At 40.0% G+C, this 217,413-nt stretch overlaps 1 protein-coding gene across 6 annotated transcripts; it reads right to left on the bottom strand.

Moving 5' to 3' along the window:
* Nucleotides 1-32,206: 32,206 nt before the first annotated feature.
* Nucleotides 32,207-177,763, bottom strand: MON2 (MON2 homolog, regulator of endosome-to-Golgi trafficking). 6 transcript variants are annotated; one of them, XM_039363740.1, is made up of 36 exons: nt 177,417-177,762; nt 135,841-135,904; nt 134,065-134,192; nt 133,372-133,503; nt 131,707-131,836; nt 130,946-131,043; nt 129,369-129,494; nt 128,741-128,935; nt 128,232-128,356; nt 127,804-127,943; nt 126,885-127,038; nt 123,906-124,141; nt 122,747-122,828; nt 120,363-120,544; nt 119,757-119,869; nt 110,744-110,848; nt 110,275-110,355; nt 110,113-110,186; nt 109,830-109,920; nt 106,529-106,630; nt 104,523-104,525; nt 103,956-104,066; nt 101,596-101,771; nt 98,316-98,478; nt 96,884-97,177; nt 85,530-85,728; nt 83,631-84,259; nt 61,884-62,027; nt 61,425-61,442; nt 60,761-60,889; nt 52,859-53,049; nt 51,526-51,586; nt 51,134-51,257; nt 49,251-49,458; nt 35,023-35,105; nt 32,207-32,874 (listed from the first exon to the last, which is right to left on the bottom strand). In XM_039363740.1, the coding sequence occupies exons 1-36, from the start codon at nt 177,525-177,527 to the stop codon at nt 32,711-32,713; spliced, it is 5,166 nt and encodes a 1,721-aa protein (XP_039219674.1). In that variant the 5' UTR covers nt 177,528-177,762; the 3' UTR covers nt 32,207-32,710. The 6 variants fall into 6 exon arrangements, with proteins under 6 accessions (XP_039219674.1, XP_039219676.1, XP_039219679.1 ...); XM_039363744.1 differs by lacking the exon at nt 32,207-32,874 and adding an exon at nt 32,890-33,102 and having other exon boundaries at nt 177,417-177,763; XM_039363742.1 differs by lacking the exon at nt 61,425-61,442.
* Nucleotides 177,764-217,413: the final 39,650 nt, after the last annotated feature.

Here is a 217,413-nt window from a genome sequence, read left to right as displayed (position 1 = left end):
AAAGAAATCCAACAGGAAGGATGCATTACTTATTGTTCACAAAATTGTATTCATTTCATTAAGCTGGCCTTCAGAGTTTTATTGAGTGCTATCAGAAATCAGCCAAGTCAGCTTTTTCCTTGCTAGTTTATTTCAATTTATTGAATAATGCAGAATTTATTTATTGGTTCTGGTATAGAAAATACATGACCACTGATGAGATAATGTATTACTGGCACATAATAAATTGATTTTAACTAGAAATATTTTTCCTTGGTCCTCTCTTCTTCCAATAGTGTTCTCCTTTTACCAACATTAAGCAAATATAGTTCTTAATACTATCAATACATACAAATTTACATATAAACATTTTTCTGATATTTAATAATAACATCAATATGTAATGTCTTTTCTAATCAGCCTATTTTACAGTTGCATTTGCAAAAAATCATCTGGTAAGTCAAATCATCATCATAATTTCCCCCCTAGGAGAATAGCCAAAAGGTCAAAGTTTTTCTTTCTCTGCAGACTATTCTTAAACTTAAATATCACAGCTCAGTAAGTATTTATAATCCAAGAAGGTCAGCAGTTTTCATAAACAATTGTATTTGTCATTCTGCGAAAGATAGCCCAGTGTGTTTTCTTTCTTCTATTCCCAACTGTACTCTGTTTGGCTAAGAGTGCTTGAGGATCAAAGGGATAAAAGTACTGTTTCTGGGCGTCTTGCCAGTTTCTGAGGCAGGGCAACTATAATTCTATGCTCTGTTCCACCAGTAGATATGTGTCTGTTTATTTTCCAGCTTTTAAAATAAAAAGATTTTCTTGTAATTCCGTCAATATTCTTTTAAGTAGAAAATCTTAACAATTTCCATAATTTTCAGTTTATCCAAATTATACCTTTACATTAGTCCATTTCAATGTATTTCTGTCCCCCATAAAAATTAAATCTCTGCTTCCATCTATGGAAGGATGGGATTATAGTTCCCTTCCTTCTCACTTTCGGAGGATAGTAATAGTAATAGTAGTAAAGTTGGAAGGGACCTTGGAGGTCATCTAGTCCAACCCCCTGCTCAGGCAGGAAACCCTACACCATTTCGGACAAATGGCTGTTCAGGAAATCAATTTCAAAATAGAGAAGGTCAATATTCTCACCCAACTCCAACATGCTGTTCACAGTTCTTGGTGCTTTTGGACTTCGGATGCCAGTAGCTTGGGCTAGTCTCCTGTTCAGTTAGAGGGCTCCCCCCAGATCCAACAGATCGACCGCCATCATTCCATGATCATTGGGGTGCCCCTTTGCCATCTCTCTGGGGCAACTTTAGACCCATTTAGGTTTCCCCAGGCAGGGCGAAACCAGCTGTGGGATGCGAAGCTCCGCAGTCCCTTGGACACGTCAGTACAATGCAAAACTGGAAGCCGCACAACCCATTTTTAATGCCCTGGCTGAAGGAAGGAAGTTCTCACCCAGGATTTGACGGTACATGGCCCCATCCATTGTCCTTTTGATGCAGTTAAGTTGTTCTGTCCCCTTAGCAGAAAAACACCCTGAAAGCATAATGTTTCCACCTCCATGCTTGACGGTGGGGATGGTATTTTTGGGGTCACAGGCAGTATCCTTCTCCTCCAAACATGGCAAGTTGAGTTGATGACAAAGAGCTCAATTTTGGTCTCATCTGACCACAACACTTTCACTCAATTCTCCTCTGAATTATTCAGTTGTTCATTGGCAAACTTCAGATGGGCCTGTACATGTGCTTTCTTGAACAGGGAGACCTTGTGGGTGCTGCAGGACTTCAGTCCTTCATGGCGTAGAGTGTTACCAATTGTTTTGGTGACTATGGTCCCAGCTGCCTTGAGATCATTGACAAGATCCTGCCATTGTAGTTCTGGGCTGATTCCTCACCATTCTCATGATGATCGAAACTCCATGAGATGAGATTTTGCATGGAGCCCCAGACTGAGGGAGATTTAGTTATTTTGTGTTTCTTCCATTTGCAAATAATCGCACCAACTGTTGTCACCTTGTCACCAAGCTGCTTGGCGATAGTCTTGTAACCCATTCCAGCCTTATGTAGGTCTACAATCTTGTCCCTGACATCCTTGGATTGCTCTTTGGTCTTGGCCATGGTGGAGAGTGTAGAATCTGATTGATAGCTTCTATGGACAGGTGTCTTTTATACAGGTAACAAGCTGAGATTAGGAGCACTCCCTTTAAAAGAGTGCTCCTAATCCCATCTCATTACCTGTAGAATTAATTTAATTTTTAATCTAATATTAACTAGGAAAGTTAGATTTTTTTTACTAGGAGTTGTATTTTTATGATTTTAAATTTAGGATTAGATAGGATTAGGTTTTAGACTACAAATTCAAGCATTTGTCAATGAAATGGAAGTATGTTTTAAAATCCTTTAAACCACCCAAGGATGCCAAAACAAAAAGGTAACAGTAAAAGCAAAAAGGGACTCTAAAAGAAAGTCTAAAAGGAGGCATACATTTGGATATACAGTCAGGAGGAAACCCTAATCACAACATGGAGGCAACTACACCCAAACAACCAAAGATAAAGGACCTATTTCAGATAATGGACACTGCAAGTCTCCTTTTTTTTTTTCCTCTTCGCCCCATGTACCGACTTTAAATAAGCCCTGCTCCTTACTGGATTGGGAGGATGACTGTCTTTCTGTGTAAAATGAGGCTCCATTAGGAGATAGAGGGGAGAATAAGGATAATATTAAGAGCAATTTTAAGAAAGACTTGGACTTGGTTGCCAAGAATTGTCTCTTAACAGCACAAACAGTTATTGCTATATTTGATCAGCTCTTGGAAACAAATAAAAAGATTGAAGAATTAAAGTCTTTAATGGGAAATTATATTATATTATACAGACACCCTCCATTCCTTTTTCCTTGTTCCTTCCTCCCTCCCCCCTCCCTTTTTCCCTTGCTTCCTCTGTTTCTTCCTTCCTCTCATCTTCTGTTCCTTCCTTCCTCCCTTTTTCCTTTTCCCTCCTACCCTCCGTTCCTTCCTCCCACCCTCCCTCTGTTTCTTTCTTCCTCTGTTCCTTCCTTCCTCTCTCCCTTTTTTCCTTCCTTCCCTCCCTCCCACCCTCTGTCCCTCCCATTCTCCCACCCTCCATTGCTCCATTCCTTCCTCCCTCCCTCCGTTCCTTCCTTCACCTTCTCATCTCTTTCCTTCCGCCACGCTCAGGAAGGGGTGATGAGAGGGGGAGAAATTGCCAGCACTAACATGCTGCTGGCGGCCATTCCTATACCATATGGGCGGGCAGGGGCAGTCCCGTTGAAAGGGATGCCTCATGGCTGCGAGGCTAGAGGTGCTGGTGGGAGGGGGTAGCGTACCAGAGAGGGGAGTGGGGATCAGCGCTGTCTGGGAGGCTGTGCTGGAGCTCTGAGGACTCAGCAGAGAGGTCAGGAACTCCGGCAGCCTCCACGGTGGCTGCCGGCGGGACAGGGCTCTTGGAAACGGATTTTTAAAGGGGAAGAGGAGATTGACTGGGTGAAGATTTTATTTTCTCTCTTCTGGAGAGGCAAACCAGAAGGAGAGGTGGAAAGGCTTTTTATTCTCTCTCTGGTCTTTTTGCCAACTTCCTACCTTGCTCTCCCTTCTTCTGGCTTGCCTCTCCAGAAGAGAGAAAATAAAATCTTCTTCCCCCACTCAATCTCCCTTTAAAAATCCCTCCGCAAGAGCCCCACCCAGTCGCCAGCCAATGCGGAGGCCGTTGGAGCTCCCAATCTCTCTGCCAAATCTGCAGAGCTCCAGCAAAGCCTCCCAGCCAGCGCCAACCCCAACTCCCCTCTCCGCTACAAAAGGAATGAAGGTTCCATGGGGCAACCCTGTAATCAGCAAGGAGCTGCCTTGCCACCTCTGCCCCGCCCCCTGGTTGTGTGCACAGAAGATGGCCAGTGCTGGCGTCCTGGGTGAAGTCAGCTTGCGGGACAAGACAGCCAGGAGGGACGCCAGACTCTGCTTGCGCGCACACCCAAGGGGCAGGGCAGGGCAGGGCTGCCTCGTGGATTTAAGACTGAGCGCGTTCTGGCTTTGATGGACACAACCAGGTTGTAGATCAGTGCCCAGTCGGCCTGGGCCAGGCTGAGGTGCGGTGGGCCAGTCCTTTGCTGTTTCCAGAGCAGGTCTCTGGGCAGGACAGAACCATATATCGTGGGCCTTGTGTTTGACATGTCTGGCTTACATGGACTGGGGGCCTCAAGATGGAAAAGACACAGGAGAGAGGCTGGTTTTACAGAGACATAGGATACTACTCCAAGTTGTGATGTTCCCTTGAACAGGGGCAGGTGGCATAACAGATGAATAATACTGAATTCTTTTTCCCATCTTTTACACTGCAGGGTATATTCTAATGAACTAACAGAGATTACATGGTTCCCCAGCAGACATGGTTATAAAAGAATATTATTAACCTTTGGGCAGATTGCTCTTCCATCAGTGCTGTTTAGGTGTGAAAGCTTTCTAAGGAAATACTGTATTCGGCCAATATGGGTATTTTATATCACCCAAATTCAGCCTCTGCTAATGTCTGGGCAGAGAGCCAAGTTAGAGAGGGAGGCTGACCCCAACCTTGAAAATTTCAAAACATTAACGGCCAAGCAAAGAATCTATTAACAAGGATAGAACAAGATAAGGATAATAAAAAAGGGAACTCAGTTCTACTTAATGGACAGTTACAGTTCATGGATGATGAAGAAGTAATCCATCCTTTGCCCAGAAGATCAACAGTTGATTTTAAAGAAAATTGGAATAATTAGTTCAATGTTGAAATCGGCAACTAATGCAACAGAAAGCCTGAACACCCTGCTCTCCACTAGCTGCTCTTCTATGGAATTTTTATCAAGCTCGGTTTCTGAAAGCACCAAATCCCCAACAAATAAAAAGAGAAGGTGTGTCAGTCCAAAGCTAAAAGTAAAGGAAAAGGACATAACTGTACAGATTCAAATTAATGATCCAGTACAACTAGATAATGAGGAGGATTGGAACCCATATACATCAGTAGAAATGCAAGTCTTAGATCAAAATCAAGGAATATCAGTAGTAATCAAGATAAAGAGTAACAAATACAACTTACAAGGAGGAATATTGAATTTCACAATAACTGTGTTTACACAGGAAGTGTAATCAGCATTGGAATATTGCTCCCAAAACAAGTTAACATCCGATATCTTTACTCCCTATTCAACCAGTCAGAATATCCTGCTTTCGGGACTCCTATACAAATTGTGACTTGGAACATAGCTGGCTGGAAAAAAGTGGTTGACAGTGGACTAGTGAGTTTCTTATCTAAATTTGATGTAATAGCCATTCAGTAAACCTGGCTAACAGAAGAGGATGAATTAGTACAACTTCCAGGTTTTTAAGGATGGGCTTCCCCTGCCCAAAAAACAAAGAACAAAGGGCAACCCTCTAGTTGTCTATGTATTTTTATTAAGCAAGAATTGCAATGGCAGAGGGAGAAACTATATCAGGGGTAGTCAACCTTTTTATACCTACCGCCCACTTTTGTATCTCTGTTAGTAGTAAAATTTTCTAACCGCCCACCGGTTCCATAGTAATGGTGATTTATAAAGTAGGGAAGTAACTTTACTTTATAAAATTTATAAAGCAGAGTTACAGCAAGTTAAAGCATATAATAATAATTACTTACCAAATACTTTATGTCGGACTTTCGCTAAGTTTGGCAGAATAAATCTTTATAAAACAACTTACTGTAGTTAAATCTATCTTTTTATTTATACTTTGCATACATAGAAGCATAAAGTCTGATGAAATTACATTTAATTAATTAAATTATTAATGAGGTCTCTGAGGCTGAGGCTGCGAAACTAAATACTGGATATCTGGCTCAATTTTTGTAAGGAACAAACGAAGATCTCCTCTTTCGGAAATATTCAGGCAGTTTCTTTCTTTGGTCATAATATGATTAACAGCACTAAAGCCTGATTCCACAAGATATGAGGTAGAGAAAGATATCAATAAACCAAATATCATTTTCCACATATTTGGATATAAGACAGGCATTTTTTTACTTTGCCATAGGTTTTCATATCGAATTTATGTTTACTTTCTTCATCATATCTAATTTCTAACAGTTCTTCTTGGCAAGTTGTATCAGTCTCTTCAATATTTGCAGTAAAAGGATTTTTCATCCAGTCATACACCTTCAATTTCAAAATATCTTCAAATCGTTTTTCCATGTCCAATTTAAGTTCGTTGAGATGGCTACTGAATCTGTCAATATCCTCTGGAGTTACATCATCTTTTATAGATGATAATTCAGGAAACTGATGAAATTCTCTCTTCAATAGATTATAACGAAATAGTTCAAGTTTGTCAATAAATATTGACACAATACTTTGGCAACCTATAAGAGTTTTATTAGCTCCTTGAAGCTGCAAATTGACATCATGAAATCTTTTGAAAATATTTGCCAAATAAAAGACATCATTCTTTACTGTTTTTAACTGTTGACACAGATTGGTCTCATTATTACTTTCAAAAAATTGTATGACACTATCATATAATGCTACAAAATGAGCCAAAGACGTACCCTTTGACAGCCACCGAACTTCTGTGTGCAAAAGTAACGTAATAAAATCTTCATTATTGTCCTGGCAAAGCTGTCCAAACATTCTATCATTTTTTGAATTGGATTTGATCTTGTTTATGGCTCAAATTATTATAGTTAATGATGAATGGAGACTTGTACTTAGATGTTTTCCTACAAGATGTTGTCTGTGCACCACACGATGAATACATAAAACATTTGGCACTTCTTCCTTCAAATAAGCAACAAATCCACAATAGCGACCTATCATTGATGGTGCTCCATCAGTAGCGCATGCAACAATATTATTCAAAGGAATATTATTTTTTGTAAAGTATGATTTCACAGTATTAAAAATAGATAATCCTCTTGTATCTGTAATGAGATTTATTGCGAATAGCATTTCTTCTCGTAATGTATTGTTTTCATCAAAATAACGTACATATGCCATCAATAAAGCATTATTATCTGCAATGGTAGACTCGTCCAATTGCATGGAAAATGAAGAGTTTTGGAGAATACTTATCAGTTTTTTTCAACATTAACTGCCATTTCTTCAATTTATTGCTTTACTGTGCTATCGCTTAGGGACAACATTTTTAAAATTTCAGGTATATCCTGATGCATTACTGTTGAGATAAATTCTTTTATAGAGGGTATTATTATAGTTTCTCCAATATTATAGCTTTTACCACTTTTTGCAATTAATTGTGAAATGTGATAAGCGGCAATTAATCCATCTTCGTTTGCTGCAAGTTGTTTCTTAAATGATGCAACAATTGTTGAATGATTTTGAAATTTTTTATATATTTCCTGAAAATATTCAATGGGCTTGTCCTTATTATTTGGATGCTTTGTAGAAAGATGTTCTCGCAATCGACTTGGCTTCATTGCCTCATTGGATAATGTTTTATGACACAATAAACACATTGGATGCTGTTTATTTACAACAGATTCTATGAAACCCATCTTCAGATACTCTGGCAAATAGCCACGAGCGTATTTCCTTTTTTGAGACATGGACTCGCAATATTTTGTTTGAAGCTGTAGGCACGTGCTCACTCTCACAAATCTAACTGTGTACTGACCAATGCAACTGCAAACAAAAGAGCCTGTGCCATGTATTGTCGTCTGCGCATGCCTCTCGCGCATCATGGATTGGGTTTGGGGGGGCGCCGGCTACCAGCTCTGCTTGTCTGTTACAGCTGGGTGGTGTGGGGGGAGATGCACAAGCTATTCTGAAACGAGACTTTTTTGTTTGCGGTTGCACTATAGCGCCATTTAGTTTCACTTACGTAACGTGAACTAAACTTATGCGCGGGCGATACAAATAGTATATTTTCAAAAATTTAAATTGTCACGGGGAATTTTATGAAAACCTAATGAAAATGTTTTTAAATAATGCTATGAATTTTTTTTAAAAAGTCAATTAAATTAAAAAAAAGAAAAGTGTTTCAGTATCGGATAAAAACCCTACCACCCACCATGAAACCTGAAACGCCCACTAGTGGGCAGTAGAGACCAGGTTGACTACCATTGAACTATATAATGAAGATAAGTTTTCAAATTTTTTAGCTGTGAAATTTAGATATGAGGAGTTTGAATTACTATTGGTAAATGTATACATTCCTCCAAACACATCCCTGTATTATAACTCTGACTATTGGACAGGTTTAGAAGTCATTCTGGATGATATATCTGTACTGTGTCCCCAACCTATAACTATATTGTTGGGAGATTTTAATGCCAAATTAGGTCCATCCTTGCATGAATTTGCTCAAAAGAAAAGATTCCCAAAGAAATTTCTTGATAATAATCTAGAGACAACTAAAATAATACTGCCAGTCTGTTCCTACTTTCTTTGATTGTTAAAGGTAATCTCCAAATCTTGGGAGGTATATACCCCTACACATAGCACTCAGCCCATTCAAACAGTGTGCTAGATCTCTTCTATGTATCAAGAGAAAAAGTTGACCTCTTTTCAGAGGTTACTGTACATTTAGGCGATGAAAGTGACCATTAGCCTGTGAGTGTAACATTATGAGGTTGCTCAGACTTAAGATCATATGATATGCCAATAGATGGCTCACTAAAAACTTAGAGGTGACCCAAAATAAAAGGTTAATCTGGGTTATAGTTGATACAAAGGCAATATAGATAGTCTTAAAAAAGAGAACACCGTTAACTGGGCTAGAACAATCCAGTCATCTATTACCGACTGGCTATCAGTCTCCAAATAATTTTTTAATCTTTGTAATATGCCGAAGAAATAGCTAAACCGCCTGCTAAAAGTTGTTATGTATGTAGATCTCACTGGTTTGATTTTGAATGCTAGTCGTTGAAAAAGAAACTGAAGGTAGCCATGACACTTGCTCAGAGGAGTCCTGTTGCTCATATACAAGCTGAGATGCTGCATATAAGAGAATATAACAAAAACTCATAAAATTAAAGAAAAAAAGTTTTGCTATTTCAATCTGGTCAGAACTTGAGCTAGCTGCCAAAAGTTATAATTCAGTAATATTTTGGCACACTGTAGCAGGAGTCCTAAAGGAATGGAGATTTGCATTTGATATACCAATCTCAGCTGAGGACTGGGAGAATTATTATCAATGTCTGTTTGCTTCTATGGAACCTGTAGAGAAACCGTCTTTAAGCAACTGACTTAGTAAACACTAGAACTCCGCCTCTTTGGCCTCCAGTCTTGGTAAAAGAGATACAATCCATCATTAAAAGTCTAAAGAGCAATAAAGCCCCAGGTGAGGATTTTTTACCAGTAGAATTATTTAAGAAATTCCCCGACTGATGGGGTCCAGTACTGGCAGGTCTTTTTAGACATATAAATAACACCTGCCATATACCAGATGGATGGAAGATGGCAATAGTTGTCCCCATATATAAAAAAGGGAATAAAAAGGATCCTAGTTATTATAGGCCCATTAGTCTTATTGACTTTGTAGCAAAAATATATACTAGGTTCCTTTTCAATAGAATTGAAATCTGGGTAGAGGAAAATCATATCCTTGCAGAACAAGCAGGTTTTAGACAAAACTGATCTACCATCAATAACTGCTTTGTCCTGGAGCATCTAACTGCCAAATATGCCTATAAGAGGAGACCTGTTTGCTGCTTTTATACACCATACAGCATTTGATACTGTAAACCAGACATGTCAAACACGAGGCCCGGGGGCCGGATGCGGCCCGCGAAGTGGTTTTATGTGTCCCACGAAGCCATCCTGGAAACAGTGAGGGAATTGGCCCCGTTGAGCCAATGTACAATTTTATGGTGGCCATCTATGCTGAAACGCATTCAGTCTTAGCTCCACAAGGCCGTCTGGAAACAGCGAGGAACCAGCCCCTGCCACGTCGGCCCCACCCCTGGTGCATGCTGGGGAGGTGTCACCTTTGTGAGGAATGAAGAAATGCACCATCGCGCTAGCCACTTCCAGGCGATGGTGCATTTCTTCATTCCTCACGAAGGGTGACACCTCCCCAGCTGCATTTCTTGCCTGTTTTTCTTTCTCCCTCATCTCAAATATTTCTGTACTTAGGAAAGAAGGAAAGGAGAGGGAGGGTTTGAGGGAAGTCCTACCTTAGTCCTGCCCTGCTGCCCTTTCACCATCCCCTTGCCCTCTCCTCCTGGCCTATCCTGGGGGTCTCCCATCTTATTGCTAAGGAAGCTCTGGATACAAAGGCGGGTGTCCCCCCACAGAGAGGGAATGGGCCTCCCTCTGACTTTGCCCTTGTACCCATCATGAGCAACCTGGTTAAGGAGAGCAAGCACAGCAGCAGCAGCCTTGAGGAGGTAAGAGCAGCTGGGTGCCTCCTTGGGCACGTGGGGCTGGGCTTGGTGCAGAGGATGCTCAAGGGCCAGGCTGGGCATTTGACCTCTGCTGCCCAGGGCTCCGGGCAGCCCGCACCATTATGCAGCCCCCCCGCATGGCCTGAGAGGAACAGTGAGGCTTGGCACTTGCCCTGGTCCCACCCCTTTCTGCCAGAGATCTTCAGATCTGTCCCACTCCTGCCCAGACACCCACAGGCACCCTTGACGCGAACGATGTAGAGCTGGCCATGCCCACCCAGTAGGCCACACCCACCCAGTAGGCCGCACCCACCCTGGTCACACCCACCCGGCCCCCTGATGCTGATGCGGTCCTCAATGAAATTGAGTTTGACACCCCTGACCTAGACTGTTAGCTTTGGTTAAAGCCCTTTACACAAGTACCTATTCGAAGGTGCGGTATGGGGTTAATGGGGCCCTGACTAACAGGATTCACACAAATAAAGGGTAAGACAAGGGTGTATCCTGGCCCCATTATTATTTAATTTATACATTAATGACCTGCCAAGGTTAATGAAGGATCGCATGGTACATATATTTATGATCCTAAACACATACTGTAGCAGCTTGCTCTATGCCAACAATATGATCCTATTATTGTATTCACAAGTAGGATTACGCAGGCTATTAAGAAGGTTTAGCTCCTATTGCCAGGACAACTCCCTAACCATCAGTAAATCTAAATAAAAAAATCATGGTGTTTGGAAAACATGAGAGACATAGATGGCAATTAGTTGGTGAACCATTTGAATAGGTTAACACCTTTGTATACTTAGGCATAACATTTTCCAGGATTGGATCTTGGGTTTGCCATCATCAATGGAGCACACTGTCCCATTAATCAGAATATATAAAGCTAAGGTTACTCCTCTGCTCTTGTATGGAGCAGAGGTTTGGGGTATATACTCAATTACAACACTAGAACAAATGGGTCCCAGCACCTGAGATGTATTTTGGGTGTAGATCTAAGAACATCTGCTGCAGCAGATGTTCTATTTGACTACTGCCTGTATAAGAGGGTGAGACAGGTACCTTGGCCTATACATTAAACGAATGACCCATTGGGATCCCCATATCAAAATAACTTACCTTATGTGTGGCCAGAATTTGAAAATTACATTTAACAGAGCACAGTACCTGAGCAAAATGGTTCAGCTGAGATTGGCATATGTGAGACTGGGGTAGATTGTACGGGTGATAATGAAATATAATTTTATCATATTTTATCCATCTACATATTAAATTGCTGTATTTGATTTAATTTGATTTTAAAAGTGTATTTTATCCCAACTTCATTTTAAATTGTATTTTATTTCTATTTTATTTTAAATTCTATTTTAACCAATTTCATTTTGAATTGTGTTTGAAATTCTGCACCTTGATATGGCCCATAGGCTAATCAGTAAAATAATTAATTAAAATGCAAATCAATTTATAGCTTTTTTAAAATGCATTTTTCTGTCTCTCACTGTTAAAATAAACCCACCATTAAAATTATAGACTGATCATTTGTCAGTGGGCAAACGAACAGAATCAGCAGGTGATCAAATACTTTTTTCCCTCACTGTAGCTGTTCAAGCCAGATTCAAATTAAGTTACGTGTTGCAATAAATTCCATAGATAATATTATGGCTAAATTAAGGGAAATCATAACTTTTATGCTAGAATTTATATTAAACAAGTGGATTAGCAAAATTTTTGACATAAAATTGCAAACTGTGCTAATACAGGTAGTTATCTATAGAGATTCTCCATAGATAGATAGTTCTCACTTAACGACTGGTCATTTTAGAACTTCTCAAAGTTACAATGGTTACAGAACCATTATGCACTCTTGATCATTGTAAATAGTTGGGCTGTCAATTGTGGTCATATGACTGCCTGCTGGTTTGGTAAATTTTATGATCTATTAATGGCCATAAAATTGTAATTCATGATGTTTTTTCAGTTTCCGACAAAAAAAAAGCCAATTCAAATGAATGGGTTCACTTACCAATGACTATATTCACTTAATGACTACTGCAAAAATGCTTGAAAATTACTCCAGATTTGTTCCTGTTTATAGAGTATTTGGATATGCCCACGCCATTAGTATTTCTCGTGACATTGACTACTTATGTTATTTCAGTGATAATGAAATTCTGTGTAAATGTTTATAACCCAACCATTAAAAAAAAAATTCTTGTTAGACATTGATGTGCTAACCAGTGCAGGTGACTAATTTTAGTGAATGGCCTAAAATAAACCTCACAAATATTTTAAAGTACAGTGAGATTTGAAGATCAATATTGGACATAAATAAAATAAATAAATAATGGTGATAATAGCTAGCATTCCAAAACACAATTAATGATTAGCAGGTACATAATAAATTGTATATTTTCTGTGTTTGTATCATCTATTTTCTAAATGAAGAAAGAAAAAGTCATGTTTTTGGCAACAAATGCATTTGTTAATTCTAAAATCTTGTTTTTCTGCCTGTGAATGTTCACAGTATTAACACTGTTTCAGTTTAATATGTCTTCAAGAGAATCACTCTTTTCCAGACTTCCGGTTCCGGATGATGGCATGTGCAGTCGCGCGTACAGACTTCTCTCTTCGCCGGTTGCTTTCCCTCTGCCAGTAGACCCTTAATCGGGTCGAAAAGTCGCCCTGGAGGGGCGACTACCGTTGAGGTCCTCGTCGATTGTGGAAGGGCGGCAGCTCCTTCCGCGGTCCGAGATTGCTCCTTAGGGCCGACGGAGAAAAGATCGGCCAGTAAAATGGCCGATTACTTTGCTGCTGAAACCAGAAGTCAGAAGAACATCTAAGCGCAAAGAACCACCATGGTTGATCCGGGTGAGACTTTTTTTTCTCCTCTCTTAGCCCTTTTCTCTTTTGTTTCCTGTAAAAAGCATTTTTGGAACTATTTCCCTGCTTTAAGAGAGCGGCATTTGTTAGTGCAGGAATAGAAGCTTTGAAATGGAATGAAAATTAACTTCAATTGACTATTTTTTATTTCTATTTACTTTGAGGTCTTGAAAAAATTTTTATTATTGAATTTTATTACTGGATTTAGTTTATATGTGAAGAATATTATTTTTTTTCTGATTTTGTCAACGTCGTTTTTGGTGTCTGGGAAGAGATTTTACGGTCTACTGAGGACACCTTGTGGAGACATTTAAAATTGCAACTGTCTTTTTTCTCTGTCTGATGCTTAGATTGGCTTTGGCCTTCAGATCATCATAAAAGGGAAAAGACAAAGAAATTGAACAGCTGTTAAATTTGTGGGGCTGGACACTGGCTAAATGTTATTAAATACAGCCTCCACTAAAAGATAACAGGACTGTTTCTAGCTACTATTGAAATGGAGAAACCCTATTTACAACCCAACTATAAACTTATATTGGAAAAAATGTATGAAGTCACTGAGCAAATATGTCTGCAAATAAAAGAGAGTACCACAGAAATAAAAAACAGAAACTCTACTTCGAATTTACAAACTGACCTTCAGATCTCACCTGACTATTCTACAAACCAAAAAATAACAGAAGAGGAATGAATCAACATTAAAGATTTTATCTCATTCTACGTACAACCTATTGAGATTCCTGATGACCAAAAAATGACTGTAACTAAACCATCCACAACTTTAAAATTAACAGAAACGGGCGTGCAAATACAACTGATTGAGGACTATGCCAATTTTGATAACCAACTACTAACCACAAAATTGGACATAATTGAGTGTCTTACTCAGCAGATTCAAATGTCGAGACTTAAACTTTTAAAACAACAAGGGATTATCTATAAAGGAGTCAGGTCTCTAAAACAGAGGAGGGGATGTTCTTCCTTGACCCAAATGATACTACAAGGAACAAAGAGAGACTTATTTGTTGATACAGAGGCTTTATGGAAACCTGCTGGGCACAAAAAGAAAGCTAGAATAAGATTTAAGAGTGTGACCTAAAATTGTACACAATTGGTTTAAAAGGCTTTTTAGACACGGATTGATTCAAGGTTTAAGATTGCTAAATAAGACATTAGAGAGATTCTGATTGAATAAAGATTAATTAAATATGTGAACTTAGTCAGAAGATGTTTTTCTCTTTTTTTGTATTAATATGTTTGTTGAGGATATAACAATTATTTGGATCGGATTTAAATTTTACTGAGTGGGTTAAAAGAGTTTTACATAGATATTGATAGATTATAGATTTAAAATAGAGTAGAAATGTATTTTTTGGACTAATATTCTTGTTTTTAGGAAGGATAGTTATTTTATAATGGAAGGAGAATAAGAGGGATCTTTGATAAAATAAGTAATGATATTAATGAGTCACTGATTATGTTAAGGAAAAAGGGAAAGGAGAGACACCTGAAGTGTTATCAATATGTTTATCTAAACTAAATTGGAATATGGTAATTGTAAATAGTAAAACTCAATACAGGATCTGGATTTATATAGATGAAATGTTATTGATGATTCTTTTGATTGAACTTTATTGAAAAATACATTAATTTGAATATATTATATTATATTATTTGAGGGAATAGAGAGGGAGTTTTTAATGATTTAATTTGAATTACATATGTATGATTTTGCTTTTGGATAATTGATTACCCTGTCACCACGTTGTTTCTTAAGCACCTGGTTGTAAAAAGAAAAAATCAATAAAACTTTTTTTTTTAAAAAAAGAGAATCACTCCTTTCCTAATTGTTAATAACTGAGGCAACTTTCTGTGGTTTCTATTTGTACTAATGGCACTATCCTGTAAATAACTGCTACTTCATGTTTTGCAGTGTCAGTGTTAAAAGAAAAGTTATGATTATGCAGAATAACTATATATTAGTAAATCAAATCAGAAAATATCACTGAAGGAAAATAGCATCAGGACGTGCCAGAATATGATACATATTCCACAAACACTGACAGGAAATATAATGCTTTTAAGTTTATTAAGATTTTTTTCTGAGACAATACTATATCCTATTAAGATTCTTCTATATTGCTATTATCATCAGCTTTTAGAGATGTTAATACTATATTCTCCCAACAGCTGAGTTCACTGATAGAAACTTTATTTACTCATCAACCAATAAAAAAATAACTAAAATGTCCAAAATGTAGGCTATATTTTAGCATGTAACTATAATTGGATATTTCTTTTAAGAATTTCTTGAGGTAACATTTTATGATTTTTAACTCTTTTAGAATAAATTTAAAGTTTAGGATTGTCATAAAATTTAATGACTATATTCCCATGTTTCTAAACCTGGTGACATCCACATTTTTATATAACAGAATTATATTTTATTGTTCCTTCTCTATGGTCTATAATATTTTTATCAAATAATTATGTATGGATATCCAAAAATAGATATAATTCACTAACACTTGGATGCCAGGTTATTTCCACCAGCAGGACTGTTTCAGCAGTCCTTCAAATATAAAAGAGATTTAAGTGAGGAATAAAGGATTCATTCCATATTTTCTGCTTGAATAAGATCAATGTAATATGACATCTAACATCAAGCATGATTGTCTATTCTATACAGTATTTAACTGTAGGCAAATGTTAGAACTTCTACTTAAGTACAGATTTTTAATGTTGAGAAGACAGTATGAGCAATACTAATGAAAAATCAAGAAATTTCTCTAAAATTCTTAAAAATCCTTTATTTCTATAATTTGAAATTATGTCTTCTATTTTTCATATTATAGTTAGATAACCTAGGTTGGATTGTCTTTTAAGTACTGCTCACTGTAGATCTGTACAATCAAATGATGACTACATTGTTTACAAAAGTCAAAGAAATAAATTCAAGACCAAACAAATATCTAAGCTAAAGAACTAGAATTATGGATAACAATTTGCAAAAAAAGCTGATAACAGAAGTGCTACTTTAAAACACATTGTACCAACATTTCAAGCATTTAACATTGTTCAAACTGTATATCTAATTCATTTTTCAGAATGGTGATATTAACAAAAGAAAGTTACACCAAATTCCCAACTTACTTTTAATGAATATGCATATCCATATCCATGCATATACAGAAGGTACTACAAATCAAGGGCATTTAGAATATAATGCTGTTTTGCTTCTCTATACTATGCTTGCGCAGGAACCTCCATTAGCCCGAGGTGAGAAGTACAGAAAGATAAAGAAAATTAATTGGTTAAAATAACACTAAACAATTAAAGGGGGGGGGGAGTATGGCTTTCCTTTTACATGTTGCTGTCTCTGTGTGTGGAGGAAATACACCCAGCTTCTTCAGAAACCTGGACAGCTGCCATGGACACAAGCTAGTTTGGAGAGATCTTTGGTGATTGGCGAAGGGAAAATTCTCTGGTTATGTTAGCATTTAGAGGTCTTTTGGTTTTGCCATCTTTGCTTTCTGTTATCTAAAGAACAGTTACTTCTACCATCTTGGGGATGAAGGTCATAGCATCCTGTGTTAAGTAGTGATAAACCCCATAAGCCAGCCAAGGTCCTGATTATCACTACAATAACAAAGGAATATACGTCATTGGTCACCAAGTAACAGAAAGCATTCTGTTACAAAAATTAAAAGGGGGAATGAAGGGTTCTGGAACAAAAGGAAATTGTTTTGTCTAACTTTGCTTTCTTGGTTTTTGTAATCGGCTTTTGCACCAGGGAAATCTCATGCAGGCTTGAGACTCATGTACATGGATGGGATATACTGAAGGAGGGAATAAGGGAGTGTACAGGAATGATTGATGTCTTCTTTATGATGTAATGGCTCTATTGTCTGATTTTCATTGGCTAATGAAGTTTATAAAGCAATGCTATCAACTTTCTAAGGCATGGCACTTCTGGATGTAACTGCCAGTGTTCCAGATTGTTGGCCATCCAGCTGCTTAATTTGACCAAATAAAGTGCTGCTTGATCAAGAAGTCTCTGCTTGGGTTGTTTGATCAGACTCAATGCTTTTTTTCTAAAAAAAAAAAAAAAAAAGGTGCCAGAACTCACACATGTCATACAACCTGCCTTGCCTACTCTACAAGGTTCCATCCAAAAAAGGTGGTGGAACTCCGTTCTGGCGTTCTATGAGAAAAAAAGCCCTGATTAAACTGATATGGTATCTCAAGTTTAAGTAAGGGACTGGGACCTAACATTTCTTTATAATTTATGAATTATGTTTCCTAACAAGAGTTTTGCATTTAAACAATTGAATCTTTGTTCCTTTAGACTTCAACAATATTCCTGAATAAGATTAAAAGAGGTAAAGATAATTGAAAACATTTCTGAATACATGTTTAACATAAAGATACCAAAACTGCATTGCATATTGTATGCAATGCATAGTTAGCTGTTTCATCCATAAACACCTGATCAACATGCCCGGTTATGTCCCAACAGCCACTTCCAAATTGCTTTTAAAAACAAGTAAACATTGGAAGTAGCTATAATAAAACATGTCAAAAAGACAATTATAATCATATCAGTTCTGTAAAAACACAGCTGAGCATTTAGTACTCCCCTTCTTTTACAAGTGTTTTATTACTGTTTCTAGCAATCTAGAGAAGCTAAAAGTAGGTTTTAGCAGAATTTAAAGTTTTTCATAAAGCTACTTAAAGATTTTGCATATACATATATTGAATTTTCTTAAAGCTTCACTTCAAAAACCCTGAAAAAATATTGCTATTGTTTAGATCTTTCTTTACTATTTTACTAGAATCCTTATACTTGAATTATATCTTTAAACAGACTGTTCTACAATTTACAACTTTCTAGCTCAGAGTTAAAAATGATCCATTTTTAATGAACATGATTAATTATATCAGTCCAAATACACTATAATGTACAACTTTTCAGATTTACTTTTATAATCTATGTATTTTACACATCTAAAATAGCATAAAACTAAAAAATATGGAAGAAAATATTATGAGCCATGACCTCCATTATGACTGGGTAGTGAATCTTCACAAAGAAGTAACCTAATGTATGAATTCTTTACTAAAAGCAAGTTGTGGAATTTCTTTAGTATTCATAGTTTAGGTCTTTCAATCAAATTTTCCTATAGTAACAGTTTCAAAATGATTTAGAAAATGTTTACATAGTTCTTTTTTTTATTTGCCAAAGGTAAAAATATAGAGATCTTTATATATATATGGGTTCTGTTAATATGCACAAAGAATTTATTTTATGTTTGAATAAAGATAGTTTTAGTAGTTTTAATTATCTTAATGCAGTTGTAACTTTTTTTATTATAGTCTAAACTTTGAAATATAGATGCATGATTTCATGCAATTTTGATGCCATTAAACTTGAAAAAACTTGCAAAATGAAACAAAATCCTGAGCACTATTTTATCATATCTCTTGTTAGGAAGGCATTCAATATTAAAATATATTAATAAAAAATAACTGTAGATCAGTGTATAGAAGCAAAGTACATAGTTTATACAGGACATATAATTAACATCAGAATCATTTAATGTCTATTAAACTACTTTCAATGTTCAGACTTCAGATGCTTCTATCATTCAACTATCTTACAGAGTCAGAATTACAATAACATGATTTGAATTTATTTGCTTTATGATATGATTAAATATCAAACACATTTAAGATGTGAGAGAGAAACTATACAAAAATATTTGCTATTTTAGATTTCTACATATAATTAATTTAGCCATACTAATAGCAATATTTCTCAGCATGTCATATGTATTCTATGTTTCTCAAGGGCAATAAAAACTGTCAGGAGACTAGAAGCACCGACTCAGATTAAGATTTTATAAAAAGGTTATAAGCTTCCTAATGAATGCTTGTGCTTTTAAATAGCATTTATTACTCTGAAAAAGTGCTTCTGATAGTTTTGCAACCATAAATTAACATAATTCTCCTGGAATATTCGCTAAAAGAAAATTCTTAAAAAAAATTTTTTCATTAAAGTTCCGGCAAATTCACACATTCATTAAGATTACTAAGGAGTCAAAAGAAAGCCAAGTTCTGTTCTCGTCTTTTCCGAATATAATCCCTGGGAAAACAAAGGAGATTCCTGTTGTTATTGTCTTTATCTGCAGCTGATCATCACCAGCACTAGCAAGGCAGTAGCTTGCGCAGTTATCTCCACAGCGGGCAGTATCACAACCCGACGAACAGCACAAACTACTACCTCAGCCAGGGTCATGGTGCACCCGGCCCATTTTGAATGGGGAAGGGAAGGCGGGGGCGAGAAGGGGGAAAAGAAAAGAGAAATGGAAAGCATACACAACTTTCAACGAAGCGAAATCCCCAGAGAGCTGAAGAAAAAAAGATTTTCGCCCCTTTATCTGCCGCAGACATCAGCCCGGGTCTTGTCCTCTCAAGGCTACGAAAACCCCTTCCCGATCGCTGCTCTCCCCACCAGCTTTGCCATTTTCCTCGTCTGATCTGAATACCTCGTTCATTAGGCACTTTACAGGCCCAGCTGTGACCGTCGCGGGGCGCATAATAGCCAGTCGCCCGCAGCCAGAGGAAAACTCCCTGAGAAAATTCACGGCGCTGCACCCGCTTTTTTTCCCCCTCAGCGGTTACTCGCCTTTGTCCGAGCAACGAGAGTACCCTCTTCAGGCGTGCATCGCCTCATTTTAGGAGGAAAAGCACTTCACAAAGAGCCACCCCGCGAGGCGCCATTCCGAGCGGTCCACGACTGCAGTCACACGACGGCGACTGTCTCCTGCCCCGGCTCAGAGAATGAGCCAGAAATGGGTGGAGGAGGGATGCCACAGACCCTGAATTATTTCTTTGTGAACAGCGGTTGTCCCCCTTTTTTTCTCCCGACCAGAGCTAAATCTTTTCGACGGCATGTCTTTGACGCTCCAACTGCTTTCGGCTCCCCTTCCCCCCCCCCACGAGGCTTTCTCGGAAAGGATGCGAAAACTTGCCTCCGATAGCTGCCTCTCTCGCGCCCACCCGGCTGAACCATAGAGAACACGGGAGATGAAGGGCTCGCAAATTACCACGTGACTAGACCTGTGTGTCATACAAGCTGTTGCCGGCGCCATTTTGAGCAAGGGGGGGGGGAATAAAACAAGCCAGATTAAGAGTTATTTTTCTTGCTTATCTTATCGAGAAGCAATGTGAAGATCGAACCTTTACGAATCGGAACCACGAAGAATGTTGGATTTTTTATGGATTTCCATTGCAACCCACTTTTCCGTTCTGTCGTCACGTTAAGGGGCACGTAGCAGAAAACCAAAATCAGCAGGAAACTTGAAAGGCTACCCTTTGCGCGCTCTTGATAAGGAATAGTGGGGAATGTAGTTCAGAACTCGCTAACTCGAACCAGTGGCTACAGTTTACATGAAAGAACGAAGATTTGCCTGCCGAGTAAACGCATTCTAAATAGCAGAGAAAGTTACGGTCTCTGAATTGAGAGGAAACGCATTACTCAGAACAATGCATAAAGCATGCACATTATTTTGTATGTATGGAATACAGAAATAATGGCTTTCAGTTAAATGGAAGTACTTTACCACGACGGAGAAAACTCACTAGCTGTAATCCAAGTTTTTGCTCACCTGTTCAAGCACTTTTGTCTGCTCCCCTTTATCGTTCTGTTTAAAGTACTGAAACTAGGACCACACAGATTTTTAGTCTTTGGGAAACTATCTTCTAATGGTCATTGTAACTTATTCTACTACAAAGCTTGGAATATATAAAGCAAGCGCCTTCAAACTTGGCCCTTTTATGACTTGTGGACTTCAACTCCCAGAATTCCTCAGCCAGAAGTCCACAAGTCGTAAAAGGGCCAAGTTTGAAGACCCCTGATATAAAGGTTGCTGTTTGATTAACTTAAGCTTTTTAACTCTTTTATATATTAGTCAGACAAGTGGACTACACATCATATAACATAAATAACAAGAAAAAAGTCAAAAGAAACAATCAGTCCACTACAGAGAGAAGATGGCAAGGAAGTAAAAGGCAAAAAGAAACTAGCCCAACCTACAAAAAACAGAACTGTAAAAAACAAACTAGAAATAAAAATTAAAATAAGCAAAGAAATGGTAAGAGAATAACTGTCTGATCTTGATAAATATTGTTATGTTTCGGGTTAGGTCAGGCATTGACAAGGCAATTGGTGCAAACAGCTCTTTTATTAAGTTAACACAGAAGCAGCCCTAACATATGTTTAACCTCTATTTATACAGATCACCACTAGACGGTGGCCAATAGAATTAAAGCAGTATTTCCTGCTTAAACACAAGCTAACAAGTATGTAGACAAGTCTGGAGTTTAAACAGATGCAGCCGTTTGATCGTTTCCAAGTAATTCATATCAATACATAACACCCCTTCCCCCTAGATCAGTGGTTCTCAACCTTTTTAATGCCGCGACCCCCAACCGGTCGTAAGTCGAGGACTACCCAACCAGTCGTAAGTCGAGGACTTTCCCTGCCCAGGAGTGCCGCGCATGCGTGGTGCCACCCCATGCACTGGCCAAGGCGTAGCTGGCAAGCGGCAGAGATGGCGCAGGCAACCACCGGCTGGACCACCAACTGGCCCAGCCCAAGGGAGGTAAGGCACCCGCTGGGCCCCATGCGCGCCAGCAACCCTCCCTGTGCCCGCCGGCCTCCCACCCCTGGCCCTCTTTTACTTACATTTTTAGTAGTTGCTCAGCAGGGAGGGGTGGAAACTTCCAGACAGCTCGCCTTTGCTGCAGACAACTTGCAGCACCGTTTGCAGAATGGGACTTTTGGCGGCTCAGCAGGGCAGAGACAGCCTGGACAATTCCTATTGGCTTTTGAAAGCCAATACAATTAGATTCTATTCAAGAGAGTCTATTCTATTGGCTTTCAAAAGCCAATAGAATAAAAGGGAGTAGCACAGCTAAGGAAAAGGGGAAAAAATGGCGGACTGCATTGTTTGGTGACCCCTGTGAAATGGTCGTTCGACCCCAAATGGGGTCATGACCCATAGGTTGAGAACCGCTGCCCTAGATAGTTCATAACAACAAGTATTGAACACAGTCCTATAAATACTTTGGTGGCCTTCTTGACCGTTCCGAACATCTTGGCACCGCTGAAGGTCCCGGTCTACTAGCTCGCCTGCCAGGCTGGGTAGACCGGGACTTTGGGACCTGTTCGCTACAGGTAGACCTGAGTCTCTGTGGCTGGTCTGTCTGGGTAGACCCGAGCCAGTGTCCATTGGTGGAACAGTTTCCACTGGGCTGGAAATTGGAGTTGTCTGCCGGATTCACTCAGTGGGTGCAGTCTCTGCATTCGGGGCCAACTCGCCTTCCGCTAGTGCCCTGTCCCCTCTTCTAGGTCTCTCACCAGTGCTCGAAAACTCAGATGAATGGTTGCTGTCGTGCTGCCCCTGGGTTTGACTTTCACGAGAGTCATGAGCCAGTGGCTGGTTCACTAGCCTCCTGCGCAGTTGGTTGGTGTACCGACGTAGCATGCGACCGTCTTCCAGGACCACTTCGTAAGAAAGTGGCCCTGACACCTTACCAACCACAGCTACCACCCACAGTGCCCCTTGACCATAGTTTCATGCCCAAACTGGGTTGCCAACTTGCAAGCTCCACGATGGCTTTGGCTGGGCTGATTCCGAGGCGACTCTGTCTGGATGCAGACGATCCAGCCTAGTGATTAAATTATGGCCCCATCTTAATTCTGCTGGGCTTCTGCCTGTGGAAGTGCAGGGAGTCATGCGCTGGCAAACTAAAAAGTCTGCCAACCTATGCTGCCAGTTGCCAGTTACGATCCTCTTTGGTCGTCTGGACCATGCGTTCCACTTGACCGTTTGAGGCCGAGTGAAAAGGGGCTGAAGTGGCATGCCTGATCATGTTAGCCCTCAAAAAGGACTGGAATTCTGCAGTGGTAAATTGAGCCCCATTGTCTGAGACTATCACATCGGATAACCCGTGCGTGGCAAAGATCCTGCGCAGTTCCTGGATGGTCCTGGCAGTAGTCATAGTTGGGACAGGTACAACCTTTAGAGTGACTGTCCACCACAATGAGGAACAGCTGTCCCTGAAAGGGTCCCACAAAATCAATGTGGATTCTTGACCACAGGGCTTGTGTGGTTTCCTAGTGGTGGACTGGGGTTTGAGGCATTTCTGGCCTGGATTGCTGGCAAATGTAGCAACTGTGTACTTGGGCCTCAATATCTTTATCCAACCCTGTCCACCACAGGTAGTTTTTCGCGAGTGCCTTCATCGGAACTATTCCCAGATGTCCCTCATGCAGAGACTCTAACACTCTGGGCCTCAAGGAGTTCGGTACTATGACCCAACTCCCCCACAAAATGCAGCCTTTGTGAGCTGACAGCTTGTCCTTTCTCCTATTGAAGCTCTGAAAGTTAGGTCCCGGACTAATGTCCAGCCATCCTGTGAGCACCCAGTTCAACACATGACTCAGCGTCTTCTCCAAAGCTGTCTCGGCAGCCACATCCTCTGAGTTAAGAGGGGACTCCGGCAAATCTTGGATAGCCAGGATGTGAGCAGCTGGAGCGGGGTCTGGCTCTAATTGTGGCAGGGGCAGCCTGCTAAGGCCGTCTGCGTGGCCCATTTCCCTGCCCGGTTTGTGAATTAGCCTGTAACTATAGGCTGAAAGAAAGATGGACCACCTCAGCATCCATGGAGAGAGGATCTGAGGTGTTTGTTTGTCCATCATAAACAGACCCAAAAGTGGCTTATGGTCCGTAAAGACCGTGAATGACCGACCATACAAATAGTCATGAAATTTTTTGATACCAGCCACAATGGCCAATGCCTCTTTATCTATTTGGGCGTAGTTGCGTTCCGCCGAGGACAGAGTCCTTGAATAATAAGCTATGGGAACTTGTCTCCCGTCAGCCGTTAAATGGCTCAATACAGCCCCTACCCCATATGGGGACGCGTCACAAGCAATGCTGATAGGCAGCTGTTCGTTAAAATGTGTCGGTACCGAGTTTGAAAACAGCAGTGATTTGACTGCTGAGAAACTTTTCTCGTGGACACTCGTCCACTGCCACTTTGCTTTTTTTGTCCAAGAGCCTGTGTAATGGCTCTACCACTGCGGCCTTATGTGGAAGAAAGGCATGATAAAAATTGAGTAGTCCTAAGAATGCCTGAAGCTCCCCCCTTTACTTAGGACTGGGGGCCTGCTGAATTGCTTTGAGCTTGGATTCAGCAGGGTGAATGCCTGCAGTATCTATGCGGAAACCGAGGAATTCAGTTGAAGCTACCCCTATTTTGCATTTTTCCCTCTTCAGTTTCAGCCCCGCTTCGCGGAAATGCTGAAGGACAGCTTTGAACCGTTCTGCCAATATTTCTACTGACTCCCCAGCTATGAGGACGTCATCAAAATGAGGACACACTCCTGGAATATTTTTGAGCGTGCGCTCCATCATGCTCTGGAAAAGCTCTGGGGCTACATTGACCCCGAATTGTAGGCGCCTTACCTTGAAAGCTCCCCTGTGGGTAACTATAGTGTGAACTTCTGCCGTGGCATCCTCTACGGGCAGTTGCTGGTAGGCTTGAGCCAAATCCAATTTGGTGAATATGCGACCTACCTCTAGTGATGCCCAAATGTGGCTGACTACACGTATCAGATATGAATATTGTAGCGCTCTATTAATAATTCACTTAGAATCCGCGCATATGCGCACCTCACCGTTGGCCTTAAGTAGCATAACTATGGGGGTTTCCCACCGACTGCTATCTACTGGCTGCAACATGCCTTGTTGCACCAGCTTGTCCAGCTCTGCATAGATTTTTGGTTTGAGGCAAAAGGCACTCTACGAGGCTTGATCCTTATTGGGGTTATGGTAGGATCAAGGTGGAGGGCAATTGGAGGTCCCTTGTACTTCCCTAAGTTAGGGCTGAAAACATCAGCAAACTCCTGGCAAACTGCCAACAGGTCTGCTGCTTGCGTTCTGTTTATGCCAGTCACATGGATACCCAAGGCATCAAACCAATCTAGCCCGATGAGGCTTGTGTGGTGACCCTCAACTACCACGACATCCAGGGAACCCTCAAACTCTTTGAACTGAACTTTGAGGGTAGCTTCTCCTTTAACCGTTACGTGGGAGTTTTGGAACTCCATTAGCAGAAGATTCAACGGCTTGAGTTTAACTCATTTGCCGCTGCAACTGCAAATGTGGTTAAAGGTTCCTTGGGAAATTATAGATAGGGCTGACTCAGTGTCCAGTTCCATGTGGCATGGAACTCCTTGAAGCTTGACTTTGAGTCTCAGCTTTTCTTTAAGGGGGCGATGGGCATCTCTCCTAAACACGCTCCTTCTGCTGGAGCAATAGCCAATTCTGTGTTGCCCCGGGGCCCCGGTACCTTTCCTGGGGAACTCTTCTTCTGGAATTTCCCTCTGGCGACCTTTACAGATGGCAGCGATGTGGTCTTGTTTGCCACAGGCCCGGCATGTTGCTGTGCAGAACCTGCACTCTGAGCGTCTATGTCGGCCTCCACAGCCTGCACATTGAGTGAAGGGAACTGCCTTATCAAATGGCCACTGGGCTCTTTCTGGTGGCGTCTGCAGCTGATCAATCTCATGGTCCATGTTGGGGTCCTTGACTCTTTCAGTGTCCTCATGGTGGATAGTTTCTGGGCTGGGAGTGTTCTTGGAGGGCCATAAGGCTTTGACGGTTCCCCTGGCAGCTTCTTCCACCATGATTTCCTTCAGGGTGTCTTGGAACGTCAAGGTCTCCTTCACAAACAACTTCTGCTAAAAGTCCCTGTTTCTCAACCCACATACCAAATGGTCTCTCAGTCTCTCTTCGAGGTCTGTGAAATTGCAGAGCCGGGACACCTGTCATAGGGCGGCTATGAACTCGGAAGCAGACTCGCCTGGTTGCTGTTCTTTTTGTTCAAAAGCATGTCTCCAGGCAATAACAGAGAGCTTCAGCTCAAAATGTTCCTTGAGCATTTTCTTGAACTCAGAGTAGGTAACCGACTTAAGCTTAGCTGGAGCGACTAGGTTTTCGGCGATATCAAACGTCGCCTGGCCACACACGCACATCAGTGTTGCGGCCTTTAAGCCATCTCCACTAACTTGGTTAGCCCTCAGATAGTTCTCAACTCGAGAAATGTATGAACTCCACCTCTTGGGATGCGACATGTCAAACTCCAACAGTTTTCCGAGCTTGGCCATGGTGAGTTGTCTCCAACATCTCAATGCCTTGTGCTGCTAAGGCTTCTGTATTGGTCCTAGGAACGGGTCCCTCAGGATGTGGGCCTCCAGCATTGCTTATTGGCAGGCAGAGGGGGGGGGACGTGGTTCCTACCAGGGCGCTGAGGCTTGGTCTCACACCTAGTGACTTCTGGCTCTTTCTCTCTTAGCAGCACATCCCACCTTCATTGCCACTGTTATGTTTCGGGATTGGTAAGGCATTGATGAGGCAATTGGTGCAAACAACTCATTTATTAAGTTAATACAGAAGCAGCCCTAACTGCTGCTTAATCTCTATTTATACAGATCACCGCTAGGCGGTGGCCAATAGAATTAAAGCAATATTTCCCGCTTAAACACAAGCTAACAAGTATGCAGACAGACAATCTGGAGTTTAAACAGACGCAGCCGTTTGACCGCTTCCAACAGTTTCCAAGTAATTCACATCAATACATAACAAATATAAATTACCGGGACCTGACAGATTACATCCCAGGGTTCTGAAGGAGCTGGCAGATGTTATCTCAGAACCTCAAAAATCCTGGAGAATTGGGAAACTACCAGAGGATTGGAAAAGAGCTGATGTGGTTCCCATCTTCAAAAAAAAAGGGGGGGGACCCAGAATCAGGAAACTACAGACCAATTAGCATAATATCAATACCTGAGAAGATACTGGAAAAAATAATAAAAAAACAGATCTTTGAACATCTAGAAACAAAGTTAAAACAAGAAGCCAACACAGGTTTGTTAAAAACAGATCATGCCAAACCAATCTTATTTCATTATTTGACAAAGTGACTAAATTAGTAGAGAAATGCTGTAGACATAGTATACTTCAGCAAGGCATTCGACAAAATAGACCACAACCTACTTTGTAAACTTTAAAAATGTGGGATAGACAGCATCACCACCAGATGGATTTGTAATTGGTTGACAAACTGTACTCAACAAGTTGTCCTTAATGGTACTACATCTACATGGAGGGAAGTAAGAAGTGGGGTACCACAAGGTTCTGTCTTGGGCCCAGTACTCTTCATAAATGACTTCATAAATGACTTAGATAAGGAAATAGAAGGGGATCTCATTAAATTTGCATATGACACTAAGCTGGCAGGAATAGCCAACACCCCAGAAGAGAAGCTCAGGATCCAAAAAGATCTTGACAGACTTGAACAATAGGCCCTACTCAACAAACAATATGAAATCTAATGTGGAGATTTTATACCTAGGCAGGAAAAACCAAAGTTACAAATTAGGTGAAACCTGGCTCAAAATCAGTAACTGTGAGAGGGACCTTGAAGTCCTAGTGGTTGATCACTTAAACATGAGCCAGCAGTATGCAGCAGCAGCCAAAAAAGTGAATAAAATCCTTGGTTTTATAAACAAAGGCATAGAATCAAAATCACATGAAGTATTAGTACCATTTTATAAAGCCTTAGTAAGGCCACACGTGAAATACTACATCCAGTTTTGGTCACCTGATAGCAATATTCCAGTATTTGAGAGGCTGCCACAAAGAAGGGGGGGCAGCTTATTTTCCAAAGTACCAAAAGGCAAGACAATGGATGGAAACTAATCAAGGAGAGAAACAATCTGAAGGAGAAACTTCCAAACAGTGAGGACAATAAACCAGTGGAACAGCTTGCCTTCAGAGGTTGTAGGTGCTTAATCACTGGATGTTTTTAAGAAAAGAGTGGACAGCCACTTGTCTGAAATGAGCATGGGGTTGGACAGGAAGACCTCCAAGGTCCCTTCTAGCTCAATTCTGGTTGAAGTCGTAACATCTTTCAAATCCCAAATCTATGGAAAGTTTCTAAAAGAAAAAGTAAATATTAACAATAAATTTTATTGATGTTTAATACTACAGCATTGCTTCTACCAAAGGCTTGCTATGATTATGGAAGTATGCCTTCCAAAAAAAATTGAATCTATGGGACTATATCATTTCACAAACAAAAACTGAAGAAACCCAATTTGGTGTAATAAAGCCTAGAAACTAGGAGTTATTGTTCTGCCTTAGGCATGAAAGTTGGGTGGATGACTTTGAGCCAATCACTCTCTAAGCCTAACCCACCTCACAGAGTTGTTTTAAGAAAAAAAGCAAACTTTCTTTTAGTTCCTATGTGCACCTCTGTTTGACATTGGGTTGATTGGAAAAGATGACTTTAGACCAGTGGTTCTCAACCTTTTTAATGCCACGACCCCCAACTGGTCGTAAGTCGAGGACTACTCAACCGGTCGTAAGTCGAGGACTACTCAACTGGTGCAGCACCGTTTGCAGAACGGGACTTTTGGTGGGCTCAGCAGGGCAGAGACAGCCTGGACAATTCCTATTGGCTTTTGAAAGCCAATAGAATTAGACTCTATTCAAGAGAGTCTATTCTATTGGCTTTCAAAAGCCAATAGAATAAAAGGGAGTAGCACAGCTAAGGAAAAGGGGAAAAAAGGGGTGGACTGCGTTGTTTGGCGACCCCCGTGAAATGGTCGTTTGACCCCAAATGGGGTCCCGACCCACAGGTTGAGAACCACTGTTTTAAACTCTGTTTTGGGGCTATTTAACAGGAAAACAAAAAGTAAGTATTGAGACCAAACTTCTTAAAGTGTTGAAGTTCTGTTTCTCTGCCCTAGATTTCAAACATGAATATAACACAAAATATGATGAATGGCTCTTTTCTCAAGCCATCAACTGTCAATTATAAGGTTAATGTAATATTACAGACCAGGTGCATGTTTTTCTAAATCCTGATCTAAATAGTAAATTCCTCTTACCTGTTGTGATAAGGTTACTTCACTTCTTTAAAAATAGTCAGTGATGAAATATTTAAAATCTTTGATAAGGACTGCGTTGTTTGGCGACCCCCGTGAAATGGTCATTCAACTCCAAATGGGGTCCCGACCCACAGGTTGAGAACCACTGCTTTAGACCATCTTGGCTGGTACCCATTGATCATTTGAGTTTAAAACTTTGTTCATTTTGTTTGCTCCCCGTTTCTCCATGCATTGCCCATCTCAAGCCTGCTGCTTCATCCACCATGAGTTTGCAACCAGAAGTCAGGAAAGCAGATCATAACAGGTGAGAGAAGTGTACCACAGATTATTTTTTGCCTGCCAAAAGCCATCTGGCCTCCAGTTTGCTTGTGAAGGACAGTGTCATCTCAATCTGTCCTTCTTCCAGATTCCTTACAAATCTCGATCTGGAGCATGGGCATTTTTTTTTTTTTTACAAAGGGGTATTTAGATGAGCCAGACTCCACGAGCATTTTGGCAGGCTGCTTAAGGACTGATTTGGCTTTTTTTATCCTGTAACTGAACCTCAGCCTGGCCCATTGGTAGTGGGCCCATGTCATCAGCAGTTGAAGAAAACAACAAAGATGAGCTAGGGTGGTAGAGTGCAGGCTAGCAAGGGTCCCGTATAAAGCAACTGCAATTTTCTGAAGCATGGCAAGCATATTGGAGCTGCTTGCCATTCTGCAAAGGAGGGTGCAGGGTGGTCAAAGAGATAGGGGTGGGGGGGAGTTGGAGCATACCTGTGTCATGTGGGTAGGCTGCCAAGCATCCATATTTTAAATACATTTGGGCAAGGATTGTAAATCCATTTTTTCAGCATTGTTACAATTTAGAATAGTTGCTGAACAAATGGTTGTAAGCTGAGGATCACCCGTAGAGATTGCCCCAATTGTGAGCTCTGTTCCAGATTAAGATTTAATCTAATCTGATTAGCATGCTAACAGAATATATACTATAGCTATCAAACCTGTAACTTCAACTCCCTTTCCCCAAAGCACCAATTTTACTGATGCTTTCAATTAACCAGACTGAGGGGAAGGATGGTGATTTACTCTTCCAGAAAAAATGGGCAACATCAATTAAACCATGCCCCCTAAAATAATTCAACCTATTTGTTCACACAGAGACCTGGATTTGTTATTTTCATGGAATGTAGTTTACTGTTAAAGAAAACATACCAAATTTGTTACATTTGAACAAATAATTTGCATAGATTTACACTTCACCATATTCAGAACTAAAATTATTTGAAAATACTAACATTTCCATTGTGACTTAATCAGCACAATGTGAACCAATCACTATCTGTACAGTCAAAGTCTGTTGTCAACGTTGTGAACTGAAGCCATTTTTCATTTTGTCTTGCCACAGTTTTAGTTTAGAGATTTTAGATGAAGGAGGGGGAGGGGGGATGTTAAGTTTCTCAGTTAGTCATAATAATACTTCTGTGTTAGAATCAAGTTCAGTCCTGAGAAGAGTTTTGGCGGGCTGAAAAGCTGGGAAGAGCCTGCATTTTCATCTATTGGAACCATGACATTTGTTTTATTACTAACTAGCATGGAGCGTGTGCTGTAAGCTGTGTCTAAAGATATCCTGAAAGATAGCATATTTTTAATAGAAATATTGCCAATAATTCCGGAGTTTTTCCTTCTATCTCAGATGTAAAAGAGGGATCAATTAGCTGAGGGAGACCTCTATGAGGGGCCCCCATGGGGATTGGCATTTGAAGTAAAATGGGAGAAAACAGTCTAATCTTGTTGGTTATCACGAGATGCTGAATGGTCATGAGGCAATGTAGTTAGAAGCAGTGTATAGAATCTGCATCTTCAGAGTCTTCTGGCAAAGTTGCCTCAGGAACCACATGTTTGTTATCAATGCTACCAGGATTATTTTTCATAATCTTTTGTTCTAAATCCATGGCACTTCAAAATATTTTAGGGAACTTAAAAGCCTCACTGAAATTATTTTTGAAGGTATATTGCTATAAAATGATTTTTATTCATACATCTTTACCTTTTCACCAAAATTCTTACGAGAAAAAAGAACAGCTCAATCTTATAAATGTATCTACTTATGCATATTTGTAACAATATCCAGAGTACTCTATTACAAAAGTGAGGTACTTGAAATATCTGCCTGGTTTGAAATAATTACTGTTTTAAGCAGGCCAAGCAATTGAAGTGATATGGTTAGGATCTCAAACAATTTATAGTAAAATATGTATCATATTAACGTAGTAATTTTTATGACAAAATTATTTTATTAAAAAATAACCCTGGGGTTGTTGTTGTTCATTCCTAAGTGGTGTTGCTTTCGCAACCCCATGGATTGTAGCATGCCAGGCGACCATGGACTCTAAAGGGAAACAAGAATTGTACTTTGACAATTTACTATATCTCTCTTTCTTTGTATCACACACACATCATACCCAAAAAGAATAGGGTTTTTTTAGTTTGAAAAGATATTACAAAACACTTAAGATAGCTAAAATCATGACAATGGCACACAGTAAAATATTGCTGATACTTGAAAATATGTTGCTTTAGTTATAATTAATGGTGTTCAAAGCTGTTTAGGACCAAAACAAAGAAAACATATTTCAAATGTAAGATTTTTTAAAAGTGTAGCATGAAAAAGCTAACATTTTGTGAAATGAGGTATGATAGTGTTTTGAGTGTTACACAGCAAAGTTTTGCCTTTGCAGATTAATTTAACATAGCAGCTCACAGGCAACCTGTTTGCCACTATCTTTATTCACATGAGCTGTTAGCAAAATTATTATTCAATAGCCACAGATAATATACATTTAAATATGCTAAAAAAGAAAAAAAACCTGTATATTCAGATATGAATGTGCTTATTAAGTAAAAATGCATATAACTTAATGTTCATAATAAATATATTTTCAACCTTAAGCATTATATTTAAAAATAATTTAATAAATGCAGGTTTTTTTACAGAACTGTACGATTTATTATACACAGAAATACACATTCCCTTTGTTTACAAAGGCTGGTTACAGATAATATGGAATGTTACAGTACCATCTTGCATAAAATTTAGTATAGTTCGTACTTGAAAAAAGAGTGTAAAACTCCTGCCTAATAAATTCAACAAATCAGTTTCTTTCTTAATTACATCATTAAGTCATCCATAACAAGCTATACATAAGTCCACTTTTCAATCACCACTTCAAGTTACTGTAGCAAGTACTGTACTTTAAAATGGATTCTTCTCAGTCAAAGGCTTGCACTTTTTACCTCCACTCACCAGATTCAGATGCGAGTTTGATATGAATCAAAGTCCTAGTTATAAAGTTTAGTGCTGCTTACTAAGTACAAGTTATGTCAGATTTATTAAAGATGTGTCAAATCGTAATAAACATTAGATGATTTTTTTCTTTAAAAAGTGTTAAAACGTGGTCATGACTCTCCATTCTGTACCTTGGATACTGGTGGATGCATGAAGTCCTTAAAGGGCACTAAAGCTTCTTTGAGAGCAGAGCAGACTTCTGAAGACGAACAGGTGATACATTCTACTAATGTTGGGTACAGAGCAATAACCTGTGCCCATGTGTTATCATCAACTGTAAGAATAAGTAAATTTATGAGATTTTTAGAATCTTTTTCACTGCCACAAAAATATTATTAATATTGCTTAAATTTGGGGGAAACTTTAGAAGACTTTTTAGTGCTTTTTATTTCATGCAATTCTTAAGTGTAAGATTGGTCAAATTAACGAAGCAGGTAGGAAGTACTGGAGATTATCTTGACAGAAGATAGCTCTTGTTGTTCTAGGGAACACGCTCCTATACCTGATGGGAACCAGATAACATTTGGGCATTTGAATCTTGCCTGAATATATATGTGAATGCATCTTACACTATAGAACTCCGTTGATTAAATTGCGCAGAAACCTGTTTTTGATGGCAATGTCTTTAGCCATTAAATGAAATAAGTTATTCTGTCTAGATTTTTCTCTTCTATTAAGAAATTAAATCAGAGTTATACTTTCAAAGAATAATGAAGTTCAGAATGCAAAACTATTACAACAGTCTTTCTCAACTGAGATGGGATTGATGGACAAATAAGCTATGTAAGGCAGTGAAGGAGGCATGGGGAATCCTTCCTTAGCATGAGATTACTTTGCAACACAAATCTCCAAACAATGCGGAATAATCTGCTGTTCCTAGCATTATGTCTTCTAGCTTTCAGTAGCCATATGCTTACCTACTCTTAAGCTAATAAGACTTAGTCAATCTGTTTCTAGCATTTTGGGTAAAATCATAGTGATATTTGAAAAAAAAAAGCATTTGGTATTGGTTAATGCTACCAGAAATACAAGACTGTACAGAATTAGAGGTTATAAATAGATATTAAATAAATTGGGAGACAATTTCAAAATGTGAATTGGTTTTATGGGAAAATGATTCAAAGGGGTACCAAGACTGTGCTATTTTGTGCTAAATTTATTTCAGGGCACTTAAAACTAACATAACTTTCATACATGTAACAAGCAGCTCAAAAGCACATTAAGTACTCCTCAAGGCACAATGGTAATAGGGACTAGAATTTCCATTGCTAAACAGTGTAACCATAAAGTCCAATGTCACAATTGTGGCTCAAGGGCTTTTTGGCATGCCATGGCTTTGGGGCTGCAAGAAGCCCCTGACCCACAGTGTAATATGAAGCATCAATGGCCTCTGGAAGCTGCAGCTGCCCTTAAACATGGCGCAAAGCTGCAGCACCTTGGAAAACCTCAGATGTCCCATTGTAATCCCAGCCACAGTCAACACCCTGGACTCTGTCTCCTCAGCTGACTTCACCACCTTGCTGTGACAACGCATGTCCGTCCTGGCCCTTTTGAGGCAGTTGCTCACCATGAGACCATCTTCCCCAAGTCTCATGAAAAAACTGCCATATGTGACTCTGGGAAGAAAACCTTGTGTGGCCAGCAGCTGCTTCATGAAGGACCAGGCTAGACCAGCAGCTGGACCAAGAAGATAGCAAAGGTGAACACAGAGAACAAAGGGCCAAAAGGACATAAATGTGAGGAGAGAGGTGGATGGGGGGAGTTGAAGCATCCCTTCGGTTGTAAGAATGGGAGGCTACTAAGTGCCCAATTTTGATCACAAGACTGCAGGGGTGCTGAAATGGCTGATGTTTCAAGATTTGGCTGTAAGTGCCTTCATTATGCAATGCTGTAACTTTGAATGGTCACTGAACAAATGATTGTAACTTAAGGACTACCTGTAGAACATCTGCATTTAGGCACTCTATTCATGTGCAAATTTTGAAGTGAGTATGATTATCCTTCATAATCCAACCATTATATAAGCATTTTTAAAAGAATCAAAATGTATTTCACTCTTAAATCAAAAGATTTCACTTGCTTTTTTAAAGATTTTTTTAAAAAAACATAAGAGTATACTTTTCAAATTCCATCTTAGAAACATTTAAAACAATACCAAACTCTCTCTCAATTTATTTAGGATAAATACTTTAATCTTCCAAAAATTCATAGTAGATACATACTGCAATAGGAAAAAAAATGCTAACTTATATAACTTTATTTTAAAGCATTTATCTCTTAATAACTGCAAATTATGACTCATTGTGAAAGTCTTTACAATGTCAGATTTACACTATCAGAGTCAAATTTAACATTCTGTCTTTATCTTACAAAACTATAATTAAAAGGAAAAGTTGATACCCTATAAGAAAATATTACTTACCGTTTTCTGGCTGAGTTTTTTTAAGAGAATCTATGAGAGTACTGACAGCTTTTAAAACAAATATTATTTCTGTAACTTGTTGCCTAGAGTAGGAATAAAAAATAAGACTTGATGTTAAAATTCCTGAAAGTTATAATTAAAATCTGATTACACTTATTTTGTAAAAGTATATATCATTTCTTTATATTCCTTACTGCTGTCAGAATCCAATTATATTTCATCTTTAGTTATCAAATATAGAAAACCCCAATTCTGCCTTCTCTGGATTCTGCCATAAGAGGCAGAGAAGGGGGAGAACAAAGCGGCTTTATGGCCCTCACTTCCTTCAGTATACTTCTAAGGAACTGAATGTGTGTATTGCAAAAGAACTAACCATAAGAATGGGGCCGCTTTCCTTTCATGTAGTTTCTTTAAAGTCTCCATCCAGGAGGCAGTAATGAAAAGGGGGTGGAAGTGTAATGCCTGAGACTGTCACTGAAAGAGGGGGTTGATTGGGTGGGGCTACTGGGGAAACCCTTAAAACCTTGAATTGGAGAGCTTGGACCCCAAGTCCTGTCTAGAACGCCTGCAACCATTTTCTCTTAATAAAGGATTCCTGTTGGAAGAATTATTCCAAGAGTTCTGTCTTCTTAAGATGCAAAATGGGGTGGGTCCTTACATTAGACAGGACTAGCAAAATTAATCCACCTGGAAGGGAGACCCTTGCCGGGGGATTTTGCAAAAATTTACCATGTCAGACAATGGAGCAAGAGAGGGGGAAAACTCCCTGGAAAGAGAGCCGCTGACCAAATTGGAACCTTGCCAGATGTTGGGATCTGAGAGGTCAGATTCCTCAGGAGAAGAAGTGGTGGAGACACGGGACCACAAGCCTCGCTGGTCAATGGGCGTTGGAAAGAAAAGTGAGTGGGGAAAGGAATCAAGAAAGGTGACCCTGAGACGGGGGACCAAGCAACCAGAATGGAAGCAGGAGATGGAGAAATACCTGCACGCAAGTGAAGAGGGAGAAAGCTGGGCACCGTACTCAGACTGGATCCTAGAGAAAGCTATTGACCTGATGAAGAGAACTCTCAGCTCTCTAGAAGAGGAGAATCCTGAGCCCTACAGCCGCCCCAGCACCTGGAGCCCCAAAGGGAGAGACACCGAGGGGGACGTGGAACCTGCAACCCCGGGGACATCTGCTGATCCAGTAGTCCCCACCCCCTACCGGACCACAGATGGCAATCTGACGGAAGACACTACCACCAACAACGGAGGCACCAATCCATTCCAAGACGTCTGCCGTTGGAGGTGAAATTCAAAGGGGAGCCAACACGCTTGGGGTTTTTCCTAACCCAAGTCCTCAGCTACATGGAGGAATACGGGCAGGACATTCCCAGCGACAAAGCCCACATCCGGATCGTGCAATCTGCCCTGGATGGACCGGCTGCAGATTGGGTGGTGAACTTGCATGACTCCAATGCCCCAGAACTCAGTAACTTCAACTGTTTCATGTCCTCTCTGAGAAGACGATTTGAAGACCCCCTGGCTGATCACAAAGCCCGTGAAAGGATAAAAATGATGAGGCAAGGCAAACGCCCGGTGGCTGAATATACACAAGAATTCCGGGCCATTGCCAGCAAACTGAATTGGCCAGAAGACATCCTCCTTAGCCATTTCAAAGACGGACTAAATTATGATCTATATGACGCTTGCCTGCCCCGAGGGGACCCACACCAACTTGAGGAATGGTACATCTTGGCAGAGGAAGCAGAGATCGACATATTGAAGAGACACCACTGAGGAAAACAATGGAGCCGCCCCCCGCCTGAGCTGACACACGAACCGGTGAAATCATTGGCTACAGCCAAGAAGCAAATGGGGTGTTTCAAATGCGGAAGAGAAGGGCATCGAGCTGTAGAATGCCGCTCAAAGGCCCCCCAGCATAACCCAGACAGATCCCCAATCAACAAATCCAGAAAGTCTTCAGCTAAGCCAAAAGAAACTGCCATGAGAATGATGGAAATTGCGGAACCCCCCACTTCTGCTCACCAAGGAGAAAGAACTCCAGCCTACACCACAGGGCCGGTGGATGCCTCAGATGACAGCTCGGAGGGCGAACCCCTGGTAAGTGGACACATCACACCCACCCTCAAGACAGTGACTATATTAATCCCTCCCCATGTCCGAAGCTGTGAAGGTGAAAGCCTTAATAGACTCTGGCTGCACCCGCTGCCTCATTAGCCCAACACTAGTGGGTAATCTGGGCATCCCATCGAGGAGACTGGAACAACCAATCTCATTTGGCCAGTTAGATGGATCCATAGCAGGGGGGTGCCAGCTACCCTAGCCACTCTACCAATACACCTCTCCCTGGGCAAACATGAAGAGGACATAACGTTTGTGGTGACCCCAGGCATGGAATGCCCAATGATTCTAGGGATGGAATGGTTGAAAAAATGGAACCCCTGGGTAAATTGGAGGACGACAGAAATCAAATTCCCGAAGGGGGACCCTATGGACCTAAAAGCCCAAGGGAGGCTACCACAATCAAGAATAGAAAAAGCATCCATAGGAGAGGAAAAAAGATTAACAGAAATACCAGAGGAATACAGAGACCTTGCTGAAGTTTTCAGTGAGGAGAGGGTGGATGAGCTCCCCCCCCACCGACCCACAAACTGTACCATTGAATTCAAACCTGGGGCAAAACTCCCAAAGCCCAGATTATACTCCATGAGCCCAAAGGAGAAGGAGGAAATGGAAAGATTCATTAAAAAAAACCTAGAGAGAGGTTTCATTGAGCCAGCCAAGCCTAAAATGGCTGCCCCGGTCCTCTTTAGAGAGAAGAAGGATGGCTCTTTATGTTTATGCGCGGATTATAGGGCCCTGAATACAATCAGTGAAAGCAACCTATACCCTCTGCCTCTCATGAAAGACATGCTGTCACACCTATCGAAAGGGAAAATTTTTTCTAAACTAGACCTAAGGGAAGCTTACTATCACGTGAGAATTAAGGAAGGGGACGAATGGAAGACTGCATTTAACTGCCCCATGGGGTGCTATCAATTCAAAGTCTTCCCATTTGGATTGCAAGGGGGCCCTGCAGTCTTTATGCAATTAATCAATGACGTTCTAAGGGAGCACCTGTTTTAGGGGGTCCTTGTTTACTTGGACGACAGTCTTATCTTCACTGAGACAAAAGAGGAACATGTCAACCTTGTCAGAGCGGTTTTAAAGAAGCTGCGAGCCGCCCACCTATATGCCAAACTCTCAAAATGCGAATTCCACCAGGAAAGGATAGACTACCTAGGTTATCGCATATCCCCCCAGGGCATTGAAATGGACCCAGAGAAGGTCAGAGCAGTATTAGATTGGGCATCACCCCGCACAAGAAAGCAACTACAAAGTTTTTTGGGCTTTGCAAACTTTTACCGCCAATTCATCCCCTCATTTGCCCAGATAGCCTTGCCCCTCACTAACTTACTAAAAACGAAGGAAGCATCCTCAGTAAAACCTAGCCAGCCACTAACATGGACATGGAGTGCCAAGCAGCGTTTGAGAGACTAAAGAGACTTTTTTCTGCTGAACCAGTACTAAGGCACCCAGACATGGACAAGCCCTTCGTAATACAGGCAGATGCAAGTGATGTGGCAGTGGGGACTGTTCTATTACAAGAAAACAATGAAGGGGTATTGCAACCCTGTACATATACATCCAAGAAACTCACGGAAACAGAACAGCGCTGGCCCGTATGGGAGAAGGAGGCTTATGGGATACTTTGGTCATTACTCACGTGGCGACAGTTCCTGGAAGGCAACAAAATCCCCTTCCAGGTGTGGACTGATCACAAAAATTTGGAAGCCCTGAAAACGTCCAGGAAACTCAATCCCAAACAAGCCCGCTGGTCCCAGCATTTTCACCAGTTCCAATTTAAGCTCAAACATTTACCAGGAAGAAATATAACAGCGCACGAACCACAGACTCTAGACCAATAATGGCAGAGTCACAACTGGCAGCACCAGTAACCACAAGAACCCAAGCCAAATTAAAACAACAACTGGACAGCCAAATGGAATTGAATTCAGAAAAAGTTTGGAAACAGATGAATGGTTCCAGAAAAACAAAAATGTGTGCACAATGAGAGACGGGTTGCCTTGGGTAGGGGAAAAGTTATATATACCAACAACTCAAAGAGTCACTTTCATGCACCTTTGCCATGACACAAAATCAGCAGGGCATTTTGGATTTGTAAAAACTTTACATTTAATTAAACGGCAATTTTGGTGGCCATCCATGAAAAAGGACATAGAAAGTTAAATTGCCAGCTGCCCAACATGTGCATCTGCAAAGAGGTTGCAAGGGAAATCGCCAGGGCTATTACAACCAGTGGCAAATCCCTCAGCCCCCTGGAGGGAAATAGCCATGGATTTTATAGTGGAATTGCCAGAAAGCAATGGGAATACTGTTATCTGGACAGTCACGGACTTGTTTTCCAAACAGGTGCACTTTATCCCTTGCCAAAAGATTCCCACTGCAAAGGCCTTAGCAAAACTTTTCATCCAGCACATTTACAGATTGCACGGGGCACCCCAACGCATAATCTCTGATAGGGGAGTGCAATTTACGTCTGCATTTTGGAAGGAATTTTTATCCGTCTTAGGGACCACTCAGGGACTGACATCTAGCCATCACCCTCAGACAGATGGACAAACGGAACGTTGTCATTCAGTACTTGAGCAATATTTGAGATGTTTTTTAAATTTCCAACAGAGTGATTGGACGGACTTACTCCCTTTTGCAGAAGTTGCCTACAAAAATGCAGTCCACTCCAGCACAGGCTACACTCCTTTTCAAATAGCCAACGGTCAAAGTTTCAGCCCCATGCCAGAATTAACCACAAATGAACCAATGATCCCATCACTGAAAGAATGGATGGAAAAACTACAAAACATCTGGCCAATAGTTAGAAAAGCACTAGATGAAGCTAGGCAGGCATACAAAGCACAAGCCGATAAAAAAAGGGTTAAGCCTACACCATTCATTATAGGTGAAATGGTGTACCTATCTACAAAATATCTAAAGTCTCTACAACCCTGTAAAAAACTTGGACCAAAATATATAGGGCCTTTTCCAATTAAAAGAATCATAAACCCAGTAACAGTAGAATTAGAATTACCAAAAAATCTCAGGCAAATACACCCAATTTTTCATTGCAGCTTGCTGAAAAGAGAGCATCAGTCAGCGTTACGGCCAAAAATCTCCCCACCACCACCTCCAATCATGGTAGAGGGCGAACAACACTTCGAAATAAAGGAAATCCTTGATTCTAGGAGATATCATGGAGCAACTCAGTACCTAGTTGCCTGGAAACACCTCCCTGCCTCACAAAACGAGTGGGTCCATAAACGTCATGTCAGAGCCCCAAAGCTATTGAAGAAGTTTCACACAGAGTACCCTAACAAGCCTGACTAACTTTTATACCTGTTTTGTTTCTTCCAGGTGGATCTCTCTTTTTTTTGAGGGGGCCGGATGTCAGAATCCAATTATATTTCATCTTTAGTTATCAAATATAGAAAATCCCAATTCTGCCTTCTCTGGATTCTGCCATAAGAGGGAGAGAAGGGGGAGAACAAAGCGGCTTTATGGCCCTCACTTCCTTCAGTATACTTCTAAGGAACTGAATGTGTGTATTGCAAAAAAACTAACCATAAGAATGGGGCCGTTTTCCTTTCATGTAGTTTCTTTGAAGTCTCCATCCAGCTGGGCAGTAATGAAAAGGGAGTGGAAGTGTAATGCCTGAGACTGTTGCTGAAAGAGGGGGTTGATTGGGTGGGGCTACTGGGGAAACCCTTAAAACCTTGAATGGGAGAGCTTGGACCCCAAGTCCTGTCTAGAACGCCTGCAACCGTTTTCTCTTAATAAAGGATTCCTGTTGGAAGAATTATTCCAAGAGTTCTGTCTTCTTAAGATGCAAAGTGGGGTGGGTCCTTACAACTGCATTTTAATTAAAACAAAAGCCTTGTATTTTATCTATACTTTTCTCAAAGTATTATTAGATTTATTTTCAGTATATTGGTCATTTCTGAGAATCCAATTAAAGTATCTTCAATAAAGTAGTGGAAAATAAGACTAGATAAGTATAGCTCTGTTTTCATTATGCATACTAACAATTATTTGAGCAAGTACTGTTCATAGGATGTAGTCAAAACAAGCCTGCTGACAAACAATGGCAAGACATAAGTACACTGGGGAGGAAGGGGAGCCCAAGTTTTGCAGAACAACTGAAGTAAATTCCTTCCTTGCCACCATAAGGTATTTTTAGTATGCTCAGCTTGGTGTATATTTTGATGGACAGAAATACCTGGGGTGGATTGGTATGGAATGGTGACATTTTATTGCAAATCCTATTTGTTTCTAGAAATTTTGAACCCTGGCTATGTTAAGAATGATGAAGCAAGAGGTTGTTGCTGAATTGTTTGTTTTTCTTTCAGATGCTGAGTTTTTAAGCTGTTCTATCTTAAGAAAGAAATCCCTATAATACTTTGTTTTTAAAATTGCAGTATAGGCATTTCAAAATCTGTTTTTTTTCTTTTTGTATATATTTTATTAATTTTTGTAGGGTTAGGGTTAAGGTTAGGGTTGGGTTTTTTTTAAATAACATTCTTAATATTTAGCAAACAGCATATTGTCTGGGTTCTGTGTTTAAAAATAATAAGTAAGTTAATTTCTATATTATCATAATCAATATGTTAGTTAATTGCTCAATAGTCTTCTTCTTAGTAGTGTATGTTCAATGTTACATAGTACATATCATGTTCCTTTCTCTCTAACTTGCTTTTCTAGCCATTGGTAAAAATTGTCCCATATTCTAAAGTACACTGAGTCTTCTTTCTCTTTTATCTTTAATGTCAATCTGTCCATTTGGGCACAATCTAAAAGTTTCTTAATTAGTTCTTCTTCCATTTGTAAGTTTTCATTTTTCCAATATTGGGCAAATACAATTCTTGCTGCAGTTAATACATGTAAAATTAAATATATATAATCTTTTTTGTAGTTTCCTCCTATTATGCACAACAGAAACAGTTGTGGCTTGAAATCTATATGTTTTTTAGTCATTTTTTCCAACCATATGTGCATTTTTGACCAAAATCTTTTAACTTTAGGGCAGTGGTTCTCAACCTTCCTAATGCCGTGACCCTTTAATACAGTTCCTCATGTTGTGGTGACCCCCAACCATAAAATTATTTTTGTTGCTACTTCATAACTGTAATTTTGCTACTGTTATGAATTGTAATGTAAATATCTGATATGCAGGTTGTATTTTCATTGTTATGAATTGAACATAATTAAAGCATAGTGATTAATCACAAAAACAATATAGCAATGCTCGCTGGAGAAGCTTACTCTTCCTTGCTCAAAAATGTTGGGAGGGAGGGAAGGAGAAGGAAGAAAGGAAGAATGAAAGGGAAAGAAAGGAGATGGAGAAGGAAGGAGATTGAAGGGGGAAGGAAGGAAGGAGAGAGAAATTGAAGGGGAAAGGATGGAGATGGAGATGGAAGGAGATTGAAGGGGGAAGGAAGGAAGGAAGATTGAAGGGGAAAGGAAGGAGATGGAGAAGGAAGGAGATTGAAGGGGGAAGGAAAGAAGGAAGGAAGGAAGGAAGGAAAGAAGGAGAGAGAGATTGAAGGGGAAGGGATGGAGATGGAAGGAAGGAAGGAAGATTGAAGGGGAAGGGAAGGAAATGGATGGAAGGAAGGAAGGAGAGAAGGAAGGAAGGAAGGATTGATCTTTGGAGAGCCATGTTTTCCCAGATGGTGATGAACTGCAATTCCCAGCATTCCCCACGCTTCCACAATGCTTTTTAGGGCTGCTGGAGATGGTAGTCTGGCAGAGAGCCAAGTGGCGGCACCTCCGCATGCCTTGGAGCTGCCGGTCGCCCTCTCGCACCCGCCAACCTGGAGCCCCCCATCCTCATCCCGGCACCTCTTGCCCTCTCCCAGCTGCCCCCCCGGGACCTGCCCGCCCCTCCAGCCTCCTGAGCGCCATCACAGCAGTGGGGTCGCGTGAGCCCTTTCCACGCCGTGCAGCCCTTCAATGCTACGACTCTTCCCCGACTTGTCGCACGCGAGAGGTGCGGCCGGAGCACCAGCTCCCGCTCGGAAGGTGCCGCTTCTCCCCTCCCGGCCCAGCCAGCTGGCCTCCGATGCACATGCAAGCATTGCCGCCGCCTCGCCCTCTTCCCCGCCGCCTGGCCGCTTCCGAGGCCCGGAGCCTGGCGAGCCGGGAAGAAGCTGCTCCTGCCCGCCAGTCCCAGGGCCGCGCCAGGTGCCAGAGGGCCGAGGCAGCCTCCGACGGCGAAGGACGCGGGCCAGGCGGAGCGTGGCTGGGCAACCAGGAGGCGTGGGGACCGTCTTGGTGCCGCAGCCCAGCTCAGCTCAGCTCAGCCAGCAGCAGCGGCAGAGCAGCCCAGCGGCAGCACCAGCAGCGGCCCAGACCCGGCTCGGCTCAGCCCAGCCGCCCATGCAGCTGAGCCGGCCCGGGGCGTCGGGGGCGTGCGTGATGGCGTTGCAGCGGCAGGAGCAGGTGCTGTTGGAGAAGGGCGCCCTGGAGGTGGAGGAGCCGGCAGAGGAGGAGGAGGGCAGCGGCGGCGGCGGCCGGATAGAGGAGCGGTGTCTTGGTTCCTAAGACCATCGGAAATATGTGTTTTCCGATGGTCTTAGGTGACCCCTGTGAAAGCGTCATTCGACCCCCAAAAGGGTCGCGACCCACAGGTTGAGAACCACTGCTTTAGGGCGTATCCACCAGATACGATAATAAGTACCTGGTTTTTGTTTACATTTCCAACACTTGTTTGATGTATTTTTAAACATTTTCGCTAATCTCTCCGCTTTTAGATGCCATCTGTAAAACATTTTGTATAAGTTTTCTTTCTAAGCCACTGATTTGGTTAATTTAGCATTTCTTTCCCATAATCTTTTCCAGTTTTCTAATTCTATATTAGGTCCAAAGTTCTTTGCTCGTGTTATCATTGCTTCTTTTACTTGGTCCTCTTCCATCTTTAAGATTAACAAATATTTATAGAGTTTCTTAATCAATTTTAGTGCATTTCTTATAAAATGGTTTTGAAAGTATCTATGTATTTTATTCTTCCCATACCACAGAAAAGTATGCTATCCAAGTTGTAGGTCATGCCCCTCTAGGTATAATAATCTTTTATCTCTAAGCATTATCCACTCTTTTGGCCATGTTAATATAGTTGCTTGGTCGTATAGTGTCCAGCCTGGCAGTCCAAATCCTCCACTTTCTTTTGCTTCTTGTAATATTTTCAGTCTAATTCTAGCTTTTTTTCCTTGCCAGATAAATTTCAGTATTGTATTTAGTTCATCAAAAAAGGTTTTTCCAGTCTTATAGGTATCGTTTGAAATAAAAAGAGTATTTTTGGTAAGATATTCATTTTCACTGTTGCTATTCTCCCCAGCATTGAAAGTTGTAAATTTTTCTACTTTTCCAGATCCAATTTTATTTGTTTTAACAATTTTACAATAGTTGTCTTCTTTTATTGTTGCACATCTTGCTGTTAAATACATTCCCAAGTATTTAACTTTTTTAACTATTTGAAAAATTGGTTTTTTTGCTAGTTGGTTTTTTTGTTTTTCTGTTAAGTTTTTAGTTAGCACTTTAGTCTTTTCTCTGTTTATTTTCAACCCTGCCGTCTTCTAATATGAAAACCAAGTCATCGGCAAATGCTTGTAGTTTGTATTTTTCATCTTTTATCTCAAGTCCTTTAATTTCTATATCTTGCCTGATGTTTCTATTCAATACTACCAGTGTTAATATAAATAATAGTGGAGATAGTGGACATCCCTGTCTTGTGCCTTTTTTAATGTCAAAGTTTTCTGTTAAATCTCCATTTACAATTATTTTAGCTGTTTATGATAAATTGTTTTGATTACGTTTGTAAATTTTTCTCCAAAATCCATTTCCTCTAATTGTTGGAACATAAATTGCCAGTTTACGTTGTTGAATGCTTTCTATGCATCTAGAAATATTAACAACAACAACAATAATAATAATAGTAAAGTTGGAAGGGACCTTGGAGGTCATCTAGTCCAACCCCCTGCTCAGGCAGGAACCCTATACCATTTCGGACAAATGGCTGTCCAGTCTCTTCTTAAAAATCTCCAGAGTTGGAGCATTAAAGCCATCTGTTTCCCTGGATGAATTTCATAGTACTCTAAAACATCTAGGATCATTCTTAAGTTATTTATCTGTCTTTTAGGTAGAAAGCCATTTTGGTCTGTATGTATAAATTCGGTCAGAAATTTCTTTATCTTTCTGCTATTATTGAGGCGAAAATGTTATAGTCTACATTTAATAATGATATTGGTCTGCAGTTTTTTATTTTCGTCAAATCAGAATCTTATTTGGGTATTAAGATAATGTTAGCTTCAGTCCATGTATTTGGTATTTTAGCCTCCAAAAGTATTTCATTACATAGCTCTTTCAATATTGGGCTTAGTATATCTTGTAATGATTTGTAGAGCTCTGCAGGTAATCCATCTGGGCCTGGGGTCTTATCATTTTTTTGCCTTTTTATGGCCTCTGTTATACCCATCATTGATATTTTCTCATTTAATATGTTTTGAATATTCTCTGGAATTTTTGGTAAGTCTGCTTTTTAGGTACTGCTGTATTTTTTCTTTTGAAGTTTCCTCTGCATTGTAAAGTATCTTGTAAACGTCTTTAATATTTTTTTTAATTGTGTCATTTTGAAACTGTAATTCACCTTTTGGGTCTTGCAACTTGTTCATCAGTTTTTTCTTTTTTTCTTTTTTCAATCTATATGCTAACCATCTCCCCGGTTTATTGGCATTTTCAAAAAAATTCTGTTTAGCCCTTTTAATCTGTTGAGCCATTATTTCCGCCTCTACTACGTTTAGTTTATGTTTTATTATCTCCATTTGCTTTTTAAGTATTTTCTTTTGTGGGTCTATTTGTAGTTCTAATTCTAATTTTCTAAATTCTTCCATCAACTGTTTTGTTTTCTTTCTTTATTCTTTTTAGCAGTATATGTTATAGCCAGCTCTGTGAAATATGCTTTAGCTATGTCCCACACATTTTGAAGCGACGACTCTTCTTTCTTATTTATTTTAAAAAAGAAGTCCATTTCATGTGTCGCTAGTTGTATAAATTCTTTTGCTTTCAATATTGATTTATTCAAGGACCATCTTAATTTTTTCTTGGCTCCTCGTCAAGTCATCTTTATTGGTTTGTGATCTGCCCAGATATTAGTTTCTATCTCTGTTTTTTGTATTATTGCACTAAGTTCCGAGGATGTCCATATCTTATAAATTCTAGACCATGATTCATGTCTATTTGAATAAAATATATATTGCAGGTTTTTTGGATTTTTTCTCTCCGTATGGCTTGAATACAGAGTTCTTCTGCCATTTTTAAAAACACTTAGGTAATATATTTCTTCCTTTCTTCCCTTGTTTAGTCTTTTATCGTCCAAAGTTCCATCTATTATTGCACTGAACTCTCCGATTATACAAAAATTTTGATAGTCCAATTTTAATATTTTTTATATAGTTTTTGGTAAAATTGTTCTTGTTTATCATTTGGTGCATATATTGCTACCATCAGTATCTGTTTTTGGTCCATCATTATTTCCACCATTAATATTCTTCCCTCTTCATCCACATAAATTTGTTTAGGGTTCATCATTTCTTTAATATATATGGCTATTCCTCTTTTCTTTTGTTGTGCTAATGCAAAATGGAGTTTACCAATTTTCGGTTGTTCTAACAATTTATGGTATTGTCTCTTAATATGTGTTTCTTGAAGGCAAATTATATCTATTTTTAATTTTTGTAGTTGTGTAAAAAAAGTTCCTTTCTAAGGGGGAATTCAGTCCATTTATATTGATTGACAGGATCCCACTTTCCTTCTCCATCTCTTTCAATTATATCTAGGTCTTAATTTCCTAGTCCAGGCATATCAAACTCATGACGTCACGTGACATCGTGCAACGTATCGGGCTGGTTTTGCCATTGCCGGCAATGGGGTGAGCATGGCTTCCACGTGATGCGTCTGGCCCACAGGCCGGCAGTTTGACACCCCTGTTCTAGTCGATCTTATCTATCTCTCTTCTCTTGGTCTTGCCCCTTCTTCTGTATATGTATTTTTAATTTCTTCTTCCTCTCTTGGTTTAACTGCTTCTTCTTTGGCTCTCTCTTCCTGTTTCTTTGCTTCTCTCATTGTACCAGATTCAAAATCACCTCTTTCCATAAACGCTTTGTGGTTATCATAGAATTCCATTGCTTTAGGTGGCGCATCCAGTCTATATCTTTTTTTGTCCTAATAGATTAAAATCCCTTCTGGGATCAGCTATCTGAAATTCACCCCTTTTTCAATTAATTTTCTAGTTAAAATTTGATATTCTCTTCGAGATTCTATTATTCTCCTAGGGATTTGTTTGAGAACTACAATTTTCTTTGTATTTCAAAAGTTCATCTCTTACTCTTCTCAAAATCTCATCTCTTATGGATCTTTTAAGAAATCTAACATGTACTTCTCTAGGAACTTCATTTCTTCTAGCATAGTTTGAATTGACTTGGTAGATCTGATCCAATTCTCCTTCCATTTCCTGTTTCCCAATTTCTAATGCATCTGCCAATAATTCCATTATCAGTTCTAGAAGGTCCTCTTCTTTGTCTTCCATTATATTTTGAAATCTTAAGAAAGAAGAAGCCTTTTCCATTTCCATGACAGCTATCAAGTCTTCTAATTCTCCATTTATTTGCATCGATGATTGGTTTTCATCTTTTAACTTTTCTAATTTCTTGTCAATCTCAGTTGATTTATCTTCTATTTTTTTTGAATTCTTTGTTAATTTTTTATGACCATCTGTTTAAAATTTTCAAATTGAGAGTCCATGTTATTATTATTTTTGATTCATTTTATCAAGATCACTTTTCATCTCATGATTTCTCGTTGTAGCTGCCATGTGAGTAGCAATTGTTTCTTGGATTGCTTGTAGTGTCACTTGTGTTTCCTTCTGGAAGTTGTTAACCTTTTCTTGTTGGAGCATTGTATCAATTGATCTCTGATAAACTGGATTTGCAGAAGCAGAAGAGGTAGCAGAAGTTACTTTTTTTCCAGCTTTAGATAGATTTGGGGTGCTCATCTTTATCTTTTAGTTATATTTTGTAATCCACCATGTAAATCAAAATTTGTAATCCAATCTGTTTCTGTTAGAATCTAAGAATCTATTGTCCAAAGTGAGGGGGAACGCAAATGGATACTCTTTGGATAGTTGCCCATATTAATTTCAAAATGTGCAATCTAAGGATTACTGTGCATGTGATTTTTTGCCAACCCTATTCATAGAAACATTAGAATCATTCACAGATTTAAGCATCTTTCTTCTACATTCTAATTTTAGGTAAATCAAATTAAAACTTTGTTTAGCTAAAAAAACACGTAAAAGTCTCAGCCAAATATTATACAGAACTATTGCCTAGGTGATTACTTATTGGAGTAATATTTTTTAATGTAATGAAATAGCAAGAAAGAGACTGTTGTAACCAAAATATTGTTACTGCATAACACACTATTTTCCCCAGAAATTTTAAATTCTTAGCTCTTAGTATCATATACTGGAAAATTATAATAGTTGAACTAATGAATAGAAAAAGATAATCAAACCCAACTTTAACTTTGTCTTTATATATAATTAAAATATATAATAGCAAATACTTTCAGCTGTCAGGCATTAGTCACAGCAATCTTTTACCTGCAGAGCTTTTATATAACACTAAGGGCTAGAAGGCATTGATTGAAATTCCACCAATAATTGAGCTTACAAAGCTCAATGGGGCCAGTAAAGCAGGACTTTACAAGTTCAGGGCTTGCAAAAAGAGCTGGAACAATGTGCCATTTGCTATAACATTCTTCTCTTCTTTGCTTTTAGAACATTTATATCCAGAGTGTCTGGCAAGATACGTGCAAGTATGAAATTCTCTGTGTGTTTTTTATTGTCAAATAAATTTATTTAGCGGTGGAAGCAAAGTCTACTCTTATAATCATGATGGTATATTCTGAAAATATTTCTTTTTTTAAAACCAGAGTTAGCAAATCATTTTATTATTGTGCAATACATGTTTGCCAAAAAGAACCCTAGATGAACATTAATTCTAGGTCTAAAATTAGCTGATCACTAATGGGTGGCAGTAAGTAAATGAACATACCGTGGAAGTGGACACTTGCCACTTAATCTTTCGTCTTCTATGTAACGATAAAGTACATCTTGAGATCGTTTTAATAGAACAGAAAGTGCCATTCGTGAAATATAGCCTTCTTGAGGAGTTGTTACTTTGTTACTGAATGAAAACTGAAGCAGTGTTTCAAAACACATCTTGGAAAATTCCTCTCTCATACGAATATCAATCTCTGCCTCTGTCAAAATCAAAAACCATCCTTGTTTTAAGAAATTATTTTAAAAGGAGTTAGTGGAATGAATAGTAGGACATATAAAGAAAGACAAAATATCCATAATAAAAATTAATCAGAGCAAAGTATAACACAGGGCTTTTCAACCTTTTCACTGACTGTACCACTTTTAGCCTATGGCAATATTCAAGTACCACCTAGCAAGGTGTCAAAAATTTGATGATAAAAAAACAAACAAAAAACCTGTTCAAAGTTGCAATTGCACTGAAATGACTTATGACCATTTTTCACACTTATGACCACTGCAGCATGCCCAGGGTCATGTGATTTATATTTGGATGCTTGGCAACTGATTCACATTTATGATGATTACAGTGTTCCAGGGTCATATGATCCCTTTTTGCAGCCTTTTGACAAGCAAAGTCAATGGCTGAACTGCTAGTGGCCAAGTGCTAAGGCGGGACTTCCTTCCCTTCCTCCCTCCTTCCCTGCCTCTCTCTTTCTCATGCCCACCTCCTTCTGAAGGAAGAATTTGAACCCTCCCCCCATATTTTCCCTCTTCCATATATTCATCAAACAAGGAAAAGCCTCCAGATTTAGAAAAGACAAACTGCTGAGTGAACTAGCTTAAAAAGGCACATTCTCCTTTAAGAATTAGCTACTGGCTAGAAAGGAAAGTTAATGAGCACAGCCTGCACTTAAGGAAGAAAAAAAATGTGGTAAGTATTGGCTGCTGGCTAAGGCAGCTTCCCCAAAGGAATGATACAGGCAAAATCCATTCAGGAGAAAAGTACTTCAAAATCCCTTGCAGCAAAACGTACAGTTAACAATAGCAGAGCAATAGAAGCTAACATGAGCCATCAGCCAAATAGAAATTGCCAAATACTCCTTAAGAACAGAAAGCCCACATTGCACAAATCCCAGGACTTCAAAGTAACAAAAGCACATAAGAATCCTTCCATTCTCCATCTCCCTGCCTCACCTCCAGCCATTGCTGCCTTTTTTCACTCCTCTTGGAGGCTGACCCCTCCCCCACTGCATTTCTTGCCTGTTTGCAAGAAGTAGAAATCACATATTTAATCAAACCTATATCACTAGATATTCATTGATTAAAGTATTTATTCAGAGTATTTAGTAACTGCATTGTCAGACATGTTACTGCACAGAGAAGGGGCCCACTGATTTCTCAATTTGTTAAGTTTTACCTACAAGTAGAAATATATATTTCTAAAACTTAATGTTTAAGAACAGTCACTAAAACTATTGGGCTTGTGAATATTTTTTTAAAATATGGCTGCTATGTGAGCATAGGAAAAGGCACACTTTTAAGAAGTTATATGACCACATGTCAGCCACCTTAATTCAAACATATTTTTTTATGAACCCAATACAACTAGAAAGAGGACGTCCATATTGTTGTAATCATCAGGTCATAATTTATAAAGACATAAATTTATAGTAATACAAACGTTTTAAAAAGCTTGGAAGAATAGCTAAAATTATGTCTTTAAAAAGTAGCAAAATTAATCCCCGAGCTACAACTCAGCCCATGCCAGCTTCAATGCACACCCCTTTTTTTGTTTTAGAACAGAATATTGCACACTACTGTTGAACATATTAAATCTTTTGCACTGAACTTTGTGCCTGAATATATCACTTTATATTCTTTTGATTGATATACCTGTAAATGAAGAGGACTGAGAATGTATTGAACCTTTATTAAGCATAGTCATAATCTGGCCAACAAATTCCTTGGGAATAAAATTAGCATATGGCAGTATCTCTGTACTGATGAGCTGTACCACCTATAGCAAATGAAAGATAAAGTTTTGAAATAGTAATTTAGCAAATACTCATAACAAGACTGACGCACAAACTGTAAAATTAAATGAAATTATGAATGATGTCAGCAAATTGGAGTATGCTGGCCACTTTGTTTAGTATGTAGATACAAATCTGCAAACAGATATCACAACTGACCACAAAATCTATACTTTATACAAATTTAGCAATTATTATTATAAAGCATTTTGTTATGCAAATATTTTTGCATGCTAAGAAATATATACTCACTTCAACATCAATATTTTCATTTCTTTGAAACTCTTGAATAGAAAGATTATCTGGAGGTGTACTGAAAGGCAAGTAAAAATAGCCTTAATTAAGGGATTGGAAAACCTTTTGAAAATACCAAAGAAACATTATCTTCACCATAGTAAATATTTTAATGGTAAGATGATTTTAATTGAGCCTCAGAATATATCAAAGGTTTACAAATCCACAAATTAGTTCATTATTAGTTTTACTGATGGAGAACTGAGACACATTTGTGAATCAATGGTGAAGTTGATATAATTTCTCTTTCACTACTTACAACATGAAGGAAGTATGTTTTAAATATTACTTTCCCAAAGCAAAAAAACAAACTGAAATAGTGAAAACTGGGCTTCCATATCACACCTGTTATGGTATTAAACCTTTGCAGCAGCAAGATAGAACTACTATGTAAATTATAGGAGAAAGAAAGACCACAGCTCTTTCCAAATACATTTTATGATTCTTAATTTCACTACACAAACTTTATGGTGCTCTTTTAACTGATTTTGTATGAAGGAAACATTGGATAACATGGTATTGTCAGATAAGTAAAAAGATGCATAGAAATGTGTTGGACAACCTAGAAAGTCTACTATTTATTGTATTACAGAGTTACTTTTACATGGTTATTGTATCAAGCAAGTAGCAAATGCTCATTTGTTTATACTTCTTCATCCACCTAGGGTCACAATTGTTTTGGATAGGTGATTATTTTTTTGTATCTCCCTTTTAGCACTGTTGAAAGATGGCACCACACCTTGCCATGGTAAAGGCTCTTCTATGCTATGAGTAAATCAATTCTGTTAGGTATGAGACCAGTTTTAGAAAGTACATTATGTGCTGGTCCACTGATAGTTTAGGAGCTCTACCTAGATCAGTTTAGTGTTCCACATCCATAATGTTACTGAACAATATAGTCTCTTTTTAAGTACTTTTTGTGGAGAAAGACTTATGTCTATATTTTGCAAATAAGAGAATTCATTTAGTAACGCTTATAGCTTTCTGATAGCATTGATATGGGAAAAGCCTCAGGTAATCACACAGGTTTTAGCTACAGTACTGCAATAAGACGCTTGTTAGAAATTGGCAGAAATCTTTCCCTTCTTACTTAGGGATTTTAATATAATGCAATAGGATGAAAAACCCCAGCTACAACTGATTAAAAAGAAGCCAAAAACATCTGTTCCAGACATCACTGTCATTATTTAATACAAAGGCACAATGTGGAAAAAATTCAAATTATTTTATTTCAAATCACTTAAACTTCAACTTCCGTACATTGCCTCAAAACTATATAATTATACTTTACCTTTTAGTAAACAAAAAGTTTTCCAAAGTGTTGGCTAACTCTGGCCACATACTGTCAAATTTTCCAGAGGAGGCATGCTGTCTAGCAACTGGTAACCCAATTGAGAGAACTTTAAGGAGTGAAGAAACTGCGAGTTTCCATGTGCTTTCTGAAGGGCAAGCATATTTCAGACTAAGAGGCATCCTTAGTGTCTGTTAAAATAAAACATTTAGATTGCTTTCAGTAAGATTTATGTATATGAAACATATATGAAACTCAGCAGCACTTGCATTTAAATCCCACTTACCAGCAAGGAAGAAAATAACCTATAACTTTAGCTGGGCTTAAATGTATAGGGTGGGTATGGAACAGTAGTTCTCAACCTTTTTAATGCCAAGACCCCCAACCGGTCATAAGTCGAGGACTACGCAACCGGTCGTAAGTCGAGGACTACTCAACTGGTGCAGCACCATTTGCAGAATGGGACTTTTGGCGGGCTCAGCAGGGCAGAGACAGCCTGGACAATTCCTATTGGCTTTTGAAAGCCAATAGAATTAGACTCTATTTAAGAGAGTCTATTCTATTGGCTTTCAAAAGCCAATAGAATAAAAATAAATAAGAATGATTATAGGTTGAGAGCTTTTGCTGATGATTTGGTTGTGACATTATCTCAACCGACAGACTCGATTAGGGATTTGGTAAAAATTTTAATTCAGTATGGGAAGGTTTCTGGTTTTAAGGTAAATAATAATAAGACTAAAATATTATTGAAAAATATGTCTATGAAGGAAAAGGATGTTTTGATTAAACTAACAGGTTTTGAAATAGTGAGAAAGATTAAATATTTAGGAGTATATGTCACAGCTTCTAACATTAAATTGTATAAAAATAATTATGAGATACTATGGGCAAAAATGCAAAAGGACTTAAATGATTGGAAAAAATTACAATTATCTTTGTTGGGGAGAATTTCAGCAGTTAAAATGAATATACTTCCAAAGTTTCTTTTCTTGTTTCAAATGATACCTATTTTGAAGAAAGATGTTAATTTGGAGGAATGGCAGAAAGGGATTAATAAGTTTATTTGGGCAGGGAAAAAGCCAAGAGTTAAATTCAAGATTATACAAGATATATGGGAAAGAGGAGGACTTAAAGCGTCTAATTTAAAATTGTATTATGATGCAGCGGCTTTAACCTTGATTAGTGATTGGTTCAACTTAACAAATAAAAATATTCTTTCTTTTGAGGGATGGGATTTATTATATGGATGGCACGCTTATTTAATTTATGATAAAAAAGTTGATCAGGTTTTTAAAACCCATATTTTGAGAAGTGCCTTGTTGCGTGTCTGGAAGAAATATTATTATAGGTTAAATTATAAAATTCCAATTTGGGGGATTCCTGGACACGTGATAGAGGGAGTATCCAGGGGACTGAGTTTGAATAAGATTTCTTATAAGGAATTACTTAGTTTGGTTGGGCAAGATTGGCAATTAAAGTCATTGTTTGAGTTGAAGCAAGAAAATATTGTACACTCTTGGTTTCATTATAATCAATTGTTAGTGAGGTGGAGTTTAGATCAAAAGGTTGGTATCACCTTAGAGGATGTGAATTTGGTAAAGCAGATTAAAGATCAAAGTCGAACTCATATAAAAAGAATTTATAATGTTTTAATAGAATTGGATTCTGAAACAGAATTAATTAAAGACTGTATGATCAAATGGGTGCAAAATATTCAAGAGCCAATTTTATTGGATACATGGGAGACAATTTGGGTTAGAAATGTAAATTCTACTCAGGCGCAAAATTTAAGAGAAAATTTTTATAAAATGTTTTATAGATGGCATTTGGATCCCCAAAAGATTTCCTCTGCACCCTCTGTTGGAACACCCAGGCCAACAACCCAGGGATCTATTGAAACAATGTTGCAATGTGAGAAAATAAGCACTGCCCAAAATGAAATACAGGCCACACAAATTGATGCAAAAGTCAATGCAAAGAAACCACGAACAGACACAAGCAATTTTGAAAAATTGTGAAGAAATTTTGGATATAAAAGCACAATTTGAAGTTCATCATCAAATGATTGTTAAAAATGAACAAAGAATTCAAAAAGTGGAAGATAAATCAGATAATATGGATAAAAAATGGAAATACTATTGCAAGAGAATGAAAAATTAGAAGGGGCGGTTGCAATTCTAGAAATGGACAAGGCAGAATATTACTTGAGATTTCAAAACATCCCTGAGGACAGAGAAGAAAATATAGCAGTTGTGATTATTGAGCTTCTGGCGGAAGCCTTGAAAGCAGATAGAACAGAGATGCAAATGGAGATAGACGAAATATTTCGAATGAATTCAAGCTAAGCAAGGAAAAATAGATTACCTAGAGAAGTACATGTGAGATTCATAAAGAAAACAACAAGAGATGAAGTACTAAGAAAAGAGAGAGATGAACCATTATAATACAAGAATAAAGAAATTGTGGTCTTAAAGCTGATACCTAAGAGCAGGGGTGTCAAACTGCCAGCCTGCAGGCCAGACATGTCATCCAGAAGCCGCACCCGCCCCATTGCCGGCAATGGCAAAACCATCCTGATATGTTGCGTGACGTCACATGACGTAGTGAGTTTGACATGTCTGCCTAAGAGAGTGAGAGATACTCGAAGACATTATCACTTTTTAACTACAAAGCTGATTACAAAAGGTATAAATTTTAGATGGCTAATGCCAGAAGGCATTCTAATCAACTGGAATAATACAAGGTATCAGCTGGATTCAATCTGAAAAGTAGAAGAGTTCGAAGTAAGACATCAAGCGGTGGGTCAGTATTGGAAGAAGGATACTCTGCCTTCTTTAGAAGAATCGATATTTAAGGTTTCTAATTTAGCAGAAATGGCTAAAATTTCTGCTTATTTAAAGGACCATTCACAAGAGAGATATTTTAATGTATGGAGAAGATGGATAGAATATGTTCAGAAGAAATATGGAACTACAAAGTTTCACTTATTCTATGAGTAATGATTTTGTTTATAAACTTATGATGTCAAAGTTTGAAGAGTTAAGGGTTTTTATGATTTTGTTCATTGTATAATTAGTAAACTTAAATAGATTATGTTTAATATGTTTGCATAATCCTGTATTTTGCTCTGGGAAGTCGGGGGGGAAGGGGTGGGGGGAGGGGGAGGGGGTGGATGGGTTGAAGTTTAAGTAGTTCAGATAAAGTAGAAATAGTCTTATTGTATATAATATTAATGTTTTAATTTTGAGAGAGGAACTGCTCGGGCATTTCCCCTGGACCGCATCAAGAGGGAGGAGAAGAAGATGAGAATTATGTAGGAAGGTTGAGGTGAAAGAGGAGTGGGGGGTGAGTGAAGAAAAAGAGGGAAAGAAGTAAGTTGGTTTGAGGTGGGATGCGGTTTGGGGGGAAATGGGCGGGCAAGACCGAATGTGGCGTGTATCAATTTGTTTTATTTTTTATCTGAAGTATTTGTAAGATTGTTATGTATTGTAAAGTTGAAAATAAAAATTTTTACAAAAAAAAGACATCAAACGGTTTTAGATAAAGGAGTGCATCAACGACAAGAGGAGACCATGGAACAGAAACAAACAGAAGAGACAATTCAAGATGAAACTACACAAACAGGAGAACTGAAAGAGAAATCTGAACAAGAGAGCGAACGAAGTGCCAGAGAGCAGAGGACTATGAGAGCGACTAGACCTAAATATAAATAACGGAAATGGAGAAAGAAAATGGAATTTTCTCAGTGAATGTAAATGGACTAAACTCACCATCAAAAAGAAATAATTATTTTAGGAAACTACAGAAATTAAATATAGACATAATTTGTTTGCAAGAGACACACATAAAAAAACAACACCATAAACTGTTGGAACACCCAAAAATTGGGAAATTTTACTATTCATCAGCACATCAGAAAAAAAGTGGTGTTGCTATATATATTAAAGAGGCAATAGATTCTAAAATGATCTATTCCAGGGTTTTTCAACTGGTGGTACCCGTACCACTTGTGGTACATTAACAAGCGGCAGGTGGTATGCAGCCCTGCCTAGCCAAGTGTAGTGGGGGAGGGAAAGAGCCAACGCAGGCAATGACTTACTGTGAGAGAGTCCTCTGCAGCAGCAGAGTTGCTGGGGTGAGGCAAAGGCCCCAGGCTCACTTCTTGCTAACCCTCCCCCATGACAGAGGAGAAGGAGGGGGACGGAGACAGGAGAGGCTATAAAAGGAGGTAGTTTAGGTGGGAGAGGGAGAGGGAAAAAAGCAGCAGCCTTGGGAGGAGGTAGAGTCAGCTTTAGCTGCACTAAAGGGAAAGAAGAAGGAAGAGGAGGGTGGGGGGAGAGGAGATCAAGCAGGCTGGCCATGAGCTGATCTACAACTGCTGTGGCAGCCACCTGTGCTGGCAGCAGCAAATAGGCAAGAAATGCAGTGGGGGAGGGGTCACCCTCCAAGAGGAGTGAAAAAAGGCAGCAATGGCTGGAGGTGAGGCAGGGAGATGGAGAGTGGAAGGATTCTTATGTGTTTTTGTGACTTTGAAGTCCTAGGATTTGTGCAATGTGGGCTTTCTGTTCTTAAGGAGTATTTGGCAATTTCTATTTGGCTGATGGCTCGTGTTAGCTTCTATTGCTCTGCTATTGTTAGCTGTACGTTTTGCTGCAAGGGATTTTGAAGTATTTTTCTCCTGAATGGATTTTGCCTGTAGCATTCCTTTACTTATGAATGGAGCTATTTGGGGAAGCTGCCTTAGCCAACAGCCAATACTTACTACATATTTTTTCTTCCTTAAGTGCAGGCTGCGCTCATTAACTTTCCTTTCTAGCCAGTAGCTAATTCTTAAAGGAGAATGTACCTTTTTAAGCTAGTTCACTCAGTAGCTTGTCTTTTCTGTCTCTGGAGGTTGATGAATATATGTTTGATGAATATATGGAAGAGATAAAATAGGGGGGGTTCAAATTCTTCCTTCAGAAGGAGATGGGAATGAGAAAGAGGGAGGGAGGGAAGTCCCGCCTTAGCACTTAGCCACCAGCAGCCCTGCCATTGACTTTGCTTGTCAAAAGGTTGCAAAAGGGGATCACTTGACCCTGGAACACTGTGACCATCATAAATATGAATCAGTTACCAAGCATCCAAATATAAATCACATGACCCTGGGCATGCTGCAATGGTCATAAGTGTGAAAAATGGTCATAAGTCATTTCAGTGCAGTTGCAACTTTCAACAGGTTTTTTGTTTTTTTGGTCATCAAGTTTTTGACACCTTGTTAGGTGGTACTTGAATATTGCCATATCCTAAAAGTGGTACAATTGGTGAAAAGGTTGAAAAGTCCTGTCCTAAATTACTGGGAATGATAGAACAGTATAGAGAAATGGCGCGACTGAAAATAAACAGAGAAAAAACTAAAGTAATAGTTAAAAATCTTATAGACAAACAAACAAAAAAATTGTCAGAAAAAACAGAATTACAGATAGTGAAAAAGATTAAATACCTGGGTATATATTTAACAGCAAGATGTTCAACAATAAAAGAAGATAATTACACAAAATTATTAGGAAGAATTGCTACAGTGAAAATGAACATATTGCCAAAAATTTTATTTCTATTCCAAACAATTCCCATAAAACTTGAGAATTTTTTTTTTCAAGATTTAAACTCATTAATTTTGAAATTTGTTTGGCAAGGAAAGAAGGCTAGAATTAAGATGAAAACATTACAAGATGCTAAGGAAAATGGAGGATTTGGACTAGCGGAGTGGGCTTTGTATTATTAAGCATCTGTTTTAACATGGGTAAAAGAATGGATAAGTCTTAGAAATAAAAGGCTGTTATATCTGGAGGAGCATGATTTACAACTGGGGTGGCACGCTTTTTTATGGTATGGAAAAAACAAGATTCATAAGTATTTCCAAAACCATTATATAAGAAATGCATTGTTTGTTAATAATATGAGAAAAAATAAAAAGTAAAATAAAATATATTTGAAAATTCCAGGGTGGTTGTCAACTATTGCAAGCATTTGTACACCCAAATTTGGTGGATTTTGAAAAAATCTGGACGTATAGAGATATTCTAAATTCTGAAGGGAATCTAAAATCTAAACAAGAAATGGAAAATCAGGGTATCAGCTTGTCATGGCGGGCACATTTACAAATGCAAACTAGATATGAAAAAGGCATTAAATTGTTATGGATTTTATAAAGAACAGCCAATATTTGATAAGTTTGTTGAAATGAGAAACTAATTATGAAAATGTATAATCTTTTATTAATTTTGGAAATGGAAAGTGAACAAGTTTAAGAAACAATGATAAGATGGGTGAAAAACTTTGGATAAGCTATAGAATTACGAAAATGGCAAAATTTATAAGAAATTATAAATTGACGATGTCAACTTCTTATAAAGAAAATTTATATAAAATGTTTTAGAGACAGCATTTGCCACCGGCAAGATTAGCAAAAATGTTTAAAAATATGTCAGATAGATGTTGGAAATGTAAACACAACTCAGGCATATATTATCATGTTTGGTGGACATGTGATAAAGCAAAGACTTATTGGAAACAGATACATACTTGGTTAGAAAAGATGTTGGGAGAATATGAAGATTTTAAACCCGAACTTTTTTTATTAGATATAATGCCAAAAAAGATTAACAAACAAAGCTTATATTTGATTTTACACGTCACAACAGCGGCAAGAATAATATTTACGCAATATTGGAAAAATGAAGGAATCCCACCAGATGAAGAAATAATCAAAAAATATTGGAATGTGCAGAGATGGATAGATTGACCATGAGACTGAAAGAAAAAGAAGAAACAGAATATTATCAAACTTGGGACTTACTTTACCGATAGTTAGAGAAAAAAAATAAAGGATTAGGAATTTAGTATGTATTAGCGTATTTAAACTCAGACAGCACGTTGGTTGAAAAATTATTATTATATGTATGGGAAAAATTAATAAAATCTTACCCAAAAAAGAGAGAAAGAATATACTTCACATTAACCTTACCAGTTTATGTGTGGATAGGCTTTTATGTTACCTCACTTCAGCTTTACAAAACAGTAGAAAGACTTAAGACATCTGAACACTTTGATCAGCCTCTTCTCTTTATAATATATGGTATGTACCGCAGATGAAATAAAGATTTGAAAGAATTCTGAATTGCAATGTTCTTCAGTCTTACATGACTGAAGATTTTACCTCATTCCCCATGAAAAGCAATTAAATTAATAATTTAAAAAAAGATAATGTATTGTTTTTGATTACTATATCTTCATATCCTCCAAATAATACTTGCTATCAGAAAAGGGTTACAAAGACATAACTAAATGTAATCGACACTGATAATTGACAAAATAATTGATTCTCAAAGAACAAAGATATGGGAGAGTGTAATTCTTGAAATAATCTTATAACTGCAAAATAATAGTAATAAGCCACTCTTATTACTTAAGATGCCGGCGCCTGGATCGGCTGCAGCTGCATTGGCTCTTGAAGGTGAAAAGTTTTGGGAGGGATATTAAGGGATATGGGCCACATGATCAGGAAGGTTTTGATGTGTTTGAGCAATGTGGTGGAACTAAGGTAACATACAACATGGAGCTCGGTTTCCATCTGTCCTGTTTGCCATCATTCGCTCCCTAGAGACTAAAATGGACGATCTGAAACTTGAGCTGGCCACGAACAAGGAGTGTATATTGGAGGTGGTGACCCTTTGAGAGCTGTATGAAATGAAATTTCATTTTGATGTATGCCAATTGGTGTACATTCAAAGTGACAATAAAGTTGTTGTTGTTGTTGTTATTATTAGGCACGTAAGAGTGGCTTATTCACAATCCAACCTTGGGAAACAACAATTCAGTTCACTTTAAGGAGTAATCTTAAAGTCTATATAAAATGTTTACCTTGATAATATTTTGAAGGACTCTTTCATTTACCACAGCTTTGTGACAAGCAGTCTTTTGGTACAGATCTAGCACAACTTCTAAAGATCTTTCTGCAAATGGTACATAATTAAGTGCTACCCATTCTGCCTAAAACAAACAAACAACAGATTGTATAAAAGGAAATAAATAGGCCCAGTTTGGTTACATGCACATTTTGGAAGATTACAAAAAGAAAAATATCTGATCCCAATCATATATATACTCCAGCGTAAAATTGGAAGTGTCTTGGCGACGTTTCGATGAAGTCCCATTCGTCATCTTCAGGCTGGTGTTTTCAGCTTTGTGTTTCGAGGAGCCTGAAAATGACGAATGGGACTTTGTCGAAACGTCGCCAAGACACTTCCAATTTTATGCGGGAAAAAACCCGAATAACCAAAGACCTACATACAAACACCCGCGAAACCCTCAGAAAACACACACACACACACACACACACATATGTGTGTGTGAATGTATGTATGTATGTATATATGTGTGTGTGTGTATACACACATACACACATACACACACACACACACACACATAGTACACATGTTTAATCAAAGACACTTTTAAGCACGGGCAATATTGCAGTTTATGAAGGAAGAATGCTAAGCATGATCTTTAAAGAATTTTAACTCACCGGTGCAAACAGTTGTACCTATAGTGATTCCATTGTGTTGCATAATAAACAGAATAAGGAAAAATTAATATATTTTTATACATCTCATTTTTCTGTTTGAGTGGCATTACTAGTGCAAATACAGTCAAATCAGAGACATTATGTTTGAATTTCATAAAATAAAGTATTAAAAGTAAAATATGGGATTTAATATACAAAAGAAAATGAAAAGCTAATTAAATCATCTTTGTTAAGTAGGACATTTTTTTTCATAATTTCTTTTCTAAGTAGAATGTCAATATCAAGTAGGAAAGTGACAGGAAAAAAAGAAAACTGAAATAAAGGTAACTTTACATATTTATTTAATTAGTTGATAACATAAATATTGGCCAAATAAATATTGGCCGATAATATAAATTCATGCAAAACTATACATATTTTTCAATCTAAGCTTTTAAAAGTAAAACAGTTACATCTTACCTGATTGTATTTTGCATTGGCAATGTGTTTTGTTTCTAGCTGTCCATACTGTGGTGGTTTACAGGAAAATTCAACAAAAGCTAACAACTGATCAAAAATAGCAGGATACATTACTTGCATGTTTTCTGAACCTATACATATAACCTATAAAAACCAATTTAAAAAATTAATTTTCCAGAAAATATTTAATTTATTGCAAAAACAAGACATTTGCATATAGTTTTGTGATATATATTTTAGGAATGTGAAATGCTGTAGGTATTAGGTTCCTCGTCTAGCAGGAGAAAGCTTCATGAACTCTACTATTACTGCTGAAAAATACATTTAACTGATAAAGCAGCCCAGTCTGCTGAACTGATTCAAAGGGTAATTACTTAACCTCTAAACTTTAAATTAAATACACTAATTAATACATTACTTAGCATGGTAACAATTCAGAAATCAATGAAACTCTCAGATTAGCTAACATTTGATTTACTTAGATACATAGTAACAGTGCAAAATGCAGATCAGACACAAAGATAAGACATAGTATTTTTGTCAAATTGCAAAAAAAAAGTTGATAATTCAGGGCAATTGGTCCCTGAATTATCTACATATTATGGAAAGAATACAACCAAAATTATATAATAATAATGGTGTGCATAACACCAAAATAAAACAGAAGACATTTGGAAGGAAGAGTATTGTGATAATAATAGTAGTAGAAGGTCAAACCAATCTGAACTGTATGTTTGTTCAAATGATCTGACCCATTTTATACAATACTGCAATATTATGTCAACAAAATATATTCTAACATAATGGAAAGCTTCAGATAGCTACCACTTCATTTTTGTAACTATCTGAAGAAACAAATAGGTTAAATAAAATATTTTTGAAGAAAATGATTTCACAAGTAATAACTAGGTTAATATTAAATAATCTATATACTTTATTGAGCATTTATCAATACATTTATCTTCTAGTTGGCATATGCAAGAAATTGGTCCATTCAGAAATCCAAAAATTAATGAAAATTATCATTGTTGAATATCTGCTTGGAAAGAGCATCTACCTGTATTTTGGCTGTTATTATGTGCTATCTGGCAGTGCATAACTTATTAGAACAGTACTGTCAATGCTGCTAACATTGGATGTTCTTGCGTTGACAACAGATGGATATGCAGACTTTTTCTTTCTTATACTGTACTCTTAGAATTAGATGATACTGGGGGGGGAGGAGGAGGAATGTGATGGGAGTTAGGTAGGCATACAATATCGTAACAAGAGCTGATAAAAGCATGGCGGGATAACGAACTGGGCGGGAAGCCAGCATTTCAAACTAATTGGAGAATGTGATTTATGACTGTTAGTTGTAGGAGGGAATTGTGCTATGATCTATGCGCTACAGCGAGGAGAAGTCAGATTTTGGCTTCAATTATGTAGGTACTGAAGCTATGCTGCTCGATTAAAGATTCTTTAAGGCAAACAATGCCTCAAAGTTCTTTGAAGAGTTTCATCTTTCGGAACCATGACATTAAGCCAAAATCTACAAACTTTCCAAACTTTCTAGGGGTTCTGAGCCCCAGTCACTGTCCCCAGACTTGAGGGTAACTGACAAAGATTCAAGAGAAGATTTCATCATGGAGGGGGGAGCGGCAGCAAACAAGCCAGGGGAGGAAGAGCTTTTGCAGGACTCCCAGCTGGAGGCAAAACCCAAGCAACTAGGAGAGCTGATATGGTTGTCAGATTGGGCCCAGCCTAACGGAGACTCCAGATGCCTCGAGACTGCCTTGCCACCCACAAAAGCTTCAAAAGCAGACCGATGGAGAGCTATCAGGAGGTCTGTCACTGAAGACTCGGGTGAGTGGGAATGCCTGTCTGCAGCTTGTAGCCAGCTAGTGGAGAAATTTGAAGGGCTAGGACAGAGAAGCAGAAATCAACTCTTGCCGAGAGAAGCCTCCAGCCCCTCCTTTGCAGATCAGACAACCTTCCAGCCCCTGAAATCGCCTGCCAGGGCCTCCAGCCCCACAGAGAGAGAGAATCCCAGTCTGAGGCCCCTGCAGCAGTGGGGAGTTTAGCAGCCCCCGCAGGTGGATGGTCAGTGACTTCTGAGCTTACAGCAGCTAATAGAGGCCTTGCAACAGCTTGGAATGGTGCAGAAGCCAGGAAATCAGCAGCTGGTGGGAGGACGACCACAGCAAGGAGGCTAGTCACCACCCCCTAATGTGCAACAACCACTTAGGGGCCTGCAGATGATGGGAGTTCCAACAACCCCCTCTGAGGCCGCAGGGGGCCTTATACTGGTTGAGGATGCCACAGCTCCCAGCAGACCAACAGCAGGGGAAATGGCAACAGACCCCAAACGTGCCACCTCTGGGAATGCAGCAGCAGCCATGGTAGGGGGCCCAGCAGCAACGGGGGTGGGTGGGTGCAACAGCCATGGTAGAGGCCCCAGCAGTCTTTGAATCAGCAGCCAGATTGGGGCCAACAGCAACTGGGGGTGCAACAACCACAGGGGAGACCTCAGCAGCCAATGATTGCTCCACCTTTCAGAAAAACCTTTGATGGGGACCCAGAGAAACTGATTTTTTTTTTCAACCAAGTGCGCTCTCATTTGAATCGCTGGGCCTATCTCTACCCAGACCCAGCCGTTATGGTCGATGTCATAGCATCAGGCTTAGACGGAGAGGCATCCGAATGGCTGAACAACTTATATAATGAGCAAGCCCCCGAATTGGAGGACCCCCACCTCTTCCTCCTAGGACTTTTTCACTGCCAGCCAAACTCATAATTCCTAAGTCGGGAGCACAGGCAGAATTAAAAGTGCTAGTTGATTCCGGATGCTCCCGGTCATTAGCTTCCCATTTGCCATGAAAATGGGCATACGAGCAAAGCTGCTCTCCAAACCTGTGAGGATTGAGCAAGCCGATGGCTCCCTGATGGGAGGGACTTCAGTCACTCAATTAACTGAGCACCTACGCTTAGAAATAGGAGAGCACTGGGAGTTCATTCATTTCCTGGTGGCTCCAAAAATGACTGAGACTGTGATCCTAGGATTAGCCTGGTTGGACAAATGGAAGCTGTTTATCTGGTGGGAGAAGGGAATGAGAACTGTGAGGCTAACTATAGGGCCCAAGCCCCCTATCGATTCAACAGATGTTACAGGAAACTTTAGCCCACCCAACAAGCGAGCGCACGTTGATGCCTCACCACCGCCACCAGGCGAGCCACTCATCCCCAGTGAGTACCAGGATCTGGCAGAGGCATTTAGTGAGAAGGAATGTGACACCCTGCCTCCTCAAAGACCCAATGATTGTTCCATTGAATTGTTGCCGGGAACCAAACTCCCACGACCGAGAATGTACGCCATGTCCCCCCTCGAAATGGAGGAGATGCAGTAATACGTGGGCAAAAACCTAGAGAGGGGGTTCACTGAACAGGCCAAGTCTGCTGTGGGAGCCCGTGTTGTTTAGAGAACAAAAGATGGGTCTCTTCATCTCTGCGTAGACTATAAGGGTCTCAATGCTGTGAGTGTGAAAAATAAATACCCCCTCCCTCTCCTGAAGGACTTACTAACTCACCTGGCTAAGGGGAGTGTCCTCACTAAATTAGACCTGAGAGAGGCATATTACCAGGTGAGAATAAAGGAGGGAGACAAGTGGAAAACTGCCTTCAACTGCCCCATGGGGAGCTATCAATTCAAAGTCATGCCATTTGGACTACAGGGGCCCCCAGCTGTATTCATGCAGTTGATTAATGAGGTCCTACACGATCATTTATACAAATGGGTTCTGGTGTACCTTGATGATATCCTGATATACAGCATGTATATGACTGATCATATAAAGCTGGTAAGTGAAGTGTTAAAGAAACTATTGAATGCTAAGCTCTATGTCAAACTGTCAAAATGTGAATTTCACTAGACCCAATTAGCTTATCTTGGCTATAGAATTTCCAGTGAGGGCACTGAAATGGACCCAGCCAAAGTGAAAGGTGTAACTGAATGGCAGCCCCCAAAGACTCACAAACAGCTCCAGAGCTTCCTAGGTTTTGCCAACTTCTACCATAAATTCATCCCCTCTTTTGCTGAGATAGCCTTACCCCTTACAGAACTACTCAAAACAGGCAAAGGAGGAGGGAAACCACAACCGGGCCTACCACTAGCATGGACTATGGGCTATCAAACCACTTTTGAGAATCTAAAAAGACTATTTTCTGTTGAACCGGTCCTAAAGCACCCCTATCCAGGGGAGCCCTTTGTAATTCAAGCCGACGCCAGCGATGTACCCATAGGAGCTGTATTACTGCAAAAGAACAAAAGTGGGGCCTTGCAACCCTGCGCCTACACCTCGAAAAAATTTACTGAGTGTCAGAATCCAATTATATTTCATCTCTAGTTATCAACTATAGAAAACCCCATTTCTGCCTTTTCTGGATTCTGTCATTCGATGAAGGGAAAGGGGTGAACAAAGGGGCTTTATGGCCCTCACTTCCTTCAGTACATTTCAAAGGGACTGGATGTGGATATTACCAAAAGGACTAACCATAACAATGGGGCTATTACCTTTCATGTACTCCTCTCTAAAGTCTCCCTCTAGCCGGCAGTAAGGAAAACGGGGTGGGAGTGTAATGCCTGAGACTGTCGCTGGAAGAAGAGGTGACTGGGTGGGGCTACTGGGAAATCCCTTAAAACCTTGAATGGGAGAGCGTGGACCCCAAGTCCTGTCTAGAACGCCTGCAACCATTTTCCCTTAATAAAGGATGCATGCCTGTTGGAAGAACTATATCAAGAGGTCTGTCTTCTTAAGATGCAAAATGGGGTGGGTCCTTACATTAGACAGGACTAGCAAAATTAATCCACCTGGAAGGGAGACCCTTGCTGGGGGATTTTGCAAAAAATTACCATTTCAGACAATGGAGCAAGAAAGGGGGAAAACTCCCCGGAAAGAGAGCCGCTGCCCCGACTGGAACCTTGCCAGATGTCGGGATCCGAGATGTCAGATTCCTCAGGAGAAGAAGTGGTGGACACACAGGACCACAAGCCTCGTTGGTCAATGGGCGTTGGAAAGAAAAGCGAGTGGGAAAAGAAATCAAGAAAGGTGACCCTGAGACGGGGAGCCAAGCAACCAGAATGGAAGCAGGAGATGGAGAAATCCCTGCACGCAAGTGAAGAGGGAGAAAGCTGGGCACCGTACTCAAACTGGATGCTAGAGAAAGCTATTGACCTGATGAAGAGAACTCTCAGCTCCCTAGGAGAGGAGAATCCTGAGCCCTACGGCTGCCCCAGCTCCTGGAGCTGCAAAGGGAGAGACACCAAGGGGGAAGTAGAAATTGCAGCCCTGGGGACATCTGCTGATCCAGTAGTCCCCACCCCCTGCTGAACCACAGATGGCAATCTGGACGGAAGACACTACCACCAACAACGGAGGCACTGATCCATTCCAAGACGTCCGCCGTTAGAGGTGAAATTCAAAGGAGAGCCAACACGCTTGGGGTTTTTCCTAACCCAAGTCCTCAGCTACATGAAGGAATACGGGGGGGACATCCCCAGCGACAAAGCCCGCATCCGGATCGTGCAATCTGCCCTGGACAGACCGGCCGCAGATTGGGTGGTGAACTTGCATGACTCCAATGCCCCAGAGCTCAACGACTTCAACCGTTTCATGTCCTCTCTGAGAAGGCGATTTGAGGACCCCCTGGCTGATCAGAAAGCCTGCGAAAGGATAAAAACGATGAGGCAAGGCAAACGCCCGGTGGCCGAATATACGCAAGAATTCCGGGCCATCGCCAGCAAACTGAACTGGCCAGAACACATCCTCCTTAGCCATTTGAAAGACGGACTAAATTATGACCTATATGGCGCTTGCCTGCCCCGAGGGGACCCACACCAACTTGATGAATGGTACATTTTGGCAGAGGAAGCAGAGATCGACATATTGAAGAGACACCGCCAAGGAAAACAATGGAGCCGCTCCCCGCCTGAGTTGACACACGAACCAATGAAACCATTGGCTACAGCCAAGAAGCAAATGGGTTGTTTCAAGTGCGGAAGAAAAGGGCATCGAGCCGCTCCAAAGCCCCCAGCACAACCCAGACAAATCCTCGATCAGGAAATCCAGAAAATCTTCAGCTAAGCCAAAAGAAACTGCCATGAGAATGATGGAAATTGTGGAACCCTCCCACCTCTGCTCATCAGGGGGAAAGAACTCCAGCCTACACCTCAGGGCCGGTGGACGCCTCAGATGACAGCTCGGAGGGTGAACCCCTGGTAAGTGGACGCATCACACCCATCCTCAAGACAGTGACTATATTAATTCCCCCCATGCCTGAAGCCGTGAAGGTGAAAGCCTTAATAGACTATGGCTGCACCCGCTGCCTCATTAGCCCGACACTAGTGGGGAATCTGGGTATTCGATCGAGGAGACTGGAACAACCAATCTCATTTGGCCAGTTAGATGGATCCACAGCAGGGGGGGTGCCAGCTACCCTAGCCACTTTACCAATACACCTCTCCCTGGGAAAAAATGAGGAGGACATAACGTTTGTGGTGACCCCAGGCCTGGAATGCCCAATGGTCCTAGTGATGGATTGGTTAAAAAAATGGAACCCCTGGGTGAATTGGAGGATGACAGAAATCAAATTCAACAAAGGGGGACCCTATGGACTTAAAATCCCAAGGGGGGCTACCAGAATCTAGAATAGAAAAAGCATCCATGGGAGAGGAAAAGGGACTAACAGAAATACCAGAGGAATACAGAGACCTTGCTGGTTTTCAGTGAGGAGAGGCTGAATGAGTCCCCCCCCCCCGACCCACAGACTGTGCCATTGAATTCAAGCCTGGGGCAAAACTCCCGAAGCCCAGATTATACTCCATGAGCCCAAAGGAGAAGGAGGAAATGGAAAGATTCATTAAAAAAACCTAGAGAGGAGTTTCATTGAGCCAGCCAAGCCTAAAGTGGCTGCCCCGGTCCTCTTTAGAGAGAAGAAGGATAGCTCTTTACGCTTATGCATGGATTATAGGGCCCTGAATACAATCAGTGAAAGCAACCTATCCCCTCTGCCTCTCATGAAAGACATGCTGTCACACCTCTCGAAAGGGAAACATTTTTCTAAACAAGACCTAAGTTTGGAAACAGATGAATGGTTCCAGAAAAACAAAAATGTGTGCACAATGAGAGACGGGTTGCCTTGGGTAGGGGAAAAGTTATATATACCAACAACCCAAAGAATCACATTCATGCAACTTTGCCATGACACAAAATCAGCAGGGCATTTTGGATTTATAAAAACTTTACACTTAATTAAACGGCAATTTTGGTGGCCATCCATAAAAAAGGATATAGAAAGCTACGTGGCCAGCTGCCCAAAATGTGCAACTGCAAAGAGGTTGCAAGGGAAATCGCCAGGACTATTACAAACAGTGGCAAATCTCTCAGCCCCCTGGAGGGAAATAGCCATGGATTTTATAGTGGAATTGCCAGAAAGCAATGGGAATACTGTTGTCTGGATGGTCACAGACTTCTTTTCCAAACAGGTGCACTTTATCCCTTGCCAAAAGATTCCCACCGCCTTAGCGAAACTTTTCGTCCAGCACATTTACAGATTGCATGGGGCACCCCAACGCATCATCTCTGATAGGCGAGTGCAATTTACGTCTGCATTTTGGAAGGAATTCTTATCCATTTTAGGAACCACTCAGAGACTGACATCTAGCCATCATCCATAAGGGAATGGGGGGGCTGAAAAAATGAACTCAGTACTTGAACAATATTTGAGATGTTTTCTTAATTTCCAGCAGAACGGTTGGACGGACTTACTCCCTTTTGCAGAAGTTGCCTACAATAATGCAGTCCACTCCAGCACAGGTTACACTCCTTTTCAAATAGCCACCGGTCAAAGTTTCAACCCCATGCCAGAATTAACCCCAAACGAACCAACGATCCCATCACTGAAAGAATGGCTGGAACAATTACAAAACACCTAGCCAATAGTTAGAAAAGCACTAGATGGAGCTAGGCAGGCATACAAAGCACAAGCCGATAAAAAAAGGGTTAAGCCTACACCATTCATTATAGGAGAAATGGTGTACTTATCTACAAAATACCTAAAGTCCCTACAGCCCTGTAAAAAACTTAGACCAAAATATATAGGGCCTTTTCCAATTAAAAGAATCATAAACCCAGTAAGAGTAGAATTAGAATTACCCAAAAATCTCAGGCAAATACACCCAATTTTTCATTGCATCTCGCTGAAAAGAGAGCATCAGTCACCTTTACGGCCAAAAATCCCCCCCCACCTCCAATCATGGTGGAGGGCGAACAACATTTCAAAATAAAGGAAATCCTTGATGCTAGAAGATATCATGGAGCGACTCAGTACCTAGTTGCTTGGAAACACCTCCCTGCCTCACAAAACGAGTGGGTCCATAAATGTCATGTCAGAGCCCCGAAGCTATTAAAGAATTTTCACACAGAGTATCCTAACAAGCCTGACTAACTTTTATACCTGTTTTGTTTTCTTTCAGGTGGATCTGTTTTATTTTTAAGGGGATAGGATGTCAGAATCCAATTCTATTTCATCTCTAGTTATCAACTATAGAAAACCCCATTTCTGCCTTCTCAGGAAAGTCTCCAGGAACAGATGGATTGACGTCGACGTATTATAAAAATTTATATGAAGAAATGTTGGAGCCATTAAAGGAGCTTTTTAATAGTATCTTGCTGGGAGCACAAGTTCCTCCTTCTTGGAAAAGAGCGTTTATATCATTGATTCCGAAGGAGGATCAAGATCTTACAGAGCCTAAGAATTATAGGCCGATATCATTATTAAATGTAGATTACAAGATTTTTACAAAAAATTTGGCAAATAGATTAATGCAGGTTATGAAGGATTTGATTCACAGTGATCAATCAGGATTCATAACAGGGCGATACATGAAATATAATGTTAGACAAATTATTAACTTAATTGAGTATTTGGATAAGAACAATCAGATTCCTGTGGCTTTTATATTTTTGGATGCTGAAAAAGCCTTTGATCAATTAGATTGGCAATTCTTATTCTCACTGGTAGAGAAATGAATTTTGGGGATAATTTTTTACATGCACTTAAAGCTATATATCAGCAACAATCTGCTCAAATTGTTGTTAATGGGGGATTGACTGAGACTTTTAATATTGAAAAAGGACAAGACAAGGATGCCCATTATCTCCATTGTTATTTGTTTTGACATTGGAGATTTTGTTGATCCAGATTCGAGAATCAACGGTAATCAAGGGCATAAAGATAAGAAAAAATGAGTATAAATTATGGGCTTTTGCGGATGATTTGGTTTTGATTTTGGAACAACCGATTAGAGTGGTTGATTGTCTATAAGAACTTATTACACAGTATGGAAAAGTTTCTGGTTTTAAAGTCAATAACCATAAGACTAAGATATTATCTAAGAATATGTTAGCCAATGACAAGGAAAGTTTGGTTAAAGCCACAGGTTTTCAGATGGTGAAAAAGGTTAAATATCTGGGAGTATATTTAACTGCCTCAAATGGAAAATTATATAAAAATAATTATGAATTACTATGAGCAAAAGTGCAAAAGGATTTAAATGACTGGAAAAAACTGCAATTGTCATTGTTAGGGAGAATTTCAGCTGTAAAAATGAATGTTCTACCAAAGTTTCTTTTCTTGTTTCAGATGATACCTATTTTAAAAAAAGATGTAAATTTGGAGGAATGGCAGAAGGGTATCAATAAATTCATTTGGGCTAGGAAAAAAACAAGGGTTAAGTTTAAGATTTTGCAAGATGCCCGAGAAAGAGGAGGACTTAAAGCATCTAACTTGAAATTATACTATGATGCAGTCGCCTTAACTTGGATAAGTGATTGGCTTAATTTAACAAATAAGGATATTCTTGTTCTTGAAGGATGGGATTTAATGTATGGTTGGCATGCATATTTAATTTTTAATAAGAAAGTGGACCGGGCTTTCAAATCACATATTTTGAGGAGTGCCTTACTTTGAGTTTGGAAAAAGTATTATTATAGGTTAAACTATAAAATACCTATCTGGGGGATTCCTAGACATGCAATTGAGGGGATTTCTAAGGGGATGAATTTTGATAAAATTTCGTATAAAGAATTATTAACTTGGTCAGGTTCGGATTGGCATTTAAAATCTCTAGATGTATTAAGGCAAGAAAATATTCTACAGTCATGGTTTCAATATTTACAAATAGTGGACAGGTGGACTGTAGATAAAAAAGAAGGAATAACACTAGAAGATGGAAATCTGGTTATTCAGATTAAAGATCAGAGTCAGGCCCATATAAAAAGAATTTACAATGCTTTAATAGAATTAGACTCTGAAACAGAATTGGTTAAAGATTGTATGATTAAATGGGCTCAGAATATCCAGGATCCGATCCCATTGGACTTATGGGAGACAATTTGGATTAGAAATGTTAGATTTACACAAGCTCAAAATTTGAGGGAAAATTTTTATAAAATGTTTTACAGATAGCATTTAGATCCTAAAAAATTATCTTGTATGTATCTAAATTTACAACCCAAATGTTGGAGATGTGGTAATATGGATGCGACATATTTTCATGTTTGGTCAAATTGTAAAAAGGTAAAGGCTTTTTGGATTATGATTTGGTGGAACGTTCAAAAGATTTTTAAAAGGAAGATAAAGTTCACCCCTCAATTATTCCTATTGGATATCTTTGTGGATTTAAATGACAAAGAAACTACTTTAATGTTGAACATTAACTGCAGAAGGTTATTAGTAGGCTCCTATTGAAATTGTAGTACCTAGTACAAATTGAAGGGATACTCGCTATCTGAAGCCACTTGGGTGAAATCTAGTGATGTGAAAGCCAACAGACTCATCAAAGGAATTTATAAGAAACACCCTAACAAACCGAGAGACAGTCCCTAACATATGCTTTTGTTTACGCTACAGGATCTGTCCTTTTTGTAAGGAGGGAGATGTCAATGCTGCTAACATTGGATGTTCTTGCTTTGACAACAGATGGAGATGCAGCCTTTTTCTTTCTTATACTATTACTCTTAGAATTAGATGATACTGGGGGAGGGAGAGGAATGTGATGGGAGTTAGTTAGACATACAATATTATAACAAGAGCTGATAAAGCATGGCAGGATAACAAACTGAGCGGGAAGCCAGCATTTCAAACTAATTGGAGAATGTGATTTATGACTGTTAGTTGTAGAAGGGAATTGTGCTTTGATCTATGTGCTGAAGCGAGGGGAAGTCAGATTTTGGCTTCAACTATGTATGTACCTAAGCTATGCTGCTCGATTAAAGATTCGTTAAGGTAAACAATGCCTCAAAGTTCTTTGAAGAGTTTCATCTTTCGGAACCATGACAAGTACGGTATCCCCAACTTGTAGGGAAAAGGAATGTTCTATGAGCCAATGGCTATTCCATTTCTGTATACAGCAATTACAGGGGCTTTATGGGATGATGTGGAGCATATTAAGGAGTTATATTTTGAAGCATGAGATTTTGCTCCCTATTTATCTGTGTTTCTTTTACAATCAAAGCTGCGGCATTAGAACTGAGATTGTTTTTAATATTTTACATCTTGAATCCAGAATCAAAACATTTATAAAAATTTTGCATTTTTATTTGATGGCTAACCTCATGTAACTCTTGCCTTTACTCTGTACGTTTATATTCTAGATAATGTGCGGCTTTGAGTCTCAAGTCAGATTCTTCTTTTAGCTTGGATTGTTTTCAATGAAAGTAATTTAAATCAGCATAGATAAAAACTTCATTTATTTAGATCAGGCATGTCAAACTTTTTCCCCATTGCCAGCAATGGGGTGGGTGCAGTTTCAGTATGATGCATCTGGCCCATGGGCCGGCAGTTTGACATTCCTGATTTAGATCAAAACTTCTCCTTCTACTTCTTAAGTGATACTACACAACTTATTACTAAAGCAGGAGTCCCAAACCGCATACCACAGACCGGTCCCTGTCCGTGGCCTGTTAGGAACTGGGCCGCACAGCTGGAGGTGAGTGGCAAGTGAGCAAGTGAAACTGAAACCCCCTCCCAGGTCTGTGGAAAAATTGTCTTCCACAAAACTGGTCCCTAGTCTCCAAAAGATTGGAATCCACTGTACTAAAGACGGTATTTTTTCAGTCAATTGGTGTATTTTTTAATGCTCTTTTCTTTTACATGTAGATCCTTGTACCCTGTATCCATTGTTCATGTTTTTTTATTTATATAGAACATGTCTTAAAAGCATTCCTATATTTTAAAAAGTCATGATCCATGGTATTTTTGAAACTAAATATTGGAATATAAAATTATAAATGGAATATATAAGTAGCAAATTAAAATAAAATCCTTAGAATAATATAAAGAAATAAAGTTAAACAGCTATTTGGTATGATTAGTACACTTACTTTTCATCAGTTAAAGTAAAGTGCCTAATTCAGGGCTTTTCAACCTTTTCACCCATTGTACCACTTTTCGGATAAGGCAATACCACCACTCGCCCAGCAAGGTATCAAAAACTTGACCCCCCCCCAAAAAAGGAAAAAATGAGAAAGTACAAGTAGTCCTCGACTTACAACAATTCGCTTAGTGACTGTTTGAAGTTACAACGGCACTGGAAAAAGCGAATTATGACAATTTTTCACACTTATGACTGTTGCAGCATCCCCAGGGTCATGTGATTTACATTTGGATGCTTGGCAACTGATTCATACTTATGACATTCACAGTGTCCCAGGGTCATGTGATCAATAACCGGGGGCCTGGCCAGCTGATCACTCAGGTTGCAGGGTGCCTGTGGGGGGGGGAATCCGTGGGTCTCTGGTGGAGGGGGATGGGACTGGGGTGAGTGCCTGCCTTCCTTCTCTCACTTCTCTCCCATTGTCCCTTCCTTCTTTCCTTCCTTTCCTTCACCTCCCTTTGTCCCTTCCTACTCTCTCCCATTGTCCCTTCCTTCCTTCCTTCCTTCCTTCACCTCCATTTGTCCCTTTCTTCCCACTGTTCCTTCCTTTCTTCTTTCCTTCCTTTCCTTCAGCTCCCTTTGTCCCTTCTTCCTGCTCTCCCTCTTTTCCATTGTCCCTTCCTTTTCTTTCCTTCACCTCCCTTTGTCCTTTCCTCCTTCCCTCCCTCTCCCATTGTCCCTTCCTTCCTTCCTTTCCTTCACCTCCACGGGCTCGACATGAACAGGCGGGGGAGGGGTTGAGGATGACGTGCGGGGCGGCAAAGGAAACCAGCGGCTGGTGCCGTTTTGCCTGGCAGTGTGGATGTAGGCAGCGTGGGTGTCCCGCTGAACAGCTGAGCGGCTCCGACTTCTGGCCGCCGAACAGCTGATGGGCACGAGGCCATGTGGGCATCCTGATGAACAGCTCAGCGGCTCTGACTCTTAGCCGCCGAACAGCTGATGGGCGCGAGGCCGCAGCAGGGAGCTAAGGGCCAATGGTGCAGCCTGAAGCTGAAAGGCTCTGTCTCCTGGCCGCTGAACAGTTGATGAATGCAAAGCCTGGACCACAGCCAAATGGCACAGGGACGCTCACAGGACTGGAAGGCTGCAGCGCTGCAGCTCCAATTGTTCCTTCCTTCCTTCCTTCCTTCCTTCGTCCTGTGCTACGCCGCCTAGACCCCAACCTGGTTTTGGCAGGCAGCAACACATCACGGCCCTGCCTGACATCACGGCCATGCCTGTGGGCACACAGAGGCAGAGGAGAGCGCGCAGGCAGGGCGGGGATGTCGCCGGTTCATCTCCCGTTTTTAGGCACGTATGTTATGAACCGGCTACTTCTCCCAGTCATTTTTCCCCTACCGGGGCCCAACATTCAAGCCAGGTTCCCCGATCCTCTCCGTGTACATTTTCCTTCCCATAGCTCTCCCCAGCACTGTCAAGAGATGCCCATTTCTGGCCGCATTGCTACCGTTCTTAAGTTACATTTGCACCCGCCTAAAGAAAGAGAGTGATGCTTTTCTCTCTCTTCCAAAGGAAGGGAGACAAACCCGCATGGCCAAGTCATCCTTCCTTCGGGCAAAGTAATCTCCGATCCCCACCCTTGAGACTGTTTCAGCCTGAAGCAGAAGGTCGGAGACTGCATCACTCTCGCCGTTTCGACCTTCTACTTTTATGCTCCAGGAGTAGCTTGCCTTTAAAACCTCTGATAATTAACAGAAGGGGAAACCCGCTGCAAAGGCGCCTGTCCCAAAAAGATGAGGGGGGGAGAAAGGCGATCAGTCAGCCAATAGCCCAGACTTTAAGCCTGTGATACAGGCAACAGAAGGGGAAACTGACTGGCAGGTGGGGAGGCCAGCCGTTGCAGAAATCAGGAAGGGTTAAATGCTGCGAAACTGGGGGGAGGGATTCAGGCCGGCGCATTTGTCCCTCACCCGCATTCTGTTGGCTTCACCTGGCATGCGTCAGCAAAACAAACGTGGGCCTTGATTCCCACCTACTGCCGCAGGATGAGTCTTCCAGGAGGCAACATGAGGACCGTGAGGGGTATTGCAAGCTTGTAGGAGGGGAAGGAAAAGAAGATGGAAGAGAGTGAGGCCGCAACAGAGAGAGAGAGAAGGGGGAAAAGGAGAGGCGGTTGTGATGTTGGTGCTCAGGGCTGCAACGCGAGCAGTCTCAAACCCCTTCCTGCCAAGGGAGTGGACGGCTCTGTCCCCTATCAGGCTAGCGCTTGTGAAGAGGGGGGAAGGGCGACACGGATTGCGCTGACCCGCACGCACGAGAAGAAGTCAATCCGGTTGCTGCACAATGAGTTCCTGGGGAGGGCGGAGCCTTGCTCTACGCCTGCACTCTTCGCGCACGCCCCATGCAGGGTGCGTTTGGTAGGGTTCGTGCAGGCTGCCGCCAAGCAGCATGTTTTCCACAAACAAGTGAGCTGGGAAGGAGGGGGGAGGAAGGCGACGCCGTGGGGGGGGAGGAAGGCACCACCGCGTACCACCAGTGGTACGCGTACCACCGGTTGAAAAGCCCTGGCCTAGTTAAATAATTCAGTTTTGGAATATGACTTTATTCTTTTTTATACTAAAAATAAAAAATTGTAAATGCTTAAGTTCATTTAACAGATTAAATGTAGGGTTGCATGCAGTATTTATATCTATAATACATATATACTCATCATGCTATTTTCTTTTGGGTTAAGCACTATTATGTATAATAAGAGAAAAAGAGTAAACAATAATAAGCTACAGAAATTAAAAGAGAAACATAGCTCAATTAGTTTATACTAAGGCCATTTATTCTACCTCTTTAAACTTTTCTCTCCTTTAAGCCATCTTTATTTCAATCATGTTCATACAATCCCTTTCATACAAAACATTCTTTAAATGTTCTACTTTTCTCTTTTTGAGGATTTCAATAATTCCAATTTATTCTTGTTTGCCTTTTCTTTTAACCCACCATGATATATGTTTTGTGACTCTATGGTAATTCATTCTTTCTATATGTGTAAATTACCTAAGTTTATTTTTTTTATATTTGTCAGTCATTTTTATATTTAATCAACTTTAATACCTCACAAATTTGTTGTTGATTCCATCTCTTCCTGTTCCTAATATTTTAATACATTCCTATTATATTCAAGATATTTTTGTTTCTCTTGACTTACTAAACTTTAGTACCTCTACTTTAGAGACTTCCAAGCCAATATATTGTTGTTTACCGCTCATTAATTACCACATGTATACTGAGACACACTCAGGATATTTAGAAATTGGACGAATTCTGCCTCTAAGAAGAAATTAGGGAAAAAATATTGTGACTATAAGCTCAGCTGGGTTCTGAAGCAAGAATTAACCAAACCTGTTCCCATTTGCTACCTTTTCTTCTTAATATTGGCTAGCATTTCTTTTTCTAATTGTTTTGAGTGGACAAGCAAACACACTCCAGACAGAGCTACCTATAAATATTAATTATGCCTGCAGACAAACAGTGTTGAGCACATTCTGCTTAGGGCCTATAAGCCATTATATTTACTTCTAAACCAAGTAAGTTTTCAATGTTCTTACAGAAACTTTGGGGAGGCAGAATTCCCGAGTTTAATGAATACAGAACATTTCATAGAATATCATAATCACACACAAACACACAGGCATTCAGATAAAAATATAATGCTAGACTCATTCGCATTGTTGAAAAAATTATTCAGAGCTCCTTCTTCCTTGAAAAAAAATTAACTTGTTTCAGAGCAAATGCACTAGAGATAAAATCTTTTCCTCCAAATCCAGAAATCTCTGAATATGAATATTACCTTATCCAATGGATGAATCTTTTTCTATCAACAACACTGAAGTTAACAGAATACTTGTTTAATACAGACATAAACTAGTGAGCACCCGTTCTCAAACGTAGTCTTTATATATAAATATATATTAGAAAACAAATAAAAAACTGAAGGAATTATGTAAGCAACTGGTAACAGTAATTGGTAGTGTTAATATTTTTTAAAAAAGAAATAATGAATATGAATCCCACTGAAATCAGCAAAATGTCAGCTTTCCTACTGGACTCTTGAAGAAAAAAGGAAGACACGCAGGCACCTTGGTTCAATCAGCTCCGGTTTACTTTGAGGTAAAGCAATGACTCAGCACAGACCTCTAGAAAACAGGCTCTGTGCTCTACAAAGTTTGCGCTGGGAGCAATCGCCTCCCAGCACTGCTTAAATGTACTTGTACTAATACTACCCCACCCTCCACCTAATTAGTTATCAGCCACACCCCTGCCACACCCTGCCCAACAAACCACAACCTCACCCATCCATCATCTCCCAACCCCACCCTCCTGTCTCCCAACCAGCACCCAGCAGCAATCAGGGAAAGCAGCTACTACGTCTGTGTCCTTCCTGGGACGCCTTGGCCCAGCAATACATTCTTCAGGCTACCGCCCATGAGCTGTTCGCAGGCTTGCCACTCATCAGCTGTTCGGCAGCTCACCCTTATTCTGCACAGGCGCAGAGCAGCCTATCTGCGCATGCGCATCCCATGTTTTTTGGAACCACCTGTCAGCTGTTTCAGCGGCCAGAACACCAGGAGGATGATCCATGGCTCGTGCTTTCTTTCCAGGACGGTGAGCTGCTTTGGATCCTGTGCTGGTTCTCCTCCTTCACCACCATGCTGTCCCCCCTTTCGTGTGTCAAGCCCTGGACGGCTTGACACAAAATTTCAGTTAAAGGTAATGGCAAGTTTCATTAATTTCACTGAAACTTTATTAGAATTACACTGATCAAGATCTATCAATTTAATTTACATTTTACAAATACATTACATTTTAAATGCATTATAGCATCTGCAAATTAATTTCAGATTTCTACTTTTTGAGAACATTTTCTTGATTCAGAAAATATGCACCGGATATGATGTTAAAGAACTCTGATAGGCAGGGCCAAGCAAAAGAACCTTCTTTGGGGACTTCCGGCTTTTCAACCGCCACAAGTGGTACGCGTATCACTTGTGGTATATTCATGTGTGGCAGGTGGTACACAGCCCTGCCTAGCCAAGTGTCGTGGGGGAAGGAAAGAGCCAGCACAGGCAAGGACTTACTGCGAGAGAGTTCTCTGGAGCTGCAGAGTGACTGAGGCGAGGCAAAGGCCCCAAGCTCACTTCTGGCTCACCCTTCCCCATGAGAAAGGAGGAGGAGGGGGCAGAGACAGGAGAGGCTATAAAAGGAGGCAGTTTGGGCGGGAGAGGGAGAGAGAAAAAAAAGAAGCAGCCTTGGGAGGAGGTGGAGTCAGCTCTAGCTGCAACGAAGGGGAAGGAGGACGGTGGGGAGGAAAGGAGGCCAAGCAGGCCGGCCATGAACCGATCTACAACTTCTGTGGCAGCCACCTGTGCTGGCAGCAACAAAGAGGCAAGAAATGCAGCACGGGAATGGCTGCCCTCCACGAGGAATGAAGAAAGGTAGCATCAACTGGAAGTGAGACACAAAGGGAGGGAGATGGAGAGTGGAAGGATTCTTATGTGCTTTCGTGACTTTGAAGTTCTGGGTTTTGTGCAATGAGGGGTTTGTGTTCTTAAGGAATGTTTCGCAATTTCTATTTGGCTAATGTCTGATGTCTCATGTTAGCTTCTATTGCTCTCCTATTGTTAGCTGTAAGTTTTGCTGCAAGGGATTTTGAAGTATTTTTTTCCTGAATGTATTTTTGCCTGTAGCATTCCTTTACTTATGAATAGAGCCATTTGGGGAAGCTGCTTTAGCCGGCAGCTAATACTTACTACATATTTTTTTTCTTCCTTAAATGCCGGCTGTGCTCCTTAACTTTCCTTTCTAGTCAGTAGCTAATTCTTAAGGGCGAATGTGCTTTTTTAAGCTAGTTCACTCAGCAGCTTGTCTTTTCTGTCTCTGGAGGCTTTTCCTTGTTTGATGAATATGTGGAAGAGGGAAAATAAGGGGGGTCAAATTCTTCCTTCAGAAGGAGGAGGGCATGAGAAAGAGGGAGGCAGGGAAGTCCTGCCTTAGCACTTGGCCACCAGCAGCCCTGCCATTGACTTTGCTTGTCAAAAGGTTGCAAAAGGGGATCATATGACCTTGGAACACTGTGACCATCCTAAATATGAATTAGTTGCCAAGCATCCAAATATAAATTATATGACCCTGGGCATGCTGCAATGGTCATAAGTGTGAAAAATGATCATAAGTCATTTCAGTGCAATTGCAATTTTAAACAGGTTTTTTTTGTTGTTGTTGTTTTGTCATCAAATTTTTGACACCTTGCTAGGTGGTACTCAAATATTGCCATATCCTAAAAGTGGTACAATCGGTGAAAAGGTTGAAAAGCCCTGCCGTAGCGGACGGTCGTGGGATAGTGGAGCTCCGCTTCCCATGGCCAGTTTTGCCCTACCAGGGGGACCCTAAATGGGTCTGAAGTCACCCCAAAGAGGTGACTGTGAAGGAGGGGTGCCCCACTGATCATGAAACAACGGCGGTCGTTCCGTTCGATCTGGGGGAAGCCCTCTGATCTGACAGGATAAAGGCTAGCTGTACATCAGCGTCTAGCCCAAGCTACTTGCAGCTGAAGTTCAAGAGCACAAACCAGAACATCGGTGAACAACATGCTTGGAATTGGTGAGATCATTGATCTTCTCTCTTCTGTCTTTTAACTGACTCCTTGGGAAAAACCCCAAAAGCAAGAAAAGTTCCAAAAGTGAAGGGAGGGGACTACATCCCCACTCCTTCATAGACGGAAGCGGCAAACTAATACTAAGGGGGAAAGAAATATATTGAAATTAAATTTAAAATACTACAGTCTGGACAAATTTAAAAACTAAAAAAAAAAAAACCCTGTTAAGACTATACCCTACCGGGTTTTGATGAAATTATAAAAAATATATAACAATAACTTTTTGTCTGAAAAAACTGGAAAATAAACAACTACTGACACCTAGTGGAGAATCAGAGCACAGAATATTAACAATAATGACTAGGAAATTGGCAGGACGCCCAGAAACAAAGAATAATCTGTTCCCTTGAACTTTAAATAACTTTCAAGAAGACAGCTGGGAACAAAGAAAGAACTGGGCCAGTCATAGGATTAAAAAGTGTCTGAAAGAAAAATACCTGGACTGTTGTCTAAATCTAAGAATTGTTTATAGAATAAGAAAAACTTCAGCTCTTGGCTAATCTTTTAGAGAAGAATTTACAGGAAGAACGTAAAGTGGCTAAACGTACTGAATTGCAACTTTGACTGATTGATAATTGACCGCTGAATATAAAAAAAAAAACTGTTACAAAATATTGCCTGTACTGAGGCCTTGACAATTGGAAATACATTAGACTACAAAAAATATATATAAAGATAAGAACTATATAAGATTGGGTTGTGCGACTCGGAGACTGGTAGGTTGGATAACTAACTATAGAGACTAAAATATTGATGAAAGACTATTTGAAGGGGGGAGACAACATGGATATCATACACCTATCAAAAAATGACAGAACACCACAATATTTACCCTTGAAGGATTTAGCCTGGAACATCAAAGACCTCCAGAAGAAATATTTAAAGGCAAAACAAATACTTTCCAAGAGGAAATGTGTGCAATGTTACGACAGATACAAATGACAATAGATTTAAACCACGAGAAAATCAAAAACAACTTTGACGACATAAATAAGCACATCTCTAACCTAAATCTACAATCAAAAAACACTCAGAAAATGATGTTGAATTAACAAACAAATCAGATAACAGAACACAAATTTGAAGAACATGATCAAATCAACAAAGCTACAAATGAAAAGAACTACAACTTAATACAAATAGGAAAAAAAATTACAAGATTTGATATAAGAACAAAAAATGGAATGGGTTATAGAATTTCCAGGAGAATCATCAGAGTTCGGAGACAGAAAGTATACACTTTATCTATTTTATCTTCTTTATTCCCAACAATACTGTCAAAAACACAGGAACAGACGGATAAGTGGAATATACCAACTTGGAAAGCTACTCGGCAAAAGAAGGCTAGAGACAGATTCAAGAGATTTGACTTGCCGTACCAGATGGAGTATTACATGAGCAAACACTTGTTTGAATATGGTTAAAAGAATAGAGAACTTTGAACATAAAGGGGCCCTATAACAAGAGGGATAAGAGATTTAAGTAGTATAGTATGTTTTACAATATATGAAATGTAAAAATATTGGGATGATGTAACTTTTATAAATATAAGTGAAATATAAGCTGATCAGAAAGGATGTTACGCAGATGCTATAAGATAGATAAGAAGTACAGTATTTTTATAATACATGAAATATGAAAATATTAGGATGGTGTACTTAAATGGAAAAATTTGGATATTTAGATGACTAGCATTGAGAAAATTACGACTGATAAGAATAGATTAAACAAAAATCACGAAAATAGGATGCATGGTGAACTAATTAGTGATTTTTATAAGAATATAAGCTGATAAAAACATTATACAAAGATGTTATCATTATCTGTACAAATATGAAAAAATGTCTATATTTAATCATTTATTTAGAAAATATTAAGAATTATATTTGTTTAAAGTTGAAGAAGAATACAATTGGGAGAAGGGAGGATCAAAGAAATATTAATTAATATACTACTTATGGAATTATCAAAATCATTATTGACTTAATTATTATTGCTTTTTTCAAATATGTAAATCAAGACAACATGTTGTACACCAGGCCCTGGAGATTATTATTGTAAAAAGAACAATAAAATATTTGTTTAAAAAAAACCAAAAGAGCCTTCTCTGCTGTTGCCCCCACCTGTGGAATATTCCTCCTGCAGAGATGAGGCAGGCCCCCCACTGAGGCAGGCCCCCACTCTCCTAATTTTCTGAAAAACAGTTAAAACGGCTCTGTGGACTTGCATGGGAAGCTCAGAGAAGCACATAGCCGTGGGGCTGGTTAGTCTCTGAAAGCTCACCTTTCACTTTTTAATTAATTTTAATCTGCCACCTCTTAAATTTTTAACTTTTAAATACACTGTTTTATTTTTTAACATTTTATTGTATACTGCCCAGAATCCCTATCTGAGGAATAAATGTGAAAAAAATAAATACATAAATAATAAATTAAAAATGTAGCATTAATCTATGTTGTGACAGATCTTTTGAATAAAGAATACTCAGCAGACACTTGAAACAGTATTTCTTTTAAGATGTAGAAAAATTAAGTAATTAAAGCTAATTATGGTTACTAATATTTAAGGCCATGGATGACAGCATTAAAGAAACTACATGCTTTTCAGAAATATTTAAAAATTGTGTTACCTTTTGTAAGACATCTAAAGCCATAAGAACAGCTTCTTGCAAACTTGTTAGAACTGCCTCAGTATAAGATGGTAAGATGAAAGGAGATGCATCTGAACTGATTGGAACAGAGATTGCACCATGTAGAATGACACCTAGTTTTTGGAGATCATCCATGCTGAAATCTGTTTTGATGTGTTGATAAAGGGCTGGAAATATCTGTATTAAAGCTGTGAGAAAAGGCTGGCTGGGAATAAAAGTCATTTTATCAAAAGAAAGTGGAGGCTTTGTACTTTCTGAACCAATTCTAAACCAACTGTTCCATGCAGCCCACCAAAGATTCAAGTCTTCAATTTCATCAGTTATCACAGGGGGCTCAGTTGCACTGTATTTTCCAATCCTTTCTCCTATAGAATCAGTTCTCATAAAACATCTTCCAAGGTCAGTGGCAGTCACTGATCCTATGAGGACAGGCACAGAAACATTAATAGCAGGAGGTATATCAGGTTTTTCAGTTTCTCTAACAGGAGATACAATTTGTAAGATTTCTTGAAAGCTTTTCAAAGCAGCCAAAGAAACCTCATTGTTTTTGCTGAGTGCAGCTGACTGAATGTGATCAAGAAGAACATCCCAAGCTTCAGAAAAATCTCCTATTAGGGAAAAAGAAAGCTCAGTAAGATACTGCATGCTTCATCATCATTGATATATATTTAAAAAAGCTCACTGGTAAGAGATAAGATTGATTTGTTATAAAGTATACAAAATAAGATACATTACACCAGGGGTCTTTAAACTTGGCCCTTTTATGACTTCTGGACTTCAACTCCCAGAATTCCTCAATCAGGCACGCTGGCTAAGGAATTCTGGGAGTTGAAGTCCACAAGTTATAAAAGGGCCATGTTTGAAGACCCCTGCATTACACTATTCCCCAAGTATGTGTGAGATTTCACTAGCCATTCTACCTCCGTGGACACCATCCCAAATATACTGCCCAATCCACTATTAAACAATACTGTGCAAATTCAAGTTAGGAGATCATTTCACAAGAAGTCCTCTCTTAAAGCAGAATGTCAATTAAAGCTTAATTTACATCATTTGTGTCATTTCACCCCATTTGTATCATTACATAACTATGTGTGTGATATAAACATACAGGTAGTCCTTGCCTAATGACTACATGTTCAACAACCATTCAAACTTATGCTGGTGCTGAACGAGTGGTTCTTGATTAGTTCTCATGCTTATGATTATGATCCAGGTACTTGGTAACTAGCTTACAACACTGCAGCATCTTGCAATCACATGATTGTCATTTACTACCTTAACTGTTGTCTTCCTCAAACAAAGTTAATGGGGAATCTGGCAGGCGGTTGCAAATGGCAAACACGACATTGTGCTTAATGCAAGAGCTAGAACTTCATCACTAAGTGGTCAGTTACATGAAATGGCACTTTACAACCGCATCACTTAGCAACAAACATTCAGTCCTAATTACCTTTGTTAAGTGAAGACTACCTGTATATAAATGACATATTTTATGTCATTTCTATAACTGTATAATTACACAAATGATTAAAGTTTAAAAGAATCATCTAAACTAATTCAAAAACAGTGGATTCTGGTACCTTGGGATGCTGTTTTGATAGAAAGTTGTTTGGTTGCACTTGAAATTCATTTAATTCAGATTCAATTAACAATAAAGAAACAGAGATTTTGTTACTATAAAAGAGATTATTTCTCAATGCAGAATCAGCAAAAAAAATTATGACATAAATAAATTAACCAAATTTGTATTTAAAATAAAAATTATAAATAAAATCAAGAAGAAAAATAAATTTCTTATTCGTGCAAAATACATCTGCAGAAGCAAAATGTCTATATAAAAACCCTGTCTTAAATATAAATAAGAATCCACTGTACCTAAGGACTGTAACAAATACCGCCTTGTGTTGAATATTCTGGCTACTCCAGCCAATGTTAGTACCCATGTCTCAGCCCACTGTTTCTCTGCTGTATCTCGTGAATGGTGAATGAGAATGTTACCACCACCAGACTCAATCTTCTCTTTATCAGCAGTTGTAGAAGATTCCCGCACTCTATCCAGCAAATGAAAGAGAACCTATAAAACATTTAAGATTTTTAAACTAGTATCTAATTATTAAATAAAAACATTGGCAAATGTCTTTTCTGTGATGAAGAATTTGTAATTGGTATTTTATTTCAAGTCGGTTTTGACTCCTGGCAACCACTTGGACTAGTCCCTGCAATTATCTAGGCAAGATTTGCAGAAGGGATTTGCCATTTTCCTTCCTAGGGCTAAGAAAGAGGGACTGGCCTAAGATCATCCAGTTAGCTTCATGCCTAAGACAGGCTCACTATCTCAGTTTCTAGCCTGATGTATTAACCACTACATTAACTGGTTCTCATTTTAATTTTACTCCAATATAATTTTAAATTGAGTTACCACCTTTGTTACAGATTTAACTGTTACAACTTCTTTAAGTGCTTTTCTTTTGAAATAGAGAATTTTTAAACATTAATTATAATAAAAACAGTTGTTGTTTATATGATAATAAAGAATTACAATTATATTAGGCCACTTTCTAATTTCACTTAATTCTAAAAACATAATCAGAATATTGTTTCTATTAACTAGGGATTCAAAACCAAAATTGATTTAGATAATAAAACAATGAAAGGAAAACAGTTTGTAGTGCTGTTCTTTCTATGAAATTATGACATCAACAATCACTGGCATACATAACAAAAGCCTGAATACCGTTCCTATCAGCAATGGGGAAGAGCGTGCGATAGGGAGGAGGGATGAATTGAGAGACGGGGTAAGCACCCAATCACGCAGCAAACAAATGGAATGGTGAATGACAGAGGAGGAGGGCATAGACCCCCAAATATGCAACACCCGTATGAAAGTTACTCATGACAGTGGAAGAGTGAGAAGAAAAGGTGTGGAGCAGGGATTGGGAAAAGCGTGTGTGGGGGGGAGCGTCTGTGAGCCCAGGGAAGCTTGTAACACTGATAGAGGAGAAACAGATGCCCCCAGGGTGGAGAATGAAAACAAAAAGGGGAGGAGGGTCAGTGCTATGGAAGGAAATAAGGATAAAGGGGTGGTGGAGGAGATGAATACCAGTAATGAGATAGTGGAAGGAATGATCCGGAAGAACCATAGAAGGAAGCGTAAGGAGAGTAATAAAGAAACATCTGGAACACTAATTAACCGGCCGGGACCGGTGACGCGGTCCATGAGCCGGGTGCAGATGCCGGCAAAACCCATTTAAGTCATCATTGTTTACTGGCTCCTTAGCCCTGATGATGTTTGGAGTTTCCAAACGAAAGCTTGGCAGCTTTTAGTAAAGTATATTTTTATATTTATACTCTCCTGGTGTTCGTATTTTATTTGTACCATAGACATGCCCAGGAGTCGTATTTTTATGCAAATTTTCCAGCATAACAAAAGCCATATTTAAGGTGCTCAACAGAACCAACCAGCTGTGATTTTGTGGTTTCCTGAATAAGCAGACTTTCCATCTTTATCTATGAATGTAATTGCATTCTCCCAAACAGAGGTACGTCTGAAATTTGGAGGTTTTCTTGGACCCATGGCTTAGGTTCAAAGAGCAGAAGGAAGCGGTGGCTAGGAAGACTTTTCTACAAGTTCCTCTTGTGTACCAATTATTCCCATTTCTAGCATGGGAGGCTTACTTATAGCTATAACTTGTTCATTATGCAGTAGCATAAGGAGTTTGGGGCATTTCATGGTAAGCTAATACAGTGAGGGAAAAAATATTTGATCCCCTGCTGATTTTGTACGTTTGTTCACTGACAAAATAATAATAATAACAATAGCAACAACTTTATTGTCACTTTGAATGTACACCAATCGGCATACATCAAAATGAAATATTGTTGCATATAGCTCTCAAAGAGTCACTACCTCCGATATACACTCCTTGTTCATGACCAGCTCAAGTTTCAGATCATGCATTTTAGTCTCTAGGGAGCAAACGATGGCAAACAGGACAGATGGAAATGGAGCTCTATGTGGATTAGCCCTCAAATTAGCTTGCATTCCTGCATGACAACCTCACCTCCTTTCTTTTTTCTGATCCTGACTCTTCCACCTTTTCCTTAAAGAGGCCTTGCTTTTTTTTGCCCCTGGAGCATGCTGCCACCACCAACTCCTCCAAAAGCCTCTCTCTCTTCCACTGGGCCTGCCAACAGCCTCATCCAGTTCCTTTGTTTCATAAGCCCCAGGTCCTCTCCTCCTCTGCCTCCTTTGGAAACAGCCCTGATTTGCAATAGAATCCATCACTGGACCAGCAGTCAGATCTTGCTGCTGGCAGAATAACTTCAAACAATGCCAACAACTTTTAACAGTCTCACCAACAGTTTCGAAAAAGCTAGAAACACTCCATGCCAGCAAAGATTGTCGGTCGTATGTTACCTTAGTTCCACCACGTTGCTCAAACACATCAAAACCTTCCTGATCATGTGGCCCATATCACTTAATATCCCTCCCAAAACTTTTCACCTTCGAGAGCCAATGCAGTCGCAGCCGATCCAGGCACTGCCATTTTAGAACTCAATCAGTCTATAATTGTAATGGTAGGTTTGTTTTAACAGTGAGAAACAGAATAACAAAAAAATCCAGAAAATGCATTTCAAAAAAGTTATAAATTTTCATTTTAATGAGTGAAATAAGTATTTGATCCCATATCAATCACCAAGATTCCTGGCTCCCACGTGTCTTTTATACAGGTAACAAGGTCAGATTAGGAGCATTATCTTAAAGGGAGTGCTCCTAATCTCAGCTTGTTACCTGTATAAAAGACACCTGTCCACAGAAACAATCAATCAATCAGATTCCAAACTCTCCACCATGGCCAAGACCAAAGAGCTGTCCAAGGATGTCAGGGACAAGATTGTAGACCTACAAAAGGCTGGAATGGGCTACAAGACTATCGCCAAGCAGCTTGGTGAGAAGGTGACAACAGTTGGTGCGATTATTCACAAACGGAAGAAATACAAAATAACTGTCAATCTCCCTCGGTCTGGGGCTCACAAGATCTCACCTTGTGGAGTTTCAATGATCATGAGAATGGTGAGGAATCAGCCCAGAACTACACGAGAGGATTTTGTCAATGATCTCAAGGCAGCTGGGACCATAGTCACCAAGAAAACAATTGATAACATACTACGCTGTGAAGGACTGAAATCCTGCAGCGTCCACAAGGTCCCCTTGCTCAAGGAAGCAATGTACAGGTCCGTTTGAAATTTACCAATGAACATCTGATTGATTCAGAGGAGAACTGGGTGAAAGTGTTGTGGTCAGATGAGACCAAAATCAAGCTCTGGCCGTGTTTGGAGGAGGAGAAATGCTGCCTATGACCCCAAGAACACCATCCCTACCATCAAACATGGAGGTAGAAATACTATGCTTTGGGGATATTTTTCTGCTAAGGAGACAGGACAACTTCATCACATCAAAGGAACGATGGATGGGGCCATGTACCTTCAAATCTTGAGCAAGAACCTCCTTCCCTCAGCTAGGGCATTGAAAATGGGTTGTGGATGGGTATTCCAACATGACAATGCCCAAAACACACAGCCAAGGTAACAAAGGAGTAGCTCAAGAAGAAGCACATTAAAGTCCTGGAGGGGCCTAGCCAGTTTCCAGACCTTCATCCCATAGAAAATCTGTGGAGGGAGCTGAAGGTTCGAGCTCCCAAACGTCAGCCTCAAAACCTTAATGACTTGGAGAGGATCTGCAAAGACGAGTAAGACAAAATCCCTCCTGAGATGTATGCAAACCTGGTGGCCAACTACAAGAAATGTCTGACCTCTGTGATTGCCAACAAGTACTAAGTCATGTTTTGGGAAGTGGTCAAATAGTTATTTAACTCATTAAAATGCAAATCAAGTTATAACTCTTTTGAAATGTGTTTTTCTGGATGTTTTTGTTGTTATTCTGTCTCTCACTGTAAAAGTAAACCTACAATTACAATTATAGACTGATCATTTCTTTGTCAGTGGGCAAACATACAAAAACAGCAAGGGATCAAATAATTTTTCCCCTCATTGTATAACACTATTGATTCAGGAGCTGCTGTAACTTCTAGCAAGCTTCCAGGTATAATTCAAACCCCTAGTTATCATCTATAAAGCTCTACAGGGCAAAGAGCCATGTTATCTGCAAGAATGTCCAGAAGAACTGCAAAGATGGGCATACTTGCTCATCATACTAGTACCCTTCTATTAAGCAATATCATCTTGTGGGAATCAGGAATTATACCTTCCCTGTCATCATGTCTTTCCTATGGAACAGCCCCATTGATCTGAATGGATCTCTGTAATTAAGATGAAACATGCTTTTTCTGTTCCAGACATTACCAATACTTGCAACTGAAGCTCCATTTAATAAATGGCAAGGGGATATTTCCAAGTTCATATGGCAAGGGAAGAAACCAAGAATTAGATATAAGTTATTGCAAGATGCTAAGGAAGAGGGGGGTTGGGTTTACCAGATGTAAAATTGTATTTTGATGAACCTCCAAAATAAGAAGCAACTTGATTTGGAAGGTCATGAATTAAGGTTTGGTTGGCAGAGTTATTTATGATATGATAAAGTTATTGTTGATTTTAATAATCACTTTGTCAGATGTGCCATACTAAGAGTATAGAATAAATATAAAACAAGATTCTCCACAAAGTTGCCTCTTTGGGTGTCTCCACAGGAAGTTTTTTTTTTTTTAAAGAAAAGAAATGGTTGCAAAGCTGGACTGATAGACTTATGGTAAAATAATACTTTTCAATTTGGGTGACCCTACTCTTAAATCGAAGGAAGAATCAGAGGGTTATGCTTGTCATTGGTTTACATATCAACAACTGAAAGAAAATTTAAATTAGATAAAAAGTGTTATGGGTTTGATTTCGTTAAAAATGAATTTGAAACATTATTGTGTGGTAGTGATGAACATATTGCTAAGTTTCATAAAATGCTATTGAAATTGAATTTGGAAAATGAACGTGTAAAACATTGTATGATATAGTGGGCAAGGAACTTTGGATATAAAGTGATGCTGGAATAATGGGAGAATATGTGTATTAAAAGCTTAAAATTTACATTGAATTACAATTTAAAAGAAAACTTTTACAAGATGATGTATCGGTGGTATTTAACACCAGATACGCTATCTAGAATGTACAAAGGTATTTCAAATGAATGCTGGAAATGTAAACGTCTAAGAAGGGACCTTTTACCAGTTAAGGTGGACATGTGATAAAGTAAAGAAATACTGCATTCATATTTTAATACAGAAAATCCTTAAATAAAGATAAAGATTAAACTATAATTTTGGGGGGGGGGTTTAAAGGAAAAAGACTTGGAAAAATTTTTGAAAACTTTGATCTTATATATGTTGATGGCAGCAAGACTACTGTATGTACACAAATGGAAGGACATTTCGATTCCCACTATGAATGAATGGCTACAGAAGTTGATGGAGTTGGCAAAGATGGCTAGATTGACTGTTTGATTAAAGAAAAGACTATAAATACTTTTGTTTCTACATGGAGACGGCTTCTGGACTTTGTGCTTGACGTGAAAAAAAATGAAAGTTTGATTTTGGGTTTTACTAATTAGATTGATTTGTTGGTACAGAAATGTCTAGTTTATACTATTATGAAAAAGTAAAAAGTTGAGGTTTGATGTTCATGTTTTATTCTACTGCAACAGAGGAAGTCTGAAGGCAATGTCTTTTCTTTACTTTTCTTCTTCTTTCCCTCACTTTCCTTTCCCTTTTTCCTCCCCATTGTGTTCTACTATTTGCTTTTATTTTGTATTTTACTTTATAATTCAATTTGTTGTTGTTAGTTGCGAAGTCGTATCTGACTCATCGCGACCCCATGGACAACATTCCTCCAGGCCTTCCTGTACTCTACCATCTTCTGGAGTCCATTTAAGCTCGCGCCTACTGCTTCAGTGACTCCATCCAGTCACCTCATTCTCTGTCGTCCCCTTCCCTTCTTCTATTGCCCTCAATTTTTCCCAGCATTAGGCTCTTCTCCAGTGAGTCCTTCCTTCTCATTAGGGGGCCAAAGTACTTGAGTTTCAACTTCAGGATCTGGCCTTCTAAAGAGCAGTCAAGGTTGACCGGTTTGATCGCCTTGCAGTCCAGGGGACTCGCAGGACTCTTCTGCAGCACCATAGTTCAAAGGCCTCAATTCTTTGGCGCTCAGTCTTTCTTATGGTCCAACTTTCACAGCCATACATTGCTACTGGGAAAACCATGGCCTTGACTATACGTACTTTTGTTGGCAGGGTGATCTCTCTGCTTTTTAGTATGCTGTCTAGATTTGCCATAGCTTTCCTCCCCAGGAGCAAGCGTCTTTTCATTTCTTGGCTGCAGTCCCCATCTGTGGTGATCTTGGAGCCCAGGAAGTTAAAATCTGTCACTATCTCCATTTCTTCCCCATCTATTTGCCAGGAATTGAGAGGGCCGGATGCCATGATCTTGGTTTTCTTAATGTTGAGTTTCAAGCCAACTTTTGCACTCTCCTTCTTCACCCATATCAAGAGGCTCTTTAGTTCCTCTTCACTTTCTGCCATTAGAGTGGTATCATCTGCATATCTTAGGTTGTTGATATTTCTCCTGGCAATCTTAATTCCAACTTTTGATTCATCTAGCTCTGTCTTTCTCATGATGTGCTCTGCATATAAGTTAAATAGGTAGGGTGACAGAATACAGCCTTGCTGGACTCCTTTCCCAATTTTAAACCAATCAGTGGTTCCGTGTCCAGTTCTCACTGTTGCTTCTTGACCCGCATATATGTTTCTCAAGAGACAAATGAGATGGTCTGGTACTCCCATCTCTTTAAGAACATGCCACAATTTGTTGTGATCCACACAATCAAAGGCTTTAGCATAATCAATGAAGCAGTAGATGCTTTTCTGGAACTCCCTAGCTTTCTCCATGATCCAGCGTATGTTGGCAATTTGATCTCTAGTTCCTCTGCCTCTTCGAAATCCTGCCTGTACTTCTGGAAGTTCTCAAACCACATACTGCTGGTGTCTAGCTTGTAGGATTTTAAGCATAACTTTACTTGCATGTGAAATTAGTGCAATGGTGTGATACTTTGAACATTCTTTGACATTGCCTTTCTTTGGAATTGGAATGTAAACTGACCTTTTCCAATCCTGTGGCCACTGCTGAGTTTTCCAAATTTGCTGACAAATTGAGTATAGCACTTTTTACTGCATCGTCTTTTAAGATTTTGAATAGCTCAGCTGGAATACTGTCACCAGCTTTGTTGTTGCTCAGCTTTCCTAAGGCCCATTTCACTTCACATTCTAGGATGTCTGGCTCGAGGTCAGTGACCATCCCATCATGGTTATCAGGGACGCTAAGCTCGTTCTTGTATAGTTCTTCCGTGTAATTTTGCCACCTCTTCTTAATCTCTTCTGCCTCAGTTAGGTCCCTGCCATTTTGGTCCTTTCTCATGCCCATTTTTGCATGAAACGTTCCCTTCATATCTCCAATTTTCTTGAAGAGATCTCTGGTTCTCCCCATTCTATTGTTTTCTTCTATTTCTTTGCACTGTTCATTTAAGAGGGTATTCTTATCTCTTCTAGCTATTCTCTGGAATTCTGCATTCAATTGGGTGTATCTTTCTCTTTCTCCTTTGCCTTTCGCTTCCTTTCTTTCCTCAGCTATTTGCAAAGCTTTCTCAGACAGCTATTTTGTTTTCTTGCATTTCTTATTCTTTGGGGTGGTTTTAGTTGCTACCTCTTGTACAATGTTGCGAACCTCCATCCATAGTTCTTCAGGCACTCTGTCTATCAGATCTAATTCCTTAAATCTATTTGTCACCTCTACTGTATATTCATCAGGGATATGATTTAGTTCATACCTGAGTGGCCTAGTGTTTTTCCCTACTTTCTTCAATTTAAGCCTAATTTTGCAATGAGAAACTCATGATCTGAGCCACAGTCAGCTCTTGATCTTTTTACTGCCTGTATAGAGCTTCTCCATTTTTGGCTGCAGAGCACATGGTCAATCTGATTTCTGTGTTGACTATCTGGAGATGTCCAGGTGTAAAGCTGTCTCTTGGGTTGTTGGAAAAAAGTGTTTGCTATGACCATCGTATTCTCTTGACAAAATTCTATCAGCCTGTGACCTTCTTCATTTTGTACTCCAAGATCAAACTTGCCTGTTATTCCAGTTATCTTTTGGCTTCCTACTTTAGCATTCCTATCCCCCATGATGATAAGGACACCATTTTTTGGTGTTGATTCTATAAGGTGCTGTGGGGCTTCATACAACCAGTCAATTTCATCCTCTTCACCACCAGTGGTTGGGGCATAGACTTGGACTACTGTGACACTGAATGGTTTGCCTTGGATTCGCACTGAGATCATTCTGTCATTTTGGGGATTGTATCCCAGTATTGCTTTTCCTACTCTTTTATTGACTATGAAGGCTACTCCATTTCTTCTGAGGGATTCTTGCCCGCAGTAGTATACCTGATGGTCCTCTGAATTAAATTCACCAATTCCTGTCCATTTTAATTCACTGATTCTTAAGATGTTGATGTTCAGTCTCGTCATCTCTTGTTTGATCACGTCCAATTTGCCTTGATTCATGGATCTTACATTCCAGGTTCCTATGGAGAAAAGATCTTTACAGCATTGTGTGGGGGAAATTGCACGTGCAGCAAACTGCCATGCTTTCCCCCCCACAAACCTCATAACCTTTTGATACCCTTTGTCCTAGTGAAGCAGCCAGAAGGCCATACTCTTTTGACTTAATGCCTTACCTACCTAAACAGATAATTTGCTTAGTTCCTTCTCCTATCTCTTCCTGTCTTTGTTAGTTCCTTCTGTTTTCATCTACCTGTATTTGTTCTTACCTGATCTTTGACCATATAATGTGTTACTAGAAAATAGTTGCTTACATGAAGACATTTTCCAGTGAAGAAACCTTTGTCAGCATTTAATGGTAAAGCCTATGTATGTAACAAGTATATAAGAAGCAATAAACTCAGAGTTTGTCAAGCTGTGTCCTGTAGCTTCAAACCTCTGCTCAAGACATGCCTGCGTCTTTTTCTTAGCGTCCTACAGCATCGGACTTTCCTTTCACCACCAGATGCATCCACAGCTGAGCATCCTTTCAGCTTTGGCCCAGTCGCTTCACTCTTTCTGGCGCTACTAGTACTATCCTCTGCTCTTCCCCAGTAGCATATTGGACACCTTCCAACCTGAGGGGCTCATCTTCCAGTGTCATATCTTTTTGCCTTTTGGTACTGTCCATGGGGTTTTCATGGCAAAGATACTGGAGTGGGTTGCCATTTCCTTCTCCAGTGGATCACATTTTGTCAGAACTCTCTGCCATGACCTGTCCTTCTTGGGTGGCCCTGCATGGCACAGCTCATAGCTTCATTGAGTTACGCAAGCCTCTTCGCCACGACAAGGCAGTAATCCATGGAGGAGTATAATTTTTGTATTTAATACATTTTATAATTCAGTAAAATGTATTAAATACGAAAACAAATCCTTTTAATGTTCTGTAAGTCATTAAAGACCTGATTGTTCCCTTTGGCATTTGGGCTGGGACACTGAGTGAAGTATGTTGGCTAATTTACTTGATCATTGTTTTCTTACTGATTGTAAACAATTCTAGTCTTTCATGTGTTTTATTGATAGTTTCTAGTTGTTATATTTTAAATTAATTGTGTTTTCTCTGATTCTAGTTTTCTATCTGCTGTTCAGGATCACTGTTTTGAGTATACTGACAATGAGGGAAATAAGTGATAAGATGGACAGATAATTCAAAACAAACTTTGTTCAATCTCTTCTATATAATTCCTAGAGAAAGAAGAAAATCAGAAGTTTTTCTTTTCTTAAATCATTATTTGTTGTACTAAGATAAGCAGAAAGATGACATAGGTCCGTGGTGGCGAATCTATGGCACACGTGCCACAGGCGGCATGCAGAGCCCTCTCTGTGGGCACGCACCATTGCCCCAGTCCTAGGCCTTCAGCCTGGTTTTATAAAACCTTTTTGCTTTAGGCCTCTGCCACCGTGTGCAAAAAAAAAAAAAAGGTTCAATCAATCAATTTCAACTTCTCGCAAAGTTGGAATTGATTGATTGAACTTTTTAATTCCCGCCCAGTTTGCCATTACCACTGCAGCCATGCCCACCCAATGGGTGACGCCCACCCAATGGGCCACACCCACCCAGCACCCAACAATACATAAGTGGGCTTTGGGTTGCAGTTTGGACACTCGGTCTCTAAAATGTTCACCATCACTGACATAGGTAATCAGTTTATTAAAAGTGTTGCTTGCATGTAAATTTTGTCTTCTATTGAGAACACAATGTGGCTAAAGATCAATAAAATTTCAAACTATTCTGACTGTTTGATTTAATTGTCTTAAATTAAAATTAAGGGGTACAATGGATTATACTGCTGTGATATAAAATATAAACCAAATTTCTTTTCATAAAAGGAAATAAAGGTAGTTCTTGTTTAGTGACTGTCTTGCATAATGACTTGGATAGTGACTCTTCGCAAAATCAACAGTAATAAAAAATGTGTTTTTCAAGCAGAACATGCATTTATGACAACAAAAGCCTACAGTGTGATTAAGATCTACTCAGTTTCAGGCAGCAGCTGTAGCTGACCAGATGGTTCTAATCAATTAATTAAGGCCAGGGAGCTGAGTTTGTTAACTTACAGTTAGCATTTTTTTTAGGAGTGCATTGCCCAATGGGGAAAAGCAGCTAACAGACAGTTTGTTTAAGCAATCTCTCTACACTGCAAAGGGGGGGGGGAGAAAAAAGGGAAGAGGACATTGTATGGGAGATTTTTAACTGAATGAGAGGACAGCAATCAATGATCTTTGCAATCTCTGTAGTTCAGTCACATGATTTTCTTAGTTGCTATGTTGCTGTTTGCTGGAACCAATTGTAGTCGCTTAATGAGGACTACCTGTATGTGGTTGCTTTTCATAAACAGTATTTAATTGCAATCCAAAACAGTAATTTGATAATGAACAAGAAGCAGTCCACATAGTTCGACTTTTCTTTGACATTTCTAAGCAAAAGCTTCAATTTTCAAAGAAGCAAATAGTTGCCTTTTCAACAGTATGACTCAAACTTCTAATTCTAGAAACTGTTTAGTCTTATATTTATATAAAAAAGAACTGGGATCAAGCATATTGTAAGAACAATATTATTACATGTAAACGTCAGTACCTTCCATATAACTGTATGCCATGTTGAATGCTGCAGTAAAGTTCCATGAGCACCAATTGTAGAGAATAGAGTCTGCCCAGCACTCTTTCTAACTGCAGGGCGTGGATCTACACAGAGTTCACCGAGCTTGGCATATAGGCAAAGCCAGAGGCAATCGAATGGTGGTGCCGGATGGAAGGGACGGTTCAATGTTATCCCCTTTTCTTCTGCTTGCTTATGTAACACCGATTCTTCCTTGTTTAATTCCTTTTCAATAATTTCACCTCTTTGGAAGAAATTGTCTGAAATATTCCACTACAAAACAAAAATGCTTCTTTGTAAATGATTTCTGAACACAAAGAAGAGTGGCAATCCTGCATTGGAAATGTAAAAAAAAAGCCGATGAAAATGGACAATATATATTTTATAAATTATGAACGGATTGTTCTGAACATTTAGCTATGTTTTAGCTTCGTATTATTTTTAGGCACTAGTTATGATGGATTAATGCATGTAGGCATTTTGAGGAAATATTGTTAGGTATATTTATTCTTAAATACATGATTATTAGTTTGAATACTTAAAAATATTGTAGAACACTTTGGTTTTTCCCTTTTTAATGAAAATCAGTAAGGTGAAAAAGCAGATGTTTTAGCCATATTCTTACAGAAATGGAATTTCATCAAACACATTTTGGTTTAGAAGTGAACTATTTTCTTAAAAAAAATTACTAAGGCATTTATACTTTAAATGGACTAGTTACAATTTTAATCAGGTTACTAATATTACACAAAATATGTCCTACTTTGTATAGTAAAAAAAATAACACGTAAATGGCAATTGTGCCAGCTATTTTATACAAAACACCGTATTTTATACATTATAATATATTTTAAAATCAGTGAATTTTATTTCAATGATACAGGTATATGGATACCCTATTATATTAACAGGTCCAACAAGGAATAAGTAAAGCTTGCTTAAAATAATAGTCCATAGCATTAAACACATGGTTACTATGAGAGCATGTTACAGTGTATCATTGTATATTAATGATGGATTTGTTGGTGAATTCCAAGTTAATCTCGCTTTAGTTAGATCTAAAAAATGTGGCACCTAATTCTATTGTTAGGTTCTGTACTCTTACTGTATTAATATGCTAGTGATAGTTTAAAAATGGCAGCTGAACTATTATATTCATTTCTTTCTTTTAAGCTGGTGCTATATAATATTGTAACTTTTATACAGGCTCCCTGCTGACCATAATAATAATACTTATTGTTAATATTTATTTACCAATGCTTTTATAACTCCATATTTATTTAGAAACAATCTTTAACATAATTTAATTGGGTTTATTTACAGGAAAGTGAGCACTGAATGTCAATTTAAACCTTCACATAAAAATCTTCATATTTAGGGAGTAAAAATAACGGAATAAATTAAGCCTCACCAAAAGACCAATTGATGTTAAACTGATGTTTAATTCTTGGTTGTGAAGCCCAAAACTTCCAGCGACATCTACTACAATCTGTAGGCAAGTACATGGCATTGTTGGCAAAAAGTCAGTCACAACCAACTGGAGACACTGGAATGCAGTCCGGATTAGAGACTCTCTATTAACAAAATCAATAATTATTTATAAATAAGAATTATGATACAGGTGGTCCTAAACTTATGATCAATTGTTTAATGACTGTTTGAAGTTATGATGCATTGAAAGAAAGCTACTATGATCCATCCTTGAAGTTACAACTCCTGGTCCCTCATGGTCACATGATCATATTTATTTATTTATTTAAATGTATAAAGACTGAAACGGATGGGTTTGCATTATAATATACCGGCTGAAACTACTGTTCTTCCCTATAGGTTTGAACTATCTCCTTATTAAGGATAACTATAAATCCACATGGATTAAGACTATTTCATTAAAACTCCAAAATCTTGGCCTCTCTAAGGAGGAGTTCCTTATGATGGACTGTGAATGTGCATTTAGTGCATTTAAACATAGTATTAAACATCAGGAAGTCCAATAGGAGCTGTCCGCTTTACCCAAGAATGTTTTCTTGAGCAGATAAGCCTCCCTTCACAAACCAGTGAGATATGTATCTAACTGTCCCTAAATGTTGGAGGGCAAAATTAACTCTAGCTCGCTCTGACTCACCCACAGGAGTTCTGGAGGCCCAATACAAAAAAGTTCCATATGAGTTGAGACTGTGTCCCTGTAGACAATCTATGTCCTGCTATATTGCACCCTTTATAAAGACTCAAGGACTCATTTTATAATGCCTTACCTGACACAAAATATGCCAGTAATTCTGATTCTTTCCTTTTTATATACAACTACTATCGGATCAGTATGATGCAGTTTCTTTGAACACAGTTAGATTTTGCTATAATGTCTGTAAAATTAGGCAGACGCTAGTTACCCATTAATATTTTTACAATTATTAATAATTTCACCATCAATTATTAATAATTTCACCATCAATTGTAATGTATTACTATGTCCTGTCCTATTTTGTTTTATTTTTATCCCAATTGTTGTTGTTAATTGCGAAGTCGTGTCCGACCCATCGCGACCCCATGGACAACATTCCTCCAGGTCTTCCTGTCCTCTACCATCTTCTGGAGTCCATTTAAATTCATACCTACTGCTTCAGTGACTCCATCCAGCCATCTCATTCTCTGTCGTCCCCTTCTTCTATTGCCCTCAATCTTTCCCAGCATTAGGCTCTTCTCCAGTGAATCCTTCCTTCTCATTTGATGGCCAAAGTACTTGAGTTTCAACTTCAGGATCTGGCCTTCTAAAGAGCAGTCGGGGTTGATCTCTTCTAGGACTGACTTTATCCCAATACTAAACTATTTTGGTCTACAACTGTAATAGATTGATTGACTGATTAAATGTATATGCTGCCATCTCACTCTGCAGAGACTCTTGCATTTAAGACAGGATGCATCATCTGGCAATATGATAATACTTGCAACTTTTTTGTTGGATTTCGGCAAAAAATGCCATTTGGAAGAATGGATTTGCTTAATGACTATCAATTTGTTTAATAACCACATGATTCATTTTACAATTGGGGTCATTCATTTTATGACTATTGTAAAAATGGTTGTAAAATCTAGTTTAGTCACAGGATGCCTCGACTTACAACTGCAACAACTTACAACTGAACGTTTGAGCTCCATTGTGGCTATAAGTCGAGGACTACCTGTAATATAAAACATAGCTATGTCTATTTGTGTAGCTCTATGTCAGACAACTTGCATAGATATTCAGAAAAAAGTTATATAGAAAACTAGCATGACTGTTACATAAAAATTATTAAGTTGTAAGCCGCTCAATTTTGCCTCACACTACGAAATGAGCAGCATATATATTTCATAAATAAATAAATTTGATAAAATAATTTCATGTCATTTGAACGTAAAATACCTACCATGTTTACCCAAAAGTAAGTCCTACCCTGAAAATAAGCCCTAGTTTGGGGGTGAGGTGCATGCCTAAAAATCAAGCTATGGTAGGGGTAGTGGGGTGGAGCTGCCCCATGCACCCCGTACCAGCTTACCTTACCCGTAGGACCACCGCAAGCAGGCCTCCCTACGCGCCAACACTTGTACTGCGTGGCTCATTGAGCCATTGCTTTGGGCCATTGCCACCAGTTGCAGCAGGACGCCGTGTGGCACTTTGGGCCATTGCTGCTCCTCACAGGCCATGTGGTGCTTCAGGCCACTGCCACCGGTCGCAGCAGAAGACTGCGCAGTGCTTCGGGTTGTTTGCAAGAGGCCACATGGTGCTTCACGCCATTACCGCTAGTCATAGCAGGACGCCATGTGGTGCTTTGGACCATTGCTGTCAGTCGTGGCAGGACGCTGGGCAGTGCTTTGGGCTGTTGCTGCCAGTTATAGCAGGATGGTGCTGTGCGGCATCCTGCAAACAGCCTGAAATGCCACTCAGAGCCTTGCCCCGATTAGCGGCAATGGCCCAAGCGCCGTGCAGCGTCCTACCACAATCGGCGGCAATGGCCTCCTGCAAATGGCCCGAAGCACCATGCGGTGTCCTGCCACAACTGGTAGCACAGTTGTGAACCACCTTGTGGCGTCCAGCCGCATCCGGCCACAAATAGTGGCAAGTCAATCAGCGACGTGACAGGTGTCGGGGCATAGGAGACCTGGCTGTGGCAGTCCTAAGGTAAGACATCCCCCGAAAATAAGATCTAGTGCCACTTTTTGAGGCAAAAAAAATATATAAAACCGGGTCTTATTTTCGGGAAAACATGGTATGATGCAGCTCCTTCTATAGATCAGGCATATAACTCATTTTACACTTTATACTATGAACTAGCTCAAATGTTATTTAATAATTCAGCACATTTTTAAGTTACCACAAAGATGTTTATTTCAAAGTTATCAAAACATGGAAAAGGGAGTCATCTATGACATTATGATGTATGCATATTAAGAAAATTAAAGCCCCTAATGGCATGGCCATGTTATCTATGGGACTGCCTCTTCCTAAATACTGGAATAGGAGTAAAGTTGGAGCCTGGGGATTGTATTGAGTGTACTGGACAGTGTTGGTGGGTCGGCCTCCAATTTTACCATCTTTTGTTTTAGTTAATGGCAATATCCTACTAGAAGTGTGGCAGATAAGATGATCAATCATGTAAGTATTTTAAATTAAATAAACAAATAAGCAAACCAAACAAATAAAATACAGTTACCCTTGATCACTTCTAATTGCTCCCATAACTCCAAGCACCAAGGGCCATCCAGGCCCTAAACTGTCCCCTTGGCTTTGCAAAATCTGTAAAACACATTCCAACTGCTTGAGTCTAATATCAGGATGACTGATATTTGACAGCTCTTTCAGTGGGTTTAGTAACAACAGCTGAAGCCTCTGGAAAAGAAGAAATAAAAATATTATTCAAAGTAACAAAATAACTAGAAATGGTAAGATAGTTACTATTATCAGTTGCAAACATCTTCTGTTGCTTACTAACATAAAATTAGAAACAACATAAAATAATGCTTCAATTGTCTCATGAGTGATCAACACCAAATTCTCTACCATCATAATTTTGTGATTAATCTCCTGCCATGCTTGGAAACACTAGCACAGGGGTGTCAAACTGGTGACCCATGGGCCGGATGCGTCACGCATAGGCCAGGCCTACCACAAAGGCAAAAAAAGTCCCGATACATCACGTGACACGATCGAGTTTGACAACTGCGCACTAGTAGATATAAACAAATGTGACTAAATCACTTCTAAGTGTAGGGAAGATGCTTTCCTCTGGGACTGAAAACGAACAAGTGGGGAAAAGTTATTTACCATACTGACTAGACTGATCTACACCCAACCTTTTTCACTATTCTATAACTGTCATATAAATAGCAATGAGCTGACTTCATACCTCTAAATTATGGAGACTATAATTTATAGCTTTAAGACATTTAACCTCCTCTCATGTAATATTAACATATACGGCTACATCTTCGAACATATCTGGTAGCAATATAATCACTAGTAAATTGATGCCATGATAATAAATTGTACATGCCAGTGATGGTGAACTTTTTAGAGACCGAATGCCCAAAAACTGCCCCCGCCCCTGCTCCACCCCCTGCCCCGCCCCTGCTCCACCCCCCCGCAGGATCATTCACTGCCTCCAGGGCCCGCCACAGATTGCCCAGGCAACCCAGCAGCGCTATGGCGGTCACACCCATGCCCTGCAGCATCAACTGTGAGGGCAGAGTCTATGCTGCCTGGCTGCCATGTCCTTGGCTCCGCTGCTCCGTGTGGGCCACGCTCAGGGGCAACTCTCCTTCATGGGGGCTGCTGGAGAGGAGGGGGTCGTGGGAGGAAGCAAGGATAGGGCAATGGCATGTATGCCCACAGAGAGGGCTCCGAGTGCCGCCTCTGGCACTCATGCCATAGGTTCGCCACCACTGGTATATGCCATAACTTGCTCTGGGCTGCAATCCTTTGTCAACTAAATGAGATTTTCTTTGGAAAAGACATTTACAGGGAGGAAAACAATTATTTGATCCTCTGCTGATTTTGTACATTTGCCCACTGACAAAGAAATGATCAGTCTATAATTGTAATGGTTAGTTTATTATAACAGTGAGAGACAGAATAGCAATAAAAAAATCCGAAAAACACATTTCAAAAAGCTGTAAACTGATTTGCATTTTAATAAGTGAAATAAGTATTTGGTCCCCTATCAATCAGCAAGATTTCTGGCTCCCAGGTATCTTTTATACAGGTAATGAGCTGAGATTAGGAGCACTTTCTTAAAGGGAGTGCTCCTAATCTCATTTTGTTACCTGTATAAAAGACACCTGTCCACAGAAGCAATTAATCAATCAGATTCCAAACTCTCCAGCATGGTCAAGACCAAAGAGCTGTCCAAGGATGTCAGGGACAAGATTGTAGACCTACACAAGGCTGAAATGGGCTAAACACTATCGCCAAGCAGCTTGATGAGAAGGTGACAACAGTTGGTGCGATTATTCGCAAATGGAAGAAACACAAAATAACTGTCAATCTCCCTCGGTCTGGGGCTCCATGCAAGATCTCACCTTGTGGAGTTTCAATGATCATGAGAATGGTGAGGAATCAACCCAGAACTACACGGGAGGATCTTGTCAATGATCTCAAGGCAGCTGGGACCATAGTCACCAAGAAAACAATTGGTAACACACTATGCTGTGAATGACTGAAATCCTGCAACGCCCACAAGATCCCTCTGCCCTAACCCAACCCTACCATTAAAATTATAGACTAATCATTTCTTTGTCACTGGGCAAACGTATAAAATCAGCAGGGGATCAAATAATTTTTTCCCTCACTGTACAGGGCTATTTATCAGTGCACCATTATTCAGTCCAATAAACAGATAATTTCCTATAAAACCTATTGATTAGCAGAACAACATTATAATCAAATAACATGGCATTGAAATTCTAGTTCTACTCTATAACTAAATTTGAATACGATTATAGAAAACAATTTATGCTTCTTACTCTATATCATTATCAATTAAGCTACTGATTATTTTCTAGCATGCTAATTTACCTGGTTCTGAGAGAGTGAAGGGTCATGGTTAAATGTCAATCCCGCTTTGATGAGAGAAGTTAAAGCTTCTGCTCCCCATTCCCTCATTCTTGAGTTTGGATGTTGGCAGACCTACAGTCAAAATGCACATTAATAAATATTCACCACTCTATATTGCTTTTTAGTCTATAAAATCATTGAAAGAATACTAATGTCTATATTGAAAATTATAAACCACTCTGTTTATATATAATCATAGCAGCTGTTACATTACTAGCAAACAAAATGCTTCATATTTCTTATTTTCAAAAACTACATTAAGAGCATATTTATCAGTGGAGTAATAATACCTTTACATGTTTCATATTTTACTATATTCTCTACCCAATTCTGATGACTTGCATGGTTGTAGATTTATGTATTGTGCCATCCTACCTTATACAATGTTCATTCTGCTTATATTAAAATTCATCTCTTTGAAATCAGTTTGGTTTTATCTATTATTTTCCAACATCAGAATGTGATAATTCTACATTAGAAAAAGATCAGATAGTAAATAAGTAAGACATACTTGCAAGGCATGCTTACCTTCTGAATTAAAAAAAAAATTAGGAAGCAATAAAGGAAAAGAGAAAAAAAATGAAAAATATGAAACTAAGGCAACTCAAGCAATAAATATTAGATGACAAAACTAAGTTTTCAATCATTCTAGTTGTGATACATATTTCCAGAAGTAATATACAGTAATGGTTGAAATGTCAGCCTTGTCCAGAAACATATGAATTGAAATATTGATTCAGTCACGTTGCAATGAACTGTCATAGCTGCCAAGTCTAACCTATTTCCCAGATTTGTTCAAAAAAGAAACTGGGGAAGATAATATCATTTATTATCAGGCTACAAATATTAAACAACAATATAATATTTTGGTGTAGCTTTGTAGTTTAAGATATGGAACTGAACTATTTTTAAAAACTGAATTCTATTACTCCCCCGCTTCCTGAGCTTGTCAGCCTAGAAGTAAATCATTTTAATGATATATCAATGCAATAAAACGTAATTTTTCTATTAATTTTGTGAAGAGAAAAATGCATAGTAGAAATGAAAAAAACTGACAATGAGCTGTGAACATCTATATATTTCAGTGTTATAAATTTTATTACTGCTACCGGTATTATATCTCATAATTGGCAATGTTGTCTTGAACTGAAATTTAGCAACATTAAAGGGCTACCTGGATTTCCGTGTCTGCTAAGCAGAATAACTACATTTCTGGTCAATATGAATTTGTAGATTTTCAAACATTAATATCTAATATTGTATGTGCAGCACCCCAAATCCTGGTAATTTTTCTAGCTACAGAACGTTTGGGGCTCTGTAAATCCTTTCAAAGATGTGTATTATAATAAGCAGAAAGAAATGCAAAGTAGCATTCTTTGTAGCAATTAAACAGTTGCACATTTTCCCAGGGCAACATAGCTCCTTTTAGAATTTAGTTTTGGATGTATCTGCAGGAATATATATTATCATACATAAGCACTTTTCTTTGGTAGGAAAAAAAAGCATACCTGTTTTGAAAGACTAGTACTCCTTAAGCATATTTATTAAAAACATAAAGTTTCTAATATAAAATTTCTAATATATAGCAAAACAATTCAGCTTTAGCATTTTTTATGAGGTAAGAAGCATAAACAGCACATGTACACAAATATCACATACTTAAAAGCCTTTTGTAGGTAGCTAAAAACATTATATTGTATATAATCCAAGAATACCAGTTCTGCTTTTCAGCTAAAGCAGAATTATAATTTTAATTTGCAATATAATATTTTGGGCAACATTATCCTGATTTAAATTATGTAAAAATAATAACAGCACAACAGATAATCATGTTACTTTTTACCATATAGTTGTAAAATTTCTGGCCCATTAAGTGTTTTATTGGGGAAGGATTTGGGATTATCAATAAAGGCACATATTAACAGGCTATTTAATATACCAAAATTAAAAAACCACTGGCTAGTATTTGGATGGGAGATGTCAAAAAATCCCAAGATTTTAACATAGATTAGAAAGTTAGGGGGAAAAAAACATTTTGTTTTGTTCCTTATTAAAGAAAAAGAAAAAAATATTGTTCCATACCGCTACCAGAAAACCTACAATGGATACATCCATTAGTCCATTTAATCAGCAGAAGTTGGTCTTGGGTCAAGAAATCCTTATTGTTTTATATTCTAGTACACAATTGTGTGGTTTATTTATTTACAAGTTATGACTATATATGAAAAGGTGATTCTCTGAGACAATTATGATGGTCATGTGGGAAAAATGTGACTTTCTTCTCATCCAATCCACACAGGTACAGAATTCACACAGTACACATTAAGCAGGGAGTTGGATTCAATAGCCTAATTAGACCTATTAGTTCCATGACTCTACACTTAATAAGGAACAAAACAGAATAAAAACAGGAAAGCAACTAATATTAGACATTACTTGCTTTTTATTTTATGCCAAGTCTTAATTAAAGGGAGAAAAATACTACGATTTTTCAAACATAAACACTGATAGAAGATTATAAAATGATTCGTTACCTCTAAAAGATGACCAGTCAGTGCTCTCCACAGAATTTCAATCCTATGCATGTTAACCAGTCCTGTTTCTAACAATTTAGCAACAGCAAATAATGATGGTTCCTAAATGCAAATAGTATTTAAAATGATTTAATTCACTAGCTCATACATTAAGTTATTATACTGAAGAACAGTGATGTAAAGTGTTCTCTTCAAGGTTTGTTGCTATAGCAGTTTAAATTTTAGTTGTGAATACCCAATATGATAAAATTCATACATCAACTTTCCATATGAAGTTCAAATATAAATTTGTTAGAGTACAAAAGCTAGTTCTATTTCACATATACTTTTAAAGTACCTACTTTAAAGTACCTACATGGGAGATCAATTCATTTGCTTTTTAGTTTTAAAATCCCCTCATGATGAGAGTGTTCTTATTAAATGACCTATACCTATACAATTCAAAGGCAGTATATATATTTTTTATTTATACCCCTAGCTTACAGAATCCATTTGGTGCCTTTAATGAAATGTTAACTTTATAGGGTCTTCTTTTTATGTATGTATGTACTATATACATTTACTTATGCATGCATTAATAGTGTGCTGCATTTTTAGATTCTGTGACTTGCTATTGGACCATAAGCATATCACTGGTCTACAAATTTTGGGAAATTATCGACCTCTGAAATAAAATGTGTTAATTCCTATATATTTTGATTAGGTGAATTAGAAAACAAGTGGTAAAGGTGCTGGTTGGCTAAAGTTTTCAAGATATTTCACAATAAAGATTTATACATAGGCAAGTATATTTGCCTACAAGGGAGGAAGGTGTCTAATGATCATGATTACCTTCTTGACAAAGTACGGTAGCACAATGAAAATGGTATCACATGGAAGTGTATAAATTTATCTTCACTTTGAGACTAAAGATTATTACCTAACTGTAATATATTGTTCTTTAATTGCAAGGCACATTTGTCTTGGTCAGATCTACGCATCATATATTTATATCTGGTGGCAGGTGTCATTGCCTAATATTTCCAAGGAAGAGTTATGTGATATTTTCCTTCAGAAGCCAAGATGCCTTGAAACTGTAAACAATGCAGATATCTTCTGCTACAGTTGTGGTGAGGTTACATTTGCATCTCAAAAGTGCAGTACGATGGCAGTTGTAAAAAAAAAGGCATACCAGCTATATTTTGGATGCAAAATAGGGGATCAGGACAAGAGTTGGGCCCCACTCTTGCATTGCATGTGAACTTATCTGCATCATTGGTTAAACAAGAAAGAAAAGTCTATGCCTTTCATAGTCCCAAAGGTGTGGAGGGAACTCACCATAGTAGTGACTGCTATTTTTGCATGGTTCCCCCAAATTGCAAAAGACTTCTCAAGAAAGAAGAAGTGGACCATGGAATATCCAAACATTCCATTCATGCATCTAATTTCACAGAGTGAACTAAATGACATGGTCAGGGATTTGGAATTGCCTAAGAGCAAGGCCGAGCTACTGGGCTCCAGATTACAACAGTAGAACTCTTGCAGAGTGAAAAAGCATGAAAACGTTACATGAAAAACCAATAAATGAATGGAAGGTTATGTTATTGGTATCAATAAAAAGATAAATTTATAATGATTGGTGTCGCACCATTCTCATTGCTATATCACATTTTGTAGAAAAGTTATGGAGCATAATCACACATCCCCCTCGTAATTTTGAATTATTTTGACCTGAAGCTGTATCGTGGAAACTGGGGCCAATTAATATTCAGGACTTAATTTTCCTTTATTAGCGACCCAATTCTGGTAAAATATAGCTACTTTCATTTCCAAAGTTTTCTCCTTGTAGACCAGTGATATTTTTGGAATTCACTGATCAAAACTTAGTTTAATAAATTAAGTTTTGCACAAAATTTTCCCTGTGCTCTTTACTTCTTCATTTTTTGCCCCAAATACTATGATTACAAATTGTGTAACAAGCTAGGATCAATTTCAAGCTTTAATTTAACATATTAGCTTTTCCCATCTGGTTAACAATTGCTTCTATATTTGAACTAAATACATAATTATGAACTATTATATTTAATTAAAGAATACCAAGAAAGGAGTTGACTACATGGGCAAAAGAGTAAAATGGGTATGTAAATTCACTAATATGTAATGTTACATAAAATCTGTTTTATTGCTGATGCATGCTGAATAATTGAGAAAGCCAAAGTCACTACGTGCTTCATAGAAAAGCCACTGATCTTGTTGATCATGTCAAGCTGTGGAATGTGCTTAGAAAAATGAGAATTCCAGAAAACTGCTTTGTTGTCATGCAAAACCTATATACAAGACAAGCCATAGTACAGACTGAACATGAACATGGTGAAATTGACTGTCTTCAGCTTTGCAAACTACTGAGACAAGTTTATATATGCTCCACTTTTATATTTAAACCATTTGCTGAATATATATTAAGTGAGGATAGATTTGAAGAAATTGAGTGTGGTTTAAAAACTAAAGGAAGAAACATTACAGTTGTGGGTTCTGTCTACAAAGGAGTTACATCTTCTTTGCAATGGGCCTTTTCTGCCATGGAACTTTCTCTGTGCAACGTCATCCCCTCCCTGCAATGAGATTTACCACTTTCATTCCATCCTTCCAGAAATCCTACAAAATTTGGCAGTGTCAACAAGCCCGGGGGACTCAAGGGAATGGTGGCTTCATATCTTCATGTCTAATCTTTTTGCTTAGCCTTTTTTAATGTTTTTAATGGCATTCTATTTTAGCATTGCTATTTTATGGTTTATTGTATGCCATCCAGAGTCACATTCTGTGAGATGAAAGGCCATATAAATAAGATTTATGAATATATAATACATAAATATAACCTGGGCTATGCTGATGGCCCTACTCTAATAGCCAAAAATGTATAGAAACAAGCTGTGAAATAAATTCTCCTATTTTGAACACATTATGCAAAGACGTAGCTCTCTAGAGAAGGCTATAATTCTGGGAATGAGAAAAGAGATGAGGATAACCAGCAACAAGATGAAAGGACTCAGTGGGGATGGTTGCACTGTTCAAAAACCTGAAGGACCAGATTAGGGACAGGTCATCACAGAGAAAATCTATGTGATTGATAAGAGTCAACAATATTTGATGACACACAATTAATAGCAAATCTGATGTTTGGGCTTTATAGCCATATGGGATATGGACCATAAGGGATAATTTATATAAATCATGTTTATATAATTCATATTCATGTAATTCATATGTAAACTTAACTGGATTAATCTGGTTGATTTATATAAGAAACATAAACATATCATACCTTATTATTTCCATAGGCCATATCCATGGCTTCCAGAGACAATGAACAAAGTGCATTTATTAAATGATGTAATGAAACATCATCCAGATATCTGTGGGGAAGGAGTGAAGGAGAGAGATCAAGTATTAAAACTATTTCAAAATGAATAAGAAAAAAGAATCCCAAAGGAGGCTGTATGCAATAAAGAAAAGTGGTTAAATGATAAAAAAGATAGATATAATTGTTAGAGATGGAACTTTACAACTGTGTATTTAAAATTTTGTTTGCAAAGTCATTTTCTTACTGTGAACTTTCAAAAAGTCTGGAAAGAATGTTGGAGATAACTGGCAAATCAGTCATAACAGCCGTAGTTAGAACCTAAAAGAAATAATTGCAAACTTTGATAAATGTATAGTAAAAACATATATTATCACTATCCTATTCAATAAAGTAATATATATCTTACTGTGCTTGGTCCTTCTACAGCTCTTCCAGGCTTTAAAGCACCTCCAATGCTTGGTTTCAAACCAAGAATCCATACAAGATGCTAAAATGCAAAGAAACACTTTAAAATTTGAAATATCTTTGTAAAATATTTATTTTAAGAATGTAAGTGTTTTTCTGTGACAAAGTGTGTGAAGTTCATATCACAATTTAAAAGCTTATACAAAATAGCAAAAGATCATTATAGCCCTGTATAACCATTCCATCCATGCTGTTGATTAGACCATGTGGTTACATGTATGGTATGATGAGCATATTTGGATATACGAAGTCAAGATGACTGTCATATAACAGTAACAGTCTGGCAAATTGAATAGACCTGATTTTTAGCATAGGAGAAATTTCATTGCTCAACCACTGAAAATGATACATCCATTTTTATGAAAAGTTTTAAAAAGGTATAAATCAAAGCAAAGTCTCTTAAAATTCACCTGGAGTGTAGCTAAGACAAGTTGCCATGATGTACCAAGGACAGCTCCATGACAATGAGCCAAGCTAAGTAATGTCCTCATGCACTGTATATTCTTAGATGTAAGCTAAAAGAAAAATTTTAAACAGTCAGCATTTTACAGATGTAAGCTAAAAGTTTTATAAGTGCAAAACTGTTTCAACAATATTAATGAAAAATATAATCATTTAAAAAAACACTACACAATTTATTCTTAGATTTTTCTCTAACTTATGATTGTGGCTAAGTGATATTTTACACTGGATTTCAGTGACAACATCTGACATAATCCTTAAATCATTATGGCAGAGAGCCTTTTAATTTGATAAAATATTTTTTAAACAAGTTTTATTAATTTTCCATTTTTATAAGACTTCAGGTGTTTAAGGAAGCAACATGGTGGTTGGGTAATACATGGTCCAGTAACACGCTTATCCATACATATATCAGTTTACATCAGTGGTTCTCAACCCTTCTAATGCCGTGACCCCATAATACAGTTCCCCATGTTGTGGTGACCCCCAAGTGGGTGTGGCCACCAATAAGAGGGAGTAGGACAGCTAGGAAAAAGGGGAAAAAATGGCGGACTGCGTTGTTTGGCGACCCCCGTGAAACATCATTCGACCCCAAATGGGGTCCCGACCCACAAGTTGAGAACCACTGGTTTACATCATCAAAAATTTCCTCTCTGTTTTCCTTAGTTATTATACCAAATTCAAATTAATAAATTGCTAGTTATAACTCAATCATTTAAAACATTTATAAACAACTTTTAAATTATATGTCTTCAGATCCTGTTTTTGACTTTTGTCTGGTTTCAATTACAATATTTCAGTTGGCTTAGTGTCCAATAATGTTTACGTTTTGGATAACCCATGGTTCCCTTAGTTCATGCAAAATAATATCATGTCTAAAATACACTTATTTATTATTTATTCCAGTAGATTCTTAGTTTATTTCACAGTCATAGTCTAATTCTCATTCTAATATCATCACTTACTCATAAAATAACCTTTATCCTCTAAATCCATCTTCCATTTGTAATTCAAAATAATTATTTGAATAACTAATTTATTTCCTTTATAAATATAAATCCTAAATGTTAAATCAAATAACATCTTTTAAAATCTCCTTATCTCATTACGTAGAATTTAAAGCTCTTCCATTAAATAACCATTTTAAATCTAACTCTGGCCTTCCTTTTGTGCCAAGACGGCTTCCATAAAAAAGCTTTTAGATCCTCAAGTGGCTCTCCCTTCATTCCTGCATTTATCATTTGAATCAGGGGAGACCATCCAATCATCAGCCTATCAAGGAAGCCAGTCCCTTCACAATAATTGAATTGTTGGCCAAATGGTTTAGGTCTCCATATTTGAGTTAATGCATTTATCATGCATTCAAGCTGGTCTTCTTCTTCTGGTTTCGGCTGGTTTAGATAAAAGATCATGTTGTTTTTGGATCATCTGGGTTGTCTAGAATCTCAGTATATTGTGTATGTAAGTCCTCTGCATGTTCCATCTTAGCACTGCTTTGCTGAGTTTCTGTTGTTGTTGTAGTTATAAAGTCTTTAAGTGAAGTCAAAGTTTGGGTGTCGGAGTTCTGAGTAGATTGTAGCTGGCATTCTTTAAAATCCACTTTATTATTAGTTCCTTCTTCTATTGCTTTTTGGGATGTAGATTCATCTGATGAGGTTGAAGCTGCGTTTTGTAGCTTTAAAGTGGCATGTAAGTCTTTCATTTTAGAATTCACTAGCTCAGTGGCCTCTAGGATTTTTTGAGTATAAGTTTGACATTAAGTTGTGGGTGGTGTTCCTCCATTTCTGTAGTGTTTACTTCCGGTTCTGGTTTGCGGTGCTGGTGGACATGCGGTGAGATCACTCTCCCCGCCGTCTGGTTTTCCTTCTTCAGAAGACCCTGGAAAGGGTCGAAAATTGACCTGAAGGGGTGACCACTGTTGGGGAGGGCTTTGCCAGATCGCAGAGGGGCGGCAGCCTCTCCGTTTGATCATGGCAACTCCTCAGGACCAAAGAAGAAAAGAGCAGCCATTAACATGGCCACTCACCTAGTTGTACCAGCCGAAAGCCTAAAGCACTAATAAGCCTGATGAAGCAACTGGAGGAGTTGGGTGCGACCTTACCTTTCCTTCTTTCTTTCCCAACTACTTTCCTGTAAAAAGCCTTAAAACACCCTTTCTCCCAGTTTAATTCCACGGCTTCTGCTTACCCCGGGAACACAAAGTCAAGAAACAAACAAACAAACAAAAAACAACAACAATAAAATCAAATGACCACATATCTGGACTTGTAATATCTGGATACATGGGCTCCCTAAAAGCTCTGTACTTCTATAAAAACTTATTGTTTGATTTTTTTGCTAAGCTGAAAAAAAAGACGGGGGGGGGGGGGAATATTCTTTTTTTTCCCTCTCTTGAACCGGATAAAAGTTGCATTCTGTATATCACTGGGGACATCTTGTGGTGAAATTTGGTACAGCAAGTGAAAAAAAATAATAATCTTTTTCTGAGTGAGAGACTCCTGAGACTAAAACTTGTCCTTGACAGCAACAAAAGATAAGAACTTGAAACAGCTGGGTGGAGAAAATATCCCTTTACAGTGGAGGTGGATAATTATTGACTTCTATTAAAAATAGCCTCCACTAAAGGACCATAATTTGATAAAATATTGATCAAATATTCAGACATTTTACTTTACAAAACAAGTAATTAGTACAAGCTGGTACAAGTAAAAGTGAAGCAGAAAAGAGAGAACCCAAATTATACATGCTCCTTTTGATACAACAGTATTTAAAATCTGTTCCACTTGTTTATTGACGCAGACTTTTTCAGCCAACATCTCTGAGAGTGACTGGGTTGCTTGGTGAAGGAACTCTGCCCCGTACAGGGCAAAATCAATTTGGCAGGTAACTCTTCCACTCTCTTTGAGAATGGATCCCAATGGAACTTTTTCAGCCAGACTCCAGAAACCAGAGAGAGTCCCGTCAGCAGGTGGCAACAGTTTGCAACCTTCTTTAATGACTTCCCTTTTGGCTCTCTGAAGAAGCTATCAGGGAAGATTTCAAATGACGATCACATGATCATGGGGCATTGGCAAACTATTGTAAGTAAGAATGAGTTACCAAGAAACAGATTGCAATCATGTGACCGTGGGGGCACTGCAATGGCTTTGGGCATAGTCATAAATTCCTTCTTTCAACATTGTCATAATTTTGAATGGTTGTTGAATGAACAGTCATCAAGCGAGGACTACCTATAGTGTTCTCCTGCAGTTAGTATTTGAAACATACACAGAACCATTTTTTAAAATTTCATCAGATTCATTCCAGGATAGAACTAATTTATATTTATAACTGACAAGTAGCAACAATAACTAGAAAAAAACTCACTGTGCACTGTTAATTCAAGTTCATTAATATTATCCTTTTAGTAGTTTTTTAAAATAATAAAAATTAAGTAATGAATAACCATACCCTTTGTCAATTTACTGCAAGGTGATATATAAATAAAGCTCGAGGATCACACTAGATCAGATATTCAGACCATAAATCCACAGCTGTCAGAGATGACAGAAAATGAAACATGAAAAGATGTAGACATAGCTCATGCATCATAGGAACAAAGCAGAAGCCATCAAGATGGAATAATAAAGTACAATATTAAATCTTTATCAGGTAAAGGTGTTGTTGTAGAAAAATAAAAGTAAATGGAACCCCATATCTGATAGCTGATAGGATACTGATATAAAGAGAGCAGACACGGTAACCTAATTCACGAGGAATAGGTACTGTAAAGCTATTGTGAAATTTTTATAAAGAATCCCTCTGTCAAGATAAGATTCCTCCTAAAGGCAAGAAAAAGTAAAAAGTAAAAAGCCAATGAGTTATCCTTAAAGAATTCTTAAAAGTATACTGAGAAACATTTTTTTATGGAAAAGAATGTAAAATACTATGAACTTCATTTCAATTATTTACAAGGCTGCTCACCATATATGAGATGGATAAGAATTGCTTATCCGTTTTTAAGGGCTTCCTGTTTTTATCAGGGCAGGGATGAGCCAAATCAATAACCCAAGGAAAGCACCAAGACCTGCAGAGTGCCTCCTTAGTTCTCATTCAAAATGATGGCTGGCAGGATACCTGGGTGAGTAGGTGGGTTCCCACTTCTCTGCATGCGGGGAACAGGCAGGAAAGGAAGGGAGAAGAGCTGGTGCAAATTTTGCTTCTGCTGGATGGTTGTTCCTCTGAGCAGACTAGTGAAAAATGAAAACTAAGAAGGAAATCACCGCCCAGAGCCCTCTCCGAGGGAAATAGGCCGGTAAGAAATATGAAATATAAAATAAATAAAGCTTGCAGAAAAGTGGTAAAGAGGAAGAACAGTTGATAGACACAAAGGAAATCTAAATTTACAAGTCATCATCTAATTTTAAATCATTTCAAAATCAGATTACATTTTACAATAGCCATGCAAGTGAAACTAGAATGGTGCCATGAAGATAGAAGAAAGCTCAGGAAGATTTAGTCCCCAGCTGCAAAGGTGTTCCTTGGCTATTTTACTTTCTCTTACATACAGTGAGGGAAAAAAAATATTTGATCCCCAGCTGACTTTGTACGTTTGCCCACTGACAACGAAATGATCAGTCTATACTTGTAATGCATTTCAAAAAAGTTATAACTTGATTTGCATTTTAATGAGTGAAATAAGTATTTGACCCCTTCGCAAAACATGACTTAGTACATAGTGGCAAAACCCTTGTTGGCAATCACAGAGGTCAGACATTTCTTATAGTTGGCCTCCAGGTTTGCACACATCTCAGGAGGGATTCTGTCCCATTCCTCTTTGCAGATCCTCTCCCAAGTTATTAAGGTTTCGAAGCTGATGTTTGGCAGCTTGAACCTTCAGATTTCCTATGGGATGAAGGCCTGGAGACTGGCCAGGCCACTCCAGGACCTTAATGTACTTTTTCTTGAGCCATATCAATAATGTTGGTTTAAAATATCTTTTCTTAATATCTTAATTGCATTTGCACTTAATATCAATTTGTTCAATTTGTTCAATTAATATCCTGTTTTTCCCGCTTTTAATTTCCCATCTTTCAAAATATCTCTATTGCTTATAATTTCTCATAATAAGTTATATTTGGGTAACCAAAAGCTTCCCTTATTCAAACCTTTTAGCATTTTCATATTTCCCTTCTTATACCAAAATATAATATTCTAGTTATAAATCCTATCTTTCTAGTTATAATAATCTATTTCTAACAATTATCTATTCTCAGCCATGTTCAAACATCTGATTGATAGTATAATATCCCATCTAATGGATCAAAACTTCTATTTTCTTCAATCTTATTCTAGCTTTCTTCATTTGCAAACTAACTTTCCAAGTCAATGCATTTGAATCATCAAGTAATTCTTCCTCTATTTTTGTGCATATTGTTTGGAATAAGAAAGACAATTTGATTAAAGTATTTTTGGAAGGACACTCAGCCCATTGATATTTATTAAACAGCCTCCCTCCTCCAATTTCCCACAATTCTCCTAACAGCTCTATCTTTCATTCAATCAGCTCTTTCTTTCTTATTCTCAAGTGTGTTCTGAGATCTTGACAGGTAAGATATCTTTTCCATTTCCATTATTATCGCTACGTCTTCTAATTCTTTGTTTGTCTGAGTCTGTCTATTAGTTCCTTTCTTTAGGTCCTCCATCTTTGGATCTGCTTCCTCTGATTTTCCTTCTATTTTCTGAGTTGCTAGTTCCTTCTTTGTAGTCATTTTCTGAGTTTGTGGATTTAGATTAAAGAATTGTTCTTTTATCTCCTTTGTGTTATTTTTCGTCTCATCATGAGCTAAGGCAATTGTCTCTTGTATTGATTTTAACATAGAAAGAATTTCTTTCTGAAATTCATCAACATTTTCTTGTTGGTATGTCATGCTAGGGACTTTGGGGACAGGTGTTAGGGATGGTTTTTTACCATTTGAAGCTATGCATAGAACATCCATTTTATTTTTGTATGTAGTCTTTATAGTCCAATCTATTTAGGGATTGAAAAAGTTTCAGTCAATTGTCATTTGAACTCCTAATTATCCAGCTGGCCTATCAGTCTGTCCTTAAGTCTCCCCTCAGCAAATATAAGTAAAGTTCAAATTTTTCAAATTTTTCTGCCCAATGAAAAACACATTCTTTCTGTCCAGAGAGAGAACAATTAAAAATTATTCACCAATCAAAGGTTTATAGTCCAAAGTATTCCATCATTTTAATCAATAATGCATGTTTCTTCTATAGGGAAATAGCTCCATGACACAGCTCTAAAAGTCAGTTAGTATTTATATTCAAAGTTCGGGCAGGGCAGTTTCAAAATAGTTTATTGTCTCTGCCACACAGACAAGCAGCCCAAGAGGTTTCCCCCACCCCTTGTCCCAGCTCCAGTCTTCAAAAGTGAAAGTTTCTGAAAACAGCCCCGTCCATTGTCCTGTCCCCTTAGCAGAGCGTAATGTTTCCCAAAGCATAATGTTTCCACTTCCATGTTTGACGGTGGGGATTGTGTGGTGAGTTGAGCTGATGCCGAAGAGCTCAATTTTGGTCTCATCTGATCACAACACTTTCACCCAGGTCACCTCTGAATCATTCAGATGTTCATTGGCAAACGTCAGATGGGCCTGTACATGTGCTTTCTTGAGCAGGGGGATATTGTGGGTATTGCAGGATTTCAGTCCTTCACAGCGTAATGTGTTACCAATTGTTTTCTTGGTGACTATGGTCCCAGCTGCCTTGAGATCACTGACAAGATCCTCCTGTGTAGTTCTGGACTGATTCCTCACTGTTCTCATGATCACTGAAACTCCACAAAGTGAGATCTTGCATGGAGCCCCAGACCAAGGGAGATTGACAGTTATTTTGTCTTTCTTTCATTTGCAAATAATTGCACCATTGTCATCTTCTCATCAAGCTGCTTAGCGATAGTCTTGTAGCCCATTTCAGCCTTAAGCAGGTCTACAATCTTATCCCTGACATCCTTGGACAGCTCTTTGATCTTGGCCATGGTGGAGAGTTTGGAATCTAATTGATTGATTGCTTCTGTGGACAGGTGTCTTTTATACAGTAACAAGCTTATATTAGGAACACTTCCTTTAAGATAGTGCTCCTAATCTCTGCTCATTAGCTGTATAAAGACACCTGGGAGCCAGAAATCTTGCTGATAGGGGACCAAATACTTATTTCACTCATTAAAATGCAAATTAATTTATAACTTTTTTGAAATGCCTTTTTCTGGATTTTTTTTTTTTTTTTTTTTTTTTTTTTTTTTTTATTCTGAATCTCACTGTTAAAATGAACCTACCCTTAAAATTATAGAATGATCATTTTTTTGTCAGTGGGCAAATGTACAAAATCAGCAGGGATCAAATAATTTTTCCTTCACTGTAGGTAAGTAGGTGTCATTCAAGCAAAAGCTGTAAATAATAAATCTGAAAATAACTGCAGGTTACTTTAGCAATGAACATACTTCTTTTTATAACTAGAATATGGTATGAAAATTGGCTTCATGTAATGTATCAAACCATGATATAATGAATCACAGTTACTGAATAAATCATAATGCCAGCTTGTTAAGATTAAACAGCTTGATGGCTTAATATAATGAATGAATCTAGATCAATATGGTGAACCTATGGCACATGTGCCAGAGACGACACTCAGAGCCCTCTCTGCGGGCACATACGCCATGCCTGGGAGATGGCAACTATTTCTCTTCAAGCAGCCTCCTGCTAACTCGCTGAGTTCCCACGTGGCCAGATGCATCCCGGCATGGCTTGTTTCCCTCCCTCCCGTCCTGTCCTTCCTGGTCTTGCATGCTCTCCTTTTCCCGGGCACAACCCACTGCATCACCTCCTCAGCCGTCAGCCAGCCACCCAGCTCAGAGGTGGCTTCTTTGAACTGCTAGTGGTGGGCTGTGGAGCCCGAGAGTGCGCCGGTCAAGGGGCCGGCAGGCTGTGGCTGCTGACGGACACCGTCGGCCCCCATGCACTCGCTGGCCTCTGTGTGCAGGGGCTGATGGTGTCAGGCAGCAACCACCCCGGCCCTTGCCTTGCCCCATGGCAATGGCACCCCCACTCTGCCTCACCTCACCCCGTAGGACAAGCCTCCTGCCTACCACCCCACCTGTCAGAGACCCTCTGGATCTCCCCCAACCCTGCCCACCTCCCAGGCATCCCTCCCCACGAGCAACATTGAGGTGACCACACCCACCTTGGCCACACCCACCCAATCTGCCATGACCACCACAACCATGGCCACCCAGTGGGCCACGCCCACCTGGCACCCGGCAATAAATAAGTGGGTTTTGGGTTGTAATTTGGGCACTCGGTCTCTAAACGTTTTGCCATCACTGATCTAGATCAAATATGCTATATGTCTTTAGACAGGAGTGATTAAAATGTGATCTATGTTAGCAATTAAAATGTAATCTATCTATACTGTTCCTCAGTGAATACATCACTTACTGTAGAATATAACAGTAATTAGCATTAGCTCCTTCCCTTGATCTCATGGGCTTTTTATGTGATTTAATTTGTGCTTTTCTCTTCTGTTCTTTTCACCATGCTATAACAGAAGTCCTATCCTTTTAAAAAAGTGTAATATTCTGACAAAGTATGTCAAGCCAATGGAACAAAAAACAGTTTGAGATAGGCCAGTACAATAAAATTTGGACAATCTAGAGTTCGTATTTTTCAAATATTGTGTCAATCTGCATACTGTCTGTCTACACACACACACACCACACACACACACACACACACACCTGGATACAATTAAACTTTGTACAAAAGAAAGACTAAATAAACAATTAGCATTCTGCTTTAACAAGACATTAGGAAGCTTTCCAGTTAATGAAAATATATGTGGGTTTAATTGTGATGGGGGAAATGAGAAAAAGAAATAGGTAATAATGAAGCAGAAAAGGGATATTTACAAACTGTATTTTACCATTACTGTTCCCTGTGGTTGAAGAGCCAGTGGTTGCCCCACTGCTACAACTTGCTGATGAGATTCACTTGAGGGACTGATCATTTGCACATTTTGACCTTGGATAGAATATGCTGAAAAGCAAAACAATATTTAGATATAAACTTTCATAAATATTATATTTTAATTCAAATATTACCCATATATATATACATATATGTTTATTAAATCTATTACTAAGAGTTATAACAAACTATTAGCAATAGATATTAATAAAATCCTTAAAGAATCAGTTTGCTACTAATAGAGACATTTTAATGTAGCATAATCTAAAATTATGCTGTGCAACTAAAGCAATGAAAGTCTTCATAGGCACATGCAAGTTTGTAATTTCTATGGACCATTCATAACATTCAACCAGTGAAGAAAAGACTGGTGGGCTTTCAAAACTGGCCATATATAACTCGTTATATTAGATTATTATTCACTTCTTACAGTTCCACAGATCCATATGATATTCTGACAAGTACTCGTGTCTAATATATATTAAGAAAAGTATATTCTTTCAAAATGCAGATCATTTTTTTAATTCAAATTATGTAAAAAAAGACTAAATAATATCCTTACATTTACTGGAAAGAGCAGCACTAGTTGTATTCAGTACTGTCAAGGCATAGTGAGGAGGCAAAGAACCTTTGCAAATAGCAGTAATAAAGGCATCTCTTGAAGTTACAAGATTTAATTTTCCACACAATGCAGCCATAGTTAGCTCTGCTTTTAGAATATTTTCTGTGGCAGCTTCATCAGTGCTGAAATAGTACAAAAAATTATTAACATAATCCATACATACTAAAAGTAACTTTGATTAAAAACAAAGCATAAATATCCATATTGTTCCATCAGAAGTAAATATATAGAAGGAAAATGTTTATGTAAGAATTAACTAAGGTATCATAAGACATGGAAGATAACTACTAGAATAATTCTGAAGACACAAAACTAATTTAAAATAGAACCCTTTAATAATATGAGCTTATTAATATCTTTCTAATGTACATGCTTTGAAGATGTACTGTACATTTTGTAGAATCTTTCTGGAAAATCATTTTGCATATTGTGTTACAAAAAATAAAGTACAATAAAGTATTGTGTTACACTAAAGTAACAAAACCCTTTATATTAGCTCCAATCTTGGTACTGTCCAGATAGGAAGATGAATCTTACAGAATTCTCAGAAGTGATAATTCTAGATAGGAAAATCTGAGATTTGATGAAAGTCAGTGCATCTGGAGGTTTCTGTCTTATGCTATAATTTATGTATTTACAGCAATTTGATGATCTCTGGTGGGAGTGGGATGGGTGTAGTGCATCCATACTTGTTCTACTTGACCTTTCGATGGCTTTAGATATCATCCACCATGCTATCCTTCTGGAGCAGCTTCAGGGATTGGGAAAGGTGGGCTTGTGCTATCCTGGTTCACTTCAACACTCTCAGTCAGTGTTGATAGGAGGTGAGAGATCCAGCCCTCACTCACTGCTTTGCAGGGTTCCTCAGGGCTCGGTATACTCTTTCTGCTCCTAGTTAACATTTAGATGAAGCCATTGGGTGAGATCATCCATTACCATGGACTGAGATTTCATCAATATGCTGATGATACTCAGCTGTATGTCTCAGCCTGTGGTGAGTTAAGTGATGCCGTGACCTCCCTCTCGCAGTGCCTGAAGGCTGTTAGGGGCTGGATGGGGAGTAACGGGTTGAAATTGAACCATGGCAAGACCGAGTGGCTCTGGGTTTGGGATTCTTTGGCACAGGGAGAATTGCCATCTTTGGTCTTGGCTGGGGTGGCACTGCCTCAAACAAACCCTGTGCGTAATATGGGGGTACTCCTGAACTTGCGGCTCCTGTTCAAAGAGCAAGTAGCAGATGTGGTCAGGAGGGCCTTTACGCAACTGTGGATAGTGCACCAGTTACACCCTTTCCTGGACCAACAATCCCTACTCACAGTTACTCATGCCTTAGTCACCTCCCGTCTCAACTATTACAAGGTGCTCTACATGGAACTACCCCTGAAGAGCATCTGGAAGCTTCAATTAGCACAAAATGCAGCAGCCTGCATGGTTTTATGCAGATCTCAGGTGCACATGTGGCACCTCTCCTGTGGGAGCTACATTGGTTGCCAATTTGCTTCCAGGTGCAATTCAAGGTGTTAGCTGTCACCTTTAAAGCCCTTCATGGCTTGGGACCAGGTTATCTGAGGGACCATCTCTTGTTGGTCACATCTACCCAACCCACTAAGCGGGGAGGCAAGGAATGTTGCGGGTCCCATCCCCTAAGGAGATGCATCTCGTGGGACCCAGAAGAAGGGCCTTCTCTGTGGTGGCTCCCTCTCTCTGGAACATCATTCCCTCAGAGATTAGACTGGCCTCCACTTTATCACTCTTCCGGAAGGCGCTGAAGACCTGGTTCTGTCAGCGGGCCTGGGGAACCCAGAGCGAGATAGAGACCAGCAAATGGCTAGTTTAATGTGTGCTGTTGCTGGGGGATTATTATATTATTTTATTTTTCCTCATTATTTTATTTTTATAGGGTGTTTTTAATTGATGTAAGCCGCCTTGAGTCACCATGTGCAAGTAGGAGGCGATATAAATTTTCTAAATAAAATAAAATAAAATAAAGAAATAAAACCGTTATATTATCATCTACCTGGTATCAAAAATGATAAATCTCATGTGACCATATTTATGGACACAGTATTTTAATGTTAAATAGATATAACACAAGTTTTCTCTATAATAGAAAAGCTTAGTATCGCTTAATTAATCAGTTAAATTGCAACAATATCCAATTCTTTATCGCTTTTTGGCCACAAATATTTTGGTATAATTTTGTCTCTTTTAGCTCTTCAGAAATAAGTTACTTAGTTGATGTGTAATTTGCTATACAAAGTCTCAGCTTGCCTGTAAAAAAGCATAGTTTTAAAAATTGAAACTATTTAAAAATGATTTAATACCTAGCATCGAGAAGTAAAGACAGTGCAGCAAGAAGACCACACCAGCATGCATTCACCATTTCTTCCCAAACAACTCTGTGATCTTAAAGAAAACAAGTTTACAATACTATTAAATAATGCTTAGCAATTCAATTATAGAAGATACATTTCTTGGTGCATTTTTGTTTTCACTTAATATACAGTGTCCCCACAGTCTTGTGATCATGATTTCCGACATTCTTTCGGCTATCCACAAGAAAAGTCAGTGGGGGAGCTGGCAGGAAGTCGCAAGTCATGGTCATGTAAAGTGCTTGCTTAAAGACCCACATGATCCTTGCTTAATGACGACAGCTGGGATTGTTGGAACTGCCATTACAAAGTTGTACAATCACAGGATGTCATGCTTTACAACTATGTTGTTTAGCAATGACAATTCCAGTTCCAATTGTCATTGTAATACGGGACTATCTGCATTTTATTCATATACTGAAGAGTAAGTAATTTGTTGATGCAAAGATAATCACGTGCAATTCCAAAATAATTTTTCAATTTTCATATTTTCAATTTGCAGTCAAATGCTTTAGGGAAATATACTTCATCTATTGTCAGCTTATGAGGTAATGCAGATAAGAAGTATATCCAGAAATAGTATTCTAACTTTATTATAAGTTGACAGTAACAGAATCCTGCAAATCTGAAAGTACATCTCTCCCTCCTCACATCTATAATCAAAGAAACTAGAGAAGATCCTTGTGAGATGCTTGCCAGGTCCCTGTTTCTTCTGCAGGTTAAGCTGCTTATTACCATTGTCTAGACTGTGCCTCCTGCTCCTGTCTCCCAAGATTAGTCCCACATTCCATTATATCTTTAATTCAAACCTGTAATAAACAATCTAAAATGTTATTAAATATGGCTATCTGAAGTTTGGTAATAGAGAGGGATTTTTTTAGTAAGATAATACATGCCAGATTATAGGGCAAAACTAATGGAATATTTCAACAGAACTCAATAAACAAAATCTAAAGAGCTAATTTTGTATATTTAAAAAATATTGAATAAATCAAGTAAATATATTTAAATCAACAAAGTTTGGTATGAATAGAAAGCGCAACTCATTTAGCTATCAGCTCCTTAATGCCTTCTTCCTGTTATCAACTCAGTTTTGAATATCATTATATACCTGTATCTTTGTCAGTTTGATCAGATGCTGAATGAAAATCCTGGCGGTACAAAGATGATGTTGGTGAGGACTGTGCATCAACTGTTGATACTTGACTGTCTATTTCAATATGTCCCAATTCTTCTTCAATCATGTTAGTTATGCCACGGACAAGATCCAGCAAACAATGAAATGCTACTGACATAGCATAGCCTTCAGGAATTGTTGGTGGCTCAACTTTATCCAACATTTCCAGACTAAGATATGAAGAAAAACCCATCCAAAATCAATCATACAGAACTGCAGATTTATGAATAGATCTATGTCACTGCAAAAGACCAGCATGCAAGTCCATACTCAAAAGAGAACTAAAACATATTAATCTGGGTCAATAAGACAGCTGAAAATAAAACTGGCTAAATTGTTATTTTTCAAGCTGGATGATTTAGGGAAATGGAAATTCTCTAGACCAGCGGTCCCCAACCTTTCTGGCTCTGGACAGGTGGTGGTGGGGTAGAGGGAAGGGGATGGTTTCAAGTGAGTGCATACTGCTTGCGCAAATGCAGCTTTGTGCATTCACCCGCCGCTTGCACGGGTTGATTTCCAACAGGCTACAGCCTGGCACCAGGCTGAGGACCGAGATGGGAACCCCTGCTCTAAGATGATTAAACCAAATAAGATAAGATCAATATTTAATGCTCTGAACATCTGTAATCGAAAGAATTAGCCTCTGAAGCTTTCAAATATTATTCTGATGCAAAAGCTGATGCCATAAAATAGCTTGTGTTATTTATTGCTTTTTTGTTTTTACTTTCATTAGGTAAGTTTGTAGGGCACACAGAATAAAACCCACAATTTCAAATATAATAAAATGAAATAATCTAAAAGTAAATGACAAATTAAAACACAGATAACAATGTAATTAATTAAAATTACAACATGTAATATGATGTTAACTACCCTATCTGTGTGATTTTATGAAGATAGAACAGTGATGGGAAATATTTATCTACTGCCATCACTGTGATGCAACAAATCCTAAAATAATCTCTAGCTCAAAATCAGTTACAGTTCTACATTCCTCTTCAGTTCTATTCTACTTCTTATAGGTTGTCCTTGATTTATGATCATAATTGAGCCTGGAATTAATTACAGTTGTGCCAGTTGTTAAGCATGTCATACATGACAATGTTACAGTTTTGTGGCAATTGTTAAGTTAAGCAAATGGAAAATCATTAAATGATTTCATAATGATTATTTTTTGTTGGAAACCAGAAGTAAATGCCAGCTTCCAGCAAAAAATGTAAATTGCACTCTTGTGGCCATGGGACACTGCAAACGGTTGTAAATGCAGGATAGTTGTTGAGCACCCAAAACATGATCATGTAACTGCAGGGTGTGTGGGTGGGCTGCAAATGTTAGAATTTCAAGTCTGAATCATAAGTACCTTTATAGGAGTCTTTCATAACTTTAAATGGTTGCCAATCATTACGAAAGGACTATCTGTATATTTATCAACCCAAAGTCTATCCAAAACCAGGGAGCTTGTTAGTTTGCCCAAAAGTAAAAGAAGGTGCTCAGTATTAAACCATCAGGATTTTTTTCTATTCTAAATATTGACAGTATTTCAATCAAGCTAAACTTTATATGTGTTTATTTAAAAATTAACTTTATTTCATTCAATTATGTTTTAATTATTTGAACCAAGTCAAATAAGAATATCCATTTATTAATTCAAACATTTGATCTTCTATTCTAAAAATACGATATACTGTATTTAGCATGCAACATTCATTTGCATCAAAAGTTTTTTAAGTTAATTGGACTCTGAAATATACCCAGAAACAGATAGTCTTTGACTTATGACCACAATTGAGCCCAAACTTTCCACTGCCAAGTGAATCAGTTAAGTGAGTTGTGCTTCATTTTATGATTTTACCACAGTAAGAGAATCACTGTAGTTGTTAAGTGAATCATATGGTTGTTAAATGAATTTTGCTTCCCTCTTTGACTTTGCTTGTTGGAAGTCAGCTGGGAAGGTTAGAAATGGTGATCACCTGACTCTGGGACAGTGCAACTGTTATAAATACATGTCAGCTAAGTGCCTGATTTTTTATCATGTGATCAGGGTGATGCTACAACAGTCATGTGAAGAAAGGTCATAAGTCCTTTTTTCAATGCTGTTTTAACTTTGAATGGTTACTAAATGAATGATTGTATTATAAATTGCCATAATTAAAAATTACATTTTAAATTACAAAGAGAACTAGATGTATATAGTAGTTTAAGATCATGGGCTAGGACCAGGGAGATCTATGTTCTAGTCCTCTTAGGGATAGAAGCTAGCTGGCTTGCTTGGGCTAGCAAGTTGCTCTCATTCTAATCAGCAACAAGTGATTTTTATCAAGTAGTCAGTCATATTGTCCATTACAATAATTACTGTTGCTTATTTAGCAAATTTGCATAACTGCCCATCTCACAAGTGACTGTGTGATTTACAAGCAGAAGAACAATTAAAAACCATTAAAACAATTAACATTTATGTCTGATATAAAAAATTAGACATAAATTAAAAAAAATAAAAACATAAAGTAATAATACATAAAAGTACCATAAAAGACCGTGGGAAGACAACCATCATTTAACCATATTCAACCAGTCTGAAAGCTTGCCATAGGATCCCCAGGATTGATGAAGAATCACATTCCAGAAGACTAACAGAGATGGAGTTAACCTCAGCTCAAGGTGAGTGATGTTTGGGGCAAGGGAGGGATTACAGCATTTTTCATTCTTTCATAAAATTTCCAAATAATTCTAATGGTTTTTTTATTAAGACTTTTTAAAAAAATAAATGGGATTATAGCAACATAACTACCAATTTTCTATTACTCTAAATACCATATGTATGTGCTGAGGGAACGGAGGATATTTTACTCTGCAATTTTGAGAAGATGAATTAAACAAGTTTATAAAAACAGAGAAATAAATTATTTCACTTACTAGGTAGCTTTAGCACTACCCTGTGTGGATATATTGAGGATAGGGATCCAAGTACCTCTATATTCAAAAGCAGGTAATACAGTCACACCTCCACCAATACCTAACATTCCAGGATTGGACTGTGCTGAGGTTGTACCACCAGGAACATTGCCTCCTATACAAACAAATAAGAAAAAATGTGATATATTGCTTTATGCAGTAAAACAAAGACTGAGAAAATTTAAATAGCAATGATTCAATCTTTACTTCTTGTAGTCCTGCAATATGTAAATAATTCTGACATGAGCCAGAACTGAATTAGATAATAGGTTTTAACAGTGAAAAGTTTAATTTATAGATATAAGCTCTCAGAGTTTTAAAAATGTAAAGCATATTCTAAAGATCATAGACCAATGATGGCGAACCTTATAGAGACCGAGTGCCCCAAAACCAGCCCTGCCCTGTCCCACCACCCCGCTCCGCCCCCCGTCCTGCCCGCTTCATCCCTGCCTGGCCCACCCGTAGGGCCATTCACCACCTTCATGGCCCGCCAATCGCCCAGGCAGCCCGGCAGTGCCATGGTGGCCATGCCCACTGCCCACACCCTGCAGCATCAACTGTGCACAATGGGGCACGAGGGCGGAGTCTTGTCCCCGCTGCCCAGCGGGGACCACGGGGGAGGTGGGGCTGGGGCAACGGCGCACATGCCCACAGAGAGAGCTCTGAGTGCCACCTGTGGCACGCATGCCATAGGTTCACCACCACTGTCATAGACTTTCCTCTTATCAAATATGAATTTTCTTTGTGCAAAAATGTAAATGAACAATCACATAAGTAAACAAGTTATAGCAAAAGAATTATAAAATAATAATAAAAATAAATACATACTGAAATAGGATTGGTCCTTGAATAAACAATTTAAACAATACATTCCATTTACCTGTTTGGTTTATTATAGCTGAGGCACTCCCTGTGTTTAGTATAAGAAATAGTGATTGAATAAATGATCCCAAAGCATTCACAATGTCACGGAATACTTTGGTAGAATGCTGCTTCATATCATAAGATTGACAAAATGACCTGGTAAAAATATGAGTAAAACCACTATTACTTTTATTTTCAAACATATGCTGAATAAACAATTTGTGACCCTATATTTTAAAATAATTGTCCTTAAGTTTATTAAAATTAGGAAAAGACCTCATGTTTTATATCAGAGCTTTTAAAATCAAGAATTCAAAATTAAAATCAGGGCATTATAATACTTTCTGGCACACCTAGTAAGAACTCTAGAACGTCTCCATGTATATAAGTATTTTATTAAAAATTTCATTTAATTTGATACATAAGTTCAGGAAAAGCCTCTACCTTAACAATTGTGGTTGCACACAAAGTCTGTGTATGGATTCTGCTGCAACAGCTCTTAACCACTGAGGTTTATCTGCATCCAGAAATTTTACAAGTAATGACAGAAAGATTTCACATTCGGTTACCTAAATAAAAAACACTGTATTAAGAGACAAATAATTCTAATTTACACTAATGGGTGCAATAGATTACTGTTGGTTACATGTTATATTTAGCTACAACCTCAGTTTTAATGGGAAGCAGGATTAAGAAATCGCATTTCTAAACAATTAGAAAATAATTGAATATAATTTTTAAGGCCAAAAAGATTTTTTATAATTTATACAAACAATGGTCTACAACAAAACCCTCTGAAATTGACTTCTGAAAAGGCTTGCATAGATTAGTATTGAAAATAATCCAAGGTGACTTCCAGTATATAGAACAGAGGTAGCATAAGTATCACATTTTGGTGCATAAAATATTTAAGATACATCATTTGAACAATAATATTAAAACTGCATTCTTACCAACAAAGTATAGAACTGTTTAATTAATACAGAAACAACTCTCAAAAGGCGCATACAAATAGGAAAATAAGGCTTTTCCAGTGGTGCAGGTGATGATGAAGTACCAGAGCCTTGTCTGAATTTGATATTTGGTGAGAAGAGCTTAATCACCAGCGGACAAACTCTTTCTTTAAGGAGGAAACTAAATTCTTGATGCTGAAAGTAAAAAGAATGTTAACATGCTACATTTTAGTAGAAAAAATAATAGTAATCTTTAGGAATGCTATTTTTATATTAGCATTCTAAAATAGCCACAAATACATGTTCCAATATTTTTCATCTTCAGAAGCATAAGTATACTCAAAACACATGATCTTATCTAACCAACTCTGAGTTGATAAAAATGTTATAGGTAAAAATGGGGAAAAATGCAATCAATGATATTAATTTTATGATTGCTTAATTTTATTTGATCCTAGTAGGTTATCTAAACATGATTAAGATTGCCAACAACTGAATGTTAGCAGATACTTTCTAACTTAATATTTTTTCCAGCCTACTCCTTCTTTCTAAGTCTAAATATAGTTTGTTAAACTTACATGTGAGAAATCCTATCAGCTTCTTTCCACAATTAATAAATAAAAGTCACCTGTAAAAATACTTCTGGGAAATCATTGAGGACTGATTCAAGTAGCTCCAAACCAAATGTTCGAGTCATTTCTGTCATACCTACAAGCCAGTAAGGGGCATCAGCATTAACTAGTTGACAAAGATCCTAAAACAAACAAACAAACAATTATCCTGTATCTTGATTACTGCAATCAGTCTGGAAAAACTATGAAGTTCTACTCCTTTTAAATAGGAAAGAATGACTAAACAAATTTACTTATTAATAAACTTAGTATGATATCTGCTATAATAATTCTGAGCCTGTGGATAATTATATAAAATATTTCATGCTGATTATAAAGCATATAATCTGCCTTTCATCTTATAATTACTTTGTAAATAACAACTAGAAGCAATGGATTAATAATTGGTTGCCAATTCAAATTAAGTCATAAATTAGTTTCCCTCAAACCAGGAAAAATAAAAGAGTAGTTAAATTATATCAATCTAAAGATGTATATAGCGCCAAAATGACTGAGAACTATCCCATTATAAATGCAATAAAATTGCTTTTATTGCATTGTATTTTTTTCTCTCTAATGATATAAACCAGAGGCCCGCAACTTTTTGGACACCAGGGACTGGTTCTATGGAGAAAGATTTTTCCATGGACCGGAGGGGGCATGGTTTTGTGTACTGTCTGCATCCTGCGGATGGGGCTTCGCTTGTTTGTGCGGCCCGGTTGCTGGCATGCTGCAGCCCGGAGCCGGTCCATGGACCAGGGGTTGGGAACCCCTGATATAAACTATTGATTCGGGGTTTTTGCACTTAGAGAAGAATATTTTGTCTGTTCATTAAGGCTTTTTGTTTATATATCCATTTTTAGTATGTTAAATTGCTTTTATAAAACTTTCCAATCTGACAAGTATCTTTAAACATAACACATTTCCTGAGTATAATGAGTTCTGAATATATCCTCAAATTTAAACAAATAACAAGTCTGTTTATCTTAACTAATGTGCAATCCTACAATCTAGGGAAGATGTTTTATGGCTAAAGGGTTAATTTAATTTTCCCATCCAGTACCTTTCTACCAAAGGAGAGGGGAAAAAAGTTCAATTCTCTACAGTTACCTCAATAAATATTATATTGGGATATGAATATTGGACAGAGGAAAACAGAATTTGACAGTGGATGTTCTTGAGTACTCCACGACTTCTCAAGAAAAGTTTATATCAGAAACTGATAGGCATAATAAATATCTTTCCATTGGTAAGAAAATAAAGGAATATAACTGCTCCCAATATTTTCCTGGAATTATAAAATACCTTTTATCAGACCATCAGTACTTTCTGACGACTGCTTGGACTAGTCCTTGCAAGTTTATTGGTAAACTTTAAAAGTGGTATGCCTTATTCCTGAGACAGACTTTTTCACATAAATTAGTTTTCGGGTAAATGATATTGCTTTAGGATGTATTTATTGTATTTATTTATTGTAGTTATATTCCATCACAATCAATTCATCTCCACTATATAATTTAAGTAGAGACTAATTTACATGAACAGGCAACAGTCAAGGGAAAACACAAATTACAAAAAATTGAAGCGTCAATACCTGAAAAAGCATATATGCATCTTTAGCACATGGCTTTAAGGTGCTTACAGATCTTCTGTTACTATTTCCTTGATTTCCTACTGGTTCTTCAATAAAACCTATATTAAATATAGATCCAATTCAGAAAATCTAAAGTGAATAGTTGGATTATCAAAACTAAACAATACTACATTCTTTCTCCCTACATTGATTCAATGACTTAAATGTTTTGCAAGAGGCTCTGTGATCCATATTATCCTTATAGTTGCTTTGTTCTCCTGCTAACTAGGAAAAATTATAGATATCTAGCAAAAAATCAGTAATCAATAAATGAATTCTCCAACTAATCACAAAATGAAGTATATGTATGACAATTGCCAAGCATATATAAATGCATGTGTGTGTGCAGTGTGTGTGTATGTATGTAAAAAAATTAAACTATCTTATTTTTGTAAACTAAGAAAACAGACTGGATGCACTTCTGTCTGATCTAAAGACTACTTGATTGTCCTAGATCAGGGGTATCAAGCTGCCTGCCCGTGGGCCAGTTGCATCTTATAGAGGCTGCGCCCACCCCTGCTCTGGCAATGCAAAAAAAAAAAAAAAAAAACCTCTCAATACATCGCAACACATCACGTGATGCAGTGAGTTTGACACCTGTGTCCTAGATGGTCTTCTCTATTACTACCTCTACTAGAGTTGTAATAAGTTGCTTTCAAAGAAAAGTTTAGCATACGCCTAAGACAAAATTAAATATTTACTATATTACAAGACATACGCACCTTTATAGCATTCATCCTCAGCAACCACTCTTTCAAAAACAACAGTAACTACCTGCCGGACTGTGGCTGCTGCAGTATTATTGGTGATATTATCTTTTGTAAAGTGTAATCGGAAACAAAGAACAATTGCCTAAACAGAAAAAATTAAAACATTCTCATTACTCAACAGAAAAATATTCTCATTACTCAAGAGAAACATCATAATTCTTGCAATTTACAATTTTAATGTTGTAAGGTGCTGAGTCAAATTTGCTTAATAAATAAAATAAAATGTTTTTCTGGAAATGATTCCAGAAACTATTGTTAAGGAAACATGGTATTATGTGTATAAAGATCTTCCTCACCTTTACTAAGGCTTCCTGTTTCTCCCTCCCTTTTAATCCTACCCTGTGGAAGAAAGCGCCTCAATGAAAAACCTCAAAGGACGCCCCTCTCCTCACCCCCATGAAACCTCACAAGTTGAACCAGATTGCCAATACCGTCCAGTGCCTCAGCAGCAAAAGAGGATTGAAGATATATGTGAAGATGGTGACTTCGGTAGTTAAAACAAGAAAAGAAAAAGGCAGCCCCAATGTGCATTGGGAAAGCTGAGGTACACATATGGAAGGTAAGGGGGAGGAAATGTGGGCAGTTTCTGTGTGCTTTCTGCACAGCCAAGTTATTTGCAGATTGAGGGCACACATGCATGCATCCAGTTTTGCTTTTTGTAAAAAAGACCCAAGCTGGCACCAAACACTAGCATTTATTTTACTAGACAATATACAATAGGAAAGGAAAGATGGATGCTAGATTTATGGAAAAAAACTTAGTTTATGAAGAGTAGGCTTTCTATTATAGAGCCTAATCCTAGGAAAAACAAAAATAAATTGAATAAGGCTTTGAGCATGTCAAAAATAAAATCCATATGCACTCTAATTATCCTTTGCTGCCTGGCTTACCTACCCCTTTCCTATACAGATCTGAGTATATCACACTTGAGCTGCAAAAATATGGGCATTTACTAGAGGGCAGAAATACTTAAAGTTTGTACGTGTGTGTGTTTGTGTGATAGTGGCCATTGGGATTGTTGCAACCTAGATAGTATGCCGAGCAAACACTGCTCAGATTTTAAATTAGATATTAAATGTACATGGCCCTGCAGACAGTTCTGGAGTTACTGTGCAAAAGCTCTCAAAGGCATCGAGTTGGGTAAGTCTTATAAAGCAGTTACTTTCTGAATTACATCTGAGAGGGACTCAGAATTCAGGTAGAATAATAGAAATGGGATTTCAGATTTTTTTAACTTTGCTACTGTTATAACAACAATAACCTAGAACCTACATTCTTTTACTTAAGGAAAGAAAGCTAAGGTAGAGTGTGCTAAACATTTACAGAGTTACTGGATTGCTTTTTTCTCATAATAAAACTATTTAGACAGTTGATTAGTAATAGGTTCATATAAGGTTTTTGAGAATAGAAAAAGAAAGATGTGGAACATTTTAAATAAGATTGCAGCAGTAGTGAAAACATGTATAATGGTATGTAATTTTCCTGTTGATTCCCCTTGCTGTGATTGTACACGAAAACATAGCTAGAGAAATTCAGGGAATGAGTCATTCTGATACAGATAAAATTAGTTAATGTTATTTTGTCATTAATTAATTCTGAAGAGCACAAAATCATTACCTTAGAAAGTGCTTCATCATGGACAACGGTATTGGTTGTTAGTAATACAAGAACAGTTTGAAGCAGCTTAAGTTCCTCAAGGCTATTTTCCATAAGTTGCCAAAGCATATTAATAACATTTCCAGCAGCAACCTTCGAAGAAATGGAGACATTCAATTACTGTAAATGCCTAGACATAGAGGGCTCAGTTTTTAAATCACAAGAACAACAGATACTGAAAATATTTTGCTTCCTATTTTTATTTTTGATATTTTCAGGTATACTTAAAGATAACGTTAGGTGAGGTTTCTACAGATGGTCCTTGCTTAATGACCACTTGTTTAGTTACCATTCAAACCTAGGAAGGCACTGAATGAGTAGTAATGACAGCTCCTCACACTTAGACAATTCAACATCCCTGTGGTCATGTTACTGTGATTTGTAATCTTCCTTGCTAGCTTTTTACAAGCAAACTCAATGCAGAAGCTGGCATGAAATTATAGTCATATGAGGTCCTTGCTTAATGATTCACAGTCCTTACTCAATGACAGCAACTGGAACTGCTGGAACAGCCATCGCTAAACAATGCAGTCACATGGGGTTTTTTTCCTTATGAGTACATGGCTCTGAATTTTTCATAATTAATTCCTTAAAGATGTATAATTAATTAATTAATGAATTATAAAAAAATCAGTTTGGTTACCTTAACCTTACCTCTGAAACAACTTCATGAGACATGAGCCTCTGGATAGCAGCTAGACATAGCTGAGTGATCTTTGGTTCTTTTGTTCCACAACCCATTAGAAAAGGCTGAACCACTTCTGAGCTATTCTCTTTCAAAGCTTTGAAATTGAGAGAGAAAGCATAAGCAAGCAAATAAAAACAAATCAGGAATTCTAAAAATATCTTTATGATAAAATTTGACATTTGATAACCTATTTAGACTAGTATCCTATTTAACTTATGTAATAATTAAGTAGCTTCCAATTAAACAACTAAATTAAAGTAAATAATAGTAGAAAAACAGTAATAACTCAATATCTATGATGAAGCTGCAAATATAACCAGATATCAAATTATTTTAATTTGTTCTTCAAATGAGAAATATCATAGTGCTATACAGCTGTCCCCGAGACTATATTTTCTTATCTATTAATGGATGTAATGAACACAAACATAAAAAAAAAACTAGTGAATGTTAAAAATTGTGAAAATAGAAAAAAAAGTTACAACTGACAATATTTTTATACATGATTTTATATAGTTTTTCAAAATGTAAGTAACAAATATTATATATATAACCTCCATATTGGTTTTGCTACAAAAATATCCTGACATTAACTTAATTGTAGAATAATTTTATTGCTAGTAGTATTAGCATTTTATTTTTGAAAAAAATTATCTATAAAAAAGTTTAGTTTCAGTTCTATAACAATAAATGATTTATTTCAGATAAAAGATCTGGTTTATTAGATAACCATGGCAATAGTCTACTTATGATGAAAATGGTCCATTTATGATGAAAATAGAATTATCTTTGCTGAAAATACAGCATTTCTAGAAATACATTGGAGTTATAGTATTATTAATATGATGACTGAATTCAGAATTAGACAAATTGGAAATGAATGGATAAAAATCTTATTAAATCTTGTATAAAAAATAATTTGTTCTCTAGTAACTTTCTAAAAAACCTGATATGTATACCATGTATAAGTTTTCAAATATATAGCTTGCACCTATTTCAATCAATTTATTAAAACATATCTTCATTATCAAGTAAAGATTATAACAACCAATCAACTGCTGTAGTGCCAATTTTCATTTAAATTCTGCATTCTAGAATGCATTAAAAATTAATTAAAAAATAAAAATTTAAAAAAAATACATTAATGCTAAATTACAGCCAATTATTTTTCATGCTGATAGGCAAACATGCAGAACACTTGGACTAACATTTCATACAGCAAGCGAATATTGCCATTCCAGGTGAATTTACTCTACACATATGATATCTGTAACACCATCAAACATCCACATCTGCCTATCCCAGGTCCTTGGTAAGGACTCAACAGGTAGACAAAAATGCCAAACCCAGTCTGAACATCTGGATGACTGTACAATGATCAATAATAATATAATACAATAGAATTCCCCTTAACTCTTAATGACTCATCCTATTAAATTTACTTTATCTATTTACATAAAGCACTCATTCTATTTTAAAAATACTACTAAATTATGTAGCATTAAAGATAAGTTTCTTTTGTATTAGTACATGGGGCATCAATTAATATAGTTTTATTAGCTTTAGCTAGAAGTCACTCCAGCAAATTTTATTTTAACTTCAACTGAGTTAAAAAGTTCAAACCGTTACTTCCAAATTCTAAAAATAATGACACTTAATTTCAGATCAAACATAACAGATACGACTCATATCACTTTTTAATAAAACAAATATTTTTATTTGTTCTGTTTGCAAATAATTACCTGCTAGGATGTCAGTGTGTCGTGCTGCTATTGTTTTTACTTTTATTATTCCTGACTCAGCAGCCTGTGAAAAAATAATTAAGAAGTCATTGTTTATTTCACACTTTACCTAATTATTTGTTTAACAGCACCTTAAAATTTTATTTTTACTGTTTCAGAAATTGAATCCATAAAGTGTATGCATACTCCTAGCCTAGTTAATTTGTACTTAACTAAGGTGTATTATACATATTATATGCAGTTTCTCACTAATCATGAAAATATATCTGATTTGATTTTTATCTTTTGGAAAGTACATGACTTGTTTGAAAAAAAAATGTTCCAACCAAAAAACCATTCTGTTTAAGCAAATTCCACATCAACCAAACTTTTTAAAATTAAGTCGCATAAGTTTAACATACAGTTTAGTTCATAAAGGCAAGCAGTGGAAGAGTATACATGCATGCACAACTTAGGTTAAGAGTCTCAACTGCCCTGGATAAACAACTGGATGATCTTAAAGAACAAGAGGCTATTAGACATGGAGGACCATAAACTGAGATTTAGGAGGCACACCTATTTATGATATGACAAAGCTAAAGTGAGTGCAGATTTTAAGAATCATTTTGTTAGGCATGTCATCCTAAGAGTTTGGAATAAATATAAAACAAGGTTCTTCCCTATGATACATTTTTTGTTATCACCCAAGAAGTTTTTTTTTTTTAGCACAGCAATGTGTCAACTGTCTCATTCATTTAGCTAGCAAAGAAAGATTCCTGGGCCATTGTTTAATCAAGAATACACTTTACTGGAGCTTAAATGGTTACAGAAGAAAAGCGAAGCCAACTCTGATATTTTCGCTAGTAAAAGCATGATTAACTTTTTCTTTTTATCTCTTGGCCTGCCCACAGTTATTATTCACTGTCCAATCACTTGCATTCCTCTTTGTTTGGAGAATGGGCACTTCATTCTGGCAGACATTCCCCAGCAAACACCTTTAGGAGGTTGGCATTGTCCCAGGCTTTGAGACAGCATTTTTGGCATTCCTTTAATCCCTCCCCCCATTGTCTCTCCGCAACCTTCCCACCGTTACTAAATGTCTGACTGTAAGCAGGAGTTGTGAAGCAAGCCAATTTGCAGCCATGACATGCCGCCCCTTCAAAAAGAAGTGTAAGGACCCACCCCACTTTGCATCTTAAGAAGACAGAACTCTTGGAATAATTCTTCCAACAGGCATCCTTTATTAAGAGAAAATGGTTGCACGCGTTCTATACAGGACTTGGGGTCCAAGCTCTCCCATTCAAGGTTTTAAGGGGTTCCCCAGTAGCCCCATCCAATCACCCCCTTCTTCCAGCGACAGTCTCAGGCATTACACTCCCACCCCCTTTTCCTTACTGCCGGCTGGAGGGAGACTTCAGAGAGAACTACATGAAAGGTAATAGCCCCATTCTTATGGTTAGTCCTTTTGGCGATATCCACATTCAGTCGCTTTGAAGTGTACTGAAGGAAGTGAGGGCCATAAAACCCCTTTGTTCACCCCCTTCCCTTCACCGTATGGCAGAATCCGGGGAAGGCAGAAATGGGGTTTTCTATAGTTGATAACTAGAGATGAAATATAATTGGATTCTGACATCCTGCCCCCTTAAAAAAAAGACAGATCCACCTGAAAGAAAACAAAACAGGTATAAAAGTTAGTCAGGCTTGTTAGGATACTCTGTGTGAAACTTCTTTAATAGCTTCGGGGCTCTGATATGACATTTATGGACCCACTCGTTTTGTGAGGCAGAGAGGTGTTTCCAGGCAACTAGGTACTGAGTCGCTCTATGATATCTTCTAGAGTCAAGGATTTCCTTTATTTTGAAATGTTGTTCGCCCTCCACCATGATTGGAGGTGGTGGTGGGGATTTTTGGCCGTAAAGGTGACTGATGCTCTCTTTTCAGCGAGATGCAATGAAAAATTGGGTGTATTTGCCTGAGATTTTGGGGTAATTCTAATTCTACTGTTACTGGGTTTATGATTCTTTTAATTGGAAAAGGCCCTATATATTTTGGTCCAAGTTTTTTACAGGGCTGTAGGGACTTTAGGTATTTTGTAGATAAGTACACCATTTCTCCTATAATGAATGGTGTAGGCTCAACCCTTTTTTTATCGGCTTGTGCTTTGTATGCCTGCCTTGCTTCATCTAGTGCTTTTCTAACTATTGGCCAAGTGTCTTGTAATTGTTCCATCCATTCTTTCAATGATGGGATCATTGGTTCGTTTGGGGTTAATTCTGGCATGGGGTTGAAACTTTTGACCGTTAGCTATTTGAAAAGGAGTGTAACCTGTGCTGGAGTGGACTGCATTATTGTAGGTAACTTCTGCAAAAGGGAGTAAGTCTGTCCAATCATTTTGCTGAAAATTCAAATAACATCTTAAATATTGCTCAAGTACTGAGTTCATTTTTTCAGCCCCCCATTCCCCTAAGGGTGGTGGCTGGATGTCAGTCCCTGAGTGGTTCCTAAGAGATAAAAATTCCTTCCAAAATGCAGACGTAAATTGCACTCCCCTATCAGAGATGATGCGTTGGGGTGCCCCGTGCAATCTGTAAATGTGCTGGACAAAAAGTTTTGCTAAGGCTTTTGCAGTGGGAATCTTTTGGCAAGGGATAAAGTGCACCTGTTTGGAAAACAAATCCGTGACCGTCCAGATAACAGTATTCCCATTACTTTCTGGCAATTCCACTATAAAATCCATGGCTATTTCCCTCCAGGGGGCTGAGGGATTTGCCGCTGTTTGTAATAGTCCTGGCGATTTCCCTTGCAACCTCTTTGCAGTAGCACATTTTGGGCAGCTGGCTACATAACTTTCTATGTCCTTTTTTATTGATGGCCGCCAAAATTGCCGTTTAATTAAGTGTAAAGTTTTTACAAATCCAAAATGCCCTGCTGATTTTGTGTCATGCTCAAAGCTGCATGAAAGTGACTCTTTGGGTTATTGGTATATATAACTTTTCCCCTACCCAAGGCAACCCGTCTCTCATTGTGCACACATTTTTGTTTTTCTGGAACCATTCATCTGTTTCCAAACTTTTCCGGAATTCAATTCCAGTTTGGCTGTCCAATTGTGGTTTTAATTTAGCTTCGGTTCTTGTAGTTACTGGTGCTGCCAGTTGTGACTCTGCCATCATTGGTTTAGAGTCTGTGGCTCGTGCACTGTTATATTGGGGCATGCGAGATAATGCATCTGCCAGGAAGTTCTTTCTCCCTGGTAAATGTTTGAGTTTAAATTGGAACTGGTGAAAATGCTGGGACCAGTGGGCTTGTTTGGGATTGAGTTTCCTGGGCGTTTTCAGGGCTTCCAAATTTTTGTGATCAGTCCACACCTGGAAGGGGAATTTGTTGCCTTCCAGGAACTGTTGCCACGTGAGTAATGCCCAACGTATCCCGTATGCCTCCTTCTCCCATATGGGCCAGTGCTGTTCTGTTTCCGAGAGTTTCTTGGATGTATATGCACAGGGTTGCAATACTCCATCATCGTTTTCTTTCTTTTTTTTATTGAAAGTTTATAAAATTTTACAATAAAATACTCGCCCCCTCCCAACCCGCCACCCTCTCCCCCCTACTTCCCAGAGCTGAATACAGGGTTAAAAACAACAAAAAACATACAACTTAAATAAACATCTAACAATTATACATACATCCAAAAAGCAAAATTTTAAACACTTTAACTCCAATACATAAAAACAAAAATTACCATCCTTAAACATAAATTATTCAAAAGCTTACCCTTAGATATACATTATTCGAAAGCTAAATAATACTTTCTAATATCATATTTATTCTGTATAAAATTCACCCATCTTTTCCACACCAAAATATATCTCTCTTGCGATTGGTCTTTCAAATATGCCGAAATTTTTGCCATTTCAGATAAATAAGAAACTTTAAGAAACCATTCTCCTAAAGTAGGCAAGAGATCCTTCTTCCAGTATTGCCCAATCAGCAACCTTGCTGCTGTAACTAAATTCAACATTAAAATGATCTCTTTACCATCACAATCATCAATAATACCTAACAGAAACAATTGTGGTGTAAATTTTATCATTCTATTAAAAATCTTCTGAATATTCCACCAAATCTTGATCCAGAAAGCCTTTATATTTCTGCATGACCACCAAATATGATAATACGTTGCATCCAAACAACCACATCTCCAACATTTGGGCTGCACATTTGAATACATACGAGACATCTTTTGTGGATCAAGGTGCCATCTATAAAACATCTTGTAAAAATTTTCTCGTAAATTTTGAGCTTGAGTAAATTTAACATTCCTCACCCAAATCATCTCCCATGTGTCTAATAAAATCGGCTCATCAAAATTTTGAGCCCATTTAACCATACAATCTTTAACTAATTCTGTTTCTGAATCCAATTCCAGTAAGACACTATAAACTCTTTTTATATGAGTTCGACTTTGATCCTTAATTTGTTTCATCAAATTCACATCCTCCCTAATAAAACCCACTTTTTGATCCATTCTCTACCTTTCTAACAATTGCCTATACTGAAACCAAAAATAATTAATATTTTCTTGTGCTAATTCATCCATAGATTTTAATTGCCATTTATTCCCATCCCAATTAAGCAATTGTTTATAAGAAATGCTCTCCATTTTCACTCCTTTCCTTATCCCTTCTATTGCATGCCCTGGAATTCCCCACAACGGTATTCTAGAATCTGATCTATAATATTTCTTCCAAACTCGCAATAAAGAAATTCTCAGGATATGGGACTTAAAAACCCTATCCACCTTTTTATTATAAATTAAATAGGCATGCCATCCGTATAATAAATCCCATCCCTCCAAAAAAAGTATATTTAAATTTGTTAAATTAATCCAATCACTAATCAATGTTAAAACCACCGCATCATAATACAATTTCAAATTCGGCACCTTGAGTCCACCTCTCTCTCAAACATCTTGTATAATTTTAAGCTTTACTCTTGGTTTTTTCCCCACCCAAATGAATTTATTGATACCCTTCTGCCATTCTTCTAAATTTGCCTCTCTCTTTAGAATAGGTATCATTTGAAACAAAAAAAGAAACTTTGGCAAAACATCAATTTTGACTGCAGCAATTCTCCCTAACAAAGATAATTGCAATTTTTTCCAATCATTCAAATCCTTCTGTATTTTAGACCATAACATTTCATAATTATTTTTATACAATTTTACATTAGAAGCAGTTATATAAACCCCCCCATCATCGTTTTCTTGTAATAGAACAGCCCCCACTGCCACATCGCTTGCATCTGCCCGTATTACAAAGGACTTATCCATGTCTGGGTGCCTTAGTACTAGTTCGGCAGAAAAAAGTCTCTTTAGTCTCTCAAACGCTGCTTGGCACTCCATTGTCCATGTTAGTGGCTGGCTAGGTTTTACTGAGGATGCTCCCTTTGTTTTTAGTAAGTTAGTGAGGGGCAAGGCTATCTGGGCAAATGAGGGGATGAATTGGTGGTAAAAGTTTGCAAAGCCCAGGAAACTTTGTAGTTGCTTTCTTGTGCGGGGTGGTGCCCAATCTAATACTGCTCTGACCTTCTCTGGGTCCATTTCAATGCCCTGTGGGGATATGTGATAACCTAGGTAGTCTATCCTTTCCTGGTGGAATTCGCATTTTGAGAGTTTGGCATATAGGTGGGCGGCTCGCAGTTTCTTTAAAACCGCTCTGACAAGGTTGACATGTTCCTCTTTTGTTTCGGTGAAGATAAGAATGTCGTCCAAGTAAACAAGGACCCCCTTAAACAGGTGCTCCCTTAGAACGTCATTGATTAATTGCATAACGACTGCAGGGCCCCCTTGTAATTCAAATGGCAAGACTTTGAATTGATAGCACCCCATGGGGCAGTTAAATGCAGTCTTCCATTCGTCCCCTTCCTTAATTCTCATGCGATAGTAAGCTTCCCTTAGGTCTAGTTTAGAAAAAAATTTCCCTTTCGAGAGGTGTGACAGCATGTCTTTCATGAGGGGCAGAGGGTATAGGTTGCTTTCACTGATTGTATTCAGGGCCCTATAATCCACGCATAAGCGTAAAGAGCCATCCTTCTTCTCTCTAAAGAGGACCGGGGCAGCCACTTTAGGCTTGGCTGGCTCAATGAACCCTCTCTCTAGGTTTTTTTTTATGAATCTTTCCATTTCCTCCTTCTCCTTTGGGCTCATGGAGTATAATCTGGGCTTCGGGAGTTTTGCCCCAGGCTTGAATTCAATGGCACAGTCTGTGGGTCGGTGGGGGGGGAGCTCATCCACCCTCTCCTCACTGAAAACTTCAGCAAGGTCTCTGTATTCCTCTGGTATTTCTGTTAGTCCCTTTTCCTCTCCCATGGATGCTTTTTCTATTCTTGATTCTGGTAGCCCCCCTTGGGGTTTTAAGTTCATAGGGTCCCCCTTCGGGAATTTGATTTCTGTCGTCCTCCAATTTACCCAGGGGTTCCATTTTTTTAATCATTCCATCCCTAGGATCATTGGGCATTCCATGCCTGGGGTCACCACAAACGTTATGTCCTCCTCATGTTTGCCCAGGGAGAGGTGTATTGGTACAGTGGCTAGGGTAGCTGGCAACCCCCCTGCTATGGATCCATCTAACTGGCCAAATGAGCTTGGTTGTTCCAGTCTCCTCGACGGAATGCCCAGATTCCCCACTAGGGTCAGGCTAATGAGGCAGCAGGTGAAGCCAGAGTCTATTAAGGCTTTCACCTTCACGGCTTTGGGCATGGGGGGAATTAATATAGTCACTGTCTTGAGGATGGGTGCTATGCGTCCACTTACCAGGGGTTTGCCCTCCGAGCTGTCATCTGAGGCGTCCACCAGCCCTGCGGTGTAGGCTGGAGTTCTTTCCCCTGATGAGTAGAGGTGGGGGGTTCCGCAATTTCCATCATTCTCATGGCAGTTTTTTTGGCTTAGCTGAAGACTTTCCGGATTTGCTGATTGGGGATCTGTCTGGGTTGTGCTGGGGGGCTTTGGACTGGCATTCTACAGCTCGATGCCCTTCTCTTCCGCACTTGAAACACCCCATTTGCTTCTTGGCTGTAGCCAATGGTTTCACTGGTTCGTGTGTCAACTCAGGCGGGGAGTGGCTCCATTGTGTTCCTCGGCGGTGTCTCTTCAATATGTCGAAGCATATTGAAGACCTCTGCCAAGACGTACCATTCCTCAAGTTGGTGTGGGTCCCCTCGGGGCAGGCAAGCGTCATATAGGTCATAATTTAGTCCATCTTTGAAATGGCTAAGGAGGATGTCTTCTGGCCAGTTCAGTTTGCTGGCAATGGCCCGGAATTCTTGCGTATATTCGGCCACCGGGCGTTTGCCTTGCCTCATCGTTTTTATCCTTTGCAATCAGCCAGGGGGTCTTCAAATCGTCTTCTCAGAGCGAACATGAAATGGTTGAGGTCATTGAGTTCTGGGGCATTGGAGTTGTGCAATCTGCAGCCGGTCCGTCCAGGGCAGATTGCACGATCCTGATGCGGGCTTTGTCGCTGGGGATGTCCCGCCCATATTCCTCCATGTAGCTGAGGACTTGGGTTAGGAAAAACCCCAAGCGTGTTGGCTCCCCTTTGAATTTCACCTCCAACGGCAGACGTCTTGGAATGGATTGGTGCCTCCGTTGTTGGTGGTAGTGTCTTCCGTCCAGATCGCCATCTGTGGTTCGGTAGGGGGTGGGGACTACTGGATCAGCAGATGTCCCCAGGGCTGCAGTTTCCACTTCCCCCTTGGTGTCTCTCCCTTTGCAGCTCCAGGAGCTGGGGCAGCCGTAGGGCTCAGGATTCTCCTCTCCTAGGGAGCTGAGAGTTCTCTTCATCAGGTCAATAGCTTTCTCTAGCATCCAGTTTGAGTACGGTGCCCAGCTCCCTTCCTCTTCACTTGCGTGCAGGGATTTCTCCATTTCCTGCTTCCATTCTGGTTGCTTGGCTCCCCGTCTCAGGATCACCTTTCTTGATTCCTTTCCCCACTCACTTTTCTTTCCAACGCCCATTGACCAGCAAGGCTTGTGGACCCGTGTCTCCACCACTTCTTCTCCTGAGGAATCTGACCTCTCGGATCCCAACATCTGGCAAGGTTCCAGTCGGGGCAGCGGCTCTCTTTCCGGGGAGTTTTCCCCCTTTCTTGCTCCATTGTCTGACATGGTAATTTTTTGCAAAATCCCCCAGCAAGGGTCTCCCTTCCAGGTGGATTAATTTTGCAAGTCCTGTCTAATGTAAGGACCCACCCCACTTTGCATCTTAAGAAGACAGAACTCTTGGAATAGTTCTTCCAACAGGCATCCTTTATTAAGAGAAAATGGTTGCAGGCGTTCTAGACAGGACTTGGGGTCCAAGCTCTCCCATTCAAGGTTTTAAGGGGTTCCCCAGTAGCCCCACCCAATCACCCCCTTCTTCCAGCGACAGTCTCAGGCATTACACTCCCACCCCCTTTTCCTTACTGCCGGCTGGAGGGAGACTTCAGAGAGAACTACATGAAAGGTAATAGCTCCATTCTTATGGTTAGTCCTTTTAGCGATATCCACATTCAGTCGCTTTGAAGTGTACTGAAGGAAGTGAGGGCCATAAAGCCCCTTTGTTCACCCCCTTCCCTTCACCGTATGGCAGAATCCAGGGAAGGCAGAAATGGGGTTTTGTATAGTTGATAACTAGAGATGAAATATAATTGGATTCTGACAAGAAGGACTAGTCCTGAAATAGAACAAACAAGCATACATCATTAATAACATGACAAAACTGTTACTGTACAAAAGTCACCTTGGCTTGTCCAGATATTGGGCATAGAACCTACGGATGGGTCTAGGAGTAGGGACACATGTTGCTTCCACCCATTCTGATTCCGCTGGTATAAATACTGTAACTTCCCCCTATGGAACCGAGAGTCCTTCATGCTTCAGTAAACTGCAATAGAACACTGGATGGATGCACCTAGAATTTTTTGCTAACTCTACTGTTACTGGATTTATGATCCAGATAATGGGAAAAGGTCCCATGTACTTGGTACCCAACTTCTAAGAAGGATTGCCTTGATAGCAAAATATTCTCCATTTGGCGCATTCTTTTCCTATCAACTTTAAGGCTTGATCTGGCAACTCCCTTAGTTTTTAAAAGGTTCATGATGGACAGGGCAATTTGAGCAAATGCAGGGATATGCTTCCCAATCTAAGACTACATGCACCTTTCCAGGATCTATCTCTATGCTGTCCTGCGAAATTCGATGTCCTAGATAGTCCAGTTTTGTTTTATGAAACACATTTGAATAGTTTTATGTAAAGATGGGCTTTTCAGAGCTTTTCAAGTACCACTTTGACTAACTTCACCTGTTCTTCCATCATTTTGTTGTAAATCAAAATGTCATCTAAATACACCAAACCCCTTTGTATAAATTCTTATGCAGGAGTTCATTTTTCAACCACATAAAGACAGCTGGGGTCCCTTGCAGTCTGAAAGGCAATACTCAAAACTGGTAACAACTCAATGAGCAATTAAATGCCTTTTCCACTCATCACCTTTCTTGATTCTCACTTGATAATATGCCTCCCTTATGTCCAATTTTGTAAAAATCCTCCCCTTGGCAATGTGTCCCAACATATCTTTCATTAAGAAGAATGGGTACATGTTTTCTATGCAAATGGTGTTTAATGTGTGGTGGTCCACGGACATTCTAAGTCTTTTTTCTTTCTGAAGAGCATGGGGGCTGCCATGCATGACTTTGCCAGTTGAATAAAATCTCTGGCTAAGTTTTTGTCACTGAATACTTGGAGTTCCTCCATTTCTCTAGGTGTCATCTTAGGTTTTGGCAGTTTGGCCCCAAGGACAATCTCGATGGCACAGTCCATGGGGCAGTGGGTGTGAAGCACATCATACTCCATTTCACTGAACATCTTGGCCAGATCCTAATATTCTCTAGGAATGTATGGATCTGCCCCCTTCCCCACCTGAGCTTTTCTCACACCTTCAGCTTTTGCTTTTCTAATTAGTAGCTCATGGGCATTTTTTAGCACTTTCATGCCAAATTCATGGTTTGAGGTTTTCTTCCTCATCTTCACCCTGTTTCGCTCCCAGTCTATGCAGGGGCTCCACTTTTTGAACCACATAAATTCCAGGGTCAGAGTTTCAATCATTCCCTTGTCACAATGAGTCGGATAGTTTATACATGGGCCCCTACCTCATGTCCACCGGTTTGGTTAGAAATGTAGCTGGCACCGACTTCCGGTTCCGGTATGCGGTGACGCCGGTCATGCCTGGAGACTCGTCTCCGCGCTGTGCGGAATTTCCTTTGGCGGTAGACCTCATAGGGGTTGAAAGTAGCCCTGGAGGGTCAACCACTGAGGAGGAGGCTTGCTGGTAGATATGGGAGGGGGACAGCTTCTCCCTTGTCTCCAGCTATCTCCTTAGGGCCGAAGGAGCAAAGATCGTCCTGCAAGATGGCTGATCACCCTGCTGCACCAGCCAAAAGTCACACTGACATCTAAGCGTAATAGACCCACCGCGGATGATCCTGGTGAGACCCTTTTTGTTCCTCTCTTCACCCTATGCCAGTGGTTCTCAACCTTCCTAATGCCACAACCCTTTAATATAGTTCCTCATGTTGTGGTGACCCCCAATCATAAAATTATTTTTGTTGCTACTTCATAACTATAATTTTGCTACTGTTATGAATCAAAATGTAAATATCTGATATGCAGGATGTATTTTTATTGTTACAAATTGAACATAATTAAAGCATAGTGATTAAACACAAAAACAATATGTAATTATATATTGTGAAATATTTATTTCTAATTACAAATAAATGAAATTTTTTCTTGAAGCATGTTGTAGCATGGGTAACAGTCTTAATATAACAACAGTAAACTACATTGTCACATTTTGCGACAGTATGCGTAAAAAACCAACGTCAGTGCGAAGGTTGACATTGCTTTTTCTCACCAGATCAGAAATTCTCTGGGCAGTCTGATGGAAAGAAACTATTTTCTAAAAAAAGTAGGCTTGGTTTTTCTCTGCAGAAAAAGTAAGGCTGTTTTCAATTTCTGCAGGAATAAAAGAGGGATCACACAGTCTGAATCTGGCAGAAGTCTGCGTATGCTGCCTTCTTTTGACAACCCCCCTCCCCTCTTTTGCATATTGGAGGGGCCCGGGGATAAATTCTATTAAAGCTGCCCAACAATGCAAGGAGCTGTCAATCAAAGCCACCAGATCTGCACCTTCTGTCTGCTTCCTGTAGATGTGTAACTAAGGGCGATGGCGTATAGGTGATCAGATTTTCTTTCTGTAAAGCCGTCCTAGGACTCTAAATCTCTTTTTTTCCCCTTCTTTCTTTGGAGCCTTTGAAAAGCATTTTGAGCAAATAAAACAAGCCGCTCTCCAACTTTTCTCCCCCACCTTCTGTTAGGGGGCATCAAATTCACCCGATCTTCTCCTCTTGAATATTATTTCTCTCGCGTTCCTAAACGGGCTCTTCCTATGATTTACTTCTTTCTTTTTTTTAATATGCCATTTATTCGTTGATATTTGAAGGTAATAAATCCGGGAGGTTAAAAAGTTTGAGCAAACTATTAAATGGCGAAGTCTTTGCCTATTTAATAAGGGACTGAACAACCTGAACACCCGACCCTCCGGGGCTTTTTCCTTGCCAGCTGCTTGAGCAGAAAAGCAGCTGAACCTCTCCAGTGGGTCTTTCCCTTCTTCCTAGGAACCCCCCCAATCAGCTCTCCTCTCCCCCGGCTCAGAAAAGCCGAAGAAGCGCAGAAAGATTCCCCACCTGGGAAGGACTTTTTTTTTTAAATGCCCCAGCAACAACTATTGAAGATCCCCCAGCTGCTATTTTTAAAAAGCCAAGAAGAGGGAAAGAAAAGGAAAAAAAAGAGACTGGGGCTTTTTTTGCACTAAAAAAAGAGGGAGAGGAAAGGGGGAAAACAGGGAAATTCTCCCCAGCAGCTGGCTGGTCTGGCGGTGGTGCTGGTGGTGGAGCAAAAACTAGGGGAGAGAGTGGGGGTCAAGACCAGCAAGATCTGGGGTGGGGGAGTGTCTGCTGCTGCCTTCCCTTCTTCTTCTTCTTCTTCTTCTTCTCCTTCCTCCTCCTCCTCCTCTTTTTCTTCTCCTTCTCTCGCTTTTTCCACCGGCGCCCACCATTCAAGAGGCTCCCTCTTGCCGCCTTCCCTTTGCCTATTGATCTGGGATGGACTGCGCAGGATTGCGGGGGACTTTGTGGAACTCCCCGCCTTTGATTGACAAGCTGGAGCCATGGTCTTAGGCCCCGCCTCTTTCTTTTCAGCCCGGCTGGCTGGCTCGGCTTACTCGCTGGTTGGGGCTTGCTGACTCTTCCTCTCCTGCCCCCACCGCCTTTGCTTTCGTGACGTCACCGCCTTTGATTTGAGTGCTTTTCAAAAATCAGGCTCCAGCCGCGCCAATTGGTTCCTAAGACCATCGGAAATATGTTTTCCAATGGTCTTAGGCAAACCCTGTGAAAGGGTTGTTCGACCCCCAAAGGGGTCACGATCCACAGGTTGAGAACCGCTGCCCTATGCTGTTTCTGCCTGTAAAAGCTTCATTGGAATTATTTCCCTGTTTGGAAGAAGTGGCTTTTGTATGTGTGGGAACAAAGGCATTCTACAAAAGGACAGAATAAAACTTTTTTAAAGACTATATTTTATCCCTATTCACGTTGAGGTACAAAAAAAAATTGTTTTTGGGTTTTTTTGGGAGCGGTATTATTATCTTATATTGGTAGAGTATTTCTTTTTCCACTTTCTATAAAAAATAGAAAAAAGGAAAAAAATTAATAATAATGGCGTTTGAAAGAGACTTTTTAGCTTATTGAGGACATCTAGTGGTCAAAAGTTAATATTGTAATTGTTGACTATTTGGAGATGAGATGGTTTTGGCCTTCAAACATTTTTTCAAGAGAAAAGATAATTTGAGCCAGCTGTGGGATTTGTGGGGGTAGATACTCTTCAACTGTAGCCTCCACTAAAAAAGAAAAAAAAAGAAAAAGAAAAAAGGATTTCTCTTCAACCATTGTTAAAATGGGGAAGCCTCAGTCACATTTAAATTTATACTGGAAAAGATCTATGAGGCCAAAGAAGAAATATGTACTACAATAAAAGAGTTTACTACAGAATTAAGAGCCAGAACTTCTACTTTAAATCTCAAAACTGACTCTCAGATTACACCTGACTATTCTACAAAAGAGATTATACAAGAAAAGGACTTAACTGAGAATAAAGTGAAATTTATCTTGCCTTACAAGCAGTCCACTTATGGCTTTGAGGACCAGGAAAAGCAAAGACTGAGTTTTGAACTTTTGAAGTAACGAGGCGTTATGGATAAGAGAAACAGAGGGCCAATGCAGAGGCTAAGATGGTTTTCATCGAATCAAATGACACTACAAGCAACAAAAAGAGATTTATCAGCTGGAAGGGAAGCTCTGCTACGGAAACCTGCCTGGCATAAGAGGAAGGCTCGAATAAGATTGAAAAATGAAATTTAAAATTTCATGCATTGGATTAAAGGCAACCTAGAATTATGGACTGATTTAAGGATTAAGATTATGAGTTAGAAGAGATGTTTCAGACTTGGATTGAATTAATAATTAATTGAATGTTAATCAAATAAGATGACCTGTTTGTTTCATAACATGGATGCTATTAGCAATGATAACTAACTGGATGAAATTTGAATTCTGTTCAATGGATTGAAATGATTTAAGATCTGATATTATTCTGTCATCTTAAAGAGATTGATAAATTGATGGATTAGATATGTATAGGATAGATACATTTAGATATCTATAGGATAGATCAATATTTTTGCCTAAAAATTAGATATTTTTATATAATGGATTAAATGTAATTTAGAATACTAAGAATGTATTTTTTAGAATGATAGGTTTATTTGTATGAAAATTATTATGTAATGGAATGAAGAAAATTGAAGAAATGTTTTAGATTTGGATTGAATTAATAATTAATTGAGTTAATTTAATAAGATGATGTGTTTGTTTGATGACATAGATGTTATTAGTTATGACAATTAACTGGATGAAATTTGAATTCTGTCTAATGGATTGAAATGATTTAAGGTCTGATATTATTTTGTCAGCTTAAAGAGATTGATTAATTGATGGATTAGATAGGTATAGGTTAGATTAATATTTTATTTTAAATAGGGGAGATTAGTGGAAGAAGAAATAAGATTTATGATAAAATTAAGGAACTAGAACATATTTGGAAGGGATACCTGAACTGATAATGTTTTTATTTAAAGTTAATTTGATTACGGTATTGTAAATTTATAAAGCCTTAAATCACGTCTAGGTTGAATAAGCTAGAATGGGATATTTTAAATATACTATGCTATTTGAGGGAAGAGAGGAAACACTTGATGTATTGATTGAATTATGTATATATGTTTTGTTCTAGGATGTTTGATTACCCCAGCACCACAGTGTGTCCTGAGTACTTTATCTTAAGAATTAAAAAACCAATAAAATTTGTTTCAAAAAAAAGAAAAAAAGAAATATAGCTGGCACCACCCTGCCAACGATCCATGGGTGGCATTGGAGAAAGCCATGGGTCTTTTCGGTTCCCTTAGTCGCATTCCCAGTTTTCCCACCACATCAGGGCTAACTAGACACCTGGTGCACCCTGGGTTTAGCAGGAATATCAGGTGCCCTTTTCACCCTGAGGAAGCCACCATTATTTCTACCCTAGCGATCATTACCACCTTCTTCTGGTTTTGGTCAGCTCTTCCCCTTCTTTGGTTGGCCCCAGGACTGTGCAGCAGTGATCAGGTGTGATGTGGGATATTTGGCTGCTCTGTGCCCTTCCTTCCACCTGGTAAGGCCTTGACGTGTTTTGCCCATCATAGCAGGAGGTACCTCCTCTTCCTCTTCTTGGGGCCCCTCACTTCTCGGGTAGACGGTGACCTTGGTTCTCTCATTCTGCATGCTCATGGAACTCCCTCAGATTGATTTTCACTTCACTGGTGAGACAATAACACTCTTGTAGGGTTCACGACATTCCCCAGGATAGGCAAGTGTGGTACATCTCCTTTCTCCACCCTTCTCGGAAATGGTTGATCAACAGGTATTTAAGGCAGTCTCCCAGGTGGTTGGCCAGTTGGCAAAAGTCTTGAACGTACTCTTGTTACTGGCCACTTCACTAGCTTAATGGCCCAGATGAGGGTCCCTGCGTGCCAGGCTGCAAGAGGGTCTTTCAAATGCTTTTGCAAGGCTCGCATAAAAGCTTTGAGGTTGATTAACTGTGGAGTGTCCCCATTATTTAGTGATACCAGTCACTCTGAGGCATCTTCCTTCAGGTTGATGGCAATGGCATTGACACAGGCTGCACCAAATGGATACAATGCTCTGTAGCACTCCATGTGGTGCCAAGGCTAAAAAATGGGCTAAGCCAGAGGTCCCCAACCTTTTGGACACCAGGGACTGTTTCCGTGGAGAGAGGTTTTTCCATGGTCTAGAGAGTGTGTGGTTTTGTGTGCTGCCTGCATCTTGCAGATGGGGCTTTGTTTGTTTGTGCAGCCTGATTGCTGGCATACCATGGCCTGGTACTGGTCCACAGACCAGGGGTTGGGGACCCTGGGCTAAGAGCTTTGGCCACCCATCAAAATGGGCTACAAAAGAGAGATGGCTGATGCCCTTCATGAACCAGGTAAAATCCTGTAGCCAGGGACCTGCCAGCCATCTGTGCTACCGGGGACATCGGCTGAGTGACTGGTGGATGAGTATTAGTAGCATGTGTCACCTAGAGATTCAATGTAACTAAATGTAACATTCCCCTCCCCTCTATTATGCTATAAATCATGCTACCCAATGAAAGTAATTGGCGGGCTCTGCAACTTGTCTTTGCTCCTCCTTCCAGCATCTGTGGGAATGACCTTGGTTCCCATGGGACCGCTCCATATCTAGTCTAGCATACTTTTGTTTTCTTTCCCCTTGCCCCCCCATGTGGCAACTTAAAATGACAAAGATGGCTTCAGCCAGGCTTGTTTAAGAAGTTGACAGTCGGACTCCTCAAAAGAGAAAGTAGTTCCTGAAAGATGACAAGAATAGCTACATAGTAATGTTTTGCTTATCCTCTATTCTATTTCCTGATGGTTCCTTAGGCTTTTGGGTATGTTTGTCATGAAACTTTTGTATTAACCTCTCTGCCTTTACATCTCAACTCTTCACCCACATAGCGTCTGACAAAGAGTAACCCTTCCATTGAGCTAGATACTGTAATTTCCCTTAATACAGTCTGAAATTCATTTTATTTCATAATGAGTGTCACCCTCCATTATAATGGAACCTGAGGTAGTTCAAGATATCGGTCTCATTGTTGATTCTATAACTGGTTTCAACAAACTGCAATGAAAAACTGGATGTAGTTTTCCCAATAGCCATGGAAGCTTTAGCTCAACCGTGATAGGGTTAATAATCTTTACAATGGGGAAAGGACCAATACATTTAGGTCCCATCTTTTTACAAGGTAATTTTAATCTTAAGTATTTGGTTGATAGACTTTCTCTCCTATATGAAAGGGTTTCGGGGGGGGGGTCGCCTCTTATCTGCTTGCTCCTTTTGAATCTTTTTGGCTTTCACTAAGGCACGTTTGATATTTTCCCAAGCGCTCTGCAACGTGTTTACATACTCGGTTTGTGTTTGTGAGAAGGTGGGTTCCTGAGGTATTCAGGCATAAGTACAAACTCCCTGCCTGTAGCTACTTTAAAAGAAGTAAGTCCAGTACTGCTGTGCACAGCATTGTTGTGTGCCACTTCAACAAAAGGCAGGATATCTGCTCAGTTAGTCTGCTGATAGTTAACATAGGATCTCAGGTATTGCTCCACCATTGTGTTTGCTCGTTCAGTAGTTCCATTCGTACTCAGATGAAAAGCTGAGCTGAGCTCCTGGGTGGATCGGATCAGCTTCCAAAATTTGGCAGTGAACTGGACCCTTCGATCTAATATGATTTTTCTTGGCATTCCATGGAGCCAGTAAATATGTTTTAAAAACAGCTTGCCAGTCTCTGAGCCGAGGGAAGACCAGGGCAGGCTATAAAGTGAGCCTGGTTTGAGAAAAGGTCAATGACAGTCCAAATTACAATATTTCCACTATTTTCAGGGAGCTTGTCGATGAAATCCATTGCAATTTCCTCCCAGGGCTGGGATCGTTCTGCTACCTGCTGTAACAACCCAGGGGGTTTTCCTGATCTTTTCTTCATGGGGCACAAATCACACAGCTTTTAACATAGCTTTCAATGTCCTTTTTCATCCCGGACCACTAGAACTGCCACCTTACTAAGTGTAAAGTTTTTAAAAATCCAAAGTGACCGGCTTGCTTAGCATTGTGGCTTTGTTGCAGGGCTTGAACCCTGAGGATGCTAGGAAGGTACAACTTAGAACCTTTCCATGCTAGTTCATCCCCATAAGTTAACAGTTGTCTCTTGTCTTGAACTAGGGGTCAGATTTCTGTTCGGTTCTGAGTTTCTGGGTTAAGCTGCTGTCAGGGCTGATGGATTGCTTTCTGGCTTGATGTCTAATGGTGACTTGAGAAACTTGTTGAGGAGAGGGGATGATAGTGTTTACCACCTCCTCCCAATGGCTTTTATACTGTGGCATCCTAGACAAGGTATCAGCCAGAAAGTTTTTTCCGCCAGGAATATACTTGAGGGAGAAGCTGAAGTGATTGAAATGTTGCACCCATCAAACTTGCTTGGGGGATAATTTTTGCACAGTTTTTAGTGCCTCAAAGTTCTTATGGTCAATCCACACTTCAAAGGGTATCTTACGCCCCCCTAGGAAGTGATGCCAGGTTAGCAATGCCCACCGCAAAACAAATGCCTCCTTCTCCCATGCAGCCCAATGCTACTCCATGTTGGTGAGTTTTCTAGAGGTATATGTACATGGTTGCAGTTCTCCCTTGTTATTTTTCTTAGGGAGAACTGCACTCATTGCAACATTGCTTGCATCAGCTTGGATGATGAACTGTTCCTCGGGTTTGGGATGCTTGAGGACTGGTGCTCCCACGAATAACTTTTTGAGTTGTTCAAACACTGCTTGGCATTCTATAGTTCATTTTAAAAGTTGACTAGGATGGGTCCCTCCCCCCCCCCTGTTTTCAAGAGTTTGTTAATTGGCAAGGCAATTTTTGCAAAGGAAGGGATGAATTGCCGGTAAAAGTTAGCGAACCCAAAAAAACTCTGTAGCTGCTTATAAGTCAGAGAAGATTGCCATTCCAGAATGGCTTTAACCTTCCCTGGGTCCATCTCCACCTCTTTGCTCGAGATTCGGTATCCTAGGTAATCGAGGCGTGTTTGATGGAACTCACATTTAGACAGTTTGGCATAAAGATTTGCTTTTAGTAATTTCTTTTTTTAGTTTTTATTTAGTTTTTATTATACACAGAAAAAAAGAGATTAAAAACATTGAACATGGTACATCGTCTTTGACATACATCTCTGTCTTGTCAGTCCATAACTGTACATTTAAATATATATATCTATATACAACTGTACATTCCTAGTATCTACCTCTATTTATATCACTTCTGTTGACCCCATTCTCTTTCCCTCCATTTATAGAATTTATTCCAGATTTGATAAAATTCTGTTTCTTCCTGATTTTTTAGTTTTTTAGTTATCTTGTCTAGTTCTGCGCAATACATAATTTTCTTTATTAGTGCTTCCCCACTTGGTGCTTCCATTGCTTTCCACTTTTGAGCAAATAGAATCCTTGCCACCGTTATCATGTGTATGATTAGATATGTGTCACCTTTATTTACGTTTTTTCCTAATATTCCTAATAATAACGTCTCAGGTTTATATTGGATGCTTTCCCTGGTCATTTCTGTTACCCATTCCCAGACCATCAGCCAGTACACCTGTGCTTCTCTACATGTCCACCATACATGAAAAAATGTGCCCTTTTCTTTCTTATACTTCCAGCACATAGGTGAATATCCGTTATACATTTTGGCTAATCTGGCCAGAGGCAAATGCCATCTATAAACCATCTTATAAAGGTTATATGATGTCGCCAGTGTAATTCTGTTATTTCGTTACCATACATGCTGCCATTGATTCGTGTTTATATTATATCCTAAATCCATTGCCCATGTCACCATTGTTTCTTTAACCTGTTCCTCATATAGCTTATATTCCAACAAGTATTTATAAATATTTCTAATTTGCTTTTTCTCCGGGTGTAGCAGTATTTTATCTATCCCCTATTTTGTCTGTTAATTCCCCACTCTTGCTTATCCTTCATGTATCTTGCTTGTATCTGGAGATAGGACCACCATTCCAAGGCTATTCCTTGTTGTCTTAACTCTTGTTTTTGTTTTAAATGACCTTCTTCTGTCAAGATGTCTTTATATATAATAGCCTTATCTTTCCTACACAGATTGGGATATGTGACTGCCTCTAGTCACTGGAATCTTTATATAGTATTGGCGTTTGACTATATTCCAGCTTTTTATGAGTTCTTGCTGAACCTTATGTCTCAAAAAATACTGGTGGTTTCTACTTTGCACTGTCCATATATGAGCATGCCAACCCTGCTGGAGATCGTAACCCTCTAACTGTAGTCATCTTTTATTTTCTAAAGTAATCCAGTCTCTGATCCACTCCCAATCTGGAAAACCTAAACCTCCTCTCCTTGGCATCCTGTAATGACTTTAATTTTATTCTTGCCTTCTTTCCTAACCACACAAATTCTAAGGCTAATTTATTCAGCTCCTTGAAAAATTTCTTGTCTAATTGAATTGGAATGTTCTGAAACAGGAATATCATTTTAGGTAGGATGTTCATCTTTTTTTTTTTAATAATTTTTTATTTGTCCAAACTCTCCCCCATACATATACCGTAATACTTATCAGATATTAACATACATTCCCTACACACTCACATACAGATACTTTTAACAAAATGAAATAAATACATACACATAACTTTTGGTGTTGCTCGCCCATTTCCCCTTTCACCGTATCCACACTCCTTTTTCTTCTCTTCCCTACTTTCCTCTTCTTCCTCTCCTCTCCTTCACCACTCTCCTCCCCTTTCCTCTTTCTCCAACCTTCCTACTTCCTTCTCCCCTCCTTTACTCTTTTCTCTCTCCTCTCCTTTCTTCATCCCTCTTCAGATACAATTCAGGGGTAATGTCCGAGCAACTCCTCTCTCCAAATTTCCCTATCTGTATTATATACAATAAGATTAATACTTCTATTAAGCTTGAAATTTATATATTTCCTTCTTAATCCTGATTCCTTTAATCTGCTCTTCTTGTCTTACTACTCTGGCTAGAATTTCTAATGTATATATGAATAACAGTGGCGAGAGAGGACATCCTTGACTTGTGCCTTTCTGAATGTTGAATTTATCAGTGGCCTCTCTGTTTATTATGATCTGAGCCTTTTGTTCAGAATATATTGCAGTTATCACGTTTAAGAAATTTTCCCCAGCATCCATTGATTTTAATTGTTGGATCATAAATAGCCAATTGACATTGCCAAAAATCTTCTGTGCATCAAGGAACAGAAGTGCCACTTGAAGATCACTATGTGATTCATAAAATTCAAGGATGTCTAAAATTATTCTTATATTCCGTTTAATCTGCCTGTTTGGTAAAAACCCATTTTGATCTGAATGTATAAAATCGATTAAGTAATTTTTAAATCTCTCTGCCATTATTGAGGCAAAAATTTTGTAATCAGAATTCAATAATGATATAGGTCTATAATTTTGTATCTGTGTTTTTTCCGCTTCTTCTTTTGGTATCAATATTATGTTTGCCTCTGTCCAGGACTTAGGTATTCTAGCTTCAGTTAGAATGGCATTAAAAACTTCTAGTAAGTATTTACACTTTGTTGTTCTTTATATAGCTCCGCTGGTATTCCGGTCACCTTATTATTCTTTTGTTTACTTATAGCCCTGGTTATTTCAGTCATTCTTATTTCCTCATTTAACATAGATTTTATTTCCTCCAGTATGTTTGGTATATCTGCCTTCTCTAAGTATTCTATTATCCTTTTTGCTTTTTTCCCCTCATTCCTCTTGTATAATTTTTCATAATATCTTTAGCAATTCCCCTTTTAATAATCTCCTCCCCCTGAATCTCTCCTTTCTCGTCTTCCAAATTAATGATCCGTAGCTTCTCTTTCTATCTTCTTAATTTATACGCCAACCATCTTCCCGGTTTGTTCGTGTGTTCAAAGTTATTTTGCTTAGCTGCCTGTAATTTTTGTACTAGCTTTTCCAAATCCTCTATACAAAGTTTATGTTTAATTAAACCCATTTTGCTTTTCAATCTTTTATTTTCAGGATCTCTCTGAAATTGTATTTCTGCCTGTTTATATTCTTCCTCAAGCCTCATCCTATATTGTTTTTTCTCTTTATTTCTCTTGGCCATATATGAGATTGCAACACCCCTCATGTATGCTTTAGCCGTATCCCATATGTGCTGCAAGGATGTATCCCCACTGTCATTCGCTTGAAAGAAAAAGTGCATCTCTTTCTCCATGCTTTCCTTAATTCTTTTTCTTTGAGAATCGCTCTTTGGAGAGTCCATCTTGGCCTACTCCTTTGTCCTTTCAAGCGAAAACTTATAGGGTTATGATCTGCCCAGAGACTAGGTTCTATATCAATTTCTTGGATTTCCGAGTCTAATTCCTTTGAAAACCATTGCATGTCTATCCTAGTCCATGATCTATGTCTATTAGAAAAGTATGTATATTCCCTTTTATCATAATTCCTTTCCCTCCAGACATCATGTAAACTAAGATCTATACACATCTCAAAAAAGGTTTTGGGAAATGTTTTTTTTTATTTTCTTTCCTTTCCTCCATGCTTTTATGGTATTTTGTTTTATCTGCATCCCCCTCTATATCACTCAGCTTGCTATGGAGATTTTTAAAAAAGGATACTTGAGCTCCATTTGGGGCATAGATTACAACAATTATTATGGTTTTTTTTATTCAGTTTAGCCTCAATTATCAAAACCCTTACCTCTTTGTCCTTATACATTTGTTTGGAAGCTATCTCCTGCTTAACATACAAAGCTATTCCTCTTTTTTTTCTCATCTAGTGAAACATATAGCCTACCTAATTTAGGTTCTTCTAATAAATGTTCTTGATCATTTTTTGTGAACCTCCTGTAACGCGATAATATCCGCATTTAATTTAATAAGCTTTACTGGTGAGTTCAGCCACCTAATATTCGTTGACCAAATCCTATACTTCTCTCCCATTGTCCTGTTTTTGTCGTGTCTTAGTGCTTCTAGTAATTCTTATTTCCTTCGCCTCCTCTGAACTTTTCCCCTATTGTTCTAACCTATCTTGTTCTCTTCCCCCTCACTTCCTCCATGCTTTGCTCTGTCCCTCTTTTATCCAACATTCGTTCAATATCCCTTCTTCTTTCAACCATAGCTCTTTCTTCTCCAAGATCTATCAAGTCTTCCTCTGAGGCACAGTATTGCCTATATACTTCTATAAACATTTATACAGGCTGCAGTTATTCAATACTGTGTCGCCTGGGTCTCCCTCCTTATCTGCTCCTTCTTCTTCCATCTAAATTGATGTTAACTATCTTTTAACTGTATTCTCTTTTCAGCCAATCATAAAAAGTTCCCCAAATTTCATAGTAGTCTGACTCTGTCTTATCTTTAATTGTCATTGTTAGTCTATTCATTTCTGCACATTCCAATATTTTCCCAATCACCTCTCCTTCTGGGGGGGCTTTCAGTGCTTTCCAATTTTGTGCAAACACAATCCTGGCTGCCGTAATTACATGAATAATTAAATATGTTTTTTCTTTATTGTATTTCTCTGAGAAATAGGATGTTCATCTTCACTGCTGCAATTCTCCCGAGAAATGAGAGATGTAAATTTTTCCAGCGGTCTAAATCTACTTTTATATTCTTTACCAATTTGCCATAGTTATCTTCAATTGATGAACAACGTGCTGAAATAACTATCCCTAGATATTTTAATTTAGAAAGTATTTGTATACCTAATTTTTCCCCAAGGCTTCCTTTTTGTATATTAGTCATATTTTTGCAATAATCTTTGTTTTATTTCTATTTATTTTCAACCCTGCCAAATCTCCATACTCTTCCAATATTTCAAATAGCTTCTGCCCTGATTGTTCTGGGTCTTCTAATATAAATACTAAATCGTCTGCATAAGTCTTCTGCTTTCTCCACTGTATCCAATTTAAACCTCTTCTCCTGCCAGGTCACAATGAGCCCCTCTGGCATTAGCTATCTAAAATTCACATTGCTTTGATATAACCTGGACATCAGAAAGAGATAGTTCTTCCGAAGGTCTCTCATCCTTTTAGGTATTTGTTTTAACACCGTGATTTGTTCCCCTCCATATTTCAACTGTTCGTCACGTGTCCTATATAGTATTTCATCTCTTATTTTCTTTTTTATAAACTTCACATGGACCTCTCTAGGAAGGTTATGTCATCTCCCATAGTTTGTCTGCACCCTGTATGTCTCATCCATCCCAACAATCATCTCTTCCTTATCTATCTCAAGAGCTCCTGCCAACAAATCCGCCATTTTGTCTGGAAGATCTTCTCCTCTTTCCTCTATAACATTTTGGAATCTAAGATATTGGGTCGCCTTCTCCGCTTCCAGTAACATCACTGCTGTCATTAACTCTTTATTAGCTACGGTTAGATTTTTATCCATCTCTTCTACCTTCTTTTCTTCGTTATCCAATCTTTGCTCTACTGCCAGCAACTTCTGCTCATTTTTGCGATTTGTTGCTGGAAAGCTTCAAATATTCCGTCCATTGCCTGAATCTTCTCTCTCATTTCTCCAGTAACATTCCTGACCACTTCTAGTTCCATTTTGATTTCCTCATGGTTCTTCATCATGACTTCTTGCATTGCCTGCATTATTGCCTGCAATTCTTTAAATGAGTTGGAACGTTCTCTTTGAAGCATGTCATCTAACAATTTTTGGCTCATGGGACTGGAACCATGTATTGCATTTTTCTTCCCCCCACCAATCTTAGCTAGGTTTGGATTGCTTGCCATTTTTAATAAACTTTTCCACAACTTACTCTTCTTCCAAAATAGCCACTTTCCACTTCCCTCTTTCCATCCTTCCACTTTTTCCCCCTTTAGGTTATTCCCTTCTCAAATGTTTAAATAACAACGATTTTGCTGGTATATTCTGTTTATGTAGTGTTAATACAAATACAAATTCTGATCTCAGATGTTAACTTTAAACTTTCCCAGTGTTTCCTTTCTTTTGTATAATCCAATAAACCCTTCAGTCTCTCTTTAATACCCTTTCTCTTATCTTCTGTCTTCTTTCTTCTTACACCATTCCGTTTTATACGTCCATATAATCACCCCTGCTATCTCCAAAGTTGTCAGTCTCTATGCCATTCCAATTCCTCCTGTCATACAATCTCTATCCCCTTCCAATGAGAAGAAAAAAAAAACACCTTTCCATCAGCCAATCCACTCAACAGTCAAAGTCAAAACCAAAAGCCATAAGACTCTCAAACAAAGTTCTTAGCTTTAATTAAAGATAGATTCCTGTCCTTATTAGATGACTTTAAGACGCTAGGTCTTTAATCAGTATAGCCTGGCTCCTCCACATCGGTCCCTTTCCGGGTGCTCTTCCTGCCACTTTCACTCGCCACATCCTCTCCACTCCTTCAGCTTCCCTTTTTCCAAGCTTCCCCTTTCCGCTTTCTCTTTTGATGCGTCTACCAAATCCACTCACAAAGCTTTGGGAAAAATCAATCTGGTCAAATCCGATTTACCAATGTTCCGCTATTTCTTCGCTAACTCCGTCCAGCTGCCAGCTTCAGCAGCCATTTTTGTCCGTCTTCTTCCCGATCCGCTCAGTTCTGGGTTTACCCGCTTCCTGTTGCCAGTCGCCACCAACGGCAGAGAAGCAGATTGCCCACACCTTCCATCGCCCCGAGGCTTCTTTCGGCTCGGATGAGCCCCACGGATCTAAGGATGAGCGTTTGGCACTGCCAGAGAGACCATTCGCACCGCCGCCCGCTCTGACAGCTGGCTCCGCCCCATGCTTTTAGTAATTAAGCACCTCATGAACCCGTTTGACATGTTCCTCCATTGTTTCTGTGAAGATGAAGATGTCATCAACATAAACTAGGAATCCCCTTGTATAGGTGGTCATGTAGCACCACATTTATCAGCTGCATAAACACAACAGGAGCCCCCTGGAGACCAAAGGACATCACCTTGAACTGGAAACTTCCCAGCGGGCAATTAAAGGCGGTTTTCCATTCATCACCCTCCGTAATTCTTACTTGGTACTAAGCTTCCCGCAGATCTAGTTTAATGAAGATCTTCCCCTTAGCTACATGAGCTAACATGTCTTTCATCAGAGGAAGGGGGGTTATCAGAGGAAGGGTATATATATTCTCCATGCTATCAGTGTTTAAGCCTTTGAAATCCACATACAATCTCAGAGTCCCATTTTTTTTCTTTGAACATCACAGGGGCAGCTATGTGTGATTTTGCTGGCTGGATGAACCCCTAGCCAGGTTTTTGTCAACGTATTCTCTTACTTTGTTCGTCTCTCTGGGGGTCATGGAGTACATTTTTAGCTTGGGGATCCCAGCAGGATCTCTATTGCACAGTCAGTAGTTTGATGAGGGGGGAGCACATCACATTCTTTCTCACTGAACACATCGGCCAGATCCTGGTATTCTTTAGGATTGTTGGATCCTGGGCAACCGCTCAGCTGCCATTTTCAAAATCTCAGTTGGTTCATGTCCGGCTTTAGTGGGGGTGGTTTCCCTTTCTTGGCCATCATGAGTAGAAGGAATGAGGCCTGTTCCTAATTTAATGGTTCTCACTCCATTATCCCACCATATGGTAGATCACTACTTATCTAGCCAAGCGAACCCTAGGATTACAGTCTCAGTCATTTTGGGGATCACCACAAACTGGATAATTTCCCAATGCTGCCCCATCTCCAGGTGTACTGGTTCAGTTAGGTGTGTTGCAGGTGCCTTCCAATTAATGACCCATCGACCTGCTCAAACTTCATGGCTAGGGACAGTCGCTTGGCTTGGATTCCTAATTTAAGCAGTTTGGACATTGATCAGGCATCAAGTGCAGCCTGAATTTACTAGGACTTCTAATTCCATTTAAGCCCATTTTAGCTACTGTAGGTTTAACAAAGATGGCAACAGGAGGGGTGGCTCAACATCGGATCACTCTTGCCTTCGTCATCACTGTCATACAGAGCTGGTAGTGGTTAGCATTCAACCAGAGTTCTCTCTCTCACCCTTGGAGGGAAGGAGACCTCGATGGGTTGGCTTTGATGTGCTCAGTTTGATTTCTCTTGGCCTCTCCATTGTGGTTTTTTCAGTTTTGATGTGGTGGCTGGAGTGTTCTTCCCCTGGGCATTCAGCCACCCAATGTCCTTGCTGGCCGCACCTGTAGCACTTGATAGAGGGCCAGTAGGAGCTCTGGGAGCACTGGTCACTGAAGCCACTGCTGGGTGTCATCCAAACTGGCATCCCTCCTGGCTTTGCCTGGGCTTCGATTCTGGGGCACTGGGCTTCTTGTAGCGCTTAAGTTTGGTATCTAAGGTCACTGCCATCCGGATTTACTCATGAATCTCCTGATATAGGTCGTGGTCCAAGCAAGCCTGATATAGGTCGTGATCCAAGCCCTCTTTAAAGCAGTGGATGAGTAATCACTCTGGCCACTGCCTTATTCTGCCTATGACCCTTCAAATTCCTAAACCGGTTGGCCTCTCTGCTTTAGGTCACGTATTTCCACTTGGAATTCATCCTCAAACCTAGCTGTCAACTCTCCAGGAAAAGGTCTGTTTCCAAGTTCCGGTGCATCCCCATCGTGAAGACAGGTCACCTACTCTGTGGCTTCCCCCTCTAGATTTGCTACCACTGCATTCACCATCACTCTCTCATCAGTGTAGGCAGAAGTGTAGCGATCCAGGTAGGCTTATATCTGGTTCATAAAGAACATCAGCCTCTCCGAGTCCCCATCAAATGTGGCTCTCATTGGCAGTGGGTCCGCAGGGGGCAGAGTACCCAGTGTGCCAGGCACCAGCCAAGCCTCTGGTACTGAGGCCATGGTTGAGGTTCAGCCCACCTCTAGAACCCTCTCAGTTGCTCTGCTAGACATGCAGCTTGCTGTTGGCTGGGGGGGGGGCATTGCCTGGGTCCTGGGCTCAATGCTGCTGCCAACCCAGGAAGCAGGGAGGCTGCATGGCCTATGACAACTGGACTTGGGCTGCGACAGGTAGGAAGCGGTTGTGTTGCTCTGGCCTCGGCTCTGGCTGAGATCTCGATTTGTGTGATCGGGGTCACTTCCCTGATTTTCAACCAGTCGAATTTCTCCTTCAGCTTCTTGACTGAGTGACTATGCATTGCCGTTAGGTACTTCCATTCCCAATTCATCCCATGGCCCGCTCTCATGGCTGCCCTCCGGTCACTGGGTTCGGCTCTCGTCTGGACAGCAAGGCCTGTTTTCGTCCGTAGGTCAATGTAGCGATGGGGCTGGAGCCCGAAAAGCACCCCTTTGCACCCGGGGAGGGGCTGGAGCAACTGCAGCTGCTTTTCGGCTCGGCGCTGAGGAGCCTCCCAGGGTCCAGCCTGGTGCTGAAGCTCCGCCGTGCCCGTAAAAGAAATGCCCAGGGCTGCGCCTGGTTCCGGGCTGCGGCTCCCAATTGACCTTAGCTGAAGCTCAGCAAGCCGGATTTCCATAGGGGTGCTCGGGGAAACACCAGTGCAGTCCTGGGGAGGGCGAAGAAGCCTGTCCAGAGGAGGCGCCTTTTGATCTCGGCGGCTGAGAAAACTCTTGGCCTGTGTGGTTGTGAAATCCCCTAAACCAGGGGTAGGCAACCTTGGCTCTTTTATGACTCGTGGACTTCAACTCCCAGAATTCATGAACCAGCCATGCTGGCTCAGGAATTCTGGGAGTTGAAGTCCACGAGCTATACAAGAGCCAAGGTTGCCTACCCCTGCCCTAAACATAAAGTAGGAGCTTGACTGCAGAAGGAAGGAATTAAACCCCTTTTTCTGTGAGGGGATGCAGGGAAAAAAAGAAATCGCTTGGTTTAGTTGTGGTCAGAAAGGTGCAGGGCAGTCCCAGATCTGGATGGATTTGTAACTTATGTTGGAGTCTGAATTAAAATTGGATTCAGTGTTGGGAGATCTGCTGCCTGTCAGGGTCCCGAGGTATCGGATGGGAAGGGAAAGGCACCTTAGCTTTTGTTGCTCAGCTGGAAGAGGGTTTCAGGGGTGTACACTATTAAATAAATATTAAATCCTCGGGGCTGGGGGACTTCCAGTGGATCTGCGCGTGCGATGGCGGCTACTTTGTAGCCGTCCTCCTGGGTAAGTGTTTGAATCGCTATGAACAGCGGACATCAGCTGTTCAGCGGTTCAAAAACCCCCTCCCGGGCAAAGGGAGGGGTACAGAGTAGTCTGAATAGTGGTAGAGCCTCTTATACACCCCCAAGGTTTTTGGGGGGGGGGCGAAAAGAGTGCTCCCATGGAGTTCAGACTGTCTCCGCTTCCCAGCTGCTTTTGTCCCTAGGGACAAAACAAGCCGCTGCAACCACCTCCGCGATTAAAGTTAACTGGTGAGTTTTTCTTAGAAGCGGACAGAGCTGAGTAGAGGATTTAGTTTTTGCTTTCTTTGATTTTATTTGGATTTTAAGTTTAAAGATTTATTTTTACTTTTATATTCCCTCTTTTTATTTTTTTTTCCTTTGTTGAAAGGGAAAGTAAAATGGCGATCGGCAAGCCTTTCGGTGTTTTTTTTTTCGGAAGGTAGAATGGCGACTGGCAGGCTTTTTGGGGTTTCTTTTTTCCCTTTCCCTTTTCCTTTTTTTTTTTGTTCTTTTTTTAATGATTGGAATGGAGTGTTAGTATTATTATTTTTGTACTTTTTTGTTTTGTTTTTTGTACTTTTTGTATTTTTAAAAAATGGAATGGATTTTTTCTATTTAATTATTCTTTTTTCTTTCTCTCTTTTCTTTTTTTTTTGAACTCCCTTTTTTATTATAATGATCTCCTCTTGAAGGATTTTTTTTTTATTTTATGGAGTTAATTTCCTTTTTTCCTTTGCTTAATTTTTGCAATTACTAAGAAGGAGTAAAGATTTTTTTAAGATGGCTCCAAAGCGTCCAGTAATCCCTACAGCTCCTAAAGTGGCTTCTTCTTCGGTGTCATCATCAGTGCAACAACCTAAATTAATAGCTTCACCTTCTTCTTTGGCACAGTCAACAATGGTGAAGGATTTGCAAGATATGATGGGAGATGTTATACTTCAAATAAGGGGAGAAATGAAAGAGATTTTAGAGGAAAATAATAAGACTTTGAGGCAAGAGATAGTTTTGGCTTTAAAAGGAGTTGCCTCTGTTCTTGAAAAGTTGAATTCTCGCGTAGAAGAGGTAGTAGAAAAAGTGGAATTGATGGAGGAAAAATTTGAAAGTATGGAAAAAGAGATGAAAAATTTTCAAGATGAAATTCTTATGCTTCAATATAAACAAATGGAATATGCTTTAAGAATCAGAGGTTTGGGTGAGTCTGTGCAAGGAGATCTGAGAGAGATGGTTGCAAAGGACTTTGCTGTGATTTTGAATAGAGAAAAAGAGGAAATACTTAGTGAAATGGAACAGACATTTAGAGTTAACTCTGTGGTGGCAGAGCAAAAGAATTTGCCAAGAGATGTGGTAATTTACTTTGGGAAAAGATCTCTGCGCAATGAAATTATACAAGCTTTTTATAAGAAGAGGTTTCAAATTGCTTTACAAGATGTTATAATTTTAAAGGAGATCCCATCTAAAATTTTAAGAAGAAGAAAGGAGTTTGCTTTTTTAGCAGACGAACTTAAAAAGAGACAAATTTTGTTTAGATGGGATGTTCCGACTGGAATGGTGGTGAATTACCTGGGGATACGTTATAGTCTTAATACTGTTTCTAAAGCAAAAGACTTTTATACTTCGGTCCTGGGGGTATGCTCATCGCCACCTACCACGTTTAAAAAGCTTTGGAAGATAAAAAGGCAGAATTGCAATCTGAAGTGCTTACACTTATGAAAATTGGGAAACTTCAGTTTGAGGGGCCTCAACAAGTAGAGATGGAGGAGCAGAAGACAACCTGTGTAACATACAATTGTAAAGAAAAGGATCAACAGAAGAAGGTCAAGGAAGTTTCACAAGTATTGGTTCCTGAGCTTGTGGGAGAACCAGGACTTACAAATTTTTTGGAGCTACCTTTAAGGGCAGATTTTAAAGTACTTCTTTCGAGGTTTATGGACAAGAGAGACTAATAAGGATCGTGTTTATAGTGAATGGAACTGGCTATTGAGAGAAGATTATGGAGATCGAATGAAAATTTTAGATAAGAAGTTTAAGTACTTAGTTTAAGTACTCAGAAGACTATTGAGATTGCGGGAGAATTAAGATTTACAAACTTTTTGGAATTACCTTTAAGAGGTTTATGGATAAGAGAAGGAATGTGTTTACTGTGGAGGAATTTTTTATTGGTAAAGATTTAAACAGGTATAAGGGAATTTTAATGTTTTAAGTTATGTTTATGGGATCTATTATTATTATTATTTTTAAGAGATGCTAATTTGTTTAATTAAACGTATTTAGATTTGTTTAGGATTTATATGTTTTTTAAGTTTTTTTTTTGATAGGAGAGAAGATCATGGAGATTGAATGAAAATTTTAGATAAGAAGTTTAAATATAAGCATTTAATTTAACTATTCAAAAGAGTATCCAGTCTTAATGGTATAATGAATGTTTATATGCTTATTTTTGTGTTCTAGAGTAAAGAAAGAGGGAGATTAGATCTTATATTGTAGGTATAGATATTTAAAGAAAGTAATGTTTAAATTTGTGTTTTGGGGATTCCATATAGAATGATGGATAATAATATAAGTACAATACTAGAAAATGTTTAGAGTATATTATAATGTGTGTTTAACGTTTGCAACTATTATGTTTTAGAGAAGACAATTTGTTTAATTTAAGGTATTTAGATTTGTTTAGGATTTATATGTGTCTTAAGTTTTTTTTTCTTTTTATTTTCTTTGAAAAATTTTAATTAAGCCTGTACTCAGCTCTGGGAAGGTTGAGGGAGGGTATGGGAGGTTTGGGGAAGATGGGGGAGGGTATGGGAGGGTGGGGGTTTGGGGAAGGGATTTGTTTTGTAAAATTCAAAAACTTTCAATAAAAAAAAATCCTCGGGGCTGGCTGCAGCAATGAATGAGTCGCTTCCCCATGCATTACTTTTTTCTGGCTGAGGCCGCGCGCAACGCACCAGAGGGAGTCTGGCAGCCGTGGCTCTTTCCCCGCCCCGTGCGCTCCTCCGCTGCCTGCGCTCTCCTTCGCCTGTGGAAGAACAGCTGCTGTGCTGGGTTCCCGGCTACACCAAGGAGGAGGGAAAGGAAGGGAGAGCCAATGAAAGGGAGGGAGGGAAGGAGGAAGGGACAAAGAGGGAGGGAAGGAAGGAAAGAAGGGAGAGAGAGGGACAATGGGAAGGAGGGAAGAAAGGAAAGAAGGGAGGGACAATGGAAGGGAGGGAGGGAAGGAGGAAGGGACAAAGAGGGAGGGAAGGAAAGAAAGAAGGGAGGGAGGGACAATGGAAGGGAGAGAGGGAAGAAGGAAGGGACAAAGGGAGGGAAGGAAGAAAGGAAGGAAAGAAGGGAGGGAGGGACAATGGGAGGGAGGGAAGGAGGGAGGGATAAAGGGGGAGGGGACAATGGGAGGGAGAAAGGGAGGTGCCCAAGCCTGTCCCACCCCCCTCCACCACAAACTCACAGATCCCCCCACATCCCTGCCTGCACCCCCCACAGGCACCCCACAACCTGACTGATGAGCTGGCTACGCCCCCCTGGCCATTGACTTTGCTTGTCAAAAAGTTGCAAAAGGTGATCACATGACCCTGGGACACTGTGACTGTCATAAATATGAACTAGTTGCCAAGCATCCGAATGTAAATCACATGACCCTGAGGATGCTGCAACAGCATTAAGTGTGAAAAATGGTCATAATTTGTTTTTTTTCAGTGCTGTTGTAACTTCGAACAGTCACTAAAGTGAATTGTTGTAAATAGAGGACTACCTGTACTTTTTCAATTTTTTCCTCTTTTTTTAGTCAGGTTTTTGACACCTTGCTGGGTGACTGGCGGTACTCGAATATTGCCTTATCCTAAAAGTAGTACAATGGGTGAAAAGGTTGAAAAGCCCCGCTTTAAGCAAATTGTTGAATGTAAAAATGTGCACTCTATTACATCTCTTTATAGATAGGGTGGCTACACAGTTGGGCTGTCAGGCTGCCAAGTTAAAAAACGATGTCTTGTTTGCATGTTTATCTTTGCAAGCAGATTATCTAATGTAAAAACATGCTTTAGGAAAAAATCTCAAGTAATCAGTCAGATAAATACATTTTTGCTATTCTTGTATTGCTCAAAGACTCTACTGTTGAAATAAATATATAGTTGTTGCTTCTTTACTGAAATGTGTCTATTTGTTTTAGCCAAGTCATGTGCAAAATACAAATTTATTTATTTATTTAATTTTCTTATTTAATTTATATCTCCTCCCATTTCACTTTTATGTGACTCCAGGTGAGTAGAATATAGATTACAATTGTAAAATAAAAAATAAAACACATAGCAGCCAAACATTATCTAGCCCATCATCCTCACAGCCAGGAGATGAGCGCTATCCCCAGGCTTAGGCAAAAGAGCAAGTTTTCAAGATCTTACAAAAGTCTAATCGTAACAGGAAAATCTAATCTCAGGAGTGGTGATGTTCCATAGGACAGCTGCCATGGCAGAAAAGGTTCTCCTGGGCACCACCAGCCAACACTCCCTTGCCAAAGATACCTGAAGCAGGCTCTTCCTGCCAGATTGGGTAGAATGGGTAGAAACAATTAGTACGTCATTATATAACATAGTAATTTCCTTGGCTAATATTACTGAGTGGTAAAATATCACTCCACGTAGACCACGGGTCAGCAACCCGCAGCTCCAGCACCGCATGCAACTTTGAGCCTTCTCCTGCAGCTCCCAGCCTCCTCTGCCATTTGCAGAGAGAGAGAGAGTCAGAGACACAGAGAGGCACTTGCACTCTCCCTCCCCTCTCTCCCTCCGTGTGTGTGTGTGTGTGTGTGTGTGTGTGTGTGTGTGTGTGTGTGTAAAAAAGAGAGTGGCCTCACCCTGTTCTCCAACGACCTGACAAGCTTCTTGGGCGGGGCTTCTCCGTTTGCTGCATGTCTGCAGGAAGCAGGAAGGGCAGGAGAGCCAGCCCAATAAGAATGTGTATCAGCTTGTTGGAGAACAGCTTGAAGCCAACTTGCCAGGTGAGCAGAAGATCAGAGAGAGAGAAAGAGAGAGGGAGAGAAAGAGAAAGAGAGAAAAAAAGAGAGAGGGAGAGAGGGGGAAAGAGAGAGGGAGAGAGAGAGGGAAAGAGAGGAAAAAGACAGAGATAGAAAAAGAGAGAGGGAGGAGAGAGAGAGAAAGAGAGGGGGGAGAAGAAAAAGAAAGAGAGGGAGAGAGAGAGGAAAGAGAGAGGGAGAGAAAGAGAGGGCGAGAGAGAGGGAGAGAAAGAGAGGGGGGAGAGGAAAGAGAAAGAGCGAGAGAGAGGAGAGAGAGGGAGAGAGAAAGAGAGAGAGAACTCATGCACAGCAGCCTCTATTTCTTTTTAATTAAACTCTTCAATAAAGCTCCCCTCCCCCTCGCGCGTGCATGCATGCGCACACAAGTTTTGCGGCTCCCAGTGTTTTCTTTTCTCTGGGAAATGGGTCCAAGTGGCTCTTTGAGTGTATAAGGTTGAAGACCCCTGACGTAGACCATACCGCACACATTTTTGTGGCTTCAGGATGAAAATTGAGGCACCAAGGGGTTGTTTTAGGTTCCACCATATTAAGTCTTGGAATGTTAGAGGACTCTTACAACAAATGTCCACTTCTTTTGCTTAGTAATGCTACTATACACAGAGTTAATATTTGCTAAAAGGTAGATCTTTGTTGATGGGAACTCAATGAAATAAGCAGCTCTTTAATTACCTAAACTTTAGGCTGTAAAGTTTTAAGTCCAGTATTTAGGATCTTTAAATATGGAGAGAGCTAAAATCACAATACTATACAATTTGACAACATAATTGTCCTCTGGCAATTGAACCTTTTAGATATTCTTTAAAGGGTAGACTTCAACAGAGGATATCATAATAGTTTAAGCATGATGCAATCAAGGTATAAATAACACTTGCCAGACGGGGCTGATTCAGACATAGTTGCTATTCATCTAACAATATTTATTTTACTCTATAAGTGTGATTTTACATAAAACGTGGCCTGCTTACATACAATCTAAAATGTAAGAATTCCTAATACAATTTAAGTAAAACCAAGTTCAATACTGAAAGTGAAAAAAATCAGAATAAAAACTGATAGGCAATTAAGTGATATTTTAGAAGACCAACTAATGAAATAATTTTTAAGAGATGTAGGTTAGTTTTTACACAATGCTCCTCAAACATTATTTGCCTAAGAAACAGGCAATCCACATAAAATGATACTTTACATAAATCACAGAATAGAAATTATAAAGAAATATTTGCAAATATCAGCTATGTGTTTTAAAGAATTATCAAAACTCTTTAACTGTAAAACAATACTAAGATTGGCAGGAGTCCGATGATATAACTAAGACTCTTCTAACAGCAATATGTCAATGAAATAATGAACACTAAATAAAACTTTCCTGGTCCTATTGTTTTACCCAGTCAAAGAGCAACCTGTTTTCCTAAGAATTCGGCTGGGAGGTCTTAAGGACCTTTATATTTTGTAAATTTACTGTTTTTGCCTTAGACCAGCGGTTCTCAACCTGTGGGTCGCGACTCCTTTGGGGGTCGAACGACCCTTTCACAGGGGTCGCCTAAGACCATCGGAAAACACATATTTCCGATGGTCACTGCTCCTCTATCGGTCTCCAGGCGAATCTGCCCACATGCCGGCATAATGACATCATCGCGCCAATCCCATCACATACACCCCGTACATATACAGATGTGACAGGGTTGGCGCCATAATGTCTGTACCGTGGGAACTTAATCTGATGCTGTTGTCTTTTTATATTCAGCTGTGGTTGATGTGAATACTGCCCCCTTGTGATAGTAACAGGTACGTAAAAACAACACAAAGAATGGTAAATCATAGGAAACTTTAATGAACTGTATTGACTGAACTATGCCATGTATCATCTTTTGTATTATTAAAGCTATTGTTATATATTATTTTCATTAGCAAACCATCCCATGACAATGGATTGTGTAGAGAAGAACATTAAGAAAAGAAAATATAGTAAGGATTTTTTACAGTATGGTTTTACCTCAATAATTACAGCAGGAATTGAAAAAGAGATGAAAAATTTTCAAGATGAAATTCTTATGCTTCAATATAAACAAATGGAATATGCCTTAAGAATCAGAGGTTTGGGTGAGTCTGTGCAAGGAGAACTGAGAGAGATGGTTGCAAAGGACTTTGCTGTGATTTTGAATAGAGAAAAAGAGGAAATACTTAGTGAAATGGAACAGACATTTAGAGTTAACTCTGTGGTGGCAGAGCAAAAGAATTTGCCAAGAGATGTGGTAATTTACTTTGGGAAAAGATCTCTGCGCAATGAAATTATACAAGCTTTTTATAAGAAGAGGTTTCAAATTGCTTCACAAGATGTTATAATTTTAAAGGAGATCCCATCTAAAATTTTAAGAAGAAGAAAGGAGTTTGCTTTTTTAGCAGACGAACTTAAAAAGAGACAAATTTTGTTTAGATGGGACGTTCCGACTGGAATGGTGGTGAGTTACCTGGGGATACGTTATAGTCTTAATACTGTTTCTAAAGCAAAAGACTTTTATACTTCGGTCCTGGGGGTATGCTCATCGCCACCTACCACGTTCAAAGCTTTGGAAGATAAAAAGGCAGAATTGCAGTCTGAAGTGCTTACACTTATGAAAATTGGGAAACTTCAGTTTGAGGGGCCTCAAGTAGAGATGGAGGAGCAGAAGACAACCTGTGTAACATACAATTGTAAAGAAAAGGATCAACAGAAGAAGGTCAAGGAAGTTTCACAAGTATTGGTTCCTGAATCTGCGGGAGAAGCAGGATTTATAAACTTTTTGGAGCAACCTTTAAGGGCAGAATTGCAGTGTGAAGAGCCTATATTAATCAAAAAGGGGAAATTTCAGTCTGAGGGGCCTCAACAAGTCGAGATGAAAGAGCAGAGGACAACTCGTGCAACATATAAACGTAAAGAGAAAGACCAACAGAAGAAGGAGGTTAAGGAAGCTTCACAGCTATTGGTTCCTGAGCTTGTGGGAGAACCAGGACTCACAAATTTTTTGGAGCTATCTTCAAGGGCAGATTTTAAAGCATTTTTTTTCAAGGTTTATGGACAAGAGAGACTGATAAGGATTGTGTTTATAGCGGATGGAACTGGCTATTGGAGAGAAGATTATGGAGATCGAATGAATTTTAGATAACAAGTTTAAGTTTAAGTACTTAGTTTAAGTACTCAGAAGACTATTGAATTGTGGGAGAAGTAAGATTTATAAACTTTTTGGAATTACCTTTAAGAGACTTATGGATAAGAGAAGGAATGTGTTTATTGTGGAGGAATTTGTTATTGGTAAAGATTTAAACAGGTATAAGGGAATTTTAATGTCTTAAGTAATGTTTAAATATGTGTTTGGGGTAATAATATAAGTATGATATGAAAAGGTTTAGAGTATACAATAGTTTGTTTAAAGATTGGGTTTTTTTTCTTTTTTTCTATTATTATTATTTTTAAGAGAAGTTAATTTGTTTAATTAAACGTATTTAGATTTGTTTAGGATTTATATGTTTTTTAAGTCCTTTTTTTGATAGGAGAGAAGATCATGGAGATTGAATGAAAATTTTAGATAAGAAGTTTAAATATAAGTATTTAGTTTAATTATTTAAATGGGTATCCAGTTTTGATGGTATAATGAATGTTTATATGCTTATTTTTGTGTTCTAGAGTAAAGAAAGAGGGAGATTAGATTTTATATTGTAGGTATAGATATTTAAAGAAAGTAATGTTTAAATTTGTGTTTTGGGGATTCTTTATAGAATGATGGATAATAATATAAGTACAATATTAGAAAAGGTTTAGAGTATATTATAATGTGTGTTTAATGTTTGCAATTATTATCTTTTAGAGAAGATATTTTGTTTAATTTAATGTATTTAGATTTGTTTAGGATTTATATGTGTTTTAAGTTTTTTTTATTTTTTATTTTCTTTGAAAAATTTTAATTAAGCCTGTACTCAGCTCTGGGAAGGTTGAGGGAGGGTATGGGAGGTTTGGGGAGATGGGGGAGGGTATGGGAGGGTGGGGGGTTTCGGGAAGGGATTTGCTTTGTAAAATTCAAAAACTTTCAATAAAAAAAATAAATAATTACAGCAGGAATTGAGAAACCGCAATGTGTTATTTGCTGTAAAGTTCTATCAGCTGAATCTATGAAGCCGAACAAATTAAAACGCCATTTTGATAGCAAGCATCTGAGCTTTGCCAGCAAGGATACCAACTATTTTAGAAGAAAAGCTGATGGACTCAAGAAAGTCAGACTTGACACTGGTAGCAAGTACCACAAACAAAACGTTAACAGCCGTTGAAGCTTCATATTTGGTGGCACTCAGAATCGCCAGAGCTATGAAACCTCATACCATTGCTGAGGATTTACTGTTGCCAGCAGCCAAAGTCATTGTTCGAGTTATGATCGGAGATGAATTTGTTACGAAATTGAGTGCAATTTCCTTATCTAATGACACTGTCCGCAGAAGAATAGATGACATGTCTGCTGATATTCTTGATCAGGTAATCCAAGAAATTAAATCTGCTCCACTTCCAATATTTAGTATCCAGCTTGATGAATCTACAGACGTTGCAAACTGTTCACAGTTACTGGTTTATATGAGGTATATTAATGATGGCGACTTTAAAGATGAGTTTCTTTTTTTGCAAACTTCTTGAAACGACAACTACTACACATGATGTATTTGACACAGTTGGTTCATTTCTGAAAGAGCATAAGATCTCTTGGGAAAAGGTTTGTGGTGTTTGCACAGACGGTGCTCCAGCTATGCTAGGATGTCGATCTGGATTTCAACGTTTGGTTCTGAATGAGTCACCAAAAGTCATCGGAACTCACTGTATGATTCATCGGCAAATATTAGCAACAAAGACGCTGCCACAAGAGTTACAAGAAGTAATGAAAAGTGTTCTGTCAATTTTGTAAAGGTGAGCAGTTTAAACAGTCGACTGTTTTTGCAACTGTGCAACGAGTTGGATGTGCCGAACAATGCTCTGCTATTTCACACTGAAGTGAGATGGTTGTCGAGAGGAAAAGTTTTAAAACGTGTTGACCTTCGTGATGAACTCAAAACGTTTTTTAATCAGAAAGCAAGACCGCAGTTTGAAGCACTTTTCAGGGATAAAAGTGAACTGCAGAAAATAGCTTACTTGGTTGACATCTTTGCCATCTTGAATGAGTTACATTTATCACTACAAGGACCAAATGCAACATGCCTCAATTTGTCTGAAAAGATCCGATCATTCCAAATGAAACTTCAGCTTTGGCAAAAAAAAATTGGATGAAAATAAAATTTACACGTTGCCTACCTTATCTGCTTTCTTTGAGGAACATGACATTGAACCAGACAAAAGGATTACAATGATAATTTCTGTGAAAAAACACTTGCACATGCTTGCAGACGAAATTTCATCCTACTTTTCAAATCTACCTAACACCCCATTTGCACTTGCCAGAAGCCCATTCATAGTCAAAGTTTAAAATGTTCCTGAGACAGCACAAGAGGAGTTCATTGAACTTATCAACAGTGATGCAGTGAGAACTGATTTCTCTACAATGCCAATTACAAAATTCTGGATCAAGTGTTTGCAGTCATATCCTGTTCTGTCTGAGACTGTGTTGCGCCTTCTTCCATTTCCATCAACATATCTTTGTGAAACAGGGTTTTCCAGCTTGTTGGTTATCAAGTCTAAATACAGAAGTGGACTTGTTGTGGAAGATGATCTTTGTTGTGCTCTTGCAAAGACTGCCCCGAGAATTTCTGATCTGGTGAGAAAGAAGCAATCTCAACCTTCACACTGACGTTGGCTTTTTACGCATACTGTCGCAAAATGTAGCAATGTAGTTTACTGTTGTTATATTAAGACTGTTACCCATGCTACACCATGCTTCAAGACAAAATTTCATTTATTTGTAATTAGAAATAAATATTTCACAATATATAATTACATATTGTTTTGTGATTAATCACCATGCTTTAATTATGTTCAATTTGTAATGAGGGAAGTTAGCCCAGAGAAGGAAATATTAAAAGGGCAGAAAAAAAGGATTTTTTAAAAACCAAACCTGGCCCCAAATCTATCTCTCTGCCCCAAGCAAAAGCTAGCCCCATACAAATGCAGATGTAAAACCATCAGAAAGTTGAAGCCAAAGCACTCAAGAAGACAAAGAGAAAATCTGCATATCCCACCCAAACTCTAAGAGTCATTAGCCCCATCACCTGGGAAGCAGGATAAGATAATAGGATTAAACCACAGATATCAAGGCCTAGAAAAACACTCAGAAATAGCCTCAAGGTTCATGCCACAGGAACAGGAAACTATTCCAAAGAAGGTTAGAGGGGATATAAAAACCTACTGCCCATGTTCTCAACTCCTCTTTCCTCTCCTCTGTTCTTTCTTGCAAGGATCATCTTTCTGCTTCTTCAATAAACTGTAACCTTCTTCCCAAAGCAGTCTCCATGTTGCTTATTTATCCCCAGCTTAGATGAATCAGGATGAAGACTTACTTCTAACAGTAACAATAAAAATACATCCTGCATATCAGGTATTTACATTTTGATTCATAACAGTAGCAAAATTACAGTTATGAAGTAGCAATGAAAATAATTTTATGGTTGGGGGTCACCACAACATGAGGAACTGTATTAAAGGGTTGCGGCATTAGGAAGGTTGAGAACCACTGCCTTAAACCTTCTCTGCCTTACAACTGTAGAAACTGTTGGGAAAGTAAGAAGATGAAACTAATATTACATATTGTCTCTTAGGGAGAGCCTGGAACCCCCCCCCAGAGCGCGTCCCCGGGTGGCGGATTGGGGGCCCCTACCCATTATGGCTTTTATACTGTAATGGCGGGTTGTAGGGAATCAAATACCTCCCGTGGACCAAAAGGCCTGGTGAGTGGCAGCTGGCTCCCCAGTATGGAAACCATATTGGTTGGAAAGGATTCAGTGGCAGCCACTTGAACAGCGTGTGCACAGCAGTGTAGAAAGCAAAGGGAAGACTACTACACTATATATTTCCCAGGAAAATCATGTTAATGGCAGCAAAACCTAACACTGGCTCTGAGTACAGGCGCCCCTTAAATGGGGCAGGGGTGCTAAGAATCTCCCAGTCCGCCAAGACTGGTTTGGACAAAACTCAGCAGCACTTTTTCCTGCGGCTACTGATAAAAACAGGATCGCCAACATGATCGCCAACGTCTGATAATGGATATGGCACAAGAAGAAGAAGATTCATATTGTCTATCTCTAGATTTAAGCTCTTTTTCTCTTTGAAGCTAGAAAAAGGAATCTGAATAATATGGCTGCTGGGATGTAGCAACAAGACTAGGACTGCATCCTAAATAAATTAAAATTCTGACAATATATACTTGGCAGTATTACAAAATTTATTTAATTACCTGCTGTTATTATTTGATCCTTAATTGATCAGTAACTTTTATATCCTAATATATTAGGCATGGAAGAGAATAATATGTAAATGACATATACAAACTTATCAGTAACTATTGTGGATACATCTTACAAATCTGAAATCTCATCAAAGTTTGAAAATCTATCTATGTAAGATTACCATACTTCTGATGCCAGACTGCTGGACAAGTGGGAGATTTAATATTATAGTATATAGAGATGAGCAAATCAGACACCTATTTATCTAAATATGGAAAAAATAGTAATAGCATGAGTATATATATATATATATATATATATAAAACAAAGGTCTCCTTTGATTACAACACTGCTATTATCAGATCATCTTCAAAAAAGAATTTGAACTGAAAATTGCACTATAAAAAGACACCCAAATTAGGTACAATGTATTGTATATTGAGAGACAATTTTGGACGGAAAAAGATATCGAAAAGACATCGTGCAGGAGAACAGAATCCTACATTCAGTACAAGAGACAGGAGATAAATTAATCTGAATACGGCACGCAACCGACAGCGCGGACAGTGTAAAGGAAAGCAATGCAATCGGAAAACTGTGGCAAAGAAACCCACGCGTCTAAATCCAACTGTTTTCAGTTTACAGAGGAGAAAAGCAACGGCACTATCATATCCAACGACTTCGAGAAAATCCTTCCAGGACAAAAGAGAAAGAGAAGCCAACACAATTTCACACACGCGTCAAAAGGAAGCCTAGTACCGTACAGACATCCCCTCCCCGTTTCCCCGCGCCAAGTCCCGCTCACCTCTTTGACCGGAGGGAATTTTTTGCGGCATTCCAGGCTCAAGGCCCGTAGGTCGCCCTGCATATTTTCCAGCAGTTTCTTCACGGCCTCAGGACTGTTGGTGCCGGCCATGGCTCTGCCGAGGGATGAGCACAGTAGCGGGGGCAAAGAGAGAAGGCCCAGAAGTCACCAGATGGCCGAGCAGCCTCACCCGTTTTTCGGTGGGCGTCCCGAAGTCAATAAATATCGAAGAAAAGTATTGTTGCCTCAAGAAGGCAGTCCCACACCTTCTCCTCCTCCTCCCCCCCCCCGCAGGGGCCGGTCCGGCCGTTTCCCAGTCCACGTCCACTTCAGCTCCCACAATGCCAAGCGTTGTGCACGTCAGCCCCGCTTCCGCCCGCGGGGCCTCGGGGGAAGAGGCGGAGCGGGAGGGCTGGGCGAGGACAGGGCATCTCGAAGAGCTGTCTCCAAATCGGCCCTCGGAGTTGGGTGGGATCCATGATCTGAGAGTACCGCGACTTTTGATTCCGCTGCAGGCGGAGTGCCAATATCGGGGCTTAATTGGTGGCAAGACTCAGTCACGATATCCAGTATTGTCTTCAATTACAGCATCGGCTTTGGATGGGTGTCTTTTTCAGTTTGATCTATTAAAGATAAGGCGCAAAAAGTGGATGGCTGCGTATATCTTTTATTTTTGGTTCAGTAGACTTTTCTCTTGCGTACAGTGTATGTTCTGCTCAGATGGAACACAGGACTCTGAATTCAATCTAAACAGATAACTCGATAGAAATGATTTAAACAAACATTTATTGTCCAGGAATTTTAAGCAGAGATTTGCTATGCTGTAGATGCATCTGGTTTTCCATATTTGTTCATTCCTATAGGTAATTTAATACTGAATTTTCCCCTCTTCTGCTAAGAGTCACATGTTGGCAAAACACCTGGCTGGATGAACAAAGGCTTCCATCTGGCTTGTGTCCAGGAAGTCTCCCAATGACCCTTTTTGACTCCTCCCATCAACATACCCAGCATTTAACCCAATAACTGCCAGATATTCTAACATACTAATACATGCTCCCTGGTTAGAGTTACGTAGGTCTATGCTAAATCTAGAACACTCCCCGCTTGGAAATTTACATTTCCACTACTAACTAACTGAAATAGCAAAGAACATAGCGTTAAGGCATACAATACTCAAAGGTAACTAGCTTGTGGCTAAATAGGTAAAAAACTTGGTATGAAACATGCATAACTATAAAGTAATACAAAACATGCATGATTATGCTAAAAAGAATAAGCAAGTGTTACATCAAACAATGCATGGGACAACACATAATCTGAGGTTTGATCTTCTGGTTCAGTTTTCATCAGCGATGGAACCAAACGGTGATCAGCCTGGTACAAGTGTCTTTGAGTCATGCCCTGATTCACGTGGCTTCACGATCTGGACCTCAGCTGGGCAAACTAGTTCATCAAGTGGGTGGGCCCGGTGCATAAGTCCCATGGGCCAATAGTTCTGATATGCAGTCTTGTCTCCCAGCGAGACAAGGTCTTCTTCCTGTGGAGGAAACTGGAATCAAATCTGGAACAGAAAAACTGGAACTGAAAGTTTCTCAGGAATGAAGGGAACTGGATTCACAGGATACTCAGGAACTGAAGAACCTGGAAAAACATGAACAGCTGGATCTGGAAACACAGGAACAGCTGGGGCTGAAGAATCAGGATCAGGAACAAAAAAATCAGGATCAGGAACATCTGGAAACTCAGGAACAGCCGGAGCTGAAGAATCAGGAACAACAGCTGGAACTGAAGAGTCAGGAACAACAGCTGGAACTGAAGAATCAGGAACAACAGCTGGAGCAGAAAACTCAGGATACTCAAGAACCGAAGGGTCTGAAACCATCGGTGGAGTATTGAAGACAGCTGCTACTGTTGTTGTCAGGGTAGTGAGGACTTCATGTGTGGGTGTGGGTGTCTTTAACGACATGGAGTCCGTGAAAGTCAGTAAGTCCTTGCAGGCTCCTACAAGGCTAATTCTTGGGGTACTGAGACAAGTGATCAAGACGATCAAAAGTATGCCTAATTTCAGGTGTCTCCGCTTAGACAGGGGTTTAAAGCGGATTGGTTGACGTTTACTGGGTGTCTGAGGTTGAAAGTTGGCACTTTGATATGAAGCTGGAAGTGCATAACGTTTTGGTCTCTGTGGCATCTGTCTATTTGGACAGGCCAAGAACTGAAAACTTTCTGGCCAGATCAATTTTGTTATCTGTGTGACAAAGTTGGGCCACTTCACTTGGTTAACAAAGTTCTTATTTGTTGGCACATGTTGCCATTGTTCAGGGCTTAAGGATGTTTCAATCGTTTTCTCTCTGTTGCTTACATGGATGTAGAAGTGTCTGCTTTGTTTGCAGATGTAGCTTGACATCACCTTGCTGTCTGCATAGAAGGTGGTGGACTGCAGTTCAAGACACAACGTCTTCGCTGTCAAGTTGGTGAGCTTTACAGCCAAAGTGGTACCACATAGTTCTAACCTTGGTACTGTGTGGCCTTCTTGCATTGTTAGTCTCGCTTTCCCAAAGAAGACACCAAGACTGCAGCTCTCCCCGCTGTAGACTCTGACGCATCTTATGGTCGCAAACAAGATGACGTAAGTGTGGCTCTCCCCGCTGTAGAGTGAGACGTATCTTAAGGCTGCAGTCACCTTTGTAGACATATCTAAGTAAGTGTACAATTCTTTCTTCTGCGCTGTAGCGGGTGAGCTGAAGACGTAGTACGCTGCACTTGCATGGTTTGGAGACATCTTGGGAGTACACTCCATGACTCCCAGTCTTGGAGACATTCTTTGTCTTGTTTGTCCTTTATGGACAAGGCTAAGTTGTTGTAATTGTTGCTTGTCTGGAACACTGTTGCTTCCAAAACAGGTTTGGTTGTCACAAGCGTGCAGTATTCTAGGTGTGGTTTTAGGTGAGATGCTGTTCCATTACTGGGAATGGAGATTTTTGAGATGCTCATCTGGGTTGGGGTTTGCGATTTATCAACACAAACCATGCCTCCTATGGCCCATCCGAGTTCCGTCTTAATGGCTACTGGGGTTCCTGGTGGACCTTTGATTCTTTCATCGGAGTCAATGGACTCTGGGGCATCTCTTCCCACCATGAGTAGGATTTCAGCTTCAGGATCTAGAGGAGGGATTAAATCGGCTATGTGTGCTAAGTGAGGTATTTTTCTTGCTGCCTCTGGTGTTGAGATTTCGCTGCGAACATCTGGTAAGGTCTCCCATTCTAATACTGATGGTAACCGGAAATTTGAACTTCCATCTATCGCTTCTATGCGTAGACCAGTGATTTTCCTCCCCGCCGTGCGCATTGGTACTGTGCACGTATTTATTGCAAAATGCTTCAGTTCACTCGGGAGGTCAAAGAGGTCAAAAAAAGCGGGCTTAGCTATAGTAACTCTGCTGTATGGGTCTAGTATGGTGTACATCTTTACGGCCCTTTCAGGTTGCCCGTTGGGGTAGACTTTTGCAAGACAGACGGGCGAGCATGAAGGAGGGCATGGTGAGTCACAGCATATATCAGTGTAGTACGTCCCGTACTGTTGTGAGTGCTCTTCGGAGTCAGCTTGAGTTTCCATCGTTGAAGTCGCTTGTTGTGTCCATTCAGAGGGCTTCTTAGTTTCTAGATGCAAGGCTGCTGGGTGCTTGTTACTATCACACAGGTGGCATTTCACCCTGACTGCGCAATCTTTTGCTATGTGATCTGTGGACTCACAGCACTTGTAGCATATCCTGTGTTCCTGGAGTAGGGACTTTCGCTCGTCCATCCTTTTTCTTCCAAATTCTCTGCATTCGTTTAGAGAGTATGAAGACTTATGGAGTGGACAAGTCATGCCCTTTTTAGCTGGACTAGGATTCGACAGATCACTTCTCGATGTTTGTTTGTCTGGAGATTTCTTTGGGCGAGGTGTGATCTCTGTTTTGAACACTGAAACAGTGGTTCTGTCCTTTGTGGCTTGGGAGGAACCTCAGTTAGGGCTGAAGTTGTCTTTTGTTGGCTCGAAGTTGCTGGCATTACGACGTAGTTTTGCTTGGTTGGTCACAAATTCAGCGAGGACAGCGAAGGCGGATGGTGTGTCAGGGTCTTGGTTCTTGTGAGTTTCTGATATTTTGGCCCATTCGTCCCTTGACTGCTTTGATAGTTTTCTAACTATAATCCCTTGCTTCTCGAACTGATCGAGGCAGGTGAGTTTCGGCATGTTGGGTTGCTCGCGAACTGAATGTAGCATTGAGAGCGTGTCTGCGAATTCCAACATCTGGGTGGGATCATTGATATTGATGCTAGGGAAGGTGTAAATGCAATCCAAGAACAACTTTTCTGTCAGTTCATGCCCGCCGTACCACTCGTTGAGCCTTTCCCAAGCTTTGAGAAGGGCGGTAGCTGGATCGCCTAGGTGGGCTAATTGAGTGTTCTCTACTAATCGTGCGGAAGCTGGTCCCAGCCATGTTTTCATGTGTCCGAGCGCTTTGCTCGATGTTATAGCTTCATCTTGGATAGCAGCCTGGAACGTGAGCTTCCACAATACGTAGTCCTTCCCCGGTTTATCGGAGAATTTGTGTATGCCCTTGGATGCCAGATCTAGTTTGTTTCTGTAAAGTCTCATAGGGGCGTAGCTGGGTGGGGATGGTACATCGCCTCCAGGAGCAGGGGCGTGTGTCATGTTTGGCTGCTAACTTCCTTCGGCGTATTGTTGGCTGAGGGAATTTTGCTGAGTCACATGCAAGGGACCTTGTTGGCTTGGTCTGAACTCCTCTGCTCTGGCATTGAGCTGAGGGAACCCAGGCTCCTGCTTGCTTACATGTTGGGGGGGGGGGTCTGTCTTTCTGGTAGAGCGTATCTCGTTCCCTGGTAGGTTGGGATGGCTGGTGTTCGAGACTCACCTCTGTGGTCAGGTCTGGTGGTGGTTCCTTGGAACGCTGCCTCCTGCTGGCGCAGCAGGGATTCTAGTGTGGCTCGAGCTCTTTCAATCTCGTCCTCGAGCGGTGGATGGTTCTGCTGTAGGGTCGTTGGCGCCACAGGTGGATCCATCTGATTGCCATTAGTGGTATGGTTCGGCGGGTTCCGTGGGGCAATGATGGTGAAAGGATCTTGTGGCACTCCCGGCTGTGTGGCCATTGCTGTTGCTGGTGGACCCATCCTTTTGTCATCAAGGGTGTGGTTCTCTGGGTTTAATGGGGCAGCAACGGTGGGAAGATCTCGTGACCTAGGTATCGCGACATCAACTCTGTGGCTGACTGGCGCATCTGGTTGTTGAGATTCCTCCGTTTGTCTACTCGGTCTTGCAGGGCTCGTGGCTGGCTGTGGCGCTCTTGCCTGCGCATTCTGGAATGCACTTTGGTTGTCCACGTAGGCCTGTACACAGCTGCGACGCTCTTCATTTTCCAGTTGTTGCCTGTTTGGCAAGAAGGTGGTGTGCTGGAGTATTTTCTGAAGGCCTTTTGCTCTTGCCACTTTGTCTGCCATATTTCGCTGGCTACATATGAACTCAAGCTCATCTTGAGCGATCTTCCTTTTGGCTTTCCTTATATCTGCTTTGGCTTTCGCGTCAGCCTCTGCTTTATCTTCTCTTTTGGCTGCTTCTGCTTCTCTTTTGGCTGCTTCCGGGTCTGCATCAGCCTTTCTTTTGGCTGCTTCCGCTTCTCTTTTGGCTTCTTCCGCTTCTGCATCAGCCTTTCTTTTGGCTGCTTCCGCTTCTCTTTTGGTTGCATCAGCTTTCCTTTTTGCTGCTTCAGTCTTTCTTCTGGCCTTCAATCGAGCTTCTTCTATTTCCATTGCTTCCAGTTCCTTCTTCTTCAGTTGCTCCTCTTGTGCTACGCGGAAGACTGCTTCAGCGGCGTTAGCATCTATGATCATTTGCTCTTCATGTGAAATTCTGGATGCTCGGCTATGACCGGAGGATGCTTTTGAAAGGCGGGAGGCGCCTGTGACACACGATTGTTGGGACACACTGGAGTATGCTTTGGACATATGGCACAAGGATGAAGCCCTTTCAGACACATGAGATGGAGCTGCGTGTGACCATTGATATGGTGCATATGAACGACAGGAAACTTCGGACTCGGCCCTTTCAGCTGGTCTGCCTCTCTGGTGAGACTCAGACTGTGAGGAACCATATGCGCTTTCTAGAAGCTTCTTACGTTCCTCGCTTAGTAGATTGAGGCTGTGCATCTTGCTATCGACTCTTGAGTCTCTTAATTGTTCCTGAATATCCTTTAGTTGCCATTCAAAGTCCATCCATTGCACATAGGCGTCTTCCTTATCTCCTTCTACTGCATGTGCACGTTCTGGGGAGAGTTCCTCCTTCCATTCGTGGTAGAGTTTGTATAATCTCTCCCAGCTGCTTTCATGGCGCTTGTAGATGGTGTCCCATTTCTCCATCAGATGTGAGTGCATGGCTTCTGTGGGCTTTCTTTGTTGTCTCAGATCATAGTGACTCTGAGAGGTCTTTGGCTTCACTGAGGCTTGAGCTACAGCCTCTGTGTGCAGGTTGGCTGTGTGTAGCATCTCTCCTTGACCAGTTGGTTGGGGTGTCTCAACTAGGCTGGCTTGCTGAACCCCTTCATCTAAATCACTACGACACTCTGCCATGGCTAAGACAGCTTCAGAACACTTCCTAGCTATTTTGAAGCAAATTGGGTGAACATTTCCTTTTGACCACTAGGGGTCGCTGCTTGCAGATGAGCTACTGGGGTACTGTTTGTGGGTGGAGTGTTCTCCTGCGTTTGTGGGTACTTCATCGCAGATTACCCCAGGTCACCACTAGGGGTCACTTGTTGCGGGTCAACTACCAGGGTGTTTTCCCTTCGAGGTTCACTCCTTGTCCACTAGAGGGCCTTCTCTGGGCGCTGTTAAAGGCTTGTGTGTAGTTCCTCCTTTAACCACTAGGGGGCATCTGAGGAAAGGCCGGCCAAATTCTTCCTATTACCACTTTACTGATAGTGGGCCACTGAAAGAATGTAGAGGTACAAACTCCCACCTGGCGAGTTGCAGGTTGGGGCTCTGGGTCATCAGCTGTGATAATAGGCAAGGGCAATTGGCTCTTGCTTTCTTTCTCTCAAGCTGGAACCACTTGGTCTTCAGCTTGAGTGAGTGAGTGGGTACTTTGGCGAAATTCACTCTCTGTGCCCTCTAGGGGTGTTGGTAGCTTGGGATAAATTTAAGTAGCTTGTACTTTAACTAACAGATTCACTCTGTGAAGTTAGTGCTGTGAGCAATGAAGTTCCTTTTCTCCCTCTAAGAAATGCTCTTGGCTAGGCTTGCTGTGAGCCTGTAATTGTCAGTTGTAGTAACTCAGCTTTAAGTTGACCACCAGGGAGTGTTCCTGCAATGCTATTGGAGTTGGATCTGCTTCTGTAATCATAACATTGGCTGAAATTTCAAGCATTCCTAAGGGAGGAGGGAGCTTAGCTTTTTCTCCAGTGCTGTGATAGTTGACAAATTAAACTAATCACTTCCTTTGGCAAATTAGTTGTTCAGAGAATTCAAAAGACACATTCTTGGCAGCGAGCTGATTGAGCAAAGACACCTTTCTGTTGGGTCTAGTTACATAGGCAGTAATCTCTGTGATCACTTAGAAGCAAGCGAACACTCCTCTCATCAATGCTGGGTCACTATAGCAACAAATGGTTTATTGTGTGCCATCTGGGGCCCGAGGGAGGAAATGGCTTTGCAAGGGCAATTAGCTCTCCTTGGCAAAGAAAGAAGGGGGAATAAGGCCCAAAGCTTCTTTTGGTGTTAGAAATCAGAGTTTACATGCAAGAACAAGAGCGTGGATTTTTCTCTTTCCACCTAGCGAGGCAAGCATCAGATGTCTCCTTGTAGACAGATCCAAAGGCAATTTAAAAACAACACGGCACTTTATAACTTTACTTTACTTTGAAGCGTTGGCTAGCAAGCAGGATTTGACTGGTAATGAATCCTTGCCAGCAGGTAAACTTTTGTCATGCAGTGGCTACTTGTGAAGCTGACAGCAAATTAGCAAAGCAATGCATCTGACTCACACCTTCTTTGAAGCGCTGACTGCCTTTACAAACACATTGACTTTGCTTTGCAGGCTTTAATGGGAGACAGATCTCAGAGATTACTATTGCAGGCAATTGAAGGAAATTAGCCCCGTCAAATTACTACTTACAAGAAAATATCTGCATTACTTCCTTCAAACTGTTGCAGGAGCTCAGAGGAGGAATAATCTTTATTAAATTACTATTCTGCCCAGACGGAACATGTGACTCTGAATTCAATCTAAACAGACAGATAACTTGATAGAAATGATTTAAACAAACATTTATTGTCCAGGAATTCTAAGCAGAGACTTACTATGCTGTAGATGCATCTGGTTTTCCATATTTGTTCATTCCTATAGGTAATTTAATATTGAATTTTCCCCTCTTCTTCTGCTGAGAGTCACATGTTGGCAAAACACATGTGGCTGGATGAACAAAGGCTTCCATCTGGCTTGTGTCCAGGAAGTCTCCCAATGACCCTTTTTGACTCCTCCCACTGACCCATCAACATACCCAGCATTTAACCCAATAACTGCCAGATATTCTAACATACTAACACATGCTTCCTAGTTAGAGTTATGTAGGTCTATGCTAAGTCCAGAAGAGTATATACAAGATTGCTAGGATCAGCAAACGCTCTTTATTAAACTTTTGAAGTAGATCTATTTGCCTGTTTTTTTTAACTTTTATTTAGTTAGATTTGTCCCTGATAGTATTATGGGCTTTGATCCTTCCTCATATATTTCAGCTATTTCATGCAGTATAATAATGTATTTCCATCATAGTTTTAACCTAAATTATTATTTTTCTTTTTTGCATTACTTATTGGCAGTTGTCTAGTGGGCGATGGCAGTAGTCCCCAACCTTTTGGTCACCATGGACTGGTTCCATGGAGAGAGGTTTTTCCATGGACCGGAGGGGACGTGGTTCCATGTACTGCCTGCATCCCACAGATGGGACTATGCTTGTTTGTGCTAATGTGGAATAATGAACAATCACTAGAATAATGATGTGTCTGCATAATTACTAGAATAATGCTGTGTTAGTAGTATGTAACTAACCTAATGCGCATTGCACATGGATACAATGTATGTAGCAAACTCTCCATTGTATACCCATGAGAAACAAACCTAATGTATTACAATGTGTATTTCAATGTGTATTCCTTTGTTCCCCAGAAAAGGAAAGTATAAAACTGAAGTCTGAACCCGCCCTTGGGGTTCAGAATTGCTTGTTGCTATTGCTTCTGAACCTGCACAATAAATCTCTCTGCTAAAACCCTCTGGAATTTGTAAGAGTCCTTTTGTTTTCCATAAGATTTCTGGTGACTCCAAGAGAGTTGACCTTCCATACAGACTGCCCTGGTGGGTAGCCCCTCTCCTAACAACAACTCCTCCAAGCCGGCTCCGTGGCCTTTGTCTATGGGGAGACCTCAATGGGACGGGAGGGGAACTCACCCACCAGCAAAGCACTCCAGTCAAGGATTCACTGAGGGTAGCAGATGGGTCTTTAATCTGCGGAAGGGTCTGGAACGCCTGCAGGCAAGTATTATAAAAGGGGATACCTGATCCCATTTGGATTGGAATAGATTGATCACCCCCTAGAAGAAAAGGCGGCGTCCTTAAGTCTTCAATAGATAGGGTTGTGTGGGTGGTTAAACCATCGCATTTTCTGAAGAGTGACCGTTGGAACGTCCAGCACTCCAGGTTGGTGGCACAAAATTGCCCACTCCTAATTGAAAGATTTATCACCCAAAGTGCCCCAGACATAAAGAAAAAGTTACAACGCACAGAAGGGGCATTAGGGAAGAATATAGCAGAGATCATGGAAATAGCTCAGAAAGTGTTCCGTAACCGTGAAAAGGAAGAAGAATGTAAGTCAGATCAGAAAGAAAAAAAGAAGGTTGAAATGTTAGCAGTGGCCTGGGGGGGGGATGCGTATTGGACCCAACCAATGTGCCATCTGTAAACAGGAAGGACACTGGCAGTGCCCCCAGAGGAATGGCCAACCTAAGGGACAATCTCACCAGTATGGAAGAGGACGAGGAAGAGGATTTAGAGGGACTTTCCAAGGAAGTTGTAGGGGAAGCTTCAGGGGAAGAGGGCGTCCAGCCTATCCCAGTCAGACGGAAGAAAGAGAAGAAAACATGATCGGCTTAGCCGACATGGAATGGGGAGACTGAAGATGACCGGGTTCTATGGTCCCACCCCCAGAGCCCATTGTTAAAATACGGGTGGGAGGACAGATTGTCCCAATGTTAGTTGACACGGGAGCCACCAGATTGGTCCTAAATAAATCTATTGGCAAGCCATCTAACCAGACCATCCAAATTCAGGGAGTATCTGCAGAAACTCAATTTTGATCACTCCTGGAACCCCTAACATGCCAAGTGGGACAAGGAATCATTAAACATCAATTTTTATATGTCCCAGACTGTCCAGTCCCATTATTGTGAAGAGACTTGCTAAATAAGTTAAAAGCAACTATTTCCTTTGACAATGGGAAGCAATTAATTCAAGTGCGCCACCCAGTGGAAGAAATATGGTGCTTGATGATAGTGACAGAAGAAGAAGTAGAAGATACTAAGTGGCAACAATTTAATGTCCCACTCCTGTGGGTAGAGGATAACCGCCCTGGATTTCCAAAATATGCCACGCCCGTTATGGTGGAACTAAAACCACAAGCATATCCTGTTAGAGTGCCTCAACAATACTGTACTCCAGAGGCTGCTACTGCCATTCAAGAATTAATCCAAAAATACTTGATAGCCAAAATCATTAGAAAAATTCAGTCACCCTGGAATACTGCAATTCTACCTGTTCGTAAGCCCGATGGACAGTGGAGACCAGTGCAGGATCTTCGCCCCGTTAATAAATTGACCTTAACCCTACACGCGACTGTTCCTAATCCATACATTCTTTTAAATACAATACCTGCATCTGCTAAATGGTTTTCAGTTGTGGACTTAAAGGATGCATTTTTCACCATACCTTTAGCTGAGAATTGTCAGCCGATCTTTGCATTTGAATGGGCTAATCCAAAGACACAAGTTAAGACTCAATATACCTGGACTAGACTACCACAAGGCTTTAAGAATTCACCTACGTGTTTTGGTCAAGCTTTAGCCCAAGATCTTGCATATTTGAAGTTAGTCAGACAAGAGGACTGTTGCCTTCAATATGTGGATGGTGTTCTGATAACTGGACAAAACAGGGAGGATTGCTTTGAAAATACATCCAGACTGGTCCGAATGTTACAAGACTGTGGCTACAGAGTGTCCAAAAGAAAAGCACAATTAGTTCAAATGACTGTAATGTATTTAGGCTATGAACTATCATAAGGACAAAGAACTCTGGGCCCCCAGAGAAAGCAAGCTGTGTTACAGATTCCCATCCCCCAAACAAAACAGGGTTAGAGCCTTTTTGGGAATTACAGGCTTCTGTAGAATTTGGATTCCTAACTTTGCTCTCACAGCTAAACCATTGTACCAAGTTTTAAGAGGACCGGAAAAGGAACCTCTTTTGTGGCAACAAGAGCAGACCCAAGCAATGAAACACCTTCAACAAGCCCTTACTACAGCACCAGCTCTAGGACTACCTGATATATCTAGGTCGTTTTCACTTTATGTCAATGTGAGACAGAATGTGGCTTTAGGAGTCCTTACCCAAAAGCAGGGAAATTGGAATCGCCTAGTCGCTTATCTGTCAAAACAAATAGATATTGCTGTGCAAGGATGGCCACAATGTTTAAAAATTCTAGCAGCAGTTATGCTGTTACTACAGGAGGCAAATAAGTTAACCTTTTCTGCTCCGGTGGCTGTTTGTACTAATCATGCCCTGCAGACAATTATTGACAATAAGGGACATTTATGGATTAGCAATCAAAGGATGCATAAGATACAAGCCCTTTTATTAGAAAATCCACAAGTTACAATACAACAATGCTCTACTCTCAATCCAGCCACTCTTATGCCAATACCAGATTCAACTATGCCCGTACATAACTGCATGCAAACAATAGAACTATAATATTCTTGCAGACCTGACCTTACGGATCAACCATTGCATAATCCAGACTTTCAGTGGTTTACCGATGGATCCAGCTTTATGGATCAAGGAATTAGATACTCTGGTTACGCAATTGTTTCTCAAACTGCAACTGTAGAATCAGCACAATTACCTAGCCAAGCAAGTGCACAATTTGCAGAGTTATATGCCCTAACCTGAGCATTAGAAATAGCTGCAGGAATGATTTTAAATGTATATATGGACAGTAAGTATGCATTTTTGACAATTCATGCACATGCCGCAATCTACAAAGAAAGAGGATATTTGGACTCCACAGGCAAGATCATCCAATATGCAACTTTGATTAAAAGATTTATTAAGGCAGCTCAATTACCATCTAAAGTTGCAATCATCCATTGTCCTGGACATCAAAAAGACTCAAGCCTTATTACCCAGGGCAATAGGAAGGCAGAAAAAGAAGCCAAAAGAGCTACGTTAGAAGGCCCCCCCTCCAGTTGGATGTCACCAGATTCATGTATTTAGACACTTACTTATAACTTGATCCTATATATACGAAAGAGGAAAGCCAAAAGTTGAAACAGGATGTACAAGCAGAACTGGTTAAAGGCTGGTACACCCTTTCTGATGGACGCATTGCTGTTCCTCTTGCACTTGCTCGCCCCCTTATTTTTCAGGCCCATAAGCAACATCATTTGAAAAAAACTGCATTATTACAGCAGCTTGAACGATTTTTCTATCTTTCCTTTGCTTCTTCACTAACGGCACAAGTATGTTCTCAATGTTCCATTTGTGCCCAAACCAACGCACGCCAAGGACCGGTAGTACCGCCTGGTCAACAACCAATCGCTTATTTTCCAATGGACAATGTCGTTGTTGATTTTACTGATATACCTAGGAGTAAGAAATATGTAGCCCTGTTAGTTATAATCGATACCTATTCAGGGTGGATTGAGGCCTTTCCGACTGTAAATAAGAAAGCTATACAGGTTGCCAGAATCTTTCTTAAAGAAATTATTCCTAGATTTGGTTGCCCTTCTAGGATTTCATCAGATAATAGCCCTGAGTTTGTACACCAAATTAATAAGGCTTTAGCCCAGGCATTAGGAATTAAGTGGAGATTTCATTGTGCTTTTCACCCTTAATCGGCTGATAGGTGGAACATGCTCATTGCACAATTAAAACCCTTATTACCAAATTTGCAACCATTTTCTCTTAATAAAGGATGCCTGTTGGAAGAACTATTCCAAGAGTTCTGTCTTCTTAAGATGCAAAGTGGGGTGGGTCCTTATATTAGACAGGACTTGCAAAATTAATCCAGCTGGAAGGGAGACCCTTGCCGGGGGATTTTTGCAAAAATTACCATGTCAGACAATGGAGCAAGAAAGGGGGAAAACTCCCCGGAAAGAGAGCCGCTGCCCCGACTGGAACCTTGCCAGATGTTGGGATCCGAGAGGTCAGATTCCTCAGGAGAAGAAGTGGTGGAGACACGGGTCCACAAGCCTTGCTGGTCAATGGGCGTTGGAAAGAAAAGTGAGAGGGGAAAGGAATCAAGAAAGGTGACCCTGAGACGGGGAGCCAAGCAACCAGAATGGAAGCAGGAGATGGAGAAATCCCTGCACGCAAGTGAAGAGGAAGGGAGTTGGGCACCGTACTCAAACTGGATGCTAGAGAAAGCTATTGACCTGATGAAGAGAACTCTCAGCTCCCTAGGAGAGGAGAATCCTGAGCCCTACGGCTGCCCCAGCTCCTGGAGCTGCAAAGGGAGAGACACCAAGGGGGAAGTGGAAACTGCAGCCCTGGGGACATCTGCTGATCCAGTAGTCCCCACCCCCTACCGAACCACAGATGGCGATCTGGACGGAAGACACTACCATCAACAACGGAGGCACCAATCCATTCCAAGACGTCTGCCATTGGAGGTGAAATTCAAAGGGGAGCCAACACGCTTGGGGTTTTTCCTAACCCAAGTCCTCAGCTACATGGAGGAATACGGGCAGGACATCCAGCATCCGGATCATGCAATCTGCCCTGGACGGACTGGCTGCAGATTGGGTGGTAAACTTGCACGACTCCAATGCCCCAGAGCTCAACGACTTCAACCGTTTCATGTCCTCTCTGAGAAGGTGATTTGAAGACCCCCTGGGTGATCGCAAAGCCTGCGACAGGATAAAAACGATGAGGCAAGGCAAACGCCCGGTGGTCGAATATACGCAAGAATTCCGGGCCATTGCCAGCAAACTGAACTGGCCGGAAGACATCCTCCTTAGCCATTTCAAAGATGGACTAAATTATGACCTATATGACACTTGCCTGCCCCGAGGGGACCCACACCAACTTGAGAAATGGTACATCTTGGCAGAGGAAGCAGAGATCGACATGTTGAAAAGACATTGCCTACGAAAACAATGCAGCCACTCCTCGCCTGAGTTGACACACGAACCAGTGAAACCATTGGCTACAGCCAAGAAGCAAATGGGGTGTTTCAAGTGCAGAAGAGAAGGGCATCGAGCTGTAGAATGCCACTCAAAAGCCCCTCAGCACAACCCAGACAGATCCCCGATCAGCAAATCTGGAAAGTCTCCAGCTAAGCCAAAAGAAACTGCCATGAGAATGATGGAGATTGTGGAACCCCCCACCTCTACTCATCAGGGGGAAAGAACTACAGCCTACACCGCAAAGCTGGTGGACGCCTCAGACGACAGCTCGGAGGGCGAACCCCTGGTAAGTGGACGCATCGCACCCATCCTCAAGACAGTGATTATATTAATTCCCCCCATGCCCGAAGCCGTGAAGGTGAAAGCCTTAATAGACTCTGGCTGCACCTGCTGCCTCATTAGCCCGACACTAGTAGGGAATCTGGGCATTCTGTCGAGGAGACTGGAACAACCAATCTCATTTGGCCAGTTAGATGGATAGCAGGGCGGGTGCCAGTTACCCTAGCCACTTTACCAATACACCTCTCCCTGGGCAAACATGAGGAGGACTTAACGTTTGTGGTGACCCCAGGCATGGAATGCCCAATGATCCTAGGGATGAAATGGTTAAAAAAATGGAACCCCTGGGTGAATTGGAGGACGACAGAAATCAAATTCCCAAAGGGGGACCCTATGGACTTAAAATCCCAAGGGGGGCTACCAGAATCAAGAACAGAAAAAGCATCCATGGGAGAGGAAAAGGGACCACCAGAAATACCAGAGGAATACAGAGACCTTGCTGAAGTTTTCAGTGAGGAGAGGGCAGATGAGCTCCCTCCCCCCACCGACCCACAGACTATGCCATTGAATTCAAGCCTGGGGCAAAACTCCCGAAGCCCAGATTATACTCCATGAGCCCAAAGGAGAAAGAGGAAATGGAAAGATTCATAAAAAAACCTAGAAAGGGGGTTCATTGAGCCAGCCAAGCCTAAAGTGGCTGCCCCGGTGTTGGAGTTGTAGCCCCCTCCTCGCCCCATTCTTGCCCTTTCTTTGCCCTTTCTAGAGGAAACGTCTGCGGCAAAGCTCGCTAGCTCGTAACACAAATGGCAAACCGCATGACAGTTAAACAGGATGTTATGCAGAACTAAGCTCGAGAAGGCACTAACCACAGGGTTTTGTTTTGTGTCGCCAGGTGGGCAATATAGGTCAAACATGACATGTACTCTTGACATGCTCTGAGACTAAGTAATGGGAGTGGTTTTAAGCTTATGGCGCAGCAAGAAATTATATGTATGGCACAAATGTATCACATGTAATCAATGCTTATTTGCATACTGTAATCAATAAAGTAGTTCCCGGACTTCGGTTCGGGGCAGTCCCACCCCAAGAAAGCCTCTGTGTCAGGAGTCTTCTTTAGTGTCAGCTTCGTGGGATCTGCCCCACGTATGGGGGGATAGCAAAAGTGGAATCCCCTCAGGTGGTGACCCCGACGTGATTCGACCCGCAAGTCGAGTGTATGTCCTGTTGCAACTCTCAGGGCCGGTCGTCGCAGAACGAAGCACCCTCCTAGACGTGTATGTCTTGTTGCAACTCTCAGGGCCGGTCGTCGCAGAACGAAGCACCCTCCTAGACATCTCTTGGTACCCTCATACTTCACTCGGCAGGACGCCTACTGCAATTCAGGGCCGGTCGTCGTAGAACGAAGTACCCTCCTAAAACTCGTGAGTATGGGGGCAGAATTCTCTAAGCCTCAGGTTGCGCACCTCCACGAACTTAGGGAATTGACCAAGACCCGACTTAATAATGGAAAAATCTGGCCGTTCCCACCAAGTCAGACCTGGTCAGTCTGCTAAAATATGTTTATCAACAATGCCCAACCTACCCTGAAGAGGGGTTATTCAAACAATCTGTGTGGGTTAAATTAGAAAAGTATTTTCATGAATGATCAGGATGTGTAAAACTGTGACTGTTAATTGTTTCAAATCTAAAGGAAAAAGAATTTTAAAGTTTGCTAGAAATTCTGCTTAAAATAAGCCACAAAAAGGAAATACCTCATTCTGTTTGTCTAGCCAACAAACAGAGTGAAGAAAAAGAATTGTGTTTGTTTGTTTGTTTGTTTTTCTTTCTCTCTGTGTACGCTCAAGAACAGCCTTAAGTTACCAGGAGGGATTGTTTTAAGTTTATCTGTTGGAAAAGTTTCACTTGCATTTACTGTATGTATTTCATCTATCCTTTTTCTGAAAAATGTGTGTCTATCTACAAGAGCCTTTTGAAGCTCAAGTCTGCTTGTGTGGGGAAATAATTTTCCTAAGTTACTTTTCATATCCTAAAACTTACTGGTGAAACTACTATGAAACTTTTCTGAAACAAATAAGCATTTTCTAATCTCTGTTCTCCATACCTTTTGTCTGCCTCTCCTGGTAGAGTCCACCCAGAAAGGGGGGGGGAGACCCTGTTCTTGTATCTTTCAGCCCTGAAACCCTCTCCCAAGCCTTTGGAAGCAGAACACACAGACCCAGATGCTGCCTCCATCCATTTGAGCCATGGAATTGAGTTTTGAATCCAGCCATCCACTAAAAAGCCACCATGCAATCTGAGTGGAACATTTTCCCAAGTCCTACCATTTCCCCAGATGCCTGTGAGAGCTGCAGAAGGAAGGTGGTGCCATGTAAAGCCTCAAAAGAGAAAATTAAGACTGTGGGGGGAGGGTGGAAACTCATTGTAAACTTTTTTTTTCTTGCCCCATTTGTATTGTAACAAGCCAGTTGAATGTATTAATAGAGAGATGGCACTTGGGAATATGTGGCAGAACAAGTACTGAACACCTTGAACTTCTATCTGGTGGGAGGGAAAATTGATCCAGAATGTTTGTATTGACTATTTTGTAAAAGTAGCTGCACATACATGCACACACACACACCATTCAGAATTACACTTGAGTTTATCTCCTCCACCTACCTTTAGTAAAGTTCCTCAGGCTGATTTTTGCTCTATTGCACCAAAGCTTTGTGGGACCAACTTTCAACAGATAACAAGGGGGAGGGAACTAGGCCCCCTCAGGTGATTTGCAATTCATATGCCCTGACTAAGGAGGCAACAGGAAAAATCCCAAACTTTAGCCCTGAATATCTTGCACTGGTGAGCTCAGATTGGGATTCCTAGAACTCATTATGTGCAATTTAAAGAAAATTTAATAGACTGGCATATTGGACATTACAAACCTGGATGCACTGAATTAAGAGCTAAGGCAGGAAACAACCCTTGAAATTGGGCAGCCAGTGGTCATGTATTAAGGAAAACCATGGCTGTGGAGAATTTTGGGAGGTATGCAAACCTGACTGGAAGCTAAAGGTGACATCCAACATTTGAAAATGATTGGCACAGAATATTGGATACTATAAATTTTTTTTCCACCTAACAAAATTTTGCCCTAACTTTTAGAACTTTATAGATGCCACTAAAGGGATCTTTTTCTGCTGCCTCCATTAATGTTTTAATTTTCTTTTCCTTTTTTTGCTTAACAGTTTAAAAGCTTGCCTACCAAGTCTCTCTGACCAGATCAATTTTAATGTCATACATTTACACACTTAAGGCACAAAGTGGGGATATTGATGGAAGTTAGCCCCCCCAGAAGGAAATATTAAAAAGGAGCAGAAAAATATATTTTCCTCAAAAGGACCATACACCTGGTTAGGTACAAGAAACTGCCAACCATGGACATACCGGACCCTTTAGCCATAACCCTTAGCAGTGAAGAAGATGATTTTTCCTTTAATTAGAAAAAGACAGGGGAGATGTTGGAGTTGTAGCCCCCTCCTCGCCCCATCCTTGCCCTTTCTTTGCCCTTTCTAGAGGAAACGTCTGCGGCAAAGCTCGCTAGCTCGTAACACAAATGGCAAACCGCATGACAGTTAAACAGGATGTTATGCAGAACTAAGCTCGAGAAGGCACTAACCACAGGGTTTTGTTTTGTGTAGCCAGGTGGGCAATATAGGTCAAACATGACATGTACTCTTGACATGCTCTGAGACTAAGTAATGGGAGTGGTTTTAAGCTTATGGCGCAGCAAGAAATTATATGTATGGCACAAATGTATCACATGTAATCAATGCTTATTTGCATATTGTAATCAATAAAGTAGTTCCCGGACTTCGGTTCGGGGCAGTCCCACCCCAAGAAAGCCTCTGTGTCAGGAGTCTTCTTTAGTGTCAGCTTGTGGGATCTGCCCCACGTATGGGGGGATAGCAAAAGTGGAATCCCCTCACCCCGGTCCTCTTTAGAGAGAAGAAGGATGGCTCTTTACGCTTATGCATGGATTATAAGGCCCTGAATACAATCAGTGAAAGCAACCTATACCCTCTGCCCCTCATGAAAGACATGCTGTCACACCTCTTGAAAGGAATTTTTTTTCTAAACTAGACCTAAGGGAAGCTTGCTATCGCGTGAGAATTAAGGAAGGGGATGAATGGAAGACCGCATTTAACTGCGCCGTGGGGTGCTATCAATTCAAATTCTTGCCATTTGGATTACAAGGGGGCCCTGCAGTATTTATGCAATTAATCAATGATGTTCTAAGGGAGCACCTGTTTAAGGGGATCCTTGTTTACTTAGATGACATTCTTATCTTCACCGAAACAAAAGAGGAACATGTCAACCTAGTCAGAGCGGTTTTAAAGAAACTGTGAGCCACCCACCTATATGCCAAACTCTCGAAATGCGAATTCCACCAGGAAAGGATAGACTACCTATGTTATCGCATATCCCCCCAGGGCATTGAAATGGACCCAGAGAAAGTCAGAGCAGTATTAGATTGGGCACCACCCCACACAAGAAAGCAACTACAAAGTTTCCTGGGCTTTGCAAACTTTTACCGCCAATTCATCCCCTCATTTGCCCAGATAGCCCTGCACCTCACTAACTTACTAAAAACGAAGGGAGCATCATCAGTAAAACCTAGCCAGCCACTAACATGGACAATGGAGTGCCAAGCAGCATTTGAGAGATTAAAGAGACTTTTTTCTGCCGAACCAGTACTGAGGCACCCAGACATGCATAAGCTCTTTGTAATACAGGTGGATGCAAGTGATGTGGCAGTGGGGACTATTCTATTACTAGAAAACGATGAAGGGGTATTGCAACCCTGTGCATATACATCCAAGAAACTCACGGAAACAGAACAGCGCTGGCCCGTATGGGAGAAAGTGGCATACGGGATAAGTTGGGCATTACTCACGTGACGACAGTTCCTGGAAGGCAACAAAATCCCCTTCCAGGTGTGGACTGATCACAAAAATTTGGAAGCCCTGAAAGTGCCCAGGAAGCTCAATCCCAAACAAGTCCCCTGGTCCCAGCATTTTCACCAGTTCCAATTTAAGCTCAAACATTTACCAGGGAGAAAGAACTTCCTGGCAAATGCATGCCCCAATATAACAGCACGCGAGCCACAGACTCTAAACTAATGATGGCAGAGTCACAGCTGGCAGCACCAATAACCACCAGAACCGAAGCTAAATTAAAACCACAACTGGACAGCCAAACTGGAATTGAATTCCGGAAAAGTTTGGAAACAGATGAATGGTTCCAGAAAAACAAAAATATGTGCACAATGAGAGACGGGTTGCCTTGGGTAGGGGAAAAGTTATATATACCAACAACCGAAAGAGTCACATTCATGCAGCTTTGCCATGACACAAAATCAGCAGGGCATTTTGGATTTGTAAAAACTTTACACTTAATTAAACGGCAATTTTGGCGGCCATCAATAAAAAAGGACATAGAAAGCTATATGGCCAGCTGCTCAAAATGTGCAACTGCAAAGAGGTTGCAAGGGAAATCACCAGGACTATTACAAACAGTGGCAAATCCCTCAGCCCCCTGGAGGGAAATAGCCATGGATTTTATAGTGGAATTGCCAGAAAGCAATGGGAATACTGTTGTCTGGATGGTCATGGACTTGTTTTCCAAACAGGTGCACTTTATACCTTGCCAAAAGATTCCCACCGCAAAAGCCTTAGCGAAACTTTTCATCCAGCACATTTACAGATTGCATGGGGCACCCCAACGCATCATCTCTGATAGGGGAGTGCAATTTACGTCTGCATTTTGGAAGGAATTTTTATCCCTTTTAGGAACCACTCAGGGACTGACATCTAGTCATCACCCACAAGGGGATGGACCAACAGAACGTTGTCACCCAGTACTTGAGCAATATTTAAGATGTTTTCTTAATTTCCAACAGACCGATTGGGTGGACTTACTCCCTTTTGCAGAAGTTGCCTACAATAATGCAGTCCACTCCAGCACAGGTTACACTCCTTTTCAAATAGCCACCGGTCAAAGTTTCAACCCCATGCCAGAATTAACCCAAACGAACCAACGATCCCATCACTGAAAGAATGGATGGAACAATTACAAAACACCTGGCCAATAGTTAGAAAAGCACTAGATGAAGCTAGGCAGGCATACAAAGCACAAGCCAATAAAAAAAGGGTTAAGCCTACACCATTCATTATAGGAGAAATGGTGTACCTATCTACAAAATACCTAATGTCCCTACAGCCCTGTAAAAAACTTGGACCAAAATATATAGGGCCTTTTCCAATTAAAAGAATCATAAACCCAGTAACAGTAGAATTAGAATTACCAAAAAATCTCAGGCAAATACACCCAATTTTTCATTGCAGCTTGCTGAAAAGAGAGTGTCAGTCATCTTTACAGCCAAAAATCCCACCACCACCACCTCCAATCATGGTGGAGGGCAAACAACATTTTGAAATAAAGGAAATCCTTGACTCTAGGAGATATCATGGAGTGACTCAGTACCTAGTTGCATGGAAACATCTCCCTGCCTCACAAAATGAATGGGTCCATAAACGTCATGTCAGAGCTCCGAAGCTGTTAAAGAAGTTTCACACAGAGTATCCTAACAAGCCTGACTAACTTTTATACCTGTTTTGTTTTCTTTCAGGTGGATCTATCTTATTTTTAAGGGGGCAGGATGTCAGAATCCAATTAGATTTCATCTCTAGTTATCAACTATGAAAAACCCCATTTCTGCCTTCTCTGGATTCTGTCATATGATGAAGGGAAGGGGGTGAACAAAGGGGCTTTATGGCCCTCACTTCCTTCAGTACACTTCAAAGGGACTGGATGTGGATATCACCAAAAGAACTAACCATAACAATGGGGCTATTACCTTTCATGTACTCCTCTCTGAAGTCTCCCTCCCACCGGCAGTAAGGAAAAGGGGGTGGGAATGTAATGCCTGAGACTGTCGCTGGAAGAAGGGGGTGATTGGGATGAGCTACTGAGGAACCCCTTAAAACCTTGAATGGGAGAGCTTGGACCCCAAGTCCTGTCTAGAATGCTTGCAACCATTTTCTCTTAATAAAGGATGCCTCTTGGAAGAACTGTTCCAAGAGTTCTGTCTTCTTAAGATGCAAAGTGGGGTGGGTCCTTACACATTCCTACACAAATCAGTGCAATGGCTACACGAGAGTCCATACCGCAGAAACCCTCTAATAGAAAACTATTGAGTAGTACACACAAAGAAAGAACAAAAACACAGGGAAACCAGGATTGTCAAAACTGCATCAAGATTACAAAACAAGGAAGCCAGATAACTAAGACTTTGATTTATCATACAATGAAACCAGAAGGGTGCCAAGATAGCTCCCCTAGCTCCTGTATATACAAAGTTTGTAGAAAAGGGGTCCAAGATCAGTGTTATAACCCGGTTTAATCCTGATAGTTGGGCCTTACAAATCCGAACACATAGAACAGATAGGAGCTCTAGGGACCAGGCACTATTAGGGATCTCCCAATAGAAATCCAACCCACACTACAGTTTTAGCGTCACCTTTGATGTTTGTAAGGTAGCTAATTATTGGGCTGCAATAGATGGTTGCGGAGGGATCAGTCAAATCCACAGCTATATCCCAAACCATAAGTATTTGTGCCCACCGGATGGGTGTGCAGTCTCCACGGTCAGATGTAAGTGGTGGTCATGTATTAAGTGGCATACCCAAGACTCAAAGGAGATGGAGCACATCTTGTTTGAAAAGAATAATACAAAAGCAGACTCCTGTGGAAGGGATAACTATAATTTGGTGACTCTCACAGTGAAGAATGGCAGTTGGTTCCTGGAACAAAATAAATGGGAAAGATGAAATTGGATGTTTGGGATAGGAATAGATGCCAATGGCTATGACCCAATATCAGAGAAAATTATAGAAATTATAGAAATCAAAATTATAGCTACAACCAAAAGATCAGAACAAAAATCATTATTTTGGTCATATTATAAGGAAATGGAGAAACTAAATATTCCTGAAATATCTAGACATGTAGCCAATATCTTTGTTAAGTTAGCTGAAGATATTGCCCATACTTTAGACGTCTCCAACTATTTTGTGTGTGGTGGAACAAATATGGGAAAAAAATGGCCATGGGAGGCACAAGAGTTAAATTATACCAAGGTACTAGAAATGTCTGAGAATAGTAGTTTAACCTACACAAGCGGGAAAGATGGTGATTGGACTCTCACTTCCAACCTGGTAGGACATGTATGTTACACAAGGAACAAAACAGAATCTTGCGTAGCAGTAGGTAACCTCCTATGCACAGGGACTTGGGAAAATGGTAAATGGTGGTCTGGAACCAATGAAACCACTACTATGGATCATTATGCTCTTACTAACATATCTGGGATGCCATATCTAAAAGACCCCACAAATACCAGTCTATTTTGGCTAGCCCCAGATGGAATGTACTGGATTTACGGAAAAATGGCATACGGACAACTACCTAAGAACTGGTGTGGATCTTGTGTATTGGGAATAATTCTACCAGGATTTTTCCTGTTACTATTAAAAACTAAGCAAATTCTTGGAGTTTCCATCTGTGATGAAGTTGGCAATATAAGACAAACAAGGGAACTAAGTGCACACACCAATGCACAGGAGTCACTTGGCAAGAACATGAATGGCCACCTTGCCGCATTATCCTAGTTTATGGTCTGGCTACGTGGACTGAGGATGGAATGTATGGATACTGTACCCCTATTTATATGCTCAACAGGCTCATTAGGTTACAAGTGGTGGTAGAGTTAATCACTAATGAGACTGTGAAGGGACTAACTGAATTGGCCAAAGAAAATGTGAAATCCAGGACATATATTAGGTGAAATAGGTTAGCCTTGGACTATCTGTTGGCCAAAGAAGGAGGGGTATGTGGAAAATTCAACCTAACAAACTGTTGCATTGAAATAGATGAAAGTGGAAAAGTGTTGAAGGACATAACAGACAAAATGGTCAAACTAGCTCACGTTCCGGTGCAAACCTGGAAAGGATTTAATTTGGAAAGCATATTTTCAGGATAGTGGGCAAAGTTACCAGGCCTACAAACCATCATAGTTATAGCAGTCTTGTTAATTCTGGGATATATTTTGATTCCCTGTTTACTCCCCTGTGTTATAGCAATGATTCGAAGGATCTCAGAAAGTACAGCCCAATTAACTGCAAAACATGAAACAATATTAGCTTTATGGGAATATAAAATGTTGCCCCCTAAAGATCCTGAATTGGAGATAGAATGATGGAAGTTTAAGTAGGAAAACTTCCAAAGGGGGGAATAATGTGGAATAATGAACAATCACTAGAATAATGATGTGTCTGCATAATTACTGGAATAATGCTGTGTTAGTAGTATGTGACTAACCTAATGCGCATTGCACTTGGATGCTATGTATGTAGCAAACTCTCCATTGTATACCCATGAGAAACGAACCTAATGTATTACAATGTGTATTTCAATGTGTATTCCTTTGTTCCTGAGAAAAGGAAAGTATAAAACTGAAGTCTGAACCTGCCCTCAGAGTTCAGAATTGCTTGTTGCTATTGCTTCTGAACCTGCGTAATAAATCTCTCTGCTAAAACCCTCTGGAATTCGTAAGAGTCCTTTCGTTTTCCCCAAGAGTGCAGCCCAGTTGCTGGCATGCTGTGGCCCAGGACAGGGGGTTGGGGACCCCTGGTCTATGGATGCTTTCCTTGTTTTGAATGGAAACTGCCTCAGGAGATTAATAAATGTTGCTATGTGAAAATGCATATGTTGCACATTATCCTGCAACCTGTATTTAAAAAGCAAAACAATGTCTTCTTGGAGATATCAAAACCTTTTCCTTGGCTGAGTATCTTTTTAAAGACTCTGCACTCTGTTTGAACTTGTATACCTGCTTCCCTGGAGCAGTATTTCCGGTATGAAAATGTTTATTGTATTAGAGCAGGGCTTTTCAACCTTTTCACAGATTGTACCACTTTTAGGACATGATAATATTCAACTACCACCAGTGCTTATCAAAGTGTCAAAAGATGACTGAAAAAAGGGGTGGGATTTTGGGTTTTACTGATTAGATTCATTTGTTATAGAAATGGCTAGTTTATACTATTATGGAAAAGTAAAAAGTTGAGGTTTGATGTTAAGGCTTCATTCTACTGCAACAGAGGAAGTTGGAAGTCAATGCCTTTTCTTTTCCCCTTCTCCCCCTCACTTTTTTTCCCCTTCTTCCTCCCCACTGTGTCCTACTATTTGTTTTTGTATTTTTGTATTTTATTCCATAATCTAATAATTCAGACTGGAAATATAGCAAAGGAAAATATTTTCCCCCACTCTGCTTTGTCCTGTTTTCCCCCCTGGAAATGGCTGCTAGCAACACACGAGGGGATACTTTCCTAAGAATTCACAATTCAAGAATACTAATGTTAACTTGAATTGCCAACAAAGTTCTGTCTCTGACAAAAGAGAACACAAAATTGCTTCAGCTCATTCCTCTCCCCCTCCTGCTATCTCTTCTCTAGGACAGTCACGTACCACTTGCCAGGTGGCAAAGCCCTGTATTAGAGATTGAGTTACTTGCATTTTCTTGATAAATGCACAAGATGTGTTAAAATCCCTTTTCTTCCTAAATGATCAACCATGGAAATACAGTTAAATTATCTTGTTCTGCCAACTCCTCTATGCAAATTGGAGCCCAATACAAAACTTTAAAGCAGGGGTGTCAAACTCAATTTCATTCAGCATCATGCTTGCCATTGGGGGGCTGGGTGGGTGTGGCTGGCATGGGCATGGCCAGCTCCATGTCACTCACGTCAGGCACCTGTGCAGGCCTGGGCAAGAATGAGGCACATCCGAGGGTGAGGAAGGGTGGGTGGGACAGGGGGCGAGCGCCAGGGCATGGTCCACTGGAGGAGCCTCACTGAGCCTCAGGCTGTGTACGGGGGCCCTGGACAGTGGCATGGACTGCCCAGAGACCTGGGCAGCGGAGGTCAAGTTCCCAGCCCGGTCCTTAAGCTCACACAGCACCAGGACTCCACAGCCCTGCCTAGCCTAACTGCACTTCCCCAAGGGGGTGCCCAGCTGCACTTATCTCCTCCTCAATGCTGCTGCTGCTGTGCTCACTCTCCTTGGCCAGATTGCTCATGGTGGGTGCAGGAGACAAAGTGCATGAGTCAAAGGGAAGCACACTCCCTCTCCATGCGAGGAAATCTGGCTTTGTAACCAAAGCATCCTCAGCAATAGGATGGGAGACCACCAGGGGAAGGCAAAAGGGCAACAGGGTTGCTGGTGGCCAAGTGCTAAAGCAGGACTTCCCTCAGACCCTCCCTCCCTCCCTCTTATTCCAATCTCCTTCCTTCCTTCCTTCCTTCCTTCCTTCCTTCCTTCCTTCCTTCCTTCCTTCCTTCCTTCCTTCCTTCCTTCCTTCCTTCCTTCTCTTTCCTTCCTTTCTCCCTCCCGTTCTTCCCTGCCTCCCTCCTTTTCATTCCCATCTCCTTCCTTCCCTTGCTTTTTTCCTGTTTCCCTCCCCTCCTTCCTTCCTTCCTTCTCTCTGTGCCCAGGAAGGGACGAGGAGAGGGGGAGAGGTTGGCAGCACTTCTCTCAAAGAATAAGAGTTGGAAGAGACTTTTTAGATCTTTAGTCCAAGCTCCTGCTCAAGCACGGGATATATACCATTCCAGACAATGGAATATCCAATCTCTACTAAAAGCCTCCAGTGATGGAGCATCTATAATTTCTGAAGGCAAGCCTTTTCACTGGTTATTTGTTTTCACAAGTCCTTAGTTCTAGGTTGGTTTTCTTCTTGATTAGTTTCCATCTATTATTTGCCTTCTGATGCTTTGGAAAATAGGTTGACCCCTTCTTCTCTGTGGCAGCCCATCAAATATTGGAACACTGCTATCACGTCACCACCCCTAGTCCTTTTCACTAAGCTAGACATACCCAATTCCCACAAACATTTGTCATATGTTTTAGCCTCCAGCCCCCTAATCATCTATGTTTACCATCCATTTAGACCAGATGGACCCCCTGGTTTGGTTTATAGAACAGTGGCTACAAGCAGAGCCTTCTCAGAGACAGCACCCCCATTATAAAACTTTCTCCCAAGGAAAATATGAACAGTGCAACCCTCACCCATTTAGAGGCAACTCCAAACACACTGTTCAACCAGGCATTTGTAAAAGAACAACACATTTTATGGTCTTAAAATATTTACTTTTAATATTGTTTTAAGCAGTGTTAGTGATGCTTTACAAGAGCTGTCTGGATTTCTCAGAAACTTTTAATTTCAAATTAGATGTTGATTTAATAAATTAGGCAGAAGAAACAAATGTTTAAATACATCTAAATCCCACAGACCTACTGCCTCCTAGGCACATACTGCAGAGAAAATAAGGCATTGCATTTCTAGCCAGCATAAGCACAGGATGATGGGAACTGTGGTTCATGACACCCAAAATATATTAGTTTGGGTATGGCTGGATTAAATTATAAAAGAGCAGATAAAGGAAAGTATTTTTGTCTCTGACAAAATAATTTGGGGGGGGGAGTTGACTCGGCCTTTTAATTTCAACTCACACCAATTCCTAACTTCCCATTCAATCCAAAGAGTTTTATTATTGCCTAGATTTTAGGGAGGGGAGGAGGCAAGAATAGACCACAAAGCTAATCTGCAAGTTTGCTCTCTAGCCGCCTGCACACCACCTTCATGTGTATGTGTGTATGTGTATGAGAGACAGGGAGAGAGATCCCTTTTTTGTAAAACCTTTACAAAAAGAAGAGGGGGGAGAAAGGTGGAAGCTCTCCTTTTTTTGTAAAACCTCGGCTTCCTCCTCTCCTCCTGGCTCTCTCTCTGTGTCTCTGTCTCTCTTACACACACACACACACACACACACACACACTTCCTGTTTTCTCCTCCTTGTCCTTTTCCTCAGCTGCACCTGAATGGAGTGGGAGGAAGTTAAAAAAAGGGGGGGTGGAAGAATGGGGAAAGCTCTCCTTTTTTTGTAACACCTCGGCTTCCTCCACTTACTCCTCTTCCACTCCTGACCAGGCCTGATGGGGTTAAGCTGGGAGGGGAGGAGTGGGCTAAAGCAAATGAGGTGCTGTTGCTGCTGCATGCCACCAGCCCGGAGCGCTCTCGCTGTTTCGGCTCGCTGTTTCCTGCACGTGCTCCAAGGCATCCTGCTGGGTTGCGGTGAACCAGGGCTGGGGCAGCAGGAGCTGGTCCCTTGCCATTTCTGGGACAGCCCCGGGGGGGGGCAAATCTGGGCCCTCCCCGGGCCGCATCCGGCCCACGGGCCTTGTGTTTGACATGTCTGCTTTAAAGGATTTTGCCAGACTACTGCTGTTTATTTTAGAGCAGATGGGAAAAAACTATGGGTCTCCAAATGTGGATGTCTAAATTCCATCACTTCAGTGTTCCTAGGAGCTATGATTGGACTACAGGCTTGGCTGAGTTTTATTAAGGACTTCACTGAGTAGAAAAATTAAGCAACTCACCTTTCATATTCAACACACAAACCGCTATCTGCATGCACTCTCACACCACCACCCAGCACAGATCAACTCCGTAGGCAAGACACTCATCTCTAGAACAAAACACTTAGCTGACGAACAACACCTAAAAACTGAACTACACACTCTCACCAATGTACTAACATCCAATGGATTCCAAAGAAATAAGATTTCCAACCTAATCCAAAAAAGAAACCCCCACTAAAATCCAAGACAAAGAACAAGAAAACGGCAAAGCCCTCCTCCCATACATAAAAGGCACGACAGACAGAATCAGCAAGATCCTCCACAAACATAACATCAAGACAGCATTCTGCACAAACAGAAAAATATCCACCATCCTAAGAAACCCCAAAGACAAAATTGAGTTAGAAAATCAAGGAGTATATGAAATTCCATGCACCGCTTGCCCCACCACATACATTGGACAAACCAACAGAAGAATAAGTGCACTCATTGAAGTACATAAGAACTCAGTCAAAAAAGAGGAACCAACTTCTTCCCTGGTCCAACACTTTAAAGCCACAGGACATGAAATTGACTTTAAAAAGACCAGAACTATCACCAAAACTGAACACTTTAATAACAGAATAATCAGAGAAGCCATCGAGATAGAAAAATGCCCACACAGCATGAACAAGCGAGATGATACCTCCCGCCTACCAGCCATTTGGAAACCCGCCCTTATTGACAAACGAGTCCCTAACACAAGGAATGACACCAGACCCACACTCACGAAAACCACACAGGATATCACCACCACACATCCACGCAAAAAGCAAACCCAAACCCACACCGATGATGAGGCATGACCACAAACCAAAAGCCAAACCACAGCTGCATCATTAGCCACTTTAAATCCATTCAATCCATACATGAAGCAAACTGACACCCGCCATGAAGATGAGGCACGACCACGAACCCGAAGCAAACAACAGCAACGCAGCTCACCATCTCAAATCCCCCTGCAACTCAGACTAACCTGAGCATAACAAAGCCCCCACCCAAACAGAACACTCCCCCATCCAATCAGAGCACAGCCAACCCACCATCCAATCAGAGCACAGCCAAGCCCCTAACCAATCAGAACACACCTCCACCCAATCAGAACACAGCCAAGCTCACACCCAATCAGTTCATACCCCCACTGGCAGTTAAAAGGAAGAAACAGCTACGATCGCACATTGCTCCTAGAAGCATGAAGCCGAAAACACCAGCCTGAAGATGATGAATAGGACTTCATTGAAACGTCGCCAAGACACTTCCAATTTGACGCGGGAGAAAACCCGAACAACCAAAGACCTATATACAAACACCCGCGAAAACCTCCGAATGTCCTTACTTTTGGTACTCCTTACCAAACCCTAAAAAGACATTTACAAAAACATAAAATACCTAAACACTTCAACCCAACCAATAATAACAAAAAAACACCATCCCACCTACTTATCAAACCCCAAACCAACACAATAGATATCCTTTCTACAACACAATCCTTTTCATCAAACTTAAGTAAAGAATATAACTCCAACACAACCATGACAACTCACACAACCAACACACCACGTTCTGATATTTTCACACACAGAAACAACAACCCCCCTGACCACAACATCCAGGACACAAACATCCAAAACACAAATCCTGCAACCTAACAAGACACACAACAAAACATACACACACAACACCTAAGTAACAACAGAATATTAAGACCAAGACCAAAACTCCCCCCTGCAATGAAATATGACTTATCACGTTTAATGGAACAAAATATTACAGCCCAATTCCCAAATACCACAAAACCACCCACAACTAATAAGCATAACAAACGACCACACACAAACATTCCAAATGACCATACCCAATGAAACACACACACACATAGCAATCCTACACCAAAGAAACTATACAATCCAAGAGGCTGGCTTCTTTAACAGAGACGATTTCACAGTTTCCTAAAAAGGGGGAGCGAGGGCAGGCAAATCATTCACATGCCCCATGAGGGCATCTGCTTTCTCTCTCCACAGATCCAACCCCGCAGCTCCTGCATGCGATATAGTGAAACGAACCTCCAAGCTGCACCTCACGGAAGGAATCCAACCGGCACAAGACTGAGCACGAAGCCCTAAGAACTTCGCACCAAACAGGTGATAGGTGCACTGGATCTACGCGCCAAACAGCTGACAAGCACGACTTTTGAAAATGGTCTTGAGACTGACTGCTTTATGCCTTTAAGAGCTTCTTAAGCACGCTATGTGCACATGCCTCACTGCAATTGTTGTTTAACTGTTATGTAAATTTATACGCATATTCCCCCCTTCTCATTTAGCCCTTTGCTCTGATGATGTCAACAGGTTGTTAACAAAAGCTCAGCAATTAATAAGAAAAGCCTTTTATCTTACATCCCAGAGCTCTTTATTTTTATCTGATTGACTATAAATGTCCATTCCTAGGATTCCAATATTCAAAATTATTAAAGACATATATATGTGTATATATATATATATGTATGTGTTTTCTGAGGTTTTCGCGTGTGTTTGTACGTAGGTCTTTGGTTGTTCGGGTTTTCTCCCGCGTAAAATTGGAAGTGTCTTGGTGACGTTTCGACGAAGTCCCATTCGTCATCTTCAGGCTGGTGCTTTCAGCTTCATGCTTTAAGGAGGAAGAAACAGCTAAGACCACACATTGCTCCTTGAAGCACGAAGCTGAAAACACCAGCCTGAAGATGACGAATGGGACTTCGTCGAAACATCGCCAAGACACTTCCAATTTTACGCGGGAGAAAACCCGAACAACCAAAGACCTATATATATATATATATATATATATATATATATATATATATATATATATATATATACACACATATACATACATACATACATACATACATACATACATACATACATACATACTATGGCATTTGGAACTAATAAGATCTTATGACTGGCATTTCACTTCTTCCATTTGTAGTTTACTAAGTGTAAATAGTAACTTTTTAATTATAGCTTCTATATTGCAATATATATCTATATAATTGCTAGGAGATGAAAATGACTCGATGGCACATAAACAATCAGTGTTGTAAGATTTGTTTTTCTGAAAATCGATTGAAACTATTTTCTTCCATTTATACTGAAGATAATGTTATTTTTATTCAAATTACTATGGAGTCACTAATTAAAACATTATTCTGTTATTGACTTCCGGTTCCAGTTCGCGGCGTCCCTAGTCACACGGAGAGACTCGTCTCCTTGTCGGCTAGTCTTCCCTCTGCCAGTAGACCCTTATGCAGGTCAAAAGTCACCCTGGAGGGTGCGACTTCTGTCGAGGAGGCTCTGCTCAGCTGATGAGGAGCGGCAGCTCCTTCAGCTGTCCGAGCTATCTCTGAGGGCCGACGGAGAAGAAGATTGGCAAGTAAAATGGCCGATCACCCTGCTGCTTCAAACCGCAAGTCAAAGAACATCTAAGCTGTAAAAACCCCTGTGGTGAATCCGGGTGCGATTTTTTTTTTTTGCTATTCTCTCTATTTTATTTTGTTTTTGGTACCTGTAAGAGCCTTGTTGGAATTATTTCCCTGGCTTGAAAAGGCAGCCTCTACATTCTTTGGGAAGAAAGGCATTCTATAAAAATAGAACAAAATTTTAAAGACTATATTTTACTCTTATATTTTGGGGGGTACAGAAAAAAAATTTTTTTCCTCTCTTTCTAAGAACTGTACTATCATCCTATGCTGGAAGATTATTTCTTTTTTCACATTATACTCTAAAAGATAGAAAAAAGGAAATGGTGTCTGGAAAAGACCTTTCATAATTTACTGAGGACATCTAGTGGCAAAAATTTAATACTGCAATTTCTGGTTACTTGGAACCTGACCTTCAAAATATTTTTGAAGAGAAAAGATAAGTTGTGCAGCTGTGGGAACTGTGGGGGTGGATATTGCCTAAAATTATATCAAATATATCCTCCAAATATATCGTACACTTATATTGGAAAATATCTATGAGGCTACTGCAGAAATATGTGCTACAATGAAAAAGTTTACTACAGAACTAAGATCCAGAAATTTCACTTCAAACACTCAAATGAATGTCCAGGCTACATCTGACTATGGTACAAATTAAAACATACTAGAAGAGGAATCAACAGAGATAAAAGAGGAACTTATTCTATCTTACAAACCTTCCATCTGCAACTTAGAGGAACAGAAGAAGCAAAGACTTGAGACTTCAAACTACAAAGCAACAATGCTTCAAGGCAGAGAGAAACCAATGTCTAATGTAGAGGATGGGATTTTTATCCTTTCAAAGGCTACTGCAAGCAACAAAAATAGATTTATTGGCTGAAAGGGAAGCATGTTTATGAAAACCTGCCTGGCACAGAAAAAAAGCCAGAATTAGACTGAAAAGAGAAATTTAAAATTGTGTAATGGATTAAAAGGCAATGTTGGATTTATGGATTGTTTTAAGGATTATGATTTAGAGTTAGAAGCAAGAATATATATATATATATATATATATATATATATATATATATATATATATATATATATATATGGTTAATAACACTAAAAATATGAACCCTGGGAAATATTCATATTTAAAATAAGGTGAGCACCAGGGTGATAAAACTATAAAAGTTTAATTTAATTTAAAAACGCCAAGCTTTCGCCGTCACCTGCTGGCATCCTCAGGGCTTAAAACGCCAGGGAGTGAGAGAGTCTCTTATAAGCAAGCCAAAGTCTGCGCCCGGCTCCTCGATCTCGTCATCGGACCTAATTGGTTGGATTGTGCTCCAGTGACTCGTTTCTTCCTGCATCCCTTTTTTTTGTGTGTGTCCTCATTTGCCTTCTTTTCTTTGAGCTCTAAAGTAGGTGGAGCAGCCTCCTTACCTCTCTGATTGTCTCTGTTCTCTCCCTCGGGTTTGTCTAGTGGTTTGCATTTCTCCTTCTCCTTCTCCCAATCCACATCTGCACGACTATTCTCTCTCTGAATGTTTTCCCTTTCATCCCTAGTACCTCCCCCTTGTGCCCAACTGCTGTCAAGATAGTCACATGTACCACTCTGGGTTAACTGGGGTGTAGTAGTAAGCTGGGATGATTCAATAAGTTGTTTGTCTATGCAGCCAGTCTCGTAGATGCGGTCAAACCCATTTAACATGCTCCCCCCCTTTTCTTTCGTCTCCTGCACTCTTTTTCCCCGCGTTATAAACGGAGGTCTCGGTCTGGGGGGAGGTGGGGTTACGATCTTTCCGAACGTCACAGCATTCCTCTTCCATCCTCCTCCTCGCTCCGTTGCCTCTCATTCTTGCGTGCCTGTGACAAGGATCTTTGGAGTCGATGGGTGCTGTTGATGTGAGGCGCGGTAGGCTGATCCCGTAAGCTCCGCCCTCTTGCGCGTTCCTCCATCTGGGTTCGCTCTTCTCTCCGCTCTCCAGAGTGTCCATCAGCTCGCAGTCGCTCCTAGAGCTATCCCACACCCCATACATCCCCAACTCGGTCGGCATTATAGAACGGAGGGGTCGTCCCATCTTCTTCGGATCGATTGTCCTACTCCTCTCGAGCCGTAGATGAGGTGTTGATTTTAACAATCCCCCCCCATCTCCGTCTATATTGCTTTCTGCCGTATCAATTGGAAAGTCCCTGGTGTTCATAGTATGGGGATTCTGGGTTTTAGTTTTTATCGCCCTCCTGGTCTTTTGGGAGCGCGTCAACATTGTGGGGGTGGTGGGGGTTCTCAGACATTGTTCTTCATCTTCTGGGTTGTCCATGACTAGTCGGGGGGGTTGGCATGTTCTCCTTGGTTTTTCCACTAGGTCTGCCATCGAGCCGTCGGTAACGGGATGGGTAACTGGCCGCACTCCATGATCTTAATGTCAAGTGTGCAGAGCAGAGGTCAATGTGTCGATTAATGGAGTTACTATTGGAAAGCCATGCCTCTTTAAGAAGGCGGCCTCTCTTTGTACTGTCACTTGCCAAGATGCATACCTCATTAAAATTAAAGCGGTGGCCCAATTCTGCCATGTGAACCCATATCTGGGAGTGCTGCTCGCCCCTTTTCACTGCTAGTCTGTGCTCATGGACCCTAGTCTTCACTCGTTTTGAAGTCTCCCCAACATAGTTACATGGGCAGTCCATACAATCGATCCTATATATGGCTGCCGATCTTTCCATGCTGGGGAGCGGGTCCTTGGGGCGCATGATGGCGGCCCGTAGCGTTTGGTTGGGTCTATGTGCTACCTTTATGTTATACGGCGCCAAAATTCTCGCAGTAGCCTCTGAGACATTGCAGATATAGGGGAGGGTGACACGTGTTGTCTGTGGCACCAGTTCACGGGGTGGTGGGTTACTCCGAGATTCCGATGGTATACTAAACCGATTAATGAATCTTACCGGGTACCCATTGCACCTACATACTTGGAAAAGGTGGTTTCTTTCCTCTTTCTTTGCTTTGGCAGTACTGCAATGTGACTCCACTCGTTTGAATAGAGTTCTGACACAACTGACCTTATGGGCTGTCGGATGGTTACTCTCAAAATGGAGAATCCTGTCTGTACAAGTTGCTTTTCAGTATACCTTGGTGGTCAAAGATCCATCCAGTTGGCGTTGGACCAATACATCTAAGAATGCCAATACGCCCTGATTTTCCTCCTCCATGGTGAACTGGATGTCTGGGTATACCGAATTCAAAATACCCATAAAGTCAGTCTTGTGCTGCTTCTTGATGACTACAAACGTGTCGTCCACATAGTGGGCCCAAAATTTTGGTTGGTACTGGGCCATCGCTATGTGTTCCAAACGTTGGAGCACCACCTCTGCTATTACACTGGAGATCGGAGACCCCACTGGTGTTCCCTTAATTTGTTCGAATATAGTGCCCTGAAAGGTGAAGTAGGTCTTTAAGCAGACTCCCACCAGTTTAATAAGATCCTCCGTCTGGAGGGAGTCCTGATGTTGTTCTTGGTCTCCTTGATTCAACCGGTCTTTAAGGACTGTAACCGCAAGGTCCTGCGGGATGGAAGTGAACAAGGAGACCACATCAAAAGAGACCATGAGTTCGTCTTCCTCCACCCTCAGGGCTCTCATTCTATTCAGAAATTTGTCTGCCGATCTCACAGTGGTGTTATTATTACTGGCCAAGTGGCAGATACGTACGCTCAGCCACTTGGCCAATTCCGAGGTAGGGGTGCCCCTGAATGCGACAATAGGGTGGAGGAGGATGCTGGTTTTGTGTATCTTGGGCAGCCCATAGAACCTGGCAAGAGCCGAGTCGCCAGGGCGTACCCTTCTCAGCACATCCTCCCCCATCCTCCTATTCCGTTTTAAGTCATCAAGAAGCTTGTTGATATGGTTTCTAAGAGTGGTGGTGGGATCTTTATTCACTACTCTATATGCAGTACTGTCATTGAGCAATTCAAGTGCCTTGTTTATATATACCTCCTTGTCCATGACAACAGTTGCCCTCCCCTTATCCGCTGGAAGTATGACAATGGTGTCATCTTTTTTAAGCTGGGTCAGGGCTTCCCTTTCACTCTCAGATAGTGTTTGGTAGCGTCTGTGGTTCATTATAAGGCCTGTGACTTGTTGTCTAATAGAACTCCTGACCTCTTCCCCTGCTCCGATATGGTATAAGGCAGGCTCTAATGCTGCTATGAAGTCAAGGGTGTCCGCATCTGCAAGATTGTGGCCCACATCCCGTTGTAATAGGGAAAGTTGTGACTGGGTTAATATTTTAGTAGACAAATTGCATACCACTCTTCTTGATGAGGTGCTGTTGTGGGAGTCACGTAGCAGGTTCATTCTCCTTAGGAATGTCTCCGTCATATAACGAGTTGTTTGTTCTGTAGCTTGTTGAATGTGCCGGTCCAGCATCCAAAAATGCTGGTTTGTCAACTCTAAACTGCAATAATTCCGATGGTCTTGGATCCATGCTTTTAAGTTCCTAATACATCTATGTTGGTCGTTGATCAAGGCGTGCAAAGTGCACCGCTGGAATTGGCGGACTGCTTGTCGGCATTCCAAGGAATCAACTGTCGGTCTCCTCCTCAGCAATTTTGGGGCCAGATTCTCCTTAATACAGCCGTGAAGAAATGCTAGCTTACAGTAATTAGATGAAACGCGCTGTGCAAACTTCTCCCACTTCCTGGCTCTGAGCAGAACTGCTCTATCATATTCATGGTTAATAACACTAAAAATATGAACCCTGGAAATATTCATATTTAAAATAAGGTGAGCACCAGGGTGATAAAACTATAAAAGTTTAATTTAATTTAAAAACGCCAAGCTTTCGCCGTCACCTGCCGGCATCCTCAGGGCTTAAAACGCCAGGGAATGAGAGAGTCTCTTATAAGCAAGCCAAAGTCTGCGCCCGGCTCCTCGATCTCGTCATCGGACCTAATTGGTTGGATTGTGCTCTGGTGACTCGTTTCTTCCTGCACCCCTTTTTTTTGTGTGTGTCCTCATTTGCCTTCTTTTCTTTGCTCTAAAGTAGGTGGAGCAGCCTCCTTACCTCTCTGATTGTCTCTGTTCTCTCCCTCGGGTTTGTCTAGTGGTTTGCATTTCTCCTTCTCCTTCTACCAATCCACATCTGCACGACTATTCTCTCTCTGAATGTTTTCCCTTTCATCCCTAGTACCTCCCCCTTGTGCCCAACTGCTGTCAAGATGGTCACATGTACCACTCTGGGTTAACTTGGGTGTAGTAGTAAGCTGGGATGATTCAATAAGTTGTTTGTCTATGCAGCCAGTCTCGTAGATGCGGTCAAACCCATTTAACATGCTCCCCCCCTTTTCTTTCGTCTCCTGCACTCTTTTTCCCCGCGTTATAAACGGTGGTCTCGGTCTGGGGGGAGGTGGGGTTACGATCTTTCCGAACATCACAGCATTCCTCTTCCATCCTCCTCCTCGCTCCGTTGCCTCTCATTCTTGCGTGCCTGTGACAAGGATCTTTGGAGTCGATGGGTGCTGTTGATGTGAGGCGTGGTAGGCTGATCCCATAAGCTCCGCCCTCTTGTGCGTTCCTCCATCCGGGTTCGCTCTTCTCTCCGCTCTCCAGAGTGTCCATCGGCTCGCAGTCGCTCCTAGAGCTATCCCACACCCCATACATCCCCAACTCGGTCGGCATTATAGAACGGAGGGGTCGTCCCATCTTCTTCGGATCGATCGTCCTACTCCTCTCGAGCCGTAGATACTACGAACACCAGGGACTTTCCAATTGATACGGCAGAAAGCAATATAGACGGAGATGGGGGCGATTGTTAAAATCAACACCTCATCTACGGCTCTAGAGGAGTAGGACGATCGATCCGAAGAAGAAGGGAGGGAGGAAGTGAGTGGTTGTGTGGATGTAAGTAAGAGCTATAAGAAAGAATCACTGAAGGCTGTAAGTGAAGCAAGGATTAGTTGGCTTGGACCTGTTACAAGGTCCATGCGTAGAGTTTAGGTGTGGCTATGCTTATAAGCAGGTTTCCTCACTAACTGGCTTGTATCCTGACGATGATGGCAGATGTTAGCCATCGAAAGCTTGATTTTATTTATTAAAACCCTGGTGTTTTATTTCCTGGTGATCGCTTCCTTTTTTACTGAAATGTATGTACCCAGGAATCACTATTCTTCAATTTTTAATGTAATTTTATATATATATATATATATATATATATATATATATATATATATATATATATGTTTTCTGAGGTATTTGTATGTAGGTCTTTGGTTGTTCGGGTTTTCTCCCGTGTAAAATTGGAAGTGTCTTGGCGACGTTTCGACGAAGTCCCATTCGTCATCTTCAGGCTGGTGTTTTCAGCTTCGTGCTTCGAGCAGCAATGTGTGGTCTTAGCTGTTTCTTCCTTTTAACTGCCAGTGGGGGTATGAACTGATTGGGTGGGAGCTTGGCTGTGTTCTGATTGGGTGGAGGTGTGTTCTGATTGGTTAGGGGCGTGGCTGTGCTCTGATTGGCTGGGGGTTGGCTGTGCTCTGATTGGCTGGGGGGTTGGCTGTGCTCTGATTGGCTGGGGGAGTGTTCTGTTTGGTTGTGCTCAGGTTAGTCTGAGTTGCAGAGGGGTTTAAGATTTTGGGCTGCCTTGCTATTTTTTGGCTTCGCGTTCGTGGTCGTGCCTCATCTTCATGGAGGGTGTCAGTTTGCTTCATGTATGGATTGGAGGGGTTTAAAGTGGCTAATGATGCAGCTGTGGTCTGGCTTCTGGTTTGTGGTCGTGCCTCATCATCAGTGTGGCTTTGGGTTTGTTTTTTGCGTGGATGTGTGGTGGTGACATCCTGTGTGGTTTTTGTGAGTGTGGGTCTGGTATCATTTTTTGTGTTAGGGAGTCGTTTGTCAATAAGGGCGGGTTTCCAAATGGTTGGTAGGCGGGAGGTATCATCTCGCTTGTTCATGCTGTGTGGGCGTTTTTCTATCTCGATGGCTTCTCTGATTATTCTGTTATTAAAATGTTCACTTTTGGCAATGGTTCTGGTATTTTTAAAGTCAATTTCATGTCCTGTGGCTTTAAGGTGTTGGACCAGGGAAGATGTTGGTTCCTCTTTTTTGACTGAGTTCTTATGTTCTTCAATGCGTGCACTTATTCTTCTGTTGGTTTGTCCGATGTATGTGGTGGGACAAGTGGTGCATGGGATTTCGTATACTCCTTGATTTTCTAATTCAATTTTATCTTTGGGGTTTCTAAGGATGGTGGATATTTTTCTGTTTGTGCAGAATGCTGTTTTGATGTTGTGTTTATGGAGGATCTTACTGATTCTGTCTGTGGTGCCTTTTATGTATGGGAGGAGGGCTTTGCCGTTTTCTTGTTCTTTGTCTTGGATTTTAGTGGGGGTTTCTTTTTGGATTAGGTTTGTAATCTTATTTCTATGGAATCCATTGGATGTTAGTACATTGGTGAGAGTGTGTAGTTCGGGTTTTAGGTGTTGTTCGTCAGCTAAGCGTTTTGTTCTGGAGATGAGTGTCTTGGCTACAGAGTTGATCTGTGCTGGGTGGTGGTGTGAGAGAGCGTGCAGATAGCGGTTTGTGTGTGTTTTCTTCTGGTAGATGGTGTGTCCTAGGGAGCCATTGGATTTCTTGTAGACTAAGACATCCAGGAAGGGAAGTTGGTTGTTAGCTTCTGTTTCCATGGTGAACTGTATTTTGGGGTGTAGGCTGTTGAGGTGTGTGAGGAAGTTGTCCAGTTTTTCTTTCCCATGTGGCCAGACTAACCTGAGCACAACCAAACAGAACACTCCCCCAGCCAATCAGAGCACAGCCAACCCCCCAGCCAATCAGAGCACAGCCAAGCCCCTAACCAATCAGAACACACCTCCACCCAATCAGAACACAGCCAAGCTCCCACCCTATCAGTTCATACCCCCACTGGCAGTTAAAAGGAAGAAACAGCTAAGACCACACATTGCTGCTCGAAGCACAAAGCTGAAAACACCAGCCTGAAGATGACGAATGGGACTTCGTCGAAACGTCGCCAAGACACTTCCAATTTTACGCGGGAGAAAACCCGAACAACCAAAGACCTACACACAAACACCCGCGAAAACCTCAGAATATATATATATATGTGTGTGTGTGTGTGTGTGTGTGTGTGTGTGTGTGTAATAATATTAAAAATATGAACCCTGGGTATATTCATGTTTAAAATAAAATGAGCATCAAGGTAGTTAAAACTATAAAA

Source organism: Crotalus tigris, unplaced genomic scaffold (genome assembly GCF_016545835.1).
Source record: "Crotalus tigris isolate CLP2741 ecotype Arizona unplaced genomic scaffold, ASM1654583v1 scf7180000019583.1695794, whole genome shotgun sequence".
NCBI classification, from domain to species: Eukaryota; Metazoa; Chordata; class Lepidosauria; order Squamata; family Viperidae; genus Crotalus; species Crotalus tigris.
Note: the sequence above shows the minus strand (reverse complement) of the source record. Positions and strands in the feature narration are given on the sequence as shown.

Bases quoted from the DNA above. Each gene is read 5' to 3' on its own strand.
- MON2 (XM_039363740.1), bottom strand. From the start codon at position 177,527: ATGGCCGGCACCAACAGTCCTGAGGCCGTGAAGAAACTGCTGGAAAAT. The intron at 128,357-128,740 runs GTAAGAATGCAG...TTTTTTATTTAG, and splicing joins AACAGTTCTATACTTTGTTG to GTAACCGAATGTGAAATCTT. The intron at 51,258-51,525 runs GTGAGTATATAT...CATTTGCTATAG, and splicing joins ATGAAAATATTGATGTTGAA to GTGGTACAGCTCATCAGTAC.